At 47.3% G+C, this 243,793-nt stretch overlaps 3 protein-coding genes and 1 long non-coding RNA gene across 6 annotated transcripts in view; 1 reads left to right on the top strand and 3 right to left on the bottom strand.

Annotated features, from left to right (window-relative positions):
• Positions 1-1,550: 1,550 nt before the first annotated feature.
• TGFBR1 (transforming growth factor beta receptor 1) lies at positions 1,551-33,152 on the bottom strand. 2 transcript variants are annotated; one of them, XM_038770421.1, is made up of 9 exons: positions 33,076-33,152; positions 18,330-18,575; positions 17,734-17,976; positions 13,613-13,843; positions 10,901-11,068; positions 10,148-10,304; positions 7,088-7,212; positions 5,681-5,811; positions 1,551-3,295 (listed from the first exon to the last, which is right to left on the bottom strand). In XM_038770421.1, the coding sequence occupies exons 1-9, from the start codon at positions 33,146-33,148 to the stop codon at positions 3,170-3,172; spliced, it is 1,500 nt and encodes a 499-aa protein (XP_038626349.1). In that variant the 5' UTR covers positions 33,149-33,152; the 3' UTR covers positions 1,551-3,169. The 2 variants fall into 2 exon arrangements, with proteins under 2 accessions (XP_038626349.1, XP_038626350.1); XM_038770422.1 differs by lacking the exon at positions 33,076-33,152 and adding an exon at positions 21,995-22,071.
• An 8,582-nt stretch (positions 33,153-41,734) lies between these two features.
• Positions 41,735-123,518, bottom strand: COL15A1 (collagen type XV alpha 1 chain). Its single transcript, XM_038770329.1, has 42 exons — positions 123,427-123,518; positions 123,229-123,311; positions 99,502-100,049; positions 98,848-98,922; positions 98,171-98,251; positions 93,314-93,923; positions 92,481-92,581; positions 90,549-90,671; positions 88,471-88,524; positions 86,176-86,253; positions 85,670-85,756; positions 83,598-83,723; positions 82,258-82,320; positions 80,871-80,906; positions 79,395-79,535; positions 78,896-78,964; positions 78,486-78,530; positions 77,375-77,419; positions 76,408-76,470; positions 73,701-73,736; positions 73,483-73,566; positions 67,622-67,687; positions 66,587-66,622; positions 65,463-65,525; positions 63,913-63,981; positions 63,481-63,516; positions 60,878-60,931; positions 60,714-60,773; positions 59,853-59,921; positions 59,681-59,722; positions 57,568-57,613; positions 57,005-57,094; positions 56,089-56,138; positions 55,871-55,972; positions 53,588-53,741; positions 52,973-53,037; positions 49,765-49,893; positions 49,325-49,384; positions 47,681-47,734; positions 45,879-46,064; positions 44,840-44,955; positions 41,735-42,760 (listed from the first exon to the last, which is right to left on the bottom strand). Exons 1-42 carry the CDS (start codon positions 123,435-123,437, stop codon positions 42,547-42,549), a joined length of 4,320 nt encoding a protein of 1,439 aa, XP_038626257.1. The 5' UTR covers positions 123,438-123,518; the 3' UTR covers positions 41,735-42,546.
• A 64,247-nt stretch (positions 123,519-187,765) lies between these two features.
• Positions 187,766-231,225, top strand: ANKS6 (ankyrin repeat and sterile alpha motif domain containing 6). 2 transcript variants are annotated; one of them, XM_038770477.1, is made up of 16 exons: positions 187,766-188,073; positions 190,988-191,490; positions 195,531-195,575; positions 197,193-197,397; positions 197,553-197,659; positions 199,914-200,062; positions 201,944-202,154; positions 205,709-205,758; positions 205,833-206,036; positions 211,329-211,494; positions 215,103-215,269; positions 217,069-217,258; positions 219,392-219,459; positions 222,635-222,751; positions 228,871-228,967; positions 230,362-231,225. In XM_038770477.1, the coding sequence occupies exons 1-16, from the start codon at positions 187,766-187,768 to the stop codon at positions 230,409-230,411; spliced, it is 2,637 nt and encodes an 878-aa protein (XP_038626405.1). In that variant the 3' UTR covers positions 230,412-231,225. The 2 variants fall into 2 exon arrangements, with proteins under 2 accessions (XP_038626405.1, XP_038626406.1); XM_038770478.1 differs by lacking the exons at positions 228,871-228,967; positions 230,362-231,225 and adding an exon at positions 227,969-228,036.
• Positions 211,260-243,793, bottom strand: part of LOC119948922 — a 43,312-nt gene continuing 10,778 nt past the window's right edge. Inside the window, exons 2-3 of the long non-coding RNA XR_005457056.1 lie at positions 222,965-223,067; positions 211,260-211,478 (exon numbers count right to left, since the gene is read on the bottom strand). This is a non-coding gene — a long non-coding RNA (uncharacterized LOC119948922). The remainder of the gene's footprint in view (positions 211,479-222,964; positions 223,068-243,793) is intronic.

Here is a 243,793-nt window from a genome sequence, read left to right as displayed (position 1 = left end):
TAGAGCACAAGGCGGCCTGAGACCTTCCACGGCCATTTAGGCGAAGCTCTCGACCCGCTAAAGTCAGATGCTTCCACGGGGCACGTCTGAACGCCCAACCGAACAATCCAAAGCCACTTCCCCCGGCGCCGGCTGGGCCTACCTCCGGTTACTGCCGTCGTACACTCGCTCAACTCCACCTTCGGCTGGACAAACCACACACGCAGGCCCCGACCAGGGCTGCGGTTACGCGTCAGCCCAAATGAGAACCGAACGAGAGCCCCGCTGGCCCAAACTGCGATTCCTCAGATGGATTTAGATCTGCCTGGACACGGACGGACCGAGCTGAACTCAAGCTGCCGGAGAGAAACACGCCATCTGCTCGAGTCGCAGAATCTCGCAGGATTGCGCACGCGTCCCATCAAGTCCCCAGAACCACGTCGTGGGGGTCAGAATAGAAACTTTAGCATATCCTTCGAACGATCGACAAGGACTTGAGGGTTAGAACGCCCCGGTCCGCCTAGGATACCTTAAAGCTGATATGGTGAGGTTATAAATCTCACATTAAAAAAAGACCCCACAAAACATCCAAATCTCTGACGCAGCAATAGAGAGAAACGATTAAACAGGCAACGGTTAACAGCTAAGGCAATGAATCGCGGTCTCATTCACAGGAGAGATGAGATCCTGGGAACCGTAATGAGAAAGAAAAACAAAACCACCTCTAGTTAGGGCCAGGCTGGAGGGAAGGCTTGGAGTCTGCTGGCTTCGAATCCCTTTTCCTCCTCACGCCCATCGTCTGCGGCCGAACTGAAACTGCTCGACGGGATGTCACACGTTGCTCCAATATCACTTTGGTTCGAGAGCAAACGTGTCTAAGGATCAGCCTTTGGGGGTTGCAGCCCCGTTCAGACAGTTCTGTGAGCAACTCAGGCAACGGTCAGCAGTTCTGCCCCCCATCTCTTCGTCTCCTATCTCTCCCCAGCCCAGCCCCATGCGGCGAGGTTTATTTTCACGTGGGTTCACTCCCCCACCCCCTCCTTGATAGCAATCCTAACTTCAAAGTCACTCTGCAGCCCTGGAAGAGGCATTTTTGTTGGCGAGAACAAGGTCACAGTGATAAAAATGACTCTCAAAGTTGTAAAAAAAAAAAAAAAACCAAAACATAAAAACTACAAAAAAACCCCAACAACCCTGAAAGAATCTCCAGCATTAGAAATAAAGCACAGAAAGTCTCTGCTTGTGGAACATCTCTAAGCTCCATTCTGCCCATCAATTAATAGTATTTATTGAGCGCTCACCGTGCAGGGCACTGTACTAGAGAAGCAGCGTGGCTCAGTGGAAAGAGCATGGGCTCGGGAGCCAGAGGTCATGGGTTCTAATCCCGGCTCCGCCACTTGTCAGCTGTGAGACTTTGAGCAAGTCACTTCACTTCTCTGGGCCTCAGTGACCTCATCTGTAAAATGGGGATTAAAACTGTGAGCCCCACATGGGGCAACCTGATCACCTTGTATCACCCCCAGCGCTTACAACAGTGCTTTGCACATAGTAAGCACTTAACAAATGCCATCATTATTATTATTACTACTAAGCGCTTGGGAGAGTACAGCGGAGCTAGTACAACACAATCCCTGCTCCGTGTCCCCAGACTGACTTTGGAGGCTCGGCCTACGGCCAAGCCCAGGAGTGACTTGACGCCTTCCTCGGGACTGGTTGTGTTTCTGCTTCGGGGGCACCGAGTTTTGCAAAATCCCACGCCGGGCTGGACCCGGCCGGTAGTTTTCTGGCGGACGGAGAGCTGCCGTTCGGCCAATCCACGTTCCTCGGACACGGGGGTGGCCCGGGAACTTCGACGCCTGGGTTCTAGATGCACCAACCAACAACAACCCTTCTAAGGGGCTTAACACTCACTTCCACTTTAGATCTAATTCATGTTCCATGCACCCCTGCCTGCCCACCTCCCCCACCAAGTAACACTGTTCTTCGCTCAGAGAATGAGAGCGCAAAAGACGCACTTCTCTGTCCCCTCCTCCCGCCCCCCGACAAACAGAAAAAAAAAAAATTTGATGCTTCCGGCCAGTAGTTCCAAGATTTTTCCAAGGCTGTCAGGGATTCCCGATCTGAAGGTGGCACCTTGGGAGGAGCCTTAACTCTTTTCAGGCCATAACAGGGCTGACCCGCTACCGGGGACTCACTTGAGGCCCCAGAAGAATCAGGCTCCCTAAAACTTACATTTCAGACTACTACTTCGATGGTTAACAACTTACTCTGAGCATTTAAAGAGCGCGCTGCATAAAATATACTTCTTATTAGACATCGTGATTAAAACTCAATCGTGCAATGTACTTATTATTATCATCATGTGACCATAACACGGACTGAATGGATATGCTACTTAGTTTCCACATTTTGGTGGTTTGAAAGGAATTCTGAGAAGGCCAAAAAAAAAAAAAAAGAGAGAGAGAGAAAAGGTGCAAATTCCTTCTTTCAACTAAGAGGACTGTTGAATTCAACTGCTATCAAGTTGAAACCACGAGATTCTTATACGCTAATTTGCATTAGAAAGACACAAAGTGGCACTTACTGGTGTGGTAATTCTTTCGAAGGCATGTCATGTTTCAAATCAATGGAGGAACAATAATAGTATAGAAAATATAATTGCATAAATTACGTTCTCCCTACTGCATGAGGTCAATGTTTAGACTCAAGATAAGAGTTTTCAAGATGGGTTAAGATCCAGACAGGTCTATCCTGCAGCACATTCAAACTCTGAATCGGCACACTCAGAATGAACTCACCGAGAGGAAATCGCGTCTTGAAGAACAACAATAATGCACTGTATAATTTAGTGAACCCGCTAAACTACCTTAAAAAGAGGATCTTCATATTTTCAGCCATTAACTAAAGTTAAGACCAGCAATAAACATTTTTAAAAACAAATTTCATGTTAATAAAAATAAAGCTAGATTCTACACCGTTCTGTAAATTGTCCTGGGGAAGAGGTGTCCATAGTGCACAGAAAGGACCCACCCAGCGGCCGGCTGTGCCCGCAGAAATCCCGGGGTTGGCAAGTGGCGTTCTTTTGAAGTTTCAAAAGTTGGCAGTAACTTCCTCTTCCCTCGGCCTTCCGAGGAAAGAGCCCGGGACCGCTCTGGAGCTGCAAAATGTTCGCCAGCTGGAATCCGAGGATTTACATTTTTATGCCCTCCTGCTGGCTGAGCTGTGACAAAGTTTTCTTAATGCGTAAAGCTGTGAGCCTCGCGGCCCCATTGGCGTACCAACACTCCCGCATAATTTTGGCCATCACGCGCAAGGCCTAGAAACGAAAGGGAGAAAGGACAACCGAGTTAGCGACCCCGCCCCCGGGGACCCCGGACCGAGCCCGAGGGGCTAAGGCCAACGACCGCGGAAAATCATTCCTTCAATCGTATTTATTAAGCGCTTACTGCGTGCAGAGCCCTGTACTAAGCACTTAGGGAAGTACGATACAACAAGAAATCATTGGCATTCCCACGGTGGGCACGGAATAGCACCTGTCTTAGGGAATGCTCAGAGCACTTTATATAAATCCTCTCTCGATCCCCACGGACTTTTTGTGGCAAGTTTTCCCCAGGCATCAGAGAAAGAGCCAAAGAAAATAGCCTTTGAGACCTATGTCCACCTGCACTTTGGTATTTCCGGTCAAGCTTAATGATCGCCTGCTCCCATCTATCTTTATTTATTCTTCAAAACCTCACAATCGTCAGCGTCATAATCTCTTGGGAGCCCAGCCACGTATTAAAGCTCTCCCCCTCCTAGCCAGGTGCCGTTATCTCCATTTTCTCCCACTGGGCTCTGATCTGAAGAGAAATACCTCCAGGCTGCTGACAGGCTGCGGTTTTCCCTCGGCCACGCTAAATTAGAGCCGCTGACCCTTTCGTCCTCAGGTGGGCAAGGATGGAGAGTATCTCACTAGCCCCATAGTAGCCTCCTGGGACTCTCCCGGCCTGGGAACCAGTCTAGCCTGCCTAGGGGACCTAGAGAAAAACCAACCTTGAAACTTGGGGATAACAATTATGGTATTAAGTGCTCACTAAGTACCAGCCACCGTATTAAGTGCTGGACTAGACACAAGGTAGATAATCAGGTTGGACACAGTCCATGTCCCACATGGATCTCACAGTCTTAATCCCCATTTTACAGACAAGGAAACTGAAGCCCAAGGAAGTGACTCGCCCAAGGTCACACAGCAAAGAAATGGCCGCGTCAGGATTAGAACCCAGGTCCTTCTGACTCTCAGGCCTGGGTTCTATACAACAGGCCACGCTGTTCGGTGGGAACGAGAGCAAAGATTCCTGGCCTTGACAATGAGATGCTGCCGCTATCTACACTTAATAAACACACAAAATGGCCTGCGGTAATAGAATATTAATAGTAATAATAATTCTGGTATTTGTTAAGTGCTTACTGTGTGGCAGGCACAGAACTAAGTGCTGGGTATTATTTATCTATTTTACTTGTACATATCTATTTATTTTATTTTGTTAGTATGTTTGGTTTTGTTCTCTGTCTCCCCTTTTAGACTGTGAGTCCACTGTTGGGTAGGGACTGTCTCTATATGTTGCCCACTTGTACTTCCCAAGCGCTTAGTACAGTGCTCTGCACACAGTAAGCGCTCAATAAATACGATTGATGATTATGATGATGATGTGGTATTTGTTAAGCGCTCTGTGTCAGGCACTGTACTAAGAGCTCAGGTGAACACAAGCAAATCGGGTAGGACACAGTCCCTGTTCTACGTGGGGTTCATTTTAGACACTTCAGAGATCCCCATTTTAAAGATGACGTAACTGAGGCCCAGAGAAGTCAAGTGACTTGTCCAAGGTCAAGCAGCAGTCGAGTGGCAGAGCCGGGATTCATGACCTTCTGACTCCCAGTTCCGAGAAGCAGCGTGGCTCAGTGGAAAGAGCCCGGGCTTTGGAGTCAGAGGTCATGGGTTCGAATTCCGGCTCCGCCATATGTCTGCTGTGTGACCTTGGACAAGTCATTTTTAACTTCTCTAGGCCTCAGTTACCTCATCTGTAAAAAGGGGATTGACTGTGGGCCCCACGTGGGACAACCTGATCACGTTATATCCCCTCAGCGCTTAGAACAGTACTTTGCACATAGTAAGCGCTTAACAAATGCCATCATCATTATTATTATTATTATTTCTCATTAATGGTATTTATTAAGCAGATACTAGGCGCCAGGCACTGTACGAAGCTCTGGAGGCCTCATTATAATGGTATTTCTCAGGGGCTTACTGTGTGCCAAGTATTGTACTAAGAGCTTGAGGAGATACAATTGATCCCCCTCCTTCCTCTGCCCCTCCCCATCCCCTCCGGCCTACCTCCTTCCCCTCCCCACAGCACCTGTATATATGTTCGTACAGATTTATTCCTCTATTTTACTTGTACGTATTTCCTATTCTATTTATTTTATTAATATGTTTTCTTTTATTGTGGGTCTCCCCCTTCTAGACTGTGAGCCCGTTGTTGGGTAGGGGCCATCTCTATCTGTTTCCCAAGCGCTCAATAAATACGACTGAATGAAATACGATTGAATACAATGCAACTGGATGAGACGTAGTCCCTGACCCACGCAGGGGGAGGGGGAACGGATACTGAATCCCCTTTTTTCCGATGAGAAACCACGGGGCGGTCCGTGCCCAGATACTCACTTCGCCGCTCTGCCACCGGTTGGGGATATTGGGCCGAAGCTTCTGTTCGCAAACGATCTTCCGCATCTCTTCAACCGAGGGATCCGAAGGTACCAGGTCATGGTAGGGCAACTGGTAGTCTTCATGAATTCCTGAATTGTTTCAAAACAAGCACAGCGGTTAACTGTTGGCTCCAATCGACCGATCGATCAATACCATTTATCCAAGACGGGACTAAGCGCTTGGGAGGGCACAATCCAACAGACTCAGCGGGCACGTTCCCTGCCTGTGAGGAGCTTATAGTCTAGAGGGGGGAGATGGACGTTAAGGTATCTAAATAGTACATATGTAATTGCTGTGGGGCTGGGGGGGGGGGGGAATATCAAGTGCTTTAAGTGGGGAATCAAGACCCAAAGTCAAGGGAGGAAAACAATAAGCTTTCAATCTAGCAGCTTCAACAAGTCACCACTGAAATTGCAAGGGTCCAACCCGAAACCAAGTGATGACCGGGAACACGGAGAATCCATCCTCGCACCAGCCTGTTTAGTCGGCTCAGGGTCAACCCCACTCTCCACCTGGCAGCCAGGGACTATTGTGCCCACGGCAGATCCAACAGGGCACCGGTTTGGAGAGTCCAAGAGAACGCGTCACCAACTCAGAGGAGGAGAAAGTCCCGGGGGGGGACGGGGGAGACCAAAATTTAGTCCTGGCCCAACTACTATTTAATGAATGCACAATTAACACCAAAGGAGTGAGCAGTCAATCGGTCAAGACTATTTATTGAACTTCCTGGCCTTGGTCTGGGACCTTAAAAGCGGGTTGTACGACTGGCTTTCAGGACCCTACGAGAATCAGGCTGGGCCCCAGAACGAGGGGACCCTGTGGTCAGGGGTCTACGGAGATAAAGGCTGGGTCCAGTCGGAGCACGGTGTCCTTAAAGAGATGGCCCCAAGGGAGGGATTTATCCCAAGAGTGAGTCCCCAAAGGAACACACTGCTTGAGGGGGGAAAAGCGTCAGTCTATCTCTTAGTGGGCACCAATTTAGGGGCATGGGATCAATATTCCAGGAATGGGCTGTGTAGACAGTCTGTTCCCCAAAAAGGGGAGAAATCCCAAGGAGGTGGCATGGGGACAAGGAAGGGGTCTAGGTAAGATTCTTTCATGCATTTTGTTTTTTTCTTCTCCTCCCCTTCACACTCCTCTATATGGGTTCATCTTGAAAGTGAGTGCCACCAGGACCTATGGCTCAGCATATGTTTAGATCTTTTTTTAAAAAATCTTACATCTTCAGTAGCATGGAGTAACTTGTTATACATGGAAAATAAATTGTGCAACTTAAGCTAAAAAAGAACAAGCGGTTACTTAACGATCTCAGTTTGAGATACAAGTTACATTTAGTTAGGTTAAGGAAAAAAAAAGGCAATTTACCACCAACTGAACAGCGCCGAGCTATTTCCCAGAACACTAATCCCATTGCATAGATGTCAGCTCGTTTGAATGATTCAAAGTGTTTCATATTTATGGAATCATCTAGAACTTCAGGGGCCATGTACCTATTTAATAAAACAAAGGATCGTTATTTCATGAACTCCCAGCATGTTAAAAATAGTTGGGAACTGCCTTTCTCGCTAGTAAACAGTCAGTGAATCCCAGTAGCATTGGTAGGCTTGATGTGGACAGGGAATGTGTCTCTTTATTGTTGTATGTGTGCTCTGCACACAGTAAGCATTCAAAATATACGACTGACTGACTGAGAACTCCTAGATAGTTCACAGTTCTAATCAACACTGGCTGAAAAATGAATCTGATTTTTAGAAGGGCAAAAAAGAATAAAAAAATAAAAAAAAAAAAATCGGTGGAAAAGGGTCTACAAGACCCTGCCAAATGTCTACTCAAATATCAGTCCGGTGTGCAGCTGCGGCCAAAAAGGCTGTAAAATGCTCGACAGAGACAGAGCCCTACAAAAACAAAACCAAAAACGTGAATTTGACACTCGACGAGTTCTTTGGCAGTAGCTAAAATGCCACGTGCAGTGTTTGTTTCCTGCTTCTTCGGAAGGACACGGAGCTAAAAAAAAAAAAAAAAGCTACAGAAAGGAGCCACTAAAAGAATCACAGGGGTGAGGCAATGTCCGCTTAAGGTCAGACAGAAAAGATTAGGGAGTCGCCAGTCCGAAAGCGTCCAAGGCTGAAAAGTGGCATGACTGAAATCTTCAAACTCACGAAAGCTGTGCAGGAAGCACACACAGAAATGTTCACTGCCCACACCACCAGGCTGAGGGAGTAATTCTGAAGACTGAGGGTGATAAATGAAAAACAAATAAAGACAAAAAGACTTCGTAGATGAAGGTGAGAGGCATACAGGATCTTATCCAAGGCAACTGGCTAGGCTAAAAACAGGAGGTTCTGCTGAGCTTCTACTGTGTGCACAGCACTGTACTGAACACCTGGGGAGAGTGCAATCAAATTAGTAGATTTGATTCCTGCCGTTGAGAAGCTTAGCTAGCAGGGGAGAGAGAGACATTAAAATTACAGAAAGGAGGAAGAAGGATAAGGGGGATATATAATGATTGGTGCTTAAGTAATGGGTTAGTTAAGATAGACTGTGAGCCCGCTGTTGGGTAGGGACCGTCTCTATATGTTGCCAACTTGTACTTCCCAAGCACTTAGTACAGTGCTCTGCACACAGTAAGAGCTCGATAAATATGATTGAATGAATGAATGAGTTAGTGCTTAAGTAATGGGTTAGTTAAGATAGACTGTGAGCCCGCTGTTGGGTAGGGACCGCCTCTATATGTTGCCAACTTGTACTTCCCAAGTGCTTAGTACAGTGCTCTGCATACACTAAGCGCTCAATAAATACGACTGAATGAATGAATATGTTAATGAATGCTACGGATAATAATATTCAAGAACATATGTGGAGTGGAAATGCTGAAGTGGCAGCTGTGGGGAGAGAAGCTGAGGAGATGAGAGATAAAGCAGGGAAGGCCTTTAAAAAAAAAAAAGGTGTTTAAGCATTTACTAGGTATCAAGGACTGTTCTAAGTGCTGTGGTAAATACAAGTTAATCAGGTCAGACAACAGCCCCTATCCTGCTTGGAGGGCGAACGCATCCTGAACAACCATTTTACGGTTGAGGAAACTGAGGCACAGAAGTCACTTGCCCAAGGTCGAAAAGTAAACAAACCGGCAGAGCCGGGATGAGAACCCGGGTCCTCTGACTCCCGGGCCCGAGGTGCTTCTAAGTTCAATCTCCACTTCTATTTCTGCTGTATTCTCATGCCGTTAATACAGCAAAAGAGAGGCAAGTTGAGAAGGGCCAGGAAGATGCACAGAGCTCTGGGTCCTTCGGATGTCTAAGGAGAGCAGGGGGTGGTGAGCAAGAGATCGGTGGCTGAAGAAACGCGCTGTTACAATGAGAACGTTAACTTAAGGGGAGCGAAGCCTTGAAGTGTGATGGGAGAAGAGAGTGGGTAAGTAGGAGAGAGGGAAATGATGGAGTTTCAGCCTGATGCAGAGAGGAACGAGCTTGTGGGGAGGGCAGGGACATGTTTTCGAAAAACAATCTCTTCCTCTGCGCCTCCCACTCCCTGACTGAGGCTGCCCCTCAAGGCTCTGTTCCGGGTTCCCTCATCTTCCCAATCTATTCTCCCTCCCTTCCGCTCCCCTATTTTTATGACCTTCACGTTCCTACTCGGCTAAATGCTGGCAAGAATAATACAAATAAAATGCAGAGGTTGGCGAAGAGAGATCCATTTCAAGTTTGCCCTGTGGGACGGGAAAGTGATGGAGTCAGTCAGTCAGTTGTATTTACTGAGCGCTTGGGAGAGTACAATATAACAATATAACAGACATTCCCTGCCAACAACGAGCTTACAGTCTAGAGGGGGAGACAGACATTAATATAAATAAATAAGTGCTTGGGAGAGTACAAGCGCTTAGAACAGTACGCTGCACGTAGTAAATGCTTAATAAATGCCATTATTATTATTATTATTATTACAATATAGCAATATAACAGACATTCCCTGCACTCACGAGCTTACAGTCTAGAGGGGGAGACAGGCATTAATATAAGTTACAGATAAGGACATAAGTGCTGTGGGGCTGGGAGGGGGGAAGAGCAAAGAGAGCAAGTCAGGGTGACGCAGAAGGGAACGGGAGATGAGGAAAAGTGGGGTTTAGTCCGGGAAGACCTCTTGGAAGAGATGTGCCTTTGAAGCTTTAAGGCTTTGAAGGGAGGGAGGGTAATCGTCTGTCGTATAGGAGTAAGGATGCTCTAGGTGGCCAGATAGATGAGATGGAGGCCCAGTGAGAAGGTTAATCAGATCCTCTGGGTGGGAAATCACCTTGGAAAATGCCAATGGCTACACGAGGGGCAGGATGGCCCCAAACCAGGTACTCACACAAAGAGAGCTAAAGGGAGGAGAAAGGCAGGAGAACGGGCAACGACAAAGCGGGCACCAGCGCTGCCTGCTCCGTTTTACCTTTTAGTTCCCACTCGGTGGTTCGGGGCAATATCGATTGTATCTGTGGCTGAATCGTGTCTTACTGCCAATCCCAAGTCGGCAATGCAGCATGTCCCGTTCTTCTTGACTAAGATGTTTTTGGATTTCAAATCTCTGTGGGCAATAGCTGGCTTTCCTGAAAAACCAAAAGTTGAATAGAATTGAAAAGAAAGTTCCCCCGTGCTAAGTGCTACTACATACATCCAAGTCCCAAACCTACCCTTCTCCTCCCTCCCAACCCAGGGCCCTTAGGGAAAGAATCTCAACTCACACTGCTCCTGTCCCTGGGGCAGTGAGCTCTTGGAAAGGCAAAAAATCAGGGAAAACATGTCTGTTGCGGAGAGGAGAAGGCGGAACCACCATACCACTAAACCCTCCAAATTCCGGCCCAATGACCTGATACAACAAAGCTCACACTTGTCCTTGATCAAGAAGGCCGCACCCCGGGGGCTGGGAAGGGGGCAGACACGGAGATGGGGGCAAGATGAGAGCCTGGCATAGGCCCAATTACTCCAGACTGTGTCGATTCCTGCTCTTGCTTGGGATTAGGCTGACAGCACATAGTCTGATAGGAATCAGGGCCCATGGACTTGTGGAGTAAGGAGAGAGGAGGATGGAAAGTACGGCATTTTACCTGGGTGAAGAACAGGCATTTTCACTTTTCTGACTATAATGCTCTACTTACTTTCTTGTCTCTCTCTCGCTCTCTATCTGGATGATTACGATTTTTACCTTGGGTACCGACAATCTCCATGTGAAGATGTGCCAGTCCACTGGCGGTGGACAGAGCTAACTTGATCATTCCTTCCACGGTGACGGTATATCTGTTTAAATAATCAAAAAGGGATCCATGTTCATGATAATCAGACACCAACCAGAGCTGAGTCCACGTACCATTGTCTGAGAGGGGGGAAAAAAAAAAGGAATATTGTAGTTTCCGCCAATGGATTTACATAACATTTTCAGTGTCGATTCCGCTGTTGTGGAGGCTGACAAAGGAGCCGTCAATCCTGAGACTGGGAACACACGGTCCTGTCAGCGGGGGAGCTGAAATTTCTCTTCATTTAGATAGCACCTTTTCTACAGGAAACAGGATGAGAAACAAACCTTAAAGGTGGCTCCTCCAGAAGGGTCCTGTGGGCAGGGAATGTGTCTGTTTATTGTTGTATTATACTCCCCCAAGTGTGCTTAGAACAGTGCTCTGCACACAGGAAGCACTCAATAAATACAATTGAATGAAACGCCTCTGGATATATGTATCCTGAGGATAATAATAATAATAGTGGCATTATTAAGCGTTTACTATGTGCAAAGCACTGTTCCAAGCGCTGGGGAGGTTACAAAGTGATCAGGTTGTCCCATGGGGGGCTCACAGTCTTTATCCCCATTTTACAGATGAGGGAACTGAGGCCCAGAGAAGTGAAGTGACTTGCCCAAAGTCACACAGCTAACAAGTGGCGGAGCCAGGATTTGAACCCATGACCTCTGACTCCAAAGCCCGGGCTCTTTCCACTGAACCACGCTGCTTTTCTGGGCTCAGCGCTCAGGACGGGCTCAGGCCCGTTTGGTGAGGAGAATGGCTCGTGCCTGAAAATTTCTAGCCGCACTATTAACTGGCCATGCAGTCCTGAAACTTTATAAATATGGTAGGAAAACGACTCTCATTTACAGTAATGCGGCATCCCAAATGCCACATTATTCCAAATATCAATATCAATGTTTGAAAAGACCTCGTTGTGGGCGGGGAATGAGTCTGCTTATTGTTACATTGTACTCTCCTTAGCACTTAGTACAGTGCTATGCACAAAGTAAGCACTCAATAACAAACACCCTTCATTGGGAAAAAAAAAAACCAATATTTACCTAGAACAATCTACATTTGCTTGTAGGAACCTTAACATTCAATATATTCTGGAATGTCTTCCTCTTTCCCCCTACAGACTGTAAACTCATTATGGGTAAGAAATGTGTCTACCAACTCTTACACTGTACTCTCCCGAGCGCTCTGCGCACAGTAAGCGCTCAATAAATACCACTGATTGACTGATTTTTGCCTAGATGTTTAAAACAACGAACTACAAGCAAACTATTCACCCACCCTCACCTCTGACTCCAGCTCACTTCCGTGTTTTTCGCGACTGACTAGTTTAGTGGTGGGGAGGCCAGTCGGTGTATTGTGAAGTTTGGGGAGAGGAGGGGACCCCGGGTTTTGGCTGAAGTAGCACAGGCAGGAACTGGGAAAAGAGGGTGGGGCCGGGAGAAAGTCAGTGCTTTCCCCAAGCCTCTAGGATTTAGCAGCCAACTGGAATGAGGAGAGACCCAAGTGGTAGGAGCAGAATCACTACTTAGTTGGCCCCTAGAGCAGCAAACTAAGCGAGGGGAAAAACATCTATGACTCAGGTTTCCTGTGATGACTTTGTTTGTTTTGTTTCCTACATCTAAATTCAAGTTCTGGGGATTTTCTACCCAGGGCCAATTTCTCCCATGGAAAATCCCTGATAATTAACATTAAATTTAGAAACGATCCACATAAAGCCACAGGGACATACCACTCCTCTCCCCTGTACCCACCCCCAACCAGATGCCACCAGGAATGAGAGAGGGAAGGCCCTCTGCCCAACAGGGCATCCGTCAGAGACCCAGACTGACCAAAGTACCACAAAATATTTCCAAGAAGTTACTGTGGACATTAGGTGCCCATTTTTAGGCCCAAATTCTTCCACCTTCACTGCGAATTCCCTCGACTCATCTAATACTGAAGACCTATGGGATCTTAATGATGGTAGCCATGGAAAAATTGTTTTCAGTGCAGCGTGGCTTAGGGAAAAGACCACTGGCCTGGGAACCGGAGGACCTAGGTTCTAATCCTGGCTCTGTCAACTGCTTGCTGTGTGACCTCGGGCAAGTCACTTCTTTGAGTTTCAGTTTCTTCTACTGTAATACGGGGATTAAACCCCTGTTCTCCCTCCTAAACTATGAACCATACGTGGGACAGAGACTGTGTCCAACCAAATTAATTTGTACCTATCCCAGCATTTAGAACAGGATCTGACACACACACAGTATACACTTAAATACCACCAAAAAAAAAAGAAAAGAGAGGGGTGTTAGAGGTTCCTTTGGAGAGTCTCCCTAAGTGTATACAACAAAATACAAAGGACACTTCAGCCCAACAAATTTCACCAATTCTTCACAGTAGGAATTAGTAGCGCGAGATTGTTGTTTCAGCTGATGTTATCAGGAATCCTTTCAGAATTGAGACTTGGGGCTTGATTTCAAGGACGGGAGGGTGCAGTGCCTGCCACCTTCAAACTTTATGATACCCTGAATTCCTAGGGCCCTGACAATAGGTCACCATCAGCAGAAGGAAGCCACCTTGAAAAATGTTTAAGCCCCCATGTGGCTTGACTTTTGCAAGGATGAAGAAATATTAAGTTCACCAACCTTTATTGTCAGCTGCGATGAATCCCAGAATGTTTTCATGACGCAACATCACCGTCTGATAAATCTCTGCCTCGCGGAACCAGGACCGTTCTTCTCTCGAGGAAAATATTTTCACAGCAACTTCTTCTCCTCGCCATTTTCCTCGCCAGACTTCTCCGAAGCGACCTTTCCCTATGCTTTCTTGCAACACGATGGTCCTTGCAATTGTCCTTTGAACGAGTAAGGGTAAACCTAAGAAGAACCAGGATCGCCCGGTTACATAAGTAAACTCTTTTGCAATCTGGCCAAGATTAGACAGAAACATAAAAAAGCCCACGACCTAGTGAACCCTTTGAGAGACGAGACCCCAGATACTCAAGGACAACACCTCGGTGATCGGTGTTTTAAGTGAGGTAATACCACCTCAGTTACTTTAGGAAAGAGGTTAAGGTTTAAGGCTTTCACAAAAATATAACACTGAACTCCCTTCTGTTTAAAAAGGCCCTCTGCCCTAAGTTATTGTTTTCAACAATGGAGCACCCTGGAGTGCTCAAAACACAGATAATCAGAGGCTGCCCGTTGAAAAGGTGAACTTAAAAAAGAGGTAATTTTAATCACGCTAGGAGGGCTGATAAAAAGGCCAGTGCAGTAAATTAAGAAATGAGAACTGAATCCCTTTGAGGTCTACCCTGCAGTGGCTTCTTTTAAAAGGCTGATCAACAAGCCAATACCATCCGAAACTTTATCCGATCAATCAGTCGATAGATTTTTTAAAAAAATGATCAACAAGCCAAAAATGTTGCCCAAAACTTTAGGAATATTAAGCAGGGGGCTCCGATCCAAACAGCCTCTATTGCCACTTTGCATCTCCAAGGAAACCAGGCTGTCCCGTGACCCTTGGATTTGGAGCAGGAATGCAGGGGTAGAAAGGGGAGACCACGGGGTCTTAGAAACCATATATCCATTCTTCTAGGGCAGATGGCCATCCTAACACGTCAATTGAAGTGGACAGGAAGGACAACTCTGCAGCCAACTGCACACCAGGAGGACAAACTGGAAGAGACTGAGAAGCACAGAGCCCAGGTCTGGGAGTGAGGACCTGGGTTCTAATCCCGGCTCCGCCACTTGTCTGTTGTGTGACCCTGGGCAAGTCCCTTCACTTCTCTGTGCTTTAGTGACCTCACCTACAAAATGGGGACTAAGACTGCGATCCCTATGTGGGAGAGGGACTGTGTCCAACCTAATTATGCTGAAAGTACCTCAGCACTTAGTACAGTGCCTGGCACGTAGTAGCCGCTTCATAAATGCCATTAAAAAATAAAAAAAGGAAACCCCTCCCCACACTCACAACCTGCTGATGTTGAGTACAGACAAATGCTGTCTTACAATACGTGTATGTGCGTGTCTGAGCTCAATAATATTTTAATCAAAAAATACCACTGATTGGGTGTGAAGGGTTTCAAATTGACCTCGTTGGGCTCTGTCTGCACTGTTTTTAACCCTTCAGGTTGAAGTCTGTTGCGATTTACTCCACGCCTGGTGATGTATTACTGCTGCCACAACCCACACAGACCCCCCCTGACTTCAGCAGGCAAACTGTAAGGGCCAAGCAGCGACACACTGTGCTTTCCGCGAGCCTCATCTGAAAAGAGCTGGGGCTGTTAATGTCCTTCCCGCGGCAAAGGCAGATTAGGAGCCCACTGCAGGGTGTGGGCGGAAAACTGGCAGAGTAAGAGACCTCAGTTTTAAACCCCTTCATTTCAGGCCCAACCCCAACTGTAGCAAAGATCTGATTTGACTGTAAACTACTAGAGGAAGGGCACTGCCCATGCCGTCTACTTCTTTTTAAGCACTTGGGGCAGTGCTCCACACACAGTAAGTGCTTCACAAATGTCATAATAATAATAGTAAGCCCTTAACAACAACAACAATAATAATAATAATGGTCCAAACGTCTAGCAGAATGCTCTGCACCTAGTAGATGTTCAATACATACTGACACTGTTTTGGCTTTCTTTTGGGACAATAAAAAAAATCCTGATTTTTTTACACGGAGTAGAAAAACGTTTCATTTCCCCATTTTCTATTTCAGATATTTTTTCTCATTTTTTTGTTTTGTTTTGAATGGCATTTTTTAAGCGCTATGTGCTGAGGTAGATACAGGAAAATCTAGTCGGACACAGTCCCCGTTACACATACGGCTCACATTTTACGGATGAGGTAACAGGCACAGAGAAGTTAGGTGACTTCCCCAAGGTCACACAGCAGACAAGTGGTGGAGCCAGGAGTAGAAGCTGGGGGTCATGGATTTCCAGGGGTTAGGCCTGTAGCTGGAAGCCTCCTGAAGCTCCTCCCCTTCCTGTCATCTTCTCCTCCCCAGGCACAGCGAGAGTAATAATAATAATAATAATAATAATAATAATAATAATAATAATGGCATTTATTAAGCACTTACTATGTGCAAAGCACTGTTCTAAGCACTGGGAAGGCTACAGAGTGATCAGGTTGTCCCACGGAGGGCTCACAGTCAATCCCCATTTTACAGATGAGGTAACTGAGGCCCAGAGAAGTGAAGTGACTTGCCCAAAGTCACACAGCTGACAATTGGCAGAGCCGGGATTTGAACCCTTGACCACTGACTCCAAAGCCCATGCTCTTTCCATTGAGCCAGGCTGCTTCTCAGAGTAGAGTGACTCTGCGATGCCCAAGTCCTGTCCAAACCCTAACGGATCTCTTTTTTTAAAAAAATGGTATTTGTTAAGCGCTTACTGTGTGCCAGACACTGCACTAAGCACTGGGGTAGATACAAGTGATCTAGAGTGTGCCCTCAGGCCTCTAGACTGTGAACTCAACATGAGCAGGGAACGTATCCGCTTATTGTTATAGTGTCCTCCTCTCCCAAGCGCTTAGTACTGTACTCTGCACAGAGTTAGCGCTCAATATGACTGAATGAAAAAGTCGGACATAGTCCCTTGTCCCATATGGGGCTCGCAGTCTTAATCCCCATTTTTTAAAGATAAGGTTGCTGAGGCACAAAGCAGTTAAGTGGCTTGCCCAAAGGCACACAGCGGACAAGTGGTGGAGTCAGGATTTGAACCCAAGTCCTTCTGACTCCCTGCCCATGCGCTACCCACTAGACCATGCTGCTTCTCATTCTGACTTTTCAAGTATGAGAAGCAGCATGGCCTAGTGGACAGATCCCGGGCCCTGGAAGTCAGAAGAACCTGGGTTCTAATTCCAGTTCTGCCGCTTGTCTGCAGTATGACTTGGGCAAGTCACTTCACTTTTCTGTGCCTCAGTTCCCTCATCTGCAAAATGAGGATTAAGAGTGGGAGCCCCATATGGGACACGGACTGAGTCCAACCTGATTAGCTTGTATCTACCCGAGAACTTAGTACAGTGCCTGGCCCGTAGTAAGCGCTTGTATACCATTAAAAAAAAAAAAAAGTACAGTACAGTTGAGTGCAGAGATAAAAACTGAACCTGCCCAGAGGATCAGACAGCGGTGACCTAGAGGGGCTGTCACAGGGAGTCACGTACACACACACAGCTCATTTTGTCTGTAAAAGAAAGGTCAACCTTTCTTTTGGTAAAAGAAAGGTAAAAGAAATTTAACCACCAAGTGTGACATGACGGTGTGGACGATTTGGGGGAGCAGCAAGAGGGCTAGAGTCTCCTATCCGCTTTTCCTTAACCTTTCAACAGCGTCCACGCCACATTCCCCGGTGGAAATGCGGACGTCCTAGTCCTCTCCGGTTCAGTCAGGAAACAACCCACGCTATTCCACAGACCTCCTGGGATGATTCTGGCAACCGCTACGTCTGCCTCTATCTACTCAAAGCTAACAAGACAGAGAAATCCTAGCTTCGTCAAGGTTTAAAAAAAAAAAAGAAAACCAAGGAGCTGAATAAAAATCACAAGTAGGTCCAATTTCCACTTGGGTACAGGAAATGACTAACACCCATTTGATCTACGTATCGCTTCAAATCTGAGCCAGACGCAGTTTAGACACAGGAACACGGCAAACGTGACACTGAGCACTGGAGTCGATCTATTTATGAAGGGCTGCGAGATATCTGCCTTGACTAAGTTTACTTGAAAACGGAAGCCACCGCGCCAAAGATAAAAGAAAAGGGCATCACCTGACCCCGATCCCGACGTGGTCATGTCGTAAATTAAGTCTTTCAACGTGGTGCCCTCGGAGATGAAAGGGCGATCTAAGGAGGGGTCTTCTTCGTTTGGAACCCGGATGTGGATGGCGGGCCGATTGTGACAGATGTACAAGATGAGCATGAGGGAAATGCAGACGAAGCAGACGGGTCCGGCGATGACGGCGGCCAACTCCACCGGACCTAAGCTAGGAGACAGCTTCTCGCGAGGAGGGCCTGAAGAGGGAAGAGTGACAGCTTTTGGATGGAGAAAAATCCAGTTCAACATAGAAAAGGCGCTCACCGCTGAGCAACTGGGCTCGTCCACCGCTGCCCTGTTTCACACATTCAACGGCGAGCTCCGGCCAGGAATTCTGACTGTAAACTTTAGACTGGAAGCTTGTTGCGGGGAGGGAACGTATCTGTTACATTGTCCCCTACCGAGAGCTTAGTACAGTGCTCCGCTCGATAAATAATGACTGACTGACTGGATCCCTGACAGGCAAAGTTAAAATGAACAACGAGAACGGACACACACTCCGCCTAGAAGGAAGCTCTGCTCAACGGTGGATAATACTCAAACAACATACCTGTGGTGGGCAGCTCTATCTTGTTGCAGTGATCTGTGTCACAGCAATACGGTTTGGTCACTATCCCATCCTTAGCGGAGGGTGCACACACAAACGGCCTGTCTCGGGGAATCAGATCCTTTTCTGCGATGCACATGCTATTGTGAATAACTTTGTCTGCCGTCTCGGTTATTGAGGCGAAGCAGAGTCCGTCTGTTACACACGTAAAGTTGTCTTTTGTACAGAGGTGGCAGAAACACTGTAATGCTGTAAGGAACGAACAACAGTGATGTCAGAAATAAGCTTTGAGCTAAGAAAATAACTTTACTTCTCTGGTCTTGTGATCCTTCAATCCCACCGAGTATAGGGAACGGGGAGGAGGAGGGGGTGGCAAAGTATCTTAGTAAATTAAAACCAAACGGATTAGAATAGGGACTTTTATTCCCTTCATTAGAAGCTGCGCGATCTTCTGTGTGAGGTTTTGTCGATGCCAGAATTCACAAGAGTCCCTTTCAGTTTGAGCTGTGGCAAATGACTGGTGAAAATGCATTTTATCGTGCATTGGAAATCTGACCTGAAGCAGCAGTATCTCCTACCCTGCAAGAGGGAAAGGTAAGAGATACTTGGAGATTGGGGAGGTATGGCTAGAGACTGCTTATAAAACTCCTGAGATTTATGAGATAAATTTAAAAAAAGTTCAACAGTTTTCATATTGACTTGGTTTTTGAAGCAATTCTTTTTGAGAAAGGGTTTGGCAAGTCAGAAACGGACTGCGTTTCCCTGCTGGAATATATTTTGATCCATAATAATACTGCTTAAACAACCTATTTAATTGGGTAGGTTTTGAATAACAGAGTTTTCCAATTGTTCTACGGAAGGAGTGTTAGAAAGCCATTCAGAGAAAATTTGAGGTGTCAGGGAGACATGCAAATACAGTTTGCAAAATGACCTGTATAAACTCTTAAAATGGAGGTTAATTAGTCAATCATGAAATTCCTTACTATCTCCCCCTCCTAACATTCCTCTCCAAACTCCTTGAGCGAGTTACCTCCACCTCCTCTCCTCCAATTCTCTCCACGACCCCCTCCCATCTGGCTTCCGCCCCCTTCTTCATTCCCCTGGGTCATCGAGAATCTCTTTCTTACCAAATCCAACAGCCTCTACTCCATCCTAATCCTCTTGGACACCTCAGCTTCCTTCCACACTGTCACACTTCCACACTTCCCTTGTCCTGGAAACCTTATCCAACTTCAGGCTCACCAACCCTGTCCTCTTCTGGTCCTCTTCCTACCTCTCTGGATGCTCATTCCCAGTCTCTTTCGAAGGCTCGTCTTCTGCCTCCCACCCCCTAATTGTGGGAGCCCCTCAAGGCTCAGTTCTGGATCCCCTTCTATTCTCCATCTATACCCACTCCCATGGAGAACTCACTTGCTCCCATGGTTTCAACTACCATCTCTATGCAGATGATTCCCGACTCTACCTCTCCAGCCCTGATCTCTCTCCTTCTCTTCAGTCTCGTATTTCCTCCTGCCTTCAGGACATCTCTACTTGGATGGCCCACTGACACCTCAAACTTATGTCCAAAACAGAATTAATCAATCATATTTATTGAGCACTTACTGTGTGCAGAGCATTGTACTGAGTGCTTGGGAGGGCACAACAGAACAGAGCTGGCAGACAAATTTTGTGCCCACAATGAGCTTACGGTCTACAGGACTCTTCATATTCCCACCAAAACTCTGCCCTCCATCTGACTTTCCCATCATTATAGACAGCATGACCATCATTCCTGTCTCACAAGCCTGTAACCTTGGTGTTGCTCGACTCATCTCTCTCATTCTTATTCAGCCCACGTATTCAATCCTGACGGTTCAACCTTCACAACATCACTAAAATCCGCCCTTTCCATTCCATCCAAACCGCTCTCTCATTAATCCAAGCACCTTTTTATTTTTTAAGTGATATCTGTTAAGCACTTATTATGTGCCAGGAACTATTCTAAGCACTGGGGTAAATAGGGTGGACACGGTCCATGTCCCACATGGGGCACACAGTCTTAATCACCACTTTCCAGATTAGGGAACTGAGGCTTAGAGAAATGAAGTCATTTCACAAGACAAGTGGTGGAACTGGGATTAGAACTCAGGTCCATTAGGCCACGCTACTTCTAACCCATCCTAAGCACCTATCCTATCCTGCCTTGATTACTGTATCAGCTTCCTTGCCTCCTTTCTCTCGCCATTTCAGTCAGTCGTATTTTTTGAGCACTTTACTGTGTGAAAGTCACTGTATTAAGCATCGGAAGAGTACAACAGGCACATTCCCTGCTGCCCGGATCATTTTTCTACTAGAATGTTCAGCCCATCTTCCCCACTCCTTAAGAACCTCCAGTGGTTGCCTATCCACCTCCGCATCAAACAGAAACTCCTTACCATTGACTTTAAAAGGTACCCCCTCCTACCTTACCTCCCTGATTCCCAACTCGACGCAGCCCGCACACTTCCCCGACTAAGACCTCATTTTCTCTTTTTCCAATCCCTTCTGCCTTACCCTGGCCCTTGGTTTTGCTCTCTGTAGTCACCCCTCCCTCAGTCACCTCCTCTAGACTGTTAGCTCCTCATGGACAGGGGCCACGCCTACCAACTCTGCTCCACTGCACTCTCCCGACCACTCAGTACAGTGTTCTGCACATGGTAAGCACTCAATAAATACCAGTGATTCAGTCTGTCTGTCTGTTTCTCTCTGAGGTTGGTGGGGCGAGTGAAATGGATGGGATGGCAGGAGATGATCAATTAAAAGGCAGCTCGGGGATGACGGTCCTCACTGACCCGCCCGGATCGTCGGCCGATCTAGATCCTGGGAATCAGTGTCTGTGTGGCTGCGAAGCCTAACTTGCCAACCTTCTGAGCCTATTTCACAATACACGCAGTTCAGGGGATGACTTCTTTTCTGCCCTATTTCCCAACACCAACTGTGTTTCAGACTCTACAGTAGGATCCAAGTCTAGTTCATCTGGGGTCGGCAAACGCCCAGGAACTGAGGAATGAGAAGCGGTGCCGCCTGGCAGAAAGGGCATGGGCTTGGGAGTCCGAGGACCTGAGTTCTAATCCCGGCTCTGACGCTTGTCTGCTATGTGACTTTGGGCTAGTCACTGAAATTTTCTGGGCCTCAGTTATCCCATCTGTAAAATGGGGATTAAAGCTGTGAGCCCCGTTTGTAACATGGACTGTGTGCAACCTGATTATCTGGTACCTTGCTGAGCACTTAATACAGCACTTGGCACATGGTAAGTGCTTAGGAAATACCATAAAAAACAACAACAAGCAAACAAAAAACAAGGCTGAAGACTTTTGCTTACTCTCACCATGTGCTAAGCACGGTTCCCAAAGTACCCAGGGGCCAAGAGCAAAACAATCCAAACCACAGTAAAAATCATCTCCAAGACTGACGCGAGCCATCGACGACGAAATCCCACACTGCATTCAATAAACGCCACGACTTCTATTGCTACCACTACTGACTTGGTGGTGAGAGTTAAGGTGATCAGAATTCAGATCACCTTAAATGGGAAGGGGAACAGAAAGGAAATAGAAAGGAAAAGAGAGGATAAAGGAAATGGGGAGGAAAGAGAAAAGTCAGAGAAGAAAAAGGGGGACAATGGGAGAAAAGGAAAATGATAGGACAACCTTGGAGGAGGCTGCTTTTCAAAGTAGCTTGAAAATGTTCTGTCAGAGTGCTTTGTTTCACCGTCTCTGAGACTTAAGTCACAAGGGAATATTTCCAAGGAACCCCACAGGATTTGGAGAAATGCTACTTGTGGTTTCTTTTTAAATTTTTCCAAAAACTGACACTGGAAAATAGTGAAAGAAAACATGAGTGGGTATGGTTAACAGACTTAGCCCCCCCAAACCAATGGATCTCACAAAGATAAAACAAAGTAGACCATGAACTTCGACTTCCTCTGGGACAAGTGATTCTAAATTTTTTTTCCTATTTTCAAAAATTAAAAAGGCAAAAATTAAATTTGCTTAGTTGAAAAAAACTTGGATCTTTTAAAATGTCATATTAAAAAATGTTTGGTTTGAAAGAACTGCCCGACTGTACTGCTGAAAGGCACAAAGATTACAGAAGTAGTTTTAGTTTGCCAACAGGCCAAAGAGTCTTCCAAATGAGTCCCCCCCACCCCCTCCCCGACTGTGAGCTCCTTGTGGACAGGGACCATGCCCAACGAATCTGCTATGCTGTACTCCCTGAAGTGCTTAGTACAGCACTCTGCACACAGCCAATGACAAATATTGACTGACTGAGGGTGCAAACCCGTCACAGCAGACTGGAGGACGTGAAAAGAAATTTGGGATTTCCACTCAGACTCAACCTGCAGACCACATTAGAGCTACATGGCTTAGAGCCATGTTTGCCAACTTCCTTTCTCGGTTCTGAAACCTAATTTTCTGTAGACTGGTAACCCCTTATTTTTCTGATACAGTCATTAAATAAAAGGACAAATTTAAATCCCCCATTTTTTAATTTTTTTTTTAAACTAGTGAGAATCACTTTGGCACACTGAAGAGCTTCTCTATTTTGTGCATTTCCCCTTCCCCATGGTAGCCGGTGTCTGAAGTCTGCATCAGGCAGGGAAGTTAAGTGACCTCAGCAGGTCTTAAGACTATTCCTCTCCCGGGCCCCCAACCCCCACTTCGATTTCATTATTGTTCTTCACTGTTTCCAAAGCAGTAACACCTACAGCCCAGAAGAAGCTGCTTAGAGAAGCAGCGTGGCTCAGTGGAAAGAGCACTGGCTTTGGAGTCAGGGGTCATGGGTTCGAATCCCAGCTCTGCTAATTGTCAGCTGTGTGACTTTGGGCAAATCAATTAACTTCTCTGTGCCTCAGTTCCCTTATCTGTAAAATGGGGATTAAGACTGTGCGCCTCCCCCCTCCCCGCCGTGGGACAACTTGATTACCTTGTAACCTCCCCAGTGCTTAGAACAGTGCTTTGCACATAGTAAGCACTTAATAAATGCCGTCATTATTATTATTATTATTACAGCTACAGTGGACAATCAGTCTGGGCATATCTTACTCATTCCTCTGTTTCTTTTAGGTGGTCTTTTGGTGCTCCTCGGAAATTCTGCCAAAGAATCGTAAGGGAAAAGGAAAAAAGAAATTCAAAACCATGGCTTCTGCCATGGCTTTGTAATTTCTTTCCATCTGACACTCTGACTTTTTACTCCAAGTCATCGTGCTTACTGCAACTGGAACTTAGATGCTATTCGCTCCCCCTCTAAACTGTAAGCGTGCCATGGGCAGGGAACATGTCTGCTGATTCTCTTGCATTGTACTCTCCCAAGTGTTTAGAACGATGCTCTGCACTTATTATGCACTCAAGAAACACCACTGATTGATCGGTTTATCCACAGGGCCTAACCAAGCCACCAGAGGCAAGGCATGAGGGAAGCTACAGAAGATTTGGTGGGGAATGTGTCTGTCTATTGCTGTATTGTACTCTCCCAAGCGCTTAGTACAGTGCTCTGCACACAGCAAGTGCCCTATAAATACAACTGAATACTGTTGTGTCTGAGCTCCAGAATCCGAGAAGCAGCATGGCCTAGTGGAAAGCGACTGGGCATCAGAGGACATGGGTTCTAGGCCTGGCTCTGCCACTTTTCTGCTGTGTGTCCTTGGGCAAATTACAACTTCTCGGAACCTCTGTTCCCTCATTCGTAAAATGGGAATTCTATACCCTCCTATGACTGTGAACCCCATGTGGGGCAGGAGCTATGGCCAACCTCCTTATCTTGTATCTACCTGCTTGGCACGTGACAAGTAATTAACAAATATCACCATCATTATCACACTTTGCCCTTTATTCTCCAGCTTGTCCACAGAACACCCCTGTTTAGAACCACTTCCTTCAAATCTAACAAACAATGCCTCTCCCTACTATAGCCATGTATACCCACACAAACACACACATAAATGCTAGGTGCCAGACACTGTACAAAGAGCTAGGGTAGATACAAGATAATCAGGTTGGAAGCAGTCCCCGTCCCCACATACGACTCACATTCTTAACCCCCATTTTACAGATGAGATAACTGAGGCCCAGATAAGTCAACTGACTTGGCCAAGAACACACAGCAGATAAGCAATGAATCTGGGATGAGAACTCGGGTCTTTCTGCCTCCTAGGCTTGTGCTCTATCCACCCGAACACACTGCTTCTCAGCCCTCCCCTCAAAAACCGCCTCCAGGAAGCATTCCCTAGCCAATTCCCCCCTTCCTTGTCATTGCATCCTATTTCCCATCCTCTCCCCTCATTTGTAAACACATTCCTTTCACAACTTGGTTGCTGCATTCTTAAAAACCTTCCTATTAAAAAAAAATGCAATCATGTCATCTGACTCATCACTCCAGTGGTAAATAAGGGATTTGGGGCAAGAAAGTTCAAAAACAACTGAAATAGCACACCGCTTCTGTCACCGTGGAAGTCCAAAACACCTTCTGAAACTTGTCTCAAGCAGTTTGACCTGTCTGAATGTTATTGGTAAGTCCCTAGTACTTCACGGGCAACCAACTTACAACTACTTAAGCGTCAGTTTCCAATAAACGTTCAAGTTTAAATAGTTGCTACTGGTTCCTGCCTCAATACTAATGGGCTACTGACAACAGCACTGGCCCGAGATCCTGCCAATTTGCTTGAAACTGGCTTTAGAAGGTAATAATGATGATGGCATTTATTAAGCGCTTACTATGTGCAAAGCACTGTTCTAAGCGCTGGGGAGGTTACAAGGTGGTCAGGTTGTCCCACGGGGGGCTCACAGTCTTAATCCCCATTTTACAGATGAGGTAACAGGCACAGAGAAGTTAAGTGACTTGCCCAAAGTCACACAGCTGACAATGAGACTGTGAGCCCACTGTTGGGTAGGGACTGTCTCTATATGTTGCCAACGTGTACTTCCCAAGCGCTTAGTTCAGTGCTCTGCACACAGTAAGTGCTCAATAAATACGATTGATTGATTGGCGGAGCAGGTGATTTGAATCCATAATAATAATAATAATAATGGCATTTATTAAGCGCTTACTATGTGCAAAGCACTGTTCTAAGCACTAGGGAGGTTACAAGATGATCAGGTTGTCCCACGTGGGGCTCACAGTCTTAATCCCCAGTTTACAGATGAGGGAACTGAGGCACACAGAAGTTAAGTGACTTGCCCAAAGTCACACAGATGACAAGTGGCGGAGCTGGGGTTTGAACCCATGTCCTCTGACTCCAAAGCCCGTGCTCTTTCCACTGAGCCACGCTGCTTTCCGATGACAGCTGGCTTATGTATGTTAAAACCATTTTCAGTCATGTTACTGTCCGTATGGTTCTCTATTCTATCACATTCTATCCACAGCAGACTCTAAAACACCGCCATCTGGCAGAAATGTCTGTGTATCTGTTCAACTAATTGTCTACTTTTGGTTTCATCATTTGTATCTTTGCCCTTTCTCATTTTACCTCCTGTATTTATGAAACTTAGCTTTGCTTCCAATAAGACTTGAATGCACTTGGAGATCAGGGGCTGTGTCTTTTGAATTCTACTGCACGCTTCTAAGTGCCTGGAAAATACTCTGTACTCAGTAAACGCTCAAATAGTAACGAAGCGCCACATCTACTCTGCTCTGGGAAGGCCTGAGAAGCAACGGTGGGCTAATGGTTAGAGCTCAGGCTGGGAGTCAGAAGGACCTGGGTTCTAATCCTGCTTCTGCCACGTGTCTGCTGTTTGGACCTTGGGAAAGTCACTTCACTTCGCCTCAGTTACCTCATGATGATGATGTTGGTATTTGTTAAGTGCTTACTATGTGGAAAGCACTGTTCTAAGCGCTGGGGAGGTTACATGGTGATCACGTTGTCCCATGGGGGGCTCACAGTTTTAATCCCTATTTTACAGATGAGGTAACAGGCCCAGAGAAGTGAAGTAACTTGCCCGAAGTCACACAGCTGACAGTTGGCGGAGCCGGGATTTGAACCTATGACCTCTGACTCCAAAGCCCGGGCTCTTTCCTCTGAGCCATGCTGCTTCTCATCTGTAAAATGGGGATGAAGACTGTGAGCCCCATGTAGGACATGGATTGGGTCCAACTTGAATATCTTGTATCTACAATAGCGCTTAGTACACTACCTGGCAGGTAGTAAGCACTTAACAAATATCTTCAAAAAAAAAGTCTGAAAGGAAGCTCTTTCTTCCTCTCTTCCAGTGGTCTCCCCGTTTTTCTGTGATGCAAACCAACTACGAAACAGGAAAAACTAAACAAAGAAAATTGCACCGCGCTGTATCCCAACAAGCTCCCAGTGTCAAAAGAAATTCCCTCCAACGAAACTAAAACACAGAGTTCTGGTAGTCCTCTAGACTGTAAGTTCACTGTGGGCAGAGAATGTGTCTGTTACACTGTACTCTCCCAAGCATTTAGTATAGTGCTTTGCACACGGTAAGCGCTCAATAAATAAAATGGGGAATAAATCTGTGAGCCCCAAGTGGGACAACCTGATTATCTTGTGTCTATCCCAAGGCTTAGAACCGTGCTTGGCACATAGTAAGCACTTAAATACCATCAATGTCATTATGTTTTCAGCACATAGAACAGTGCTTCGCACATAGTAAGCGCTCAACAAATGCCATTATTATTATTATTATAAATATGACTGACCGACAGGTCTAACTGAGAACTTATTCGACGGGCAGGGGTTCACCCAGCACCAACGGCGCCCTCTCATCTTGACCACCAGTGACGACAAAGCAGGAGGACAGCGGGTTCGAAACGCATGCGGGAATCGTTTCTGACCCAAGTGACTACAAAGCGTCCCCCAGGAGATGGGTGTGGGGGGAAGCCAGCCCGCCTTCCTGATGCTGCTCTTTCAGGGGGCAGGATGTGGCCTTGGCCCAGCCCAGGGACCCAAAGGACTCCCCTTGTCCACCCCAAACTGGGGGTGAGCCCGGGATCGTGCCGCCCTTTCGCTTCTCCCCCTTGCGCATTACCGAGTCTCACGGGGGGCAGCCAGGAGACTTTAGGTGCTCAAGTTCATCACCCAATCTCCTTATCAAGGCTCAGATGAGGCTGATCCAGACCCAAGCCAGGGACCCAGGGGCACCTGGACCTTCCTTAAAGGCTCTGAGTCTCTGCCCTAAAGGATCGGCTCGAGCTCTAGTGGTGGCGACTGCCTTGTCGGTCGCCAGGAATAACACGGGGGCAGACACTGAGCCTGGAGCGTGCCCGTGGATGTGCAGTTTTGTACAGTCTTGATCCCTCCGACGACAAATTGCACCACACCGGAAGCTGACTAAGCTGAGAGAGGACAGGGTTCACGATGAGGACGTCTTCGGGGACTGCCAGGGCACGGTTGTTAGAGCCGGGCCAAGCTCGGGCCTGCCTCAAGGAGCCGGGGTGGGGAGGGGATGGAGGAGGAAGGATTGGACCGGGGATACCAGGTCACTGGGAGTCCTAGCCCTAAATGGGGAATCCTTCTGGCTCGGAGAGCCCCAGGAGACCCTTCAAAGGTTCGGGGGAGGAGCCCAGAGTTTCCCAGCTATCTTGATGTAGCAGTAGGAGAGGGACTGGGGGTCCTAAACATTTCTGTCATATTATATTCTCTAGACTGTAAGCTCCTTGTGGGCAGGGAATGTGTCTGATTATTATTTTGTACTCTTCCAAGCGCTTAGTACCAGTACTCTACACACAGAAAGCACTCAGTAAATACTACAATCAGTAAGCACTCAATAAATATGACTGACGGCGCTTAGTACAGCGCTCTGCACATAATAAACCCCCAGTAAACACCACTGACTGATTCAATGTGAGAGCTTTTGAGCTAGGACCCACCATCCTATGTGGCTGACTGGAATTCCCCCAACAACTTGTTTGGGTTCATCTCAACTGCAGGCAGGGTTTCTTGAAAACCATCATCCTCTTTCCTTTAAGCATCTGGACATCAAAAATCCCCTTCCGCTGGCCGTAGAACTGAAACTGGGAAACCGACGGCCACGAGGGCTGTGGAAACCGTCTTTTTGGACACGGTAAAACGAAGCTCAGAGGGAAAACCACGAGTCAGTGGGCTGAGGATGGTCCAGTACGGCATACCGTCACCATGAAGGGAGTGGTTTTCTTCAAACAACGGCTTCGTAAGGAAACGCTGCCAACGCCAAGCACGACAACACACCAAGGCGATGGTCTTTTTGTATGCAAGCAATGGGGTCGGGGCTGGGGGTCCCGGGTCGGCCTTTTCAGCTGAACTTCACCGTGAATGACAGCATCTTCTAATACAAAGGGCAACTCTATTACATCAAGAGTACAGTCAGATAGTTGATAAGTTTAGAATAGCGAAAGTATTCCAATATACCCGAGGGTTTAGTTTTCGAAATGATTCCTATGCAAATTTTAGGTTGGACAGACTGCAAAAAAGATTGGTGAAGTTTTCTCTGTTTCCCAACTTGGGCATTCAGGGTTTAAGTTTAAAGTTTTATTGCGTTGGAGATGACATCTAACTACAGATTCCGCTGCTGCAGGCAACTGATCTGAGGATGGGGGTGGGTGTTGAGGGAAATGGAGCAAATCTCCTATTGGAAATTTATTTTAATATCTGTCTCCCTTTCTAGATGTAAGGTCCTTATGAGCTGGAACAGTGTCTACCAACTCCTTTGTATTGTACTTTCCCAAGGGCTTAGTACGGTGCTCTGCACATCATAAGGGCCCACTGAATACCATGGATGGACTGGCACACATTATTAAGCACCGGTTTAAATACGGTATCTGCAGATTGGACACAGTCCCTGCCTCAAATGGGGCTCACAGTCTAAGTAGGAGGGAGACGAGGTACTGAATCCCCATTTTACAGAAGATGAAATTGAGGCAAAAAAGAAGTGAGTTGCCCAAGGGCACGCTGCAGGGCAAGTGGCAGATTCAGGATTAGAACTCAGGTCCTCTGACTCCCAGCCCATGCTCTTTCCACAAGGCCATATAGCTTTGGAGCTAATCCACAAGTGGTGCAAGATGCAATTTCCTAAATATTTTAGGCAGTATGGAGTTTTAAGATCCACTACTGTAGTATGGCGGGGGGGTGGGGGAAGAGACAGGGACACTTTATACAAGGACCCTACACCCCACTTTTCCTCTCTCCAACTCCCTCAGACGACGCCCTTGGAGGCAGATGACAATAGGACAGCGTTGAGAACGGTTGTTATCACCCACTCGACGCAAACCGGACAAATCGGTGGCAAACAAAAATCAAGCTAATCATTCCTAAAAGAGCTGACAGAAAAGCTGGCCATTCATCACCGCCTTAAGACCATCATTCACGAGATTGGCCAATTCCGGACCTGGAGGATTGTTTTTATGGGATTAAAGGTCCCCAACTTCAGCATTAGAAATGTGTTCACGCAATTCTCATTTTCAAAATGCCCACCCAGTTACCGTGCTTTGCAAAACCGTATTTTTTTTACTCTTCCCACCCACCCTGATTTTCGAAAACCCCTGTCCGTGCCCATTTCCTCTCTCAGGTGCTGCGGGGCGTGAGCCAAGAAAGGGGCAGACCCCTGGTCCTGATCACCGGACACTTGGGTCCGTCGAAGCAGGCCGGATCAATCAATCAATTGTATTTATTGAGCGCTTACCGTGTGCACAGCACTGTACTAAGCGCTTGGGAAGTACAAGTTGGTCCCCTGATTCGGGGGGCTCTCAGGCCTGCTGCTCGGGGAGACACTCGCCTGTTTTTTCCCGCCGGATGCATGCAGCATGGTGTAGTGGCTAAAGCCCGGGCGTCACGAGGTCATGGGTTCTAATCCCGACTCTGCCACCTGTTTGCTGTGTGGCCTTGGGCAAGACAACTTCCCTGTGCCTCAGTTACCCCATCTGTAAAATGGGGATTAAGAGTGGGACAGGGGCTGATTTTCCTGAATCGATCCCAATACTTAGCAGAGTGCCTGGCACACAGTAAGCGATTAACAAATACCATAATTATTATTATTATTCTCTGTGCCTCAGTTCCCTCACCCGTAAAATGGGGACGAAGACCGTGAGCCCCACATGGGACAACCTAATGACCTTGTATCCCAACAGCACTTAGAACAGTGCTTAGAACAACACATAGTAAGCGCTCAACAAATACAATGGAATAAATGAATGAATGAAATGGGGAACCCCAAGTTGACACCTGCCTACTGCTTTTGTTTTACTGTCTGTCTCTCCCCTTCTAGACTGTGAGCCCGCTGTGGGCAGGGATTGTCTCTGTTGCCTAATTGTACTTTCCAAGCACTTAGTCCAGTGCTCTGCACACAGTAAGCGCCCAATAAATCAATCAATCGTATTTATTGAGTGCTTACTGTGCGCAGAGCACTGTACTGAGCGCTTGGGAAGTACAATAAATATGATGGAATGAATGAATGAAATGGGGAACCCCAAGTTGACACCTGTCTCCTTGTTTTGTTGTGTCTCCCCCTTCTAGACTGTGAACCCGTTGTTGGGTAGGGAGTGTCTCTATATATTGCCAACTTGTACTTCCCAAGCGCTTAGCCCAGCGCTCTGCACACGGTGGCTCAGTGGAAAGAGGCCGGGCTTGGGAGTCAGAGGTCATGGGTTCTAATCCCGGCTCCGCTAATTGTCAGCTGGGTGACTTTGGACAAGTCACTTTCCTTCTCTGGGCCTCACTTCCCTCATCTGGAAAATGGGGATGAAGCCCTAACAACAACAACAACAACAACAATAATAGTCCAAATGTCTAGCAGAATGCTCTGCACCCAGTAGATGTTCAATACATACCGACACTGTTTTGGCTTTCTTTTGGGACAATAAAAAAATTCTGATTTTTTTACACGGAGTAGAAAAACTTTTCATTTCCCCATTTTCTATTTCAGATATTTTTCTCATTTTTTTGTTTTGAATGGTACTGGATGAAGACTGTGAGCCCCCATGGGACAACCTGATCTCCCTGCAATCTCCCCAGCGCTTAGAACAGTGCTTGGCACATAGCAAGCGCTTAACGAATGCCATTATTATTATTATTATGATTAGTGCAGTGCTGTGCACACAGGAGGCACTCAATAAATACGAAGGGATGAATAAGTGAATGGTAAGGAGGGCATGTGGGCCCCGCCCTCCCCCCGGTCATTCAGTCATTCCACCGTATTTATGGACCGCTTCCTGTGGGGAGAGAACTGTACTAAGCGCTTGGGAAGTACAAATTGGCAACATATAGAGATGGTTCCTCCCCAACAATGGGTTCACGGTCTAGAAGGGGGAGACAGACAACAATTGGCAACAGATAGGGCTGGTTCCTCCCCAACAACGGGCTACCAGTCTAGAAGGGGGAAACAGACAGCAATTCATTCAATCGTATTTATTGAGCGCTTACTGTGTGCAGAGCACTGTACTAAGTGCTTGGGAAGTACAAATTGGCAACATATAGAGCTGGTTCCTCCCCAACAATGGGATCACGGTCTAGAAGGGGGAGACGGACAACCATTCATTCATTCAATCGTATTTATTGAGTGCTTACTGTGTGCAAAGCACTGTACTAAGCGCTTGGGAAGTACAAATTGGCAACATATAGAGCTGGTTCCTTCCCAACAACGGGCTCCCAGTCTAGAAGGGGGAGACAGACAATTCACTCATCCATTCAATCGCATTTATTGAGCGCTTGCTGTGTGCAGAGCACTGGACTAAACGCTTGGGAAGTACAAATTGGCAACAGATAGAGCTGGTTCCTCCCCAACAACGGGCTCCCAATCTAGAAGGGGGAAACAGACAACAACTCATTCACTCAATCGTATTTATTGAGCGCTTGCTGTGCGCAGAGCACTGTACTAAGCGCTTGGGAAGTCCAAGTTGGCAACAGATAGAGCTGGTTCCTCCCCAACAACGGGCTCCCAGTCTAGAAGGGGGAGACGGACAACCATTCATTCATTCATTCGTATCTAATGAGCGCTTGCTGTGTGCTGAGCACTGTACTAAACGCTTGGGAAGTCCAAGTTGGCAACAGATAGAGCTGGTTCCTCCCCAACAACGGGCTCCCAGTCTAGAAGGGGGAGACGGACAACCATTCATTCATTCATTCGTATCTAATGAGCGCTTGCTGTGTGCTGAGCACTGTACTAAACGCTTGGGAAGTCCAAGTTGGCAACAGATAGAGCTGGTTCCTCCCCAACAACGGGCTCACAGTCTAGAAGGGGGAGACGGACAACCATTCATTCATTCATTCGTATCTAATGAGCGCTTGCTGTGTGCTGAGCACTGTACTAAGCGCTTGGGAAGTCCAAGTTGGCAACATATAGGGACGGTCCCTACCCAACAAGGGGCTCCCAGTCTAGAAGGGGGAGACGGACAACAAAACAAAACATGGAGACAGGTGTCAAAGGGGCTTGAGTGGGGGGCGGGCCTGGTTTGGCCGCCCCCGCCCCCCGCGCCATGTTGGAGAAAGGACCGACCCTTCTCCCTTGGCCAAGCAGCGTGGCCTAGCGGAAAGAGCCCGGGCTTTGGAGCCAGGGGCCGTGGGTTCTAATCCTGCCCCCTCCACCTGTCAGACTTTGGGCGAGTCACTTCACTTCTCCGGGGCCTCAGCTGGAAAATGGGGGGGGGAAGACTGTGACACCCCCCCCCCCTTTTTAGGGGGACAACCTGATCACCTTGTAGCCTCCCCAGCGGTTAGAACAGTGCTTGGCACAGAGTAAGCGCTTAAGAAATGCCATCGTTATTATTGTTGTTGTTGTTCTCTTCAGTCGGTCAGGCCGTCACTCACCCTCCGCCCCCGTCGCCAGGGCCGCCATGAGGAGGCACATCCGGTAGGCGGCTGAGGGGGCCGCCCGCTCCATGGCCGGTTCGGACCGGTTGGGGCCGGGCCCGACCGCCCCCTTCGCAGGCCCCCCGAGCGCGAGACTGGCCGGGCCGCCGCGGCCGCGCCCTTTTATAGCCCGGCCCAGGGCGCGCCCCCATTGGCTGAGGCGCGCTCGGGGACGCGCCCCCATTGGCTGGAAGCCGCGCGCGCGGGCCCCGCCCCCTCCGGCCGAGGGCGGGGCCGGACAACAAGGGGGCGCGAGCCCGGCCGGCCGGGCGGCTGCGGCCAATCAGAGGCCGCGGAGTTGAGGAGGGCGCGCGCGCGCGGCGCTGAGGCGAAGGGGGAGGGGCGGAGCGGCTTCGAATCGAGCCGTCAATCAATCGTATTTATTGAGCGCTCACTGTGTGCAGAGCACTGTACTAAGCGCTTAGCTACCCAAAAGCGGGCTCACAGTCTAGAAGGAGGAGACGGATGACAAAACAAACCATATGAACAAAATGTGTGACTTTGGGCCAGTCGCTTCACTTCTCTGGGCCTCAGTTCCCTCATCTGGAAAATGGGGATGAAGACTGTGAGCCCCACGTGGGACAAACCTGATCACCTTGTAAATTCCCCAGCGCTTAGAACAGCGCTCTGCACATAGTAAGCGCTTAAGAAATGCCATTAAAAAAATAAAATAAATAAATATGTACAAGTAAAATGAATGGAGTGATAAATATGTCAAAACACATACATATATACAGGTGCTGTGGGGAGGGGAAGGAGTAAGGCGGGGGGGATTCATTCAATCATATTTACTGAGCACTTACTGTGTGCAGAGCACTGGACTAAGCGCTTGGGAAGTCCAAGTTGGCAACATCTAGAGACGGTCCCTACCCAACAGTGGGCTCACAGTCTAGAAGGAGGAGACAGATGACAAAACAAACCATATTAACAAAGTAAAATAAATAAAATAAATATGTACAAGTAAAATAGATAGAGTAATAAATATGTCAAAACACATATACATATATACAGGTGCTGTGGGGAGGGGAAGGAGAAAGGCGGGGGGATTCATTCATTCATTCAATCGTATTTATTGAGCACTCACTGTCTGCAGAGCACTGGACTAAGCGCTTGGGAAGTACAAGGTGGCAACATCTACAGATGGTCCCAACCCAAAAGCGGGCTCACAGTCTAGAAGGAGGAGACGGATGACGAAACAAACCATATGAACAAAATGTGTGACTTTGGGCCAGTCACTTAACTTCCCTGGGCCTCAGTTCCCTCATCTGGAAAATGGGGATGAAGACTGTGAGCCCCACGTGGGACAACCTGATCACCTTGTAAATTCCCCAGCGCTTAGAACAGTGCTCTTTTAGACTGTGAGCCCACTGTTGGGTAGGGACTGTCTCTATATTGCCAATTTGTACTTCCCAAGCGCTTAGTACAGTGCTCTGCACATAGTAAGCGCTCAATAAATACGATTGATGATTGATGATGCTCTGCACATAGTAAGCGCTTAATAAATGCCATTAAAAATAAAATAAAATAAATACGTACAAGTAAAATAAATCAAGTAATAAATATGTCAAAACATATATACATATATACAGGTGCTGTGGGGAGGGGAAGGAGTAAGGTGGGGGGATTCATTCATTCATTCAATCGTGTTTATTGAGCACTTACTGTGTGCAGAGTACACAGTTCCTTCCTTCCTTCCTTCCTTCCTTCCTTCCTTCCTTCCTTCCTCCCTCCCTCCCTCCCTTCCTTCCTTCCTTCCTTCCTTCCTTCCTTCCTTCCTTTCTTCCTTCTTTCCTTCCTTCCTTCCTTCCTTCCTTCCTTCCTTCCTTCCTTCCTTCCTTCCTTCCTCCCTCCCTCCCTCCTTCCTTCCTTCCTTCCTTCCTTCCCTCCTTTCTTCTTTCCTTTCCACGCTCCTTTCTTCCTTCCTTCCTTCCTAATAATGGCATTTGTTAAGCACTTACTATGCAACCAATTTGCTTGTATCCACCCCAGTGCTTAGTACAATGCCCAGCGCATAGTAAGCATTTAATAAATACCACAATTATTATTATTATTTGAAATAATGGCATTTATTAAGTGCTTCCTATGTGCAAAGCACTGTTCTAAGTGCTAATAATATAATAATAACATCTATTCCAGGGAAGGGAGAGAGGCGTTGCCCAAGTGATCCCAGCATGTTGAGAGAATGTGGGGGTGGAGCTGTCAGAAGGGCTTGAATCAATCAATCAAAGAATGGTATTTATTGAGCGCTTACCATGTGCAGAGAACTGTACTAAGTGCTTGGGGGAGTGCAATACAGAAGAATTGGCAGACATGTCCCCCTTCCATAATGAGCTTGTACTCTAGAGGAGGTGGAGATTCATGGGTGCCTCTCAATGCGCACAGTAAGTGTTCAATAAATACGATTGATGAATGAATGGCAACTCATGCACCATTGCAGGACAACACAATTTTGTATACCCTGATCAAATCCACCTTCTGGCATGCTAAATTAGGGGTAAAAGAGAGATGACAGGGCGTAGTTATAAATGCCCCCTTCCAATGATGGAGTAGCATAAATAGTGGGAAACCCCATGGATGAATGCTGGGCCAGTTCTGTTTAGCATCTCCCTAAATGGTATGAAAAAAAGGAATGGGCAGGGAAATCTCCATGGATGCAGACAGGGCCTGGGGTTGGGAATCAGATGACCTGGGTTCTAATCCCATCTCTGCCAATTGCCTGCTGGGTGAAGTTGAGCAAATCACTTAACTGCTCAGTTTTTTTCATTTGAAACACGGAGATTCATGTCCTATTCTCTTCCCCCTTAGACCTGGAGCCCTAAGTGGGACAGGGACTGTGTCCAACTTGATTATCTTGCACTTCCCTCAGCCTGGCACATAGCACTTAACAAATACCACAGTTATTATTATTATTATCATTCAATAAGAGTGGAGAGATTACCAAGAAAGGAACCAAAATGATGGTGGGGAGAGGGGGAGATGGAGAAACGTCCAAATGAGGCCAAATGACAAAGATTAGCAATTTTCAGGCTTGAAGATGAAGACCGAGGGGTGAGAAGCTGGAAATCTGCAAAGCCATGAAGGGTACGGTCAGGGCCGATGGCAACCTTGTTCATCAGATTCTCTATCGGAAGGATGAGCGAGCATCCGTTAAAGATTGAAAGTGAAAGTTTCAAATCAAACATTAGGAAATATTCACACAGTCAGGGATAAACATGGAATTCATGATCACAGAAAGTTGGGCAAGCACAGAGTATAAGCACATTGGATAAACAAATGGGTGAATGGGCCAAAATGATTACTACAGAGAAAGTTTGCGATGAGGCAGCGTGGCTTTCTGGAAAGAGCACAGGCCAGGGATTCAGAGGACCAGAGTTCTACTCCCAGCTCCTCCGATTGTCTGCTGTGTGACCTTGGACAAGTCACTTCACTTCTCTGGGCCTCAGTTACCTCATCTGTAAAATGGGGATTGAGACTGTGAGCCCCATGTGGGACAGCGACTGTGTCCAACCCAATTTGCTTATAACTGATACCATTATAATTATTATTATTGTTGTTAATAAAGGGACAGTGACCAACCCCATTATCTTGTAATTACCCCAGCACTTAGTATAGTTCCTGGCACATAATAAGCGCTTAACAAACACCACGATTATTATTATTATTATTATCCTTTCATTCATTCAATCGTATTTTTTGAGTGCTTACTGTCTGCAGAGCACTGTACTAAGTGCTTGGGAAGTACAAGTTGGCAACATATAGAGATGGTCCCTACCCAACAGTGGGCTAACAGTCTAGAAGAGTGCACTCACAGTCTAGAAGTCTAGTCTAGTCTTTAATATTATTATTAAAATACCATTAAAAAATGATGGGAGGGAGAAGGGAAAATTTAGGCATGTTAAGTAGAATCCCAAATCATCAAAATCCCAATCTCAATCCCAAATCATGAGACCGAGTGACCCCGTGGCTTCCTTTATGTCACTGGTACTGTCGTTGGAGTTCAGTTGCTGGGTGGGATGGAACATGGGTCTGATGGAAGAAGGGCCTGCTCTTGGACTTTGCTTCTAATAATAATGATAATAATAATTTTGGTGTTTGTTAAACACTTACTATGTACCAGGCACTGTTCCGAGCGCTGGGGTAGATACAAGCAAATCGGGTTGGACACAGTCCCTGTCCCACGTGGGGCTCACGGTCCTAATCCCCATTTTACAGATGAGGGAACTGAGTGAGGCCTGGAGAAGCGAAGTGACTTGCCTAAGGTCACACAGCAGACAGTCTGCGGAAGCAAGATTAGAACCCATGACCTTCCGACGCCCAGGCCCTTGCTCTATCCAGTAGGCCATGCTGCTTCTCATATATGCATGTGTAAACCATGGCCACTGGTTAGACTGGAGTCCTGTGGAATTATAGGCTCATTATAGAAGGAAGGAAAAGGTAGGAAAGTAGGAATGCTGTGGGGATGGGTGAAGCCAGTTAGTAAATCGTTTTTAATGAGCGTTTACCATGTGCAGAGCACTGTACTAAGTGCTTGGGAGAGTACAGTAAAACACTATAACAGACCCATTCTCTGCCCACAGTGAGCATACAGTCTAGAGCCTTATGTGTACAGTGAAAGAATGGTGAGGAGGAAGTCATGCCCTTCTGAATGGATAGGAGAAACCGAGTCAAGTAAGAGGAGGAAATGGTGTAATCCAGCATGTGAGGAGTTGGTGCTGATCAGATGCACTGTAGGGACTTCGGCAACAAAGATGTTACTTCCTGAATCGTAACAATGTGGAAGAGAAACAAAAGCAGAAGTCAAGCCCAGCAACTAACATTCCTCTCCTCTGCCTTCCTCCTCCCTAAGAAATGGGGAAGGCGTGAAGGTTGGGAGGCGAAAACCACTGGCAAAATCGGGAATCTCGCCAATATAACGCAGATAAGGCTTTAAGCCTCCGAATGGCTTACGGTACGGGAGTTATCGGATGTGGTCTCTAAAGGAATGTAATGAATTCAGCTCCTCTTTCATTCTTGGTTTTCTAGGTTAACGCGAGGCAGCCGCTGCTTTCTGGACTTCCGCCATTGTTGCAGTTTAACAGCTGAATGAGTGATCACGCAGTAGGATGTATTGATTGAGGTGCAAATATCAACGAGTGGGCTTTAAATCCCTCGAAATGTCAAGGGTGAGGGAATCACCTCTGCTGTTTTGTTTGGGAAACGGTTTTAAAGCCCGAAACATGATATTCTGGGGCAGAGGTTTGAAACCAAAGCTGCTTCAGCCTCTTATCTTCTCTATAACATTCTGTGTAACCTATTAGGGTGAGATTGTCAGGACGGTGAAAACATTTGTCGTTAAAAAGCAAAGTATTTAGGCTTATTTATTGCTTAGAATTGATTGAGTAGTTTAGAAGCAGCGTGGCTCAGTGGAAAGAGCCCGGGCTTTGAAGTCAGAGGTCATGGGTTCAAATCCCAGCCACGTCAGCTGTGTGACTTTGGGCAAGTCACTTGACTTCTCTGGGCCTCAGTCACCTCATCTGTAAAATGGGGATTAAGACTGTGAGCCCCCCATGAGACAACCTGATCACCTTGTAACCTCCTCAGAGCTTAGAACAGTGCTTGGCACACAGTAAAAGTTTAATAAATGCCATCATTAGAATGGGACAAACCCACACCCTTGCTCAGGGAGGTATGGGAAAAGTAGTAAAATGGGAGGTGGAAATCTAGTCAGTCAATAGAATTAATTGAGCACTTACCGTGTGAGGAGTACTGTACTAAGCACTTGGGAGAGTACGATGTAACAGTAAACAACACATTCCCTGCCCACAGCGAGCTTCTGGTGGATAGTAGCGGCTTGGGGGAGAAAAAAGAGCATCTTTAGGAGATTGTTGCGGCTTCATCACTTGGAGGGTGGTGCTGCTACTGCAGGGACCAGGCACTGGACAACCAGAGACTTGGATCAGAGATCTTGGTTTTTCAATCTGAAACAGATTTACCCTGAGGTCCACAAGAAAACTAAGTCACAGAAGCACGAAGCCACAAACACCCACAGTCCCAGACCCTCGGCCGCCCACATCCTCTCTCGCTCACACTCTGTACATTCCCGTGATTTGTTTATTTGTAGTAATGCCAGTCTCCCCCTCTAGACTGTAAACTGATTATGGGCAGGGAATGTGTCTGTTTCCTGTTGCGTTGTACTCTCCCAAGTGATTAGGACAGTGCTCTGCACACAGTAAGTGCTCAATAAATACAATTGACTGAGTGGCTGACTTTCCAACTCCCTCAGGGTAGGCCGTAGCTCCAAAGGGACTCCAAGTCCTCACTTTTCCTGATCCATTTTGAAAAGACAACCAGCTTTGCTGTTCCATGTTTGTGTTTGGCTATCGGGAATGGAGAAGAGGGCCCCCTTCTCACCAACCCTTTCCTCCTCCAGCCCCCCCGGCTTCTCGAACCTTGTTCTGGAGGGGAGGTAAGTGGAGGGTTTCGTGTTCACCAAGGGCTCCCTAGCTTGTATGGCTCCGAGTCAGTTAGTCACCAGGGAGAAGAGAGGTGGGGCGGAAGCAAAGGAATTTCCGTTAGTCACTCTGACTGTCCCAGATCACGTCAGTACCTTCCAGCACCTGCCCAGTGGGCTCCATCGGATTGCCGTTGATTTGGTCCTGGGTTCCAGAACTTTCTGAATTAAATGCTTGCCCCGGCGGGTGGGCCATTGGCAAAGGGCGAGGCCGAGTCCTCCTTGCAGGCGGGACTCGTCTCTCACGGGCCTCGACCTTGCATTCCAGCTTCTGCCTCCTCCCTTGCCCAACCTGGGATGGGGGTGGGGATGCAGGCGTCGCAGGAGTGACTGGAAGCCCTGAGTTCTACACTACTCTGAACTGACCAGGCCCAGGATGTCTGCAACCTAGTCATCCTTGAGCAGCCATTTCCGCAGCTCTCGTGAGAAAGGCCTGCAAGACGTTTTTACGGCCCCTTGAGGGGTTTTCCATTTTCCTGCCTCCACTTAGGGAGTACTGGAAGGAGCTGGGACTCTTGTCCCGCTGATGTCCGGGACTGAGGGAGGTTCAGAAGAGGCCAAGTCAAAGAGAGGAAATGCCTCAGTTTGACTGTAGCTTGGAAATTCCATCTTCCCGAAGTGGTCTGTTCCGGATCGGCTAATAGCCAGCAGAACTCCCTGGGTTTACCCCTTTCCTAAGTCCAGGCTTGCGGCTGACCTTCACGTAAACCTCTTAGGATCCTGGAGTCCCAGAACTGAGTGGGTTCTGAGGGGTCAAATGGTCCAGTCCCCTGCCTCCAAACAGCACTTTGGGATATACAGTGAAGGAGACAGGCCTGTGCTCAACATCACTCCTCCTCCCTGCTCTCCATTTCTCCCACTTAAAAGGGTAGGAGAGGATTTGTATCCATCCCTGGCCTAGAGGAGTTTGATTCATGAGCAAATAAAGAATTAATAAAAGTAGCAAGGCTTAGCGGATAGAGTCCGGGCTTGGGAGTCAGAAGGACCTGGGTTCTAATCCTGACTCTGCCGTTTATCTGCTGTGTGACCTTGGACAAGTTCCTTCACTGTGCCTCAGTAACCTCAGACATAAAATGGGGGTTAAAACCGAGAGACTCAAGTCGGGCAGTGACTATGTTCAACCTGACAAGCTTGTATCTACCCCAGCGCTTAGTACCGCGCCTGGCTCATAGTAAGCGCTGAACAAATAGCGTATAAAAAATTGTGCCGTTTTACTGGGTGTCATTTAAAATAGGAAAATAAATTCAGTCCCCACCCATGCGTGTTCTGCCATCTCAACCAGATCTCGACGATTGCAAATTCAGTATTAGGCAACCGGGTCTAGAGACTTCATTAGGGAGACAGAACCTGGGGGTTGTTGGTCTCTGACATCCACTCTGCAGATTCCTGATCACGCAATTCAGTGGGACCAAGGACCCTAATCTGTCTGAAAATGGAGGCAGAAGATAAACTCTCCTTCAGAGTTTCCTCCAGAGTGAGGGAGTTTCCTGACTCTCCTGAAGTTCCCAGCCCTTCCCTGCCTCCCTGCTACCTCACTTTCTGGGAAATGACAGGCTTGCCCTCAGATTGTCCTCAGACCTGGAGGTAAATGACCTACCGCCAGCCCTTTGGTGCCAAAGAAAACCCAGGAAAAAAGGGGGAAAAAGGGTCTGGAAGAAAGTTTGTGGGGAGAGCAAGGAAACAGCGGATGTCTCTGGATTTAGGTGTGCCAGGAAGATCATAGGAAGGGAAAGCTGAGGTGATTGTTGGGGGAAATCTGTGCCCAGTCCCTAACCTCCTGACCCTGGGAGGTGGGGTTTGGAGCCTGGGGAGAGGAGATAGTCTTGCTGCTTCTCCAGGGCCAGCTCGGCCCTCCTGTAGGGTCCCTGAGGTTTATGTCGGTCTGAAAGTTTGGCCGGGATGACTGTTGCCCCGTTTGCCAAGCCCCTAGGGTGGTGGAGGCCTAAGGTAGTCGGGGACGAAAGGGTACCAGCCCTCAGGGTGGAGGAAGAGGTGAAACAAGACACCCCCTCAACCTCTGTAGCTTGCCCAGGGTCAATTAGGAAGCTACTTTCCCTCTCCTTCAGACGGAAAAAAATAAAAGGAAATTCCACAACTCGCGTAATATCAAAACATTTATAAGTAGAGTCATTGGCGTGGAAGTTTTCACCTCAGTTTAACCATCCATGATATTGTAAACTGATGAGTTGGCATTCAGGAGTCCAAACCTGCAGAAGTAGTAATTACTGAATTTGCAGGCTAGTTTCTAGTTCACAATCTGGTGGAATCTCAACTTTTCCAGCGTGGCAGTTAGAGGAGAGCACAGAAGCATGTGTCAAACTGAACACCGAGTGTATAAAAATCCAGACGAGCCCGCTACAATATTATGGCAATCTGGTAGTGCTGTTGGAGACACATTCAAGTGTGTCATAAGAATACTAATGAGTTGGTTTGAACAGCCTTTTCTCTGGAGGCGAACAATAGCAATTATAAGTGATAGATGCGTATCAGGGACAGAGAAGATGATTTACATTTCACTTAGAGAGTGGGAGACGTTTTCTAAACCTATTTTGAAGAAAACATGATGAACATCTGACACTCAACAGTGGCAGTCACAACAAGAAAATGACTTCCTTGAGGACAGGGGAGGATGAATACAGTTCTAATGTCTGCACTTACTCTGTCAAAAAAAAAGCCATGAGTCACCGATGGATATTTCCACTGAACAATGCTGAAGGAACTCCCGCACAGTCTAGCACCAGAGGAGGAATCAGACTTTCGTCTTCTCTCCAAATATTTCAGCTTTGAGTGTACTGAGGTACGTTTTCTTTGGTTATTTTAGTTATAAGTGTGCAATGAACAAAAATGCAGGTCAGATATTTACACCCCTACGATAAAATATCAGTGTCAACTTTGTAGGAAATTCAAACTGTCACTGTCCCGCGGGCGGGAGGCGGCTGTCATTTTCTCATGTCGGTCATAAAGCTGTTTTCGATACACAGCACGATCAGTTTGCTCAAGCAGCTGTAGGCTTGTTGGTCCAGAATTTTTCCCGCGCTCAGCGGAGAGGCTTGTCCAGTCGCCTCGCTGTCCGACGTCCTCCAGGCTCCGCAATAGTTGTCCACGAGTCGGATGCCGTTTGGGTTGGAGCCGTGCCAGGCGACCTTTTGAGGCCTAGACAGGAATTGTGCGGTGTCATTCCTTATTATTAGTAATAATAACGATTGCAGCATTTGTTAAGTGTTTACTATGTGCCAGGCACTGTCCTAACCCAGTGTGCTTGAATGCACCCCAGAGCTCGGTGCAGTGCCCGGCACATAGTAGGCCCTTAACAAATACCACAGTTGTTATTATCACAAATCAGGTTGGACACAGTCCCTGTCACTGTAGGGCTCGCAGTCTCAATCCCCATTTTACAGATGGGGCAACTGAGGCACAGAGAAGTGAAGTGACTTGCCTAAGGTCTCACGGCAGGCAACCGGCGGAGCCGGGATTAGAACCCTTGACCTTATGACTCCCCAGGCCCGGGCTCTATTGATTAAGAGAAGCAGCATGGCTCAGTGGAAAAGAGCATGGGCGTTGGAGTCAGAGGTCATGAGTTCAAATCCCGGCTCTGCCACTTATCCGCTGTGACTTTGTCACAGCTGTCACTTATCAGTGACTTTGGGCAAGTCACTTACCTTCTCTGGGCCTCAGTTCTCTCATCTGTAAAATGGGGATTAAGACTGTAAGCCCCCCGTGGGACAACCTGATCACCATGTAACCTCCCCAGCACTTAGAACAGTGCTTTACACATAGTAAGTGCTTAATAAATGCCATTATTATTATTATTATTATTATTATTATTATTATTATTATTATTATTATTATTATTATTATTACACCATGCTGCTTCTCTACATGAGGTTCTCCTTTTCCTTTTTTAATAATATTTGTTAAGCACTTTCTACATGCCATGCACTGTTATTAAGCGCTGGGGTAGATACAAGAGCGTGATGTGGGATTACCTTCTCTGGGCCTCAGTTCCCTCATCTGTAAAATGGGGATTAAGACTGTGAGCCCCCCGTGGAACAACCTGATCACAATGTAACCTCCCCAGTGCTTAGAACAGTGCTTTACAAATAGTAAGTGCTTAATAAATGCCATCATTATTACTATTATTATTATTATTATTACACCATGCTGCTTCTCTACATGAGGTTCTCCTTCTTTCCCTTTTTTAATAATATTTGTTAAGCACTTACTATGTGCCATGCACTGTTATTAAGTGCTAGGGTAGATACAAGACTGTGATGTGGGACACCGTCCCTGTCCTACATGAGGCTTAGACTTAATCCCCATTTTACAGATGAGATAACTGAGGAGCAAAGAAATTCAGTGACTTGCCCAGAGTCACACCGCAGACAAGTGGTGGAGCCGGGTTTAGAACCCAGGTCCTCTGATGCCCAGGCCTGTGCTCTTTCCGATAGTACCTCCTCGCACGATCCCGTCGTATTCATTCATTCATTCAATCATATTTATTGAGCGCTTACTGTGTGCAGAGCACTGTACTAAGCGCTTGGGAAGTACAAGTTGGCAACATATAGAGATGGTCCCTACCCAACAGTGGGCTCATAATGCTCAATAAAAATAAATAGTTGTGATGTTTGTTAAGATCTTACTATGTTCCAAGCTCTGTACTAAAAGCCAGAGTATCATCCAAGAGAAGCTGCATGGCTCAGTGGGAAGAGCCCGGGCTTTGGAGTCAGAGGTCATGGGTTCAAATCCCGGCTCGGCCACTTGTCAGCTGGGTGACTTTGGGCAAGTCACTTCACTTCTGTGGGCCTCAGTTCCCTCATCTGGAAAATGGGGATGAAGACTGTGAGTCCCCTGTGGGACAACCTGATCACCTTGTAACCTCCCCAGCACTTAGAACAGTGCATTGCACATAGTAAGTGCTTAATAAATGGCATTATTATTATTATTATTATTAACAAGATGCAGTCCTTGCCCCGCATGGGATTCACAGTTTAAGAGGGAGGGAGGACAGGCATTTTATCCCCAGGTGAGGAAACTGAGGCCCAGAGAAATTAAGGGGCTTACCCAAGGTCACACAGCAGGCAAGTGACGGAGCCGGGATTAGAAGTTAGGACTCCTGACCCCTTGTCCTGGCTCTTTTCCAACAGGCCACACTCCTTCCCACTAAATACCACTATCACCACAATTTATATCTTGGAGGCTGAAGTGATATGCTTGGGAGCAGAGAATGCTTACCATGAGGGGTCTCTCAGGACGTCCCGACCATCAAAGGAATATATCGGGATCTGGGCATTGAACTGACCTCCGTTACCGGAAAAGATGGACTCCCAGTTGTTGAAAAGAACTTCTCCCTAGTGAGAGAAAATGTCATTCTTTCAAACCTACTTTAGGAATCTGTTTTTCAGCATCAGCAGCTGGAATATAAGGATGTCATTCTTTTTCAGATCTGTCAAGCTCTGAAAACGCTCTTGTCATGGAGGTGCATTGGGGGGAAGCAAATGGGAATCAATTCTTAGTTCAATCAGTCATATTTACTGAACGTTTACTCTGTGCAGAACACTGAACCAAGAGGCTGGGAGAGAACAACAGAGTTGAGAGACATGCTCCCTGCTTGCAGTCTAAAGGGGAAGGCAGACATTAATGTAAATAATAATATTGAAATATTATTAATAAATAATAAAATAATAAACGAGTGTTGTGGGGCCGAAGGAGGGTGATTAAGTGGGGGTTATTATTTGCACTTGGTTTCAGTGTTGGCTTCCCTCAACAGAAACATGAAATACACTGAGTTTTTGGACGGCATTCCTGGGTCATCCAGCGCATGACCACTTTCCCATCATTCATTCATTCAATCGTATTCATTTGAGCACTTACTGTGTGTAGAGCACTGTACTAAGCACTTGGGAGAGTACAATATAACACTATATCAGAAGCAATCCCTGCCCCCAATAAGCTGACAGAGTAGGGGGGGAGATAGACGTTAATATAAATAAATAAATTACAGATCTGTACATAAATGATGTGGGACTGGGGTGGGGGGATAAATAAAGGGAGCAAGTAAGAGTGACGCGGAAGGGAGTGGGAGAAGAGAAAGGATGGCTTAGGGAAGGTGTCTTGGAGGAGATCGGCTTTCAGTAAGGGTTTGAAGAGAGGGAGAGTAATCATCTGTGGGCCAAGACGGGGACAGGATCCGCTGAGAACATGAAACTAATTCATGGGAATTTCCTGCCCCGATTCGTGGGGAATCTGGCCGGCCCTCAACACTCCTTCCTACCTTGAGATTGACGATGGGCAAGCTGTGTCTCTCCGCCTTTCTCACCACCGTGGCCAGGTCTTGCAGGTGAGTCGATAAGAAGGCTCGGTAGGTGGACACTAACCCCGCAGCTCGGGCCTGCTGGAAACACTGAAAATCCGCCCGGACATCCCCCGAAACCGGCGTGTTCAATGCCACCAGATGAAGCTGAAAATCAATTGAGGAAACTGTGAACAAAGCCCAGGCCCACTTGCTCTCCCCACCAGCGTCCATCTTCGGTCTCCGTCTTTGAACGAGTACCTCGCCCCTGGAACTCCCTGGGAAGGTGAGTTCCACCATCCCTCCAACTGTTTCACTTGGAGTCAGTCAATTGTACTTATTGAGCGCTTACTATGTGCTTGGGAGAGTACAGTACAACAGTAAACAGACACATTTCCTGCCCACAGTGAGCTTACAGTCTAGAGTCAAACCAAGCAAGGCTTCGACCTCATCAGTGACCCAGATTCTTCAGTGTTGCCTAGAGGACAGAGCACGGGCCTGAGACTCAGAAGGACCTGGTTTCTAATCCTGGCTCTTGCTGCTTCTCTGCTGTGTGACCTTGAGCAAGTCACTTCACTTCTCTGGGCCTCAGTTCTCTCATCTGTAAAATGGGGATTAAGCCTGGGAGGTCTGGAGGCCTTCCCAGACTGAGCCCCCTCCTTCCTCTCCCTCTCCTCCCGCTCCCCATCCCCCCACCTTACCTCCTTCCCCTCCCCACAGCACCTGTATATATGTATATATGTTTGTACAGATTTATTACTCTATTTATTTATTTATTTTATTTGTACATATTTATTCTATTTATTTTGTTTTGTTAATATGTCTTGTTTTGTTGTCTGTCTCCCCCTTCTAGACTGTGATCCTGCTGTTGGGTAGGGACCATCTCTATGCGTTGCTGACTTGTACTTCCCAAGCGCTTAGCACAGTGCTGTGCACACAGTAAGCGCTCAATAAATACGATTGAATGAATGAAGGTCCACGTGGGACAGGGACTGTGTCCAACCCAATTAACTTGTATCTAACCCAGCACTTAGTACAGTGCCGGGCACATAGTAAGCACTTAACAAATATCATTGACAAACAGAGTGGCCTAGTAAATAGAGCATGGGCCTGGTACTCAGAAGGACCTGGGTTCTAATTCCGCTCTGCCACTTGTCTGCTGCGCGATCTTGGGTAAGTCACTTCACTTCACTGTGCCTCAGCTTCTTCAGATGTGAAATCGAGATTAAGACTGTGAGCCCCAAGTGGGACATTCATTCATTCATTCCATCGTATTTATCGAGCGCTTACTGTGTGCAGAGCACTGTACTAAACGCTTGGGAAGTACAAGTTGGCAACATATAGAGACGGTCCCTACACAACAATGGGCTCACAGTCTAGAAGACGGGCTCACAATCTAGAAGACCCAGACTAGGTCCAACCCGATTGGTTTGTATCATTCATTCATTCAATCGTATTCAATCGTATTTAATCATATGCACTCCGGTGCTTAGTACAGTGCCTAGAACATAGTAAGTGCTTAACAAATGCCACAATTATTATTACTATTATAACAGCTGGGGCCACCCAGGGTGACATGTCTTTGTGCCTTGCCTGGCCTAGCAGGATAAGAGTCCAACCCGATTTGCTTTTATCCTCTCTGGAGCTTACTACAGTGCCTGGCACATAGTTAGCGCTTAACAAACGAGCAAATTATTATTATTATTAGCCGTAGGGGTAGGGAATAGGGAGGGGAACATTCACGACCTGTTCAGGCCACCCTTGCCCTCAGGTCCCACACTCACGGCAGGTTTCTCATCCCAGGTTCTGGAAAGAGGAGTCAGCGGGGACAGGAGAGGCTGCGGATTAAACCAAAGACAATTAAGATCCTGGAGCAAGTCCCGTCCATCCCGAGTTGGGAATTCACCGATGCAGGAAGAGGGAGGACTTGACCCCTGTTCCTTTCTGTAGTGACCAGGATCGGCCTCACCGTGAATCCGAGACACAAATACATGTGGAATAGATGTCTTCTAGACTGTGAGACCGCTGTTGGGTAGGAACTGTTTCTATATGTTGCCAACTTGTACTTTCCAAGCGCTTAGTACAGTGCTCTGCATGCAGTAAGCGCTCAATAAATACGATTGAATGAATGAATGTGGGAAACAAGGCAGCTGAGCTTCAGCTCCCTGCAAAACTCCCTTCCGGCTTTCACACTGAACGCGCTTGCTGGAAGAAAAGTGAATTAGCTCTGCCTATTCATTCATTTGTTCATTCAGTCGTATTCATTGAGTGCTTACTGAGTGCAAAGCGCTGTACTAAGCGCTTGGGAGAGCACAATATAACAATCTACTGACATATTCCCGGTCTACAAAGAGGGCTCACTAACCTCAGCCTGTGACTGAAGCAAGGAGCAGGTTGCTTTAGACTCACCCCATGGCCCAGTTCAGGGTTCCCCTGGTGGGACCGGGGGTGGAGGGAGGCAGGAAGGGAGGATGAACACCAAGAGGAGAACACCAAGAAGCTGGACTTGGGATAGGTATATGAAGGAGCAGCGTGGCTCAGTGGAAAGAGCCCGGGCTTTGGAGTCAGAGGTCATGGGTTCAAATCCCGGCTCTGCCAATTGTCACCTGTGTGACTTTGGGTAAGTCACTTCACTTCTCCATGCCTCAGTTACCTCATCTGTAAAATGAGGATGAAAACTGTGAGCCCCCTGTGGGACAACCTGATCACCTTGTAACCTCCCCAGCGTTTAGAACAGTGCTTTGTACGTAGTAAGCACTTAATAAATGCCATTATTATTATTAAGGAGCGGGAGAAGAGAGCAGTCAGGCAGAAGAATTCCCAAGAGCTGAGAGGTGCACCTTCTGGGTCCCACACCGACTATGTTCAGAAAAGAGAAGCACTGTGGCTTACTGGAAAGAGCCCGGGCTTGGGAGTCAGAGGTCTTGGGTTCTAATCCCGGCTCTGCCACTTGTCAGCTGGGTGACTTTGGGCAAGTCACTTAACTTCTCTGTGTCTCAGTTACCTCATCTGTAAAATGGGGATTAAGACCGCGAGCCCCACTTGGAACAGGGACTGTGTCCAAACTGCTTCATCTGTACCTACCCCAGAGCTTAGAACATTGCTGGACAAATTGTAAGCGCTTAACTAATGCTATTACTCTTCTTTTTTATTATTATTGTAATATTATGAGGAAACTGAGGTCCAGAGAAATTAAGTGACTTCTCCAAAGTCACACAGAAGGCAAGTGGCAGAACTGGGACGAAAACCAGGTCCTCGTGTGGGGAGAGGATATGCTTTGGAGGTTAAAGGTCAGCACCCGGTTATGCCCAAGCAAAGGTCAGAATCCTCAGGAATAAGGTGATCTCTGAAGGAACCAGGATCAAAATGGCAAGACCCCTCATAACTCCCCAGACCCAGAAACTTGTCGACAAAATGCTCCCACTTACGCTGCTGACAACGGCAGGGTGTGGAGGGATGTTTTCAGGGACAGGGATCAGTTCTCCCAGCTGAAACAGAAGCAGTGAAGAGAATAAGAACAACCACGGTGCGGAGGGGCATCGGCTGCTTGGGCTGGTTTTCCGGCCGGCCGGGACGATAGTCCGGGAAACCGTTGCCCAGGTAACCGGACAAATGGGCCAGGGGTAAGACTGGGAAAGTTTTGAGTGGTTACACAAGGCCAAAAGAGGTCTCCTTCCAGTTGTAGGATAAAACATAGGGGGGGAAATGGCCCAACCAAACCGGCCAGAGACATTCATTCATACATATTTATTGAGCGCTTACTGTGTGCAGAGCACTGGACTAAGCGCTTGGGAAGTACAAGTTGGGAAGATTGCACCTGGGCCCAGTTCTCGGAGGAAAGGAGATTTGAAAATCTCAGAATCTTCACCTGCAGTCTTCTCCATCCATCTCTGACTCGGAGAAACAAATCAGCACTGTCACTCAGATAGATCAGTGTGCCTTCTGCCACCAAGTATGGCTTCTGCAGCATCCCTTCAAAGTTTCTAAATGTTGCTACCTGCCAGAGGGTAAACAACAGTTGGCAAATTAGAGGCCACCACATTTTTCTGTAAAAACATTACGTTTCTTATGCATGGGGATTAGGAAAATCTGCCTCTCTCTCTCTCTTTCTGTGTCCTCCTCTAGACTGTAAGCTTGTTGTAGACAGTGAATGTCTGTTTATTGTTACACTGTACTCTCCCAAGCTCTTAGTACAGTGCTCGGCATATAAGTGCTCAATAAATATGATTGAACTGGGTTCTTAGGTTTTTCTAGCATCTGTCCTTTTAAGAGATCTGGGCACTGCACAGATAGCTTTCATCCAGGTGCCTTTCTAAATGCCAAGGTTGAAAATTCATCGGGAGAGAGGCAGGGCAGTGGGAGTCAGCAGCGGGGAATCGGAGCGTGGTGATGGGAAAAGGTTGGAGGGGGAGATGGCGGTTATAGTTTCAGGTGACAAGATGAAGGTCAGACTAGCCCAAGGCCCAAAGACACACTCGGAACCTCTGGTGGGGGGTGGGGACAATGGGGGAATAATAATAATGTTGTTATTTGTTAAGCTCTTACTATGTGCCAAGCACTTTTCTAAGCACTGGGGTAGATACAAGGTAATCCCATTGTCCCACGTGGGGCTCACAATCTTCATCCCCATTTTACAGATGAAAATGTACCGTGTACCGTGCTCTGCTCCTAGAGCAGGGCTGTGGGTTGGTCTGGGGGAGAGCCCAGAAAAGACCCCCAAACTCACCAATGGATCTCAGCGCATTGTCCTAAAACACAGACCTAGCTCACAGTGGAACAGGGGCCGCTACCCTCCACCTCTGTAATTTATTTCAATGTCTATCTCTCCCGCTAGATTCCCCAGCTTGGGGGTGGAGACTGTGTCTACTGACTCTAATGCACTCTCCCAAGTGCTTAGGACAATACTCTGAACAGAGTAAGCGCTCAATAAATACCACCGATTGACTGATTGATAGTTATGGCAGCTGTCAGCCATTCTGGATGGAGAACCTGAAATCCTGACCCATGGAGGGTGTGGAATTGACGACACAAGTTTGAGGTAGTTTTAGAAAGTGGAAACCTCTTTCCCTGCCACCCTCCAATCAATCAATCAATAATATTTATTGAGAGCTGTATGCAGAGCACTGGAACAGAGCCTCCAGCGCTTAGTTCAGTGCCTGGGACATAGTAAGCGCTTAATAAATACCATGATTATTATTATTAATAGGCTTAAACTTAATTACTAATTGTCTCCAGGCTGCTTATTAGAGAAGCAGCATGGCTTAGAGAAGCAGCATGGCTCAGTGGACAGAGCCCTGGCTTTGGAGTCAGAGGTCATGGGTTCAAATCCTGGCTCCGCCACTTAGCTGTGTGACTTTGGGCAAGTCACTTCACTTCTCTGGGCCTCAGGTCCCTCATCTGGAAAATGGGGATTAAGACTGTGAGCCCCCCGTGGGACAACCTGATCACCTTGTAACCTCCCCAGTGCTTAGAACAGTGCTTTGCACATAGTAAGCGCTTAATAAATGCCATTATTATTATTATTAAGTGCTTGGGATAGTAGAGTTAGTAGACGTGATCCCTACCCTCAAGGAGCTTTCTGTTCCTGTCCTATCAGGTCACCTGTCCTAAGTTGACCTGAACCCCAGGAGGGAGAATTTGGGGATATGGTGGTTTGCTGCTGGGTTGGGAGAGGACACCACCCGGCTAGAAAATGCTGGGTTTCCATGGAGACCTCGGTAGCACCCATCAATCATAGCAGTGAGCATCCGAGAGGGACTCTGTATTTGGCGCTGGCTTTCTCGGCCCTGTTTGGCTCCCTCTCTCCAAACCCCTTGAGCGACGCCCAAGTAGTGGTTGGTGAGCACGACCCTTGACCCCAGGTCAATGAGCTCAGATCCCAGGCTCCAGGGGAGGGAAAGAGGGCCGTTTGGCTCCTGTATTAGTTCTTGGGTCCAGGCAAAGTGACTCCAGGCCCTGGGAGACCCGCTGGCAGTAAGAGCTGGGTGGGCAGTGAGAGAAGGGCTCCCCTCATCCAGGCTCTTCTCAAGGATAGCCGATGTCCCCTGGAGGCAGGATATTCTTGTTTTTGAGTGTTGAGTGAGTGTTTGGACTTCCCAGTTGCAAGACATCCAGTGGAATAGGTGAGGACCTCCTCAAATGGCAAGGTGGGGCAGATCTTCAGCCACGACAGAGATGACGGCAGCCAATTTCGGCCTGAAGAATCCCAGCCGCCCAGAAAACTCCGGCCCCCCAGGGAGCTCTTCTGCAGCTTCCAGCCCTAGTCATTCATTTACTCAGACATATTTATTGAGCGCTTATCGTGTGCAGAACATTGTACTAAGCACTGGGGAGAGTACACTAGAACAATAAACAGACACATTCCCTGCCCACAACGAGGTTACAGTCTAGGGCATGAAGCAGCATGCCCTAGTCGATAGAGCACAGGCCTGGGGGTCAGAAGATCATGGGTTCTAATCACCATTCTGCCACTTGTCTGCTGTGTGACTTTAGGCAAGTCACTTCACTTCTCTGTGCCCTAGTTACCTCATCTGTAAAATGGGGATTAAGACTGAGAGCCCAATGTAGGACAGGGACTGTGTCCAACACGATTTGCTTGTATTCCCCCCCAGCGCTTAGTACAGTGTCTGGCACATAGTAAACTCTTAACAAATACCACAGTTAACATTATTATTAGAGGGGGAGAACTCTAGAACCCTAGAAATCCAGGTTTGCCCTTGGAAATTTCCCAGTGGACTAGTGGGCACCTAATTTTCTCTCAGAGTACTATGCCATCAACAAAACCTGAGAAGCAGTGTGGCTCAGTGGAAAGAGCCTGGGCTTTGGAGTCAGAGGTCATGGGTTCAAATCCCGGCTCCGCCACTTGCCAGCTGTGTGACTTTGGGCAAGTCACTTCACTTCTCTGTGCCTCAGTTACCTCATCTGTAAAATGGGGATTAAGACTGTGAGCCCCCCATGGGACAACCTGATCACCTTGTAACCTCCCCAGCGCTTAGAACAGTGCTTTGCACATAGTAAGCGCTTAATAAATGCCATCAATATCCTCAACCCCACCTGAAACCCTCATTTTCACTGACCAGGTTCCTGGATCCGGGAAGTCCTGGCTGGCCCGGCGGGCCGGGGGGTCCTGGGAGTGCCACTGCTGAAACCAAGTGGAAAAGTTACTTTTGTAGCTCCCTCTCCTCTTCAGGAAGGACGTCACTCCCTTGGTTTCTGGTCTTGTCCCAAAGGAGCTCCACCTATTCCCACATTCTAATACACTGCTCCACAGGGCAGGGGAGGGACATGGAGTCAGCGCAGTTCACTTGGGGCATTGCTTCAGAGCTTCCCTCTCTCCTACCCATCACTGTCCTTCCAGGCCCCCTGGGTCTAGTGACTTTCTCGTTAGCTGCAAAGCATATTCGAGGGGAGAGATAGAGGATGATTACTTGAAATAGAGAGACACTCGCACACCGACACGGGGGAGAGAGAGAGACAGAGAAAGGGACAAAGGAAGAAAGGGAGAAAGACAGATCCCCGCAAGGATGTAACTCAGTCTGTATGATAGTACGGTGGAGTCTGCTGGGGGAAGAAAGTTGACAAATTGAGACTGGAGCAAGAACACACCCTCGTCTCTCAGTGGATGACAATCCGGTGGTCGGCCCAGTCAGCGGAGAAGAGTGGCGACCTGGAAAAAGAGGTGTCTTTCTCACCTGAGCCATATATAGCTGGGGGTCCTGGAGGTCCTGCAGGCCCTGGTGGGCCTGGTGGGCCTGGGGGTCCATCCTGTCCAAATCCAGGTGGTCCAGGTAACCCTGGCACACCTGGGGGGCCCCTGGGCCCTACAACTGTGTCGCCCTTCTGGCCCTGCCAGCAAAAAAAATCAAAAAAAAAAAAATCAACCCCTTCCCCATGTCACACTCGGGTCCTGTTCGCAGCCAGGAAAGAGGAGTCACTGTGACCCACTCAGGAACCACCCCACGGCCCCACTCCCGATCTTCCGACATTCCCTCCTCGGATTAGGAAAAGCACGGGTCTCGATGGCTGGGGAATTAGCTCAGATGGTAGACCGTTCCCTTAGCACGTGAGAGGTCGCGGGATCGATGCCCACATTCTCCAATTTCTATTTATTTTATTTTGTTAATGATGTGCATCTAGCTTTACTTCTATTTATTCTGAAGACTTGACACCTGTCCACATGCTTTGTTTTGTTGTCTGTCTCCCCCTTCTAGACTGTGAGCCCGTTGTTGGGTAGGGACCATCTCTATATGTTGCCAACTTGTACTTCCCAAGTGCTTAGTCCAGTGCTCTGCACACAGTAAGCACTCAATAAATACGATTGAATGAATGAATGAACCAAGGATAGATATTCCATTCTCTTGTGGGGGAAAACGTGAAGAATAACGACAACAGAGAGGGAGGAGGAAAAAAAAAGGGATGACCAAGATTCTTTAAGAAGGTCAGTTAGAGTTGGAAGTCATCCTGAAAGTTGAATCAAAAAGATTTAAGGCATTTGAAGTAAATGTTCATGAGGAATATAAAAGTATGCCCATTTTGATGGGAGTGAGTGTATGCCGCTTTAAGTGAAGGCATGTTCCAGGAGCCCTAGAAAGTCAACAACACAGAACAGAGTGAAGAAAAAGAACAGAGTTGGACCCAGGCTTCCTCATAAAGAGCTTAACTTTTCTGTTGTATTTGCTTTATCAACCCTGTGTGATTGGTTTGCTCCTCTAGGAACACACCTGGTATCACCCTCACCAACCCACAATTTTCAGGGGCCCCGTGGGAGTGAAGACTGTGAGCCCACTGTTAGGTAGGGACCATCTCTATATGTTGCCAACTTGTACTTCCCAAGCGCTTAGTACAGTGCTCTGCACACAGTAAGTGCTCAATAAATACGATTGAATGAATGAATGAACGAATGAATGAAGAGGAGAAGCAGTGTGGCTTAGTGGATAGGGCACGGGCTTGGGAGCCAGAAGGACTTGGGTTCTAAACCCAGGTCTGTCACATGTCTGCTGTGTGTGACCTTGGGCAAGGCACTTAAAGTCTCTGGCCTCATTTACCTCATCTGTAAAATGGGGATTAAGAGTGTGAGTCCCATGTGAGACAGGGACTGTGTCCCACCTGATTACCTTGTATCTAGCCCAGCGCTTAGGACAGTGCTTGGCACACAGTAAGCACTTAACAAGTACCATAATCATTAAGGGGATCAAGGTACAGAAAGGAACCGTTTGTGGGGAAGTGAATGGAAGGAGCAGGTGAGAAATCAAAGTTTCTGTCCCATTGGGACACCAAGAGAAAGGATAGCTTAGTGCTCATATTTTTGTGGGTGTGGGGTTCTGGGTCTGCTCTCAGATGGCGGGATAGGTGAGTCAGGAGACCCCCTTCCCACAGGTCTTCAGTTTTCAACCCTGCTGTAGAACTTCACCTGTTTTCAGACTCCTATAGGACTCCTATAGGTCCTGTAGGACCCACCCAAATCAGGATATTTCCTTCTGCCACTCTAGTGATGAGGTGCCCTGCTCCCTTGGAGAGCAGGGGAAGAGTCAGAAAATAAGGAGCCCACATATGGCTTTTAAATGGAAAGTTCCCTCCCCACCTCCTATATTGGACCCTCCTGCCACCTCAACCACAATGACATGGGTCTGCTCTGCCACTTTTATTGATCCCTCTCCCAAAGCCAGGCCTCGAGATCCCCAAAAGAAATCTCTGATTCCAGCTATTTAGTTTTCCTCTCCCGGGGAAAGTAATTGCCACAGAAGCCCCAGCACTTAGAACAGTGCTTTACACATAGTAAGCGCTTAATAAATGCTATTATTATTATTATAAGCCCCGTGTGTCTGGGGGCCTGCGACTTGTTCCCCAAGAAAGTATGAGGTGTGTGGATTTATTTCACCAAAGTCTGGGATCAGCTCCTACAGCCTTCCCATTTGGCACCAGGGACAATCTGAACCCAGAACATTCCACACTGGAGAATCTGGGACATTGCTTACCTCTTGGCCAGGACTTCCAGGTAATCCCGGTGGTCCAGACATAAAAAATCCACCATTGGAATCTCCTTTTTCACCTTTGATCCCCTTGTCTCCATTCTCCCCCTTAAAGCAGACAGCATGGAAAGATCTGAGTGAGATGGAATGGAATGGTTCTGCCAAAATGAGCTTGGCCACTTGAAAATCGTGGTAGGGGATAGTGTAAGAGAAAAAATAGTTACCTTCATTCTGTCCAGAAAATGTTTCAATTCTGTTAGTGGAGCTGGAGGGCCTGAGAGCGAAAAGGTTATATTAAAATTTCCTAATTTCCATTTCTGAATGGTTCAGCTCCATCTCTCTTTTAGGTGACCACTACATTGCTCGGGGCCACTGACTGCTGTTGGTCAGCCATCACAAAAACCAATACCAGGTTTGAAGTGAGGATTTGATGCCCATAAGGGGGTTCTGATTCATTCTACCTATAAACAGACTCCTTCAGATCCATTTGCAGAGAACCTGAGTGGGTCCGAAATTGGAGAAAAATCCATCCATTTTCCTCAAGAGGAAATATGTGTTATGAGGCAGGTGGTAGGAATAAAAAGTTAATTCAGATAATGCTTTCCCGCTCAAAAACATTCAAACTTCTCAGTCCAAGAGCCTTTTTTATTTTATATTTCACTGCTCCCTTGCAACCAGCCAGCCCGAACCTCATCTGAGTAGTCCCACTTAGAACTCTTGGGCAAAATGAGCCACAACTCCATTTTCAGTCCGGTTTGGACTAATGAAGACAAAGCAGCTAATCTAAGGATACTGTTTTCTCAGGCAGGCTTCCCACTGGCCCAAAGGCTCGTGACTGACGGTTGATGCCTGAGGGTTCTGTTGGCTTCAGCCCACCCTCCCATAAACCTGCTGAGATGCTGGGGGCTGCCCTGAGCCCCAGGAAGTATGTGTCCAGTGCTCTACACACAGTAAGCACTCAATAAATACGACTGACTGACCTGACTGCCTCACTGACTAGGCTTTGGCTCCCGGGGCTCCTCCTGGGAGCCAAAGGATCCACGCTTGAGGGTCAGCGGATCAGTCGCTCTTTCCCAGGGTTCAGTCACCCACTTCTCTGGACATTCATTTGGACTTTGTTCTTGGGGATGCCGGCCTTACCTGGAGGGCCTCGAGCCCCTTCATCGCCTTTTTCACCTTTGGGGCCGACTGCCCCGGGAAGGCCCCATGCGCCTTTCTCGCCTTTGACACCTGAGGGAAAGACATTTCCCAGAATGACAATCGCCCTTCGTGTGGCTCTTTGCCCCACGGCACCTCCTCCCCGAGGTTGGGCTGGTTAGGCCAGAATGAGTGTCCGACATCTAACCTGAGGGTTATTTCTTCTAGGGTGGGGTTACTCCAGTGGGTAGACCTGGCTATTGGGAGCCCGCCCTAAGAAAAATAATGATAATAATGACACTAGCAATGGTATTTTGTTCAGCGCTTACTATGTGCCAAGCACTGTATTAAACGCTGCGGTAGACACAGTGTAATGAGAGGCAGGCACAGCTCCTATCCCAAATGGACCTCACAGTCTAAGGAAGAGAGAGAACAGACATTAAGCCTGCTTTTACGGATGAGGAAACTGAGGCGCAGAGACTAATTTGACCAAGGCCACACTGCAGATAATTGGCAGACCTGGGATTAGAACTCAGATCCCCGAGGATCCGGAGAAGCAAGCGTACCCTGAAACGAAGATAATTCCTGATGCATGGGATGAGGTGTGCCGACCTACGGAAAAAAACAATACGTTCAGAATATCCGCTCCCTCACCAGGCCCAGCCCCAGCAGGTCCTCTATACCAGGCGGACCGGGTTCCATAACTCCCTCCCTTGGATCACCGATACCATTCGGAGTTGGACTGAGGACTAGGGCGAGCGGGAAGTGCTGCCCCTCAGGACTGTAAGCTCGTTGTGGGCAGGGAAAGTGTCCATTTATTGTTGACTGCATGCAGTAAGTGCTCAATAAATACAACTGACCAGCTGAATGACTGTGGTTTCTGGTCCTAAGCAGGTGGTCTTGGGGACTCGTGATGCTGGAGGGCCCAGGTCCCAGAGTCACCGGTTCCCCATTCCCGCCCTACTCCAGGCCCGTTCCTACAGATCGTTTTTTCCCCATTCTGTCGGCAGACCAGAGCCATTGGCAGAGCTAAAACAAGGAAAGCAAGGGAAGCAAGGGAAAGGCGCGGATGGGATGCAGGCAGGGAAGCGGATGCTCAGGGAATGGGATCGGGAAGCTCAGACCTTTGACATTCTCTGAGAAGAGTAGAGTGTGTATGTGTGTGCGTGCATGCGCACACATATGAGGGAGAGTTGTACACCCAGAGACACAGGGAGAGAAAGAAAATGTGACAAAGAGAGCCAAGAGAGCAACGAGCAGTGAGAGTGCTGGACCAGTCTGTGCACCTAATTGACAAAGTAATGTATTTAGCAATGTCGCATTATTGGCATTCATTCATTAAACTTGTACTTCCCAAGCGCTTAGTACAGTGCTCTGCACACAGTAAGTGCTCAATAAATACGATTGCATGAGTGAATGAATTAAAAGTAATACCAACATGAAGATCGATCGTTTACTACATAGATTGAAAATGGTTGGTGTGGTTCGCTACTTAAAATGAATTTTCCTTTCTGAAACTTGAGCAAGGATATGGGCTTTTTATGGTATTTGTTAAGCGCTTACTATGTGCCAGGAACTGTAGTAAGCGCTGGGGCAGACACAAGCTAATCAGGTTGGACACATCTGAGGTATCTCAGTTACCTGAGGTAATTGAGGCACAGAGAAGTTAAGTGACTTGCCCAAGATCACACAGCACACAAATGGCAGAGCTGGGATTAGAACCCAGGTCCTTCTGCCTTCCTCATCCGTGCTCTATCCACTAGGCCACACTGTTTCTCTTTTTTTAATGGCATTTATTAAGCATTTACTACAAGCAAATGTTGCCAACTTGTACTTCCCAAGTGCTTAGTGCAGTGCTCTGCACACAGTAAGTGCTCAATAAATACGATTGAATGAATGAATGCAAAGCACTGTTCTAAGCGCTGGGGAGGTTACAAGGTGATCAGGTTGTCTCACGGGGGGCTCACAGTCAATCCCCATTTTACAGATGAGGTAACTGAGGCACAGAGAAGTGAAGTGACTTGCCCAAAGTCACACAGCTGACAACTGGCAGAGCCGGATTTGAACCCATGACCTCTGACTCCAAAACCCGTGCTCTTTCCACTGAGCCACGCTGCTTCTTCTTCTGCTTCTCTTGATCCTGGGGTTGATCAGGATCAAATAGGTTTCTGAGCTATATGAAATCCCTCTGTGGCTTGGAATCCTTAATTTCCGATCTTAGAGTCCAATCTTCACTCTGGGTGTAACTTTCTTGCTTGGAAAAATACAGTCTCCAAAACCTTTAGTGCAAATAGCACTGCTATACAATTAGCTGAGAAAATTTCTCCATCCCAAAGGACCAAAACCCCCTTCAGTGCTATGTGTTTCTAAAGAGACTGGAGTTTGGTCAATCAGAAAAGGCAATGGTAGCCTTTTGGGTTTGCAGATTTTAATTAAAAAATGCATTTGCCAAAGTGTTTTTTTTGGTTGTTCCTGCCCATAGTCACATTAAAATGTCACGGGCTGTTATCTAATAGGCTCACAATTTAAAGCACCAATAATACAGGCACACAAGACCCTCGAGCCGGCGTTTTTAGGCAAGTCTAGGCCGAAAAAGAAAGTGGAAATGAAGGATTAGCCATGCTTTTTCTGAGCTCATGCTTGCCCTCCCGCCTGTGGCTCTCGCCTGTTCTGACTTACTGGCGTTTTACAGTGGGGTCTGGGAGAAATCGGAAAAACCGTCTGCGGGAAATTGGGAGGAAAATTAATTCAGTAAACACCGGCAAAGCCATGACCCATGTACAACTTGATCAAAGGACAGTTGCTCCCCACCTCCGCCCCATCTTGGACATATTTCTTCAGACACACTTACCCCTTTGATGTTAATCACAGCCCCTGGTGGTCCAGGAGGCCCTGGGGGCCCAGGTTGACCAGGGGGACCCTAGGAAGGAAGAGAGAGCAAGATCATGAATCTCTCCTTTCCAGGGGACATCAGCCCCTGTGGGACTCTCACTCTGGGGGAGCCCAGAGTGGGAGAGAGGAGGGGGCTTAAAAGGCCAGAGCCTGTCCTGAAAGGGCCTTCCAACCTGCAGCCCCCCCATATCCTGACTCACCAGAGGGTCTGATGGGGCCTGAGAATGGGGACCTATGCCCTGAAGGATGAACAACGAAACACTCACCTCCCTCTGTATCCAATGAACTCCTCCTAACCCATCCTCCACCTCCTACCTTCCCATCCCCCAGATTGGGAAACCAAGGATCGGAGAGACATGGCTTTGCCAAGGACACGCAACAGATGAGGGGCAGGCTCTAGAATCGAGCCCAGCTTCTGTCGTCCTGGGCCAGAGCTTTCTCGGCAAAAGAGGTCCTCTCCTTTCCACCAGCACTAGTCCTCAGGGCTGATCCCTCTGAACTCTCTTTCCCCATAATTTGGGATAACCTCGGATACTGAGGCCTCCTCAGCAGGTCCTGGGATCTCCAGGATTATAGGCTCCTCGAAGGCAGGGATGCTAATTTTGTTGTACTCTCCCAGACACTCATTGCAGCGCTCTTACACATGGTAGGTGCTCAGTTAATACAAACTGATGGGTTGATGGACAATCTTGAGACGTCTGAGCCAAGAAATAACAGCAAGCTGCTCCCTTCTGCCATTTTCTGCATTGCCTCCTGATTCTTCAAGCATCCCCTCTGCCCCCGAATTCTAGACCCTCCGAAGCCTTGTCACAGAACTCACCGGTAGGATGACACCACGCTCCCCCTTCAACCCCTTGAGTCCATTGAGTCCTGGGCGGCCCTGAAATTGAGATGTAGTTTCAGGGTCTGGACGCACCTGATTTCAATCCAAACTACACCAAAAGCGTTCTCCTTTGCCCGCAGGCTGGGAGACCCAATACCTACGGGTCGACCGGGGAATCCGAATTCTCCTTTATGTCCTGGGGGTCCTTTTGGTCCCTGTAGCCGAGAAACAAAAGAGATCGGAGAAGAACTGTTCAATCTGGAACCTGCCTAATGGTGGGCAAATGGGACAGGGGTGGGCTGGCACCGAGGGCCCAGAATCTGGGGTAAAATGTTCAAAAAGCCGTTGTCCCATAGGAGAGGAATGTCCCATACATGTAGGAAACATCATATTCTGACCTGTCACAGCCACCCTTCCCCATGGTCTCAGACCCAGTCCCTCTGAAGGACACCTTCATGCCCCTCTTCTTCCTCTCCCACCAGGCCAGACCTCTCTGCAGCCCAGCCTGGTATAAAGGACAATATCCTTCCATCTGCCCACAAGTCATATTGATCGTTTTCCTTTCTGCTCCCTCACGTCCCACTTGTTGGGAAAAATTTGGGCCTGGGAGCATCAAGGGCTGGGAATTGACAGGACAGTGGGGGGAAAAAAAGCCTCTGGAGAAGAAAACCCACTGGCTCTTGAGAGTTCTAGGCCAGAGAAGAAATGGAAGAGAAATCTCTGTGGAGTTGGACTAACCCTGCTTAGCACTGGAAATGGTTCTGCCTTTCCTGTCTGGAATGGAGACCAGCTCCTTCATTGGAAAGGCCTGAGGGAGAGGGGCTTGGGAAGCCCCGCAACCTTCCCGTGGCGACTCGAACAAGTCCCGCTCTCAACATGCCCTGGGCCACAGGGATTTAAATGGCAGTAATATGTGACTTCCATAATTTCAGAACTTTAGGCAGCTTTGGTTGGAACCGTTCCCCTGATGCCCTGGGTGGCTACACCCCGAAATTCCTACCAGTCTTCCTGACCCACCGAACTTGTTGGACTCCAAGTTTTATTTTCTGTGTTGTTTTTAAATTTATTTTGGCCACCTGTCAACCACAAGGAGTCGAGAAGGGTCCACAAAGGGGCTTGCAAGCGCTCATCTGCCCCAGAATGACAAACACGCAGCCTCTTCAAAACACCGTATGTAAACTGTCCCACACTTTCCCCCTGCAGTGACCTCTACTTCTGGATATTTTTAGCTTCATTACCCTGAAAAATAATGCTTATGCATTGAAGACCACCTGGTCTGCCGGGGATAAACATCCAGATTGTAGTCATCGGACCACATAGGAGAATAAATTACGGGAAAGGCCAATTTCCCCGAGATCAGTGCGCGTTCCAAATGTCAACAGCAAAATGCGTGTATTCCAGTATTGAGATTTCCTTCAGGGGCTAATATATCTAATTCAAGTGGGTTAAATAAGGATCGCATTAAATGGGAAGTTAACGAATGGGGACAGGAAAAATAAGGAGACTGAAACAAAGGGTTTCCCTGAATTTGTAGGAAGATGTAGCAATTGAGTTAATGAGGGACTAGTTAACGCTTCCTAGTCCCAGCCCAAATCCAAACTCGAACCCAAAGCCCCAACTAGACTGCCTGGAACCAGTGAGGGAAGAGAGACCCCTCTCTAATTGAGCCACCCTGAAGTCATCTTCCTCCCCTGCATCTCCTCCTCCTCAGAACTGACTGAACACCTCTTTCACTGTAGCACTGCACCCAACCGATTTTTAACGCAGCCCCAGCTCTCTATGAGTTCTAACCTAAGGCAAATAGCAATAGCGCATAAATGACAGTTGAATGAAATAAAGGCCAAAGACATACTCAAACCAGCATGCCAAGATCAGAGTAGGATAATAATAATAATACTATAATCACGATGGCATTTATTAAGCGCTTACTATGTGCAAAGCACTGTTCTAAGCGCTGGGGAGGTTACAAGGTGATCAGGTTGTCCCACGGGGGGCTCACAGTCTTAATCCCCATTTTCCAGATGAGGTAACTGAGGAATAGAGAATAATAATAATAATAATGATGGTATTTATTAAGTGCCTACTATGTGCAAAGCACTGTTCTAAGCACTGGGGAGGTCACAAGGTGATCAGGTTGTCCCACATGGGGCTCACAGTCTTAATCCCCATTTTCCAGATGAGGTAACTGAGGCACAGAGAATTATAATAATAATAATGATGGCATTTATTAAGCGCTTACTATGTGCAAAGCACTCTTGCAAGTGCTGGGGAAGTTACAAGGTGATCAGGTTGTCCCATGGGGGGCTCACAGTCTTAATCCCCATTTTCCAGATGAGGTAACTGAGGTACAGAGAATAATAATAATAATGGCATTTATTAAGCGCTTACTACGTGCAAAGCACTGTTCTAAGCACTGGGGAGGTTACAAGGTGATCAGGTTGTCCCATGTGGGGCTCACAATCTTAATCCCCATTTTCCAGATGAGGTAACTGAGGCCCAGAGAAGTTAAGTGACTTGCTCAAAGTCATAGAGCTGACAATTGGCGGAGTCAGAATTTGAACCCATGACCTCTGACTCCAATGCCCGGGCTCTTTTCACTGAGCCACGCAGCTTCTCTTGCTTTCAAAGGATGTCTTCAAAGCCTTTGGCTTTACATTTTCAAGGACTCTTGCTTCAATCACAGGGAGGTGAAATCTGATTGAGCTAGATTTCAATTGTTTCATTAACGTAAAAACACACAAGCGCGTGGAAGGTGGTCTCTTACCATTGGCCCTGGAGATCCCAGCATGCCCGGCTCACCCTAAAAAAGAAGGAAGAACTTCCAATCATCCACGAGGATGGGATAGAGGCATCAAACTGGGCTGAATGATGATGACGATGATGGCATTTATTAAGCGCTTACTATGTGCAAGGCACTGTTCTAAGCGCTGGGGAGGTTCCAAGGTGATCAGGTTGTCCCACGGGGGGCTCACAGTCTTAATCCCCATTTCACAGATGAGGGAACTGAGGCTCGGAGAAGTGAAGCGACTTGCCCAAAGTCACACAGCTGACAAGTGGCAGAGCCGGGATTTGAACCCGTGACCTCTGACTTCAAAGCCCGGGCTCTTTCCGCTGAGCCACGCTGCTTCTCCAATCATCGATCGTATTTATTGAGCGCTTACTATGTGCAGAGCCTCCACTAGTGACGACTCTTTACCTTTCTCCCCATGATTCTCTCCAGAGGCACGTCACCAGTTAAGATAGCTCCAGGTTCACCCTTTTCACCCTGAAATTCAGAGAACCAAGGTGGAGGGTCAGGCAATAATACAATCAATCGATAGGATTTATTAAGAAGCAGGATGGTCTAATATATAGCGCACGGGTCTGGGGTGTCAGAGGACTTGGGTTCTAACCCTGGTTCCTCCACTTGCCTGCCGTGGGATCTGGGGCAAGTCGCCTCACTTCTCTGTGCCTCAGTTAATTAATCTGTAAAACGGGGATTATGACTATGAGCCCTACGTGGGGCACGGACTGTGTCCAGTGTGATTATCTTGTTTCATTCATTCAATCGTATTTATTGAGCGCTTACTGTGTGCAGAGCACTGTACTAAGCGCTTGGGAAGTACAAGTTGGCAACACATAGAGACGGTCCCTACCCAACAACAATGGGCTCACAGTCTAGAAGACTGTCTAGTCTTGTTTCTACCCAAGTACCTGCTGCATAGTAAATGCTTAACAAATCTCACAAAAAAAGAGCGCTTACTGTGGGCAGAGCTCTATACTAAACGCTTGGGGAGTACAATATAACAGAGTTGGTAGACATGTTCCCTGCCCGCAAGGAGCTTACAGTCTAGAGGGGGAGGCAGATATGAGTTACGGATATGCACATAAGTGCTGAGGGTGGGGTGAATAAAGTGTACAAATCCAAGTGTAAGAGTGAAGTGCAGATTGCAATGCGTGGAAGGAGCATGGACCAGAGTTTCAGAAGACCTGGGTGCTAATTCTGCCTCTGTCACTTGCCTGCAGGGTGACCTTGGGTAAAACACTTCTAGACTGTGAGCCCACTGTTGGGTAGGGACCATCTCTTTATGTTGCCAACTTGTACTTCCCAAGCGCTTTGTACAGTGCTCTGCACACACTAAGCGCTCAATAAATACGATTGAATGAATGAACACTGCACTCCTCTGTGCCTCAGTTTCCTCCTTTGTAAAGTGGGGATTCAACATCTGTTCTCCCTCTTAGGCTGTGTCACACGTAGGGCAGGCTCTGTGTCTGATTTAATGAATCTTGAATCTACCCCAGCACTTAGTACAGAGCCCACTGTTGGGTAGGGACTGTCTCTATATGTTGCCAATTTGTACTTCCCAAGCGCTTAGTACAGTGCTCTGCACATAGTAAGTGCTCAATAAATACGATTGATGATGATGATAATAGTAAACACTTAATCATTATTATTATTACTACTATTAACTGGATCGGCCATCCAGACCCTGGGAGCAGGGTTGGCTGGGGAGGTTGATGGGATAAACTGGAGGCAAACAACGGGAGAATTTCACTTCCGGTCACTAAGGATTAGTGCTGAAAGAGCCTGCTGGACAGCAAATTGATGTTTCCTGGTTTATTTGTTCCTCTTTAGCTTTCAAACTAGGATACAGAGACTAGTTCCGCCTCATGGAATAAAATTAAGGCTAGAAAAGGTCAGAGGGTGACTGCATGAAACAGGAAATGCCTCAGTGCCATCACATCTCTCTATGCTGCTCTTTTTACCTGCTCTCCTTTCAGCCCCGGGAACCCAGGCACGCCCGTGTCCCCTTTTTGTCCTTTGGGGCCCTGGAAGAATTGAAAAAAAACAAAACCACAATCATTCTTACCCCCACAAAAGGACAAAGAATAGAGAATTGTGTCCAGGTATACATATTTACACACACAGAAGAAATATGGTCTAGTTCATTCATTCAATCATATTTATTGAGCGCTTACTGTGTGCAGAGCACTGAACTAAGCGCTTGGGAAGTACAAGTTGGCAACATATAGAGACGGTCCCTACCCAACAGTGGGCTTACAGTCTAGTGGATAGAGCATTGGGCTGGGACTCACAAGGAGCTGAGTTTCCATCCCGGCTCCAACACTTGTCAGCTGTGTGACCTTGAGCAAGTCACTTCACTTCTCCGTGCCTCAGTTACCTCATCTGTAAAATGGGGATTAAGACTGTGAGCCCCACATGGGACAACCAGCCTTATATCTCCCTTAGTGCTTAGAACAGTGCTTGGCACATAGTAAGCACTTAACAAATGCCATTATTATTATCATTATTATAAGTCAGTCAATGTCTTTACAGATCACTGTACTAAGCATTCATTTCATTTATTCAATAGTATTTATTGAGCACTTACTGTGTGCAGATCACTGTACTAAGCACTGGGAGAGGACAATATAACAGTAAGCAGATACATTCCCTGCCCGCAGTGCACTTACAGTTTAGAGGGGAAGACAGACATTAATATTAATAAAATAAATTACAGATATGTATATAAGTGCTGAGGGGCTGGGAGGGGGGATGAAAAAAGGGAGCCAGTCAGGATGACGCAGAAGGGAGAGGGAGAAGAGGAAAGGAGGGCTTAGACAGGGAAGGCTTCTTGGAGGAGATGGGCCTTTAGTAGGGCCTTGAAGGTGGGGAGAGTCATTGTGTGTCGGATATGAGGAGGGAGGGCATTCCATGCCAGAGGCAGGATGTGAGCGAGAGGTCAGTGATGAGATAGAGATGGAGTGAGAAGATTGGCATTAGAGGAGTGAAGAATGTGGGCTGGGTTGGAGTAGGAGAGTAGCGAGGTATGGTGGAAGATAATTTCCAAACTGAATGCCCCGCTGGGCTGGGGATTCCAGGCACTTACTGGGAATCCTGGCAGGCCAGGTCTGCCCTCTGGACCCTGAAACACACAAACAGAAACACAGCTCAGCCTCTGGAAAGGGAAAACCTGCCCACCTCAGTCCCTCTGAAGCAGTGCCTACTGCACCAGCCGCACAGGGCTCAACACGTTCCGTTAGGGACCAACAGGAGTGGTCAGCTTTCAGCAACTTCCAGAGGTGCAGCCCCTGAGCTCCGATGGCCCCCAGGGCAGAGCAGTGGATGGAAAAATCACCAGGCTACAAATTCGATCCCCTACAATCCAGGGAACCAGATCTAATCTGCAGTTGTCCGAAGGTCTGCTCTGCGCCCGGTGACTCCCTTCAGCCCCCAAAACCCGTGGGATTAGAGCACGGTTAGAGGATTTTAATCAGTGAGAATCCTGAGGTTTCTTCGGCAGTCCCCAGAGGGGAGAGGAAACTTGAAGAGGGCTGGACCTTAAAAACAGGGAGTCCCTAACAGGAGGCACCTGAACTTTGGGGCAACTCTCTCTGGGAGCTCTTCCTGCTCCCATGTCTCTTCTCCTCCAGCTCCCACAGTCCCCCAAGGCTGGCTCTCCCCTTGCTTCCACTGCCACTCATCTAGGAGTAGCAGGATGGATGCTGATTGCTGATACAGGCTCATCCACCCCTTATCCTCTTTTGTAGTAATATCATAGATGATATTGCTCTTAGGAAAAGTGATGAAGTGGATAAATAAATGCCTCTGGATTTGATTTGGCTTCATATACTTTCGGGTGGCCCATGCAGCTCTGACTCTAAATCTCGTACCGGGTAACCCTCACGCGGGCCTGTGGAAACCTGGGCTCCCTAGGAAATTTTAAACAGGAGCTGAAATAGTTACTTTGCCCATTAAAAATTGCTAGGTTCTAGTTGTCATCGAGTTAAACAAATACCTGGATCCGCTGCCAATATTTTTCCTATCTAGATGCATTTAGATCCTGAGCATCTAAAAGATGCATTTAACAGTATATCACCAAGCGCACATACCCTTCGAGTCTGATTCGGCTTCATATACTTACGGGTGTCCCTGGCAGTTCTGGAAGGTCAGTGATGTTTTCCAGGCCAAAGGTGTCATTGAGAAATGACTAAAGAGACAAGAATGCTTTGTGAATCCAGACACATTTAGGTTTTCCTGTTTCTGTTTGGTTTCTAACAGGGCACTTCAGTTTGGGTTCATCTCTGGGCAGAATACAGACAGGCAGGGTTAGCCGATGCCTCTCCTACCCGGTAGAATTACCACCCCAGGGAAGCTTATTACTACAGTCCAACAGGACTCTCATCCCATTCAGATCATAAATGCTGATAAATTCCTTTCTTAGTTATTACTTGGCCTGTTTCTCTTACTTTATTTTATTCTTTATTTCCTTTTAACACCTTGCTCTCCACACTCCTCAGCTCTTTCTGACCTCCGACAGACCGATCATTGCCGTCAGAAAGCACTTGAGCACACTTCTCCCATCTCCGCCTTTTCACAGGCAGACCCTGGCCACAGGATGAGAGCAGGTTTCCCAGAATCTTCCCGCCTAGATGTTAGTAATGGAACAATTTGCTTTTCGTACGTTGGCTCCAATTCCACACCTTAATCCAAGGATTGGCTTGGCTTGGGTTGTGGATATTTGGTACTACTGCTTTGGGGGTCAGGGCCATGTGTAGACTCCTAACTGATTTGGAGTCAGCTTGACTGACAGTTGCTCCCTGGGGTCGCCCGGCTCTGGGATTGAGGGGAGGGAAGGGACTTTCAGTGCAGCCTGTCAATCAGAGCATTAGACAGACATTAGGTCAGATCTAAAGATTTTGGCCCAGTTCTCCACAGAACCAGTGGTCACTCCCAATACCCACTAGGCCCAAGTTAGGGATGAATGTTAAGTTTTTCCCTTCCGGAGTCCGGCCCTGCCTTTATTTATTTATTTATTCATTCAATATGGCATTTGTTAAGCGCTTACTATGTGCTAGGCACTGTTCTAAACAGTGTATAGGATATAGACATGTATATATGTTTGTACATATTTATTACTCTATTTATTTATTTTACTTGTACATATCTATTCTATTTATTTTATTTTGTTAGTATGTTTGGTTTTGTTCTCTGTCTCCCCCTTTCAGACTGTGAGCCCACTGTTGGGTAGGGACCGTCTCTAGATGTTGCTAGCTTGGACTTCCCAAGTGCTTAGTACAGTGCTCTGCACACAATAAGCGCTCAATAAATGCGATTGATTGATTGAGTGATTCTAAACACTGGGGTAGATACAAGCTAATCAACCAAGTCACTTCATTCATTCATTCCATTGTATTTACTGAGCGCTGACCGTGTGCAGAGCCCTGTACTAAGCACTTGGGAAGTAGAGAAGCAGCGTGGCTCAGTGGGATGAGCCCGGGCTTTGGAGTCAGAGGTCATGGGTTTAAATCCCGGGTCCGCCAATTGCCAGCTGTGTGACTTTGGGCAAGTCACTTAACTTCTCTGTGCCTCAGTGTCCTCATCTGTAATGTGGGAATGAAGACTGTGAGCCCCCTGTGGGACAACCTGATCACCTTGTAACCTCCCCAGCGCTCAGAACAGTGCTTGGCACATAGTAAGCACTTAATAAATGCTATCATTATTATTATTATTACTAAGTTGGACACAGTCCATGTCTCACATGGAGCTCACAGTCTTAATCCCCATTTTCCAGATGAGGTAACTGAGGCACAGAGAAATGAAGTGACTTCCCCGAGGTCACACAGCAGACGAGGGGTGGAGCCGGGACTAGAACCCAAGTCCTTCTGACTCTCAGGCCTGGGTTCTATAGTAAGAGCTTAACAAATACCATCTTTATTATTATTATTATCCATTAGGCCACACTGCTTCTGACTGGACCAGGGTACGGGCAATCAGAGACCCCAACTTATTATCCTGCTCCTTTTATGAATTGAGATAAAAAAATATTATTGAGTCATTTGGTTCTCTTGGTACATTTGGGCCAAAATAACGTCCGAAGTATGGAATATCTCAGTGGGTTGGACAGGCTTTTCCAAGAGGTGGGGATGGGAGCTGGGATTATAAAAAAAAGTAGAACAGGGAACATGCAGCTTATTTTAAAATATAATTTCTGTACCTGTACCCTGCTCCCATCACAATTTCACTCATTTTCCATTTGTTTCTCAATCTCTGATACACCCTTTCTGGCTGCCTAGCAGTCTCGTTTTCTCTAGCTACCTTTGTCTCTCTTGATCTCTCTGTAGCCGTCTCTACGTTAGGTATGTACAGAAATCGTCTGCAGGCCAAACCTGGAAAAACCACCGTAGAGGGTCCTCCTTGCTAACGTTGAGCTAAAAATCCAGAATTTGACCGTCCACTTGGAGAGGCCAGTCATGGGGAGGCCACTACAAGTATCTGGGGGGGCCAACGGGACCCTGTGGGTTGGGAGATGACAGGTTCGCATCCTGGGATGGCCTTACTTCCTGGCAGGCAGACCAATGCGATGTGTTTGTTGGAGTTACTAGCGAATCTGGGGTTTGGATGGGTTCCCTGGAGCCGTTAATTCACTTGGTTTCAGAGCCCCGAGCTACAGGGACTTAACCCTGTCCTCCCTAGGACTGGTTTGTTTCTGTCCTTGACTAATTTTCCTCTTGTGCTCCAAATCCAGCAGCACTCTTTCACGATAGTATACGCTCCAACCTCGTGGACTTTTTTTTTATTTCAATTTTACTAAATTTTTACTTTTTTTTACTTACTTTTAACTTTTTTTACTTTACTTTTTTACTTTTTCAAACTTTTTTTACTTTACTTTTTAAACTTTTTTACTTTACTTTTTTTACTTACTTTTCAAAACTTTTCTTACTTCACTTTTTTACTGACTTTTTTACTTTACTTTGTTACTTACTTTTTTAAACTTTTTTAAACCTTCTCTATGTGTTGCCAACTTGTACTTCCCAAGACCTTAGTACAGCGCTCTGCACACAGTAAGCGCTCAATAAATACGATTGATTGATGGATTGATTGATTGACATGGGGCTCACAGTCTTATCCCCATTTTAGAGATGAGGTAACAGAGAAGTCAAGCGATTTACCCAAGGTCACACAGCAGACGAGTGGCGGAGCTGGGATTAGAAGGGACTGTCTCTATATGTTGCCAACTTGTACTTCCCAAGCGCTTAGTACAGTGCTCTGCACACAGTAAGCGCTCAATAAATATGATTGATTGATTAGAACACGGGTCCTCTGATTCTCAGGCGGGTGCACTTTCCACTAAGCTACACTGCTTCTGCTCAGATACTGGTGCTCCCAGTATTCCTTGCCTACTGGGGACCATTGAGCTTGAGGGGTGGGGGGATGATGGGCAGACCCTCTGGATGGGGAATGTTCCAACTCAGGAGGCTGCAGAGTATTGTAAGCTCTCTGTGGGCAGGGAATGTGTCTTTTGATGGTTATGTAAATCCCACGTGCTTAGTACAGTGCGCTTTACCCAGTAGACACTCAAATACTATTTTGAATGAGGTAGACAGAACATCCATAAGTCCTGCTTGAAGAGGAACAGTCTCTCAAATCTATGTTCTTTACGGGGGAAAGTTTTACCCAGCCAAAAAATCATCATCATCATTACAGCGCTTGTAATAAGAATCAGTCAATCAATCATTCATATTTATTGAGCGCTTATTGTGTGCAGAGCACTGTACTAAGCACTTGGGAAGCACAAGTTGGCAACATATAGAGACAGTCCCTACCCAACAGTGGGCTCACAGTCTAAAAGGGGGAGACAGAGAACAAAACCAAACATACTAACAAAATAAAATAAATAGAATAGATATGGACAAGTAAAATAAATGAATAAATAAATAGAGTAATAAATATGTACACACATATATACATATATATACAGGTGCTGTGGGGAAGGGAAGGAGGTAAGATGGGGAGGATGGAGAGGGGGGTGAGGGGGAGAGGAAGGAGGGGGCTCAAGCAGCGTGGCTCAGTGGAAAGAGCACAGGCTTTGGAGTCAGAGGTCATGGGTTCAAATCCCGGCTCTGCCAATTGTTAGCTGTGTGACTTTGGGCAAGTCACTTAACTTCTCTGGGCCTCAGTTCCCTCATCTGTAAAATGGGGATTAAGACTGTGAGCCCCCTGTGGGACAACCCGATCACCTTGTAACCTCCCCAGTGCTTAGAACAGTGCTTTGCACATAGTAAGCGCTTAATAAATGCCATCATTATTAAGTGCTTATTATGTATCAAGCACTGTGCCAAGAGCTGGGGTAGATACAAGTTAATCAGGTTGGGTGCAGTCCCTGTTCCACAGGGGGCTCACACTCTTAGTCCCCATTTTCCAGATGAGGTAACTGAGGCCCAGAAGAGCCAAGTGACTTGTCTGAGGTGACCCACGAGGCGGAGCCGTGATTAGAACCCAGGTCCTTCTGGCTCCTAAGCCTGTATTCCAACCACTAAACCACGCTGCTTCCCAAGAGTCAGCCTTGTTCTCCCTCATCCTCTACCAGTTCTGGACCAGTCTCTCCCCATCTCCTTATCCCTCTAGGCCCAATTGCTTTCTTCCTCCTCCTTCTGAGTCTAATAATAATAATAATAATAATGATGATGATGATGGTATTTACCTTCTGAGTCTAATAATAATAATAATAATAATAATAATAATAATGATGATGATGGTATTTATTAAGCGCTTACTATGTGCAAAGCACTGTTCTAAGCGCTGGGGGGATCATCAGGTTGTCCCATGTGGTGCTCACAGTCTTAATCCCCATATTACAGATGAGGTAACTGAGGCCCAGAGAAGTGAAGTGACTTGCCCAAAGTCACACAGCTGACAAGTGGCGGAGCCGGGATAAGAACCCATGACCTCCGCCTCTAATGCCAGTAGCCATCTATGTCCCTGTGAGAGCCCACGGTCCCAGAGTCAGTCAAGCGTATTTATAGAGTGCTTACTGTGTGCAGAACATCATCATCATCAATCGTATTTATTGAGCGCTTACTATGTGCAGAGCACTGTCCTAAGCACTTGGGAAGTACAAATTGGCAACATATAGAGACAGTCCCTACCCAACAGTGGGCTCACAGTCTAAAAGAACACTGTACTGAGCACTCGGGAGATTACAATACAACAATAAACAAATACATTCCCTACCCACAGGGAGCTTACAGTCGAGACGGGGTGGTGGTGGAATGGTGACAGCAGACCTGAGTTTGAGGTGGAGTTGGTAGGGTGAGATTTTTCAAATAGTGCTTGGGAGAGTGGCGAGTGAGGGAAGAAGAAATGCTAGGAGAGAGGTGGGTGGGTAATTTCCCAGCTGGATAAACCTTTTCTGGAGAATAATAATAATAATGGCATTTGCTAAGCACTTACTATGTGCAAAGCACCGTTCTAAGCGGTGGGAAGGATACAAGGTGATCAGATTGGCCCACACGGGGCTCATAGTCTTCATCCCCATTTTACAGATGAGGTAACTGAGGCACAGAGAAGTGAAGTGACATGCCCAAAGTCACGCAGCTGACAATTGGCAGAGCCAGGATTCGAACCCATAACCTCTGACTCCCAAGCCCAGGCTCTTCCCATTGAGCCACGCTGAGAGGCAGCATGGCTCTGTGGAAAGAGCACAGGCTTGGGAGTTGGAGGAGCTGGGTTCTAATCCCCACAGGGCCAGTTGATTGCTGGGTGACCTTGGGCAAGTCACTTCACTTCTCTGGGCTTCAGTTTCCTCGACTGTAAAATGGGGATTAAAATACCTGTTCTCCTCCAACTCAGACCGTGAGCTCCACGTGGGATAGGGACGGTGTCCAACCTAATTAACTTGAGCCTACCCCAGCGCTTAGAACAGTGTTTGACACATAGTAAGCGCTTAATTTATACTATTAAAAAAAGTCAGGCAGGAAAGCTCAGGTCCTGCAAGGTACTCACACTGTGCACAACCACCATTCTTCCTGGAGGCCCAGGTGGTCCTGGCGGTCCCACCACGCTGGCTCCGTCGAGGCCCGGTTCCCCCTGAGTGCGGAAGCAGAGTGGACATTCAGTCAGTAAGCGAATAAATACGATTGAATGAATGAATGAATGAATGATTGAGTCCAAACGAGTCGGAATTAAATTGATCCCGTATCTCCGGGCTCCTGAGGACTTACCTTCAGCCCATGATCCCCCTTTTCTCCCTTCGAACCCTGTAGGAGATGGAAAACAAGCGCTTAAAGATAATAATAATTATGACGATGGTTAACGATAACGATGGTGATAATGTGAGACCACTGTCGGGTAGGGACCGTCTCTGTATGTTGCCAACTTGGACTTCCCAAGCGCTTAGTACAGTGCTCTGCACACAGTAAGCGCTCAATAAATATGATCGAATGAATGAATAATAATTGTGGTATTTGTAAAGCGCTATGTGCCAGGCACTATACTAAGCACTGGGGTGGTTACAAGGTAATGAGTCCTAATTAATTAATTAATTAATGATGGATTTTGTTAAGCGCTTACTCTGTGTCAAGCACTGCTCTAAGCGCTGGGGGGATACAAGGTAATCAGGTTGTCCCACATGAGGCTCACAGTCCCCATTTTCCAGATGAGGTAACTGAGGCCCAGAGAAGCAAAGTGACTTGCCCAAAGTCACACAGCCGACAAGTGGCGGAGCCGGGATTAGAACCCACGACCTCTGACTCCCAAGTCCGGGCTCTTCCCACTGAGCCACGCTGCTTCTCTGCACAGTCCCTGTCCCACGTGGGGTTCACAGTGTTCATCCCCATTTTACAGATAAGGTAACTGAGGCCCAGAGAAGCGAAGTGACTCGCCCAAAGTCACACAGCCGACAAGTGGCGGAGCCGGGATTAGAACCCACGACCTCCGACTCCCAAGTCCGGGCTTTTCCCACTGAGCCACGCTGCTTCTCTGCACAGTCCCTGTCCCACATGGGGTTCACAGTGTTCATCCCCATTTTACAGATAAGGCAACCGAGGCACAGAGAAGCCCAAGTTCACACAGCAGAGAAGTGGTGGGGCCGGGATTAGAACCCAGGTCTTTCTGGTTTCCAGGGCCGAGCTCTATCCACTAGGCCACACTGCTTCTTTAGCGCTTCCCCTGTGTTTCCGCCCTGGTCTCTCTGGGAAAGTCCAGGGAAAATGCCATTTCTGCACCTACTCCAGACCCACTCCTCCATCTAGAGCTCTCTAGGCTGTTGATTGAAGATCTAAAACCTCTTTATTCCTGTCAACCTTGTCTTATTGGGCTCCCAAGCGCTTAGTACAGTGTTCTGCACACAGTAAGCACTCAATAAATACAACCGACTGGCAGACTGAAACCGGCTGATCCCAGAAGTGGGGAGAAAGACTTGTCCAAATAATAATAATAACTGTGATATTGGTTAAGTGCCAGGCACTGAGCTAAGTGCTAGAGAAGCAGCGTGGCTCAGTGGAAAGAGTGCGGGCTTTGGAGCCAGAGGTCATGGGTTCTAATCCCGGCTCTGCCCCTTGTCAGCTGTGTGACTTTGGGCAAGTCACTTCCCTTCCCTGTGCCTCAGTTCCCTCAGCTGTAAAATGGGGAATAAGACTGTGAGCCCCACGTGGGACAACCTGTTTACCTTGTAACCTCCCCAGCACTTAGAACAGTGCTTTGCACATAGTAAGCACTTAATAAATGCCATTATTATTATTATTATTAGGATAGAGCCAATACAATCAAATCAGAAATAGTCCCTGTCCCACACAGGAATCACAGCCAAAGAGGGAGAGGGAGAACAGGTGTTTAAGCACCATTTTACAGATGAGGAAATTGAGGCACAGAGAAGTTAAAAGAGATTTGCCTAAAATTAAACAGCAGGCAGTGATGGCACCGGAATTAGAACCCAGGCCTCCTGTCTCCCAGTACTGTCCTTTTTCAACTAGGCCACACTGTCTCCTCAAGTCCTGTTTTAAGGACTGACCAGGATATCTTTGACCAGACCCAACCTGCAGCCTAATCTGGGGGAGCCCTTAACTCTTCTCTGGTTTCCTGCTGCTCCTGCAGCCTCACCCTGATCACTCAGTCAATCATATTTATTGAACACTTACTGTGTTCAGAGCACTGTACTAAGCACTTAATAATAATTATGGTATTTGTTAAACGTTTACTATGGGCCAAGCACTGTTCTAAACACTGGGGTTGATACAAGGTCATCAGGTTTTCCCACGTGGGGCTCACAGTCAATCCCCATTTCACAGATGAGGTAACTGAGGCACAGAGAGGTTAAGTGACTTGCCCAAAATCACACAGCTAAGTGCTTACTATGTACCAAACACTGTTCTACGTTCTGGGGTAGAAATGAGTTAATTCCCAGACTGAGCCCCCTCCTTCCTCTCCCCCGCCTTACCTCCTTCCCCTCTCCACAACACCTGTATATATGTATATGTGTATATATGTTTGTGCATATTTATTATTCTATTTATTTATTTATTTTACTTGTACATATTTATTCCATTTATTTTATTTGGTTAATATGTTTCGTTTTGTTGTCTGTCTCTCCCTTCTAGACTGAGAGCCTGCTGTTGGGTAGGGACTGTCAGTATATGTTGCCAACTTGTACTTCCCAAGCTCTTAGTACAGTGCTCTGCACACAGTAAGCGCTCAATAAATACAATTGATTGATTTATTGATTGAATCCCAAGCCCGGGCTCTTTCCACTAAGCCATGCTGCTTCTCTTGCCCACATATCCCTCACTGACCTCAGCAATCCTCCTTCACGTCCCCCTAATCTGGCTGCTCCCGGTTCCTCCATGTTCCCTGGCATTCCCAGCCGGAGACAGAGATTCAGTCCGCTGGGCATTTCTTAAATAATTAAAAACCACTTTTGACCCTAACACTGACCACATGTCCTGGACGTCCAGCAACGGCAGGGAAGCCCGGCTTTCCATTTTGACCTTTGACGCCCTGCCGAAAGAAAAGCAGATACTGCGATTTCCAAAAGTGGACCGGTGGACTTTGCCTTCGGCCTATACAAGCTGCTAGGACCAGTTTCCCCTCCGAACTGGGACCCCTTTGGATGCAGCAAGAGCCCCCAACCCCAGTGACAGGCAGGACACTCGCTCGAAGCAGTGAACTAATGCCAGAATCTGCAGTTGCCCGTACTCAAGCCCCATAGAATAATAATAATAATAATAATGATGGCATTTGTTTATTATTAATAATAATAATGACATTTATTAAGCACTTACTATGTGCAAAGCACTGTTCTAAGCGCTGGGGGGCTACAAGGTGATCAAGTTGTCCCACGTGGGGCTCACGGTCTTAATCCCCATTTTACAGATGAGGTAACTGAAGCTCAGAGAAGTTAAGTGACTTGCCCAAGGTCACACAGCAGATGTGGCGGAGTCGGGATTCGAACCCATGACCTCGGACTCCAAAGCCCGTGCTCTTTCTACTGAGCCACGCCGCTTCTCTGCGCTTACTATGTGCCAAGCGCTGTTCTAAGCTGAAGTGATGATGCAGGGAAGGAAGCAACCACTCTAACCGCGGAACAGTTGCTGGGCTTGTTGTTTTTTTTCAAATGGTATTTGTTAATTAGGCACTATTCTAAGCCCTGGGGTAGATACAAGGAAATCAGGCTGGACACAGTTCCTGTCCCATGGGGCTCAGTCTTAATCCCCATTTTCCGGATGAGGGAACTGAGGCACAGAAAAGTTAAGTGGTTTTCCCAACAGGCAGGTGGCAGAGCTGGAATTAGAACCCAGGTCCTTCTGACCCCCAGGTTTGTGCTCTTTCCACTGGGCCACACTGCTTCTTAAGGGGCCCTGGGATGCCATAGGTCCAGACCGTTCCCAAATTGACGTCTCACCTTGGGGCCTGCTTCGCCAGACGGACCAACCTCGCCCTTTTCACCCTGAGACAGAGAGAGGTTCGGGTCATCAGGGGAATTAGCTGGAAGCCCAGAACAAATCCTGTTCCCGCTGGGCTTCACAGGGCCGCAGGACCACACCTGGTCCACTCAGTCCACGAGAGCTGAGCACTGCGGGTCATGGCAATAGCCGAGGTCTCGTGTCCCCAACACTTAATCTTTCCTCTGACTGCTACAGTTCAGATGTTTCCCCTCTCAACTCTCCCACCTCACTTCCTTGCCCAAAAGGGTGGGCTGATGACATAAAAGATGAAACCCATTTGGCTCTTGAGGTTTGTCAGGGAAAAAATTTCAAGTTACTGATACCACTGCAACAAATAAATGCAACTGATTGATTGATTTGGGGGAGAAATTTCAAGTTACTGATACCACTGCAACATTTGGGATTATCAGGGGGTTCCGATAAACTACACTCTTTTCTGGGGAGCCAGAAGGGGAAATCTGGGCTCAAAATGTTTGTCAATCACACAGAAATAAATTTTAGATATGGAGGCCAATTTGTACTTCCCAAGCGCTTAGTACAGTGCTCTGCACACAGTAAGCGCTCAATAAATACGATTGATGATGATGAGGATGACATAAGTGCTTTGGGGCTGAGGGAGGGGTGAATAAAGGGAGCAAATCACGGTGACACACCCTGCTATAGTTGAGTTCTTCTAGACTGCGAGCCCACTGTTGGGTAGGGACCGTCTCTATATGTTGCCAACTTGTACTTCCCAAGCGCTTAGTACAGTGCTCTGCGCACAGTAAGCGCTCAATAAATATGATTGAATGAATGAATGGGTTAATCTTGCAGCCTTATTTCTAGCACGTGTGTTTGAACCAAGATTGACAGAAAAGGCTTTAATTTAAAAAAATAATTCGTTCATTCATTCAATCGCATTTATTGAGCGCTTACTGTGTGCAGAGCATTGTATTAAGCGCTTGGGAAGTACAAGTAGGCAACATAGAGATGGTCTCTACCCAACAACAGGCTCATGCTAGCTGGCCTTATGAATATAAACCACAGGGTCCTACCAACCTTCCAAAAGCAGACTTTGAGGGCGCTTACCTTTTTTCCGATTGGTCCTTGCTGTCCTGTGCTTCCAACCAAACCCTAAAATAAAAAATTTTGACTTTTCAAATACTCAAATGTTTGTACATATATTGGAAGGTGTCTACCAACTCCTGCTTTATTGCACTCTCCTTAATGCTAAGTACAGTGCTCTGCACACAGTAAGCACTCAATAAATACCATTGATTGATTTATGTGGCTTATAGGCTATTAACAAAATAACCATTTTTTGCTGAGCACGAAGTCCAAAGGGTCACTAGAATTAGTAAGAAAACACATTTAGCTTGTGGACAGAAGCACTTTAGCCTTTGACTGGGTTTACATGAATTTCCCAGGCTTTGCCTGGCCGATGGATTAGCTTCAGATCACCCGAGTGCTTGCAATCGTGATTTCAAACCCCAGCTTACGTTTGACACCGTCGGAGCTGCAGTTCTAGGCTCGCTTGATAAAATCAGGCTCCCCGAGCCTTCCATATCCTAGAAAAGAAGTGAAAACCGTGATTGGAGCTGGGAGAGGGGAGATTTCTGCCCACGGTCTGCCGTTTCTCCAGAGCTGGAGTTCTCCGCTCCAATCAGTAGATCCCTAATTGCTCAAAGTTGAGAAGAAACACACACACAAACACATTCTCTCTCTCTCTCTCTCTCTCTCTCTCTCTCTCTCTCTCTCTCTCTCTCACCCTTCCGACCTCCTGACAGACCAGAGGGCGGAGGAGTTCCTTGAGCAATGGACCATAAAATATCCAGCCTATAAACTCCCTGTGGGCAGTTATCATGTCTACAAACTCCCCCAAGTGCTTAGTACTGTGCAAGTGCTCTATAAGCACGATCAATTGGACTGTTTGCCTTAGCTATGGTGATTTTTTTCCCCCCAAAGGGAACCATCTAGTCAAAACTCACATATACTTACCTCAAATCCAAACCCCATTCCATAGTGAGGGCCAGGTGGACCAGGAGGACCAGGAGGACCAGGAGGACCAACTCCCCCAGGCTGGCCTGTTTCTCCATCTCTCCCTGGAGGTCCAGGTAATCCTCTGTTTCCTGGGTCTCCCTGAAAGGAAAAGTGTTACTTCCATCACAGAGGCTCCGGGAGCAGGATGGCTCCCTGCTCTTACTACCATTCCCTCTCTTCATTAAAGTGATGAATTGCAGCTGTTTCTTTGTGGTGCGAAAGGCTGATTGATAATCCGCTTTATTTTCATTCTGAGGTCATTGGTTAAAGTCATTCGAATGCACTTGTGGGGGAAGCAGAGTGGGTAGTGGAGGAAAACGAATATTACTTCTGCCCACCATTAGCCTAAAGGCTGCAAGTCGGAAATTTGCTGTGAAAAAAGCAAATGTATTCTACAGACTGGAAGCTAACGGGGATCAGGTGGGAGTGATGGGGGAAGAAGATGATGGCATTGAGGGAAGGTAAAAGATTCCCCTTCCAGGTTGCCCTACACCTACTGTAGCTGGAAGCCTGTCTGGGGGGAGAGGAAGTGATGGCTGGAGAGGGCCTACCCTTTCAAGTATCACTATGGCTTCGGACACTTCATTTCTTCTCCCTTTCCACGTCCTGCCTCTGGCCTGGAATGCTCTCCCTCTTCCTAATCGACAGACAATGACTCTCCCCACCTTCAAGCCTTACTGAAGGCCCATCTCCTCCAAGAGGCCTTCCCTGACTAAACCCTCATTTCCTCTCCTCCCAATCCCTTCTGCATCACCCTGATTTGCTCCCTTTATTCAGCACCCCCTCAACCCCAAAACACTTATGTCCATATCCAAATTTATTTATATTAATGTCTGTCTCCCCCTCTAGACCGTAAGCTCGTTGTGGGCAGCAACACTGTTATTTTGTACTCTCCCAAGCCCTTCGTACTGCTCTCTGCCCTCAGTAAATGCTCAGTAAGTACAATTGACTGATTGGAAACCAGTGGAATAACTGTTATTTGGGTGGGAGCCGTGGAGGAGCTGGTCTCTCTCCTGCAGCCCTGCTCTGGGCAGCTAAGGGGAACTAGATTCCAATTCCAAATTTTCCAAGCCTGCATCCATCCTTCCATCATTTTACTCTGACCAAACGTATTTGTTTGTGTCTTGTTTTGTTCCCTTGTGGGCCACATTTCACCGTCACAAAGAAAATTGCCCCACAACATGCTTTTCACTGCAAGTTTTGGCCAGAGTGCTGTTGGGGAACTCAGGAGAGTACTTCAAGCAGTGTGCACCTGTTGGGAGGGAATGCGAGGCCTAGCAGAACAGTTGGGCCCATGTGCACATCCCTGTACGGGACGTGAATGCTAGGATGGGATTTTGCCTCAGTGCGAGGTTCTTGGAGAACGAAGCCCATGCGATAAAAGAGAAAAGACAGTGTATTAAAGTACACCAATAGTACCCCTGTCCCCTTTACCTTAGGGCCAGTGGGACCACGGGGGCCTTCTGCTCCCTGAAAAATAAAAGCAGTGGAGGCTCATTAGCGCTTAGTACCGTGCTCTGCACACAGTAAGCGCTCAATAAATACGACAATTAGAATCATTCAAAAGGAAAACACATTCATTCAGAGCCTAGCAGTTACCTTTGGGATCATTGATGTGTTGGGACCTGTCTGACTGGCTGCAGACCATAATAATTATAATAAAGATAATAATATTGATGATGGTATTTGTTAAGCACTTATTACGTGTCAAAGACTGTTGTAAGCTAATCAGGTTGGACCCAGTCCCTCATGGGGCCCACAGTCTTAATCCCCATTTTACAGATGAGATAACTGAGGCACAGAGAAATCAAGTGATTTGCCCAAGGTCACACAGTAGACAAGTGAAAGAGCTAGGATTAGAACCCAAGTCCTTCCGTCTCCCAGGCCTGTTGTTCAATCTGCTAGGCCACACTGCTTCTCTTATTACTTTGAATATCTGATTATTTGGAGGTGGGCAGCACACCCAAATCAGATGACCACTCTTGAGAATCACAGCTCTAGAGCCCAGCCCCACCTCTATTCTAGAGCCTAGTACTTTTCCAATTAAGATTCATAGCTTATTTCAGAGGAAAATATTGCAGTGGTCCAGGATTGATTTCCATTGATCTCGCTGGAAGGATGGATGGCCCCCGTTATGCATGGCTTGTTCTGTGAGTTGTAGTGGGCTATCTGTACATGTGCTTGCCTGTAATTTAAATGTTTTATAAATCATACCATCCATGACAAATAGGCTCCCTGAGACCAGGCAATTTCCCCCACTTGTTTCTGAGAACTATGCTTTTTCATGAAGTGTATTTTTCTGGTTGTAATTTAAAAAACAAAGACCCCATCCCTCCACCCCCTTGCCAGATCAGCCTCCCATAAATTTGAAATCCAGCTTGGGTCCATCAGTTATGATTAGGAAGCTTTCAGCTTTTGAATGTCCTTATCCAGAACTGGAGGCAGTGTGGTCTCCTGGGAAGAGCATGGTTTTAGGGAGAACCTGGGTTCTTGTCCGACTCTGCCATTATCACTGGAAAATGAGAACTACTATTCCCTACCTCACAGGCCTGTGGAAAGGAATAAGGGGGATAAACAGTAGGGAAGTGCATTGGAAGAAGAGAAAGGGCAGGTTTCAGGTGTTGTTATTCTATAACGTCCTAAATTGCCAAAACATTCCTGGTCTATTTTGGAGATTTTTCTAGATCACTGCCGGCCTCGGGGAACTTTAGTCTGTCCCAAAGGGGTAGTCAGGCTCACTCAGTTTCTCCAAGGAATGAAGCACATCCGTGACCACTATCACTTCCGGAGTTGGGTTTGGACCCTTCAAGCTTTAGCTTACCTTTTCTCCCTTCAATCCCGGAAGGCCAGCAGCTCCTTTAAGTCCAGGATGGCCTTCAGGACCCTGTGAAACATCAGTAACATAGTCACACAAAAATCTAGAAAAGACTTCCGGGCCACCTTGTCTTGTGCCTGTCCAGAGTGGTCAGAAGGGCCACGAACTGATTCTAGCTTCCCACACATAGAGCCTCCCCCATTTCAGCCATTCCCCTGCCTCTCTTTCCAGACCCATTTACCTAAACCGTTTGATTCAAAATTGTGTTTTTCCTCTGGAGAAGCCTCAGCAGTTTCCTCCTTTGGGAAGGGATCCATACTCTCTGACGTGGGACTACCAAGGCCAGAAATGGGTGCTTCCTGTCCCTGCCACTCACACCTAGAGACCACGGCTACCTTTCCTCTTGGAGAAGGAATACTAGTGAGCTTGTACCTGCCTCTAGGCTTTCCAGGAGTCTCGGGGTTGTGAGACAAAAATTCCCAGGCTGATTCCCTCCCGGGTGAGTGTAACCTGCTTCTCGTTCAAGATTCCCTGCCCTGTCTTCTCTCCCTTCTGATTTGCCAGTTGTCTCACCAAATTTGTGTATACTATACTCACCGAGTAGGAATACTTTGCTTCCTGCCCAATTCCTTCCCACTTTACAGCCGGGAAGACGGGGACAGAACTACCAGCTTGGTTCTTCTCCAAGCTCTGATCTTCAGGCTTTGGCTCTAAGGTTTTCATTGGCATCTGATTGTCTCTTGGGCCTCCTGGGCCCTTTTGACTTCCTCCTTCCGCCTCAGATGCTCCTCATGCCTCCACCATTCCTGCCTCCTTCGTGGCCTAACACAGTTCAGCCCATCCCCATTCATTCCAGCCCAACTCAGCACCGCCTTCCTGCTTGGGAATTCCAGTTACATTTCTCCTATCCCCACCAGGTTCCTATCTCCTGCTTTCAGCAGTTCTCTGGAGTTCAGGTTTCCTAGAATGTAGCGTTGTAGTGAGGAACAGCATGAGTCCTGCCAACTCAAGGGAGGAACATGGAGGTTATGAGCCATTTTCTTATGTTCAGATCATATTCTGGTTTAATGGATCATCCGGCCCCCTTTCTGCCCTCCCTCCTCTCTCCTGGAGTCCAGATATGGAGTACTTCCACAGCGGAGTGACCCAGGAAGGGAGAAGAGGGGAAATCCAAATCAATCGGGCTATTTGGTAGCAGCTCTTGTGAAAAGATAAGCAGTGCCGAAATGAAAATTAGGGGTGATCCGTAAACTGTGCTTATCCATATCATCCCAGGCCCCTTAGCAGAGACGATTGAAACCTGATAAAAAGAGGTTAAGAGAAGTGAGATTGCTATTCAGACTCACCTGAGGCCCTGGTTCCCCAGTTGGTCCATCTTCTCCAGGTGAGCCTGTGGGCCCCATAAATATTTCTGATCCTGGTTTTCCAGGAGGACCAGGTAATCCTGGGGGCCCAGGAGGCCCAGGAGGGCCCTGGAATATAGAAATGCTATTAGAAATCAATGGTATGCATTGAGTGCTTACTGCTTATAGAATTAGTAAAAACGATCCCAGCCCATAATGCACTTATAGTCAAGTGCTTACAGAAAGAACTGCGCTCATCTACGGAATTTATTAAGCACTTATTATGTGAGGAACATTGTACTAAGTGCTTGGGAGAGAACAGTAAAATGGAATTAACGGGTACATTTCCTGCCCATAATGAGTTTACAGTCTAGAGTTGTAGTTTGGGATATCCCCATCAGAGATTGGATCATTTCTGTGCACACACTTTTGGCAGCTCAAACTGAATTTGGGTAAAGCAAACCCAGTTCTTCATCGTAAAACTAGAGTTTGGAATTAGTTTCCTGGTTGCACTGTTTTTCACGGCCTAACCTTGACTGCTTTTAACTCACCTTTGACTTCATAAAACTGAGATCACTTCACTCTGTCCTTTTTCAGAGCACATCTTGGGTATACAGGGAGAGAGATCTGTTCTCTAGCTCTGTTTTTCAAATTCTTCAACTGACACTGTAAAATTCCCGTTAGATTGCAAAATCCTTGAGGGCAGAGGCTTTGTCTTCCACCCCAAGTGCTTACTACAGTGCTCTGCAATGAATCAGTGATATTTATTGAGTGCTGGACTAATCACATGGACAGTTTGCCTAGAGTGATGAGGCAACCAAGGAATGTTGATCATATTATTTTTGACATTTTTGATCATTGAATTTTAATATTTTCCCTGTGGATTGGACTGCATTCTCATGATTTAGGTCTCTAACCGCTGCCATTCAGACTGTGGTCTTAAGACTATGACTGAATTGATTTTTGGGTAATTATCCAGCTCCTAGCAGCCTTACAGAGTTATTATTATTATTAAATGCCATCGAGTCATTTCCGATTCATAGGAACTCCATGGATATACTTTCTCCAGAACGTCCTGTCCTCTGTCATAATCCACAACCTTTCCAATGGTTCTTCCCTTATCATTGTTATGGTCTCTATCCATCTAGCTGCTGGTCTGCCTCTTCCATGTTTTCCCTGGACTTTTCCTAGCATTAGTGTCTTCTCCAGAGAATTACAGAGTACACAAGCTTACTCCATGTTATCCTGGTACAAGTCAACCTATCAGTGATATTTACTGAGCACTTACTGTGTGCAGAGCATATGAATAATAATAATAACTATGGTATTTGTTAAGAGCTTACTATGTGCAAAGCACTGTTCCAAGCTCCGGGAGGGGAATACGAGGTGATCAGGTTGTCCCACGTGGGGCTCACAGTTTTAGTCCCCATTTTACAGATGAGGGAACTGAGGTACAGAGAAGTGAAGTGACTTGCCCAAAGTCACCCAGCTGACAAGTGGTGGAGTTGGGATTCGAACCCATGACTCCCAAGCCCGTGCTCTTTCCACTGAGCCACACTGCTTCTCCTATGAAGTACTTGAGACAGTACAATACAGTAGAATCGGCCGATAAGATCCCTGTCTGCCTTAAGCAGAGCTAAGTACAGTGCCTGGCACATAGTAAGCATTTGACAAATACCATAAAAATGTAGAGAAGCAGCATGACTCAGTGGAAAGAGCACGGGCTTTGAAGTCAGAGGTCATGGGTTCAAATCCTGGCTCTGCCAATTGTCAGCTGTGTGACCTTGGGCAAGTCACTTCACTTCTCTGGGCCCCAGTTACCTCATCTGGAAAATGGGGATTAAGACTGTGAGCCCCATGTGAGACAACCTGATCACCTTGTAACCTCCCCAGCGCTTAGAGCAGTGCTTTGCACATAGTAAGTGCTTAATAAATGCTATCATTATTATTATTATAAAAAGGGAGCTTATAATCTAGTGGGATATTGGTACTGAAGAAGCTACACACCCCTTCCCTTCCACATCCTGAGTTGGCTTCCAGTAGAATTAAAAGGTGTCAAAAACAGACAGACTTACTCTAAGGAATTCACCACTTCCTACGAGATCCTCGGAGTCGGAGTCAGAGCCGGAGCCAAACCCGGAGCCGTCGGTTTCCAGTCTATTCTGGAGTTGAGAAAAAAAACTCTGAAGGTTGGTTTGAGAGACTGTAGGGGCTAGTTAGGGGGAAGAGTCAGGAGTTCTGGAGGATTCTGGAAAGGGCGGCAGTAGGGCAGGTGGCAAGAAGTTGGGATTCTGGGGAAGGAGGAGTTAAAGACACCCCAGACCAACTCAGCTCTTGGCATACAGAAGCATACAGAGTGAGTGGTGAGGCCCCCAGTTTCCTCTTCAGGCCCTCAGCTGGGAATGGAGGAAGGAGAGGAGAGAGGACTGGTCTTCTGAACCTGGAGGAAGACCATTACTCCCCCAAATACAGAGTTCCCCTCTCCCTTTGGGGTTGTCTGCCATGCTTTATGCGCTACTGCTTCCCCCTGAAGTGAGGAGAACCTACTGAGTGGTGGTCAAGGGGTACTCAGGAAACCTACCGGTTGTCTGGGTAGACCAGTTGGCCCTGGGGTACCTGGAAGCCCGGGGAGACCTGGTTGCCCCTCACCAGCCTCGCCCTAAAGCAAACGTAGATGTCAGAGGGAGAACAGATGCCCATTCTGTCTCCAAAGGGAAACTGTTCAGCGTTAGAAAGCAGACTTTTCCTCTCTTGCCAACGATCGGTCCTTTGCTCGGAGCAGACACAAACCTAAGTGCTTAGTACAGTGCTCTGCACACAGGAAGCGCTCAATAAATACTACTGAATGAAATGAATGAATAAGACAGTTCAAATGGCTGGAGGGAAGGGGATTTGGGGAAAATGGAAGCTCCCCTGGAAGCTGAAAGCACTAGTGGGGGGCTCATGTCGGGGTGGAGAGAGGCTGGGGGTAGGTTAAGGAGGGAACTTGACAGAAGAGCCAAATCAAGGTAAGGCAGCAAAACGCAGATCCAGAAAGAGCCAGTCAGGGAAAAACAAGGCACTCAGAGCAGGGCCTGTTAAATATTGTTACCCCAGAAAGCATTAGCTGATCTTATCAAATCTGCCGATAACCAGATGGGTGGGGGATTACCAAAGCTGCTTCCATCCCTTCCTGCTCCTCCTGGACTTGGAACTTTTCCACAGGGGGACAACGGTAGAACTCCTGCTAGCAGGAGTTATTTCTTGCATTCCTTCCTAACCTTCATTCATTCATTCAGTCATATTTATTGAGCGCTTACTGTGTGCAGAGCACTGTACTAAGCGTTTGGGAAATATAAGTTGGCAACATATAGAGACAGTCCCTACCCAACAGCGGGCTCACAGTCTAGAACCACGGCTTGATTGTCTCTGGCCGTGGATGTGAGGCCAGTGCTGGTTTGTGTGATGGGTAATACCATCAATTGATTAACTGGATGTGTGTTAGGGTGTGATTCCCTGGCTTCAGCTATCACCTCTATCCTTTATTAAAATGGCCACCCTTATCGTTCCGCTACTTGGATTTATCCTAGCACTAAAACTAAACCTATCAACAAATAACCTAACCTATACACCTCACTCCAAAGTCTCCCCTACCTTACTGTTTCACCTTTCCCCCTTTGTCCGAGAGCTTGCACTAAAAACTTAAACTCATTGAGGCCAAAATTTCAGCCCTACTTTTTCCTCTGAAACTTCCATTCCCTTCTTCCCTTCCATTACAGTCATCACCACGACCATCCTGTCACAGAAGCTCACAAGTTTGTCAAATCCTCTCCGTCTCATACTCTGTTGCACTGTACTCTCCCAAGCATTTAACACAGTGCTTTGCGGACTGAGCCCCCTCCTTCCCCCAGACTGAGCCCCCTCCTTCCTCTCCCCCCCATCCCCCCCTTACCTCCTTCCCCTCCCCACAGCACCCGTATATATGTATATATGTTTGTACGTATTTATTACTCTATTTTATTTGTACATATTTATTCTATTTATTTTATTTTGTTAATATGTTTTGTTTTGTTCTCTGTCCCCCCCTTCTAGACTGTGAGCCCACTGTTGGGTAGGGACCATCTCTATATGTTGCCAACTTGTACTTCCCAAGTGCTTAGTCCAGTGCTCTGCACACAGTAAGCGCTCAATAAATACGATTGAATGAATGAACAATAAATGCTCAGTATCACTGATTGATTGATTGCTTTCCCATTCCGTTTTTCCTCCACGATATTTCAAAATCCTGTCCTCTCCACCCTTCTGGACACCATCTGGCTCAGACTCTTATCTCCCAGTGGAATTACTGGACCAGTCTCAATGGGGGGGAAGGATTTAAGTTCTAACGGTAGCAGAATGGGGGATGGTGGCTTGAGAGGGGATAAGTAGAAAGAAACAGAGCAGTCGGACACGGGAACGGGGATCAAGGAGCTGGCTAGTGGGGGCCAATGTCTGTGTTTGCTTGCTTGCTCTTTGGAGAGAATTTAAGCACCCAGCAGTCTGCCAAGGGGCAGCAGCTCTTCTTGAAAGAGGGACTCAGTGTTGAGTTCCCCTTGCCAATTTACGTTTGGGGTCAAGGGGAGGCATTACTGCTGAACAGTACAGGAAAATCAGGACTTGGAGGCAGGCAGACTTGTTAAGAAGGGGCAGCATTTGGACTAAACCCTGAGAAGGGCAGGGTGGCATAGGGCGGGAGGGAGAGGGAAAGGCGAGGGGGCCTACCCCCTGGCCCCAGAGGGTACACTGGTCACCAGAGCAGGGTTTTATCCTCTTGCTGGCCTGGTTGAGCCGTCTCTCAATGGCTCATCTGGGGATAAAGGGCCCATCTGGAGCCCCCACATTCTGAGGGAGTGCGTACCTTTTCTCCTTTAGGGCCGGCCTGGCCCTTCGGTCCTGGGAGTCCTCGTCCCCCCTGAAATCAGACGACAGCATTCAAACTTTGACCTCGGTCCCTTCGTGGTGGGACGGGCCAGACCATGATGATGATGATGATGGTGATGGCATTTATTAAGCGCACACTATGTGCAAAGCACTGTTCTAAGTTCTGGGGAGATTACAAGTTGTCCCACGGGGGGCTCACAGTCTTCATCCCCATTTTACAGATGAGGGAACTGAGGCCCAGAAAAGTTAAGTGACTTGCCCAAAATCACACAGTTGACAACTGGGGGAGTCGGGACGATCCCACCAATCCTACGCCATCTCCAGCTCGCAGCGTCGCTGCTACTGTTGCAGAGCAGCAGCGGGGCTCAGTGGAAAGAGCACAGGCTTGGGAGTCAGAGGTCATGAGTTCTAATCCAGCTCTGCCACTTATTGGCTGTGTGATTTTGGGCAAGTCACTTAACTTCTCTGTGCCTCAGCTACCTCATCTGTAAAATGGGAATTAAAACTGTGAGCCCCATGTGGGACAACCTGATCACCTTGCATCCCCGCAGCACTTAGAACAGTGCTTTGCATATAGTAAGCGCTTAACAAATACCATTATTATTATTATTACTATTACTGGAGCTGGAGGGGCTGAGGATACTGCAATGGAGAACCGGGGCCCCGGGAGGGAGGAGCAGAGCATTCCCAGCGTGGCTGCCATTTCCCAGGCTTTCCTGGGCCCACCCACCAGGCCCATTTGGGGCCCATTTGGGGTCAGGAATGTGTCCGTTAATTGCTATATTGTCCTCTCCCAAGCACTTAGTACAGTTCCCTGTACACAAGGAGCATTCAATAAATGCGACTGACTGACCTCAGGCTTGTGGGGAAATACACAAGAAGCAGAGAAGCAGGAGTGAATCAGTGAATCAGTGAAGCAAGGGAATCAGGACACTGAGGTTTTAATCCCAGCTCCACAATTTAGTAATGAACAATAATAATAATGAATAATAGCTGTTAAGCACTTAACTATATTCCAGGCACTGTACTAAGTGCTGGGGTAGATAAGGGATAATTAGGTTAGACACAGTCTCTGTCCCACATGGGGTTTTTAGCCTAAGTAGGAGGGAGAATAAGAATGGTATCCTTATTTTATAGATAAGGAAACAGAGTCAGAGAGAAGTTAAGTGACTTGCCCAAGGTCACTTAGTGGGTATGTGCCAGAGCCAAGATTAGCAACCAGGTCCTCTGTCTCCCAGATCTGTGCTCTTTTCACTAGGCCAAACTGCTTCTCTGCTCTTTCAGTTTGGTCACCGGCCTGTTGTGTGACCTAGGGCTTGTCACTTTACGGCTCTGTGACTCAGTTTCCTCATCTGTAAAAAAGGGATTAAATACCCGTTTCCTCTCCCCTTATGCTGTGAGCCCTATGCAGGATAGAGACTGTGTCTGATCGGCTTACACTGATTACCCCAGGCTCAATACAGTGGTTAGCACATAGTAAGTACTCAACAAATAGCACAATTATCATTATTAGCAGTAATAACTATGAATGACCATTGATCTCAGATTCAGAGAAGCAGCGTGGCTCAGTGGAAAGAGCCCGGGCTTGGGAGTCAGAGGTCATGGGTTCGAATCCCAGCTCTGCCACATGTCTGCTGAGTGACCTTGGGCAAGTCACTTAACTTCTCTGAGCCTCAGTTACCTCATCTGTAAAATGGGGATTAAGATTGTGAGCCCCACGTGGGACAACCTGATCACTTTGTATCCCCCAGGCGCTTAGAACAGTGCTTTGCACATAGTAAGTGCTTAACAAATGCTATTATTATTGTTAGTCAGCAGCTTCCTCCACTACTTCCTTCCTCCCCATTTCCGTTCCTGCCCTGCTGGAGCTGTAATATCCCAGGAACTGGGTTTTGTGGCTTCAGAAAGCAACATTAGGTCATTAAGAATTTGGATTTCCAGGCAGGGTGAGCGATCTTCCCATATTTCCTGGGAAGCTTTGGTCTCAGGACACCCAAACCTGTCCCCATCCTGTCCACTTTCATCGTTTTGGAGGGCCGGTCGATTCATACTTACCGGCAGACCAGCTTTTTGAGGTGGACCAGTTGGCTCAAGTGGATCTGGGATTTCAGTTAACATATCTCCTGAAATAGTAGGCAGCTCCTGGACTCCTGAGGTGCCCTCCTCATCTGTTTGATTCTGAAAATGACCCGAGAAAGGGGGAGCGATCTTCCCATATTTCCTGGGAAGATGTGGTCTCAGGACACCCAAACCTGTCCCCATCTTGTCCACTTTCATTGTTTGGGAGGGCCAGTTGATTCATACTTACCGGCAGACCAGCTTTTTGAGGTGGACCAGTCGGCTCAAATGGATCTGGGATTTCAGTTAACATATCTCCTGAAACAGTAGGCAGCTCCTGCACTCCTGAGATGCCCTCCTCACCTGTTTGATTCTGAAAACGAACCGAGAAAGGGTGAGCGATCTTCCCATATTTCCTAGGAAGTTGTGGTCTCAGGACACCCAAACCTGTCCCCATCCTGTCCACTTTCATCATTTGGGAGGGCCGGTCAATTCATACTTACCAGCAGACCAGCTTTTTGAGGTGGACCAGTTGGCTCAAGCAGATCTGGGATTTCAGTTAACATATCTCCTGAAACAGTAGGCAGCTCCTGGACTCCTGAGGTGTCCTCCTCACCTGTTTGATTCTGAAAACGAACCGAGAAAGGGTGAGCGATCTTCCCATATTTCCTGGGAAATTGTGGTCTCAGGACACCCAAACCTGTCCCCCTCCTGTCCACTTTCATCGTTTGGGAGGGCCGGTCGATTCATACTTACCGGCAGACCAGCTTTTTGAGGTGGACCAGTTGGTTTAAGTGGATCTGGGATTTCAGTTAACATATCTCCTGAAACAGTAGGCAGCTCCTGCACTCCTGAGATGCCCTCCTCACCTGTTTGATTCTGAAAACGAACACAGAAAGAATCAAGCTGAGATTCAGTTGCATCTTAAAGAAAAATAACTCCTCTCCATGGCTCCCTGGACACCTGGACATCTTCTAGCCCATGAGGGCCTTCCTTTGGCTGTCTGCTTTCCCACCCCAAGGGCTGGAAACAAAGGAACCCCACGTATTTTTTTTCCATAGTATCTGTTAAGCGCTTACAATGTTCCAGGCACTGCATTAAGTGATGGGGTGGATAATAATGATGTTGGTATTTGTTAAGCGCTTACTATGGGCCAAGCACTGTTCTAAGCACTGGGGAGGATACAAGGTGATCAGGTTGTCCCATGTGGGGCTCCCAATCTTAACCCCCATTTTACAGATGAGGTAACTGAGGCACAGAGAAGTTAAGTGACTTGCCCAAAGTCATTCATTCATTCAATTGTATTTATTGAGCTCTTAATGTGTGCAAAGCACTGTACTAAGCGCTTGGGAAGTACAAGTTGGCAACATATAGAGACGGTCCCTACCCACCTGACAAGCGGTGGAGCCAGGATTTGTACCCGTGACCTCTGACTCCCAAGCTTGTGCTCTTTCCACTGACCCACACTGCTTCTCTGCAAGTCTAGATACAAGTCAATCACGTTGGCCACAGTCCATGCCCCCACTAGGGCTCACAGTATTAATCCTCACTTTACAGATGAGGTAAGTGAGGCACGTAGAAGTGAAGTGACTTGCCCAAGGTCACACAGCAGATGATTGGCAGAGCCGGGGTTAGAACCCAGGTCCTTCTGACTCCCAAGACCGGGCTCTATCCATTAGGCTGCACTGTTTCTCTAAAAGTGCTGACAATAGGACACCAGAACATGGTTTTCTTATTGTCACCACTGCTCTTCTGTCCTGCCCTTCTGCCCCATCGGCCATAGAGCTCTCCTATGGGGTCAGTGGCTAAACAGCCATTTGCCCGGCCGGTTCTCGAACGGAGATCAGGACACGGGGCATTTCACCAAGGCGGTGGACACCTGAATGCGAGCAGCCTCAGGTCGAGAAGCTCCCTTTTCAGCTGACTGACCTCGTCTCCGCTGGCTTCAGAGACAGACTCATTTCCAGACCCGATCTCTTCTTCCAGCTGGTCGGCTTTCCCCAGTTCTCCGCTGGCTCCATCGCCGGAGCCTACAAGAAGCAAGTGTTACAGGAGGTGAATGGAAAGGCAGAGAAGGGGAGGAAAGGCAGAGAAAGAGAGAAAGGCAGAGATGGGGAGAAAAGGCAGAGAAACACACACTTGGGCTGAAATATTGCTCTGTGTCCCCTCTATTAAATCCATGAGGCCTGAGTGGCTGTGAAGCAGTGTGTCTGGGTGATTGTACAAGCTGACTGTCCCTGGTGACTTCCTTTTCCCTGGGCTTCTCTTGGGCCCCTTGAAAAGACCATTTTTGGCCTCAGAAGGTGTTAGACAGCTGGCTAGCTATCTACCCTCTCAATCAGGAGCTGGTCCGCTGGACACAGAGAATTTAGTACAGTGTTCTGCCCACATTAAATGCTCAATAAATATGATTGAAAGAATGAACCCTAAGCTGGATGGTCCATGGGGCTGGTTCACCTTAATTTACCTCCCTCTCCATTGCATTGGTGAGGCAAAGCTACTTGGTTCAACTGGCCCTGGGCATGTCAAGTCTCCCACTGGGCCAGAGGCAAAACCAAATTGGGAATTTTGCTTACTTTTATCCCTGGGGTTGTCCAATTCCCTGGACTTAGGTCTGCTGTGGAACCTGGGATGCTGGACCTTGAATTGTTCTAGAAAGTCCCATCTTTTCTGCATGGGGGGGGCAGCCCAGATGAATTTCCATTGCCTCAGTAACCAGACCCCCAGTTCCAGAGTTCAGAATGAAACAGAATGAGGCCTACCTTGCTCCTCCTGGCTTGGACTGACTTTAGTATGGGTAGTCATCCAGGCGTCAACGTGGCTGGGAGAGGAAGTCATCCAGACGTCCACCTGACTTGGAGAGGAGGATGTCCAGATGTCCACTTGACTGGGGGAGGAGGCCATCACAGTGTCCACCTGGCTGGGGGAGGAAGTGGTCACAGCGTCCACCTGGCTGGGGAAGGAAGCGGTCGCAATGTCCACCTGACTGGGGGGGGAAGCCTTAGAGAAGTCCACCTGACTGGAGAAGGAAGTTGTAGAGACGTTCACCTGACCGGGGGAGGAAGCTGTAGACACGTCCATCTGGCTGGGGTAGGAAGGGGTAGAGATGTCCATGTGACTCAGGGAGGAATCCGTAGAGACGCCCACCTGAGTGAGGGAGGTAGCAGTAGAGTCGTCCACCTGACTCGGGGAGGAAGCCATCGTGACGGCCACCTGTCCGGGGGAGGTCACCATCGAGAGGTCAGCCTGACTGAGAGTTGTTGTTGGAGTCTCCTCTGTTTCTAAGTGACCGGAGGTATCTTCTTCTTCTTCTTCAGGCTGGGGTGAGGATGTAGGTGGAACTTCCACTGGCTCAGCCTTGGCTACTTTAGGCTAAAAACCAAAATTCTCAAGTGAGTTTTGGGCAGTCAAGGATGTGCAAACGTCATCGGGGGAAATCCTAATTGGGTCCAGAGCAACTTTGTTCCATAGAAACTTGAATAACGGAAAAGAAATGTTCGTGGAACCCTTTAGCAACCAAACTTAATCTTGTTTTTTGCCCTCCTCAAGAGCATCACTTAACCACCTGCTCTTAACATGGCCTGCTGCTTGGGAACGTGAGAACCAGCGCTGGTCTAAGTTTCTGTCAGTTCAATATCTGGTAACACCCAGGGTTCATTCATTCAATTCAACTGTATTTATTGAGCGTTTACTGTGTGCAGAGCACTGTATTAAGAGCTTGGGAGAGTACAGGGTTCTTTGGTTTACGGAACACGTCTGGTCCAGGATTCTCTGAGGTACCGGACAGGCAATTAAACTGGTACGTTTGCACCTGTGAATGCCTCCACTGGCAAAGACCTCTTGGGGTGTTGAAAGGGACTTGATTAGAGGGGAAATGTCTTCAAGATGGACTTTTCCCTCAGATCCCAGAATAAATCTGAAAATGCAAAGATTCTTGCATAATCTCAATAGCCAGAGAACTAAAATAGCAAGGACCCAGGCCACAGTGACTTCCTAGAACAAAATCCATGCGTCAGCTCGACTCACACCTGACTGTAAGGGTTACATGACCCAATAAATCCGTTTCAGTGGGGCAGCCACAGATTTTGGGCTACCAGCCTTTCATTTGGAATAAGGTCACTGGAAACCAGTATCCAGTCTGGGAGGCCTTGACAGTCTGGGAGGTCTGGGAGGTGCTTCCGACAGTACCGCTCTCTGGCTGAGTTGGGAGGTTGGAAAACGATGGCTCAGAGGCTGAAAGGGATGTGTGGAAAACGCCAATGTGGTCACATGTCCCTGCTGCCCATCGCCATGTGGAGCGGCAAACCAGCCAGAAGACTGGTCCTTTGGTATCTGCCATAACTTCAGTGATGAGAAGCAGCTCGGCCCAGTGGATAGAGCACGGGCCCGGGAATCAGAAGGACTTGGGTTCTAATCCCAGCTCTGCCACTTGTCTGCTGTGTGACCTTGGGCAAGTCACTTCATTTCTCTGTGCCTCACTTACCTCATCTGTAAAATGGGGATTAAGACTGTGAGCCCCATGTGTCCAAAAGGATCATCTTGTATCTACATGAGTGCATAGAACACGGCTGGGCCCAAAGTAAGTGCTTAGCAAATACCATTAAAAAAATGACAAGGATGAGTTTGACCCTTGACTGAACTGACTCCATAGCACTTCAAAATGGTGTTTCTCGACACACTTCCTGAACTATTTGTGAAGCTTCCCTTTCCCCTTCCCTTCCTTCCTCTTATCCTCCCTCCCTCCCTTTTTCTCTGTTTTCCATCATTCCAGCCTTTCTGTCTCTTCATCCTATTTCTTTTCATCTTGATGCTTTCAGCTGGCTGGACTAGACCCCAGAGGAAATTAGGTGGTCCTTCCGTGCTTGGCAAATGGCTCAATGGAAGAAGAATACAATGGGGTAACACTGGCACCACATTTGTTAAAGCCCAAGCCACACTCAAGCAAATTCCCTGCCCCTTCCCAAGCCACTGACATGAAAACTTTGTGCTTTGGGCCCAGTTTTGAATGTGGTTCCAGCCAACGAAACTCTCCAGGACTTCTAGGAAGTCCAACAAAGACAATGCTCTAATGCTATTTTGAAATCATGAAGTTTCAGTACATTTTATCAAAAAAAAAATCTTTCTTTGAAATCATGGCAGTGTGCGGGAAACAATTATTCACAAACCCTTTGGGCGGACGATTGTTTGACTCCAAAACCTTCTGGAGTATAGAACATGGGTTAATTGTTTCTTACAAAGAAACTCTCTGTAGTTACCCTCTGTCTACACACAGATGGCTCTCTGTTTCAGAGTTGACCCAAAAGAAAAAACCATACAAAGCAGGAGTGTGCAAATTGGACACAGATTGTGTGGGTGCCTCTTTCTTGTAAGTTTCTAAAAGATGAAGCTTCCTTGGGAGATTTATTATTTATGGTCAGACATTGCATAATGTTGTAGTTTACTGTGGGAAAACCTCTGCTTTTTGGTTTGAGAACATTCTTTTGACTTGAATTTTTCTCAAGTTAAACTGTCTCTGCATGGGGAAAGTTCTCCTCTGAGGAATAACTGAAAGGACATAGGGAGATAAACCGGGGAGGGAGGTGGTTTGACTTTTGGTTTTCTCAAGGATGAGAGGAAAACCATGATGCAAAGGACCTCTAGTCAAATACCGTTCCTCAAACCTCAGACTAATTTCTGAAAATAAAGAACAGCAAATGCCATATCAGTGCTAGTCTGGGGTTTCTCATTTTCAAGAGAAAAGGGGTCCTCTGGAGGGATGATAATCCCTGCCCTTTTGGGCTCTATTGAAAGACTCAATGTACCACTACCAGAATGGAATTTGCCAAGCGCTTACTATGTGCCAGGCACTGCACTAAGCGCTGGGGAGAATACAAGCAAATCGGGTTGGACACAGTCCCTGTCCTAAATGGAGTTCACAGTCTTCATCCCCATTTTAAAGACGATGTAACTGGGGCCCAGAGAAGTGAAGCGACTTGCTCAAGATCACACAGCAGACAAGTGGCAGAGGCGGGATTAGAACCCGTGACCTTCTGACTCCCAAGCTCATGATTTCTCTATTAGGCCACAGTGTGAACATGGACTGAGTATGCTCCAGCTCAGGTTTGTCCATCTGAGTACTGCTCAATCAGTCAATCAATCAATGGTATTTATTAAGCCTTTACTTTATAATAATAATAATGGTATTTGTTAAGTGCTTATTATGTGCAAAGCACTGTTCTAAGCGCTGGGGGGATACAAGGTGATCAGGTTGTCCCACATGGGGCTCACAGTCTTAATCCCCATTTTACAGATGAGGGAACTGAGGCCCAGAGAAGTTAAGTGACTTGCCCAAAGTCACACAGCTGACAATTGGCAGAGCCGGGATTTGAACCCATGACCTCTGACTCCAAAGCCCGGGCTCTTTCCACTGAGCCACGCTGCTTCTCAACAGGCACATGATGAGCTTCATTCAAAGCATTCCAAGAGCTGGAAATGCTCTTATAAATTCTTATTCATTCATTCATTCAATCGTATTTATTGAGCGCTTACTGTGTGCAGAGCACTGTACTAAGCACTGGGGAAGCACAAGTCTTATGAGAAGCAGCATGGCATAGTGGATAGAGCACGGACCTGGGAATCATGAGGTCACGGGTTCCAAGCAGCCACTTGTCTTCTGTGTGACCCTGGGCAAGTCACTTCACTTCTCCGGGCCTCAGTGACCTCATCTGTAAAATGGGGATTGAGACTCTGAGCCCCATGTGGGACAGGGACTGTGTCCAACCTGATTTGCTTGTTTCCAGCCCAGCACTTAGTACAGTGACTGGCACATAGTAAGCATTTAATAAATGCCATAATTATTATTACTATGAGGGTACAGTGAGTAAGCTGGTACTAGAAGAGTAAAGCGTGTGGGCTGGGCTGTAGTAGATCAGTGAGACTGGGGAAAGCTGAACAAGTGCTTTTAAAGTTGATGTTAAAGAGTTTCTGTTTGATTCAAGGGTCGTTGGACAGCCATTGGACGCTCTTGAGGAGGCTCTTTAATGTTAAGAAAGAGCAGTTGGTGGATATTTAAGGTTGGCTGACTACATTAGCCGCAACCCAATTATAAAATACTGGTCTCGTTTTCTAAAATTGTCCTGGACAGATGAAAAAATCCAGGAGGGATCCTCCAACTGAAGTATGAAATAGAAGAATCAAAAGAAATTCAAAGGAAGCTAAGATTGAAATGTTATCACCAGTGTGCTAATGCTGTGAACTCTATCCCTAACCCTAACCTTAGTACAGTGCAAGCGCGTAGTACAGTGCTAAGCTCTTAGTACAGTGCTTTGCACACTGTAAGTGCTCAATAAATATGATTGAATGAATTAATAACCTTACCCTCAGCCTTAAACCTAGGGCTAAACCTACCTCTAACCCCTAAAGCTTAAGCATTTGTCCTAAACCTAGCCCAAGTGGATTTGTTTTAGAGATTGATTTTGTAATGACTGAATTGAAAATTTTTGCATCGTTGAGGCCTGAATCTTAGTTCTGTGATTTTTGATGATTTGTTGTCAGTCACATGGTAAGTGGGTGAGTTAATTCTTAGTGCGGGCTTAAGTGTGAAATAAATGTGAAGAGTCAATGATCTTTCAGACACTTACTGGAGAGTGAGTGTATACACTGCCTTCTTGTATCTCAGCAATTCCTTCTGGTTCTTCCAAACCACTGCTTTCTCCGGATGCCTAGGTGAAATCAAAGCAAACCATCCCACTGACTCAAGACAAAGAAATACCATCAATCTCAGTCTTCCTCTTGGTGAGGAATAATTTTCTAAAGACACCCGCTCCATGTGGCATTTTTTCCATGTACATCGGATTGTTTTCAACCACAGAAAACGTGGTGACTAACGTGCGATTTAATGTTCATTAAAAGAAAAAAATCCTCTCAGATTCGGAACATGAGAAATTAGACTCGGGGGTCGATCTCACTAGATCTACTACCCAGACTATCTGGTCTAATTTCTAATTCCATTTAGTGAACTGGGGGATGGAGAGCGTATGTTTTAACAGGCCCATGTCAATAATAATGACGGCATTTGTTAAGTGCTTACTATGTGCAAAGCACTGTTCTAAGCGCTGGGGGGGATACAAGGTAATCCTTGTCCCACGTGGGGCTCACAGTCTTAATCCCCATTTTACAGATGAGGGAACTGAGGCTCTGTGCCCACAGAGTAGGGGAGAGGCATTTCCATCTCTTGGAATGAAACTCATCATGTGTCCTGCCTCTCAACTCCTGGTTCAGCAACAGCTGGGAGGGATGAAACACAGGAAATACTTACAAATGGATCATCATCTTCACACTGGTCCTCAAAACCTTTGGGGTTGGGCTTGATCATTAATTGCTGGATTGAACCCTGTAGGAAAACAGATTCGGTCAGGACACCAGCCAGACTCATCGGTATATCTTATTTTTTTCTTTCTATTTATCTGTGGGCAAACAAGTGGCAGGGCCGGGATTAGAACCCACAACCTCTGACTCCCAAATCCGTGCTCTTTCCACTTAGCCTTCTCTAAACCCTAAGCTTGTTGTGGGCAGGTTGTATTGTACTCGCCCGAGCACTTAGTACGGTGCTCTGCACAGAGTAAGCGCTCAATAAATACGATCGAATGAATGAATGAATGAAGGAAGGAAAGCACTTGACACATTTGGGGTTTCTTGTCGTGGACTAGTGGTTAGAGCATGGAACTGGGAGTCAGAAGGTCCTGAGTTCTAATCCTGACTCTGCCACTTGTCTGCTGTGTGACCTTGGGCAAGTCATTTCACTTCTCTCTGCCTCGGTTACGTCATCTTTAAAGCGGGGATGAAAACCGGGAGCCCAATGTGAGACGGGGACCGCGTCCAGCGTGATTTTGTTGTATGTCCAGTGGCTGACACGTAGTGAGCGCTCAACACATATCAGGAATATTATTATCATCGTCCTCATTTTACTTACAGTGAATCTGTCCAGCCCCGTCGCTCCTGCGCTCCCCACAAATATACCCGAGCCAGACTCGAACTGCAAGGCCCCCGGGGACCTCCGAAATTGGACCCGGTCGGCCTCCTCGCAGGCTATGTAGAGGACGACCTCGTCCCCCTGGACGCTCACGGCGAAGCGGTTCCATCGGTGGGTCAGCCGGGGGACCGCGAAGGAGGCGGCCTCCTGAGAGACGAGCGAGCCGGGCTCGGTGTAGTAGAGGATGATCCTCTGAGCCCCGTCCTCCAGCGGGGACAGCCTCAAGCCCAGGTCGATGACCTTCTGAAAGGCATCCGTGATGGCGAACAGCACTCCGCCCCGATGGCTGTCCGGCTTCACGGTCACCGCCACCGCGAAGTCTCGGAAGAACGTCTGGGGGATCAGCGTCCTGGCGGGGCGGCCCACCCTGGCCCCTGGCCCGAAGCTGTAGGCGGGAAAGCCCCCATAGCCGGTGACGAAGGACACGGACGAAGGCAGGGGCACCCCAATCAGCTGCGTGAGGTCGATGGGCCCCTGGGAGACTCGCCCTGGAAGGGGAAGGAGAAACAGAGTCGTTGGAATAATTTTGGCATCTGTTAAGCCCTTACCTCAGAACCAATCAATCAATCAATCAATCAATCGTATTTATTGAGCACTTACTGTGTGCAGAGCACAGTACTAAGCACTTGGGAAGTACAAGTTGGCAACATATAGAGACAGTCCCTACCCAACAGTGGGCTCACAGTCTAAAAGGGGGAGACTGAGAACGAAACCAAACATACTAACAAAGTAAAATAAATAGAATAGATATGTACAAGTAAAATAGAGTAATAAATATGTATAAACATATATACCTATATACAGGTGCTGTGGGGAAAGGAAGGAGGTAAGATGGGGGGATGGAGGGGGGGCGAGGGGGAGAGGAAGGAAGGGGCTCAGTGGGGGAAGGCCTTCTGGAGGAGGTGAGCTCTCAGTAGGGCCTTGAAGGGAGGAAGAGAGCTAGCTTGGCGGATGGGCAGAGGGACTGGGGGCATTCCAGGCCCGGGGGATGACGTGGGCCGGGGGTCGATGGCGGGACAGGTGAGAACGAGGTACGGTGAGGAGATTAGCAGCAGAGGAGCATAGGGTGTGGGCTGGGCTGGAGAAGGAGAGAAGGGAGGTGAGGTAGGAAGGGGCGAGGTGATGGACAGCCTTGAAGCCCAGGGTGAGGAGTTTCTGCCTGATGCGCAGATTGATTGGTAGCCACTGGAGATTTTTGAGGAGGGGAGTAACATGCCCAGAGCGTTTCTGGACAAAGACAATCCGGGCAGCAGCGTGAAGTCTGGATTGAAGTGGGGAGAGACACGAGGATGGGAGATCAGAGAGAAGGCTGATGCAGTAGTCCAGACGGGATAGGATGAGAGCCTGAACGAGCAGGGTAGCGGTAGGGATGGAGAGGAAAGGGCGGATCTTGGCAACCAACCTGGCCTAGTGGATAGAGCATAGGCCTGGGGGTCAAAAGGTCATAATAATAATTATAATGGTATTCGTGAAGCGCTTACTATGTGCCAAGCACTGTTCTAAGTGCCGGGGTGGTTCCAAGATAAGCAGGTTGTCCCACGTGGGGCTCACAGCCTTAATCCCCATTTTACAGAAGAGGTAGCTGAGGCACGGAGAAGTGAATCGACTTGCCCAAGGTCACACAGCAGACAAGTGGCGGAGCCGGGATTAGAACCCACGTCCTCTGATTCCCAAGCCCGGGCTCTTGCCACTAGGTCATGGGTTCTAATCCCGCCTCCGCCACTTAATAATAATAATAATTGTGGTATTTGTTAAGCGCTTACTATGTGCCAAGCACTGTTCTAAGCGCTGCGGTAGATACAGGGTAATCAGGTTGTTCCACATGGAACTCACATTTTTAGTCCCCATTTTACAGATGAGGCAACTGAGGCACAGAGAAGTTAAGTGCCTTGCCCAAGGTCACACAGCAGACAAGTGGCGGAGCCGGAATTAGAAACCACGTCCTCTGATTCCCAAGCCCGGGCTCTCGCCACTAGGTCATGGGTTCTAATCCCAGCTCCGCCACTTGTCTACTGTGTGACCTTGGGGAAATCACTTCACTGCTTTATGCCTCAGTTACCTCATCTGTAAAATGGGGATTAAAACTGTGAGCCTGACATGGGACAAGGACTGTGTCCAACTCGATTTGCTTGTATCCACCCCAGTGCTTGGAACAGTGCCACGCACATAGTATGCACTTAACAGATACCATTATTATTATTACTCTTATTATCATTATTATGTGGCAGGCACTGTACTAAGTGAAGGGCATGTACAAGATAATTAGGTGCCACATGGGGTTCACAGTCCAAACTGAGAAGCAGTAAGGCCTAGTGGATAGTGGATGGGCCTGGAAGTTGGAAGGTCATGGGTTCTAATTCCAGCTCCCCCACGTGTCTGCTGGGTGACCTGGGGCAAGCCACTTCACTTCTCTGCGCCTCAGTTCCCTCATCTGTAAAATGGGGGTCAAGACCGTGGGCCCCATGTAGGACATGAACTGATTTGCTTGTATCCACCCCAGCGTTTAGTACAGTGCCTGGCACATAGTAAGCACTTAACAAATATCATATTTATTATTATTCTTATATTCTAAATTACTTCATTCATATCAATGTCTGTCTCCCCCTCTAGACCATAAGCTCGTTAAGGGCAGCGAATGTGTCAGCTGATTCTGTTGCACTGTAATAATAATAATGATGGCATTTATTAAGTGCTTACTATGTGAAAAGTACTGTTCTAAGCACTGGGGGGGGGGGGTACAAGGTAATCAGGTTGTCCCACGGGGGGCTCACAGGGTTCATCCCCATTTTACAGATGAGGGAAATGAGGTCCGGAGAAGTGAAGTGACTTGCCCAAAGTCACACAGTTGACAACTGGCGGAACCGGGATTTGTACATATTTGTTACTTTTGTACATATTTGTTACTTTGTACATATTTGTTACTCTATTTATTTTACTTGTACATATCTATTCTATTTATTTTATTTTGTTAGTATGTTTGGTTTTGTTCTCTGTCTCCCCCTTTTAGACTGTGAGCCCACTGCTGGGTAGCGACTGTCTCTATATGTTGCCAACTTGTACTTCCCAAGCGCTTAGTACAGTGCTCTGCACACAGTAAGCGCTCAATAAATACGATTGATGATGATGATGATGATGATGATGACCTCTGACTCCAAAGCCCGGGCTCTTTCTATTGAGCCACGCTGATTCTCCACTGTACTCTCCCAAGCGCTTCGCACGGTGCTCTGCACACAGTAAGCACTCGATAAACACGATTGATTGATTTACTGAACAGGGAAAAGTTCAGATGAGAAAGCTCCTCCTGTAATTTGGATGTGAGGTCCCCAGCTCCAGGGCTGTTTCCCTGGAAACCAGAGGACTAATAATAACAAGAGAAGAGGGTCGGCTAGGGGCCTACAGCTGGTTCGGCTAGCTTTCCATAGAGATGTCCGCGTGTTGACCAAATACAGCCACGGATGGCATGCCGGCCACTCCCTCCCTCCCTGGTGCCCGGGTACAGCCTTCGTTGCCTTGGAAACCCCCAGCTGCTGACAGTGGGGGCTCTGTTCTTGCCACTCCTGGCTAAGTGGTTTTCCACCCTAATCTGGAAGTTGGGAGTTTAATTGAGGGGAGCCCCCGAATCGGGCGGGCAGAGTGTCGGTTCGATTCTCCGGGGTCTGGCCAGCAGGCTGGCTCTTTGGGTCCTTCTGGCTGCTTCTTGCCTCTGGCCGGCAATGCCCTCCCTCCTCAAATCTGACAGATAACGACCCTCAAAAGACTTCAAAGTCTTTTTGATGGCCCACCTCCTCCATGAGGCCTTCCCTGACTAAGCCTCTCCTTTCCTCTTCTCCCACTCCCTTCTGCATCCCCCTGACTTGCTCCCTTGACTCTTCCCCCCCTCCCAGCCCCACAACACTTATGTACATATGTATATATCTATATCTCTATTTATATTGATGTCTCTTTACTTGTCTTGATGTCTGTCTCCCTCCCCCCAAACTGTAAGCCCACTGTGGGCTCAAAAAGACTTCAAAGCCTTTTTGACGGCCCACCTCCTCCATGAGGCCTTCCCTGACTAAGCCTCTCCTTTCCTCTTCTCCCACTCCCTTCTGCATTCCCCTGACTTGCTCCCTTGACTCTTCCCCCCTCCCAGCCCCACAACACTTATGTACATATGTATATATCCATAACTCTATTTATATTGATGACTCTTTACTTGTCTTGATGTCTGTCTCCCTCCCCACAAACTGCAAGCCCACTGTGGGCAGGGAAAGAGGCCGGGCTTTGGAGTCAGAGGTCATCGGTTCGAATCCCAGCTCCGCCACATGTCTGCTGTGTGACCTTGGGCAAGTCTTGATGACTCTTTACTTGTCTTGATGTCTGTCTCCCTCCCCTGCCCCCCACAAACTGTAAGCCCACTGTGGGCAGGGAGGCTCAGTGGAAAGAGCCCGGGCTTTGGAGTCAGAGGTCATCGGTTCGAATCCCAGCTCCGCCACATGTCTGCTGTGTGACCTTGAGCAAGTCACTTAACTTCTCTGAGTCTCAGTTACCTCATCTGCAAAATGGGGATTAAGACTGTGAGCCCCACGTGGGACAACCTGATGCACTTGTATGCCCCCCAGCACTTAGAACAATGCTTTGTACATAGTAAGCACTTAACAAATGCCATTATTATTATTATTATTGTTGTACTTTCCAAGCTCTTAGTACGGTGCTTTGCACACAATAAGCACTCAATAAATATGATTGAATTGAATGAATGAATATCCTTAACTTATTTACTTGTATTGATGTCAGTCTCCCCCCTTCTAGATTGTAAGCTTGTTGTGGGCAGGAACTGTGTCTGTTTATTGTCGTACTGTCCTCTCTCAAGTGCTTAGTACAGTGCTCTGCACTCAATAGGTGTTCAATAAATACGATTGACTAAATAAATGAATGAATGATACATTGAAAGAGCTTGTATCGTCTCTTCCCCTTGAGATTTCAACATCCCTAATTTTCTCCCTAATAACCCAACTGCACAAATTTATTTAAGCCTTTTTAGAGCCTGTGGCATTTCTGGCCTGGACAGTTTCCTGGAGTAACCAACTCCATGTGCTGACCTTCACTGGGCTCTGAGCTCTTAAGATGTCTCAGATCTCGAGTCCAAAGTCCAGGCCTTCAGGTGTTATCCAAATGGCCTTTAGGGAGGGTTGAGCTGTCAGAGTGACCGGGAAAGGGGCCTGAGACAAATCCAGCCTACTTCCTGACATTTCCCAAACGCTCGGAAAGGCGACACAGAAGTTTAATGGACTGGAAGGGAAAGAAGAAAAAACTGAGCCAGATCTGATATACAAAGGGTTCTATAAAAAAAAAATGCACTTTTATAACTGTCCAAGCAAATTCCTTAACTACCCAGACCAAAGTTGTAAGAGTATGTACTTAAATATACCTCGGTAGAATAATAGTAATTATGGTATTACTACAGTGCTCTGCACACAGTAAGCGCTCAATAAATATGATTGATGATGATGATGATGATGATGGTATGTTATGCGCTTACTATGTGCCAGGCACTGTATTGAGCACTGGGGTAGATACAAGCTAATCAGGTTGGACACAGTCCCTGTTCCACATGGGGCTCACACTCCCAATCCCCATTTTATAGATGAGGTGAATGAGGCCCAGAGAAAAGTGAAGTGACTTACCCAAGGTCACCCAGACACGTGATTAGTATGCAGGTCCTCTGACTCCCAAAATGATTTTTGACATCACCAAGATTTAGCAGGCACGAAGAGAGAAGTCAGAGAGAGTGAGCAAATTTCCTATTTCAATTTCAAAGTCCCCAACACCCAGCTTCATTGGTTGGTCAGTCGCAGGTGACACTGAGAAATGGAAGATTGTCTCCGGGAAAATGGAGTTCTCAGATGTCCTTTGCCCCAGTTTTCCCTCCAGCAATCCCCAGGATTTTCTCTAGTGCCATTGGGAATTGTTTTCCAGATCTGTGAGGTGCCCAGTCTGTGAGGATTCATGCTTAAAAGGGTTTTTCCTTATTGCCTAAGCAGGGATGATTGTCCCAATCAACTGACCGGTACCTTTCTGAAATTCTGACCCAGTGGAAAGAAAACGAGCCTGGGAATCAGAGGACCTGGGTGCTAATCCTGGCTTTGTCACATGTCTGTTGTGTGACCCTGGGCAAGTCGCTCAACTTTTCTGTGCCTCGGTGCAGATGAGGGAACTGAGGCACAGGGGAATGAAATGGCTTGCCCGAGGTGACCCAGCAGACAAGTGGTGGAGTCAGGATTAGAACTCAGATCCTCCTGATCCCCAGACCTGTCCACTATCCCCTAGGACATGCTGCTTCCTGCAATCGATGAGGTTTCTGCTCATTTTTGGGAAGAAATCTGATGATTAGACAACATCATTCTGTATTAATGAGCCAGAGGAAGGGCCCAGAACCCCAAATCAACCAACCCAGGTAGAATTTCCTTATTAGTATTTTGGGATATTTTTAACCAGCCTGAGCACATGTGTGTTCACGCACATACACACATACATCATCATCAGCGTCGATATTTATTGAACGCTTACTCTGTCAGAGCACTGTACTAAGCACTTCGGAGAGCACAGTACAAGAGGGTTGGTAGACATATTCCCTGCCCACAACGAGCTTACAGTCTAGAGGGGGAGACAGACACGAAAGGAAATAATTTCGGCCTTCAAGGAGCTTACCGTCACCATGTTCACACTAATGACCAATCCCTGGCCTTTTCCTCCACTAAACCGAGCTGCCTCCCTAATTCCGAAGCTGGTGATGGCTCAGAAGGGAGAACCACTCATGCAGTGGAAAATAATTGGGATAAAGACGAGCACAGAATGGGGTAGAGTTGGAAAAAGTTAGGGGGTGGGGGGCGGATGGGAATTCTGGAATCCTGGACTGGATTTTACACATACACTCTGACACCATCAAGCTGTTTATCGACCTGGCCTCAAGCAGGAGATGAACCTGACCTCTCATGAACCAGATTTCTCATGAACCAATCCAAACTTGAGATCCCCCCGGTTCAGTAAGCGCTGTTGTTTATACCCGAGCCCTGACTGTTTAAACAGTTATGCTGTGGTTTATAAACTCCAGCCCCTCTTTTGGCGGGCCGCGTCCATACATAGTAGCTTCCCCCCCGGGTCAAATGGAAGAGGACAATGGTGGAGACACAAAGCTCTGGGCCTCAGAAGCCCGCACGTCAGGTGATGGCCCTGATCTCCCCCACCTCCCTGGCTCCTGATACTGAGCTGCCGGGCAAACTGACACAACAGCTTCCGGGAGGAACACCCGCATCAAGCATCCAACAAAAACTCCTCACTCTCGGCTTCAAGGCTGTCCATTCCCTCTCCCCCTCCTACCTCACCTCCCTTCTCTCCTTCTCCAGCCCAGCCCGCACGCTCCGCTCTTTTGCTGCCACTATCCTCCTCACTGGGCCTCGTTCTCGCCCGTCCCGCGGTTGACCCCCGGCCTGAAATGCCCTCCCTCCGCACATCTGAAAAGCCAGCTCTCTTCCTCCCTTCAAAGCCCTACTGAGAGCTCACCTCCTCCAGGAGGCCTTCCCACCCTGAGCCCCCTCCTTCCTCTCCCCTTCGCCCTACCTCCTTCCCCTCCCCACAGCACCTGTCTATATGTTTGTACAGATTTATTCCTCTATTTATTTTACTTGTACATATTTACTATTCTATTTTGTTAATGATGTGCATCTAGCTTTAATTCTATTTATTCTGACGACTTGACACCTGTCCACATGCCTTGTTTTGTTGTCTGTTTCCCCCTTCTAGACCGTTGTTGGGTAGGGACCATCTCTATATGTCGTCAACTTGTACTTCCCAAGTGCTCAGTACAGTGCTCTGCACACAGTAAGCGCTCAATAAATACGATTGAATGAATGAACACTGTTCTGGGAATTGCGTTAAACCGCCACCTCGGAGACACTAGGTAGGCATCGGCGTCTACTCTGAGCGTTGGGTCCCAGGGCACGAACCCCAGCTGTCCCTCAGTCATGGCACGAATCCCTCCTGGGGATCCAAGAGCTGTCGGGTGGGTGTTCCTACACAGGCAGACCCTCATCGGAGAACTTCCGCCGGAAAGGGCAGCCCCTAAAACCAAAGCGAAATTCCTCAAATGGGAATTTCTGAAATGCACACGTTTCAGGACGCTGCAAACAGCCTTCTACTGCTGAATGCCTTCCGTTTCTTCTTTTTACTGAAACCAGCTTTCGAAAGCCTCCTCTGGGCTTGTTTATATTGCTGTCAAACGGAAGGATGAAATAACCAACCCTCAGAGGAGCAGAATGAATCATTTTTCAAGTCCAATTCCATCTACTCTGGGTCTTTAATGAACTACCCCTGGTCTGGGCTTCTTTGGTGGCAGTCAGTCAGTCAATCATATTTATGGTGCGCTTGCTGTATGCAGAGCACTGTACTGAGCTCTTGGGAGAGTACAATGCAACAATAAACAGACACATTCCCTGCCCACAGTGAGCTTACAGTCTAGAGGGGGAGACAGATATTACTAGAAGTAAATAAATTGCAGATATGGACAAAAGAGCTGTGGGGCTGGGAGGTGGGATGAAGAAAGGAAACAAGTCAGGATGATGCAAAATGCAGTGGGATAAAGAAGATATGGGGGCTTCGTCAGCAGGAGAGGTAATGCAGTGAACTCTGCTGGGGTTTTTTTATATTGGCATTTATTAAGCACTTACTATGTGCAAAACACTGTTCTAAGCACTGGGGAGGTTACAAGGTGATCAGGTTGTCCCACGTGGGGCTCACAGTCTTAATCCCCATTTTCCAGATGTGGTAACTGAGGCACAGAGAAGTTAAGTGACTTGCCCAAAGTCAAACAGCTGACAAGTGGTGGAGCCGGGATTTGAACCCATGACCTCTGACTCCAAAGCCCGGGTTCTTTCCACTGAGCCACGCTGCTTCTTCTGGGTGTTCACAAGAGACCCTGCCTGGAGGGCTTTACTTCACCAGAGAAGCAGCGTGGCTCGGTGGAAAGAGCCCGGGCTTTGGAGTCAGCGGTCATGGGTTCAAATCCCGACTCCGCCAATTGTCAGCTGTGTGACTTTGGGCAAGTCACTTCACTTCTCTGAGCCTCAGGGACCTCATCTATAAAATGGGGCTTAAGACTGTGAGCCCCCTGTGGGACAACCTGATCACCTTGTATCCCCCCAGTGCTTAGAACAGTGATTTGCACATAGTAAGTGCTTAATAAATGCCATTATAAAAAACCCCCAGCAGAGCTCACTGCATTACCTCTCCTGCTGACCAAGCCCCCATATCTTCTTTCTCCCACATTTATTACTCCATTTATTTATTTATTTTGCTTGTACCTATCTATTCTATTTATTTTATTTTGTTAGTATGTTCGGTTTTGTTCTCTGTCTCCCCCTTCTAGACTGTGAGCCCACTGTTGGGTAGGGACTGTCTCTATATGTTGCCAGCTTGTACTTCCCAAGCACTTAGTACAGTGCTCTGCACACAGTAAGCGCTCAATAAATACGATTGATTGATTGATTGCTTCGCACGTAGAAAGCACTTAACAAATGCCATTATTATTATTATTATTACCAGTTGATCTTGGGTCTTTGGTTTTTCCCACTCGCCTCCGAAATCCAGCATTTGCCCAAGCCTCTGAATACTCTATGGAGTCATGGTTAGAAGAGCAGAGTTCTTACAGTGAGGGTCCTGGGGTGCACACAGAAGGGTGACCACCCCCAAGTTGGGTACTAGGGGGATCCCTCCTTCTCCAACTGCATCAGAGTTAGCTTGGCTCGTCCAGCACAACCTTCCGAATGCTGGACCATCATCATCATCAATCATATTTATTGAGCGCATACTATGTGCAGAGCACTGTACTAAGCGCTTGGGAAGTACAAATTGGCAACACATAGAGACAGTCCCTACCCAACAGTGGGCTCACAGTCTAAAAGGGGGACCGCCCGTGAGAACCCCAACATCCTTGCTTTTTGGAACAAGGTGGGGGGCCTTGGGAAAGGAGTTCAGCAGAGGCAGCAGGAGGTGGGTAAAGATCAGAAAAGGTCACCAAGGCCCTCATTCATATTCATTCATTCATTCAATCGTATTTATTGAGCGCTTACTGTGTGCAGAGCACTGGACTAAGCGCTTGGGAAGTCCAAGTTGTCAACACATAGAGACGGTCCCTATCCAACAGCGGGCTCACAGTCTAGAAGACGGAGACAGAGAACAAGACAAAACATATTAACAAAATAAAATAAATAGAATAAATACGTATAAATGTTGTGATTCCTGCAGCATCCCGATGTGCGAAAGAGAAGCAAGCATGGCATAGTGGATAGAGCACAGGCCTGGGAATCAGAAGGTCATATAGCTTTAATTTTATTTGTCCTATTTTGACACCTGCCTCCGTGTTTTGTTTTGTTGTCTGTCTCCCCCTTCTAGACTTTGAGCCCGTTATTGGGTAGGGACCGTCCCTATATGTTGTCGACTTGTACTTCTCAAGCGCTTAGTACAGTGCTCTGCACACAGTAAGCACTCAATAAATAAGACTGAATGAATAATCCCGGCTCCGCCACACGTCTGCTGTGTGACCTTGGGCAAGTCGCTTCACTTCTCTGTGCCTCAGCTACCTCATCCGCAAAATGGGGATTGAGACTGTGAGCCCCACATGGGACAGGGATTGTATCCAATCTGATTTGCTCGTACCCACCCCAGCGCTTAGTACAGTGGCTGGTACATTGTAAGCGCTTAACAAATGCCATAATAATTATTATTATCCAAAGCCAATCCAGAAAAAGTTCCAAGGCAACCAGGGAAGCAATATGGCCTCATGGCTAAAGCACGGGTCTGAGAATCAGAGGACTTGGGTTTTATTCCCAGCTCCATCACTTTCCTGTTGTGTAACCTTGGGCAAGTCACTTCTCTGTGCCTCAGTTCCCTCATCTGTAAAATGGGGATTAAGACTGTGAGTCCCATATGGGACATGGACTGTGTCCAACTCGATTAGCTTGTATCTACCCCAGCACTTAGTAAAGTGCCTGGCATAAAGCAAACACTTAACACATACCACGAAAAAAAAACACAAAGAAAGAGCCGAGAAAAGTAATGAAACCCGGGCAAATCCTTGACTTTTGAATGCCTACTTTAAACTTTATGGAATTTCCTTCCCTATTTGGGAACAAAGTCTCTTTGAATCTGAGAAGATTCATTTGAAGTCTGAAGAATGGCATCAGCTCAAGTGAGTCATGGCACCAGAAGAGTTTCAAAACCCGTGTCTGGAAGCATTTAGCAGAGGCAACCACGGTTGAAGCCTTCTGGAAAATGGAGGATGGGCAAGCTCTTGAAAAGGTGTATCCCTTGAGGATTACCGTGGGGTCATCAAATGGTTCTTCTAGATTTAACCTGTTTAAACAAAATTCCCACCAGTTTCAACAGCCTGCAATTGCAAGGAATTTGTGCTCTCCGATCAGAAGAGTCCCTTTCCCGAACACCCCTCTCAATCAATCAATCAGTCGTATCTATTAATCACTTACTATGTGCAGAGCACTGTTCTAAGTTGTTGGGAGAGTACAATATAAGAGAATTAGTCTGCCCATAATGAGCTTAAAATTCTCTCCACCTGGGACTCTTGACCGTAAGCTCATTGTGGGCAGGGAATGTGTCTGTTTATCATTATATTGTGCTCTCCCAAGTGCTTAGTTCAGTGCTCTGCACAAAATAAGTGCTCAATAAATATGATTGATTGAATGAATGAATGACATTCAACAGCCTGCCATTGCAAGGAATTTGTGCTCTCCGATCAGAAGAGTCCCTTTCCCGAACACCCCTCTCAATCAATCAATGTCGTATTTATTAATCACTTACTATGTGCAAAGCACTGTTCTAAATTGTTGGGAGAGTACCATACAAGAGAATTAGTCTGCCCATAAATGAGCTTAAAATTCTCTCCACCTGGGACTCTTGACCGTAAGCTCATTGTGGGCAGGGAATGTGTCTGTTTATCATTATATTGTGCTCTCCCAAGTGCTTAGTTCAGTGCTCTGCACAAAATAAGTGCTCAATAAATATGACTGATTGAATGAATGAATGACATTCAACAGCCTGCCATTGCAAGGAATTTGTGCTCTCCGATCAGAAGAATCCCTTTCCTGAACACCCCTCTCAATCAATCAATCAATCAGTCGTATCTATTAATCACTTACTATGTGCAGAGCACTGTTCCAAGTTGTTGGGAGAGTACAATACAAGATAATTAGTCTGCCCATAATGAGCTTAAAATTCTCCCCACCTGGGACTCTTGACCGTAAGCTCACTGTGGGCAGGGAATGTGTCTGTTTATCATTATATTGTGCTCTCCCAAGTGCTTAGTTCAGTGCTCTGCACAAAATAAGTGCTCAATAAATATGATTGATTGAATGAATGAATGACATTCTTGGAACCATCCTGTTTCCCCACTGGACCATAAACTCATGAAGGCAGGGGATGTGTCTGTTTATTGTGACATTGTACTCTCCCAAGAGCTCAGTACAGTGCTCTGCATATAGTAAGCACTGAATAAATATGACTGACTGACTGACTACCACCAGTGAAGCCCGGACCGGAGGTAGATCATTAAAGACACAGAGTAGATGGAATTAGACATGAAAAATGATTCATTCTGCTCCTCTGAGGGTTGTTTATTTCATCCTTCAGTTCAACAGCAATATACTAAGTGCTCTCCAAAGCAGTGCTCCCCTCAATATTTATTTATTGAGTGCTCAATAAATACCACTGATTGCTTGATTGATTGAGGCAATGAGCTTAGCTATTAATGTCCTGAACCCTCTATTCTTCCTCCGGTTTCTAATATCTGGAAGGAATTTAGATCAATCGATGAGCACTTATTGAGCACTTTGCTGGAGACAGAGCACCGTAATAAGCACTTAGGAGAAAACAATACACTAGAGTTGGCAGATGCCTACCCATGGGCAGTGGGTTTACTGTTCTGAATTAGAGTAAAGGGAGCTCCAGTGGGGGAAATGGATTGTTTGGACAGCAAACAGTATTCCCATTTTACCCACTCTGTGCCTCAGTTTCTCTAGCTGGGAAATGAAGGCGAAACCTTCCTCTCCTAATCTCACAGGAATGTTCGGAAGAGACAATGACATCGCCAATGGGAAAGCACTTTAGAGAAATCGAGTGTTATATAAATTCAGAGTACCATTAGTTCAGCAGACACACAGTGCATTGTTTGTGGGACTATTATCTAAGTCTAGCAAGAGCTCAATATTAATCAGTCATGAAAAGCAAATCTGTTTCACAGATGTAACCAAATACTCTGATTATTTATGCAGATTAGCCTAATCAATTGTGTGATAGTAAATGGCCTCTGTCCTGAATTCTGAATGCATCCTAACAGCCACAAAATCAGGATAGACCATACAGTAACAGCTTGCGCAGCTGTTTGGGCCCTGAGATCGTGTTTGGAAATGCGCCGCCTCTTGTTTAATTTCGCCAAAGAGCAATTTGACAAAGTCCAAATACTCGTCTGGATCACGAGCAGGGATCAGACGGGACAAATGTGGTGAACGTCCACCGCGAGGGTCCGCTTTGTGGCCGACCCTGACCAGAGGAGATTCAGAGGACCATGCTGGGGTCAGGCAGCTCCCTCGGTGGAGTCCTGGAAACTCAGAGCCTTCATTTAATCGTATTTATTGAGTGCTTACTGTGTGCAGAGCACTGAACTAAGCACTGCACTAAGAGCATCACTGGGAGACCTGAGGTCTCACGGGGTGTGACAGTGGATGCAGCATGTCTTAGTGGATAGAGCACAGGCCTGGGGGTCCGAAGGTCATTCATTCAATCATATTTATTGAGCGCTTACTGTGTGCAGAGCACTGTACTAAGCGCTTGGGAAGTACAAGTTGGCAACATATTGAGATGGTCCCTAAGGTCATGAGTTCTAATACTGACTCTGCCATTTGTCTGCTGTGTGACCTTGGGCAAGTCACGTCACTTCTCTGGGCCTCAATTCCCTCATCTGTAAAACAGGGTTTGAGAATGTGAACCCCATATAGACCAGGGACCCGATTTGCTTGTATCCACCCCAGCACTTAGTACGGTGCCTGGCACATAGTAAGCGCTTAACAAATACAACAATTTATTATTATTTTTCTTTCCGTGTGTGGGAGCGCCGCTCACCTGGTCTTGCAGGGCCACTCTGCATGTGGTGAATGAAGGAAGGGACAAATATTTATTTCTCTGAGCTGTTTCTGAGGCGGTGTTTACAGTAGACAGCTATCACACCACTCTCCCATTAACAAACAATACAGCTACTGGCAGAAACTTCATAGGATTTGGCCTGAGTATGAAATGCTCGAATGCCCAGGGACAGCAACAAACTTCTGTCTTTGAGGCCCTTTAGCTTTACCTAGACTGTAAGCCTGGTGTGGGCAGGGATGGTCTCTCTTTATTCCTGAATTGTACTTTCCAAGAACTTAGTTCAGTGTTCTGCACACAGTAGGTGCTCAATAAATACGATTAAATGAATGAAGGTACATGATCCTAAGTATAAATTTGCTCATGATTTTTCTCAGTGCCCAGTATAGAAGACCCTAGGCAGTCAGCTCCCATTGAAAGCTTGGTACATTGCCAAGCACTCAAAACAGAGCTATGCACACATCAAGCGCTTAATAAACACGATGGAATTGAATGAATAAAGGCTCACAACCAGGGTCAAGTGAAGATGCTCCCACTGAAACAGGAAGTTGGCATCATAAATCAATAAATATGATTGAATTGAATGAATGAATAAACCTTATTCTGAGTTCTCCCTATGAACCCCATCAGCCCTGTGTCAGTTAGCACATGAATGCTTCTCCCCTGACTGTTGTCATGGTCCAGTTTGCTGTACTGTACTCTCCCAAATTTCTAAGTCAAATTCTGGCCTCAAGAGACACTTCCGTAGAGAGAAAAGATTTAAACAAATTAAACCACTGAGACGGCTTCATCGTCCTGGACATAACTGTTGCTGAGAATGATCTCTGACTTTTCCCTTTGAAGAGCACTTTCAAGCAGCTCTAAACGGAGAAACAGAGGGAAAGTCTCATTAGCCATTAGCTCCTCATCCCTTAGCTGGAAACATCCAACGCACAAAAATAACTCCGTTTCTCAGACTGGCAGCCCGAATCCTGGTACAACAGGGGAAAAGTGGCAGGAAGGGGAACCACCCTTCTAGACACTAAAATCTGAAATAAAATTAGGCTTTGTGTCACATGGAAAAAATGTGTGAGGAGAAAGAATTTTGGGATAGTGACTAAGACGGCATTTCAGGCAGAAGGAGCGAAAGAGAAGTTGGATTTTTTTCTGGGCACAAAATGCCAGCCACTGCTAGGCTCTAAACACCCCAAACTGGCGGGCATTGCACAGGAGCTCAGGAACAGCACAGGAGTGAGCTCTGGAGCCAACATTCATGCTATTTCCTGAGCATATTGCTGTGGCCTGGCATGGAGGGAGGGTGAAGTAGGAGATATAAATCTTAAGGTGCCAGTCTGTTATTTCTGATGCTTTGTTTGTGGTTGAGTCTGTGCTTGTCTTTCCTCCCTTACATTGCGGGGAGGGAGCGCGTCTATCGATCAATCAATCAATCAATCTTATTTATTGAGCACTTACTGTGTGCAGATCACTGCACTGTGCTTTGTACAGATTTATTACTCTACTTATTTTACTTGTACATATTTACTACTCTATTTATTTTGTTAATGATGTGCATCTAGCTTCATTTCTCTTTATTCTGATGACTTGACACCTGTTCACATGGTTTGTTTTGTTGTCTGTCTCCCCCTTCTAGACTGTGAGCCCGTTGTTGGGTAGGGACTGTCTCTATACGTTGCCAACTTGCCAAGCGCTTAGTCCAGTGCTCTGCACACAGTAAGCGCTCAATAAATACGATTGAATGAATGAGAGTACAATATAACAGACACATTCCCTGCCCACAGTGAGCTTTCAGTCCAGAGGGAGGGAGAGACATGAATATAAATAAATAAATTACGGATATGTACGTAAGTGCTATGGGGCCCGGAGGGGGAATGAATAAAGGGAGCAAGTCAGGGGGATGAAGAAGGGAGTGGAAGAAAAGGAAAAGAAGGTTTAGTTAGAGAAGGCCTTTTAGAGGAGATGTGCCTTCAATAAGGCCTTGAAGTCGGGGAGAGGAATAGTTTGCAGGACATGCAGAGGGAGAGTGTCCTAGACCAAAAGCGGGGCACGGAGGAGAGGTCTACTAACTTTATTGAAATCAATCAGTCAGTGATAATTACTGAGCACTTACCGTGTGCAGAACACCATGCTAAGCACTTAGAAGAGTACACTACAACAGAGATGGTAGACGTTCCCTGCCCACAGGGATTTTACATTCTAGAGGAGGAGCTTACAATCACTCTTTAATTCCGTGTTCTAGGTCATTAATTTAGTTCCACTTGGGCTGAACAAGCCTACATGCTTGATTTGTACCGCTGCAACCTATGGTCGATGTCGACATAGATTGAATAATCGTCTTTTACTCAGGTCAAGAAGCAGGGCAACAGGACATAAGCAGGCTTGTTAGCTTTCTAATTCAAAGCTGTTCCGAAATGTCACTAAAGTTCCTCCCCACCAGGGTAGCCTCTAATGATGAGAGACCTAACTCGAGCACAAAGCTACAGCACATTCCGGGCCAGAGCCTTTGGGTTTAAACTAGGCTGGCTAGTTTAGTGGGGGAAATCAATCAATCAATCAATCAATCAATTGTATTTATTGAGCGCTTACTGTGTGCTTACTGTGTACTAAGTGCTTGGGAAGTACAAGTTGGTAACATATAGAGACAGTCCCTACCCAACAGTGGGCTCAGGGAAATGCCTATGAACACTGACAGTGTCACCCCCACTCTGTTTCATAGCCTTATTGAAGGCCCATCTCCTCCAAGAGGCCTTCCCAGACTAAGCGCACCCCTCTTTCCTCTTCTCCCTCTCCCTTCTGTGTCACCCTGACTCGCTCCCTTTTTTCTCCCCCACCCTCACATCCTCACAGCACTATGTACATATTTTTAACTTACTTATTTCTATTAATGTCTGTCTCCCCCGCCCCTCCAGACTGTAAGCTCACTGCAGGCAGGGAATGTATCTGTTTATTGTTGTATTGTACTCAGCCAAGCTCTTAGTGCGGTGCTCTGCACACAGTAAGCACTCAATAAATACAACCGAATGAATTCTGGACTGTGAGCCCACTGTCGGGTAGGGACCGTCTCTATATGTTGCCAACTTGTACTTCCCAAGTGCTTAGTATGGTGCTCTGCACACAGTAAGCGCTCAATAAATACGACTGAATGAATGAATGAATTATTATTATAACCAAAAACGCAACAATAAAAGAAGTTCCCCAGTCCCTCCATGGGAGAGGGTTAGGCCCATAAGGAGGCTGGGAGCCCGTTGTTGGGTAGGGATTGTCTCTGTTGCCGAATTGTACTTTCCAAGCGTTTAGTACAGTGCTCTGCACACAGTAAGCGCTCAATAAATACGATTGAAGGAATGAATGAGGCACCTTGACTAGGTCACTCCACTAGGGGGAGATGTGGTGTAGGCCACAGCAGCTTTTAATAATAATTAATAATGATTATGACATTTATTAAACGCTTACTATGGGCCAGGCACTGTACTAACAATAACAATAATAACTGTGGTATTTGTTAAGTGCTTCCTATGTCCAGTCATTCATTCAGTCATATCTATTGAGCCCTTACTGTGTGCAGAGCACTGTACTAAGCGCTTGGGAGAGTACACGCTTGGGGAAGCAGCGTGGCTCCCTGGAAAGAGCCCGGGCTTTGGAGTCGGAGGTCGTGGGTTCAAATCCCGGCTCTGCCAACTGTCAGCTGTGTGACTTCGGGCAAGTCACTTCACTTCTCTGGGCCTCAGTTCCCTCGTCTGTAAAATGGGGATTAAGATCGCCCTCCCTCTGGACTGAAAGCTCACTGTGGGCAGGGAATGTGTCTGTTATATTGTATATTGTGCTCTCATTCATTCATTCATTCAATCGTATTAATTGAGCGCTTACTGTGTGTGAGCCCTCCGTGGGACAACCTGATCACCTTGTAACCTCCCCAGCGCTTAGAACAGTAAGCACATAGTAAGCGCTTAATAAATGCCATCACTAATTATTATTACTGTACAAAAATAAAAAGACACAAGCCCTACCCACTCCATCGAAAGCTGGATGGATTCCAGCTGTTCCCAGCCAGCATCTGATCATCTCTGCCTCCCTTCTCTGCCACTCTGTTTCTCCTTCCCAATCCAAGGAGAGGATCCCAGGGGCATCTAGTCTCTTTACGGGGGGACACCATGGGCAAGAGGAAGGACAAAGTTCCCTGCAAATAAGAATATCTGCCAGGAAATGGCAAGTCCTAATTGGACCCCTCACACAAGAAATGGTTTCCCCTAAGAGGGGAATTTTGGGGCTGAGGGGCAGGGACAGCTCCTGTGGGTTTTAATTTCTTCTGGCATTCTCATCCTGGGGAAATCGGCACCCCACTTTAGCATTCCACCAGTGCCTCAGAGGAATGTTTGTTGTTTTTTTATATATCTATATTTTCTGCACTTACTATGTGCCAAGTTAAGGGTTAGGATAGATGCAAAATAATCAGACAGGACACGATCCCTGACCCACATCAATAAATCAATCAATCGATCGTATTTATTGAGCACTGTTGGCTCATTGTGGGCAGGGAATGCATCGGTTTATTGTTATATTGTACTCTCCCGAGTACTTAGTACAGCGCTTTGCACACAGTAAGCACTCAATAAATATGATTGAATGAACAATAATAATAATAATGACATTTATTAAGCGCTTACTACATGCAAAGCACTGTTGTAAGCACTAGGGAGGTTACAAGGTGATCAGATTGTCCTACTTGGGGGCTCACAGTCTTAATCCCCATTTTCCAGATGAGGGAACTGAGGAACAGAGAAGTTAAGTGACTTGCCCAAAGTCACACAGCTGACAAGTGGCGGAGCCAGGATTTGAACCCATGACCTCTGACTCCAAAGCCCAGGCTCTTTCCACCGAGCCATGCTGCTTCACCTGTTGAAAGAATTCAACATAGCGAAGTTGGCATGGGGCTCACCATCTAAGTGGGAGTGAGAGTAGGTATTTAATCCCCATTTTATAGATGAAGAAACTGGGGCATGGAGAAGAGGAAGTGTTTGCCCAAGGTCACACAGTGGGCAAGTGGTGGAAATGGGATTAGAACCCAGGTCCTCTGATTCCCAGGCCCAGGCTCTTCCACTAGGCCACACTGCCTCTAACGAGAAGAGTTCAGCAGCCTGGAGGCTGCTTGAGTATCCCACTTCTGACACTTCCGGGAAGCAGCGTGGCTCAATGGACAGAGCCCGGACTTGGGAGTCGGAGGTCATGGGTTCTAATCCTGGCTCCGCCACATGTCTGCTGTGTGACCTTGGGCAAGTCACTTAACTTCTCTGAGCCTCAGTTCCCTCATCTGTAAAATGGGGATTAAGACTGTGAGCCCCACGTGGGACAACCTGATCACCTTGTATTCCCCCCCAGTGCTTAGAACAGTGCTTCGCACATAGTAAGCACTTAACAAATGCCATTATTATTATTATCATTATTATTATTATTATTAAGGCTCCAGAAGCAACATCCCTCCTTCTCAAAGCAAGGCTTCTCCCCGACCTGCCACCCTGAGAAAGACTCTCTCTGAAAACCCAGATACGAACGAGCTGAAGAGTCTTGCCTTTAGTGACCCCCCGGAACTTGGGGTCTGGATCCAGTCCTCCTATAATAATATTAATTGTGGTATTTGTTAAGCGCTTACTATGTGCCAGGCACTGTTCTAAGCTTTGGGGTGTATACAAGAAAATCAGGTCGGACACAGCCCCTGTTCCATGTGAGGCTCACCATCTCAATCCCCATTTTTTTTTTGCAGATGAGGTAACTGAGGCCCAGAGAAGTGAAGTGGTTTTCCCAAGGTTACACAGCAGATTAGTGGTTGAGCTGGGATTAGAACCCCTTTCTTCAGATTCCCTGGCCCGTGCTCTATCCGTTCATTCAATCATATTTATTGAGCACTTACTTTGTGCAGAGCACTGTACTAAGCAACCGGGAAGTACAGAGGACGGTCATCCTGTTGCTCTCATGGACAAATGGGACCCTATCCTGCCCTGTGGGGGACTGTATCCGTCGCTCCCTGGACCTTGACACCAATTCCCATGGTGGAAACCCACTCTCCTTTCATTCATTCATTCAGCCGTATTCACTGGGCGCTTACTGAGTGCAGGGCACTGTGCTAAGCGCTTGGGAAGTACAAGTTGGCAACATATAGAGACGGTCCCTACCTTTCCTTGCTTCCAGTTAGAGAGACTAGGCGGGGCCTGGAAATGGACTCCCGACAACAGGCGTCTCTAACAAGATGGACGGGAGGGTCAGCCAATTCAATCTGACCCTCCCAGGGCCACCAAGGGTCTGAAGCCAGCCCTGAGCCCGGCCCACCCGCCTGAAAGCAAGCACACACGCTCATAAACCACACACCTGCACAAACACACACCCGTAGCCCAGAGACACACCCTCGACACCCACCCTCCTCTACCACAAACATACAGAAACGGTCATAAGTCTCCCCCTTCTAGACTGTGAGCCCACTGTTGGGTAGGGACTGTCTCTATATGTTGCCAACTTGGACTTCCCAAGCGCTTAGTACAGTGCTCTGCACACAGTAAGTGCTCAATAAATACAATTGATTGATTGACTGATTGACAACCGGATCACCTTGTAACCTCCCCAGCGCTTAGTAAGCACATAGTAAGCGCTTAACAAATACCATTATTATTATTATAAGTACATAGAATCTCTTACGGACGCAGGTTCATACCATCACAAGGATTTGTGCACCCCGCACACACTCATTCGTAAAGGAACATATACAGGCTGACACACCCACATTGATTCACACACCACATACTCGTAAGTGCACAAATACGCTCTTTCAGACACACGTACGTGTGCACACACATCTAAGACATATAAACACACACTGATTCTGGCTCAAAAAGACCTTGTGCTGTGTGGGTGTGTGGCTGACAACACTGAGGTGTGACCGACAACCCCCTCTACAATGTGTGTGTGATGTTCGCCCCCACCCTGGGCTGTGGATTTGCTGTTCTGAGGGCCCGGCGTGGTTGGCAATCTCTTCCTCTTTATATCACTATCTCCCAAACCCTTGACCCAAGCCAGTCACCCCATGGCTGATCATCATCATCATCATCATCATCAATCGTATTAATTGAGCGCTTACTATGTGCAGAGCACTGTACTAAGCGCTTGGGAAGTACAAATTGGCAACATATAGAGACAGTCCCTACCCAACAGTGGGCTCACAGTCTAAAAGGTGGTCTGTCAGGTTCATCATCATCATCATCATCATCATCAATCGTATTTATTGAGCGCTTACTATGTGCAGAGCACTGTACTAAGCGCTTGGGAAGTACAAATTGGCAACATATAGAGACAGTCCCTCATTCAATTGTATTTATTGAGTGCTTACTGTGTGCAGAGCACTGTACAGGTTGGTCTGTCTTCCGCTGCTCTGACTGCATCTCAACTATGCGACACTATATCACATCACCGGAGGCTTGGCTTCACCGTAATAATAATAACTGTGGCATCTGTTAAGCACTTATAATGTGCCAGGCACTGTACTAAGCGCTGGGCTCGATATAAGCTAATCGGGTTGGAAACGGTCCCTGTCCCACATGGGGCTCACGGTCTTAATCCCCAGTTTACAGATGAGGGATCTGAGGCCCAGAAGTGAAGTAATAATAATAATAATAATGGCATTTATTAAGCGCTTACTATGAGCAAAGCACTGTTCTAAGTGCTGGGGAGGTTACAAGGTGATCAGGTTGTCCCACGTGGGGCTCACAGTCTTCATCCCCATTTTATGGATGAGGGAACTGAGGCACAGAGAAGTTAAGTGACTTGCCCAAAGGCACACAGCTGACAATTGGCGGTGCCGGGATTGGAACCCATGACCTCTGACTCCAAAGCCCGGGCTCTTTCCACTGAGCCACGCTGCTTGGGAAATGACTTGCCCGAGATCACACAGCAGACAAGTAGCAGAGCCAGGATTAGAATCCAGGTCCTTCTGACACCCAGGCCTGTGCTCTAACCACTAGGCCATGCTGCTTCTCTATACCCTCTGCCTCCATACCCTTTCTGCTGTCCACCCTGTCTGCACTTTGGCCTCTTCAGTTGCCCATCGACCTGCTCCCATCCAATAATAATAATAATGATAGCATTTATTAAGCGCTTACTATGTGCAAAGCACTGTTCTAAGCGCTGGGGAGGTTACAAGGTGATCAGGTTGTCCCACGGGGGGGCTCACAGTCTTCATCCCCATTTTCCAGATGATGGAACTGAGGCCCAGAGAAGTGAAGTGACTTGCCCAAAGTCACCCAGCTGACAAGTGGCGGATCCGGGATTCGAACCCATGACCTCTGACTCCAAAGCCCACGCTCTTGCCACCGGGCCACGCTACTTCTCTATAAGGTGATCAGGTTGTCCCATGGGGGCTCACAGTTTTAATCCCCATTTTACAGATGAGGGAACCGAGGCACAGAGAAGTGACTTGCCCAAAGTCACAGAGCTGACAATTGGTGGAGCTGGGATTTGAACCCACGACCTCTGACTCCAAAGCTCGTGCTCTTTTCACTGAGCCACTGCTTCTCTAATCCTCTCAGCGCTTAGAACAGTGCTCAGCGCTTAGAACAGTGCTTTGCACATAGTAAGAGCTTAATAAATGCCATCATCATCATCATCATCATTGTCACACATCCCAACCAGCTAAATCTGTACACCCACACACCCTAAAAAAGCTCTTCCACACACACTCAAATAACACACATCAATGTGCCCACACAAACCTATGCACCCGAAACACACCCACAAGGGACCCTCACAAACACTCTCCCATAGAACGCATCAATCATCATCATCATCAATCGTATTGATTGAGCGCTTACTATGTGCAGAGCACTGTACTAAGTGCTTGGGAAGTACAAATTGGCAACATAGAGAGACAGTCCCTACCCAACAGTGGGCTCACAGTCTAAAAATCAATGCCCCCCTACACAAGCAGGCTTGCTCACAAACTTACAAGACATCCTAAAACACACACACATGAATATACTCCCACGTACCCTCATCTGTTCCTAAATATCCATAAACCTTTCCGTACATACACCCAAGGACAATGCACAAAATACATTGACCCCGAGTAAAAATCAGAAGGAGAAAAAGGAAACCGTCCTATGGAATGAACATAAATGAATGGGTGAGACAGGGTGTGGCTGACTGTTCAAACCGGGAGAAGCGGGGGGAAAATCTAGGAGAGGGAAACAGGGGAAGAAGCAGATGAGAAATGGGAAGAGGGATCCAGGAGGCTGGAAGCACGGAGTTCTGCTTTTCCTCCAACTTTCACACGCAGGGCACGATTGGAGCTCGGCGGGAATCGTGCAGGTGGAATGGGTAGTGTCGCCAGCATGGATATTCCGAGCCGGGATCGCCGGTCCATACTTGGGAAGATGCTTGCCAGACTCAGTGGATAACCGTGTCCCCATCTGGCGTGGTTGGAAAAGTTTGGGTGGGAATGTCTCTTACCTTCCGAGGCCCCGGCGGGGGAGACGGCGGGCAGCAGGGAACCGAAGAGCAGGAGGAGTGAACTCCGGGATGGCCAGCTGGGGCTGAAACACATTTGTGGAGGGAAAGGAAAAGAAAATAGGGTGAGCCCGACCGTCCTGGCTGAGAGGCCGCAGAGAGGAGGATGAAGAGGAGGAGGAGGACACTCAGAGGCCTTACCAGGGGGACATCTTCTTCAGGTTGTGCTAACCCTGGGGGCCGGGGAGCCCCCAGACAGTAGGAGTCTTCACTTCAGAAGAGAAGAAGCTGCTCAGGACGGGGCCGCTGTGTGTCCAGACCTAAATGAAACAAAGGCAGCTTCTCAAACTCCAGTGAGTCATTGCCAGCAGAGCTCCAGCTCTGAAATCCGATTCCTTCTATAGCCTTTCCTGTCAACCCCCATCCACCCCGCCCAAGCCTCCTTAACCTTCTCCCCAACTTGATGGATGGAAACCCGTTTTGACACCCCGTCTCCTCGCACCCCCGGTCCACCTTCAGCCCGGGCCCAGGGCAGAAAAACGAGGTTTGAGGGGAGGGGGTCGCTCCCCACACCCTCGACTCCAACGGCCAGTTTTCCTCCCTTGGCCTGGGAACCACGATTTCCAACACGTAGCCAGCATTAAGTACCCCTGTTTGGAATGCCACCGTTCCCAGTTTGGCTATTGGCTCCGAGCTCGGCGCAAACCTCTAGCAGAGTCTGGAAACCGAGCTCCAGATCAGCCGCAGGTCCTAGAGGGGGGGAGAAATGTCCACATCCTCGGACAAGTCAGCTCTAGGAAAAAGAAATCTTCCCCTAACCTTGTCTCATTATTTACCTACAGTTTATTCCTAATAATGACATTGAGGTAGGTGCCAAGCACTGTACTGAGCACTGGGATAGATAAAGGGTAATCGGGTAGGACACGGTCCCTGTCCCACATGCGGCTCACAGTCTAAGGGGGAGGGAGGACGGGCATGGAAGTTCTGTTTTACAGTTGGGGAAACCGAGGCACACAGCAGTTAAGTGACTTGTCCGATGTGACAGAGCAGGCAAGTGCCGGAGCCAGGATTAGAACCCAGGTCCTCTGACCCGGACCCACGTTCTTTCCACTAGGCTGTGCTCCTAAACTTTAGGAGAATTCCACCATTCATTCATTTTTACCGTTTGCAAAGCACTGTACTAAGCGTTTTAGAGAGTACAATACAACAAAGAGACACTTCCTGCCCTCAGTGAGCTGACAGTCTAGAGGGGAAACAGACATTAAGATACATAAATAAATAACAGATATACACATATGTGCTGTGGGGCTGGGAGGGAGGATGAATGAAGGGAAGAAGTCAGGGTGACAGATTAACTTCTCTCTTTAAGTCTCGCTACTGACTTACCCCCCCTTGATGTATCTTTTAAGGATGGAAGGATCTGCAAATGAATCGGGAATGTATACATCCATTTCCTTAAAAAAGTCTCTGATCCCAGGATGCTGGGGGCAGAGAGAGAAGCCCCTGATGGTTGCGTGGGAGGGAGGGAAGGCAGAAGGTGGAGATGGAATGGGATGTATTTCCTGGAGGAATTAGACCAAGTCACTGGAGCTTCACCCTCGCCCTCTTGGGTTCCCACGTGGAGGGATCAGGACTTCGTTGGTGGTGCCGAACCAGCTTTATTTTGGGGAAGCTGCAAAAAAGCCTCCACTAACTGGGAGTTGCGGGATGGGGAAGCCACGATCGCTCAGAAGTTAGGTTTCTGGAGATTAACCCCCCAAATTAAAACAACGTCCCATGATAATTTCCGTCAGGCTCAGTAGGAGGGGAACGCATTGCTCTGTGGAACAAGAAGACCCAAGGGTCTTCCAATCCCGGCACTCAGCACCGTGCCTGGATAGCACGGTCTGTCCGGGATCCAGGGGTGGCCGCTGCTTCTTCTGAAACATGGGAATTGTCTTCCGAAGCAGCTGCTGAGCTGGCCTGTTTAGGATGATCAGACCCAGCTGCTGATGCTGGCTGGTCAGGGTGGGTCAGAGGCACCAGGCCGGGAGGACCAGATTAATCTCCGGTTTTTCTTTTCTACTCCTTTTGGCGTGTGAGTGTGGTTTCTTTCAATGATATTGGTTAAGCGTTCACTACGTGCCAGGTATTGGATTAAGTGCCGGGGTGGATACAAGCCAATCGGGTTGGATGAGGCAACTGAAGCACAGAGAAGTGAAGTGATTTGCCCAAGGCCACACAGCAGGCAAGTGGCAGAGCTGGGATTAGCACTCAGGTCCTTCTTCCTCCTAGGCCCATGCTCTAGCCACAAGGCCAAGCTGCTTCTCACTTACGCTCTGGGTGACCTTAGTGCCTTCTCTGTGCCTCATTTACCTCAACTGTCCCCAGGTGGGACAGGGACTGTGTCCGGCCTGACTAGTTTATCTACCCCAGGATTTAGTAATGTGCTTGGCACAAAGTAAGCATTTAACAAAAACCATTAAAGAAAAAATAAAGGCCCTCACAGTTTGGCACACTGCAGCGATCTGCCTCCAGGGATGGGGGGCTGCCGGCGGCTGGGAGGTTTTCCCAGTGGGGTCAGGGCCTGGCTTCCGTTTGAGTCTTCCCTGATCCACAGCATGTGTCGGCATCGTGCCTTCTAACATCCCAGGGAGGCTGTGGCAGAACTGGGCCTTTCTCATCACAGCACGGCCCCGGTGTCCGGAGATAGAGATGCTTGTGGACATTCATTCATTCATTCATTCATTCATTCAATCGTATTTATTGAGCGCTTACTGTGTGCAGATCACTGAACTAAGCACTTGGGAAGTACAAGTTGGCACCTCCTCCAGGAGGCCTTCCCAGACTGAGCCCCCTCCTCCCTCTCCGTCCCCCCCACCTTACCTCCTTCCCTTCCCCACAGCACCTGTATATATGTTTGTACTGATTTATTACTCTATTTTACTTGGACATATTTATTCTATTTATTTTATCCTGTTAATATGTTTTGTTTTGTTCTCCATCTCCCCCTTCTAGACTGTGAGCCCGCTGTTGGGTAGGGGGACCATCTCTATATGTTGCCAAATTGTACTTCCCAAGCGCTTAGTCCAGTGCTCTGTACACAGTAAGCACTCAATAAATACGATTGAATGAATGAATGAATGAATGAACATATAGAGACGGTCCCTACCCAACAGCGGGCTCACAGTCTAGGAGACGTCAGGGGGAGTATTCACTGCTGCATGTGAAATGAGTGGTCCCAGGAGGGTCTTATTTCTTGGGGACCCACCTGGACCAGGGGTTGGGATAATAATAATATTAATAACTGTGGTATTTGTTAAGAAGTGCTTACTATGTTCCATGAAGGCACTATTAAGGCACATCTCCTCCAAGAGGCCTTCCTAGACTAAGCCCCACTTTTTCTCATCTCCCACTCTCTTCCGCATCACCCTGACTTGCTCCCTTTGCTCTCCCCGCCTTCCCAGCCCCACAGCACTTGTATACTGAGAAGCAGCGTGGCTCAGTGGAAAGAGCCCGGGCTTTGGAGTCAGAGGTCATGGGTTCGAATCCCGGCTCCGCCACATGTCTGCTGTGTGACCTTGGGCAGGTCACTTAGCTTCTTGGAGCCTCAGTTACCTCATCTGTAAAATGGGGATGAAGACTGTGAGCCCCACGTGGGACATCTTGTTCACCTTGTAACCCCCCCCCAGCGCTTAGAACAGTGCTTTGCACATAGTAAGTGCTTAACAAATGCCATTATTATTATTATTATTCTCTGAGCCTCAGTTACCTCATCTGTAAAATGGGGATGAAGACTGTGAGCCCCACGTGGGACATCTTGATCACCTTGTAAACCCCCCAGCGCTTAGAACAGTGCTTTGCACATAGTAAGCACTTAACAAATGCCATTATTATTATTATTATTATTATTCTCTGAGCCTCAGTTACCTCATCTGTAAAATGGGAATGAAGACAGTGAGCCCCCCATGGGACAACCTGATCACCTTGTAACCTCCCCAGGGCTTAGAACAGTGCTTGGCACATAGTAAGTGCTTAACAAATGCCATTATTATTATTATTATTCTCTGAGCCTCAGTTACCTCATCTGTAAAATGGGGATGAAGACTGTGAGCCCCACGTGGGACATCTTGATCACCTTGTAACCCCCCCCCCCCAGCGCTTAGAACAGTGATTTGCACATAGTAAGCGCATAACAAACACCATTATTATTATTATTATTCTCTGAGCCTCAGTTACCTCATCTGTAAAATGGGAATGAAGACTGTGAGCCCCCCACGGGACAACCTGATCACCTTGTAACCTCCCCAGCGCTTAGAACAGTGCTTTGCACATAGTAAGCACTTAATAAATGCCATCGTTTTTATTATTATCATGCATAACTGTCATTTTATTTATTTGTATCAATGTCTGTCTCCCTACCTCCAGACTGTAAACTCATTGAGAGCAGGGAATGTCACGTTTCTTACTGTACTGTATTTTCCCAAGTGCGTAGGACAGTGCTCTGCGCACCGAAAGCGCTCAATAAATACGATTGAATGAATGAATGAATGCCAGGCACTGTACTAAGCGCTGACAAACATGGAATCAGCAAGGGCAGGGTTTCTCTGGCGCTTTCAAGGAAAATTTGCGGTCTGCAGTTGGGGAGAGGAGGAGGAGGGAGCGGAGGCGTTGAGCCATTTCCTGGGGGATGAGGCTGGGCCAGATCTGGACAGCTGGAGGTCAGGCAGCATCGTCTCCAAAGGATGACCCGCCACGGGCCTCAGAATTTGGGAAGCAATCCCGTGACCCATCGTTTTGCTTCCAGGGCCCGGTTCCTTGCTCGGCAGTGGGTCCTTGGGGACCAGAGGGGCCTCCTTCCCATCAAGGATGGTGGGTCATCCCTTCTGGGCTTTGGACTTGGGATCAGCGCTCCCGGCAAGGACTGAGGAGTCCGGAAACGGTTCCTTGCAGCCGTGCTGGGCTGTTGTTGAGGATGGCGGATTGTTTCTGCCTCATTCATCATGTCATTTCTTTCCTTGTTTGTCTAGCTCCAGAGCGTCCCCTCGTAGACCCCGTGGGAGCCAGGGAGGATGTCTGAATTCTTATCCTCGCACTTGTCCCCGGCACTTAGTTCAGGACCCCTTACAAAGAAAGCATTCAACACATGTAACAATAATGCTAATAATAACACCGCCCCTCCCTTCCACACACACTCACACTTATACACATCCACACATGCCCAAATCCCCGTCCTTAGTCCATTGTACCAGATAAACCCCTTGTCTAGAGTAATAAAAATTTTTTATGGTATTTATTAAGTGCTTATTATGTGTCTAGCACGTTGCTAAGCGCTCAGACAGACGGGATATAAGCAGATAGGACACGGTCCCTGCCCTATATGGAGGCTCACAATCTAAAGGGGCACAGAAAACAGTGCTTTGCACATAGTAAGCACTTAGTACAGTGCTCTGCACATAGTAAGCGCTCAATAAATACAATTGATTGATTGATTGATTAATAAATGCCATCATCATCATCGGAGAGGGAAGAGAAGGCTGAATTGGAGCTGTGGAAAGTATTTCGGGAAGACAATGACCTGCCTAGGCGTGCAAGGAGAAACAGGGACAAGGAATGCCTCAGGTGGGATGAGGGAAGTTCTTGGGGGGGAGCTGCAAGGACCCCTGGAAAACAGTCTGCCCCAGTTACCTTTTGTTTTTTGTAATGGTATCCGTTAAGCACTTACTATGTGCCAGGCACTGTACTAAGCGCTGGGGTAGATACAAGCTAATCAGGTTGGACACAGTCCACGTCCCACATGGGGCTCACAATTTTCATCCCATTAGAGTTACAGATGAGGTAACTGAGGCAAAGAGAAGTGAAGTCACTTGCCTAGAATTCCTCGGCAGACAAGTGGAGGAGCTGGAATTAGAACCCAGATCCTTCTGACTCCCAGATAAGTGCTCCATTACGCTGCTTCTCAAATTTCCCATGCAACTCCCGAACTTCTTCTTGTCTCCACTGCATGCATATGATCTGGGTCTGACTGTCTCCTCAGTAGATCTCGTGGCTCAGAGAAGCAGCGTGGCTCAGTGGAAAGAGCCCGGGCTTTGGAGTCAGAGGTCACGGGTTCAAATCCCCGGCTCCGCCAATCGTCAGCTGTGTGACTTTGGGCAAGTCACTTCACTGCTTTGTGCCTCAGTGACCTCATCTGGAAAATGGGGATTAAGACTGTGAGCCCCACGTGGGACAACCTGATCACCTTGCATCCCCCCATCATCATCATCATCATCATCATCATCATCAATCGTATTTATTGAGTGCTTACTATGTGCAGAGCACTGTACTAAGCGCTTGGGAAGTACAAATTGGCAACATATAGAGACAGTCCCTACCCAACAGTGGGCTCACAGTCTAAAAGGGGGAGACAGAGAACAAAACCAAACATACTAACAAAATAAAATAGAATAGATATGTACAAATAAAATAAATAAATAAATAAATAGAGTAATAAATATGTACAAACATATATACATATATACAGGTGCTGTGGGGAAGGGAAGGGGCTTTGCACATAGTAAGCGCTTAACAAATACCATCATTATTATTATTATCTCAAACTCCTTGAGGATAGCGCTTGCATTAACTTAGAACGGTTAGCACTTGTTAGCGCTTAACAGTTTAGCACTTAGAACAGTGCTTGACACATAATAAGCGCTTAACAAATACCGTTATTATTATTATCATTATTAACTAACTCTCTAATATTCTCCCAAGTCCTTAGACCAGTGCTCCGCACAGGGTAGGTGTTCAATAAATAGTGATGATGATGATAGCGACGGTGATGGTGGTGGTGATGATTATGACAATGACAAGAAGGCCAAGAGGACTGGGGGCTTGGGTCAGCCCTCAGGCCTGCTGGACTCCACCAAATACTCAACAAATAAGTCCCTCTCTTAGCCAGAAATCTGTAGCCAGGGAAGGAGCAGAGTAGCCCAAATAGAGCCACCAACTCTCCAAGGCTCCAAGCCACCCCAGCAGGGCCAGACCACCTCCTCCAAGAGGCCTTCCCTGACTAAGCCCTCCTTTTCCTTTCCTTCCACTCCCTTCTGCGTCGCCTTGACTTGCTCCCTTTATTCGCGCCCCCTCCCAGCCCCACAACACTTACGTACAAGACTGTGAGCCCACTGTTGGGTAGGGACCGTCTCTATATGTTGCCAACTTGGACTTCCCAAGCGCTTAGTACAGTGCTCTGCACACAGTAAGTGCTCCATAAATACGGTTGAATGAATGAATGAATATCCGTCATTTATGTATTTCTATTAATGTCTGTGTTCCCCTCTAGACTGTCAGCTCGTTGTGGGCAGGGAATGTGTCCAACATATTGCACTCTCCCAATCACTTTCTACAGTGAGAAGCAGCGTGGCTCAGTGGAAAGAGCCCGGGCTTCGGAGTCAGAGGTCATGGGTTCAAATCCCGGCTCCGCCACTTGTCAGCTGTTCCCACCAAGACGAACAGACACTTCTATTCCAAAATCCGCAACTCCAGCTAAAGTTTTCAGAGACAGAATGAGAGTCGGGGTACATTTGGGGCAGATCAGAAAGGAAGAGAGAGTGTGAGAGAAGGGAGGGGGGACAAGCAAACTTACAATTCAGCAATTTCGGTCGGAGTAAGGAGGGCAGGAGGTGAAAGGGGTATATGCCAAGCGGTGCCCTTGGCGCTTGAAGCACATAAATTGGAATCTTCCCTTTGGCCTTGATGTTTCAGAATGTGTGCAGCAATCACTTTCTGCAATGTCCTAATTTCTCCGCCACCAAATGCCAACACCACTCACTTAAGGGGTGCAAGAAACCCCTCAATGCCCAGAGGGTTCATTCTGAATCACATATTTCCGTGCTCTGACCCCAGTAGGGGCCCAATAAATACCACCGATTGATTGACATTCAAAGATTCATTTTCCCAAAAGCTTCATTTGGGTTGTATCATCGTTGTCTCCTACGATCAGCTCCACTTTTTTTTTTAATGGAATTTGCTATGCACTTACTATGTGTCAAGCACTGTTCTTAGCACTGGCGGGGATACAGGTAATCGGGTTGCCCCACGTGGGGCTCACAGTCTTAATCCCCATTTTCCAGATGAGGTAACTGAGGCACGGAGAAGTTAAGCGACGTGCCCAAAGCCACACAGCTAACAAGTGGCAGAGCCGGGATTAAAACCCATGACCTCTGATTCCCAAGCTCGTGCTCTTTACACTTACTGGGGGCTTGCTGGGTCGAGAGCACTGTACTAAGCGCTTGGGACAAGGCTGCAGATAATTAGCCTCCCTTGAGGCAGGGAATGTGTCTGTTACATTGTTATACTGTACTCTCCCAAGAGCTTAGTATAGTGCTCTGCACACAGTAAGCGCTCAATAAATACGATGGATTGAGGGGTTCTTTCCCTGACCCAGACTTTGTGGTACTGCTTACTCTAACTCCGCCCACTGATGCCCCTATCTATTTGACTCGGCCAAAAATATAGACCCTACGGCAGCTTGGCTCAGGGGAAAGAGCCCGGGCTTTGGAGTCAGAGGTCATGGGTTCAAATCCCGGCTCCGCCAATGGTCAGCTGAGTGACTTTGGGCAAGTCACTTAACTTCTCTGGGCCTCAGTTACCTCATCTGTAAAATGAGGATTAAGACTGTGAGCCGCCAGTGGGACAACCTGATCACCTTGTAACCTCCCCAGCGCGTAGAACAGTGCTTTGCACATAGTAAGCACTTAATAAATGCCATCATTATTATTATTATTATTACGGCAGCTATTATACTATCAGATGCAGGGGAATTTGGGTGAATTCCTTCTTCTACAAACAAGGGCTTTATAGAGTGAGAAATAGGACTGTGAGCCCCCAGTGGGACAATCTGATCGCCTTGTAACCTCCCCAGCACTTAGACCAGTGCTTTGCACACAGTAAGCGCTTAATAAATGCCATTATTATTCTTCTTATTATTATTATTACGGCAGCTATTATACTATCAGACGCAGGGGAATTTGGGTGAATTCCTTCTTCTACAAACAAGGGCTTCATAGAGTGAGAAATAGGACTGTAAGCCCCCAGTGGGACAATCTGATCGCCTTGTAACCTCCCCAGCACTTAGAACAGTGCTTTGCACATAGTAAGTGCTTAATAAATGCCATCATTATTATTATTACGGCAGCTATTATAGTATCAGATGCAGGGAAATTTGGGTGAATTCCTTCTTCCACAAACAAGGGCTTCATAGAGTGAGAAATAGGACTGTGAGCCCCCAGTGGGACTATCTGATCACCTTGTAACCTCCCCAGTGCTTAGAACAGTGCTTTGCACGTAGTAAGCGTTTAATAAATGCCATTATTATTATTATTATTATTATTACAGCAGCTATTATACTATCAGACGCAGGGAAATTTGGGTGAATTCCTTCTTCCACAAACAAGGGCTTCATAGAGTGAGAAATAGGAGGCAAAAATGAGCAGCGAAGCCAGCGTGCAGGGAAAGAGGGCTAGAGGAAGCCCACGATGGCATCTGGAGACTGGATGGAAAGGCCGGGATGAAAGTGAGGGAAGAGGCAGGAAGGGTGGGTAGGTAAACCAAGGCCTCTCCGTGAGGAAGTGAAGCCGGCTCGACGGAGGCCACCCCACTGAGTCTTCTAGACTGTGAGCCCTCTCTTCTCGACTGTGAGCCCACTGTTGGGTAGGGACCATCTTTATATGTTGCCAACTTGTAATTCCCAAGCGCTTAGTACAGTGCTCTGCGCACAGTAAGCGCTCAGTAAATACGACTGAATGAATGAGATGAGAAGGAGAAGAAATTTTCCCGCCTGAGAGCTTGAAGAGTGTGAGGCGGCCGGGCCAGGAATCGAGCCCAGGGCGCCCACGGCCAGGATGGATGGAGGGTGGGGACCTTGTTTCTGGCAAAGTCTATGGCGGCCATCTGGATGGAGGAGATGTTAACCCCCCGGGGCCTGGCCCGTGTCCTTTTTTAACTTCCATCAAAGCTGCGGGCTGTAGAACCTTTGCTAAAAACATCTTCCTCCTCCTCATCTGTCTCAGCAGAGCCCCCCCACCACCCGGCATTTTGGTTGGAAGAACTGTGGAAAAACCATGGGCCCAGAAGTCAGGAGACCTGGGTTCTAATCCTGGCTCTGCCACTAGCCTGCAGTGTGACTTCGGGCAAGTCATCAGCGTGGCTCAGTGGCAAGAGCTTTGGAGTCAGAGGTCTGATAGTATAATAGCTGCCGTAATAATAATAATAATGATGGCATTTATTAAGCGCTTACTATGTGCAAAGCAATGTTGTATGCTTTGGAATCGGAGGTCAGGGGTTCATATCCCGGCTCGGCCAATTGTCAGCTGTGTGACTTTGGGCAAGTCACTTCACTTCTCTGGGCCATCTGTAAAATGGGGATTCATTCATTCATTCAATCGTATTTATTGAGCGCTTACTGCGTGCAGAGCACTGTACTAAGCACTTGGGAAGTACAAGTTGGCAACATATAGAGACGGTCCCTACCGAACAGTGGGCTCACAGTCTAGAAGGGCGAGACAGACAACAAAACATATTAACAAAATAAAATAAATAGAATAAATATGTACGAATAAAATAGAGTAATAAATCCGTACAAACATATATATATATATATGGGTGCTGTGAGGAACCAATCAATTGTATTTATTGAGCGCTTACTGTGTGCAGAGCACTGTACTAAGCGCTTGGGAAGTACAAGTCGGCAACATATAGAGACAGTCCCTACCCAACAGTGGGCTCACAGTCTAGAAGGGGGAGACAGACAACAAAACCAAATGTACTAACAGAATAAAATAAATAGAATAGATATGTACAAGTAAAATAAATAAATAAATAGAGTAATAAATATGTACAAACATATATACAATCAATCAATCAATCGTATTTATTGAGCGGGGGAAGGGAAGGAGGTAAGGCTGGGGGGATGCGGAGGGGGAGGTCCTTGCAGACTTCCCTGCCTCCCGTCTCTCCCCGCTCCAGGCCATACTTCACTCTGCTGCCCGGATCATTTCTCTATAAAAAATGTTCAGTCCATGATTCCCCTCGCTTTGAAAACCTCCAGTATTTGCCCATTTGCCTTCATATCAAAGGGAAACTCCTTACCATTAGCTTCAAAGTATTCACTCACCTTGCCCCCTTCCCACATTACTTCCCTGATTTCTTACTCTGACCCAGCTGGCACATTATTTCCCTGACTTCGTACTCCGACCCAGCCGGCACATTTCTCACCCACGGATAAGGACAAAAGTGTTGTGAGGCTTAAGGAGGGGTGAATAAAGAGGGTGTTCTGGAACTCCCCCCCTCTTCATATCCAAAAGACAATCACTCTCCCGCCTTCAAAGCCTTATTAAAACCACATCTCTTCCAAGAGACCTTCCTCGGCTAACCCCTCATTTCCTCTACTCCCACTCCCTTCTGGGTTGCCTTTTATACTTGAATTTACTCCCTTTAAATAATAATAATTGTGGTATCTGTTAAGTGCTTACTATGTGCCAGGCCCAGGTAAGATACAAGATCATTGGGTTGGACACAATCCCTGTTCCACAGAGGGCTCACAGTCATAATCCCGATTTTACAGATGAGGGAACTGAGGCATAGAGAAGTTAAGTGATTTATCCAAGATCACCCAGCAGACAAGTGGCAGAATAGGAATTAGAACCCATAACCTTCTGATTCCCAGGCCTGTGTTCTATCCACTAGCAATGTTACTTCTCTTTATTCACCCGTCCCTCAGACTCACAGAACTTACGTCGATAACCGTAATTTATTTAAATTAATGCCTGTCTCCTCCTCTAGACTGTTTCTACCAGCTGCGTTATATTGAACGCTCCCAAGTGCTTAGTACGGTGCTCTCCATACTGTAAATGCTCAGTAAATAGGATTTGAGAAGCAGCGTGGCTCAGTGGAAAAGAGCACGGACTTCAGAGTCATGGGTTCAAATCCCAGCTCTGCCAATTGTCAGCTGCGTGACTTTGGGCAAGTCACTTCACTTCTCTGGGCCTCAGTTCCCTCATCTGTAAAATGGGGATTAAGACTGTGAGCCCCCCGTGGGACAACCTGATCGCCATGTAACCTCCCCAGCGCTTAGAACAGTGCTTTGCACACAGTGAGCGCTTAACAAAAGCCATCATTATTATTATTATTGATTGATTGATTGAATAAATGAGAGGCTGAAGGAACAAACCAAATGACCATGTGCACAGGGTGCTTGCAGAAAAGAACAACAATTCCTGAGGAGTTCTCTGATATTTGTTGCCAAATTGATTCATTAAAGTCGCTCCTATATTTCTGTTAAAAACCCGATTAGCACTCCAACACCCCTGTGCACATTTGGAAGGGGGCTCCAGTGGCCCCATTGCCGGATCCAAGGTTTCAGCGTGCTTGGAAGAATTGGGAAATCCGTGGCTGCAACGTTTCCTTTGGAAACACTCGGATCAGGGATCCTTCCCCTTTCCCCCACTGGCTTGCCCGAGCTGAGCCGGGGCCATGGTCAGTGGGATGGTTGTGGCCTTGGGGATAGAGCAGCCCTGGGAGTCAGGAGATCTGGGTTCTAATCCCGGTTCTGCCACTCATCACTCCGCTTCTCTGGGCCTCACTTTCCCCATCTTTTTTATTTTTAACGGTGTTCGTTAAGTGCTATCTTCCAGGCACTGTACTAAGCGCTGGGGTGGATACTAGTTAATCAGATTGGACACAGTCCCTGTCCCACATAGGGCTCCCAGCCCCATTTTACAGATGCAGTAACTGAGTCACGGAGAAGTGAAGTGACTTGCCCCATTAGAGCCCGGATTAGAAACCAGGTCCTTCTGACTCCTAGGCCTGTGGTCTATCGAATGCTCATTTTCCCTCCCGCAGTCTGTGAACCCCAAGAACTGTATCTAATCTGAATATATTGTATCTACTCCAGTACTTGGCAAATCGCAAGCACTCAACAAGTACTATAATTACTATTGTTTTGATGATGATAATACAGCATGGCTTAGTGGAAAGAACACGGTCTTGGGGGTCAGAGGATGTGGGTTCTAATCCCGGCTCCGCCACTTGTCTGCTGTGTGACCTTAGTCAAGCTACTTAACTTCTCTGTGCCTCTTCCGTCATCTGTATAATGGGGATTAAGACTGTGCGCCCCACGTGGGACAACGTGATCACCTTGCATCCTCCCCAGTGCTTAGAACAGTGCTTTGCACATAGTAAGTGCTTAACAAATGCCATCATTGTATTTATTTATTTTTTACCCCAGTGCTTGGAACAGTGCTGGGCATCTAGTAAGCCCTTAAGAAGCAGCGTGGCTTAGTGGAAAGAGCCCGGGCTTGGGAGTCAGAGGTCTTGGGTTCTCATCCCGGCTCCGCCACTTGTCAGCTGTGTGACTTTGGGCAACTTGCTTAACTTCTCTGTGCCTTAATCCCCATCTGTAAAATGGGGATTAGGACTGTGAGCCCCATGTGGGACAACCTGATTACCTTGTATCCCCCCCAGCGCTTAGAACAGTGCTTGGCACATAGTAAGCGCTTAACAAATGCTACTATTATTATTATTATGGTGATGATGAGGATCAGGTCCGGGGCGGCAGCACCCAAAGGCTAATCTATTCACACTGTTCTGCACAATACTAGTCCCACCTGGATCCTTTACGGTCCCAAGCCAGGCACTCCGGGGAGGAAGCCACGCCGACGAGTCCACGGCCGACATCAGACAAGCGGTTCATTGGGAATACCCCCGGCAAGCCCACCCCTCAGCCCCTCCCCGTTGAGGAGAGCTCAACCTTTCCAAGCTGCTTCCTGCCTCCGGATCAGCGGGCGCCCGGCCAGCCAGCTGCAGTCGCTCACAATGCGTTCCGGCGTCCTTCCCTCTGTCCGTCCATCTGTCCGCCCGCCCCTGGTGCCGAGGGTCCCTTATGTAAGACTCGCGAGCTGAACTTTCCTGCCTCGGTGTCTCCTCTCCACCCCAGCTGTCCCACTTTAGCCGCGGGCCGGCAGGAGGGACTCGATGCCAGCAGGAACAGGACACGCCATTGTTCTGGGCCTGGTGGGAAACGCACATTCCTGCTAGCAAATGTGCTCCTCTTAGCCATGGGCTGAGGCCCAGTTGACATCCCCGCAGCCTCTCTGGAGCAACATGATTGCCAGACTGGGGCCTCGTGTGGACTTAGGGTGTTATCCCGCCCCTGAAGGCCGGTGTGGAAGCCCCGAACCTTCTCCAGTTGTGTCCGGAGAGTTGGGCAGCACCACCTTGGATCACCTGGAGCCAGATATTTCCCACCACCCCTACACCGTCCTCTCTTCACGCCTCTGGCCTTGAGTCTGACAAGGCCCCCAGCTGCTCTGGCCCAAGGCCCTCACACAGACACACACAACATGGTCCCCCCCCCCCAGCTCTGATTTGTACTCCGTTTCCAGCACAGAGACTCCTGACCAGGGTGGAGTGTGGGGGGACCATAAGGAGCCCAAGATACAGACCCGGGGCCCATCTCTGCTCTCTTTCTTCCAATCGTGGACCCTTCTTCCCTTCCCAGAAGCCATTTTTCACTAGCTTGATCTCCCACAACTATCCGCTTCCCAGCTGCCAACAATTAGCTGGAAATGCCAAGAACAGCGAGCAGGAGACAGTCAAGAAGGTGCTCTCTTTTTTACGGAAGCTGCTCTTCCAATCATGGACCCATCTTCCCTCCACAAAAGCTGTTGCTCACTAGCTTGCTTCCCAGGTGCTGGCGATTGATTGGGGATGCCAGGAGCTCTGAGCAGGAGATGGTCAAGGAGACTTCTAGCCACTACGATGGTATCCTCTCACAGGGTGGACTGTGGTGGCCAGAGAATAAGACAGAAATACTCTGGTAGATGCTGGCTGGCTGTTGAAAGGCATCCAAGAAGGTGTTCTGCACACAGTAAGCACTCAATAAATATGACTAATGGATTAAAGGTGCCCTCACAGGTCTCTGCTCCGATGGATCAAGCCATCAGTCGTCTTAAGGGGAGAAACTCTGGTAGAAAGAAGTCCAGACGAAGATGACAGACCTTTACTTTTCCCCAAGGGACAACTGTCTTGCTCAGTGTGATTTAGAAATTTGGAGATGAGCCTTAACCGTTCCCGAAGAGGCACATCTTGAAACAATCTCCCATTTCTTCTGCAAACAGGGAGAAAAGTCATACTTTTTGAAACTTGGTCAGTTGGAAGGGAAGGTTTGGAGCTGGTCTTATCATGATGGGGCTACAGTTAGACTGACCGGGTGGTTTTTGTGAAAAACTTTACAAGGGGGGGTCATCCAAGTTACAAGCCTGTGCACTGTTCTCTTCCCTCTTGGATTCTGGAAAGTGGGAGAAGGAACAGGGATGGAGTGGACAGGTGGGAATACAGTTCCCCAGGCTTCCAGGACTTCCAATCATTCAATTGAGCAGTCAGTTGTATTTATTGAGCCCTTACTGGGTGCAGAGCACTGCACAAAGCACTTGGGAGAGTACAATATAACTTCTATGGGACTGGGCGTCAGGAGTCCTGGGCCCTAATTCCTGCTCTGCCACTTATCTGCTGTGTGAAGTTGGCCAATTTACCTAATTTCTCTGTGCCTCAGTCACCTCATCTGTAAAATGGGGACTCCCTCCAGTTAAGGCTGTGAACCTCATGAGGGACAGGGACTGATTAATTTGATTATTTTGTATCAACCGCAAAGCTTAGGATCATGCCTGACACACAAAAAATTTAAAAAAGCAGGATGACCTCTTCATCTTTCTCTCTCTCTCCCCCTCTCTCCTGCTTTCTTTTTCTTCCCATCTCTTTCTTTCCATATCTGCATCCTCCTCCCCTTTCCCTCCTCCTTTCATAAGTTATTCATAAGAGGATTGACTTTTGCTCCTCAAGGAGTCTATAAACAAGCTTCCCAGTTGAACAACAAAACGTTGTCCCGGCTCTCATCCCATACATGCCCATTTTCCCCATTCTCTCCCTACTTCCACTTCCTCGGGATTCCACAGTTTTCTTCACCCTGTACTCATCTCTCCTTGTCTCCCCCGTCTCTCTGATCTGCTCAAGCCTCTCTCCACTCCAAATCCACTCCAATTCCCCTGTAATAAACCACCCACACCTGCAGCCTGCGATGAGACCATTTCACACTTGGGTGATAACATTCCCTAACAATCCTCTAGTGTCCTCAAGAGAGGAGTTCACATGAGGTCCCAGAAGCCTTTTCATTAAGAGCCAGTCTTTGAGCCAATCTTCCTTTGTCGCAATCCTGGGACACATCCTCCCAGGGGAGAGGCACTGAAATTGAAAATGAAGTGCCTAAAACTAAATTGTTTCAAAATAAGACACGTCCCGTTGGATCCACAAAATAATATAGGGTCATACTGATGTGGAAATTCTATCTTCCCAGGAAGAAATTCAGTTCTGTCTGTCTGGACACAATCTGCCAGGACAAGGGCACGAACCATCCAGACAGACTTAAGACGATGAGCCTCCGTGCGGGACAGAAACTGTAGCCCACCTAAGTAACTTGCATCTAGCCCAGAGCTTAGAACAGTGTTTGACACATAGTAAGCACTTAACAAGTACCATAAAACAAACACAATTTGGTACAATTTGCTTCTGGCCAAATACACATTTTCTCGGCATCTGTCCATAGCCCATTGGCTCTGCTTGCTCTGGGGATTTGTACTTCCCAAGCACTTAGTAACAGTGCTTCACACACTGTAAATGCTCAATAAATACGATTGAATGAATGAATGGCAAGTTGGATTTTTGCCTCTTTATTCCCCTCAGACTTCACTGTTGTTGATCTAGTCTGGCCCGTAGGGTGCGGTCGGTCTTTACTCACCTGGTGGAATCATTCTCTTTCTTACCAATTTTTACATAGGAAATCCTGAGTTTGATTTATGGAAAAAGCCATTAAATACCTCTTTCCTTTTGAATAAACTAAAAATAACTCCATCCCAGTTGCCTTCTGTCACGGGGAAAGTATTTAGAAAGGAAAGAGGAAGAGGATGTGAGATGCAACCTGGTACTATTCAGGGGCTTATTTTGGCTAGTTCCAAAATTTGGGGTTCACTTGTTTTACAGAATTGATTTTCCCAATATTAACTTCCTCCTAAAACACAGACTTGGTTGGTAATGGTGGGCTCAATAATTGCTCTAATAATAATACTAATAATAATGGTATTTATTAAGCGCTTACTACATGCAAAGCACTGTTCTAAGCACTGGGGAGGATACAAAGTGATCAGGTTGTCCCACGGGGGGCTCACAGTCTTCATCCCCATTTTCCAGATGAGGTAACTGAGGCACAGAGTAGTGAAGTGACTTGCTCAAAGTCACACAGCTGATAAGCGGCGGAGCCAGGATTAGAACCCATGATCCCTCTTTCCACTGAGCCACGCTTATGTTAACAGAAAGCTCTGTAATGCTTTCTGCAATTCCCCGCAGCTGGATTTTCTAGCCTCAAATTGATATTCTGGCCAAGGTCAAGCCTTCTCTGCTATTTCTCAGTCAACATGCTTTCTTTAAATTAATTTAGGATTTGGGGAAGATTTTTGGGGCAGATACTGCGCTGTTTGGAAAAACAAATTCAGTTCATCAGTAAGCACCTAACACTGCAACGCTTCCGACAAGGCACTGTACCCAATGGGTGCTGAACGAAGACGATTACCACTGCGACATTTCCTCGTAGCATTGCCAGTGTTGGTTATTCCGAATACCACTTCAAATGGTATTTTGGGAGCTGTTAGTGGGTTGGAGTTGGTTTTGCCGCTCAGGAAAAGAGTTTCAAATTTCAGTTTATGAAGTCAACCCTGAGACATTTTGCAGGGCCTTTGTGATGCTGAAGTTGGAGCAAAAAGCTCTAGCTGCAGAAGCAGTGTGAGCAGTGTGGCCTAATGGATAGAGCACGGGCCTGGAACTCAGCAGGACGCGAGTTCTAATCCTGGATCTACCACTCATCTGCTGTGTGACCTTGGGCAAGTCACTTGATTTCTCAATTACCTCATCTGTAAAATGGGGATTAAGATTGTGAGCCTCGTGGGGGACAGGGACTGTGTCCAACCTGATTTGCTTGTATTCACCCCAGCGCTTAGTACAGTGCCTGGCACATAATAAGAAATACCACAATTAGCTGAGTGGAACCCAGGACCAGAGACAGAACCCAAAAAGCCAACGTTCGACTGTCCTCATCCTAGCTTTGAGAGGCAATGTGGCCTAGAGGAACGAAGACAGAAACGGGAGTCAGAAGACCCGGGTTCCAATCCCGGCTCCACCACTTGCTTACTGTGTGACCTTGGATAAACCACTTAACTGTTCTGTGCCTCAGTTTCCTCATCTGTAAAATGGGGATTAAATACCTTTCCCTTCAACTGTGAGCCCCTTTTGGATCAGGGATTATGTCTGTGACTTTCTCTTCCCCAGTATTTAGCCAAGCGCTTGGCATATATTAAGCCCCGAACAACGACCGCAATTATTGTTACAACGACCCATGAGCAATTAGTGGGCTTTCCTTCCGTCGTCAGGCCCCGACTGTACAGGCAGATGCTTGGGTCCTGAAATGCTCTTTTCCCTCCCCGTGCCAGCAGTTCTTTCTCAAGCGGTTTCTCAGCTGCCCCTGGCCTTCCCCTTTCATCCCACCCAGGTCCTCCAGCTGAGGCAGCCGGGATGAAATAATGCGCCAACAATGCGCTCGGCCTTGGGGCCTCGTAGCTTTTCATCCCAGATTCCTCGGAGCCCCCGAGCCAAATCCCACGGATGCCGGACCCCTTTTCCTTCTAACTTGGCCTGGATTGGCTGAGTTCTACTTTGCACCTGGCTTTGGCCCTACAGAAAAAAAACAATTAAGGATGCACAAAGCCCTGCCTGTTCCCAAGCAGATCATCTTCAGATTGTTACGGTCCGGCCTTGTCTACGAAAGGCTGGGGTCCGGATGCCAGAATTCAGGCTGGGAATGGGGGGAGGTGGGGCATCTGCCCAAGCTGTGGGAGACCACTTAGGCTCCTCATGGATCACCCGGTGGGTGGGATGGGGCTCTGATCTCTGCTGTCTCCCTTCCTCCCTTCAAAGTCCTACTGAGAGCTCACCTCCTCCAAGAGGCCTTCCCAGACTGAGCCCCCGTTTTCCTCTCCTCCTCCCCACCCCCGCCCTCCCTCCTTCCCCTCCCCACAGCCCCTGTATATATGTTTGCACAGATTTATTACTCTATTTATTTTACTTGTACATATTTACTATTCTATTTATTTTGTTAATGATGTGCATTTAGCTTTAATTCTATTTGTTCTGACGATTTTGACACCTGTCTACATTCATTCATTCATTCAATCGTGTTTATTGAGCGCTTACTGTGTGCAGAGCACTGTACTAAGCGCTTGGGAAGTCCAAGTTGGCAACATATAGAGACGGTCCCTACCCAACAGTGGGCTCACGGTCTACATGTTTTGTTTGGTTGTCTGTCTCCCCCTTCTAGACTGTAAGCCCGCTGTTGGGTTGACCGTCTCTATATATTGCCGACTTGTACTTCCCAAGCGCTTAGTACAGTGCTCTGCACACAGTAGGCGCTCAATAAATACGATTGAATGAATGTTTTTGGGAGAGGACAGCGTGATGGTTCAGATTCCACTTCTAGGGGGTTGGTCCGGGCCAGGCCACTGGACAGAGGGAAAGGACTCCTCAGGGTCCGTGGCTATCTGGGCGGAGATCAGCCGAGCCTCTGGAAGGTGAAAGCCAATCAAGGATGTCAAAATCATCAGAACAAATAAAATTAAAGCTAAATGCACATCATGAACAAAATGAATAGTAAATATGTACAGAAAGGTTTTGAAGACGGGGATCACTATGCCCTGGTGGATTAGAAGGAAGCGCCAGGGAAGGGGAAAGGCAGAGACATAGGGGTCTCAGGACGTAGGCCGGGTCTTCGTGGGCTGATGGGTGGTCACCCCATCCCAGCTGGTACCCAGCAGCTGCTACAGAGCTGGTGTGGTCCAGGGGCCCTGCCCCCATCCCTCCCCCGCAATTCATACCCTGCCGATGACAGAACGGGCGAAGCCAATTTCATACATTTCAACCATTAACCCGAGGACTGGAAAAAACAGCGTGTAAACTGGACAGAAAGCAGGCTGGCCACATGGGAGGGAAGCTGCTGTTCCCTGCAGCAGTTTGCCTGTGCGGGATCTGGAGCAGGGCTCTGCTTTCCTCTTTTCCCCAAGGACCTCAGGACTCGGGAATACTGGGCCGCTGCCCGGAGGAGGGAAGGCTGGCTTTCCTCTCCCTAAGAAAGTTCTCTGAGTGACCCTTGTCGCCACAGCTGTCTACGCTTGGGAAATTCTTCCTGGAGAGTCACACACCGCATCCCACCTATGGTGATGCTCATATTCGATTTCAACTTCCAGGTTCTCCCACAGTTGGTGATCCGAGCCTAGGAACTGTAATGCTGAGAGCTGATGAGGCCTCTGGGAATCGGCCCAAAACTTGTCTGGAGGCAGGGGACTGGACCCGATAAGCCCTTCCAGCTCAGATCCTCTGGGATTCTCTGATGCCGTGACCCCCACTTTGATGACCTTCTCTGCCCAGCGTCAAACCCAAAAACCACTGTAATTGGCATCTGACTCTCAGGTTCAATCTGTTCCTTCATAAACTCCTGTCTTGTCCTGTCCCCGCTCACCGGCCTCAAATAAAATCAACGAATTCCTCTCACATTTCATCTGGGGGCATTGGCACCTGACTCTCAGGTTCAATCTGTTCCTTCATAAACTCCTGTCTTGTCCTGTCCCCCATCACCGACCTCAAATAAAATCAACGGATTCCTCTCCCATTTCATCTAGGGCCACTTTCCCCTGTTGATCCATCCTAGGAGGCCCGGTTTCAGGCCAGGCCAAGCACAAGCCTGGGAGTGAGAAGGATCTGGATTTTCATTCCGGCTCCGCCACTTGTCTGCTCCTTGACCTTGGGCAAATCACTTCACTTCTCCGTCCCTCAGTTACCTCATCTGTCAAATGGGGAGTAAGACTGGGATCCCCATGAGGGACAGGGACTGGGTCCAACCCGATTTGCTTGTATCCACCTCAGTGCTTAGTACAGTACCATACTTTGAGAAGCAGCGTGGCTCAGTGGAAAGAGCCCGGGCTTTGGAGTCAGAGGTCATGGGTTCAAATTCCGGCGCCACCAGCTGTCAGCTGTGTGACTTTGGACGTCACTTAACTTCACTGTGCCTCAGTTCCCTCATCTGTAAAATGGGGATTAAAAAAAACTGTGAGCCCCCGGTGGGACAACCTGATCACCTTGTAACCTCCCCAGTGCTTAGAACAGTGCTTTTCACATAGTAAGCTCTTAACAAATACCATTATTATTATTATTATTACAGTGCCTGGCACACAGTAAGCGCTTAACAAATACCACAGTTACTATTATTTGGAATAAGTTCTTCATGCCGGGTTCAAATCCCGGTGCCACCAGCTGTCAGCTGTGTGACTTTGGGCAAGTCACTCAACTTCACTGTGTCTCAGTTCCCTCATCTGTAAAATGGGGATTAAAAAAAACTGTGAGCCCCCGGTGGGACAACCTGATCACCTTGTAACCTCCCCAGCACTTAGAACAGTGCTTTGCACGTAGCACTTAACAAATACCATTATTATTATTATTATTATTATTACAGTGCCTGACACACAGTAAGCGCTTAACAAATACCACAATTACTATTATTTGGAATAAGTTCTTCACGCCATCCGAGAGACAATGGCCAAACTCACCCAGCCCACCTCAGTGTGAGGATGCACAATCTGGCACGGAGACTCAGGCTATATATAGCAAGGGCTAGACATGAAAAACGCAAAGAGCGGTGGATCTTGTTCTTACACTCCTCCTCTAGCGTGTTTCCCTAGAGGAGAGCAGCTTCCCTTGATTTTGAAAAAGGAAGAGAACACAAAGAGACAGGGATGGAGACCAAAATAGAAATGCTTCGAGAAAAATGCGCTCTTAATCAGGACTCCGGCCGGGGAAAGCCGTGCCCTTCAGGAAGTTTATCAGCACGGCTAGTGCGGGAACAGATTCCCAGCAGGAAAGGGCACTCCAGAGGGTATCCCTGTAGTGCCAACTCACATTGCCAGTACAACCGGTTCTTCTAGAGCACGGGTTTCCGTTGGGTGATTTAGACAGAACACGTTTAGCGAATGGAAGCCCTATCTTTCTATAACACCATTCAGACCGGATAGAAGGCGAGTACCATAGGCGAACGTGGGCCGAGGAGAAGGGAGTGCCGGGTGCTAGAGTTGATTCAATCCAGTAATAATTGTGGGAATTCAATAAATACCGTGGACCGACCGATCGATAATGGTGAAACCTTTAGCTGTGTTTATTATAGAAACAAAATCTGCTCTCCAAGGGTGGGCAATAGAAAGTTTTGTCTTGTGCCTACCTCAGCGTTTAGTACTATGCTCAGCGCGTAATATTCGTTAAGCGCTTACTATGTGCCAGGCACTGTACTAAGCGCTGGGGTGGAGACAAGCAAATTGGGTTGGACACAGTCCCTCGTCTCGCACGGGGTTTCCGGCCTCAATCCCCATTTTACAGATGAGGTAACTGAGGCCCAGAGAAGTGAAGTGACTTAACAATAATAACAACAATAATAATTTTTATTATTATGGTATTTGTTAAGCACTTACTATGTGCCAGGCACTGTTCTAAGCACTGGAGTCGATACAAGATACTCAGGTCCCTGTCCTACATAGGGCTCACAGTATGAATCCCCATTTTCCAGATGAGGGAACTGAGGCACAGAGAAGTGAAGCGAGTTGCTCAAGGTCACACAGCAGACGAGTGGTGGAACGGGGATTAGAACCCATGACCTTCTGACTCCCAGGACCAGGCTCTATTTACTGGGAGAAAGTGATTAACAAATAACCATCATTACTCTTATCATTATTATTTGATTGAATTGGATTAGAACCCAGATCCTTCTGATTTCCAGACCCGTGCTCTATCTACGAAGCCACTCTCCTGCCGCTTCTACCTCTGTGCCACCCCCTTGGCCCTCAAGAAGCAAACCACTGATTTCCAGTAATAATTCTCGTAATTAATCATAATGACTGCTGTACTTGTTAAGCGCTTACTAAGCACTGGGAAAGATACGAGACAATAATAATAATGGCACTTGTTAAGCGCTTACTATGTGCAAAGCACTGTACTAAGCACTGGGGAGGTTACAAGGTGATGAGGTTGTCCTATGGGGGAGCTCACAGTTTTAATCTCCATTTTACAGATGAGGTAACTGAGGCACAGAGAAGTTAAGTGACTTGCCCAAAGTCACCCAGCTGACAGTTGGCAGAGCTGGGATTTGAACTCATGACCTCTGACTCCAAAGTCCGTGCTTTTTCTACTGAGCATGCTGCTTCTCTAATAATAATAATAATAATAATAATAATAATCTAATAATCTGGTCAGACACAGTCTCTGTCCCACATGGGGGCTTGAAATGGCATAGAATCGCTCTCAAATTAAATGACATTCATTCATTCATTCAATCGTATTTATTGAGCGCTTACTGTGTGCAGAGCACTGTACTAAGCGCTTGGGAAGTACAAGTTGGCAACATCTAGAGACGGTCCCTACTCAACAGCGGGCTCACAGCCTAGAAGGGGGAGACAGACAACAAAACAAAGCATATTAACAAAATAAAATAAATAGAATCAATATGTATAGCCTTGCACATCAGCAATTTCTTGTTCCTTTCGCCCTAAGTTGATAAAGATCATTTCACCCACATCTGGGAAAGAGATCTTTCCAAGTCACAATGATTGGATAGTCCTCCGGGAATCCATGATGGTCAGGAAAAGAGCCCGTCTGACTCAGAAAAACCTTGCTGGAAAATCCCCAGTGCTAAGCTTGAGGAAGAAGTAGGGAACTCTTTAAGGAGCAGAAGCTTTTCCAACTTCTAGCTACCCAACTCCTATCCCGGGTGGTCAGTCACAGCCCCAGGCGATCCACTTGGCCCACCGGGAATTTCCTGGAATTCCAGAGTCTGGCCAGGACTCAGCTAGGCTCTGCCAGTTGTCTGCTGTGTGACCTTGGGCGAATCACTTCATTTCTCTGTGCTTTGGTTACCCCATCTGTAAAATGGGGATTAAGACGGTGAGCCCCATGTGGTACATGGACTTTGTCCACCCTGATTAGGTTGCATCTACCCCAGCGTTCAGTACAGTGCCTGGCACACTGAAGCACTTAATACCGTAAAAAGAAAAAAAAATCATTCTCTCATAGGTCAGTCTTTTAAATCAATCAATCATATTTATTGAGCGCTTACTGTGTGCAGAGCACTGTACTAAGCACTTGGGAAGTACAAGTTGGCAACATATAGAGACGGTCCCTACCCAACAGTGGGCTCACAGTCTAAAAGCTCCTTTCCCCTCAGCAGACCAAAATATTGAGTACAGTGCTCTGCACATAGTAAGCGCTCAATAAATATGATTGATGATGATTGAGCAAATTATCCTAGGTTCTATGGGCCAATGAAGGATTTCAACAGGGAGAAGGCACCCAAACCCATCTACCCTGAATCTGGGAGAAAGTTTATTATGGTTTTAGATATTATATTATTATAAGAATATTTATTAAGTGCTTACCATATGCCAAGCGCCGCTGGGATATTCATTCATTCAATTGTATTTGTTGAGCACTTACTGTGTGCAGAGCACTGTACTAAGCGCTTGGGGAGTACAAATCAGCAACATATAGAGACAGTCCCTACCCAACAATGGGCTCACAGTCTAGAAGAGGGGAAGCAGACAACAAAACAAGTAGACAGGTGTCAATGCCATCAGAATAAATAGAATTTGTAGCTACTGTGACATAACTTGGATCCATTCCTAATCAGCGTAAACAATTCCTTTTTTGTAAGAAATAGCATAAACTAATCATGTTACATTAATTTGTCAGGCCCCACATGGGGCTCAGGGAACAAGTAGGAGAAGCAGCGTGGCTCAGTGGAAAAGAGCACAGGCTTTGGAGTCAGAGGTCACCGGTTCAAATTCCGGCTCCCGCCACTTGTCAGCTGTGTGACTTTGGGCAAGTCGCTTAACTTCTCTGTGCCTCAGTTACCTCATCTGGAAAATGGGGATTAAGACTGTGAGCCCCACGTGGGACAACCTGATCACCTTGTATATCCCCCCAGTGCTTAGAACAGTGCTTTGCACATAGTAAGCGCTGAACAAATACCATTATTATTAAGTAGGAGGGAGAACAGGTATTGCATCCCCATTTTGCAGATGAGGGAACTGAGGTACAGAGAAGTTAAGTGACTTGCCCAAGATCACACATCAGGTAAGTATGGGAGGAAAGAGGGTGTGATCGAGCTCAGTGTCAAACCAACTTAGCGTTTAGCCCATCCCCACCAACAAGGAATGCTGGAATAGATGCTGCTCTGTGGAAGACTGCTCCATTGGGGCAGGGATTGTATCCAACCTAATTCCCTTGTATCTACCCCACAGTGTTTAGAACAGTGTTTGACGCCTAGTAAGTGCTAGCAAAACCCATTAAAAATATATACATAGAGGCTGGTGACTTACCCCTGCCATCAGAGCTTATATGTTGCCAATTTGTACTTCCCAAGCGCTTAGTACAGTGCTCTGCACATAGTAAGCGCTCAGGAAATACGATTGATGATGATGATGATCAGAGCCACTTGACACTGACTTCTGCCCATTTTCCAGAGAGGCGAAAAATAAACCGCGCGTTTCCAAAATTATGGGGAGGCATAGTGAAAATTGTAGTTTTAGCACCAGGAACAAATAGATTAGATTAAACTCCAAAATAGAAATCACTGAAGAAGAGCTTTGAGAAATGATAGGGAAGAAACATGTCATTTTCCAGCACAGATAAATACGTTGCGTGTCTCAAGGCGAGGTTCACTTATTAATTAGTTTGAAATGAAGTTTCCAAGTCGGCATCGCCATCTAGTGCAGGGAAAAACGAGGAATAAGGGGAGCTTAACTGCTTTTGTGTTTGTTTGGTGCTGATGTTCCTATTTAATGGCCCTTCACTTGAAAAGATGATGCTAACCAAGGGTGAAATCCCATTGTTAGAGAAATCGCCAGGCGACAAATACAACACTGTGTACAGGTCAAGTTGTGTTTGCTTCACTATGCTGATGTGTTCACACAGTCTGGCCCCCCGGCCCCCACTTTTTTTAAAAAAAATGGGATTTGGTAAGTGCTTACTATATGCCAGGCATTATACTAGCACTGGGGTTATACAAGCTAATCAGGTTGGACACGGTCTATTTCTCACATGGGGCTCACAGCCTTAATCACAGATGAGGTAACTGAGACCCAGAGGAGTGAAGTGACTTGCCCCAGGTTACACACCGGACAAGTGGCAGAGCCGGAATTGGAACCCGAGTCCTTCTGACTGTCGGGCCCATGCTCTGTTGGCTTTCTCCAGGATGCAGACTCAGGAAGATGCTGCATTTCAATATTTTATTCGCTTGCTAGCCGGAGTCCTGTCATCGGAATTGTGAGATTTTACCCCAAGCCTGGAGGCTTTATTTGAAATTCCGATAATTAAAAAGAAGAGGGTCACAGTATCACAACAGCACTCGGTTAATAGTAATAATAATAATAATAATAATAATAATAATAATAATAATAATAATGATGGCATTTATTAAGCGCTTACTATGTGCAAAGCACTGTTCTAAGCGCTGGGGAGGTTACAAGGTGATCAGGTTGTCCCTCGGGGGGCTCACAGTCTTAATCCCCATTTTACAGATGAGGGAACTGAGGCACAGAGAAGTTAAGTGACTTGCCCAAAGTCATACAGCTGGCAATTGGCAGAGCCAGGATTTGAACCCATGACCTCTGACTCCAGAGCCCGGGCTCTTTCCACTGAGCCACGCTGCTTCCCCAGGTTACAGGCAGATCCTCACCTAATGGGGACGTTTCATTATAAAAGTAAGAATTGTGGTATTTGTTGAAGGGCTTACTATGTACCAAACACTGTTCTAAGCACTGAGGTAGATAGGATACTACTAGAGAAGCAGCGTGGCTCAGGGGAAATAGCCCGGGCTTTGGAGTCAGAGGTCATGGGTTCAAATCCGGCTCCACCACTTGTCAGCTGTGTGACTTTGGGCAAGTCACTTAACTTATCTGGGCCTCAGTTACCTAATCTGTAAAATTCATTCAATCATATTTATTGAGCACTTACTGTGTGCAGAGCACTGGACTAAGTGTTTGGGAAGTACAAGTTGGCAACATATAGAGACAGTCCCTACCCAACAGCGGGCTCACAGTCTAGAAGGGGGAGACAGAGAACAAAACAAAACATATTAACAAAATAAAATAAGTAGAATAAATATGTACAAGTAAAATAAATAAATAGGGTAATAAATACATACAAACATATATACATATATACAGGTGCTGTGGGGAATTAAGACTGTGAGCCCCACGTGGGACAACTGGATCACCTTGTAACCTTCCCAGCGCTTAGAACAGTGCTTTGCACATAGTAAGCACTTAATAAATGCCATTATTATTATTATTACTACTAATAATAATAACAGTGAGTGGTATTTTTAAACACTTACTATTTCCAGCGCTTAGAACAGTGCTTTGCACATAGTAAGCACTTAAAAAATGCCATTATTATTATTATTACTACTAATAATAATAACAGTAATGAGTGGTATTTTTAAACACTTACTATTTTCAGCGCTTAGAACAGTGCTTTGCACATAGTAAGCGCTTAATAAATGCCATTATTATTATTATTATTACTACTACTAATAATAACAGTAATGAGTGGTATTTTTAAACACTTACTATTTCCAGCGCTTAGAACAGTGCTTTGCACATAGTAAGCACTTAATAAATGCCATTATTATTATTATTATTACTACTAATAATAATAACAGTAATAAGAGTGGTATTTTTAAACACTATTTCCCGAGCACTGTGCTAAGCGCTGGGCTACGTAAAAGCTCCCACATGGAGCTCACATTCTAAATAGGAGGAAGAATAGATATTGAATCCCCATTTTACAGGTGAGGGAACTTAGCCATAGAGAAGTGATTTATTCAAGGACACACAGAAGGTAAGTGGCTAAGCTGGGATTAGAATCCTCTGCTTTCCAAGCAAATGCTCTTTCCACTAGGCCTGCTTTCCGATAATAATAATTATAATAGTAATAATAATAATGATATTTGTTAAATGCATGCTATGTGACAAGCGCTAGGGCAGATACAAGATAATCAGGTGGGTCACAGTTCATGTCCCAGATGGGGCTCACAGCCGAAGGGAGAGAGAAGACGGGCATTAAATTCCCATTCTGTCTTATGCTATCAAGTCTTCTTATAGAGGAAGAAACTGAGACAAGAGAATTTAAATGTAAGATGCGAATTCAGAAATTTTATTAAATTCGTTTTGATTTCATCACCTCTTACCTGAACAAGTATAAAAAAAATGTGGAAAGTTGTTCCCACATAATATCTAGAAAAGTATAAATGATTAATGTACAGAATTTTAACCTATTTAGATATGAGCTGAAAATCAAGATGAACAGCAGAAATGGAATAGTCTTAGAAAGTAAATCACAATGTTAGGGAGTTTCTCTTCTATTTCAATAGCATCTGGTGTACACTATACATTTTAAAAGTAAATCACAATATTAGGGAGTTTCTCTTCTATTTCAATAGCATTTCAAAATGTATACTGTACATTTTAAATTGAAAATCAAGGCGCTCACAAACAAGTGCAGAGAATGAAATGATTCATAAACAGAGTCAAAAACAGATGAAAATGAAAACAATTCCACACGGAGCCTATAAGGTCCTGGTAATTAGCCCCTAAACAATGCATGGATGTGATTTCTCCACTGAGTTGTTTTAGCGATTTTGCTTTAGAGCTAAACTTTCCTGAAAGGGAAGAAGGGCATCGTTTTATGGTACTTGTAAAGTGCTTACTATGTGTCCAAAACCTTTCTAAGACCTGGGGTAGGTATAACACAATTAGGTTCGTCACAGATCCTGTCCTGCGTGGGGCTCCCAGTCTGGAGTAGGAGGGAGAACACGTATTGAATCCCCATTTTACAGTTGAGGAAACTGAGGCACAGAGAAGTTAAGTGACTTGCCCAAGGTCACCCAGCAAGTACTCAGCAGAGTAATCGGCAGAGCCGGAACTGGAACCCAGGTCCATGCTCTTTCCAGATTTTAGGTGACTTGCCCCAATGTCACACAGTAGGTAAGTGGCAGAACCAGGATTGGAACTCAGATCCTAAAAGCAACAGCATGCCTAGCCGATAGAGCATGGTCCTGGGAGTCGGAAAGGCCTGGGTTCTAATCCCGGCCCCACCACTTGTCTGCTGGGTGACCTCGGGCAAGTCACTTCATTTCTCTGGGCCTCAGTTGCCTCATCTGTAAAATGGGGATTAAGATTGGGAGCCCCATGTGGGAACTAGAATGGGTCCAACCTATCTTGTATCTACCCCAGGGCTTAGTACAGTGCCTGGAACATAATAAGCACTTAACAAATACCATAAAAAAAAGTCCCGGGCCTGTGTTCTGTCCACTAGGCCAGATCAGAGGACTGTAGAGGGAGAGAGTCTGTGGATTTTACCAGAATTTTCCCACACCGGTTTGAATTACGTGCACTTAAAACAGATTGAGTTCCCCGTTGGGCCAAGAGATGGGAGACGGGATCGTCACCTTCACCTGAATACAGGATGGAAGTGACTTTCTTCTCACACGTGAATGAAATCTCGCCTTCAGCGGGACATTCCCTCAAATAGTCAACATGTCCACGTGATACGAATTGGCTATATTTCCACTCAAGTGACACACCTCCCACAGTGTGCAACAGAAACCCTCATATGATTTACTACCTAAAATCTATGAAAAACTTTGGGATTTTTGAGCTTTCCCTCTCTCTCTGGCCCTTTCTCGTCTCCCTGTTTGTCCCTGCCTTTCCCTGTTTAGTCCTCTGGGCTTTTCTTCCTTTCTCCTGTTAGTTTCTCCCCTGGTTTGAATCTCCTCTGACCCAATTATTTCTCCCATGTCCCCTGTTCCTCCCTTGCTCCCTTCTCCCTCTTCTCTCCCATCTTGTCTTCCCTTCGCTTTTTTTAATGGTATTTGTTAAGCACTTACTAAACGCTTGTTAGGCACTGATTCGATTCTCAACTCTGCAGCCCCTGCTGTAGCAGTTGGCCCTGTGGGCACATAGGTTGCTCATTCATTAATTCATTCAATCTTAAGTATTGAGCGCTTACCGTGTGCAGAGCACTGTACTAAGCGCTTGGGAAGTACAAGTTGGCAACAACTTGTTGTTGTTGCTCAAGTTGCTCATGAAGACCGTCTCCCAAACCCACACTAATCACCCCCACATCATCCCCTGCCCCATTTCCAAGACTCACAAGCACGCGGTTTTTGTTTTGGGGTATTTGTGAAGCACTTACTCTGTGCCAGGCACTGAACACTGGGGCAGACACAAGCTACTCAAGTGGGACACAGTTCCTGTCCCACGTGGCTCGCAGTCTTAATCTCCATTTTACAGATGAGGTCACTGAGACGCAGAGAAGTTAAGCCAATTGCCCAAGGTCACAGAACAGACAAGTGGCAGAGACGGAATTTGAACCCAGGGCCTTCCGATTTCCAAGCCCGTGCTCTGTCTAGGAGGCCATGCTGCTTCTTACCTGCTTTCATTGGCCAGGGGAACATTCATTCAGTCATATTTATTGAGCGCTTACTGTGTGCAGAACACAGTACTAAGCGCTTAGCACTGTACTAAGCACTGTACTTACATGGGTAAGCAACTCCCATGCCCGAAGTTAAATTGAATCGATCTGGTCCACTGCCTCTCATTTTGGTCCAGAATTTCACCTTGGATATGGGGGCTGCTTGGCAGTCCTACCAATAATGGACTCATATTAACTGAGCCACGTGTCTTCTTTGGTTCCTCACCCTTCATCCTCCACTCCCAGCTCTTCCTCTCCCGTCTCCTCCTCCTGCCACAACAGTTCGGAGGGAGGTGCTGGGAAAATCTAATCAACCAATACACGACATTTATTGAGTGCTTACTGTGTGTAGAGCATCATACTGAGTGTTTGGTAGAGTACCATCTAGCCAGCCGAGTGGCACTGGTAACAACAGAGCAAAAGCAGTCTAGTTAACGGGCGTGGTTTCCCTGTAGACTATAAGCTCCTTGTGGGTAGGAAGCTAGTCTACCAACTCCGTTGTACTGTACTCTCCCAAGCACTTAGTACAGTTCTCTGCACATGGCAAGAGCTCAATAAAAACCACTGACTGATCGCTTTCCGTTCTGATTTGGGCAAATCCTTGGGCTGCCACGAGAATTTCCAGATCCTCACTTTCACCTGATTTCTGCTAACAAGGCACTACAATAGACTATATTTTAGTAGAAAAATAAACCTTTAAGATTCATGGCCGATCAGTAACTTTAACTTATTAAATACCCCAAGCGACAAAGATTCGGTTCCCCCCCCCCGCCCCCATTTTGAGAAACATTTGAGCTAGCAAACGAAGAGAACAAAGTTGAAAACTTTAAGCCTCGCTTTTTCCCGAAAACATTTTCCCATCGTGTAAACATGATTTTCTTATTTAAAACTCCCAGGTGAGCTCTGAAGGAAGACTTCCTTCATCGAGTCAATAGCTCCCTGGAAGAAGCAGCTGAACGAGATGGTTCGGTTCAGGTTAGGTTCTTTCTCTGAAGAACCACTTCTGATGGTCGGAGTTGGTACAGAGTCGCAGGAGAGGGGCAGGGTTGCCATTGTACGCGTTCGCTTCGGCTTGGAGGCACTTTTGAGACTGAACATGAAGTAGAGAACCATCCTGTGAAAGAGACGGGGCATTAGCCAACTCCGGTTTCCAGGTGGAAAACCTCTTATCGCTTAAAATCCAAACTTAAACTTATGCATCTTAAGAATTTTGACCTAGGAGAGCAATGGTCTTCCCAGAGACCAATCCCATTTCCCAATTTAATTCTGTCCGGGGTTCCAAAATCCAGGCGTGGAGCTAATTGAAGCAGCATCGCCCAAGGGAAAGAGTACTTGATTGAGAGTCAGGAGAGCTGAGTTCTAATCCCAGCTCCTCCTCCGGCCTGCTGGGTGTCCCTTATCGCTCGTCCGTTTAAATAAATGGTGAAATTTTGAATAAAACCCTTCTTAATCCACGGTCTTTAGAAGCACCTAATGGGAGGTAAGCCCTGTAGTAAGAACTCAGGAGAGGCCACACACATTCCTAGTTCCCACCGAGTTTACCATCTAATGGGAGAAGCAGAGGGACAAAGAGTTAACTGAACATAGTGGGAATATAATAATAATAATAATAATGGCATATATTAAGCACTTACTATGTGCCAAGCACTGTTCTAAGCTCTGGGGAGGTTACAAGGTGAACAGGTTGTCCCATGGGGGGCTCACAGTCTTAATCCCCGTTTTATAGATGAGGTAACTGAGGCCCAGAGAAGTTAAGTGACTTGCCCAAAGTCACACAGCTGACAATTGGCGGAGCCGGGATTTGAACCCATGACCTCTGACTCCAAAGCCCGGGCTCTTTCCACTGAGCCACGAAGGACAGAACAGGTAACAGTACAGCCATGTCAGGATGGAACAGAGAAGCAGTGTGGCCTAGTAGATAAAACCCGAGGTTGGGAGTCAGAAGGACCTGGGTTCTAATCCCGGCTCTGCCACTTGTCTGCTGTGTGACCTTGAGTAAGTCGCTTAACTCCTCGGTGCTTCAGTTACCTCATCTAAAAAAATGGAGATTAAGACTGTGAGCCCCTCGTGGGACATGGACTGTGTCCGACCTGATCAGCTTTTATCTATCCCAGCACTTACTACAGTGCTCGGCACAGAGGAGGCGCTTAACCAATACCATAAGAAAAAGGAATAAAATTCATTCAATCGTATTTATTTAGCGCTTACTGTGTGCAGAGCACTGTACTAAGCGCTTGGGAAGTACAAGTCAGCAACATATAGAGACAGTCCCTACCCAACAACGGGCTTATAGTCTAAAAGGGGGAGACAGACAACAAAACAAGACACGTGGACAGGTGTCAGGTCGTCAGAGCAAACAGAATTAAAGCTAAATGCACATCATTAACAAAACAAATAGAATAGTAAATAAAATCCTAACAATAAAATGATCAGTGAAGCTTGGAAGCTAAAAGAATCGACTCACCTCCTGAAATATAAACTTCTGATTGTCAGGAACATTTTCTTGACACAAATACATGGTGACGTAGTCTGCCCCCGCGTCGACCGCTGCACACGCTTCTGGGTGACGGGTGTTGTAGCGAATTTCATGACGGGAGGTATACTCGAAAAACTGAAAGCAGAAAGGCGGGGGACAAACAGGATGAATTTACCCCTCAAATACCCAAATGGGGACTCTGTCCCCGTGGCGTGATGAGGGAAAGCCCGCGGATGGTTATGACAGAAGCAGCGTGGCTCAGTGGAAAGAGCCCGGGCTTTGGAGTCAGAGGTCATGGGTTCAAATCCCGGCTCCACCAACTGTCAGCTGTGTGACTTTGGGCAAGTCACTTCACTTCTCTGGGCCTCAGTTACCTCATCTGTAAAATGGGGATTAAAACTGGGAGCCCCCCGTGGGACAACCTGATCACCTTGTAACCTCCGCAGCGCTTAGAACAGTGCTTTGCACATAGTAAGCGCTTAACAAATACCACCACAACCACAACCTGGCTCCAAAATGGAACAAGCAACACGGCCTCATTCTAACTCCATTCCCAAGTGCGCTGAGCCACGCTCTACCTCACCCAAAGGAAGTGGTATATATGTTTGTATGTATTTATTACTCTATTTTATTTGTACATATTTATTCTATTTATTTTATTTTGTTAATATGTTTTGTTTCATTCTCTGTCTGCCCCTTCTAGACTGTGAGCCCACTGCTGGGGAGGGACCATCTCTATATGTTGCCAACTTGTACTTCCCAAGCGCTTAGTACAGTGCTCTGCACACAGTAAGCGCTCAATAAATACGATTGAATGAATGGTAAGAGAAGGAATTACCCACCTGATTTTGTCCCATTCCGTGGCAGGGGTATAAAATGAGCCTCTGACCCGTTACGTTGTTCTCATTCGGAGGGTTGTAGTCAAAACAGTGATTTTCCATCCCTTTGTTCTTCAGCTGAAAAGAGTCAACGGCAGCCATCAAGTTCTGGGTTAGGGGGCCAGGAAGTTCGTCCGTTCAATAGTATTTACGGAGCGCTTACTGTGTGCAGAGCACTGTATTAAGCGTTCAGACTCTGCCGGCGACATCCTGCCACCCCAGCTTCTGAAGGGGCTGGAGGGAGAGGGATGGACCTGAGGATGGGGATGGGCAAGGGATTGGCTGGGGAGCGGGGGGGGGGGGGAATGGCTGGGGTCATTCATTCATTCCTTCATTCATTCATTCAGTCGTATTTATTGAGCGCTTACTGTGTGCAGAAAACTGTACTAAGTGCTTGGGAAGTACAAGTTGGCAACATATAGAGACGGTCCCTACCCAACAGTGGGCTCACAAGTATCAGCTGGGTGACTTTGGGCAAGTCACTTCACTTCTCTTTGCCTCAGTTACCTCATCTGTAACACGGGGATGAAGATTGTGAGCCCCCAGTGGGACAATGTGATCATCTTGTAACCTCCCCAGCGCTTAGAACAGTGCTTTGCACATAGTAAGCGCTTAATAAATGCCATCATTATTATTATTATCATTATTAATTAAAGCTATAAGCACATCATTAACAAAATAAATAGAATAGTAACAATGTACAAGTAAAATAGAGTAATAAATCGGTACAAATATATACAAGTGCTGTGGGGAGGAGCTGGGATTTGAACCCATGCCCTCTGACTCTAAAGCCCGGGCTCTTTCCACTGAGCCACGTTGCTTCTGACGATTTTGATACCCTTCTACTTGTTTTGTTTTGTTGTCTGTCTCCCCCTGCTAGACCGTGAGCTCGTTGTTGGGTAGGGACCGTCTCTATCTGCTGCCGATTTGTACTTCCCCAGTGCTTAGTCCAGTGCTCTGCACACAGTAAGCGCTCAATAAATATGATTGAATGAATGATCCCCGCTGGCCTCAACAGGACCGGGGAGGAGGTTGGTGAGAGAGCCTAACTCCTGAGGCCTCACCCATGGCTTCCCCCAATTCCTCCCACCAGTGTCCACCATCGGGAGAGGGCTGAGGAGTCCGCAGGCTTCGTGAAGCGTGCTCAGCTGAGTCGTGGGACCTCTGGAAATCCAACATCCCAGACTCGGCCATCTTCCCTTCTCCCGCCCAGTGGCCTCCCGCCAGCACCCTGCAACGGGAACGGAAGATGGGGGAATAATGTCGTGCCGAGCGAGGGCTGGATGGGCACCTACAATGCTAGCGAGCAGAAGTGGGGTCGGGCCCGCTCCCGGGGACTCTTGGAAGGAGCCTGTCTCCTGGCCGGGCTCATCTCTCCCCCCAAGGACACAGACAACAGTCACAACGCGGCCAAGTCGGCTTCTGGAGGCGAGAGAAGCGAGAGGGAATCACCTACGCGGAGTGGGAGAAATAGGAGAAGGAGAGGATCAAGCTGTCACCATGCAGAGAGCCAAGAGGCAGAAACCCCCATGAGGATGAAGCCCCCCTGCAAACTTCTAAGAGGCCCCTCCAAGGCAGAGTTCCCTTTCCCGCTGGCCGCCCGAGGCTCCGGGAGGGTGCCGTCTTGGATCTCTGCAGACCCAGGCTTAAGTTTGGGAGTGTGTCAGCACCCTCAGGTTGACATTAAACCTGGCAGCTTCCCCAACCCCTGGGGCCTCTGGTAGTTCTCTAACGAACCTCCTCATCCCTCCCGATGTCCCCTGAGGCTTGTTGCCCGACCCTGGGAAACTTCGACCTCTCCCCACCTCCACCCAAGTGGCCTAATGGATAAGGCACTGGCCTCCTAAGTCAGGGATTGTGGGTTCGAGTCCCATCTGGGGTGCAGCTGGTTTCCAGCGCTTAGAGCTGTGCTTTGCATATAGTAAGCGCTTAACAAATACCATCATTATTATTATTATCCAAGCCAAGGGGTTTTAAGACCCTCTCTGGTAAAACTCCACCAGCGTGCGGAGCAGTACATTTCCGGGGCAGAACCTCTCCGGGCAGAAGCAGTGTCTTCCCAACTACGAAACTCTGCTAGGTAATGTGATAATAGGCCTCTTATTCTCAGGTCTCCCCTCTGCTCCGCTCCATAGCCCAGAGTAGAACACATGCAGGTACCTGCCAAAGAGTCAGTCAGGGTTCCCCCATCAACAGGCTCCCTGTGAAGGAAGAGCGCGTTACATTTCTTTCCGTTCACTGCCTGATTTCTCTGCGGTCAGACGGGCACGCGGACCGGCGCTAAACTTTCTACTCATTCTGGAATCGCTGGAGGACGTCAGGGAGCTGTGAAATCATATCCAGAGCCCGGCCACTTTGGGCAAGTTTTCCGCGTCTCACGGACCCACAGAGCAAGCACATTCTCTCAGAAAGTGAGACCAGGAATAGATGGGGGAGACGGTGGACAATATCCACCCCTTTTCCAGTTGCTTCACCTGACCCTCAGGCCTCCCCCAACTAGCCAGCGTATTCTGGGTGGATCGAATTCAGGGCCAAGCTACTGACATCAACCCAGCACTATGAACTGGAGAAAACGGCTTGAACTCCCATCTGCCGGGAAGCTCTGCATTGATTTTCCGCAGCCTTTGGGGACAACCAGAGATGCATAAAAAGTATAGAGGCAAAGAACACAGGAGTAAGGCCGCAGTGAAATCCTGGACAGAGGAAGGAGCTAGTGGATGACGGAAAAGCAACCAGCAGAGTGGGTAAAAACTAGAGAGAGGTTCCTCGCTTAGACGGGACCAAAGCCTTTCATTTTTTATCTTTCCAGAACCGACTCTTCTTGCGGGGATTAGAAATGGAGGAAACCCCTCTGCACTGACAAAGCTACTGCTTTTTTATTTTTTAATGGCTTTTGTTAAGCACTTACATTGTGCCAGGCGCTGTACTAAGGGCTGGAGTAGCTCCAGTTAAATTGGATACAGTCCCTGTCCCAGATCGGGCTCACAGTCTTCATCCCCATTTTACAGACGAGGTAACTGAGGCTTCGAGAAGTGAAGTGACTCGCCCAAGGTCACACAGCAGCAGGCAAATAGCAGAGCCGTGATTAGAACCCAGGCCCTTCTGGCTCCCAGCCCCGTGCTCCAATCGTTCGGCCACACTGCTTACCATGCCAAAGTAGCCCGGGCGATCTTCTGGGACGTGCAGCTCCGGAAAGACGTTCTCCAAGAACCACTTGAAATCCTGGCATTTGAGCTTACTGCGAAGATCCCTCCTAGCTGTCACATCTCCATAGGGTTCCTAAGAAAAAGAAATCGGTGACAACCTGCAGCGAGAAGACGGCCTCTCTCATCATCATCAATCGTATTTATTGAGCGCTTACTATGTGCAGAGCACTGTACTAAGCGCTTGGGAAGTACAAATTGGCAATATATAGAGACAGTCCCTACCCAACAGTGGGCTCACAGTCTAAAAGGGGAGACAGAGAACGAAACCAAACATACTAACAAAATAAAATAAATAGAATAGATATGTACAAGTAAAATAAATACTCTTTACTCTCTCCCCCAAGAAGGCCTCGTCCTAAGAAAGCAGCGGCCGTCAGGGTTTGGAGCCCTTTCTCCATAATAATGATGACATTTATTAAGCGCTTATTATATGCAAAGCACTGTTCTAAGCACTGGGGAGGTGACAAGGTGTCCCACGTGGGGCTCACAGTCTTCATCCCCATTTTACAGATGAGGTAACTGAGGCCCAGAGAAGTGAAGTGACTTGCCCAAAGTCACGCAGCTGACAGTTCGTTCATTCATTCATTCATTCAATTGTATTGATTGAGCGCTTACTGTGTGCAGAGCACTGTACTAAGCGCTTGGGAAGTACAAGTTGGCAACATATAGAGACGGTCCCCACCCAACAGCGGGCTCACAGTCTAGACAGTTGGCGGAGGCAGGATTTGAACCCATGACCTCTGATTCCAAAGCCCGTGCTCTTTCCACTGAGCCACGCTGCTTCTCTTCTTCTATACCCTGTGGGTGTCTTCCTCTGGAAAACAGGCCAACTGGTCATTCTTTCCATCCCAAGCAGCAGGGGAGAGAAAGGTGAATCCTTTATTTGGCAAGAGAGCCGAGCTGGCGGAGGGTTTCACTTACCAGCCGGGCATGTGGATTGCGGTGGTAATAAAGCTCTTTGTATCCATCCATCCAGACCTCCGCTGCTCTCACGCTGTTCGCCAGGGCTTTGCTCCGGGAGTAAGGAGCTTGTTTAGGGAAAACATGACCCACGTGAGAACACGGGTGGATCTCAAGACTTCCTCCACACTGCCAGATCTAAACAGAGAACAGATGTGCCGGGCAGAGAGTCAGAGTCTCCGCACCACACGTGATTGACACTAGGAGAGTTAAAAGAGAGCAATAAATACAGATGGATCTATCAACCAACAACAAATATCCAGTTTAGTGTCTAACCTGGCAGAGGGGGTGGCAGAACCGAAAAGGTAAAAGGCTCGAACAGGAGGCCGCTTGGTTTACTATTGTGCAACACGTGAAACCTCTTCTTTTTTTAAATGGCGTGTGTTAAGCGATTACTATGTGTCAAAAGCCGTTCTAGGCGCTGGGGTCGATATAAGTTAATCAATCAATCAATCGTATTTATTGAGCACTTACTGTGTGCAGAGCACTGTACTAAGCGCTTGGGAAGTCCAAGTTGGCAACATATAGAGACAGTCCCTACCCAACAGTGGGCTCACAGTCTAGAAGGGGGAGACAGGGAACAAAACAAAACATATTAACAAAATAAAATAAATAGAATAGATATGTACAAGTAAAATAAATAGAGTAATAAATATGTACAAACATATATACATATATATAGGTGCTGTGGGGAGGGGAAGGAGGTAAGGCGGGGGGGATGGAGAGGGGGAGAGGAAGGAGGGGGCTCAGTCTGGGAAGGCCTCCTGGAGGAGGTGAGCTCTCAGTAGGGCCTAGCTATTCCTAGGTTAGGATCTGGAAGAGGTTCAAGCGCTTAGTCCAGTGCTCTGCACACAGCAAGCGCTCTCAGGTTGGACCCAATCCCTGTCTCGCACGGGGCTCGCAATCTGAAGTTGCAGGGAGAACAAGTATTTCATCCCCACTTTACAGTTGAGAAAACTGAGGAACAGAGAAGTGAAGTGACTTGCCCAAGGTCACACAGCAAGGAATTGGCAGAGCCGGGATTAGAATCCAGGTCCTCTGGCTCTCAGGCCCAGGCACTTTTCCCTAGGCGACACTCCCTCATAATCAGTGAGAGAACTGGCAAGCCAGGAGCTTGGTGGCTTCCAAGTTCTATCTCCCCACGACTCGACTTCTTAAACCACTGTGGAAATTACATTCCTCTCCTTTTACGGCAAACCCTTCTTCTTACCCTAGAGAAAGCTAGAGGGTGGCTCAGGTGAAAGTTCAGTAGTAATGATAATAATACTAATCGTGGTATCTGTTAAGCATATACTATGTGCCAACCATTCTTCTAAACGCTGGGATAGATACAATATAAGCAGAACGAGCAGATTTCCCCGTCCCACGCGGGGCTTACAGTTTAAGAGATGCATCAGTAATTAGTTGTAAATTGGGTCACTTACCCTAAAAGAGAATTCAAGATTTTCTCCTCCCCAGACTTCCATTCCGGTATCATACGAGCCAAGATACTCAAAATACCTCTTACTCACAGCAAACAGTCCTCCAGCCATGGTCGGGGACCTAGGAAAGATTTAGCCGTTTCCAATTTAAACAGAGGAAATGCTTGCCTTCCCTTAAAAGGCTGACTATTTTCAATTACGGACCACTTCAGAGGGACGCTGAGCCACAACTTTCATTGACACAGTCAAGCAATTGTATATATTGAGTGTTTACTGTGGGCAGAGCACTGTATTAAGCGCTTAGGAGAGTATAACAGGGTTGGTAGATGTGTTCCCTGCCCAAAACAAGCTTACAGTCTAGAGGGTTTTGGACAGACTCAGGCCTGCAGCGGTTTCTATGAAATCTACACCACACCCATGTGCCTAGGCTCCCTGCCTCCCTCGCCTGTGCCCCTCAGACTCATTCCCTCCTACGCAATCCCACAGTGCTTGTTGGCCCGGCCTTTCCCTACGAGGCTTGGGCTGGGAAAGCGTCCCAGACCCTGTGGCCGGAATTCAGCAAGCTTCCCCCAGCCCGAGAGGCGGATCGGAAAGGGTCACCAGCCCGTCTGACATGCAGAGATTTCAAAATGAAGGGCTCTGGAGTTACAGGAAGTGGATTCAGAATGGATTTCAAAAGAAGAGGAGTTTATTTCTATGCTTCACTCTGCTGCCCGATCATTTTTCTACAAAAATGTTCAGTCCATGTTTCCCCACTCCTCAAGGACACTCAGTGGAGGCCCATCCACCTCCGCTACCAGAAACTCCTTACCATCAGCTTTAAAATGCTCAATCACTTTTCCGTCTCCTATCTTACCTCACCCCAGCCCGCACACTATACTCCTCTAATGCCAGTTACTCACTCTACCTTAATCTCACGTCTCTCACCACCATCCTCTTTTCCATTTCCTGCCTCTGGCCCGGAATGCCCTCCTCTTCCTGACGGACGATCACTCTCCCCACCTTCAAAGTCTTATTGAAGGCACGTCTCCTTATTGAAGGCAGGCGCTGTGGGGAGGTGAAGGAGGGAAGGCCAGGGGGGATGGGGAGAGGGAATGTGCCTTCAATAAGGCTTTGAAGTTGGGGAGAGTCATTGCCTGTCAGATGTGAAGAGGGAGGGCATTCCAGGCCAGAGACGGGATGTGGGCGAGTGGTCGGCGGCGAGAAAGATGAGATTGAGGTAGAGTGAGCAGGCTGGCATTAGAAGAGCAAAATGTGCAGGGTGGGTTATAATAGGAGAGTAGCAAAGTGAGGTAGGAGGGGGCAAGGGGATTGACTGCTTTAAGCCAGTGGAAAGGACTGCTCTTGACTTTATCATCATCATCAATCGTATTTATTGAGCGCTTACTATGTGCAGAGCACTGTACTAAGCACTTGGGAAGTACAAATTGGCAACATATGGAGACAGTCCCTACCCAACAGTGGGCTCACAGTCTAAAAGGGGGAGACAGAGAACAAAACCAAACAAACAAAATAAAATAAATAGAATAGATATGTACAAATAAATAAATAGAGTAATAAATATGTATAAACATATATACATATATACAGGTGCTGTGGGGAAGGGAAGGAGGTAAGATGGGGGGGGATGGAGAGGGGGCCGAGGGGGAGAGAAAGGAAGGGGCTCAGTCTGGGAAGGCCTCCTGGAGGAGGTGAGCTCTCAGCAGGGCCTTAAAGGGAGGAAGAGAGCTAACTTGGCGGATGGGCAGAGGAAGGGCATTCCAGGCCCGGGGGATGACGTGGGCCGGGGGTCGATGGCGGGACAGGCGAGAGCGAGGTATGCCCCCTTTACGCCCCCTTGTTATCCGCTAAATACTTGAACAGTCTCAAGTTTTAATAAATTGCTTTCCCCTTACCCAATGGGAAATCTGTTCGTCCCGAATGCCGGTCCCTCACGTGCACAGAGGAACCGCGCGGCTGAGGGAAGGGTTTCAGAAAACACCTCCGGGCCCAACCGCCTACCCTGAAACCCAAGGCTCTCGCCGACCACGGAGTCAAACGTTAGGTAAACTCGGACCTGATGACATCCACCTTGGACCGCCTTCGCTTCTGCTCCCTCTCCGGGATCGAGTGCCAGGTGAACACCAGCCTCCAGTCGAAGCCCCCGATCTGCGGCTCGCCGGCGTTCCCCAGGTATTCGAACGTATTCCAGTCGATCACATCGATCACGGGACACACCACCGCCGACTCTTCTTCCCCGATTCTGCGAGTGGCAAACACGCGCCAACACAGACGTGAGAAACGGCCTGGCCTAGTGGAAAGACCCCAGGCCGGGGAGACGGGGGATCTGGGTCCCGAGCCTGGCTCTGCCGGTTGCCTGCTGGGTGACCTTGGGCAAGTCGCTTCACTTTTCTGGGCCTCAGTTTCCTCATCTGTAAAACGGGGATTCAATATCTGTTCTCCTTCCTATTTAGAGTGGGAGCCCCGGGTGGGACAGGGATTGTGTTCAACCTGATTAACATGTCTACCATAGAGCTTACAACAGTGCTCGATGCACTGTAAATAATAATAATAATAATAATGGCATTTATTAAGCGCTTACTATGTACAAGTTATATTCTCCCCTTTCTAGACTGTGAGCCCACTGTTGGGTAGGGACCGTCTCTATATGTTGCCAACTTGTACTTCCCAAGTGCTTAGTACAGTGCTCTGCACACAGTAAGCGCTCAATAAATACGACTGAATGAATGAATGCAAAGCGCTGGGGAGGTTACAAGGTGATCAGGTTGTTCCACGGGGGGCTCACGGTCTTCACCCCCATTTTACAGATGAGGGAACTGAGGTCCAGAGAAGTTAAGTGACTTGCCCAAAGTCACACAGCTGAAAGCGCCTAACGAATACCATACCACAGTAATAATAATGGAAAAGCAGTGCGGCCTAGTGGAACCAGGACGGGCCTGGAAGTTAGAAGGACCTGGGTTCTAATCCTGCCTCCACCACTTACTTGTCTGCTGTCCCTTCTAGTTACCTCCTCTGTAAAATGTTGATGAAGACTGTGAGCCCCAGGTGGGACTTGGGCTGTGTCCAACCTGATTAGCTTGTATCTACCCCAGAGCTTAGTACATAGTAAGAGCTTAACAAATACTATTCTTATTAATATCATCATTACTATTATTACTAATAACAGAAATAATAATAAAATCAGAATCAGAATCTAAATCTGGCTATCAAAATAATTCACCCCTGAATTACAGCATTTAGTTAATTCTCATCCGGGCCATATAATAATAATAAGAATAATTTTGGTATTTGTTAAGCGCTTACTATGTGCCAAGCACTGTTCTAAGCACTCGGGGGGCGGATACAAGGTAAACTAGGTTGTCCCAAGTGGGGCTCAGAGTCTTCATCCCCATTTTACAGATGCGGGAACTGAGGCCCAGAGAAGTGAAGTGACTTGCCCAAAGTCACACCGCTGACAAGTGGTGGAGCTGGGATTTGAACCCATGACCTAATAATAATAATGATGGCATTTATTAAGCGCTTACTATGTGCAAAGCACTGTTCTAAGCGCTGGGGAGGTTATAAGGTGATCAGGTTGTCCCACGGAGGGGCTCACAGTACTCATCCCCATTTTACAGATGAGGGAACTGAGGCACAGAGAAGTGAAGTGACTTGCCCAGAGTCACACGGCTGACTATTGGCGGAGCCGGGGTTTGAACCCATGACCGCTGACGCCAAAGCCCGGGCTCTTTCCACTGAGCCACGCTGCTTCTCATGAAATATGAAAATACATATATGAAATAATAATACACAATGAATAATAATACACATAATAAATAATACATATATGAAAATACACATAAAATGTACTTCCTGCTGATGAGGTTCTCCCACTTGCAAGGGAGACAATAATAATGATGGTATTTGTTAAGCGCTTACTATGTGCAAAGCACTGTTCTAAGCAACGGCATGGCCTTGTGGAAAGAGCACAGGACTGGAAATCAGTAGACACAAGATCAAGTCTGTCTCTGTCACTGGCCTGCTGGTTGTCCTTGGGCAAGTCATTTCACTTCTCTGTGCGTTAGTTTCCTCATCTGTAAAATGGAGATCAGATACCTGCTGCCCCATCCCTTAAAGTGACAGCCACAAGTGGGGTAGGAACTACCGTCCAATCTAGCACTTAGCACAATATTTTGACAGGTAGCAAATGCTTAATAAATACCATTATTAATTTTTATTACATTCATATCCCACGATACATGTTCCTCGAAACCATGGTTGTATCCAGAATGGTTTTAGCAAAGGATATGTTTTCCCATTCAATTATAAATACTATAAATTAGGATCCATTCCCGATCCCCATATGAATGAAATTCTTCTACGTGTGCCACTGATAAATGCCACTAAACTATTATTTAATCTCTTTAAGTAATTCGAACAAGAACATCACGATTTTAAATTGACGACCTGTACTAGGATGATGAGTCTTGTAGGGCGGGGAATGTGTCACATTTTTATTTTGTATTTTTCAAGTGCTCGGTAAATAATATAATGACGACTAGGGGAGGCTGCAGAAACCTGCTTCCCTGACTGTGGTAGTAGTTTTGCGAATTTTAGGAAAGAATTTGTCTAACTTGTATTGAATAGTAGAAACCTCTTCTTGAGCCCACTGTTGGGTAGGGACTGTCTCTATATGTTGCCAACTTGCACTTCCCAAGCGCTTAGTACAGTGCTCTGCACACAGTAAGTGCTCAATAAATACGATTGATTGATTGATTCTTAAAGCCCCTTGTGAACCCCTTTTGAACAGCACACGACCCCTGAAAAACAATGATGTTATTTGATAAGCGCTTACTATGTGCCAAGCACTGTTCTAAGTGCCTTTCTCTAGTGGGGTCATCTTCAGTCCTACTTATAAATTCATTTGCCATCTTCAAAATTGATGCAAGATGTTGTAAATCTTAAGATTTTGGCTAAATGGTGGAGAAACCCTAACTTTTTCTTCTTCTGCTCTGTCACCTTGCAAGAATCCCCAGGAGTACTGAAGTCTGAAGCAGACAACAGTTATCTCAACAAGATGCAATGAACAGTCTTCTAGACTGTGAGCCCGTTGTTGGGTAGGGACCGTCTCTATATGTTGCCAATTAGTACTTTCCAAGCGCTTAGTACAGTGCTCTGCACACAGTAAGCGCTCAATAAATACGATTGAATGAATGAATGAACTCACCACCACCTGCATGTTATGTTTCTAAAATGAAGGTGCCTCCCTGGTTCAGCGGCTTGGGCTGAACAATTTGGGCCGAAAACTTAAGACTCTTCACTGAAGGAATTTTAAAGTATTCCCGGGACAAAAATTGGGTCCTTTCACGGGAATTCTTCTCTAACACTGCCACCTTATGGTTTGCATAAATCCAGATATGTTCTCTACAAAGCCCATTCGGATCGATTCCGTGCCATGATGGACTTTTTAACGTATCTGTTAAGGGCTTACTGTGTGCCAAGTGCTTCTTCTAGACTGTGAGCCCAATGTTGGGTAGGGACTGTCTCTATATATTGCCAACTTGTACTTCCCAAGCGCTTAGTACAGTGCTGTGCACACAGTAAGTGCTCAATAAATACGATTGATTGATTCCCAAGCGCTTAGTACAGTGCTCTGCACACAGTAAGTGCTCAATAAATACGATTGACTGATTGATTCTAAGCATTGCCAGCTAATCGGGTTGGACACAGCCCAATCTCACATGGGGCTCACAGTCATAATCCCCATTTTACAGATGAGGGAACTGAGGCCCGGAGAAGTGACTTGGCTAAGGTCATACAGCAGACAAGTTGCAGAGCCGGGATTAGAATCCAGGTTCTTCTGACTCCCAGATTCATGCCCCGACATGATTTTCCAATCCTTTTATGGCCCCTACAGAAGTCTGTTTTTCTCTGAAGTTCAGGAACCCAGGAGTTCTCAATGAGGATCAACAGATGCTTGAGTATCCAGTCTTTTCGGCTCCCGCGATTCCACAGAGTTAAAATCCTTAGCCCCAACGGCACCCAAATTTGGCATTTTGTTATGCGCCTACTATATGCCAGGCCCTCTACTAACCGCCGCAGCGTGGCTCAGTGGAAAAGAGCCCGGGCTTTGGAGTCAGAGGTCATGGGTTCAAATCCCGGCTCTGCCGGTTGCCAGCTGTGTGACTTTGGGCAAGTCCCTTCACTTCTCTGTGCCTCGGTTCCCTCATCTGGAAAATGGGGATGAAGACTGTGAGCCCCCTGTGGGACAACCTGATCACCTTGTAACCTCCTCAGAACATGTCATGTTGCCAACTTGTACTTCCCAAGCGCTTAGTTTAGTGCCCTGCACACATAAATATGTTGGTGTACGTCCAGTTCCATTATGCTGTTGCCATTTTAGTGCTCTGCACACATAAATATGATGGTGTACGTCCAGTTCCATTATGCTGTTGCCATTTTTCACCCAAATGTGAGCAGTTAAGGAAGACACAGACCTCCGCGGCCCTGAGGATACCCAGATGCAGTGAAACCCACAGTGTCAGGTAGAAACCAAAAGAGAGCTGCCACTCTCCCCTCAGGGCAGTCCATCCCCTCCATCTTCGAGGAGCAACACGATTTCACAGACGCAAGCCAAGGGCCAGGCCTCTCTTCACCTCGGCGGGCGGGGAGTGTGTCTACCAGCTCTGTCGTACCGTTATACCATACTCTCCCGAGCGCTTAGTACGGTGTTCTGCGCACAGTAAGTGCTCACCAAATACGATCGACAGATTGATCATCATCATCAATCGTATTTATTGAGCGCTTACTATGTGCAGAGCACCGTACTAAGCGCTTGGGAAGTACAAATTGGCGACATACAGAGACAGTCCCTACCCAACAGTGGGCTCACACTCTAAAAGGGGGAGACAGAGAACAAAACCAAACATACTAACAAAATAAAAGAAATAGAATAGATATGTACAAGTAAAATAGAGTAATAAATATGTACAAACATATATACAGGTGCTGTGGGGAAGGGAAGGAGGTAAGATGGGGGGGATGGAGAGGGGGACGAGGGGGAGAGGAAGGAAGGGACTCAGTCTGGGAAGGCCTCCTGGAGGATTGATGGATCGGTTCGGTCACGGGGGGACTCACCGCTCCAGGAGGGGCTCCAGCCAGCCTTCGTGGCACTCACAGTGGCAGTCGAGGAAGGTGAGCACTTGCCCCGTGGCTATCGAAGCTCCCAGTAGCCGGGCTCTGACCAGACCCTCTCTCTTACTGGCGCGGATCAGGCGAACCTTGCGTAAACCGGCCAAGTGGTTCTCCAAGGGCTCCTTTAAGTGTCCTGGTTCCAAAACAACCAGTTGAACAAAATCAACGCCTGCTCTCCCTCCTACTTAAGAACGGCGAGCCTCATAATAATACTGATAATTGTGCGATTTGTTAAGCGCTTATTATGCGGCCCGGTTCTAAGCGCTGGGGTGGATGCAAGAAAATCGGGTTGGACGCAGTCCCTGTCCCACACGGGGCTCACCCTCTTGACCCCCATTTTATAGATGAGGGAGCTGAGGCACAGAAAAGTGAAGTGACTTGCCCAAAGTCACACAGCAGACAAGTGGCGGAGGCGGGATTAGAACCCAAGTCCTTCTGACTCCAGGCCCGGGCTCTAGCCACTTGACTCCCCCTTTTAGACTGTGAGCCCACTGTTGGGTAGGGACTGTCTCTATATGTTGCCAATTTGTACTTCCCAAGCGCTTAGTACAGTGCTCTGCACATAGTAAGCGCTCAATAAATACGATTGATGATGATGATGATGACTACATTTGGGACCGGGACTCTCTCCAACCTGATTCTCTTCTTACTACCCCAGGGCTTAGAATAGTACTGGACACCAAAGTGATAATTTATGTATATTAATGCCTGCCTCTCCCTCTAGACTGTAAGCTCATAGTGGGCAGGGAAAGTGTCTGTTTATTGTTCTCTTCTACTTTCCCAAGTGCTTAATACAGTGCTCAGCGCACATTAAGCGCTCAATAAATATGACTGAATGCATAAAAAAACCCAAACCGGCCGCGTTGCTCTTCAATAATACAAAACTCTCATTTTTTCACCTTTTCTGAATGCCCAGTTGACTCTCTCACCATTTACTGCAGTTCCATTTCCTTGGTTTTGGTAACTGGAAGTGCTTGAAAACTGACCGAGGGATCACGTTAGCCATTTCAGCTCTCCCCTAGCCTCAATAATGACCGCGAGAAGCCATAAAGCTTCCAGACTCGGCGGCTTATTTCACAAATGGGACCTCAGTGACCTCAGGAGGCCGCATCCACTCCGACTCCCGGAATTCAACGAAAATGTGCTTAAGTTTCCAATAAAGCACGGCAGAAATCGTCAGGAGCGGTTAACGTTGACCTTAAAGATTTTGTTTTTCTTCAGAAAACAGACATACTCGGTCCTCTCCAGGGTAGAGACATAGATAATTACTTGGTGTTGCTATACCTCCTGGGCTGTAGTTAGGGTTTGTCTGGCTAGTCAGCCAGCCAGACAGCCAGCAGTAATTTACGGCAGCACCTGTATATATGTATATATGGTTGTACATATTTATTACTCTATTTATTTATTTATTTATTTTACTTGTACATATCTATCCTATTTATTTTATTTTGTTAGTATGTTTGCTTTTGTTCTCTGTCTCCCCCTTTTAGATTGTGAGCCCACTGTTGGGTAGGGACTGTCTCTAGATGTTGCCAATTTGTACTTCCCAAGCGCTTAGTACAGTGCTCTGCACATAGTAAGCGCTCAATAAATACGATTGATGATGATGATGATAATTTACCCTCTTCCCCAGGAATCCCAGGGCAACACTAGGAACTTAAGGGTAGATGTTAAAGAATCGACAGAAACTCAAAATACTCTTCAAAAAAGAGATCACACACACAAACTGAAGTCAGCAGACACATACATCGGTAACCCGGGCCCCACGTGCGACAACCTGATCACCTTGTATCCCCCCCAGTGCTTAGAACAGTGTTTCTAACAGACACCACAGCACCTGTATATATATATAAATATATGTATATATATATATATACATATATTTGTACATATTTATTACTCAATTTATTTATTTTACTTGTACATATCTATCCTATTTATTTTATTTTGTTAGTATGTTTGGTTTTGTTCTCCGTCTCCCCCTTTTAGATTGTGAGCCCACTGTTGGGTAGGGACTGTCTCTAGATGTTGCCAATTTGTACTTCCCAAGCGCTTAGTACAGTGCTCTGCACATAGTAAGCGCTCAATAAATACGATTGATGATGACGATGATAATTTACCCTCTTCCCCAGGAATCCCAGGGCAACACTAGGAACTTAAGGGTAGATGTTAAAGAATCGACAGAAACTCAAAATACTCTTCAAAAAAGAGATCACACACACACAAACGGAAGTCAGCAGACACATACGTCGTTAACCCGGGCCCCACATGCGACAACCTGATCACCTTGTATCCCCCCCAGTGCTTAGAACAGTGTTTCTAACAGATACCACAGCACCTGTATATATGTTTGTACATATTTATTACTCTATTTATTTATTTATTTTACTTGTACATATCTATCCTATTTATTTTATTTTGTTAGTATGTTTGGTTTTGTTCTCTGTCTCCCCCTTTTAGATTGTGAGCCCACTGTTGGGTAGGGACTGTCTCTATATGTTGCCAATTTGTACTTCCCAAGCGCTTAGTACAGTGCTCTGCACATAGTAAGTGCTCAATAAATACGACTGATGATGATGATGATAATTTACCCTCTTCCCCAGGAATCCCAGGGCAACACTAGGAACTTAAGGGTAGATGTTAAAGAATCGACAGAAACTCAAAATACTCTTCAAAAAAGAGATCACACACACAAACTGAAGTCAGCCGACACATACGTCGTTAACCCGGGCCCCACGTGGGACAACCTGATCACCCTGTATCCCCCCCAGTGCTTAGAACAGTGTTTCTAACAGATACCACAGCACCTGTATATATGTTTGCACATATTTATTACTCTATTTATTTATTTATTTTACTTGTACATATCTATCCTATTTATTTTATTTTGTTAGTATGTTTGGTTTTGTTCTCTGTCTCCCCCTTTTAGATTGTGAGCCCACTGTTGGGTAGGGACTGTCTCTAGATGTTGCCAATTTGTACTTCCCAAGCGCTTAGTACAGTGCTCTGCACATAGTAAGCGCTCAATAAATACGATTGATGATGACGATGATAATTTACCCTCTTCCCCAGGAATCCCAGGGCAACACTAGGAACTTAAGGGTAGATGTTAAAGAATCGACAGAAACTCAAAATACTCTTCAAAAAAGAGATCACACACACACAAACGGAAGTCAGCAGACACATACGTCGTTAACCCGGGCCCCACGTGCGACAACCTGATCACCTTGTATCCCCCCCAGTGCTTAGAACAGTGTTTCTAACAGATACCACAGCACCTGTATATATATATATATATATAAATATATGTATATATATATATATATTTGTACATATTTATTACTCTATTTATTTATTTTACTTGTACATATCTATTCTATTTATTTTATTTTGTTAGTATGTTTGGTTTTGTTCTCTGTCTCCCCCTTTTAGACTGTGGGCCCACTGTTGGGTAGGGACTGTCTCTATATGTTGCCAACTTGGACTTCCCAAGTGCTTAGTACAGTGCTCTGCACATAGTAAGCGCTCAATAAATACGATTGATTGATGGACTGATACCAAAATTATTATTATTACTATTACTGCTCCCCATAGTGGTAGTTTATTGTCTCCCACACTGTTGGGTAGGGACTGTCTCTATATGTTGCCAATTTGTACTTCACAAGCGCTTAGTACAGTGCTCTGCACATAGTAAGTGCTCAATAAATATGATTGATGATGATGATGATGATGGAGGGTAAAATCCTTTAGGGCAGGGACGGTGTCTACTAACGGTTTTATATTGTCCTCCCCCAGGCGCTTAGTATGATGCTCTGCTCACAGTAAGCGCTCAGTAAATACTATTGATTGAGGGGAGATGGAGCATGATAGTAGTGAGGGAGGGAGAGCAGAATTTCCCTTCCGTGAAATAAAACAAGAGCAGCTCTTTCCTCCCCTCTCCCTCTTCAACTTCCCCAGGGATGGATAGGAGAGAGGGAAAGAGAAGCAGCGTGGCTCAGTGGAAAGAGCCCGGGCTTTGGAGTCAGAGGTCACGGGTTCGAACCCGGCTCCGCCACTTGCCAGCTGTGTGACTCTGGGCAAGTCACTTCACTTCTCTGGGCCTCAGTTCCCTCATCTGTAAAATGGGGATGAAGACTGTGAGCCCCACGTGGGACAACCTGATCACCTTGTAACCTCCCCAGCGCTTAGAACGGTGCTTTGCACATAGTAAGCGCTTAATAAGTGCCATCACTATTATTCATTCACTCAATCGTATTTATTGAGCGCTTACTATGTGCAGAGCACTGTACTAGGCGCTTGGGAAGTACAAGTTGGCAACATATAGAGACGGTCCTAAGACTGTGAGCCTCACGTGAGACAACCGGATCACCTTGTAACCTCCCCAGCGCTTAGAACGGTGCTTTGCACATAGTAAGCGTTTAATAAATGCCATCATTATTATTACAGAAGCAGCGTGGCTCAGGGGAAAGAGCACGGGCTATGGAGTCAGAGGTCATGGGTTCAAATCCCGGCTCTGCCAATCGTCAGCTGGGTGACTTTGGGCAAGTCGCTTCACTTCTCTGGGCCTCAGTTCCCTCATCTGTAAAATGGGGATGAAGACTGTGAGCCCCCCGTGGGACAACCTGATCACCTTGTAACCTCCCCAGCGCTTAGAACGGCGCTTTGCACATAGTAAACGCTTAATAAATGCCATTAAAAAAAAAATGAGCCGGCATAATAATAATAATTATTATGATGGGATTTCTTAAGCACTTACTATGGGCCAGGCACTGTACAAGCAGTAGAGTAGACGGATATAGGTATAAGTGCTGTGGGGCTGAGGGATCAAAATGTCCAAGGGGAAAATGGGGATGAAATACCTCTTCCTCCTCCTTAGACTGTGAGCCCCTTCTGGGACCTGTTTATCTTGTATCTGCCCCAGTGCTTAGTACAGCGTTTGGTATATAGTAAGTGCTTAATAAATACCACAGTTATTATTCATATCAGAGCCATAATTGGGGATAGTAGTACTGCTTGACTATGAAAAATGACCAAATGCTGCTTCTTCCATTCTAGGGAGGTGATTCTTTTTTTTTTAATGGTATTTGTTAAGCGCTTACTATGTATCAGGTACTGAACTAAGCGCTGAGGCAGATACAACCTAATCAGAATGGACACAGTCCACGTCCCCCACGGTCTTAATAATAATATTACGTTGATGGCGTTTATTAAGCGCTTACTATGGGCAAAGCACTGTTCTAAGCGCTGGGGAGGTTCCAAGGTGATCAGGTTGTCCCACGGGGGGCTCACAGTCTTCATCCCCATTTTACAGATGAGGGAACTGAGGCACAGAGAAGTGAAGTGACTTGCCCAAAGTCACACAGCTGACAACGGGCGGAGCCGGGATTTGAACCCATGACCTCCGACTCCAAAGCCCGGGCTCTTTCCACTGAGCCACGCTGCTTCTGTGATTCTTACAGATGAGGTAACTGAGGCACAGAGAAGCAAAGCGACTTACCCAACCTCACACAGGAGACAGCGGCAGAGTCGGGATTAGAACCCACGTCCTTGTGACTCCTAGGCCAGACTGTTTCTCGCTGCTGGATTCGTTCGATCGTATTTACAGTGCAGTGCTCTGCACACAGTAAGCGCTCAATAAATACGATCGATGATGATTTATTACTCATTCAATCGTATTAAGCACTTACTGCGTGCAGAGCACTGTACTAAGCGCTTGGGAAAGTATAATACACCGATAAACATGCCGGCCGGCTCTCACCCAGCTCTGCCCCCCGAGTCTGTCCGCTTCGGATCGTCACAAGAGGAGCTCTCAAACCCGTTTCAAGAAACCGATTTTCTATTCTATTTATTTTATTCTATTTATTTTATCCTATTCTATTTATTTTATTTTGTTAGGATGTTTGGTTTTCTTCTCTGTCTCCCCCTTTTAGACTGTGAGCCCGCTGTTGGGTAGGGACCGTCTCTATATGTTGCCAAATTGGACTTCCCAAGCGCTTAGTCCGGTGCTCTGCACACAGTAAGCGCTCAATAAATACGATTGATTGATTGATTGATTGATTGATTTATAAGAAGCGGATAAAGAAGCATCTTACCTTGATCGCTGTAGTCATCCACGAGGATGACTTCGTTGAGTAAAATATCTGGGGATGTCTCCAGGACACTATAGACTGTTCGCAGAAGCGTTGACCAAGCTTCGTTATAAAAAGCTATGATGACAGATGTTTTTGGCAAATTGTAATAATCATATTTCTTCTCTTTGCACCTACAAGAAAGGGTGGATATGTGGACGTTTTGGGCAAGTTATACTAATCGGATTTCTTCCCTGTCCGTCTCCCCCTTCTAGACTGCGAGCCCATTGTTGGGTAGGGACCGTCTCTGTCTGTTGCCGATTTGTACTTCCCAAGCGCTTAGTACAGTGCTCGGCACACGGTAAGCGCTCAATAAATACGACTGAATGAATGAATGAAATACCAAAATTATTATTATTATTATTAAGGAAGGAAGGAAGGGATGCCCGTTGTTGGGTAGGGACGGTCTCTGTTGCCGATTTGTACTTCCCAAGCACTTAGTACAGTGCTTGGCACACAGTAAGTGCTCAATAAATACGATTGAATGAATGAATGAAATACCAAAATTATTATTATTAATATTAAGGAAGGAAGGAAGGAAGGAAGGAAGGAAGGCATGCCCGTTGATGGGTAGGGACGGTCTCTATCTGTTGCCAATTTGTACTTCCCAAGCGCTTAGTCCAGTGCTTGGCACACAGTAAGTGCTCAATAAAAAGGAAGGAAGGAAGGAAGGAAGGAAGGAAGGAAGGGAGGAAGGAAGGAAGGAAGGAAGGAAGGAAGGGAGGGAGGGAGGGAGGGAGGGAGGGATGCCCGTTGTTGGGTAGAGACCATCTCTATCTGTTGCCGATTTGTACTTCCCAAGTGCTTAGTACAGTGCTCGGCACACGGTAAGTGCTCAATAAATATGATTGAATGAATGAATGAAATACCAAAATTATTATTATTAATATTAAGGAAGGAAGGAAGGAAGGGATGCCCGTTGTTGGGTAGGGACGGTCTCTGTTGCCGATTTGTACTTCCTAAGCGCTAGTACAGTGCTCGGCACACGGTAAGCGCTCAATAAATACAATTGAATGAATGAATGAAATACCAAAATTATTATTATTTATATTAAGGAAGGAAGGAAGGGATGCCCGTTGTTGGGTAGGAACCGTCTCTATCTGTTGCCTATTTGTACTTCCCAAGCGCTTAGTCCAGTGCTCAGCACACGGTAAGCGCTCAATAAATACGATTGAATGAATGAATGAAATACCAAAATTATTATTATTAATATTAAGGAAGGAAGGAAGGAAGGAAGGAAGGAAGGAAGGGATGCCCTTTGATGGGTAGGGACCGTCTCTATCTGTTGCCTATTTGTACTTCTCAAGCGCTTAGTCCAGTGCTCGGCACACGGTAAGCGCTCAATAAATATGACTGAATGAATGAATGAAATACCGAAATTATTATTATTAATATTAAGGAAGGAAGGAAGGAAGGGATGCATACAGTTGATAAATACAGTCGATAAATACAGTTGAATGAATGAATGAATACAAGAAAGGGTGGATAATTCATTTGCTCTTCTAGACACGTGACATTCTAAGTTGTCCGAACTGATTAAAATGTACTTATTGGGAAAAGAGATTACAAAGTTCTTAGTTGATGGGTTTTTTTTTAACTGTGTAACAGAAGGATGGAAAGCATGGATCGTATAATAATAATAATGACGACATTTATTAAGCACTTACTATGTACAAAGCACTGTTCTAAGCGCTGGGGAGGTTACCAGGTGATCAGTTTGTCCGACTGGGGGCTCACGATCTTAATCCCCATTTTACAGATGAGGGAACTGAGGCCCAGAGAAGTGAAGTGATTTACCCAAAGTCACACAGCAGACAAGTGGTGGAGCCGGGATTTGAACCCATGACCTCTGACTCCAAAGCCCGGGCTCTTTCCACTGAGCCACGCTACTTCTCATCTATGCTCCGGAGCCCACCCTCTATCTCTCTTTTTTTTTAATGGGATCTGTGAAAAGCTTACTATGTGCCAAGCACTGGACTAAGCGCTGGGGTAGATACAAATTAATCAAGTTGGACACAGTCCACGTCCCACACGGGGTTCACGGTTAGAATCCCCATTTCACAGATGAGGGAACTGAGGCCCAGAGAAGTGACTTGCCCAAGGCCACCCGGCAGACAAGCGGTGGACCCAGGATTAGAACCCAGGTCTTTCTCACACTCAGGCCCGCGTTCTAACTACTAGGCCACACTGCCAACTTGGACTTCCCAAGCGCTTAGTACAGTGCTCTGCACACAGTAGGCGCTCAATAAATACGATTGATTGATTGATTGATTGCTTCCCTTCCCACCGGTCAACTCCCCAACAAAGGCAAACAGCAACCTACCCTCCTTCTGGGGGCGGGTTCAGGAATGGGCTTTCCTCCCCTACTTTAATCACTTTATTAGTAAATCTATTGAGAGCTTACTGTGCGTGCAGAGCACTGTACTAGACACTTGGGAGCATACCATATTCATTCATTCATTCAGTCGTATTTATTGAGCACTTGCTGCGTGCAGAGCACATTAATCAATCAATCAATCGTATTTATTGAGCGCTTACTGTGTGCAGAGCACTGTACTAAGCGCTTGGGAAGTCCAAGTCGGCAACATCTAGAGACGGTCCCTACCCAACAGTGGGCTCACAGTCTAGAAGGGGGAGACAGGGAACAAAACCAAACATATTAACAAAATAAAATAAATAGAATAGATATGTACAAGTAAAATAAATAGAGTAATAAATATGTACAAACATGTATACATATATACAGGTGCTGTGGGGAAGGGAAGGAGGTAAGGCGGGGGGGATGGAGAGGGAGATATAATAGCATTTCTATTAAGCGCTTATTATGTGCAAAGCACTGTTCTAAGCGCTGGGGAGGCTACAAGGTGATCAGGTTGTCCCACGGGGGGCTCACAGTCTTAATCCCCATTTTCCAGATGAGGTAACTGAGGCCCAGAGAATAATAATAATAATGATAATAATGATGACATTTATTAAGCGCTTACTACAGGCAAAGCACTGTTCTAAGCGCTGGGGAGGCTACAAGGTGATCAGGTTGTCTCACGGGGGGCTCACCATCAATCCCCATTTTCCAGATGAGGTAACTGAGGCCCAGAGAATAATAATAATAATAATAATGATGACATTAATTAAGCACTTACTATGGGCAAAGCACTGTTCTAAGCGCTGGGGAGGCTACAAGGTGATCAGGTTGTCTCACGGGGGGCTCACCATCAATCCCCATTTTCCAGATGAGGTAACTGAGGCCCAGAGAAGCGAAGTGACTTGCCCAAAGTCACCCAGCTGACGATTGGCGGAGCCGGGATCTGAACCCATGATCACTGACTCCAAAGCCCGGGCTCTTTCCACCGAGGGACATTACTAAGCAGTGCAACATGTAGAGACGGTCCCTACCCAATAATATCTGGAATATAATAGAGACGGTAGACACGTTCCCCGCCCGCAGGGAGTTTACAGTCTAGAAGACTGTAGTTTCTTTAGGGCTGGTGGTCTCCTGGCCCTCGAGTTCGAATCCCCGGCTGACTCGGTTCCTCCCAGGGAAAGGGGAGAGGAAAGGAAAGGAGGGAGCTCACAAAAACTGGGCTAATAGCCCCAGTCTGGCCCTGCCAAACAGGTTGACACACCCAGACAGGGAAGAAGGGGTCACAGTGCAACCTCCGAAGGAGGTTCAGTCATATTTATATATATATATCATTCAGTCATATTTATTGAGCGCTTACTGGGTGCAGGGCACTGGACTAAGCGCTTGGAAAGTCCAATAAAGCGGGACAATCCCCACCCACAGCGGGCTCACTGAGGCAGCCCTCGCTTTGAGCTGCAGTCTGAATCTCTCGTCCCCTCACAGCGTGGCCTAAGGGAAATAACAATAATAATCACAATAATGGCGTTTGTTAAGCACTTACTATGTGCCTTTCGACTGCGAGCCCACTGTTGGGTAGGGACTGTCTCTGTATGTTGCCAATTTGTCCTTCCCAAGCGCTTAGTACAGTGCTCTGCCCATAGTAAGCGCTCAATAAATACGATTGATGATGATGATGTGTCAAGCACTGTTCTAAGCGCTGGGGGGGGATACAAGGTCATCAGGTTGTCCCACATGGGTCTCACAGTCCTAATCCCCATTTTAATAATAATAACGATGGCATTTATTAAGCGCTTACTATGTGCAAAGCACCGTTCTAAGCGCTGGGGAAGTTACGAGGTGATCAGGTTGTCCCACGGGGGGCTCACAGTCTTCATCCCCATTCTACAGATGAGGTAACTGAGGCACAGAGAAGTGAAGTGACTTGCCCAAAGTCACCGAGCTGACAAGTGGCGGAGCTGGGATTTGAACCCATGACCTCTGACTCCAAAGCCCACGCTCTTTCCACTGAGCCACGCTGCTTCTCTACAAACGAGGTCACTGAGGCCCAGAGAAGTGAAGCGACTTGCCCAAAGTCACACAGCTGACAAGTGGCAGGGCTGGGATTTGAACCCACGACCTCCGACTCCCAAGCCCAGGCTCTTTCCTCTGATCCGAGAGAAGCAGCGTGGCTTCGTGGAAAGAGCCTGGGCTTTGGAGTCAGAGGTCATGGGTTCAAATCCCGGCTCCACCAACTGTCAGCTGTGTGACTTTGGGCAAGTCACTTAACTTCTCCGTGCCTCAGTTACCTCATCTGTAAAATGGGGATGAAGACTGTGAGCCCCCCGTGGGACAACCTGATCACTTTGTAACCTCCCCAGCGCTTAGAACAGTGCTTTGCACATAGTAAGCGCTTAATAAATGCTATTAAAATAATAAATAGAATAGTAAATATGGACAAGTATTCAGGGAGCCCCTTGTGGGACATGGACTGGGTCCAACTGATTATCCTGTGTCCACCCCAGAGCTTAGTGTGGGGAAGCAGCGTGGCTCAGTGGAAAGAGCCCGGGCTTTGGAGTCAGAGGTCATGGGTTCGAATCCCGACTCCGCCACTTGTCAGCTGGGTGACTTTGGGCACATCACTTCTCTGGGCCTCAGTTCCCTCATCTGGAAAAGGGGGATGAAGACTGTGAGCCCCCCATGGGACAACCTGATCACCTTGGAACCTCCCCAGCGCTGAGAACAGTGCTTGGCACATAGTAAGCGCTTAATAAATGCCATTATTATTATTATTATTATTAGTATGTTGCTTGGCACAGAATAAGCGCTGAACAAATACCATTAAAAAGAGTCGCCTCGCTTCCCTACTCCGAGGGTGAGGCTCAGCTCCCCGCCCTCCCCCTCAGCCTTCCAGCAAGTTCCTCTTAACCCTCTGCCACCCCACGGGACACAATTAATGGATTAATTAATTAATTGTAGTGGATAGAGCATGGGCCCGAGAGTCGGAAGGTCAAAGGTTCTAATTCATTCATTCAATTGTATTTATTGAGCGCTTACTGAGTGCAGAGCACTGGACTAAGCGCTTGGGAAGTCCAAGTCGGCAACATATGGAGACGGTCCCTACCCAACAGTGGGCTCACAGTCTAAAAGGGGGAGACAGACAACAAAACATACTAACAAAATAAATAGAGTAAATATGTACAAGTAAAATAAATAAATATTAATTTATTGACTTCTTTGACGTGACTTTAATTGACTTGCCCAAGTTCATATTCAAATTGGTAGTAGTATTTGAGGGTCCACTTTAGCGCAGTGCATCACATTAAGTACTTGGAAAATACAAAACGAAGATGTGATATGTTCTGTGCCGACGAGGAGCCCAGAAATTGGTAGAGAAAAACAGCTCCGCCGCTTGTCTGCTGTGTGGCCTTGGGCAAGCCACTTCTCTGCGCCTCAGTGACCTCATCTTTAAAATGGGGATTGAGACTGTGAGCCCCACCTGGGACAGGGCCCGAGTCCAAGCCGACTGGCTTGCATCCACCCCGGTGCTTAGTACAGTGCCTGGCACATAGTTTAAGCGCTTAAATACCATAATTACAATCATCATCTGTAAAATGGGGATTGAGACGGTGAGCCCCACAGGGAACAGGGCCTGAGTCCAACACAATTTGCTTGTAACCACCCCGGCGCTCAGAACAGTGTCTGGTACATAGTTTAACAACTATCATAATTTGTTAAGCGCTTAACGAATACCACAATTATTATTATGATCTGTCAAACTGGGATTGAGACTGTGAGCCCCACATGGGACGGGGACTGTGTCCATCCCGATTTCCTTGCACCCACCCCGGCGAGAAGCAGCGTGGCTCAGTGGCCAGAGTCTGGGCATCAGAAGGTCACGGGTTCTAATCCCAGCTGTGCCACTTGTCAGCTGTGTGACTCTGGGCGAGTCACTTCACTTCTGTGAGCCTCAGTTCCCTCATCTGGAAAATGGGGATTGAGACTGTGAGCCCCATGTGGGACAACCTGATCACCTTGTATCCCCCCCAGCGCTTAGAACAGTGCTTGGCATGTAGTAAGTGCATAACAAATACCATTATTATTATTATTATTGTGATAGATAGCCAGACTTTGAGCAAACTACTTAACTTCTCTGGGCCTCAGTTCCCTCATCTGTCAAACGGAGATTAAGACTGTGAGCTCCACGTGAGACAACTTGATCACCTAGTATCCCCCCAGCGCTTAGAACAGTGCTTGGCATGTAGTAATCATCTAACAGATGCCATTATTATTATTATGATAGATAGATGGATGAATGGATGGATAGATGGATGGATGGATAGACGGATAGACAGATAGATGGATGGATAGCTGGACAGATGGATGAATGGATAGATGGATGGATAAATGGATGGATAGATGGATCAATCAATCAATCAATCGTATTTATTGAGCACTTACTATGTGCAGAGCACTGTACTAAGCGCTTGGGAAGTACAAATTGGCAACACATAGAGACAGTCCCTACCCAACAGTGGGCTCACAGTCTAAAAGGGGGAGACAGAGAACAGAACCAAACATACCAACAAAATAAAATAAATAGGATAGAAATGTACAAGTAAAATAAATAAATAAATAGAGTAATAAATACGTACAACCATATATACAGGTGCTGTGGGGAAGGGAAGGAGGTAAGATGGGGGAATGGAGAGGGGGACGAGGGGGAGAGGAGGGAAGGGGCTCAGTCTGGGAAGGCCTCCTGGAGGAGGTGAGCTCTCAGCAGGGCCTTGAAGGGATGGATAGATAGATGGATAGATGGATGGGTAGACAGATAGATGGATGGATAGATGGATGGATGGATAAATAGATGGCTGGATAGATGGATAGATGGATGGATAAATAGATAGATGGATAGATGGATGGGTGGGTAGATAGATGATTGGATAGATGGATGGATAGATAGATGATAGATGGATAGATAGATGGATGGATGGATAGATAGATGATAGATGGATAGATGGATGGATGAATGGATAGATAGATGGATAAATAGATAGATGGATAGATGGATGGGTAGATAGATAGATGATTGGATAGATGGATGGATGGATAAATAGATGGATGGATGGATAGATAGATGATAGATGGATAGATGGATGGATGGATAGATAGATGATAGATGGATAGATAGATGGATGTATGATAAATGGATGGATGGATAGATAGATGATAGATGGATAGATAGATGAATAGATGGATGGATAGATAGGTTCATAGATAGATAGATACATGGATGGTTAGATAGATGATAGATAGACAGATAGATAGATGGCTGGCTGGCTGGCTGGATGGATAGATGGATGGATGGATGGATGGATAGATGGATAGATAGATGGATGGATGGACAGATGGATAAATAGATAGACGGATGGATAAACAGATAGACAGATGGATAGATGGATGGGTAGATAGCTAGATGGATAAATAGATAGATGGACAGATGGATGGGTAGATAGATGGATAGATAGATGGATGAGAGATAGATGGCTAGATAGAGATGGTCGGGCCCCAGTGGCCGGCTGGCCGGCGGGCCGGGTCCCCAGGGGTCCGGATGGGGGGGGGGAGGTTGTCTCACAGCGGGTGCCAGCGCTCGGGCAGGCGGCGGTGGAGGGAGATGCGGTCGCTGAGGAAGGTGTTGATCTGGTGTCGGCGGATGGCCGCCTCCTCCTGCAGCCGACGCTCCTCCGGGCTCAGCCCCGGGGCCTCCGGGACCTCCGGGCTCAGCCCCGGGACCCCCGGCCCCGAAGGGCGCTCCCAGGCGGGCCGGCGGGGGTCCCCCGAGCCCCGGGCCGGGCCGGCCGGGACCCCGGGCTCCCTCCGGTCCCTCCGCCCCGCCGCCGGCGGCGGCAGCAGCGGCAGCAGCAGCAGCAGCAGCAGCATGAGCAGAGCCAGCAGCAGCAGGGCCGAGGCCCCCAGCAGCCCCGGGCGGGCCCAGCGCCGCCCGCCCCGCCGCCCCATGGCGCGCCCGGACCCCGGGGCTCGGAGTGCGAATCCGGCGCCGCCGCCGCCTCCTCCTCCTCCCGTGCAGTCCAGGCCGGGCAGCCCCGCGCCGCCCACGCTCATTGGTCGGAGCAACACGGCCCGGAGGCGGGGCCTGAGGAGCGACGGCGCCGATTGGCTGACGGCGCGGAGGGGGCGGGGCCTGGGGAGGGACGGAGGCGATTGGCGGACGGAGCGGGGGGCGTGGTCGTGAGGTGTTGGACCGGGGGCGCGGCCTGGTAAGGGACGGAGGTGATTGGCGGACGGCGCGGAGGGGGCGTGGCCCGGGAAAGGATGGAGGTGATTGGTGGACGCCTCGGGGGGCGTGGTCATGAGGTGGCGTAGCGGAGGGGCGTGTTCTGAGAATAGACGGAAGTGATTGGCGGACTCAGGGGGCGTGGTCATGAATTGCCGGACCGGGGGCGTGGCCTGGGAATGGACGGAGGTGATTGGCGGAGGGCGCAGGGGGCGTGGCCTTGAGGTGGCAGAACGGGGGGCGTGGGCCTGAGAGTGGGCGGAGGTGGTTGGCTGAGGCAGGGGGGCCTGTCTTTTACTGTATTTTACTTTGTTAGTATGTTTGGTTTTGTTCTCTGTCTCCCCCTTTCAGACTGTGAGCCCACTGTTGGGTAGGGACTGTCTCTATATGTTGCCAATTTGTACTTTCCAAGCGCTTAGTACGGTGCTCTGCACATAGTAAGCGCTCAATAAATACGATTGATTGATTGATTGATTGATTGGTCACGAAGTGGCGGAGCGGGAGGCATGGCCTGGGAAAGGACGGACGTGATATTGGCCGACGCCGGGGGGGCGTGGTCATGAGGTGGCGGAGCGGGGGGGCGTGGCCTCGGAATGGACGGAAGTGATTGGCGGACTGCGCGGAGGGGGCGTGGCTTCGGAAAGGACGGAGGTGATTGGCGGATGGAGCGGGGGGCGTCGTCGTGAAGTGGCAGGGCGGGGGGCGTGGCCTGGGAAAGGAAAGAGGCGATTGGCCGGCGGCGCGGGGGCGTGGTCACTATGTGGCGGAGCTGGGGTGTGTGGCCTGGGAATGGACGAGGGTGATTGGCGGACGCCGGGGGGCGTGGCTACGATGTCGCTCTGCGGGGGGGCGTGTTTTGGGAATGGACTGAGGTGATTGGCGGACGCAGGGGGCGTGGTCACGAAGCGGCGGACGTGGCCTGGGAAAGGACGGCCGTGATATTGGCCGACGCCGGGGGGGCGTGGTCATGAGGTGGTGGAGCGGGGGGCGTGGCCTCGGAATGGACGGAAGTGATTGGCGGACGCCGAGGAGGGGGCGTGGCTTGAGAAAGGACGGAGTTGATTGGCGGACGAAGCGGGGGGTTGTCGTCGTGAAGTGGCAGGGCGGGGGGCGTGGCCTGGGAAAGGACGCAGGTGATTGGCGCACATAGGGGGCGTGGTCATGATGTAGCAGAGCGGGGGCGTGTCCTGGGAATGGACGCGGGTTATTGGCGGACGCCTGGGGGCGTGGTCATGATGTGGTGGAGCGGGGGGTGTGTGGCCTGGGAATGGACGCGGGTGATTGGCGGACGCCGGGGGGCGTGGTCACGATGTGGCTCTGCGGGGGGCGTGTCCTGGGAATGGACGGAGGCGATTGGTGGATTCCGGGGGCGTGGTCATAATGTAGCTCTGCGGGGGGCGTGTCCTGGGAATGGCCGGAGGCGATTGGCGGAGGGCGCAGGGGGCGTGATCACGAAGTGGCGGAGCGGGGGGCGTGGCCTGGGAAAGGACGGACGTAATATTGGCCGACGCCGGGGGGGCGTGGCCTCGGAATGGACGGAAGTGATTGGCGGACTGCGCGGAGGGGGCGTGGCGGACGGAGCGGGGGGCGTCGTCGTGAAGTGGAACGCCGGGGGGCGTGGCCTGGGAAAGGACGGAGGCGATTGGCCGGCGGCGCGGGGGCGTGGTCCTGATGTGGCGGAGCGGGGGGGTGTGGCCTGGGAATGGACGCGGGTGATTGGCGGACGCCGGGGGCGTGGTCACGATGTAGCTCTGCGGGGGGCGTGTCTTGGGGAATGGACGGAGGCGATTGGTGGATTCCGGGGGGCGTGGTCATAATGTAGCTCTGCGGGGGGCGTGTCTTGGGAATGGACGGAGGTGATTGGCGGAGGGCGCAGGGGGCGTGGCCGTTCGGTGGCGGAACTGGGGGGGCGTGGGACTGTGAGTGGACGGAGGTGATTGGCGGACGCAGAGGGGCGAGGCCTGGGAAAGGACGGCCGTGATATTGGCCGACCCCGGGTGGTGTGGTCATGAGGTGGCGGAGCGGGGGGGGCGTGGCCTCGGAATGGACGGAAGTGATTGGCGGATGCTGCGGAGGGGGCGTGGCTTGAGAAAGGACAGAGGTGATTGGCGGTCCACGGAGCGGGGGGTGTCGTCGTGAAGTGGCAGGGCGGGGGCGTGGCCTGGGAAAGAACGGAGGTGATTGGCCGGCGGCGCGGGGGCGTGGTCATGATGTGGCGGAGCCCGGGGGGGGGGGGGGTGTGTGGCCTGGGAATGGACGCGGGTGATTGGCGGACGACGGGGGGCGTGGTCACGATGTAGCTCTGCGGGGGGCGTGTCTTGGGAATGGACGGAGGTGATTGGCGGAGGGCGCAGGGGGCGTGGCCGTTCGGTGGCGGAACTGGGGGGCGTGGGACTGAGAGTGGACGGAGGTGATTGGTGGACGCAGAGGGGCGAGGCCTGGGAAAGGACGGCCGTGATATTGGCCGACCCCCGGGGGGCGTGGTCATGAGGTAGCGGAGCGGGGGGGGCGTGGCCTCGGAATGGACGGAAGTGATTGGCGGATGCTGCGGAGGGGGCGTGGCTTGAGAAAGGGCAGAGGTGATTGGCGGTCCACGGAGCGGGGGGCGTCGTCGTGAAGTGGCAGGGCGGGGGCGTGGCCTGGGAAAGAACGGAGGTGATTGGCCGGCGGCGCGGGGGCGTGGTCATGATGTGGCGGAGCGGGGGGGGGTGTGGCCTGGGAATGGACGCGGGTGATTGGCGGACGCCGGGGGGCGTGGTCACGATGTAGCGGAGCGGGGGGTGTGTGGCCTGGGAATGAACGCGGGTGATTGGCGGACGCCGGGGGGCGTGGTCATGATGTAGCCCTGCGGGGGGCGTGTCCTGGGAATGGACGGAGGCGATTGGCGGAGGGCGCAGGGGGCGTGGTCACAATGTAGCTCTGCGGGGGGGGCGTGTCGTGGGAATGGCCGGAGGCGGTGTGTCCGCGACGGGAGCGGGGCGCGGATGGGGGACGGGCCGCCCGCCGGGGCCGCGCAGCTCCTGCTCCGGGCCTGCGAGCGCGGGGACGCCGACGGGGCGCGGAACCTGCTGGACGCCGCCGCCACGGGGGGAGGAGGGTCCGGGGGGTCCGGGGGGTCCGGGGCAGGAGGGTCCTTGGGCGGGGTGGACTGCACGGACGAAGCCGGGAACAGCCCGCTGCAGCTGGCCGCCGCCGGGGGCTTCGAGCCGCTGCTGCGCTTCCTGCTCCGCCGGGGCGCCGCCGTCGACCGCCGCAACCACTACGGCTGGAGCCCCCTCATGCAGGCCGCCAGGTAACCCGCCCCCCTCCTCAATCAATCGATCGATCGATCGATCGTATTGATTGAGCGCTTACCGTGTGCAGAGCGCTTGGGAAGGACGAGTGGGCAACATAGAGAGACGGTCCCTACCCAACAGCGGGCTCACAGTCTAGAAGGGGGAGACGGAGAACAAAACCAAACATACGAACAAAATAAAATACATAGAATAGATATCATCATCATCATCATCAGTCGTATTTATTGAGCGCTTACTATGTGCAGAGCACTGGACTAAGCGCTTGGGAAGGACGAGTGGGCAACATAGAGAGACGGTCCCTCCCCAACAGCGGGCTCACAGTCTAGAAGGGGGAGACAGAGAACAGAACCAAACATACGAACAAAATAAAATACATAGAATAGATATCATCATCATCATCAATCGTATTTATTGAGCGCTTACTATGTGCAGAGCACTGGACTAAGCGCTTGGGAAGGACGAGTGGGCAGCATATAGAGACAGTCCCTACCCAACAGTGGGCTCACAGTCTAGAAGGGGGAGACAGAGAACAAAACCAAACATACGAACAAAATAAAATACATAGAATAGATATCATCATCATCATCATCATCAATCGTATTTATTGAGCGCTTACTATGTGCAGAGCACTGTGCTGAGCGCTTGGGAAGTACAAATTGGCAACATAGAGAGACAGTCCCTACCCAACAGCGGGCTCACAGTCTAGAAGGGGGAGACAGAGAACAAAACCAAACATACGAACAAAATAAAATACATAGAATAGATATCATCATCATCATCATCATCAATCGTATTTATTGAGCGCTTACTATGTGCAGAGCACTGTGCTGAGCGCTTGGGAAGTACAAATTGGCAACATAGAGAGACAGTCCCTACCCAACAGCGGGCTCACAGTCTAGAAGGGGGAGACAGAGAACAAAACCAAACATACGAACAAAATAAAATACATAGAATAGATATCATCATCATCATCATCATCAATCGTATTTATTGAGCGCTTACTATGTGCAGAGCACTGGACTAAGCGCTTGGGAAGGACGAGTGGGCAACATAGAGAGACGGTCCCTACCCAACAGCGGGCTCACAGTCTAGAAGGGGGAGACAGAGAACAAAACAAAACATACGAACAAAATAAAATACATAGAATAGATATCATCATCATCAATCGTATTTATTGAGCGCTTACTATGCGCAGAGCACTGGACTAAGCGCTTGGGAAGGACGAGTGGGCAGCATATAGAGACAGTCCCTACCCAACAGTGGGCTCACAGTCTAGAAGGGGGAGACGGAGAACAAAACCATGCGTACTAACAAAATAAAATAAATAGAATAGATATGTGCAAGATAAATAGAGTAATAAATCTGTACAAACATATATACCTATGTACAGGTGCTGTGGGGAAGGGAAGGAGGTAAGATGGGGGGATGGAGAGGGGGACGAGGGGGAGAGGAAGGAAGGGGCTCAGTGTGGGAAGGCCTCCTGGAGGAGGTGAGCTCTCAGCAGGGCCTTGAAGGGAGGAAGAGAGCTAGCTTGGCGGAGGGGCAGAGGGATTGGGGGCATTACAGGCCCGGGGGAGGACGTGGGCCGGGAGTCGACGGCGGGACAGGCGAGAACGAGGCCTAACGGTGAGGAGATTAGCGGTGGAGGAGCGGAGGGTGCGGGCTGGGCTGGAGAAGGACAGAAGGGAGGGGAGGTAGGAGGGGGCGAGGGGATGGACAGCCTGGAAGCCCAGGGTGAGGAGTTTCTGCCTGAAGCGCAGATTGATTGGTAGCCACCGGAGATTTTTGAGGAGGGGAGTAACATGCCCAGAGCGTTTCTGGACAAAGACAATCCGAGCAGCAGCATGAAGTATGGATTGAAGTGGGGAGAGACACGAGGATGGGAGATCAGAGAGAAGGCTGGTGCAGTAGTCCAGACGGGATAGGATGAGAGCTTGAACGAGCAGGGTAGCGGTTGGGATGGAGAGGAAAGGGCGGATCCTGGCAACGTTGCGGAGCTGAGACCGGCAGGTTTTGGTGACGGCTTGGATGTGAGGGGTGAATGAGAGAGCGGAGTCGAGGATGACACCAAGTTTGCGGGCTTGTGAGACGGGAAGGATGGTAGTGCCGTCAACAGAGATGGGAAAGTCAGGGAGAGGACAAGGTTTGGGAGGGAAGACAAGGAGCTCAGTCTTCGACATGTTGAGCTTTAGGTGGCGGGCGGACATCCAGATGGAGATGTCCTGAAGGCAGGAAGAGATGCGAGCCTGGAGGGAGGGGGAGAGAGCAGGGGCAGAGATGGAGATCTGGGGGTCATCAGCGTAGAGGTGATAGCTGAAGCCGTGGGAGCGAATGAGGTCACCAAGGGAGTGCGTGTAGATCGAGAATAGCAGGGGACCAAGCACTGAACCTTGGGGAACCCCCACAGTAAGAGGATGGGAGGGGGAGGAGGAGCCTGCAAAAGAGACTGAGAAAGAACGACCGGAGAGATAAGAGGAGAACCAGGAGAGGACGGAGTCTGTGAAGCCAAGGTCAGATAACATGTGGAGGAGAAGGGGGTGGGCCACAGTGTCGAAGGCAGCTGAGAGGTCGAGGAGGATCAGGACAGAGTATGAGCCGTTGGATTTGGCAAGCAGGAGGTCATTGGTGACCTTTGAGAGGGCAGTTTCCGTGGAATGCAGGGGACGGAAGCCAGACTGGAGGGGGTCGAGGAGAGAGTTGGTGTTGAGACATAGACATATTGATAACAGTCGTCTTCATCGGAATCATAGCCATAATAATAATAAGTCCCGTGGACCGACCTGATGACCTCGTGTCCCCCCCAGCGATTGAAACGGCCCTTGGCTCGTAGTGAGCGCTTAACAGATGCCATCATCATTATCGTTATCATTCACTGGATCGTCTCCCGGTGTCGTTTCCCCTCGCACTCAGGTTTGGGCATCTCAACGTGGTGCACTTACTGTTGGAGCACGGGGCCGACGTCAACGCCCAGAACCGGCTGGGAGCCAGCGTGCTCACCATGGCGTCCCGCGGGGGCCACGTCAGCGTGGTGAAGCTGTTGCTGGAGACGGGGGCGTTGGTGGACGGCCACGACCCCTCCTCTGGCGGCGCGGCCCGGGACGGCGGTCCCCCCGGCCCCCCGGACGTGACGGCCCTGATGACGGCCGCGCAGCACGGCCACGAAGCCGTCGTCCGCCTTCTGGTGGACTGGGGCGCGGACGCCAATTACAGCGCCGGGACTATGGGCTGGACCCCTCTGATGCTGGCCGCCCTTCACGGGAGAGTGAGCGTGGCCCAGCTGCTGGTGGACAAGGGGGCCGATCCCGACCACGTCGACGTGCTGGACAAAACCCCCTTCGAGATTGCCCTGGACTTCAAACAGAAAGACATGGTGGACTACCTGGATTCCCTGACCACGATTCGACCCAAAACCGGTATAAGCTCCCCCGGGGCTTACGTTCTCTGCTTAATACGCCGCGCCTGGGAGGTGCTCAATAAATACCACCCGGGGATGGAAAGAAAGGATAAAGTCTGGTCACCCCGTCGTCACCACGGGCCTTTATGACGTGCCTAGCGTGTGCCCGGCACTGCGTGCGATAAACGTTGGAGACGCGGGCCCTGCCTTCCTGGAGTTTATATTCATTTGTGTTGCCAATTTGTACTTCCCAAGCGCTTAGTACAGTGCACATAGTAAGCGCTCAATAAATATGATTGATTGATTGATTGATTCAGCCGTATTGAGCGCTTACTGTGTGCTGAGCATTGTACTAAGCACTTGGGAATAATGATGGCATTTGTTAAGCGCTTATTATGTGAACAGCACTGTTCTAAGCGCTGGGGAGGTTACAAGGGGATCAGGTTGTCCCATGGGGGGCTCGCAGTCTTAATCCCCCTTTTACAGATGAGGGAACTGAGGCACATGAGCGCTTACTGTGTGCTGAGCATTGTACTAAGCACTTGGGAATAATAACAATAATGATGGAATTTATTAAGCGCTTACTATGTGCACAGCACTGTTCTAAGCGCTGGGGAGGTTGCAGGGGGATCAGGTTGTCCCACGGGGGCTCACAGTCTTCATCTCCGTTTTACAGATGAGGGAACTGAGGCACAGAGAATAATAATAATAATGGTATTTTATTAATAATAATAATATGATGGTATTTGTTAAGTGCTTACTAGGTGCAAAGCCCTGTTCTAAGCGCTGGGGAGGTTACAAGGTAATCAGGTTGCCCCACGGGGGCCTCACAGTCTTGATTCCCATTTTACAGATGAGGTAACTGAGGCACAGAGGAGTTAAGTGACTTGCCCGAAGTCACACAGCTGACAATTGGCGGAGCCAGGATTTGAACCCCTGACCTCTGACTCCAGAGCCCAGGCTCTTTCCACTGAGCCACGCTGCTTCTCCTTTTATTAAGTGCTTACTCTGTGCAAAGCACTGTTCTAAGCGCTGGGGAGGTTACAAGGTGATCAGGTAGTCTCACGGGGGGCTCACGGTCAATTCCCATTTTACAGATGTGGTAACTGAGGCACAGGGAAGTGAAGTGACTTGCCCAAAGTCACCCAGCTGACAATTGGCGGAGCCGGGATTTGAACCCCTGACTTCTGACTCCAAAGCCCGGGCTCTTTTCCACTGAGCCACGAAATGGCCCGGTTTCATTTCGTGGGGGTTTTGGGGGGGCCCTGGGCCACCTCAGAGATTCAGGTCAGACTGGAAAGATCTTGAGTTGTTTTTGGGGGGCTCTGGTCCTTGTCGCAGGCTCGGCAAGCCGATCCGAGTTGCCCAGGATGGCTCCTGAGGGGGTCCTAGGGTAACTCCGGGCTTGCTCAGGGGGCTCCATAACACTCGTGGATGAGATTGTGCTTCCCGTCCCCCTTTGGGAAACACCCAGATTCCTCCCCCAGGCCAGAGTCAATCGTATTGAGCGCTTAGTGTGTGTAGAGCACTGCACTAAGCGCTTGGGAAGTCCAAGCTGGCGACATATAAAGATGGTCCCTACCCAACAATGGGCTCACAGTCTAGTAGAGAAGCAGCCGGGCTCAATGGAAAGAGCACCGGCTTTGGAGTCAGAGTTTAGACTGTGAGCCCACTGTTGGGTAGGGACTATCTCTATATGTTGCCAATTTGTACTTCCCAAGCGCTTAGTACAGTGCTCTGCACATAGTAAGCACTCAATAAATACGATTGATGATGATGATGATGGGTTCAAATCCCAGCTCTGCCAGCGGTCGGCTGCGTGACTTTGGGCAAGTCGCTTCACTTCTCCGGGCCTCAGTGTCCTCATCTGGAAAATGGGGATGAAGATTGTGAGCCCCCCGTGAAACAACCTGATCACCTTGGAACCTCCCCAGCGCTTAGAACGGTGCTTTGCACGTAGTAAGCGCTTAATAAGTGCCATCGGTGTTATCATCACCATCATCAATCGTATTTATTGAGCGCTTACTATGTGCAGAGCACTGTACTAAGCGCTTGGGAAGTACAAATTGGCAACATATAGAGACAGTCCCTACCCAACAGTGGGCTCACAGTCTGAAAGGGGGAGACAGGGAACAAAACAAAACAGGTGGACAGGTTTCAAGTCATCAGAATAAATAGAAATAAAGTTAGATGCAGGTCATTAACAAATTAAATAGAATAGTAAATATGGACAAGTAAAATAAATAGAGGAATAAATCTGTACAAACATATATGCAGGTGCTGTGGGGAGGGGAAGGAGGTAGGGCCGGGGGTGGGGATGGGAAGGAGGAGAGGGAAAAGGGGGCTCAGTCTGGGAAGGCCTCCCGGAGGAGATTCGCCGTGTCGTTGGGATGATCGTTGCCGGGCTACCCAGGAGATTCCCAAGCTCCATCTTCCAGGACTCCCAACTCCACTCCCACTTTCCTGGAATGGATTTTAGGGGGGTCAGATCAGCCGGGCTAGGAATCCCACAGGCCAACGGGCAGTTGAGTACTCAGCTTGCCTTTGAGCGTAATCGATTATTTTCATATTTCATCAGTCCATCATCTTGGGGACTTTTTGGGCAAAAACCAGCTTCCCTGTCGCTGAAGCTCTCTCACATTCAGACCTCAAAATCCTTGTCAGAAAGTGGCCAGTTTTTCATTCCCCTTCGTATCTTTCCTCCAAACTTAATCTCCCACACTGAGTCTAGTTTAGAAATTTGGCTTGTCAACCTGTTCTTTCAAGGCAAACCGCCGTGACTTCTGGTTACATCGAGGTGAGAAGCAGCGTGGCTCACTGGAAAGAGCCCGGGCTTTGGAGTCAGAGGTCATGGGTTCAAGTCCCGGCTCCGCCACTTGTCAGCTGGGTGACTTTGGGCAAGTCACTTCACTTCTCTGAGCCTCAGTTGCCTCATCTGTAAAATGGGGATTAAGACTGTGAGCCCCACGTGGGACAACCTGATCACCTTGTAACCTCCCCAGTGCTTAGAACAGTGCTTTGCACATAGTAAGCGCTTAATAAATGCCATTATTATTATTATTATTATTATTATTATTATTATTATTATGGGTTCAAATCCCGGCTCCGCCAATTGTCAGCTGTGTGACTTCGGGCAAGTCACTTAACTTCTCTGTGCCTCAGGTCCCTCATCTGTAAAATGGGGGTTAAGACCGTGAGCCCCACGTGGGACAACCTGATCCCCTTGTAACCTCCCCAGTGCTTAGAACAGTGCTTCTAGACTGTGAGCCCACTGTTGAGTAGGGACCGTCTCTATATGTTGCCAACTTGTACTTCCCAAGCGCTTAGTACAGTGTTCTGCACACAGTAAGCACTCAATAAATACGATTGAACGAATGCTTTGCATATAGTAAGCGCTTAATAAATGCCATTATTATTATCTTGGCTAGGTTGTGTCTTCTGAAGATGTCTGCATAGAAGGTTGTCCTGTAATCAATCAATCAGTTGTATTTATTGAGCGCTTACTGTGTTGTTGCTCCTTTTTATAAGTAGGTGCCAGCGCTCTGGGGAACCCTTCAAGGCCCTACTGAGAGCCCACCTCCTCCAGGAGGCCTTCCCAGACTGAGCCCCTTCCTTTCTCTCCCCCTCTTCCCCCTCTCCATCCCCCCATCTTACCTCCTTCCCTTCCCCACAGCACCTGTATATATGTATATATGTTTGTACATATTTATTACTCTATTTATTTATCTTGTATATATCTATTCTATTTATTTTATTTTGTTAGTATGTTTGGTTTTTTTCTGTGTCCCCCTTCTAGACTGTGAGCCCGCTGTTGGGTAGGGACTGTCTCTATGTGTTGCCGACTTGTACTTCCCAAGCGCTTAGTAAAGTGCTCTGCATACAGTAAGCGCTCAATAAATACGATTGATTGATTGATTGATTGGTCCAAACCCCAAACCACCGAGTGCAGAGCTTCTCGGGGCCCAGGGTTTGGAACACAGTCCAAAGGAGGTTTTTTTTTTTGTTGTAACAAATGGTTCTGAAGCTAAAGCCTGTGATCTTAACTTGATGTTCCCTCAGATGAAGAGAAAAGGCGGCCTGATATTTTTCACGCTTTGAAAATGGGTAAGTTCTGGGAAAAAAAAATGTATTTGGAGATGTGTACAGCATACGACCCCCTCCCCAATTAATTTGGGTTCTCGGCTGTAACAGGGCTGAAGAGAGGGTCTGAACTCCTTGGACCCCATCTTGTCTCAAGGAGGGGAAGCGTTTTCTGGGCTCTTCCATTCACCTTCACGTTCATATAAATTATATATTATAAATCATTTATTCATTCATATTGACGTCTGTTTCTCCCTCTGGACTGCAAGCTCGTTAGGGGCGGGGAGTATGTCTGCTACTTCTTTTGTATTGTATTCTCCCCCAATGCTTGGCGCCGTGCTCAATAAATAAGTAATAAATATGTAAATGAATAAATAAATAAGTAAATATATTTTATTTATTTTATTTTTTGTATTTACATTAAATAAATATACTTTTATTTATATAACATGATATTATTCATATAATATAATTTATATGATATGAATTATATTATGGTAAAATAATATAATGTATGATGCTATGCTTGTGATATATACAATCTACCATATATAATAGATATGATATAATTATAGAATAATTATAGGATGATTATATAGTATGCTAATATATTATAAATATATAATAAGTAATATATAATATAGACTGTATATTCATATAATATAATATATTTTATATATTCACTTATTTTCCATTCATTTATATATGTATCTGTATATATCTATATATCTATCTATGCATATAGATAGATATATAGATATATACAGATATATATATGCCAGCTTTCTGTGTGCTACCTAAGAAGGTTGGACACAGGCCTTGTCCCGCATGGGGCTCACAGTCTAAATAGTAGGGAGAAAATAGTAGGGAGAACAGGTATTGAATCCCCATTTTGCAGATTAGGAAACTGAGGCACAGCAAAGTTAAGTTAATAGTAGGGAGAAAATAGTAGGGAGAACAGGTATTGAATCTCCATTTTGCAGATTAGGAAACTGAGGCACAGCAAAGTTAAGTTTGTTACGGTATTTGTTAAGCGGTTACAGTGTGACCGGCACTGTCCTAAATAAGTACATGAATGCGTAAAGAAATAAATACATAAATGAATAAATAAATATGTAAATACATACTTAAGAATAAAATACGTAAATACGTAGTCAGTGCTCAAGAAATATGATGGATTGATATGAGGTGGATTTTCCAAGGGTCTTTCTCAGGCCTCGAAGGCCTCTGCCGACCGGAACAGAATATGCCTTCGGAGGTAAATCCGATTGATAATTCTTGTCTAGTTATTGGATTTCCATTATTTTCAGAGATTGGGCCTTCTCGGGTTATAGGGGAGGAACTCGGGCCCAGAGAGATGTAAGTGCCTTGTGGGCAGGGAATGTGTCAGTTATACCGTACTCTCCCAACCGCTTAATATGCTCTGCGCACGGTAAGCGCTCAATAAATATGATGGACTGACTGACTGATATTAACATGATTTCGTTAAGTCACCCAAAGAGAGATGCCTTCATTAACACTCTGCCTCAGGGATGAATCATTAAATGAAATCGGTGTACTTTGGAGGAGCCCCTTTGAGTTTAGCCCTTTCGATTCCTCCCCGAAAAAGCCGTGACCGGTTGCCTCACTCTGCTGTCCCAGGAAACTTTCAGCTCGTCAAGGAGATCGCCGACGAAGACGCGAACCAAGTGAACATCATCAATGCCGACGGGGCCTCTCCCCTGATGTTTGCCGCCGTCACGGGCCAGCTGACGCTCGTCCAGCTCCTCGTGGAAAGAGACGCGGATATCGATAAGCAGGACAACGTGCACGGGTGGACGGCACTAATGCAGGCCACCTACCACGGGTAATTGTTTCGGAGGGGACGGGCACGGTTCCCGAGCATCGGTTATCGCTTTTCTTCTTAAACCCTCAACGGGCAGAGTGATTCCCGGTTTACCGCCGCACGTTTTCCGAAATGTAAACGGACACGGCTAAGTTGCTTTTCTTTTTACCCTCAAGAAATAAGGAAGTTGTTACGTATTTGCTAAACCAAGGAGCCGATGTCAGTCTTCGAGCAAAAAACGGATATACGGCCTTTGACCTAGTGATGCTGCTGAATGATCCTGGTATGGCATTTCGTAGATTTGTTCGTTCAGTCGTATTTATTGAGCGCTTACTGTGTGCACAGCACTGTGCTAAAGCTTCCATAATCAGATGTCGTGTTTCTGCGGAGCTGTGTCGTTTGTGTAGCTTTCTCTGCTATAAGGCAGAGAATAATCTTGTTTGCACTTCGGTATTGTTATTAACAATGTTGATAGTAACGGCAAGAATAATAATAATGGTATTTGTTAAGCACTTTTTATGTGCCGGGTAGAATCAGCCGGGATAGTCTTGTTTGCAGTTCGGTATTGTTATTAACAATGACGATAGTAACAGTAAGAATAATAATAATGGTATTTGTTAAGCACTTTTTATGTGCCGGGTAGAATCAGCTTAATGAGTTTGGACACAGTTCTTGTCTCCCTCTAAATAGTAGGGAGAACAGGTATTGAATCCCCATTTTGCAGATTAGGAAACTGAGGCGCAGCAAAGTTAAGTTTGTTTGTTATGGTATTTGTTAAGCGGTTACGCTGGGCCAGGCACTGTCCTGAGCTCTGGGATAGATTCAAGCTAATCAGGTTGGACACAGTCCCTGTCCCCCATGGAGCTCACATTCTTAATCCCCATTTTACAGATGAGGTAAATGAGGCGCAGAGAAGTGAAGTGGCTTGCCCAGGGTCCCACAGCAGACAAGTGGCGGAGCCGGGATTAGAATCCAAGTCCTCTGACTCCCGGGCCTGGGCTCTTTCCACTAGGCCATGCTGCTTGATGAAGGAGATGGGGAAGACTATATATATAGAAAGAGAGAGAGACTTCAGGGAAGCAGTGTAGCTCAGTGGAAAGAGCCCGGGCTTTGGAGTCAGAGGTCATGGGTTCAAATCCCGACTCCGCCAATTGTCAGCTGTGTGACTTTGGGCAAGTCACTTAACTTCTCTGTGCCTCAGGTCCCTCATCTGGAAAATGGGGTTTAAGACTGTGAGCCCCCCATGGGACAACCTGATCACCTTGTAACCTCCCAGCGCTTAGAACAGTGCTTTGCACATAGTAAGTGCTTAATAAATCATCATCATCATCATCAATTGTATTTATTGAGCGCTTACTATGTGCAGAGCACTGTACTAAGCGCTTGGGAAGTACAAATTGGCAACATATATATATAGAAATGCCATTATTATTATTATATCTATATATATACATATATATAGATAGATTTAGAGAGTGAGAGAGAGGGGAAGAAAGCAGTTCTTTCTGTTGGTAGATCCATGAGAGTTGAAGTGAAGCCATATATATATATATAGATATATTTATATAGAGAGAGAGAGAGAGAGAGAAGGAGGGAGGAAGAAAGCAGTTTTTCTGTTGGTAGATCCATGGGAGTTGAAGTGAAGCCATATATATATATAGAGAGAGAGAGAGATATTTATATGTCTGTAGAGAGAGAGAGAAGAGAAGAAAGCAGTTCTTTCTGTTGGTAGATCCATGGGAGTTGAAGTGAAGCCATATATATAGATAGATATATTTAGAGAGAGAGAGAGAGAGGAAGAAAGCAGTTCTTTCTGTTGGTAGATCCATGGGAGTTGAAGTGAAGCCATATATATATATATAGATATATTTATATATAGAGAGAGAGAAGGAGGGAGGAAGAAAGCAGTTCTTTCTGTTGGTAGATCCATGGGAGTTGAAGTGAAGCCATATATATATATAGATATATTTATATGTCTATAGAGAGAGAGAGAAGAGAAGAAAGCAGTTCTTTCTGTTGGTAGATCCCTGGGGGTTGAAGTGAAGCCATATATATAGATATATTTAGAAAGAGAGAGAGAGAGAGAGAGGAAGAAAGCAGTTCTTTCTGTTGGTAGATCCATGGGAGTTGAAGTGAAGCCATATAGGTAGATATATTTATATATATATATATATATATAGAGAGAGAGAGAGAGAGAGAGAGAGGAAGAAAGCAGTTCTTTCTGTTGGTAGATCCATGGGAGTTGAAGTGAAGCCAGATTGTCAGATTTTCAGTGGGACCAGAGAGAGGTTGGGTGGGGAACCGTGCAGTGGTGGCAATATAGATGTTGCTACCAGTCGGAAGGAGGTAGGAACACATCTGTAGAAGAGGGTAAGGGGGAGAACGTCTTTGGTAAAATGTGTGCGTCATGGGTAGGGGGTTGCTTCCTCTCTACGTTTGCTGAGAGGATTGGGGGAGTATTGCTGACCCTTTGGGAGTCCGGATGGGAGAAGGGAACTCGGCATTTGTTGGTGAAATTCCTCCGTTTGTTTTTGCAGATACAGAACTGGTACGGTTGCTGGCATCCGCCTGTATGCAAGTCAACAAAGTCAAGGGCAAGCAGAAATGCCAGTCGACTTTGACTCGTTCCAGGAGTAGACAGTCCTTAAGTGCCCCGATATTACCTGATGACAAGGGAGGTTTGAAGGTATTCCATCGTTTTTATGCCTGAGAATGAGGCTCGTCCCTCTAGACTGTAAGCTCATTGTGGACGGGGAATGTGTCTGCTTATTGTTGAATTGTAATAAGTATAATAATAAAAGTTACGGTACTTGTTAAGCGCTTACTACATACCAACCACTGTTCTGAGCTCTGGAGTAAATGCAAGTTAACCTAGAGAAGCAGTGTGGATCAGTGGAAAGAGCTCGGGCTTTGGAATCAGAGGTCATGGGTTCAAATTCCGGCTCCCCCAATTGTCAGCTGTGTGACTTTGGGCAAGTCACTTCGCTTCTCCGGGCCTCAGTTACCTCATCTGTAAAATGGGGTTGAAGACCGTGAGCCCCCCGTGGGGCAACCTGATCACCTTGTAACCTCCCCAGCGCTTAGAACAGTGCTTTGCACATAGTAAGCACTTAATAAATGCCATCATTATTATTATAAGCGCTTAGTACAGTGCTCTGCACACAGTAAGCGCTCAATAAATATGACTGAATGAATGAATGAATGGTTTGACACAGTCCTTGTCCCACACGGGGTTCACACTCTTCATTCACTCGAGTTGATTAATCATGTTGATTAATCTTAATCAACTCTTGGGAGAATTGTACTCTCCCAAGCGCTTAGTACAGTGCTGTGCACAAAGTAAACACTCAGTAAATATGATTGAAAGAATTGGAAGAATGAATAAATTTGGCCTGGTAGATCTTTGGTTTTAAAAGCCTGTTGTGGGTTCCTTTTTTTTTTTTTTAATTGTATGTAAAGTGCTCCGTAAATATGTATATATGTTTGTACATATTTATTACTCTATTTATTTTACTTGTACATATCTATTCTATTTATTTTATTTTGTTAATATGTTTTGTTGTCTGTCTCCCCCTTCGAGACTGTGAGCCCGCTGTTGGGTAGGGACCGTCTCTAGATGTTGCCAACTTGGACTTCCCAAGCGCTTAGTCCAGTGCTCTGCCCACAGTAAGCGCTCAATAAATGCGATTGAATGAATGAATGAATGAAGTGCTACTACGTGTCAGCAATGTACTAAAGTGCTGGAGTAGACACAAGATAATCTAGTTGGATGCAGTCCCTGTCCCACATGGGGCTCACAGTTTAATCCCCATTTTGCAGATGAAGTAACTGAGGCCAAGAAAAGTGAGGTGACTTGCCCAAAGTCACACAGCAGACAAGCGGAGAGCCGGGATTAGAACGCAGGTCCTTCTGATTTCCAGGCCCGGGCTCTATCCAACAGGCCACGCTGCTTCTCACACCAGTACCATAAAAACAGAGAATTAAGAGAAAGAGTACTAATGAGGAGCAGCATGGCTCAGTGGAAAGAGCACGGACTTAAGAGTCAGAGGTCATGGGTTCTAATCCCGCTCCGTCGCTTGTCAGCTGTGTGACTTTGGTCAAGTCACTTAACTTCTCTGAGCCTCAGTTACCTCATTTGTAAAATGGGGATTAAGACTATAAGCCCCCCGTGGGACAACCTGATCACCTTGTATCCCCCCCAGCGCTTAGAACCGTGCTTCTCACATAGTAAGCGCTTAACAAATGCCATCGTTATTAAATAAAGATAATTTCCCATAAGAACTCAGGCATCTTAAGCACTTCCCGGCTCTGCCGCTTATCAGTTGTGTGACTTTGGGCAAGTTACTTAACTTCTCTGTGCCTCAGTTCCCTCATCTGTAAAATGGGGATTAAGACTGTGAGCCCCGCCGTGGGACAACCTGATCACCTTGTGTTCCCCCCAGTGCTTAGAACAGTGCTTTGCACATAGTAAGCGCGTGATAAGTGCCATCATCATTATCATTATAGCACAGTGATTATCACCATCATAATTAGTATGATCAGAACCTGTCTGGTGTTCCCTTCCCAGTCATGGTGGAATAGGATGTCCAATCGATTCCGCAACCTGAAGCTGACGCAGACGTTGCACCGTGGGTTTTCCAGTAATCAGCCCGGACCCTTTCCTGGTGAGTCCGAGCCTGTCTTGGACTCCACGATGAGAGCCTTCTCCAAGGAGGGAACGGGTCACTTCGCAAGCCCGGATTCCGCCGTCCCCGGAACCACCAAAAGCAAAGAGAATGGTAAAGATAAAGCCGTTTCTGTCCCGGAAAAATCACTCTGTCTTTCTTCATTCGTTCAATCGTATTTATTGAGCGCTTACTGTGTGTAGAGCACCGTACTAAGCACTTGGGAAGTCCAAGTTGGCAACATATATTTATTTTACTTGTACATATCCATTCTATTTTATTTTGGTAGTATGTTTGGTTTTGTTCTCTGTCTCCCCCTTTTAGACTGTGAGCCCACTGTTGGGTAGGGACTGTCTCTAGATGTTGCCAACTTGTACTTCCCAAGCGCTTAGTACAGTGCTCTGCACACAGTAAGCGCTCAATAAATACGATTGATGATGATATAGAGACGGTCCCTACCCAACACGGGCTCACAGTCTAGAAGGGGGAGACAGACAACAAAACGAAACATGTGGACGGGTGTCAAGTCGTCAGAATTAAAGCTAAATGCACATCATTAAGAAAATAAATAGAATAGTAAATATGGACAAGTAAAATAGAGTGATAAATCTGTACAAACATATATACAGGTGCTGTGGGAAGGGGAAGGAGGTAAGGCGGAGGGGATGGGGAGAAGGAGAGGAAAAAGGGGGCTCAGTCTGGGAAGGTTTCTTGTCAAATCCCCAAATCCTGCCGCCCGAAGCAGGTCTTCACATCCAGTCAGTGGGTTTGAGAGATGGCTTCAGATTAGAAAGCGAAGCCCGAGGCTTTGCATTCGTTAACGGGATCTAAAAATAAAGGCCGAAATTAATTTCAAAACAGATTAGGGTTTAACGAGAAGTGCACCTTAGAGAAATTCAGCGTTTGATTGGATTAGGGCAAAACAAAAAAAGCTACCGTTATCGCGGTTCAGTTTCATTATCGAGAGCTCCGTGCCTCGGGCAGCAAAATTGTCTGTTTAAATTGTCCGTCATAGAGGGTAGTCGCCTGTTGAGCGCGGTGGCCGTGAAGCACGTAAAAACCAAAGGACCAGCTAAATCGATTTGAATTTGGAAGTGTAAAGTTTTAATGAGATTAATTTTTAATACCTTCTTCCTCTGGAGAGATTGGGTGTAGAGCCTGGGGCCTGGGAGTCCAAAGAACCTGGGTTCGAATCCCGGCCCTGCCACTTGCTCCTGGGTGACCTTAGGCAAGTCACTTTACGTCTCTGGGCCTCACTTCCCTCATCTGTAAAACGGGGATTAAGATCGTGGGCCCCACATGGGACGTGGACTGAATTTATTTGTGTGAATTCACCCCAGATTTTAGGACAGTGCCTAAAGTTAGTGCTTAACAAATTCCACAAATACCACAATAATAATTTTAATAATGATGATGGTATTTGTTAAGCACTTACTATGTGCAAAGCACTGTTCTAAGCGCTGGGGGGTGATCAGGTTGTCCCATGGGGGGGCTCACAGTCTTAATCCCCATTTTACAGATGAGGGCTCAGAGAAGTTAAGCGACCTGCCCAAAGTCACACAGCTGACAAGCGGCGGAGTCGGGATTTGAACCCATGACCTCTGACTCCAAAGCCCGGGCTAGAGCCATGCTGGTTCGCTAAATGATTACCTCAGTGATTTAAAACACGAAAGGAAAACATGCTCTAAGGAAAGCATTCCTGAGGCGCGGATATCCTGCTTTACGCTTGTGTTCTGGGCACATGGGATTTTTTAGTGTCAATCATTCAATCGTATTTACTGAGTATTTAATAATAAAGATGGCATTTGTTAAGCGCTTACTATGTGCGAAGCACTGTTCTAAGCGCTGGGGGGGGATACAAGGTGATCAGGTTGGCCCATGTGGGGCTCACAGTCTTAATCCCCATTTTACAGATGAGGTCACTGAGTTTCAGAGAAATGAAGTGACTTGCCCAAGGTCACACAGCAGACGTGGCGGAGCCAGGATTAGAACCCATGACCTCTGACTCCCAAGCCCGGGTTCTTTCAACTGAGCCACGCTGCTTCTCTACTGGCTCTAATCCCAGCTCCGCCATTTGTCTGCTGTGTTACCTTGGGTAAGTCACTTCACTTCTCTGGTCCTCAGTTACCTCATCTGTAAAACAGGACTTAAGACTGTGAGCCCCACGTGGGACAACCTGACCACCTTGTATCTCCCCCAGTGCTTAGAACAGTGCTTGGCACATAGTAAGCGCTTAACAAATACCATAATCATTATTTAGAGCACTGAAGTGAGCACTTGGGAGAGTAATTCAGTATTGGTAGACACGTTCCCTGCCCTCAGTGAGCGTACAGTCTAGAGGGGAACACAGACATTCACGTAAATGAATACATTGTGGGAATTCATTCATTCAATCGTATTTATTGAGCACTTAATGTGTGCAGAGCACTGTACTAAGCGCTTGGGAAGTACAAGTTGGCAATATATAGATACGGTCCCTACCCAACAGTGGGCTCACAGTCTAGAAATGTACAGAAGTACAGAATGTACAGAAGTGCTGTGGTCCTGGGGGCAAGGGTGGTGAATAAAGGGAGCAAATAATAATAATGATGGCATTTATTAAGCGTTTACTATGTACAAAGCACTGTTCTAACCGCTGGGGAGATTCCAAGGTGATCAGGTTGTCCCACGGGGGCTCACAGTCTTAATCCCCATTTTTACAGATGAGGTCACTGAGGCCCAGAGAAGTGAAGTGACTTGCCCAAAGTCACACAGCTGACAATTGGCGGAGCCGGGATTTGAACCCATGACCTCTGACTCCAAAGCCCGTGCTATTTCCCCTGAGCCACGCGCAGTAGAAAACACTGTTCTAAGCGCTGGGGAGGTTACATGGTGATCAGGTTGTCCCACGGGGGGCTCACAGTCTTAATCCCCATTTTTACAGATGAGGTCACTGAGGCCTAGAGAAGTGAAGTGACTTGCCCAAAGTCACACAGCTGACAAGTGGCGGAGCCGGGATTTGAACCCATGACCTCTGACTCCAAAGCCCGGGCTCTTTCCACTGAGCCATCTCCCCGTTTTAGAACTCCCCCTTTTAGACTGTGAGCCCACTGTTGGGGAGGGACTGTCTCTATATGTTGCCAACTTGTACTTCCCAAGCGCTTCGTACAGTGCTCTGCACACAGTAAGCGCTCAATAAATACGATTGGTGATGAAGATGATGATGATGCTCAGTACAAAGCACTGTTCTAAGCGCTGGGGAGGTTACAAGGTGATCAGGTTGTCCCACGGGGGGCTCACAGTCCTCATCCCCATTTTTGCAGAGGCCCAGAGAAGTGAAGCGACTTGGCCAACGTCACCCAGCTGACAAGTGGCGGAGCCGGGATCTGAACCCATGATCTCTGACTCCCCCTTTTAGACTGTGAGCCCACTGTTGGGTAGGGACTGTCTCCATATATTGCCAATTTGTACTTCCCAAGCGCTTAGTACAGTGCTCTGCACATAGTAAGCGCTCAATAAATACGATTGATGATGATGACTCCAAAGCCCGGGCTCTTTCCACTGAGCCACACTGCTTCCCAGGGTGACGCAGAAGGGAGGGGGAGAAGAGGAAAGGAGGGTTTAGTCAGGGAAGGCTTCTTGGAGGAGACGACGGGCCTTCAATAACGAGTGTCCGATCTGCTTTTCAGGGCCTAGCGCCTTGAGAGCCGACAAAGAAGACACCCTGCTGACGACCATGGTGAGAAAATCCAGCCTGTTCCCCGTTCTTCCCTCCTAAGGCGGCCGTTTTCCTGAAGGTCTTGTCTCTTTCAGTTACGAAACGGAGCTCCTTTCACCAGACTCCCCAGCGATAAGCTGAAAGCCGTCATTCCCCCGTTCTTACCGCCTTCCAACTTTGAGCTCGGACACTCGGACCGGACGAGGGCGAACAGAGAGGGCAAGGCTGAACCAGCGAAGACGGCATTGCCCCAGAGAGGGGCTAAGCCCCTCCCGAACAGCCGGGGCAACTCAGACTCGGTGAGTTCCTCGGCCGTACCACCAAATAATAATAATAATAATGATGATGGCATTTGTTAAGCTCTTACTACGTGCCAAGCACTGTTCTAAGCGCTGGGGGGATACAAGGCAATCAGGTAATCACAGTCTTCATCCCCATTTCACAGACGAGGGAACTGAGGCACAGAGAAATGAAGTGACATGCCCAAAGCCACCCAGCTGACAAGTGGCGGAGCCAGGATTAGAACCCAGCACCTCTGACACCCAAGCCCAGGCTCTTGCCACTGAGTCACGCTGCTTTTCTTACTATGTTCCCAGCAATGGGGTAGATACAAGGTGATCAGGTTGTCCCACGTGGGGCTCACAGTCTTAATCCCCATTTTACAGATGAGGGAACTGGGGCACAGAGAAATTAAGTGATTTGCCCAAAGTCACACAGCTGACAAGTGGTGGAGCCGGGATTAGAACCCACGACCTCTGATTCCCAAGCCCGGATGAGCCATGCTGCTTCTCTATAATAATGGCATTTGTTAAGCGCTTACTATGTGCAAAGCACTGTTCTAAGTGCTAGGGAGGATACAAGATGATCAGGTTGTCCCACGTGGGGCTCACAGTCTTCATCCCCATTTTACAGATCAGGTCACTGAGGCACAGAGAAGTCAAGTGACTTGCCCAAAGTCACCCAGCTGACAGTTGGCAGAGCCGGGATTTGAACCCGTGACCTCTGACTCCCAAGCCTGTGCTCTTTCCATTGAGGCACGCTGCTGTTGGGTGTTACCGCCTTCAGTCGGTCAGTTGGTATTTATTGAGCGCTTACGGTCTGAAGAGCACTGGCCTAAGCGCTCGGGAGTGTCCAGTACAATAGAATTGGTAATAATAATAATAACGATGGTATTTGTTAAGCGCTTACTATGTGCAAAGCACTGTTCTAAGCGCTGGGGGGATACAAGGTGATCAAGTTGTCCCACGGGGGGCTCACAGTTTTAATCCCCATTTTCCAGATGAGGGAACTGAGGCACAGAGAAGTTAAGTGACTTGCCCACAGTCACACAACTGACAATTGGCAGAGCCGGGATTTGAACCCATGGTGTCTGACTCCAAAGCCCGGGCTCTTTCCACTGAGCCACGCTGCTGCCCTTAATAATAATATAATAATGGCGTTTATTAAGCACTTACTCAGCAAAGCGCTGTTCTAAGCGCTGAGGAAGTTACAAGGTGATCAGGTTGTCCCACGGGGGGCTCGCAGTCTTCATCCCCATTTTCCAGATGAGGGAACTGAGGCCCAGAGAAGTGAAGTGACTTGCCTTAAGTCACACAGCTGACAATTGGCAGAGCCGGGATTTGAACCCATGACCTCTGACTCCAAAGCCCGGGCTCTTTCCACGGAGCCACGCTGCTTCTCTTAAGCGGTTTACAATCTTGTGGGAAGATGTAAATAAGTCATCCTGGCCTCACATACGTGCTAATCCCTCGATTGAAGGAGAAACATGGAGGGCAGGAAATTTGCTAATTATTATATTTGTTAAACGCTTACTATGCGTCAAGCACTATTTTAAGCACTGGGGTAGATGCAAGGTCATCACATCGGACACAATCCCTGCCCCACATAGGATTCACAGCCGAAGAAGTGGGGAGGACCGGGATTGAATCCCCATTTTACAGGTGAGGAAACTGAGGCACGACCGGGATTGAATCCCCATTTTGCAGGTGAGGAAACTGAGGCTCAGAGAAGTTAAAAGGTCCGAGGTCACACAGTAAATAGGAAGCAGGGGCGGGATTCGTGGCTCAGCGGAAAGAGCCCGGGCTTTGGAGTCAGAGGTCATGGGTTCGAACCCCGGCTCCGCCACATGTCTGCTGTGTGATCTTGGGCAAGTCACTTAACTTCTCTGAGCCTCAGTTCCCTCATCTGGAAAATGGGGATGAAGACTGTGAGCCCCACGTGGGGCAACCTGATCACCCTGTATCCTCCCCAGCACTTAGAACAGTGCTTTGCACATAGTAAGCGCTTAACAAATGCCAATTATTATTATTATTATTATTATTATATTAGAACCAGGTCTTCTCACTCCCACTCCAGTGCTCTTTCCACTAGGCCAAACTGCTCCTCTGGTCGTTTGGCGGGGATTTCTCATAAACGGTTCGGTTTCCCAGAGCGAGGTGGCCGTCCGCTTTCTGAAGTCTGGGATGCAAGAAAATAGAAATGATTCCCGTCGATTGGAATTTCTGATCTGTGAGGGACTCCCCTCCGTTGCGCCCAAGGAGCGTTACGTAGCTCTTCCTGTCTGTTCGGGATAATTTGCACAAATATTTAAAATTGCATCGAGGTGCAATTAGGCAGAAATTAGTTCCACCATGCATTAGTGATCTCTTGAAAGCTAATTGGGCAGTAAAATGGGAAGTATGTTCTGAAATGTTAACACCGTCTTTTTATTCCAAGTATTGTTCCGAAAGATTTAATCCCGATCTTCCCGCTTCTGTTCGGAGCAGCGTTGCTTAGTGGATAGAGCACGGGCCTGGGAATCAGAAGGACCTGCGTTTTAATTCCGGCTCCACCTCTTTCTGCTGTGTGACCTTGGGCAAATCACTGAACTTTTCTGTGCCTCAGAAACCTCATCTGTAAAATGGGGATTAAGACCGTGGTTCCCCACGTGGGGCATGGACCATGTCCAACCTGATCTTGTAGACTGTGAGCCCGCTGTTGGGTAGGGACCATCTCTATATGTTGCCAACTTGTACTTCCCAAGCGCTTAGTACAGTGCTGTGCACACAGTAAGCGCTCAATGAATGAATGAATGAATGATCAGCTTGTATCTACCGCAGCGTTTAGTACAGTGCCTGGCAGATAGTAAGCGCATACCAAATGCCATTTCAAAAAATGTGGTGGGAAGTAGCGCGGTTATAAGTGGTTAGTGTAGTTCGTTCCCAGGCGCGTTTCCTAAACCATTTTCGAACTTTCAGTGGGACGGAATTGAAATTTGGGCAGACTCAAGCCAATTTGGTTTGAAACCACCAACAAAGTCTGGTAGAAAAGCGGTCCAGTTCATCAGGCCTCTGAAGCTTTTTAAGGCTGATTTGACCTTTCTGTAAATACAGAGAGCTCCCTGGCTTCCTTGGTCTTGAACTTTAATAACGGGCTTAATTGTTAAAAAGCATTTTAACCTGGCTGTGCCCTGAGGTCTCCGAAGCTTGGCAAGTTGGGGTGTAAATCAGCGGCCTGTGACGGGATTAACCATCGCCTAGTAGAGATGGAACGGACGTTGTTACTGGTTCACTAGGATGGAGGGGAGTTATTTTTTGACCACGTGTAAGCAGGAAACAGTCCGTGGCATTGTCCCTTTGCTACGGTCCCGGGTCTTCCCGAAGGATTGTCATGGATTTTGGGGGGCCGTGGGGGGAGATGCTTAGGAAAACGGCATCCGTCAATCAATTCAGGGTATTTATTGAGTGAGTTTCTGTGTGCGGAGCACTGAACTAAGCACTTGGAGGAGTATAATACAACAGAGCTGGTAGAAAAGTTCTCTGCCTTCAGTGCGTTTGCAATCCAGATGGGGAGACAGGCGTTACTATAAATGAAAAAATTCATAATATGTAATTTATAGACATGTACATGAGTGCTGTGGAGATGAGGGAGGGGCGAATACTAAATGTCACAGATCCAAGTGCATAATTGACACAGGATGGGGAGGGAGCTGGAGAAAGAGGGCTTAAGCGGGGAAGGCCTCTCGGAGGAGGTGTGATCTGATCTATTCACAAGCTGGTAGCAGGCAGGAGCCCACCCTGATCCAAGCACTGTTTTAAGCACTGGGGTAGGTACAAATTAATCAGATTGGACACTGCCCCCATCCCACTGGGGGCTACCAGTCTTAATCCCCATTTTGCAGATGAGGGAACTGAGGCTTAGTGAAGCTAAGTGACCTACCCAAATTTACGCAGCAGACACGCGGCCGAGCCGGGGTTAGAACCCAGGTCCTTCTGGCCCATGCTCCCTCTATTAAGCCACTCTGCTCATTAGAGAAGCGGTGTGGCTCAGTGGAAAGAGCATGGGCTTTGGAGTCAGAGATCATGGGTTCAAATCCTGGCTCCGCCACGTGTCAGCTGTGTGACTTTGGGCAAGTCACTTCTCTGAGCCTCAGTTCCCTCGTCTGCAAAATGGGGATTAAGACTGTGAACCCCCCATGGGACAACCTGATCACCTTGTAACCTCCCCAGCGCTTAGAACAGTTCTTTGCACATAGGAAGCACTTAATAAATGCCATTATTATTATTATTAGTGAGCAGAGCACTATACTAAGTGCTTGGGAGAGTACAACGGAGTTGGTAGACATGTTTCCTGTGCAAAAGGAGTTTAGTCTAGAGGAGTACAAATCGGTAGACACAATTCTTGCCCTTAAAGAGCTTAAATCGTTACATACTATTTCTTAGGAACTTGCAGGAGTGAACAACCTCAGAGGGAGTCAGGCGCCATCCTGTTTTGGAGCTCAAGCTCTGGTGTCCTCTGTGTTTCCGCCTTTCGCAGGCCTTCAATTTCCCTAAATCGTAATAATTGTGATAGTTGCCAAGGGCATACTAGGTGTCAGGCACTATACTAAGCAGTGGGGTGGGAAGCAGCGTGGCTCAGTGGAAAGATCCCAGGCTTTGGAGTCAGAGGCCGTGGGTTCAAATCCTGGCTCCTCCCACTTGCCAGCTGTGTGACTTTGGGCAAGTCACTTCACTTCTCTGAGCCTCATCTGTAAAATGGGGATGAAGACTGTGAGCCCCTCGTGGGGCAACGTGATTACCTTTTATCTACCCCAGCGCTCAGAACAGTGCTTTGCACATAGTAAGCGCTTAACAAATACCAACATTATTATTATTATTATTACTACAAGCAAATCGAGTTGGAAGCAGTCCCTGTCTCACGTGGGGCTCACAGTTTTAATCCGCATTTTACAGATGAGGGAATTGCCCAAGGTCACACGGGTAGTATGCCCTTCTGGTTCCCAGGCCTGGGCTCTCTCCACTAGGCCATGCTGATTCTCCCTTTTATCCAGGAAAGCAGTAGTTAGATTTGGTCAAGGGCAATGGGCCTTTCCTCTGGGATTCTACGGGGACCTGGGTTCTAATTCCGCCTCTGCAGATAAATACATGAGTGCTGAGAAAAGGGTGACCAAAGGGTGCAAATCCAAATGCAAATGTGATGCAGAAAGGAGTGGGAAAAGAGGAAATGAGGGCGTAGTCAGGGAAGGCCTCTTAGAGGAGATATTCTTTTGATAAGCTGCTTTTATTAAGCTCTGACCTATCTGAAAGGAAGAAAAAAGCGTTGTCTTCTTTCAGACGTCTGTCAGTCGAGGAGCAAGGGCAGTTAAATTTCCCGCCGTCTCGAGAAGTCCAGCTTCCTCCTCCAATTCAGGCAACTTCAGCCCCTCCCCACATTCTTCTGGGGGCTCCAACAGCACCGGCGGAGTCAACAGGCCCGGCGGCGAGCTGCATAATAGATCAGGTAAGTCCATCCGTCTCAAATTGTACCAGGTAGACTGAGCGACTCAAATGTCGGAAGAGAAAGAAAGGTTAGATTCACCTCCAAGTTGGATGTCTATTTATTTTATTTGTACATATTTATTCTATTTATTTTATTTTGTTAATATGGTTTGTTCTCTGTCCCCCTCTTCTAGACTGTGATCCCACTGTTGGGTAGGGACCGTCTCTATATGTTGCCAACTTGGACTTCCCAAGCGCTTAGTACAGTGCTGTGCACGCAGTAAGCGCTCAAGTGAGCCCGTTGTTGGGTAGGGACCGTCGCTATATGTCGCCAATTTGTACTTTCCAAGCGCTTAGTACAGTGCTCTGCACACAGTAACCGCTCAATAAATACGATTGAATGAATGAATGAATAAATGTGATTGAATGAATGAATGTCGAGCATGAGATTGAATGCCCAGGAATAGTGGAACCCACAAAGAAACTTGAGATGAGCCTGCTGAACTCCTACACTGAAAAGGACTCTTTAACCGCATCTTAATAATAATAATTGTGGTATTTGTTAAGCGCTTAGAGCCTGCTGAACTCCTACACTGAAAAGGGCTCTTTAACCGCATCTTAATAATAATAATTGTGGTATTTGTTAAGCGCTTACTATGTGCCTGGCACTGTCCTAAGCGCTTGGTGGATACAAGCAAATCGGGTTGGACGCAGCTCCTGTCCCCCATGGGGTTCACAGTCTCAATCCCCATTTGACAGATGAGGGAACTGAGGCCCAAAGAAGTGAAGTGACTTACCCAAGGTCACCTAGCAGACAAGTGGTGGAGCCGGGATTAGAACCCATAGCCTTCTAGACTGTGAGCCCGCTGTTGGGGAGGGACCGTCTCTATATGTTGCGAACTTGGACTTCCCAAGCGCTTAATACAGTGCTCTGCACACAGTAAGCGCTCAATAAATACGATTGAATAGCCTTCCAACTCCTAGGCCCGTGCTCTAGCCACTGTGCCATGCGGCTTGGGTTTACTGGTGTTATTAGGTTGCCAGAAGAATGCTCTCCCTTTATTAAGACTCACCTCCTGGGATATGGGCTCACAGTTGTCATTTTAGTGAGTCCTTGGGTTTGGTATTTGGTGGTTCCGTGTGAGATTTATAATGGTTTTAGGGTAAATACTGAAGAAAACAAGTGTTCTTTCTGTCTTCAAACTGTTTGCAGCTCCCCTGGCCAGCCTTAGAGCAAACTTACCAGGCAAGGAGATTAAGAAAAGATAATAAAAAAAAGACCTTCTAACCTCTGATATCCACTCCATCTCTCTCATCTACCAGGCCTGTGTCATCATCACAGAAGAAAATTAGGTTAATTTGGCAAGGTGTGATGATCACAAACTATGTACCCGGTCTTCTGCGTGTTTTGTAAATTAATGGTTCTTGGGTTTGTCCCAGTGTTATTACAGGCATTGGAACCAAATTGATTGGCCTTTAATTTTTCCTTCTTTATTAATTTTTTTAAAAAATAGAGGCTTTGTTTGGCCTTTTCTGCCTTTGGGAAACTCAGTAGGGCTCCGTAAAGGATCAAAAAAATGATCCACAGTGTCTCCAACTAATTTCTCTTGTCCCTGAAGATGCAAAAAGCCAGGGATAATAGATTTCGGAAAAAAACGCAAACTAATCGCATCTCCTGTGCTGGCGAAAACAATCGTCTGCACACACCTCAGAAAATCTCGATTTGGGTAGAGAATGTGTCTACCCACTCTGTGACATTGTTATTTTATACTCTCCAAGCACTTAGTACAGTACTCTGCACCCACTAAGCGCTCAGTAAATACAGTTGATTGATTAGAAATCACAGCTGTCTTTTCTTTTTTGGACTTGACTTCTTGCCCTCTCATTGTAGGTGACACCTGTTTTTCTTGCAATTAAAGCATTAAGAGATTTACTTTTTTTGACATTTATTTTTAGCAAATCCTTCCCATTTAATAAAAGACAGCCTTTTGCTGGTTCTTGTTTTTGGCCTGTATTTAAGTCCTGTTTTCCAATTTTCTTTCATGTCTAGGGAAATTGAATTTCATCTCACGCTTTGGCTTTCTGGCTGTTCCCCCCTCAAATCCACGCTATTATTTTGTAATCAGTCCATGGTGTCTATTGAGCCCTTGTTGTGTGCAGAGCACTGTTCTAAGCGCTTGGGAGAGTGCACTACAACAAAATTGGTAGACACATTCCCTGCCCTGAAAAATAGATCAGACGCTTAAGATATATGTTTATTATCCAAAGTGACTGAAGAACGTAGGAGTTAAACCATTGATAATCTGAAGAATTGGGTTTGTGGATTCTGACAGAAATGAAAAAAGAGTATTCCGTAGCTGTCTCCACAAGATCGTGATGTCTGTGTGGTTTCCTGTCTTCTATTCAAACACCTGCTTTCCCGCCTTTATCTCCGTCCATTGAATTTTTATGCCACCCCTTTTCTTGCCCACATCAGCACTGCTATCAATCATTCAGTCATTTATTGAGCGCTTACTGTGTAGAGCACTGTACTAAGCGCTTGGAAAGTACAATTGGGCAACAAACAGAGACAATCCCTACCCAACAATAGCCTCACAGTCTAGAAGCGGGGAGACAGACCTTCCTCCCCATCCCCTCCGCCCTACCTCCTTCCCCTCCCCACAGCATTTGTATATGTATTTGTACAAATTTATTACTCTATTTTACTTGTCCATATTTACTATTCTATTTATTTTGTTACTGATGTGCATATAGCTTTAATTCCATTTGTTCTGACGACTTTGACACCTGTCTACATGTTTTGTTCTGTTGTCTGTCTCCCCCTCCTAGACTGTGAGCCCGTTGTTGGGTAGGGATCGTCTCTATATGTCACCGACTTGGACTTCCCAAGCGCTTAGTACAGTGCTCTGCACACAGTACGCGCTCAATAAATACGATTGAATAGCATCAATATAAATAAATAGAATTATAGACATATACACGTCATTAGTAAAATAAATAGAATAATAAATAGATACATATATGCACAAGTGCTGTGGGGTGGAGAGGGGGGTAAAGCAGAGGGAACCTACAGTCTCCTCAAACCTTTCTTTGCCTCTCTATAAACTGCCGTCTGCAGCCTCACTGAGATGTAAAAACTCCCAACCTTAAACAGCCTCTAGTTCCAAGGGAAGCGTGAATCCCGATTTTTGCCTTCATCCATCTGCACAGCCCCATCCAGTTCAAAATTCAGCTTCCTGTTTTAAAGCCTCTTAAATTTCCCTCTTGCTTCTCGTTTTCCCTCTTGCAAATGTCATTACTTCAGTAAAAGTTTTAGGAATCCTCCATCTTTCAAAATTACATTATGAGAACTGAAATTGTAGCTTTCTGATTGAGCGAACATCCTCTGCCGCCATCAGCCGAAATAAGCTTTGGTTTGGCATTTGATCATTTACACACTGAAGTGGTAAATTATATTCCATCTTTGGTGAATCGAGCAAAATCGACTCAAGTGAAAACGAGCGTTATTACGCCATCTTTAAATGATTTCCTGGAATTGATTTTATAATGTGAAGTATATTGGTGGGGATGTTTGTGAGTGTTTTCAGTAAAGCGTACCTGTTGCATAAATGTTTATTTATGATTCCTTAGGTGGCAGCGTAGATAGCGTTTTGTCCCAAATTGCAGCGCAAAGGAAAAAGGCAGCAGGATTGTGTGAACAGAAAGCCAGTGTCCAGGAGAGTCCTGTCTGCCCAGCTCCTGGATCCCACCTTGTCCTCCAGGATCCTCAGACCGCCGGCAGCCCTACCTCCCTCAAGGTATCTTTGGACTTGCGCTTCCATCCTGTCAGAGTCTCTACCGCTTCTGAGGGCTGATCCTTTGGATAGCCGGGAGAAAGGGAAATATCTCTGGGAATTGAAGGCTCATCCTGTGGTGCGAAAACCTTTCGGGACAGCCTGGGACCCAAGACTGCCCTCCACCCCGGCTGGAAATGGAAATCAGAATGAAAAGTTCGCTCACTGGATGATTAGTTCCCTTCCACACAGCGTGAGGTTCAGCTCATTTGCTCTGGCTCAGCATAGAATCAATCCAATCCAGGATGTGCGTGGCCTACTCTGATGATAATATCGCTCCGATGTTCACATTTCCCCCCCCACTCTATCCCCTGTCCATGAGTTCTCATGTCTTAAATTTTTTAAATGGTATTTTTTTAAGCACTTTGTAGGTGTTGAGCATTGTTCTGAGCTCTGGGGTAAATAGAATCAGCTTTGTTAGACACAGCCCCTGTCCCACATGAGGTTCACAGTTTAATTAAGGAGAGAGGTTTTGAATCCCCATTTTACAGTTGAAGAAACCGAGGCTCAGAGAAGTCAAGCGACATGCCCAAGGTCACGTAGGAAGCGATTGGCAGAACCGGGATTAGAACCCAGGTCCTCTGACCCCCAGGCCTGTGCTCTTTCCACTCAGCCATGGTGCGTCCCTTAAATGCGACCGAGGAAGATGATCGTCTTTCTTTGAATTTTGAAAATAACCTCCTGTTCTCCCTCCCTCCCCCAAAACTTCCTGGGCTTATCTGGTGCCTTGTCCTTGCTGGGGGCACTATTGCTGGAAGGTGAGGTTGTAGCAGCAGCTGCAACAAGGGAAGTAATTCTCCCAGTGTTGTGTTTTGTGCGTTTTATTGCCCATCCTAGGTGCCAGGCTGGTATGAGAAAGCATATTTCAAGCACAAGGCCCCACCCACCAGAAATTTACAATTAAGGCTGGGGGCAATCTACAGAGAGAGTGGAGATCGAAACTGTGATCCCCATGTGGGACAGGGACTGTGTCCAACCCGATTTGCTTGTATCCACCCCAGCGCTTTGTACGGTGCCTGGCATGTAGTCAGCGCTTAGAACAGTGCTTTGCACATAGTAAGCGCTTAACAAATACCATCATTATTATTATTATATAGTCAGAGCTTAACAAATACCACAATTATTATTATAGTTATTATTAAGGAGGTCACCGGGCCCATAGCTCTCAATGAGGATGCCCCCAAGATCACAATTGCTCAGATAATGGCAGAAGGGGTGAGGGAGAGGGGGTAGAAGAGTTTTGGTCTTCCACCGCCTCCACCCCCAACTGTGGCTTCTTTGCTGATGGGAGGAGGCCACGTTGGCAGTGGAAAGCCTCGATGACATTCTGAGAGCGCTCAAAGTGGCATCTGCTGCAGTTGGTGACAGGGTGTCTTCCAAGGGAGATTGGTGAGGGGAAGTTAGAAAAGCTGCAGGCCTCACGCTGCTAACTTCTGGCCCCTGCTCCACTCGGGGGAATCTGTTTGCCTCTTGCTGAGGTGGTTGTATCTGTCACTCCATCAGTCGTATTTATCGAGCGATTGCTGTGTGCAGAACACCGTACTAAGCACTTGGGAGAATACAATATAATCAATCAATCGTATTTATTGAGCGCTTACTATGTGCAGAGCACTGTACTAAGCGCTTGGGAAGTACAAATTGACAACACATAGAGACAGTCCCTACCCAACAGTGGGCTCACAGTCTAAAAGATAACAGTCTAAAATATAACAGACCCAGTTCCTGCCCACAGAGTATACCAACTATTCTTTGCTCCTTTTTAGCCTCAGAAGTTGGAGGCAAACAGAAGGCCCCGGTCTGGAACCTCATCCAACTCTAAAAGCACGTCTCCAACCCTCACTCCGTCCCCGTCCCCGAAGGGACACAAGGCAGAGTCTTCAGTGTCCTCGTCGTCCTCCCAAAGGCAGTCGAAGAGCAGTGGTGGATCTAGCAGCGGGACCGTCACCGACGATGGTCAGTCGGGTGGGGGGGATATGGACACTCTTTTATGTCTGTGTGGATTTTTTTTAAATGCTAAGCAGTGAAAGTGCTGTTCACTGGGGCTAATCAGGCTGAGCACAGTCCATGACTAACGTCGGGCTCACAGAATTATCGCCATTTTACAGATGATGGACCTGAGGCCCAGAAAAGTGACATACCCAAGCCCACACAGCCGACAAGTGGAGGAGCCAGGATTAGAACCCATGACCACCTTACTCCCAGCCCCGTGCTGTATGCACTGTGCCATGTTGCTTGCTGTACTAAGTGCTTGGGAGAGTTCAGTATAACAATAAACAGACAGATTCCCTGCCCATAATGAGGTTACAGAGGAAAACAAAGCTCAACCGTGAAGAAAACTCAAACCCTCAATCTTCTGATCCGGAAACAGGTGCCTTATCCATTAGGCCATGGGGTCAAGTGACTTCCCCAAGGTCACCCAGCAGACATTAGAGCCTCGGTCCTTTTATCTCCCAGGCCTGTGCTCTATCCAACTAGGCCACACTACTTCTCTACTTAGGGGCTTAAGTGAAGCTGAAAAGTTGGTGCAGGCCTAGCTGGTCTCCCCGTTCTAGACTGTGAGCCCATTGTTGGGTAGGGACCGTCTCTATATGTTGCCAACTTGGACTTCCCAAGCGCTTAGTCCAGTGCTGTGCACACAGTAAGTGCTCAGTAAATACGATTGAATGAATGGATGAATGGTAGGATCTGCTCTAAAGAGAGACAAAATATATTTACTGTTGTTAATGATAATAATAGTCTTCATCACAGTACTAAGTGCTCTATGCATCAATCACTGTACTAAGCTCTGGGGTTGATTCAGTCAATTAGTGGCATTTATTGAGGCATATCATATACAGAGAACTGTATTAAGCGCTCGAGCAGTGAACTAAGCACCTGAGCACTGTGCCAAGTCCTTGATTCAGGAGAATCTGATCAAACAGTCTTTAGGGCTCATAGTGAAAGCAGGAGGGGGGGAACCGAAATTTAATCTCCATTTTGTAGATGAAGAAACTGAAGAACAGAGTAATAACAATGATGGCATTTGTTAAGCTTACTATGTGCAAAGCACTGTTCTAAGTGCTGGGGAGGTTGCAAGGTGTGAGTAGTCAAGTGACTTGCCCAGTGTGCTCTGGCAGGCAGATGGCAGGGTCAGGATTAGAACCTGGTTCTCCCAACTCCCAGTCCTGTGTTCTTTTCACTAGGCCACGCGGCTTCGCGTTATCAGACTGCTGATTTTGTGTTAAAGAGAGGTTCGCCAACTGCGAGTCAGATCCTGGAAATCTGAGCTTTTTCTCCTACTTACCTCCTAGGCTCCCTCTATCTCTCATGTCCTTTCTTTCGACTCTTATCTCTTTGCGGTCTTCTTTGCTGCCTTGTGACTGAAGAACATTTTCCTCCAAGCCAGTATCCTTTCTTCTCTGCAGTTCTTCTCAGGTTAGTAACGGTTGAGGTGCCTCTTTACTCTGAGATTAAACTCTTTTTTGTCAAGAGATGGTTCCATTTCTCTTCTCAGTACAGGCTGACAGGAGACAGCCAAGTTGACTTCGATATTTAGGTAGCTCGGGTCGCTATCATCGGTCAAAAATTAGTGATGACAGAAAGGCTTTTTTTCAGGGGCAGAAATGGAGATTTTAAAGTATTTTTTAAGCACTTATTATATGTCTAAGCTTTGGGGTAGGTATAAGTTGATCAGGTCAAGCATAATCCCTGTCCCACACAGGGCTCACAGTCTAAATAGGAAGGAGAACAGGTTTTGAATACCCATTTTCAGTTGAGGAAACTGAGGCACAGAGTAGTTAAGTGACCTGCCCAAGGTCACACAGCAGACAGGTGGCAGAGCCAGGATTAGAACCCAGGTTCTTTGGCTTCCAGGCCCCTGCTTTGTCCATTAGGCCTTGCTGTCTCCAGTTCTCAGTCTCAAGAATGCATTCATTTTCCAGGTAGATTATGGTATTAGGAAAGTAGTAATAGGTTTGAATTTGACCATGACATTTTAATTACTCTTGTTCATAGTATACAGGTTTTAACATAGCTTTTTAATGATGCAGTTTGTGACATTCTCAAATTATGAGTTATTTTGAACTCTTTTCTCTTTTCCTGTTGAAGATGAATTGACCGGAATCCTCAAAAAGTTGTCCCTGGAGAAATATCAGCCCATTTTTGAGGAGCAGGAGGTAAGCGTTTTTTTAAGTCATTCCAATTTTGGTGATGAAGTAATATAATCCAGTCTAACCCTTGAGCCCAGGTGGTGGCCATTTAATAATAATAATAATAATGGCATTTATTAAGCACTTACTATGTGCAAAGCACTGTTCTAAGCACTGGGGCGGTTACAAGGTGATCAGGTCGTCCCACGGGGGGCTCACAGTCTTCATCCCCATTTTACAGATGAGGGAACTGAGGCCCAGAGAAGTGAAGTGACTCGCCCGAAGCCACACAGCTGACAATTGGCGGAGCCGGGATTTGAACCCACGACCTCTGACTCCAAAGCCCGGGCTCTTTCCACTGAGCCACGCTGCTTGCATTAGATGGAAAGGAAGGGGTGGTTCTGAGAAACAATATGGAGAAAGAAAGTAGCAGGATTTAGTAACATACTATGTGAAGCTAACTCTATTCCCTCTAGATAGGCAACACGCCTGTGGACTTTGTGTCCCCTCCCAAGTGGTTTGTACACAGTAAAGTGCTCAGCAAATACCACTGATTGATTCTGATGACCCTGGGTGATGATATTCTCCGTACCTTCAAAGCCTTTTAAAAATCACATCTTCTCCTAATGGCCTTCCCCAGCCAAGATCTCTTTTCCCCAGCTCCCTGTCCCTTCTGTATCACCCTTGAACTTGGATTTGTACCCTTTATTCACCCCCTCTGAACCCCACAGCACTTCTGGACCTATCTGTAATTTTTTTAAAGCCTGTTAGACTGTAATAGGCTCCTTGGGGGCAGAGAATGTCTCTGCCAAATCTGTTAGATTGTACTCTCCCATGCGTTTAGTACAGTGCTCTGCACACAGTAAGCGCTCATTAAATGCCATTGGTTCATTGATCAACTGAAATCGAGGTATGGGTTTTAGGCGTGTGGTAGGTGATGGCAACAGCTGGGAAAATTAAGAGAATGGGGTCCAAAACGTTTTTCCACACATATGCTTATCCTTTCGGAGTAAATTTTCCTTCCGCGATCTAAATTCAGGATTTAAGATTCCCTCTTTCATCATCATCAATTGTATTTATTGAGCGCTTACTATGTGCAGAGCACTGTACTAAGCGCTTGAAGTACAAATTGGCAACGTAAGATTCATAACATTCATTCCATGACTATTCCCAGAACAGCTCTGGCCATTCTGTGGGTTGTGGGCTTTTTCAGCTAGCAACGGTAGCCACGCAACCAGAAGCCTGAGCTGAAATCTCACTGACTTTTCTTCAGTTCTGAGTCTGCTAGCTCTCCAGAGAAGGGTATTTCTGGGTGAATACGATCTTGTCTTCCACCGTGTGCAGATTTCTCAAGTTCCCAAAACTGTTGTTCAGAGTCTCTGAATTTAGCAGAGTTTAAGGCGTGTCATCACAAAGTAGTTTTTGGAATGGTTGAAACGATTATTCATTCATTCATCCATTCAAACGTATTTATTGAGCGCTTACTGTGTGCAGAGCACTGTACTAAGCGCTTGGGAAGTACAAGTTTGCAACATATAGAGACGGTCCCTACCCAACAGCGGGCTCACAGTCTAGAAGGGGGATTGGAAAAGCAAAGCCTTCTTAAAATTGAAGGGTGGCAGTCACCACTTCAGCCCCGCCATCAAGCTTTCAGCCTGGAGTCTGAGGGAGGTAGTTTCGTAGCTCAGATATTTTCCATCTTTCCCCAAAACGCTTTTGGGCTACCGCTAATGTCATTCCTTTAGAGCTACAGGTTTCCCAGAGTAATTCTTTTAAGTGTAGAAGCAATCCCTCCATCAGCACAGGAGTGAAGATCCTGATAGAATAGCCCCTTAAGGGATAGTGTGGCCAATTTTTCTTTATGATATTTAAGTACTTTGTGCTGGGCACTGTACTAAACTCTGGGGTAAACACAATCTAATCAGGTTGGAGACAGTCCATGTCCCACGTGGGGCTCACAGTCTTAATCCCCAGTTTACAGGTGAGGTAACTGAGGCACAGAGAAGTGAAGTGACTTGCCCAGGGTCACACAGGAGACTCGTGGCATAGAGAAAAGAACTTTGCCTTGGAGTCTGGAAACCTGTGGCTGCAGTCTCAGCACTGCCAATAACCTGCTGAGTGATCTTACGAAAGCCACTTAACTTCTCTGTGCCTCATTTACATCCTCTTTAAAATGAGGATGAGATATCGTCTCTCCTTTTCCCTTTGAGTGTGAGCCATCATGGGGGGCAAGGATTGTATCTGATCCTATTGTTTTCTGTATTATCCTGTCCTTAGCACAATGTTGGTCACACAGTGAAAGCACTTAATTCCAAACTACCTAACTTGTAATTAGAAATGAGTTTGGGGTTAGAGGGAGAACATGCATATATCTGGAGCTAAGCTTTTTGTCCATTTTTGCCACTGCTGGTTGAATCCAAAATACGTCCTTCCATTATCTGCCTCTCTAGTTCTCTCCTCCCCTTCACGGGCACGCAGGGATTTCTGTGTTCCAATGTCTAATAGTATTATTGCCCAAATTACTCTGCCATTCACAAATGCCCTTAATTTAGTTAAAATTAGAAAGTTTGCCTGTGCAGAGGGAGTTTGACTGATATTCATTCCAGTCCCATGGGTTTGCTTAGCGATTTCATTTTAGGAGCCTAGCCAAAACCCAAACCGGTTAACTCGTTGGTTAAAGGAAGCAGGCTTTTTCCCCAACAGCAGAGAAGTACCGTTGGCCTAGTGGATAGAGCATGGGCCCATGACTCAGAAGGACCTGGGTTCCAATCGTGGCTCCGCCACTCATCTGCTGTGTGACCTTGGGCAAGTCACTTAACTTCTCCGTGCCTTAGTTACTTCCTCTGTAAAATGGGGTTTAAGACTGAGCCCTCTGTGGAACAGGGACTGTGTCCCACCGAATTAACTTGTGTCTGTCCCAGTGCTTAATATAGCGTTTGGCACATGGTAAGTGCTTAACAAATGCTATTAAAAATATATAGAGAGATATATAGATATCTATATCTATATGTATATATATATATATATATATATATATATATGCATACATATACACAAATATCATACGTATCAGCCAAGCCTTTGACATGAAATTAGGAATTTAGCAGGGTAAGTTGCCTTCTTTTTCCAAAGCCAAAATATAATCGTCCCAAATTCACTGTTGCAGCATCTGAGAACGGTGTCTGGTTCCCTTTTCTCCCAGGTGGATATGGAAGCCTTCCTCACCCTTACTGATGGGGATCTGAAAGAGCTGGGGATTAAGACCGATGGATCCAGGCAGCAAATCCTGACAGCCATTTCCGAACTGAACGCTGGCAAGGTAATCATCATCAATCGTATTTATTGAGCGCTTACTATGTGCAGAGCACTGTACTAAGCGCTTGGGAAGTACAAATTGGCAACATATAGAGACAGTCCCTACCCGATAGGTTGAGATTTGTTGGTTCTGAAACAGAACTATGGCCACACTGATCACCACAGGTCAGGTATTCAGCCCATCCTTATGTTTATATCTTTGGAGGTACAGACCTACCTCGGAGTCTGATCGAGAAAGGTAAAATGGTGGCGGCATTACATGGATCTTCTGGAAATGACGTTGTCGCAGAGTGGAGTAGAGGCCTCAGCTCTGTAGGCACCTGGAAGAAACAGAATTGCCAAGTTTTAGTCCTAAATCATTAGAGGGATGGGACGAGATGGCCCGTGTTTGCTTAGACCCCTCCCTTGAGGAGATTTCTCCGCGGATCAGTTTCCTTCCTTCCTTTTTCCATTAACTGCGGAGGAAGCAGCTATTTATCTGAAGATTTTCTTGTCAGTCTCTTCTCTCCTGTACAAGAAGATCCCCGCCGAGTCTAGGGGAGAATAAAAGGGATATAACTGCTTTTCTATCCATTAGGCCATACTGTTTCTCTTATCCTCTTGTCCTCCTCACCCTTATCCAGTTGCTTCTGTTGCTAGGCCTCGTGGGCAGGGATCACGCCCATCTATCTTGAGAAGCAGCCTGGCCTAATGGTTCTAATCCCAGCTCTGCTCCTTGACTGCTGTGTGACCTTGGACAAGTCACTTCACTTCTCTGTGCCTCAGTTAACTCATCTGTGAAATGAGGATTAAGACTGTGAGCCCCATGCAGGACTGGGACTGTGTCCAACCTGATTTGATTTACCCCAGCGCTTAATACAGTGCCTGGAACAGAGTAAGCGCTTAACACATGCCACAATTATCATTGTTATTATTATTTTCCACTTCCCCAAGTGCATAGAACGGTGCTCTGCACAAAGTAAGCTCTCAATAAATATCATTGATTGTTTGGATCAGACATGTTGAATAAAAACTACGAGTTGAGGTCACAGCTTCGAGAGACCTTTTCATATCCCCGTTCCTTTCCCTCTTCACCGTGGGGCAAGATTCAGCCTCCTTCACCTTAAGGACCAGCAAGGTGAATATCCCTGCATAGCTAAAGAGCTGAGGGATGGGACATTCTCATGATTTCCAGAGCATCATGGATAGATAAGGTTCCAAGTCCCCAGTGGTAGTCAGTCTGTCTTGCTGGTTGATGTAAGTATCTCCCCTGGAGGCGTTAGTAATAATAATAATAATAATTATACTAATGATGGCATTTATTAAGCGCTTACTATGTGCAAAGCACTTGTCTCAGCGCTGGGGAGGTTACAAGGTGATCAGGTTGCCCACGGGGGGCTCACAGTCTTCATCCCCATTTTACAGATGAGGTAACTGAGGCCCAGAGCAGAAGTGACTTGCCCAAAGTCACACAGCTGACAATTGGCGGAGCTGGGATTTGAACCCATGACCTCTGACTCCAAAGCCCGCAATTTTTCCACTGAGCCACGCTGCTTCTCTTAGTTTACACAGGTTCATGCTATTCATGCTATTAGTATACATAGGTTCAATTCTCACAGCCTTAAAGAAAGTTGGACACTCCAACTGTCCTGAATCTCCCGGCCTTTGAGTCGCCCTAAGGACAGATTGGTCAACCTGCTTCGTTTTTCTACCTCTTTGTCTATTCTCAATGCTGTGGACAGCGTTCTCCTCAGGTAGAACAGAAGCACCAGTCAATTCTCTTCACATTAATACGTGACCGTGGAATTTTTTTGTGGGGTTTGGTGTAAGCCTCACCCCTCCACCAGAGAGAACAGGAAGAGAGGAAATTTCTGAGAGAGAAATCCCTGGAGGTGAGGGGTGAGGTGAAGTGAGGCCCCTGAGTGATTCCAGATCCCACAGCAGTTCAGATCTAAAAGATGCCGGTCTTTCAGGCTTCCATACACAGAGACCTAGCTGGGATGAGAAGGCGATAATAATGATGATGATGATGATGGCATTTCTTAAGCACTTACTATGTGCTAAGCACTGGGGTAGAAACAAGATGACCAGGTTGTCTCACATGGGGCTCACAGGCTTCATCCCCATTTTACAGATGAGGTAACTGAGGCACAGAGAAGTTAAGCGACTTCCCCAAAGTCACACAGCTGACAAGTGGCAGAGGCAGGAATAGAACCCACGACCTTTGACTCCCAAGCCCGGCCAGGCTGCTTCTCGTGGCTTAGCGCTGAAGCCACGGTGTAAGGCAATAACCCCTTTTAATAATGATGGCATTTGTTCAGTGCTTACTGTGTGCTGAGCACTGTTCTAAGCGATGAGGTAGATACAAGGTCAACAGGTTGTCCCACGTGGGGCTCACAGTCTTAATCCCTATTTTACAGATGAGGGAACTGACGCACAGAGAAGTTAAGCGACTTCCCCAAAGTCATACAGCTGACAAATGGCGGAGCCGGGATTCGAACCCACGACTTCTGACTCCCAAGCCCGGTCTCTTTCCACTGAGCCATGCTGGTTTTACTACATCTTTTACCCTTCTAGACTGTAACCCCATTGTGGACAGGGAATGTGTCTGTTTATCGTTATATCGTACTCTTCCAAGCGCTTAGTACAACGCTCTGCACGTAGTAAGTGCTCAATAAATACCATTGAATAAATGAATTTTACAGTTCATGACACATCCCTTCTTGGAACCTTCCTATAATTCCCTTTTCTTTCTCCAGTCCAGATTTTTTTTTTCCATTGGGCACCCTTATCATACAAAATGCACAATTTGAGAGGCCAGTTCTGTGACTGACTAAAGCCTAGACGTGTTCATCATCACAGGAGTCCCTGTTACCCCACAGGGGTGAAAAAAAATATCCAATTTCATTTTCTCAAATCACTTAGCACATGTTGCAGGAATGAGTATTAGTGTCACCTTCCATAAAAAAATATATCTCTGGAATGGTAATATTTTTCACAGCACTTGCTCAGCCTGGTAACCCAAGATTTAGTGAGTGTTAGCTGCCTGCCTAGAGCTTATCTCATTTATTGAAAAATCAGGTCCTTGGGATTCTTTATTAAATCCATCAAGCTGCTTTTCCATCTGTTTCACAGGTAAAAATCCTGATGGTGTTTCTCTGCTTATTTGACACGTTTTGGAAGCATCATGACCTAGTGGAAAGAGCGTCGGCCTGGGGAGTCAGAGGACCTGGGTTCTAATTCTGGCTCTACCGCTTGCCTGCGGTGTGTCTTTGGGCAAGTCACTAAATTTCCCTGGCCTTCAGTGTCCTCACCTGAAAAATGGGGATTAAATACCTGCTTTTCCCTCCCACTGAGACCGTGAGTCCATTGAGGACCAGGGATTTTTTGGAATCATCAACATCAATCGTATTTATTGAGCGCTTACTGTGTGCAGAGCACTGTACTAAGCGCTTGGGAAGTACAAGTTGGCAACATCTAGAGACAGTCCCTACCCAACAGTGGGCTCACAGTCTAAAAGGGGGAGACAGAGAACAAAACCAAACATACTAACAAAATAAAATAAATAGAATAGATATGTACAAGTAAAATAAATAAATAGAGTAATAAATATGTACAAACATATATACATATATGCAGGTGCTGTGGGGAAGGGAAGGGGGTAAGATGGGGGGATGGAGAGGAAGGAAGGGGCTCAGTCTGGGAAGGCCTCCTGGAGGAGGTATGGAATTCGTTAATCATTTAATATGTGCTAGGCACTGTCCTAAGTGCTGGGGTAGATACAAGCCAATTAGGTTGGACACATGGGGTTCACAGTCTTAATCCCCCCTTCACAGAGTGAAGTATATATGTATTCTGTATATATGTATATATGTTTGAATGTATTTATTACTCTATTTTATTTGTACATATTTATTCTATTTTATTTTGTTAATATGTTTTGTTTTGTTGCCTGTCTCCCCCTTCTAGACTGGGAGCCCACTGTTGGGTAGGGACCGTCTCTATATGTTGCCAACTTGGACTTCCCAAGCGCTTAATACGGTGCTCTGCACACAGTAAGCGCTCAATAAATACGACTGAATGAATGAACAGAGCATTACCATTATCGTTATCAATTTAGAATCGAGCTTGAGGAGTTTTCCTCTCAGGGTTTCTAAAGGACACCCGTCTCTTCCGAGTGATTAAGCTTTAGATTTGCACGGGCGATCTCAAGCGCTCTCGAAAACCCGTCTTCCCTCCCAGACCCATTCAGCGCTGGCTCGTGGAGGAGACTGTGTACACGGTTTGTGCTCCGGAGATTCACTCAAGTGACTCACTTAAGATGCACTCTGGGCGTAATATATCATCATCCATCGTATTTATTGAGCGCTTACTATGTGCAGAGCACTGTACTAAGCGCTTGGGAAGTACAAATTGGCAACATATAGAGACAGTCCCTACCCAACAGTGGGCTCACAGTCTAAAAGGGGGAGACAGAGAACAAAACCAAACATACTAACAAAATAAAATAAATCATCATCATCATCAATCGTATTTATTGAGCGCTTACTATGTGCAGAGCACTGTACTAAGCGCTTGGGAAGTACAAATTGGCAATATATAGAGACAGTCCCTACCCAACAGTGGGCTCACAGTCTAAAAGGGGAGACAGAGAACAAAACCAAACATACTAACAAAATAAAATAGAGTAGATATGTACAAGTAAAATAAATAAATAAATAAATAAATGGAGTAATAAATATGTACAAACATATATACATATATACAGGTGTTGTGGGGTAGGGAAGGAGGTAAGATGGGGGGGTTGGAGAGGGGGACGAGGGGGAGAGGAAGGAAGGGGCTCAGTGTGGGAAGGCCTCCTGGAGGAGGTGAGCTCTCAGTAGGGCCTTGAAGGGAGGAAGAGAGCTAGCTTGGCGGATGGGCAGAGGGATTGGGGGCATTCCGGGCCCGGGGGAGGACGTTGGCCGGGGGTCGATGGCGGGACAGGCGAGAACGAGGTACGGTGAGGAGATTAGCGGCAGAGGAGCGGAGGGTGCGGGCTGGGCTGGAGAAGGAGAGAAGGGAGGTGAGGTAGGAGGGGGCGAGGGGATGGACAGCCTTGAAGCCCAGGGTGAGGAGTTTCTGCCTGATGCGCAGATTGATTGGTAACCACTGGAGATTTTTAATATATCTGTATACGACTCTCGACCTGGGCACCCCAAAACCCCAGTAAACCCTCTGTGGGACTGGAATATTATTTCAGACCAGTTTCTCCTGCCGGCTTCCTTTCTGGGCCCAGAACTGAAGTGACTGGAGGAAGATAGACAGGAGACGACTGACTCAGAGCGTTTCTGCTGCGTGCAGTACTCTTTCAATTAGATCGCCTGCTTTTCCAGACACCCAGGGATCTGCTGGTTGAACATTAACAATATTATGCCAGGTGAATTAATAGCTAAAACATTTCACCGAACGTTCACTCTTCGTTGTGGGCAGGGAAGGTATCTACCAACTCTATTATATTGTACTCTCCTAAGGGCTTAGTATAGTGCTCGGCACACAGTAAGCACTCAATAAATACTGTTGATCGATCGATCAGTGTGAAACCACATCACCTTCCCCAACTAAGCTCTCATTTCATTCATTCAGTTATATTTACTGAGTGCTTACTGTGTGCAGAGCACTGTACTAAGCGCTTGGAAAGTATAAGTCGGCAACAGATAGAGACAATCCCTACGCAACAACGGGCTCACAGTCTAGAAGGGGGAGACAGAGAACAAAACAAAACAAGTAGACAGGCGCCAGTACCATCAAAATAAAGAGAATTATAGATAAATGCACTTCATTAATAAAATAGAGTAATAAATATGTACATGTTCTCATTTCCCCTACTACCTCTTCTTTCTACATCACCTATGCTCTTGGGTCTGTCCCCTTTAAGCACTTGATGTTAACCCCATCCAAGCCCCAAAGCGCTTAGTTGCACACCTGCAATTTATTTTAATGCCTGTCTCCAGCCTCTACACTGTAAGCTCCTTGTGAGCAGGGAACATATCCATCAAATGTTTTGTATTTTACTCTCCCAAATGCTCAGTCCAGTGTCCTGCACACAATAAGTGCTCACTAAATACCACTGACTAATGGATTGATGTTCTCTGCCTTTCACAGGGACGCGAGAGACAAATCTTACAGGAAACTATTCACAACTTCCACTCTTCCTTTGAGAGTAGCGCCAGCAATACCAGATCGCCTGGAAACTTGCAATGTAAGTAATGCTTATCTGGGGTTTTAAACTCATGTGGGGGTGTCTAGACTAAAGGGAAGAATAGGATAGAATAATTTAATCGAGAGCAGCAGGGTGGCCTAGTGGATAGAGCACAGACCTGGGAATCAAAAGGACGTGGGTTCTAATTCCAGCTCCGCCCCTTGTCCGATGTGTGATTTGGGACAAGTCGCTTCACTTCTCTGGGCCTTGGTAATCTCGTCTGTAAAATGGGAATTAAGACCGCGAACCCCATGTGTGTCCAGCCTGATTACCTTGTATCTACCCTAGCAGTTAGTACGGTGCCTGGCACATGATAAGCGCTTAACGAATACCATTAGAAAATTAAAATGAATTAAAAATAGAATCAGTGATCACCGTGACTGTGAACTCCTGGTGGGCGGGGCTTGTGTCTACCACATCTGTTATTCTGTTCTCTCCGCAGTGCTTAGCACAGTGCTCTACACCCAGTAAGTGCTCGATGAATTTGATTGATTGAACACCTATGTCTCCTGCTTGCAGAGTTCTGTAGCAAGCCCGTTGTTGGGTAGGGACCGTCTCTATATGTTGCCAACTTGTACTTGCCAAGCGCTTAGTACAGTGCTCTGCACACAGTAAGCGCTCAATAAATACGATTGAATGAGTGAATGAATGAATGAAAGTGTTTGGGAACTACGATCAAAATGGGAAGACGGGTTCGTTCCCTTGACAAATTGGCAACCTAATGGTTCAGACAGAGAGTCAGAGATCTTACACGTGCAGTGGGAATAAGAGAGAGAACCTAGATGCAACCGGTAACAAAAACGAATGTTAAATATGGGGAATAAAGAAGTCAACATACACAAAAGTGCTAGATGACTGATGGAATGAAGTGACTGGGGTGGTGAAGCCACAAAATAACTGAAGGGGTGGGACAGCGTAAACATGAAATTTGTCAGCAAATACGTACTTCCAGAACAAGGGGGCTCCCACTGAAGCTTGGGATTTGGAGGTTGCAAACCAGCAAAAGGAAATACTTTTCCTCCAGCAGATAGGAAGCCTATGGAATCTGTTCCCACAAGAAGATGCACAACCGCACAACTTGCCCAAGATCGTACAGCAGACAAGTGGCGGATCTGGGATTAGAACCCAGGTCCTTTTGACTCTGTACTTTGTACAAATTTGCCAATTTGTACTTCCCAAGCGCTTAGTACAGTGCTCTGCACCTAGTAAGCGCTCAATAAATATGATTGATGATGATGACTCTCAGGCCTGTCCTCACTAGGCCACGATGCAGAGAGCTCTGTGGACAACACTGTGTCCACGTTACAGTGCTTATGATGCTTATGTCACGGTCTCAAATTCTCGCTCTTGTTGCCAACTGGAAAATCCTTTTTTCTGTGTTTCCCCTTCGGTAGCCCCAGCTTACTGGACGAGACCTCAGGAACCTGCCTCCAGTAAGAGATAGCCGGGGCATCCTGGCATCATTTAAGGAACAGAGGGATGGGCAAGGATCCCCGGACGACTTGGGTCGGTACCAGCTCATCAGTGCGGAGGGCAGGAACAGCAACATCACAGCTGACCGGGGCCAAGAGTCACCACAGGTTACCCGCCCTGGGGGGTGAGGAGCGGCAGGCCGTGGGGCCGAAAAGGCCCGGGGACCGCAGACATGGCTGGGAAGCCAGAGCCGGGAGTTAGAACCTCCCACACACGGGAAGGAAGATTGTTTCTGACAAATGCTCCCCCTCAGAGCGAAACCTGGCAGGCGGTAAAGAGGGTTAATGGACGTGAGGGCTCCGGCGAATGAAAAATGCTGTTGAGGTGTGGAAGTCAATCAGACCTAATGTTCAGAGGTTTTGAGATGGTATCCTCCTAGCTAGTACTGGGCGAATCATAAAGTCACTCCCTTCTCCAGTGCTGGGCTACTTAGTCATCCCTGGGAAGATGGGTTTAGTTTCCAGTTCCCTCGGCCTTCCGGGTTCTTTCCTACCTACCAAGCTCGGCCCTGGTTCATCCCTGGGCCTCCAGGCCTACTGGAGATCACTCTGATTGCCTCCTGGTCCTCTTTACTTGCCCAATTCTCCCCAAATCCTTAGGGCTCCCCTGGTCAGTCCTGGGCCGGGCGTCCAGCGGCCTCTGACACGGCAGCGTGGTTCACTACCCTCAGATCTGCCGGTCATCGAGGGTCCCCGGGGGCAACCTCTGCGGCAAACAGAGCATCTTCCTCCAATTTTGCGAAGCAGCATGGCCTAGCGGCTACAGCCTGGGCCTGGGGAGTCAGAAAGACCTGGGTTCTAATGCTGACACCGCCTCTTGTCTGCTGTGTGTCCTTGGGTAAGTCACTTCACTTCTCTGGGCCTCATCTGTAAAATGGGGATTAGGATTGTGAGCCCCATGCGGGACAGTGATTGTGTCCAACCCGATTTGCCGGTATCCACCCCACCGCTTAATACAGTGCCTGGTGCATAGTAAGTGCTTAACAAATGCTACAGTTTTACACCCGTGAAGCTGGAGGGATAAGTAAAGAATCTCTACATTGGAAAAAATAAACCAACACCTGCCTCTTTTGGGATGTGGTATCTGGCAAGAAACACGCGTTTCAGCCGGTGGCCCGCAGGTAGATTTAAGATAAACTTGCAAGGATTGCCATGCACACGGCTTTCTCACTGTTCCTTTGGAATCGTTCCTCTGGAATTGAATATAATCAATCCATATATTTCATTGAGCACCTACTGTGTGCAGAGCACTGTACTAAGCGCTTGGGAGAGTACTATATCATGGATTTGGAATACCTACCCAGATTCGATTTTGTGCATAAACACATGATGAGACTAGTTTGTGGGTCCTCCCAAATCCAGCATCTTTAACTCTAGTCAGATAAGATGGTGAAAAAAGAATTGTAGCTCCTTCTCCTCCTCCTCCTTAGGATTAATAGAGCTGGGAAAAGCCCCACCCCAGAGCCCCCTTCCCCTCACCCCTGCAAAAAACCATCCAGTTCTGCAAGCAGGCATTGCACGTAGCAGGCAAGGTTCAGGAGGCTTTATTTGCCATCCAGGAAGGACCTGGGTTTCAAAGAGATGGAGGCTTCAAAGATAATGAAGCCCATCCACAGATTGTGTTTGTTTTTTCTCTCTATATCTATCTCTTTTTCTTTCTCTTGCTCTTTCTTAGTATCTCTGATTCTTTTTCTTTCACTCCCTCAATGTCTATGTGTCACTCTCTCTCTATCTATATATATCTATTTATATATATATAAATATATATATCTCGCATATGTACTTTATCCTTCATCTGCGCTATGCATTGTTCTGTGTCCCAGCCAGGATCCTTCAAATCATCAGGAGACTCCTTGTTGGCTGGATACTTTTTTTAAAAAAATGATATCCGTTAAGCCAGGCACTGTTCTAAGCACTGGAGTAGATACAAGGTAATCAGGTTGGATGCAGTCCCTGTCCCACATGGGGCTCACGGTCTTTACCCCCATTTTACAGATGAGGGAACTGAGGCCCAGAGAAATGAAGTGATTGGCCCAAGGTCACCCAGCAGACAAGTGGTGGAACTGGGATTAGAACCCAGGTCCTTCTGACTCCTGAACCTGTGCTCCATCTACTAGGCCATGCTGCTTCTCTACTGTGTCTTCAAGCATGCCTAAGCACCTCTGGGCAGGGGAGTGACTTTGTGGGGGGGGTGGATTGTAGACACTAGACCATAAACTTGTTTTAGGCAGGGAACGTGCCTAACAACTCTGTTACATTGTACTCCCCAGAGTGTTTAGCACAGTGCTTTGCACATAGTAAGCGTTATGATTGATTGGACCGGGATTAGCCTGGGAGTTAGTTGTAAATGTCATCAGAGTGATGTCATGTGTTGGGTGTGTATATGTGGTATTGGGGCCCAAAATTGGTTAGCACCAGGGATCATGGGAGGAGTTCATCTGGCCCGCCTTTATGCCTCACATAACACGATATGAAAGAACAGGATCCCAAGTTTTACATCAGTAAAGCTGGAGGGATAAGTAAAGAATCTCTACGTTGGAAAAAATAAGCCATCACCGCCTCTTTTGGGATGTGGTGTCTGGCAAGGAACACTCATTTCAGCCAGATATGAAACACGATATGGAAGAACAGGATCCCAAGGAACAAGGCCTTGGTCAGTCCCCGGAATTGACACAATGCTCATTCCATCTCTCAGTGGGATTTGTGAATAATAATAATAATAACTGTGGTATTTGTTAAGCGCTTACTATGTGCCAGGCATAGTACTAAGCGCTGGATGGGTGGCATCATAAATAAATACAATTGTTGAATTTGATTGATGGATGAGAACTACAGACTGCTGCTCTGTGATTAGCTGAAACGGGAGGCCTTTAAATGCAGACAGAAGAAACGGTTAAACCCTATAAAGCAAAATCTCAAATAATGCAATATATCTAGGCCTATTGAGGTTCAGATGGGCCTGGGTTACTGTCTTAGAACAAAGACTTCGGAAAGGTAGCCCACCAAGGAAGAAACACAAAAGGAAGCAGACACCAGGAGCAACTATTGACTGCACAACGTGGAGGGGAATGTGCATCGCATATCCACCAGCTGATAAAATCTCATCTTCATTGGTATCGAGTGGGGTCTCTGTGTCTGGTTCTGTTTCTCTCAGTCTTTTCTCTCATCCTCGCTATGCCCCCTTCTGTGTATGTATATATTTATGTCCTGAAGTAAAATGGGAGTCTTGTTATAAAAGAATTGTCTGACTGTAACCTATCTTGTTTTCAAGCCCTCGGCATTTTCAGAATGAGCAACTCTCAATGCTGAGCATTACTGTTTTCATTATTCAATCTTTGCCCTGCTATTCCCCGGTTTTTTTTCGCCTGAAGCCTCACTGATTTCCTTTCACTTTCCAAATTTCTTTTACTTGCGCTCTTCAATCTACAATCATCAGCTCCATTTTCTTCTGAAAGAAGGCATTTACACTGATTCCGTGGAGGAGCCTATCGCACAAAAGCGTAGATGCTGAAATTCAGTGTCAGCTCAGGAGAAGGCACGTCGCAACCTCCCGAGTGAATCCAAATCGTCCTCGGCCCCAGGAAGGGCGTGGAAGACTTCAGCTGCGCCGTCTCTTGGTCTGCTCCATGTTCTCCGGAAGGGACACCCAACCTGAACGGGGTAGGGATGGGGGACCCAATGACTGGCGAAAGTTGTCAGCTTGGATCTGGGGCACCGAGGAGGAAGAGGAGGCAGGGGATGGCTCATCTGACCAGGATGTAGCCTCTGAAGTGGGTGAGTTGCTACCTCTCCCTCCCTTCGGGTTTTTCCGATGCCGCCTCAACAACACTGGCTACCCCAGGTGCCCAGAAGTTCCTCCGACCACCACTCCAGATTTACGGACATTGAAGGTTTCACCCGGGCTTGACCGATGTACTCATTCATTCACTCAATCATATTTATTGAGCGCTTACCGTGTGCAGAGCACTGTACTAAGCGCTTGGGAAGTCCAAGTTGGCAACATCTAGAGACGGTCCCTACCCAACAGCGGGCTCACAGTCTAGAAGGGGGAGACAGACAACAAAACAAAACACATTAACAAAATAAAATAAATAGAATAAATATGTACAAGTAAAATAGAGTAATTAATATGTACCAACATATATACATATATACAGGTGCTGTGGGGAGGGGAAGGAGGTAAGGTGATGGGGAGGAGGGGGAGAGGAAAGAGGGGACTCCGTTTGGGGATTGCGGTTCATTTGTACCGACTATCTGTGAATTTAAGGAGAACTGGCAATCAATCTGGGGTTGGCGATGACAAGCTGGTAAAGAATGACCAGTTTGTGGTGTGATTTCCCCCAAGCCTGATGACTCTCACTGAGTCATTCGGTACTTATTGAGCACTTATAGTGTGCAGAGCACTATACTAAGCGCTTGGGAGAGTACGATATAACAAGTTTGCAGTCGAGAGATGAGTTTACAGCCTGTGTTCTGCCAGACGTGTTTTTCAGAGAGCCTTGACAAAGACGAGCAGCGCTGATCCATCTCTTTAAATTCACTCCTCAGAGTGGGCGTACCAAAATACACAGCCCTAATCGCCTCCTTGGGCTTCTCAGGCCCGGGAGTGTCTCTCTGCCTTCCCTAGAACTGCCCTGTGACTTCTCCCGACCGGCCATCTCCCTTCCCTCATGGCCTGCGGTCTGGGAGAGAGGGATTATATGCTGGCTGCTAGCAACATATGTCACAGAAGTGTGGTGGATTGGACAGGGTGGAAGCCAGCCTGATTTTGATGTCCTCTTCTTGAGGGAGCGTGGGAGTTTGGGCCTGATTCATTCATTCATTCAATCGTGTTTACTGAGCGCTTACTGTGTGCGGAGCACTGTACAAAGCACTTGGGAAGTACAAGTCGGCAACATGATCTTGAGGTATTTTTTTAAAATGATATTTGTTAAACCCTTACGATGGGCCAGTCATTCTACTGAATGCGAGGGTAGATACAAGTTAATCAGGTTGAACACGATCTATGTCCCACCGGCTCACAGACTGAGTCGGAGGGAGGAGGATTGAATCCCCGTTTTACACATGAGATGACTGAGGCACAGAGACGTGAAGTGACTTGGCCGAGGTCTCCCAGCAGACAAGTGAAGAGAAGCAGCGTGGCTCAGTGGAAAGAGCCCAGGCTTTGGAGTCAGAGGTCATGGGTTCAAATCCCGGCTCCGCCACTTGTCAGCTGGGTGACTTTGGGCAAGTCACTTAACTTCTCCGTGCCTCAGTTACCTCATCTGTAAAATGGGGATGAAGACTGTGAGGCCCCTGCGGGACAACCTGATCACCTTGTAACCTCCCCAGCACTTAGCGCTTAATAAATGCCATTACATAAAAGAAGTGACAGAAATGGGATTAGAATCCAGGTTCTTCTGACTCGCGGGCCGCTTGCCCAGTTTGCCGAGAAGACTGCTCTTAGTTGGCTGGATGGCAGCTTGTTCTTGTCCTCAGTCTCTGCGGGGATGTAAATTCCCGCTCTGTCCGTTTCTGACTGGATTCAATCAATCAATCAATCGTATTTATTGAGCGCTTACTGTGTGCAGAGCACTGTACTGAGCGCTTGGGAAGTACAAGTTTGCAACATATAGAGATTCAGATTGAAGGCATCGAGCCTTGGCTGACATCCCCAGGTATCCAAGCAGCTTCTGCTCCTGACCAACTTCTCTGGAATCGTGCCCCTAGGCTGAGCCCAGGACTTTTCTCCAGAATGAAAGACAAACCCAATTAAGTCTCAATTACAGTGAAAACTCAGTGATCTGGAAGGCCTGAGGCCAGTTTGGGTAGCAGCCCCTGTTCGGCAACTTTTTACCTCATTCTTCCCCTGTTTCACGGCACCCCAGGGGATCGGGGTTCACCTTATTCCCCCAGATGGTATTTGTTAAGCACTTACTATGTGCAAAGCACTGTTCTAAGCGCTGGGGAGGTAACAAGGTGATCAGGTTGTCGCACAGGGGGCTCACGGTTTTAATCCCTTTTACAGATGAGGTAACTGAGGCACAGAGAAGTGAAGTGACTCGCCCAAAGTCACACAGCTGACAGTTGGCGGGGCCGGGATTTGAACCCAGGACCAGAGACCTGGGGTCATCATCATCAATCGTATTTATTGAGCGCTTACTGTGTGCAGAGCACTGTACTAAGCGCTTGGGAAGTACAAATTGGTCCTCAGAAGAGAAGCAGTGCCGCTAAATTGGCATGGTTTGCTTCTTGGAACAGCGTGCTCACAGTGAGGAGGAAGAGGAGGGGGAAGGATAGTAATAATAATAATAGTAACAATAATAATAATAATAATGATGGCATTTGTTAAGCGCTTACTATGTGCAAAGCACTGTTCTAAGCACTGGGGGGGATACAGTGTGATCAGGTTGTCCCACGTGGGGCTCACAGTCAATCCCCATTTTACAGATGAGGTAACTGAGGCTCAGAGAAGTTAAGTGACTTGCCCAAGGTCACACAGCAGACATGTGGCGGAGCCGGGATTCGAACCTATGACCTCTGACTCCAAAGCCCGTGCTCTTTCCACTGAGTAGAAGAAGTCGTCGTATTTAGGAGTGCTTACTCTGCGCAAAGCACTGTACCAAGCACTGGGAAAGAAATAGACGGACAAGGTATAGATTCGGCCCATGGACCCTGAGGGCTCACTATCCAAAAATAAGGAGGGGAAGGGGTTGGGTACAGACACTCCCAAAGATGAATAAAAATATAAGACAAGGACGCCGGGAAGCATGAAAGGAAAGGCAAGATTTTAGGTTCCTCCTGGCTCAGACCGAGAGACACTTAATAATAATAATGATGGCATTTATTAAGAGCTTACTATGTGCAAAGCACTGTTCTAAGCACTGGGGAGGTTACAAGGTGATCAGGTTGTCCCTCGGGGGGCTCACAGTCTTCGTCCCCATTTTACAGATGAGGTAACTGAGGCACAGAGAAGTGAAGTGACTTGCCCAGAGTCACCCAGCTGACAATTGACGGAGCCAGGATTTGAACCCATGACCTCTGACTCCAAAGCCCTGGCTCCTTCCACGGAGCCACGCTGCTTCTCTAAGTGCTACCTGTGACTGAGCCTTTTCAAAGATCTCAAAGTTAAATCAGGACTACTAGGTTTTCTAGGTACCCGGCGTCCAGACACAACATTTTTCCAGTAACCTGTTAGCCTTGGCTGAATTAAAAGAGAAACTGATTACAAACATCCTACTCGTCCCAATTTCCAAGTGGAGCAGCTTCCGATCCACGGAACGCCATGGGGAAAAGATAGTCCTCGCGCTGTAATCTGAAATTACTCATTCTTCAATGACGGGGAAACTGAGTTTGTTTGTGTAAGGAGGGATAAAGTAAAATCGTATTTGTCTAGCCAATAGATCATTTTTGAGCTGCTCATATCATCGCTGTTTGAATTAATGAATCTCTGGGTCGTCTTGGGAGTGTGCTTCCAAACACAGTTACCAGCCGGAAGGAAAACTTAAATTGTACAATGATTTTTTGACCACGGCTGGGACGCCCTTTCAACGCAGCGGGCTTTCAGCGGCATATTCTGAGACTGGCTTCCAGATTCCTGCTTCCACCCTTGAAGGCGGCAATTCATTCATTCATTCAATCGTATTTATTGAGCTCTTACGGTGTGCAGAGCACTGTACTGAGCGCTTATGAGGAATAGGTTAACAAAACAAGAACTGTGCCCTTTGTTTTGCTCTGTGGGGCTGGCTACAGCATCAGGCAGACTCCTCCAATTCTCCATACCACCGAGGAGTATTTATTTTATTTTGTTAGTAAGTTTGGTTTTGTTCTCTGTCTCCCCCTTTTAGACTGTGAGCCCACTGTTGGGTAGGGACTGTCTCTATATGTTGCCAATTTGTACTTCCCAAGCGCTTAGTACAGTGCTCTGCACATAGTAAGCGCTCAATAAATATGATTGATGATGATGAGGAGTACATACAATAATTATCATCGTGGGCAGGGAACGTGTCTGCCGACTCTGTTATACTCTCCCAAAGGCTTAGTACAGTGCCCTCCACACAGTAAGAACTCAATAAATACCACTGATTGATTGAAATACTTATTAAATGTTTACTATATGCCTGTCCCAGGCCCTGTCCCATACAGTCTCTAGAATGTAAACTTGTCCCTAGACCGTAAGCTTGTTATGGGCAGGGAATGTGTCTGCTTATTGTTTTACTGTCTTCTCCCAAGTGCTTAGTACAGTGCTTTGCACATAGTAAGCGCTCAATAAATACGATTGAATGAATACAGAGCTGTCAGTCTAAGAGGGAGAAATGGTGTAACCCCCATTTTACAGATGAGGAAACAAAGGCACAGAGAAGTTCATTCATTCAGTCGTATTTATTGAGCGCTTACTGTGTGCAGAGCACTACTAAGCGCTTGGGAAGTACAAGTTGGCAACATAAAGAAGAACATGGCTTCATGTCATAGAAGTGAGTACAAGTTGGCAACATAAAGAAGGACATGACTTCACAGAAGTGAAATGGCTCTCCCAAGGTAACACAGCAGGGAAGTGATGGAGCCGGGACTAGTGTTATAATAATAATAATCAATCAATCAATCAATCGTATTGAGCGCTTACTGTGTGCAGAGCACTGTACTAAGCGCTTGGGAAGTACAAGTTGGCAACATATAGAGACAGTCCCTACCCAAAAGTGGGCTCACAGTCTAAAAGTCTATAATAATAATACTAATAATAATGGTATTTCAGTGCTTACTATGTGCCAAGCACTGTTCTAAGCACTGGGGGAGATACAAGGTAATCAGGTTGTCCCACGGGTGGCTCACAGTCTTAATCCCCATTTTACAGATGAGGCAGCTGAGGCACAGAGAAGTCAAGTGATTTTTCCAAAGTCACACAGCTGACGTAGTGGAGACAGGATTAGAACCCAAGCCCAGGCTCTTGCCACTGAGCCACGCTGCTTCTCTACCGTTCTACTCTTACCACTGCGCCACGATGTACAACTAGACAGACACACGCGACGGAGAGCCTCTTTTACTGTCTGACTGGCAGACCAGGTAAACAATGTCCTCAAGTGCAAATTATCCTCGGTTCTTCCTGGCAGAAATCAATCTGCCTGGAGGAAGCGGCTGCCGGGACTTGTGACAACTGTGAAAGCTTAACGACAACGGCGCTTTTATAGACGGTTTGCAGAAGGATATCACGGTTATGTAAACCTTCCCTGGGTAGCAAGTCTTGTGGCCGTGAACATTTCACTAGTCTGGAAAAAACCATTAAAAGGGTATTCTGGAATATGGAATTTTCTAGTTTATTTAACTTAATAAACTGGATCGGTCAATCGATCATACTTCTTGAGTGCTTAGTGTATGCAGAGCACTGTATTGAGCGCTCACTTCTAGACTGTGAGCCCGCTGTTGGGTAGGGACCGTCTCTATATGTTGCCGACTTGTACTTCCCAAGCGCTTAGTAATAATAATAATAACAATAATGGCATTTATTAAGCACTTACTATGGGCAAAGCACTGTTCTAAGTGCTGGGGAGGTAACAAGGTGATCAGGTGTCCCACTGGGGGCTCACAGTCTTAATCCCCATTTTACAGATGAGGTAACTGAGGCACAGAGAAGTGAAGTGACTTGCCCAAAGTCACACAGCTGACAATTGGCGGAGCCGGGATTTGAACCCATGACCTCTGACTCCAAAGCCCAGGCTCTTTCCAATGAGCCATGCTGCTTCCCATAGTGCTCTGCACACAGTAAGCGCTCAATAAATACGATTGAATGAATAAAATATAATGGATTTATTGAGCACTGGGTGGGGAACACTGCACAAATGTTTGAATGAGCCGGATCCATTTACTTTGCTTTCTCTGCACACAGTAAGCACTCAATAAATTCGACAGTGAATTTCTACCTCTCAATTCATTTGTAAAAAAATTAGGGTTTGTGTGCCCTCAAGCCCCAAATTTAATTTAAAAATGTTGCTAATTTCTCCCTAAGTATCTCCTTAAGTTAATTTCTCCACTGCCCTAAGGAAGCTAATTTAATGTATGGCTCCGTTCTTCTACTGATGAAAGTCAATTTTGTGCATTTGCAAAAAGAATTGTTCATATCATACCTGTATGTATGTATATATGTTTGTACATATTACTCTATTTATTTTACTTGTACCTATCTATTCTATTTATTTTATTTTGTTAGTATGTTTGGTTTTGTTCTCTGTCTCCCCCTTCTAGACTGTGAGCCCACTGTTGGGTAGGGATTGTCTCTATATGTTGCCGACTTGTACTTCCCAAGTGCTTAGTACAGTGCTCTGCACACAGTAAGCGCTCAATAAATACGATTGATTGATCTCTACTGTCAGCAATATCGTTTACAAATATTTTGGAGTGGGATATAGAAAGATTCAGTCAATCAAGCAATCAATGGTATTTACTAAGCACTTTCTCTGTACAGAGCACTGTAGGAAGTGCTTGGGAGAGTACAATACAACAGAATTAGCAGACCGTGCTCCCTGCCCATAACGAGCAGACATTGTCAGGTGGGTCAGAAATGGGTTTTTGTTTTGTTTTTTTATTTTAAACCTGAGGAATTCCCCTCTCTTCACTCCGTAAAGAGTTTGGATTTTCGTTGGGCAGTTGGTGCCTGAGGTCATTTTTTATTTACCACTTATGTGAGATTGCCCATTCTGTTCATTCTCTCCCCTCAAACAAGAAACACCATCATCATCATCATCATCAATCGTATTTATTGAGCGCTTACTATGTGCAGAGCACTGTACTAAGCGCTTGGGAAGTACAAATTGGCAACAAATAGAGACAGTCCCTACCCGACAGTGGGCTCGCAGTCTAAAAGGGGGAGATAGAGAACAAAACCAAACATACTAACAAAATAAAATAAATAGAATAGATATGTAAGCCTGTTGTTAAGCGTTGGATTAATCCCGGAGTCCCATCCTGACCTCTAGCTGCTCCTGTTCATTGGAAATGCTTGGACTTCCACACCTGAGCTGAAATCCCCTTGTCCCTGTTCAATTTACATCCCACAGCGAGACGGGGCTTGTTGTTAGGATACTTTGGCATGTCGTGGAGTCCTAAATTCAGCTCCCTGTGGGCAGGGAATGTCTGTTTATTCCTCTGTTGGACTCTCCCAAGAGCTTAGTACAGTGCTGTGCACACAGTAAGCGCTCAATAAATACAACTGACTTACTAACCGTACTCCTCATTCCCCATCCTTTTTCTATGGGATTTGTTCAGTGCTTGTTGTATGCCAGGCATCTTACTAAATGCTGGGTTCAATCCAAGCTAGTCAGATTGGACACAGTCCTTGTCCCACGTGGGGCTCACGGTTTCAATCACCATTTGACAGAGGAGGGAACTGAGACCCAGAGAAGTGAAGTGGCTTGCCCAGGGTCACACAGAAGACCAGCAGCGTGGCTCAGTGGAAAGAGTACGGGCTTTGGAGTCAGAGGTCATGGGTTCAAATCCCGACTCCGCCAATTGTCAGCTGTGCGACTTTGGGTAAGTCACTTTAACTTATCTGGGCCTCAGTGACCTCATCTGTAAAATGAGGATTAAGACTGTGAGCCCCCCCATGGGACAACCTGCTCATCACCTTGTAACCACCCTAGCACTTAGAACAGTGCTTTGCACATAATAAGCGCTTAATAAATGCCATCAAAAAAAAAAAAAGACAAGTGGCGGAGCTGGGATTATCCAAGAGTGAAAGAAGAGTTGGCCAAGGCTGGATGGTGGCCTCCGGCCTGATTTCCGTCAACAAGGATGTGGTTATCGAGGCTGGATTGACATTCCGCGGATTCTGGGGCTAATTGATTTTGTGGAGCCCCCCCCGATATGACACCCGATGTGATTGTCTCACCATCTGGGAAGACACTGAAGCCCTTTCTCTGGCCGAGTCTGGGATAGATACAAGCTAATCAAGTCAGACCCAGTCCCTGTCCCACGCGAGGGTCACCGTTTGAAGCTTCAATTTACAGATGAGGGAACTGAGGCACGCAGAAGCGAAATGACTTAAGTTACTCAGCAGGAAAGTGGTGGAGCCGGGATTAGAACCCAGATCCTTCAGGTTTGGTCTCTGCCCACTACGCCTTGCGGCTTCTCGTACGCGGGGGAGAGGGAAGTCTCCCCACCACCTCCCAGAGGTGATGGCAATCCGGTCCCCTTAGGGCAGACCCGCCTCGCCTGTCTAGACAGGCTGATGGGCACCCGACACGCTTCAGACTCTGTACCAGATGGCAGCCCATTTATCGAGCGAGAAGCAGAGCGTGTTCAGCGGGGCGATTTGCTACAGGGTAGTGTATGTGGGGGAAAACTTGGTGCGAAGCAGCCCAGCTGTTAGCGCAGGCAGAAGGAGAATTGTGAGATCAGTCACGGAAAAGTCACGTTCGGACCCTGGGTCCTGGATCGGTTTTGCGGCGTCAGAAGGTGGGATCTGGGTGGGGGACCGGGCTCCCCGCAAGACGTGTCGCTAAACCGATGACCCGAAAAAGACTAGGGAATATCAGACCGATGGAATGAACGTACATATTTATTACTCTATTTTACTTGTACATATTTACTATTCTATTTATTTTTATGTTGTTAATATGTTTCGGTTGTCTGTCTCCCCCTTCTAGACTGTGAGCCCGCTGTTGGGTAGGGACCGTCTCTATATGTTGCCAACCTGTACTTCCCAAGCGCCTAGTACAGTGCTCTGCACACAGTAAGCGCTCAATAAATACGATTGAATGAATGAATGAATGTTGGGTAGGGACCGTCTCAATATAATAATAATAATGATGGTATTTGTTAAGCTCTTACTATGTGTTCTCAGCGCTGGGGTAGATACAAGGTTATCAGGTTGTCCCACATGGGGCTCACAGTCTTATTCCCCATTTTACAGATGAGGTAACTGAGGCACAGAGAAGTTGAGTGACTTGCCCGAAGTCACACAGCTGACAATTGGCAGAGCTGGGATTCGAACCCTTGACCTCTGACTCCAAACCCCATGCTCTTTCCACTAAGCCATGCTGCTTCTCTATATGTTGCCAACTTGTATTTCCCAAGCGCTTAGTCCAGTGCTCTGCACACAGTCAGCGCTCAATAAATATGATTGAATGAATGAATGAATGAAGCGCTGAATGCATATCACTGATTGAGAGGTTGGCTGTGAAAATATTTTGCTAAATGAATTCTGTGCTTCATTTCTAGACCGTGAGCCCGCTGTTGGGTAGGGACCGTCTCTATATGTTGCCAATTTGTACTTCCCAAGTGCTTAGTACAGTGCTCTGCGTACAGTAAGCGCTCAATAAATGCGATTGAATTACATAACGGAAGCAAATAGGTTCTGTAAGGAAAAAGGTTTTGCCAGAGGTCA

The sequence above is a fragment of the Tachyglossus aculeatus genome, chromosome X3 (genome assembly GCF_015852505.1).
Source record: "Tachyglossus aculeatus isolate mTacAcu1 chromosome X3, mTacAcu1.pri, whole genome shotgun sequence".
Lineage (NCBI taxonomy): Eukaryota > Metazoa > Chordata > Mammalia > Monotremata > Tachyglossidae > Tachyglossus > Tachyglossus aculeatus.
Note: the sequence above shows the minus strand (reverse complement) of the source record. Positions and strands in the feature narration are given on the sequence as shown.

What these genes read in the sequence shown, in the direction of transcription:
- ANKS6 (XM_038770477.1), top strand. Translation starts at nt 187,766, where the DNA reads ATGGGGGACGGGCCGCCCGCCGGGGCCGCGCAGCTCCTGCTCCGGGCC. An exon ending in CCCCTCATGCAGGCCGCCAG is followed by an intron (nt 188,074 to 190,987) that starts GTAACCCGCCCC and finishes CCTCGCACTCAG; the next exon opens with GTTTGGGCATCTCAACGTGG. An exon ending in TTTTCACGCTTTGAAAATGG is followed by an intron (nt 195,576 to 197,192) that starts GTAAGTTCTGGG and finishes CTGCTGTCCCAG; the next exon opens with GAAACTTTCAGCTCGTCAAG.
- COL15A1 (XM_038770329.1), bottom strand. An exon ending in GTGTATACACTCACTCTCCA is followed by an intron (nt 93,924 to 98,170) that starts GTAAGTGTCTGA and finishes TTTGGTTTTTAG; the next exon opens with CCTAAAGTAGCCAAGGCTGA. An exon ending in GAATGGGGTTTGGATTTGAG is followed by an intron (nt 78,965 to 79,394) that starts GTAAGTATATGT and finishes CTTCTTTTCTAG; the next exon opens with GATATGGAAGGCTCGGGGAG.
- TGFBR1 (XM_038770421.1), bottom strand. Translation starts at nt 33,148, where the DNA reads ATGGAGCGGGCGGCCCCCTCAGCCGCCTACCGGATGTGCCTCCTCATG. An exon ending in CACGTCGGGATCGGGGTCAG is followed by an intron (nt 13,844 to 17,733) that starts GTGATGCCCTTT and finishes GGTTCTTCTTAG; the next exon opens with GTTTACCCTTACTCGTTCAA. An exon ending in TCGGCGCTGTTCAGTTGGTG is followed by an intron (nt 5,812 to 7,087) that starts GTAAATTGCCTT and finishes GAAACAATTCAG; the next exon opens with GAATTCATGAAGACTACCAG.